Source organism: Cupressus sempervirens, chromosome 3 (assembly GCF_028749045.1).
Source record: "Cupressus sempervirens isolate cs-2001-9-10 chromosome 3, ASM2874904v1, whole genome shotgun sequence".
Lineage (NCBI taxonomy): Eukaryota > Viridiplantae > Streptophyta > Pinopsida > Cupressales > Cupressaceae > Cupressus > Cupressus sempervirens.
Window position 1 is genome coordinate 163349785 of NC_143120.1, and position 288358 is coordinate 163638142.

General features: G+C 37.1%; 1 protein-coding gene and 1 pseudogene across 2 annotated transcripts; both read right to left on the minus strand.

Moving 5' to 3' along the window:
- Positions 1-1356: 1356 nt before the first annotated feature.
- On the minus strand, positions 1357-242322 carry LOC149565277 (uncharacterized). Of its 2 annotated transcripts, none has more exons than XM_089818818.1 (11): positions 241719-242322; positions 204948-205016; positions 105425-105520; positions 105118-105245; positions 96462-96657; positions 55694-55869; positions 40629-40758; positions 38918-39078; positions 25910-25953; positions 25667-25784; positions 1357-1672 (listed from the first exon to the last, which is right to left on the minus strand). In XM_089818818.1, the coding sequence occupies exons 1-11, from the start codon at positions 242091-242093 to the stop codon at positions 1441-1443; spliced, it is 1725 nt and encodes a 574-aa protein (XP_089674944.1). In that variant the 5' UTR covers positions 242094-242322; the 3' UTR covers positions 1357-1440. The 2 variants fall into 2 exon arrangements, with proteins under 2 accessions (XP_089674944.1, XP_089674943.1); XM_089818817.1 differs by having other exon boundaries at positions 25877-25953.
- LOC149565278 (universal stress protein A-like protein) lies at positions 153319-153896 on the minus strand (annotated as a pseudogene).
- Positions 242323-288358: the final 46036 nt, after the last annotated feature.

Here is a 288358-nt window from a genome sequence, read left to right on the forward strand (position 1 = left end):
AAACTCAAGTATATTTTATCTAATTATTATGTTTTTAAATTATCATATATTTATGAAAAAATAAGATAAAAATAATAATCATTGGAACCAAAACTCATATAAAATATCCGACCATTAAATACATTGGGTTTTGAAAGAATAAATAATATTATTATTATGTAACATGATTGATAGTTAATAAATTGAGAAACTGAAAATAGTCTGACTTTTAAGCTAAACAATAAAATCTACTTTCAGAGTAATAAAATGAAAAGATAAATATTTTAGTCCGTTGTTTTAAATAATGAAACAAGCATGCTATGATGATTGCTATTTTTAATCCATCTAAAATTTGAGTGGTTATTATTTACCCAATAATTAATCGAATATCCATGTCCAAGGTATTATACGACTGGCAAATTGGGGTGCTTGCTAAAGTATCCACAAATGCCAAAAGTAGCTGAATATGATTATATAAGTTGGAGTGAGATAAATGCACCATGTGTTCAATCCTGATAAAGATGTGGTCAAATAGAAAGATGTATATTTGATTTTTAAAAGAAAGGTCTGACATTGCAAAGGGAAATGAACTTTCAAATTGAAGACTGGCAGGAACACCTGGGTATATGAAGTAAAGCGTTTGTTGCATCTCAAACATCAAGAGGGTTAACAACGTCAAAAAAGAAACTCGTATATCCATGGAAAGGAAAATAGCATTTTAGCAAAACAAAAACACTCATACGTTCCTGGCATTGGCATCAGATCTTGAACATGGAGAAGATTTTTGTTGTAACTAAAAAATTTGCACTACATGGGTAATCGGTTGCTAGTTGTTAAGAGATGCTTAGAGATCATAAGCATGTCCACTTGTCTTCATCCAGGTAGTGAGTTAACAAGAGGTGCCTTCATTTATAACAAGCTAAATACTTCATCGATAATTCAATAGCTAGATTAGTACTTTTGTCAAACCATAGATTATTGATACATCAATTTTTTACGTGAATAAACTCACTACTTGCTACTCATCACCTAGCATATGCACCAAGGCAGAAGTATACTTATACGGATACCCACACCAGCAAGACAATTTTGTCATGTGAATAATGCTTACAAACATTGTTGCTAGTTAAGCATATATGTAAAATGATGTCTTTGTTTCCTGTAGAAGTTTCAAATAAGGATTGTTCTTCAAGTACCAGAGATTGTGGTCCGTTTGGCTTACAAGATTTGAATCCATCAATATTGTTGTTTATATTGTATTCCGCTTGGAGCTGTAAACTATATGGTAAGAATTTATTTGGCTCAAATATAAAAAATAAATGGAAACATTTAGATGCCAAACATAATAGAAGCTAAGCTTCTTCGGAAGAAAGCGTGTATATAATCCATTTTTCCATATTATCATTAATCTAGAAAGAAAATTAACAATAACAGGTAACTTGAATGCCTTAAAAATATGCCTCAAGTCAATTTATCCTTCTCCAGATTATCTGATATCAATGAAAACTTGCGGCAATTGAATTTTGCTAGAATATCTCTAAACACATAGAAGAAACAGATAAACAGAAAAATATATGATGGAGTGAATAAATGAGAAGTAAGAGGTGTGTTACAAGGTGCAACTAAAGGATATTCTTGTGATGCCATTACTTGTACGCTCATGGAACTGAATTTGTTTCTTGAACCCTCCGACCTGCCAATTTTCCCACAAAACCGTCATTACTAAATTGAACAAATCAAATAACAAAAAAAAGTTAAATACTTAAATTGTTCAGTATAACTTCTCTTCAAATATTTATGTAGTACTCTCTACAGTGAGAAAAAGTTGAATGCATATTTTTCTTCATATTAGCAGGATATTTAGGATAACAGTCAATGTTATTGCAAAACTAAAAACAACTTTTATTATAAGTTTGTCTGTTAAGAAAAAGCTTCTGATCTTTAGATGCCACATGTTGGAGAAGGTTGCACTACCACTCTTATGTGGTGGAAAGGTCAGCATCATTGCAAATCAGTTGATTATAACACCCACCCGGTGTTATGATTTGTCTCTTTGATATTGGCGTGGAAGACCGTAGCATTCACCATGGCCTTCTTACTCTTCTCTTCTCCCTTCCATCATTCTGATTCTGAGCTGAAGATGCTCATCTTGTTTTTCTTGCTTATTTTCTTGTTTACACATACTCAAACCATGCATTCACCATGGTCTTCTTACTCTTCTCTTCTCACTTCAATCTTCCTGATTCTGAGCTTAAGATATTAGCCCTTAACTGGTCTTTTTTGCTTATATTCTTGATTACATGTACGCAAACCATCCAATCACCATGGCCTTCTTACTCTTCTCACTTCAATCTTCCTGATTCTGAGCTGAAGTTTTAGCCCTTATCTTGTTTTTTTTGCTTATATCCTCGATCACACATTCTCAAAGCATGCATTTGCCATGGCCTTCTTAGTATTCTCACTTCAATCTTCCTGATTCTGAGCTGAAGATATTAGCCCTTCTCTTTGTTTTCTTGCTTATATTCTTGATCACACATTCACCATATCCTTCTAACTCTTCTCTTATCACTTCAATCTTCCTGATAGTGAACTGAGGATGTTAGCCCTTTTTTTTTCTTCTTGCTTATATTCTTTTCTTTATATATGCTGAATATTGCTTATATTCTTGATCACGCAGACTCAAACCATCTAAATTGCCTTGGTAACCCTCCTTTGGTCTTCTTGATTCTGAATCTAAATACTATGCATGTGATGTTCCCATAAGCACAAAAGATTTCTCGTGACCTTTGATAATGTATAGCCATATTGCTAAAGACAAATAGCTTGATAACACTTAAAAATTACATTGAAAGAATATATAGATCATGTAAAGAATATTCTACGATCTAGAGTTGGCCTAGATTAAGTTATAAAGACATTGCCAGATTAAAGGATGTAATTGTGGCAACTTGGTATCAATGAATTGCAATGTTTTCTACAGGAGCATTGTAAGAACAGTTTATGTCTACATAAATTCTGGAAAACTAGTGTTGATATTATCAGAACCGATTCAGTTTAAAGCTAAGATACCAGTGCTCTCTGGTCTTTATCAGGTGCAGATGCTGGTGCACACGGGTGCTTTCTGGTGCTGCACAGGTACCCCCAGGAAGCTCATCCTGGGGCTGTGGGTGCTCTCGGGATGCACTGAAGAGCACCCACAGTCCAAGGATGTGCTTCCTGGGATCACCCTGAGAGCACCCAGGCGCAACTGGATGGCACCCGCGGAATAGAGCCTTTTTGGATGCCAAAAGTCACTTAAAGTGACTACTTTACACGTGTCTAATTTATTTTTTTGATACTTTTTTTGCTCCTCAACCCTAAAACAGTCAAAGAAGAGGCCATTCATTGTTCATTCTTCTCATTTTCTTTGCAGCTGGGCTCTCTTCTCATTTCATCTCCATTTGGGCATTTTGAAAGCAAGGTCATTATTTTTTGAAAAGATCATTCATAGGGTGTCAAATAGCTTCTACAAGAACTTCTAAGCATCTACGGTATGCATTTGATCTCATTCATGAGATCTTTTAGTGACTGTTTTTGAGATGATGAATTTTTCAAATTTTGGAAGAGTTTTTGCAAGTTGTTTTCCATTTTTTCTGAAGTTACAAAGAAGACAAGTTTAGCAATCTTTTTAAAAAAAATTTATCATATTTTTGCACTTGTATGCTTGACGTTCATAGTTTACTTGTAATTTAATATTTAATATTTTCTTATTAGAATCATTGTTTGTATTGTGCAAGAATGGCCACTACCGGTAAAGTTTAGTAGCAGGGCAAGGGAATGAAATGATAACTTCAAAATTGATATAGCATCTCCATTATGGAGACATACCACATATTATCACAGGTTTTAGGAGGTGGGTTATACATTTGGAAATGTAATGTATGTCATAGTAAACCATTCAACCACTCATATTATCAGGTCAAAGCTCATTTTATGGGCCCTACTCGTAAAGGAATAGCAATGTGCAAAGGAAGCAAAGACCGGAAAAAGGATGAGTGAGGCATTAGTAGGACTTATAAAAGAGCAAGAAGCTGCTGACCATTTAGTTAACAAACCAAAAACAAGTTTTTATCAACCTTCATCTAGAAAGAGCAAAGTGAAATTGACAACTGATCATGTTGTATCCTCCAAACATCTATTCTTGCAAGTACATGTACTAGGAGAGGAAGAGGAAGAAGTTGAAGTTATTACCCACAATAGAGGTTCGTTAGATCAAGAATTTAAAATGGAGGCAAGAGAGCTTGCTGATGAGGGAATTGCATGTTGTCTTTATGCCAATGGTCTTCCTTTCAACTTGGTAAGACGACCATATTGGAAGGAAATGGTTGTAGTCATCCTTAATGCACCGGCTGATTACACTCGTCCTGGGTTTGAAAAGGTGCATACTACTCTTTTGCAAAATGAAAAGATTCTATAGACAAAACTCTTCAACCAATTAGAGCTTCTTGGAAAACCTCTAGTATAACTATTGTATTTGATGGATGGAAAGATACAAGAAACCATCTATTGATTAATGTGATTGCAATGTCCCCCAAAGAGGCAATATTTTTTAAGGCAATTAATTGTGAAGGTGAAGCTAAGGATTCACAATTGATTTCTAGAATTCTCATTGAGCCAATAGAGATGGTCAGTAGTAAGAATGTGGTCCAGGTGGTCACCGATAATGCCAAAATATTGAAGGGGTGTAGGTGCTTTGGTTGAGACTCGGTACAACCACAGTTTTTAGACACCATGCACTATACACTCTCAACTTGGTCATGCAACAAAGCGGCACCCAAATAGATTGGGTGAAGCAAATATACCAAGAGGGAGAGGAGATACAAATGTCTGTGACAAATAACCACATGTCACAATCCATACTCAGATCATTCTACAAGTTGGAGTTATTGAAGGTAAACTCAAAATTGTAATTAGTGAGTTTCATTTATTATTTTAATATAAATAAGTTTTATATTCATGTTCAGTGATCAAATTGTATATAACTTTGCTTAATATTTATTGTCATATTGTTAACTTGCTTAGGTTGTCGAGACCCGATTTGCATCTCATATTGTTATTATGAGACGACTCCTCAAGGTGCAAAAGGCATTGAGCCAGATGGTAATTTCTAGCCAATGGGGTACATGGAAGGCTTCAAATTCAAAGAGAACCAAAAAGGTCAAGGCTTTGGTCTTGGATGACAGTTGGTGGGCTTATGTGCAATTTGTATTGGATTTCACCGAACTTATCATGACTATTCTACGCTTTGCTGATACAAATTTACCTTGCTTGGGGGATGTGTATAACGACATGTACACCATGGTAGAAAAGGTAAAAGATTTCAATACAAGCACATGAGAATGACCCCACAAAATGTGAAGCATTCTACAATAGGGTCAAAAAAATCATTCATCATCGTTGGGAGAAGATGACAACCCCATCGCACCTCCTTGCATATGCCTTTTCTCCAAGGTACTATAGCCAAGATATACTTTCTATGTCAGATAGAGTTGCACCATATGCAGATGAAGAAGTTGCTACTGGGTTCTACAATGCATTTGCAAGACTCTTCCAGATGATGAAATGCACAAAAAGGTGAGGCTAGAATTCGGCTTATTTGCTTCAAGATCAAAACTTACTCCATATGCAATAAAGGACCAAAATGACATGGTAGCTATACATTGTGGTACATGTATAGTCAACCACTGAAGCATCTACAACCTCTTTCAATCAAGATCCTCTCACAAGTAAGTTTATTTTTATTTTTGTTTAACAATTGTATTTTACAATTTAGTGTTTACAATTCTTTCATTTTCTTTTCATTTGTATGTTTAATTTTATGAACACTATCTAGGTTGCAAGTTCTTTTGCTGCTGAATGGAATAGTTGTATTGACTCCCATATCCATTCAATGGATTGCAGCGCTCAAAGAAAGTTGAGGACTTGGTTTATAGACATACCAACTTGCGTCTTTTGTCATATAAGGAGAATGGATACAAGGAAGGGTCAACCAAGCTTTGAGATGTAGCCCTTGAATGTGCAAGCTTGGATGCAAAGTTTGTAATGTCCCCGCTTTGGCGGTAATTTGATTTAATTAATTTAATTAATTAAGTTGTCCAAAATAATGAATATTTTATAAAGATGACTAATTAATTATTTTAATTAAATAAATAAGTGGTATTAAGTTAATTATCTATTAAGTTATCAAATAAATAAATATTAAAAAAGTAACTTTATATTTAATTAATTTAATAAAGTGACTTGAAAAATATCTTATAAAGTCACTTAATAAATAAAATAAAATAAATGTTCTAGAAGTTTCTGGAGAAAGTGGAGAAAAAGAATAAATAGGCATCTTGGGCTTCATTCTCATCATCCAATTTTTATCATTTCTCTTGACATCAGATTGTGAATACAATCACATGGTCTATTGTGAAGCCAAGGGTTTCAGATAGTCTATTGGTCTTTGGGAACAATACCTCCTAGTAGATCGCATAACTGAGGAACTGAAAGATCTTCTGAAGGGTTGCACTTTGCAAGTGGTAATCAACCATTTCAAGTTGGGCTTAATTTGTATACTCAGATTACCTGAGGGTTTGAGTTTTTGAAAAAGTAGATCCCAAAAGCAGTCTGAAAAAGAAGATCCGAAAAAGTAGATTCAAAAAAGCAGTCCGAAAAAGAAGATCCGAAAAAGCAGTTTGAAAAAGCAAAGCGAAAAAACAGATCCAAAAAAAGCAGGCGAAAAAGCAGATCGAAAAAAGCAAAGCAGAAAGGTAGCATTGAAAAAAAATTATTACAGCCATCTACAATCAGGTTCCTTTGGATATTTCATGCATTGTTTTTATCATTTAAATGCATATTAGAAGGTAAGGCTATAGGTGAAAGTCATAACAGATTTAAGCATTATTCTTGCAAATGTAAGCCAAGAGTCTTGGCCATTTCATATTAGCATTGTAGTTAACATTTTGTGTGCAATAAAGGAGACATAATTTGCTGCTCTGATATAGTGTAATTGAATATGTATTTATCATTCATGATTAGCTTATTAGTTTACATGCCAATTGTTTGACAAAATGTCAATTGGCTGTAAGTTTTTTTTTTTGGCATAAATAATGTTATAATTATGCATACCAAGTGTTTGTATTAATGCCACTTGGCTATAAGTGCATTAACGCCATCATAGGTTGCATACCAAGTGTTTGTCAAAATTACTAGTTGCTGTAGCTGCATATTGCAAGTAGTTTCAGTCACATATATGCATTGAATATTGTCAAAATAAGTTGCAGATTCATGTTAGGACATTGTTTAGTCAATTTAGAGTCTTCTTGCAAGCACTCTTATTGATGCTAAGTGAAAGAAAGAGCCATAAAAGCAAACTGAAATTTTATATCAGTCATATGACCCTTGTATACAAAGTGTTTTCTTGAACTTTTATCAGCATTTTGGGATCAGATTTGAGCAAGGTCATTACAGTGGTATCAGAGCGATTTCCTGCCAACCTGATTGAGTTATTTCAGATTCAATTCAATTATCAGTATGTCTTTAACAAGAGACAAGGATTTGGAAGAAAGAATGCACAATGTAAAGAAGAAATTAGATTGTCCATTTCAGCGAACAGAGGACCTTCTAAGAACTTTGGTGGAGTTGGAAACTTATTTAGGCAAGTTTGATCAGTCAAGACCCGATGCTATGCAAACAGCTTTATCTCCAGCATTTGGTTCGTTGGTTAAGCCTCGATTATTGAGACATCATGATGAGGTAATAAGACTTACAACTCTCTCTTGCATTAGTGAAATCATAAGGATAATAGCTAGCCTTAATTCTTATGATGATCAGATTATGAGAGAGGTACTTCATGCCATGGTAAAAAGCTTCAAGAAGTTGGACAACATCTGGGACCCTTATTTCACAAAGAGGGCAAGATTACTTTAAGTATTTGCAAGGTGTAGATTTGAAAATATTATGTTGGCAATGGGTTGTCTTGGTGACATTTGCAAGATGTTTAATACATTTTGGAATATTATGGACGAGTTTCATCCCAACAGGGTATTGGCATCGATGCACTCCATCATGTTCACAATCTTGTTTGAGGAGGATGAAATTTCTAAACTTTTGGCAGAAGACTTATGGTATGTTTGGACAAAAGAGAGGAATTTGTCACCTATGGCATGTACGTGGTTAAAGAGCTTGATTGATAGGCCTAAGGATCGTACCTTCCCTATGACAGGCAGAAACTTGTATGAGGAGTTTAACAGACATGCGGATTCGATACAAGGAGACATTAGCACATCTTCAGGTAATGGTTTATCTGCATCATCTTCACAGGCAGAAGGGGTTACAGATGTTGTGCAGGTTGAGCTAGTGGCATCAGAAGGTGATATCACAGGCACACCGGATTGCATGATTGACACAGATAGTGATTCCAATATAGTTGGGCTGGATGAAGTTACAACAGTTGAGGATACTGTCATGTTTGAGGATAGTACAATTGATTAGAAACTGAGCATTTAGGACTTTGTAAAAAATGAGTATCAGGCACAGTTGGATGCTTCTTCACATGAGATAGAGGTTAGTAGCTCTTCACTTGGTCTGGCAAGCCAGCTGAAGACAAGGGACAAGGATATTGTCGCGGCTTTATCTCATCATGACAAGATGCATGGATTAATCGAGAATCACATTTGGATGATTCAACTACAGGAGAGACAGAAAGGAGTCACAACAGGTTCTTCTTGTGACGACTTACAACAAACCAAGGAAGGCATGGAAGCAATGAAGGTAAGTTACATACACCTACTTTCCGATCGCGATCATCTCCTTAATCTTGTGGGGATCTATTCAGATGCATTAAAGAAGAAGGAAGAGGAGGTCGACCAATTTTCTCATGAGCTGGAGGATACTCGAAATTCCTTGATGTATACTCAGTTGGCTCTCCAGGATTCTGAGAGACATGTGGACGAGCTTCGTCTCGAGGTGAGTTCAGTTCAAGACTTAGAGCATATGGCAGGGACTCAGTTTTCTTTTACAGTCGAGTCACATGTTGATGATGATGTGAGTATGTCTAGCATTCACACGCCGAATTCAGAGATTGTAGTGGGTACAGTAAACAGTGCGTGAAGTTAGTTGGTATTGTTCATTACTCAGGTGAGGAGTTTACTTGAGTTGCCAGTTGATTTCCGTTCATGGATTAGATGTTGGAATCCTTATCTCAGTACTTGGGATTGTTTTGACCGAAGATATCTATCATTCTTTGGTAGTAGTATCTATTGCACTATCATGGACTTGATTAGTAGTTTACCAAGTGTAGTTCTCATCCATGCCAGTAGCTTGTCTGACGCTAGAATTAGTTTTTATACACCTATGCTGGGCATTGTTCATGTATGCAGTCGACCATTCTTGTTGGAATGGGTTGATGATCCCTCAGATATGACAAAGTTTACAGAAGAGTCCCAGGATTTGATTATTACAGATGACATCGAGGAGGATGTTGTTAACAGTGTTGAGGACTTAGCCTCTTTAGCGGGTTCCTTTGATACAGAGGTTTATGTTGATGCTTCAATCACTCCATTTGATGATACAAGTTCAATAGTTGGTCTGCAGAATTTGGATGACAATATTACAGATGATAGCTATTCTGAGGTTACTCCTTTGGACAATGTATCAAGGGTAGAGTATAGGAGTTCGACCAGCCAGCACAATCATGTGTCTAGTCAGCTGAGAGTTAGTGAGTGAGACATTGCTATCGCTTGCAAGCATTTCGATGCTGCTCGTCAGTTGTTAGCAATTTACGGATGGAGTTCTCTTACTAGTGATGAGCAGGGAGGCAGTTATCTTTCCTTGACAGAGATCCACTCTTTATGGGAGGCTATCCAGATTCTAAGACAAAATTATATGCAGTTGGTAGCCGACAGAGATTATCTTATGGAGTGGGGCAGTACAACATATGATGCATTATTGGTCAAGGAAGATGAGCTAAGTGAGCTTACTCAATAGCTCGAGGTGACTTCTGAGTTCCTTGAGAGTACACAGTTGGCTTTCAAGGAGTCACAATTTCATTTGGCTGAGGTGACCATGGAGTTAGAGCGACTTCAGTCTTTACCAAATTCTGTACAGTCATAGACCGCAGTGTCTGGTGATCCGAGGATGTCCATGGTCAAGGTTGATAGAGGCAGTAGAGATGAGGATATATCTGTCATCGATACTAGTATTGGCATGTTTGGTTCATTTCCACTAGAGGCAGGTTCAGTTGAGTTGGGCACTACAGCTGAGCATGGAGGTATGTTTGACTTGGTGGTGGTCTCCACTACGAATGGCAAGGAGACTAGTGATGTTGTATCAGAGATCATGTGTGATGTTGGTGAGCCGACAGTTGGCATGGTTCTTGCTAGTGACACTACACCCTTGGCAATATCTTCGGAAGTAGTACTTAGTTCCGGCTTGGTTAGTGATCAGTTGTAGTGGGTTGCATCACTTGTGTATAGAGAGTTGTCGACTGAGGTTGGTTCTTTTAATCAGCATTATACTGCAGGGTATGTTAATCAGTTTGCATTGGACCCAGGTGTTGAGGACTTGATGGCCGTTAGATTTGGTTTGGGTTCTAGTTCTTGCTATCTATCATGTGATGACTATTCGCCATCAACGATGCATGGGAGTTATGGTTATGAGACAGTGGCCGGTAATCTATAAAGTTGTGTTGACTGCAGGAGTTGTACAGTATGTGGATTCTCCATACTGGGTACAATTTCATTAGAGAATATTCACCATTGTTGCAGAGTTGGGTTGTACATTCCGCTTAGGCCAGTGGAATGCGTTGGTGGTATTGAGTTGGTACGACAAAATGACAGATGGATTGAGCAAATGTTGCAGGAGTTGTTTGGCGATGACAGGGACATTATGCAGTTCTTCTTGTGGGATCCAGGTGGTGAATTGCTTGAGGTCAAGCAATTTCAAGAGGGGCAAACTGTAATGACCCCGTTTTGGCAGTAATTTGATTTAATTAATTTAATTAATTAAGTTGTCCAAAATAATGAATATTTTATGGGGATGACTAATTAATTATTTTAATTAAATAAATAAGTGGTATTAAGTTAATTATCTATAAAGTTATCAAATAAATAAATATTAAAAAGGTAACTTTATATTTAATTAATTTAATAAAATGACTTGAAAAATATCTTATAAAGTCACTTAATAAATAAAATAAAAATAATGTTCTAGAAGTTTCTAGAGAAAGTGGAGAAAAAGAATAAATAGGCATCCTGAGCTTCATTCTCATCATCCAATTTTTATCATTTCTCTTGACATCAGATTGTGAATACAATCACATGGTCTATTGTAAAGCCAAGGGTTTCAGATAGTTTATTGGTCTTTGGGAACGATACCTCCTAGTAGATCGCATAACTGAGGAAGTGAAAGATCTTCTGAAGGGTTGCACTTTGCAAGTGGTATTCAGCCATTTCAAGTTAGGCTTAATTTGTATACTCAGATTACCTGAGGGTTTGAGTTTTTGAAAAAGTAGATCCAAAAAGCAGTCTGAAAAAGCAACTCCGAAAAAGCAGTGTGAAAAAGCTGATCCGAAAAAACACTCCGAAAAAGCAGATCCAAAAAAGCAGTTCGAAAAAGCAAAGCGAAAAAACAGATCCAAAAAAAAGCAGGTGAAAAGCAGATCGAAAAAAGCAAAGCAGAAAGGTAGCATTGAAAAAAAATTATTACAGCCATCTACAATCATATTCCTTTGGATATTTCATGCATTATTCTTATCATTTAGAGGCATATTAGAAGGTAAGGCTATAGGTGAAAGTTGTAATAGATTTAAGCATTATTCTTGTGGATGTAAGCCAAGAGTCTTGGCCATTTCATATTAGCATTGTAGTTAACATTTTGTGTGCAATAAAGGAGACATAATTTGCTGGTCTGATATAATGTAATTGAATATGTATTTATCATTCATGATTAGCTTATTAGTTTGCATGCCAATTGTTTGACAAAATGTCAATTGGCTATAGATTCTTTTTTTTGGCCTAAATAATGTTATAATTATGCATACCAAGTGTTTGTATTAATGTCACTTGGCTATAAGTGCATTAACGCCATCATAGGTTGCATTCCAAGTGTTTGTCAAAATTACTAGTTGCTGTAGCTGCATATTACAAGTAGTTTCAGTCACATATATGCATTGAATATTGTCAAAATAAGTTGCAGATTCATGTTAGGTCATTGTTTCGTCAATTTAGAGTCTTCTTGCAAGCATTCTTATTGATGCTAAGTGAAGGAAAGAGCCATAAAAGCAAACTGAAATTTTATATCAGTCATATGACCCTTGTATACAAAGTGTTTTCTTGAACTTTTATCAGCATTTTGAGATCAGATTTGAGCAGGGTCATTACAAAGTTACAGGATCTTACTATAATGACAGATGATGTTGATAGCATCATGGCACGTGTATCTAGCACAAGTAGACCATATTTGGTTCAAATGAACTTGCAACTCTTGCAGCTGAAGGAGAGGATGAGAATGTGGAATTTTTTGAGAATCTTTATGATTTTGAATGACTGAATTTGATTAGTGAATCTTGACTCTTGACTCTTGATTGATCAACATTGAATCATCAACTAACTTTTGATTTTGTAATTCAAATTGCATTGGAATCTTGAACTTGAGCAATTTACTAATTAGTTATTTCAATTTGAATATTTGTCAATTTTTGTTTGTGAAGTTTGAAGTTGAACTATCAATGGTGAAGTATCATGCTATGGAATAGTTTAATTGTTGTATATTTCTTGCATTTCTTTGCATATGTGTGTGTGTGTGTGTGTAAACTTCCAAACGCACCCAAAAGTGTGTGTGTGTGTGTGTGTGTGTGTGTGTGTGTGTGTAAACTTCCAAACGCACCCAAAATCCAAAAATAGAAAATAGCACATGAGAATCCTGCACCCGCATCAGCATCAGCATCAGAACCAGATTTACTAACTTAGATTTAATGTAACACATCACTTTATGTAGACATTCTCAAGTCATTTTTGCTATCAAGAAGATTGCGGAAATGAGTCGTCATTGAGCAATCACGGTACAACATAACCAAAGTTGCAATCTATAATTGTGATGATATTCAATATTATGAATATGCAATGATTAAATCTTAGTTGAAGATGCTATACACGTATATAATACATGGAGTGACCAAACATCTCACAACCAATGACCATTATCAACATGCTTTCAGCACCCAAGTTTTAGACTTTGGAAACTAGGCCCCATGAAGAAAATTCCCTGAACATTCTCATGACTTATAAAGATTTTTGCTAACAGTGTCTTTGTGAAGTTATGCTTGGGATATTATCAACTAGAGGTGTTGAACTTGAACCTCAAACCAACAGCTCAAAGCTCAAAGTTCAAAGTGCAGACTTGGTTTCAGAAGTTCAAGGTTTGAAGTTTACATTCCAGTGATCAAATATGCAGGTCCAGTTTCAGTAGTGAAATTCAGTGATTCAGAGTTCAATAAACTGGCCATCATTTCAAGGACCACCATTCAAGTTCAAAGTTCAATTCGAAGTTTGAGTTCAGTGGTTTGAGCTCACAGGTTCGAAGTACAGGTCTAGAATCAGCATTCAATAGTTTAGAGTTCAAAGCTCTAGTCAAGTTCAGAATTTCAAAATTTAGATTCAAAGTGATTAAGGAACTAAACATAGATAGTAGACCATAGATGGTGGATAGTTTAAAATGACTTATAAACTTGGTGGGTCTCCAAATTTGATTTTCATCCATTCATCTTGCTATGGGAAATGACAAACCCAAACCACGAGCTGAGTCATGATCATGGGAAGATTCATTCTATTTTGAAAGTAGTCAAATCAGCTCACAAGAATTATAGAACAAATCTAGTAGATTACACAGCAAAATAGTGGGATAATTTAGAGGAAAATATTTGGCACGTTACTGATCTTGTTATTGGCCAAGGTGTCTTTGCTGTTACAACCCAAAGCATTCTAGTGGAGAATGTTGTCTTGTAGAATGAAAATGCACTCCAAATTGACAGCAATGGACAACACTCTGGAGACATTAATAGAGTTACGAGAAGAGTGCAGGCATGCATATAAACTGTTTGACATAATTTTGACCCAAGCATAGCAACAGCTGGAGCATTCTTAAGGGTAGACATGGCACATATAACTGTAATGAAAATGGTAACTGCTTCTGTTTTAAAGAGGCCCACAAGAAGGGTTACAGAGGATGTGATAGTGGCTGGAAAACTTATTTTGCCAATTCTGATTTTATAAGTCATATAGACTCGCATTCAATAGCGAATATCTTTTGACTCGGTCATTATTTTTCCAATCACTCTGGTCAGAATGCAGAAAACTAGGTTTGCGAAAACATATCAAAAAATGAACTCAATCCAACGGTGGAATAAATAGATATGCTTCCCGAAACGAGACCCAAATTTACTGCAAGAAGTATTTCTCAATCCGCCTAGCAAAAGGAATATTTTATTTTGATTTAACATATTTAAATGTCACTTGTTCAAACACAATTTAAATATGTTATATCCTTATAAACTTTAAATTAATAAGTATATCATATTCTAAGAGCATAAAAGGTGAAGAGAGAATATAATTCCAAGATTCAGTTATTTAGGGAAAAACTGAATAGTCACAGGGATGATTATCTGTTTGGATATTTCAAGAAGTAGGGGTTCTATTTACCAGCAGTCTTGAGGCTACAGGAAAGGGGAATATTTGCTGAATGTAATTGTAGCAGAGAGGAAAATAAAGGAAAATTATTTTCATTTTCTGCAATTTGATTGTGATGGCAGGTACAAAACAATCTAGGTTATTTTGTTATGTTTTTGGAATAAACAGGAATATATTTATGTCAGATCTTGAGGTCTGAATACTTATTTTCCTGGTTGAAATTGATCATGTGGACTTTTCTTTCCTTTGTTGAATACAGCTCTGTATTATCATGTCAAGTACATATGTGTTTGTGAATCAAATGATTCACAAACTCATAATTTACAAAAAAAGACTTTTAGTTCCTTTCATCTCCTCTGTAATGTGGAAGACTCAATAAATGGTCTTGGGGTCGTCTGTTGATCTTTCCCTCTTTATTTAGTTTATAAATCTGATAACTGCATTCTTTCCATGATTATGGGTGGGTGTTAGTACGCCTTAGTGTCTTCTGGTTAAAGGCATATTCAATCATTTGAATTTGTTGAATATCTTCTAAGAGGGAGCCGTAGCTCTCAATTTAGAGGAGGATTATCAATGCAATGATAACTTATCCAACTGTTACTGCATTTTGTCCTGGTAGGAGGGAAAAGCCATAGGTGAATGGCGACAGACAAACAGAAACTCCCTAGATATATGGGGGAAGGATTGGAGGATCCCGCACACCATTGTAAAAATGCATAACCATATGGCAAGCCAATGGAGAGAATGATGCTTAGGAATGGGTTTTGTGTTGTGGTACATGTCAAAGGGCTGGCAAACCCCTAAAAAGAGATTTCATGCCATTGTTTCTATCATAGCCACAAGAGTTATTTGAACGTTGGGGACTAGATTTTGTACGGCCCTAGCCCATAAGCAATAATCACATCTGCAAATACATAGTGGTGGTAGTAAAATATCTTACCAAGTTGGTAGAGGCACAAGCACTCCCAGATAATAAAACTATTAGTATGACAACATTCCTATATGACCAGATAGTAACAAGATTTGGTATACCACTATAGTTGACAAGTGACAAAGGGGTGCACTTTGTAAAATAAGCAATTAGAACTATGACTAGTGAGTATAAAATTTTCCTTTTTTTTTCCCAGTCCGCACTATCCAAGGGAAAATGGGCAAGCAGAATCTACAAATAAAATATTGGTCAAAGTATTGTACAAAACTTCTGGAGTTGAACAAGGAGATTGGGAAGAAAGGCCGCCAGTAGTTCTCAAGGCATATAGGACTACTTACAAGGCCACTACCGAGCATACACCATTCCATCTAATGTACGGGAAGGAGGCAGTAATGTCGATGGAATATGCAATACCCAACCTAGGAATAGTAGTTCAGCATACGCTAGGAGATGAAGAAATTTTAAGGGAAAGACTTAACACCCTAGTAAAATTGGATAAAAGGACACTAGCTCAATGTGCTACTGAAGTAGCACAGAGGAGGTGGAAATTTTGGCATGACAAGCACTTAAATAGGATGAATTTTAGACCAAGCCGATTGGTACTCAAATATAATAGGAAGAATGAAATAAAGCCCATAAAATTTAAAATTAGATGGCTAGGACCATACAGAATATTGGAGGTAAAAGAAAATGGAGCTATAAAATTATCAACCCTCGATAATAATCCATTAAAAGACCTGGTCAATGGATCCAAATTAAAACCATATAAGGAAAGGAAGGATTCCCAGTCTATCTCCTCCATAGATATAAGGAATATAAAAATTATAGGAAAACTAAAGGTAAATGGGATTGGAGATGGGGCAGAAAGAAAGGAAAGCCTCAAAATTGCGAAGAAGGAAAAGGTCAAGGGAGATTTACAAACAAAACCTAACGCGACTCCCTTATATAAAGAAAAAGGACACCATGAAGTTGGTCAGATAGGGAGCAGCTGTGTTGGTGATGATTTGGGTGTTACAGCAGAGTCATTAGATGTGTGTTCATGCTCTAGGGTTATTGGTTCATAGCCTGGCATAGAGTCATGTGTGCAGAGTCAAGTGACGACAATTGAGGCTCTGTCAAGTAGTGGGGATGCAAATAGTATGGACACCTCTAATGATTTGTTGGACGATGCTATGAGTTGCACCGGTTATGATACCCCTTGTCTTGGGTGATGACTACGAGAAGGTTTTGGATGAGTCCTAGGATCGACGTTTAAAGGATCTTACTATTGAGCTGAAAGCTGAGACATGTAGATAGATTGATATTCCTAGGGCTTCCATTTCTTCGAATGAGGAGTTGATTGAGGTACATAGTAGTTGTATCTCGAATGTAGAGTTGTGTGAGGACGATAGGACACATATGAGAAATCTTGTGGTGGGCAGTTCTGATTCATTTTTCTATCACAGTGCAGTTGATGAGACAGGGAGCTTGCATAAGAGTTAGGGGTTATAGAGGCATCATGTGACTTGTTAGCTGAAGGTGAGTGATAGTGACATTTCTTTAGTTCTTGAGAATTATGATGCTATCCGTCAAATGCTAGCTACATCTAGTTGGGGTGCTCCTATATCAGATGAGAGCAGTAATAGTAGTCTTTCCTTAGAAAAGATTCATGCGCTTCGAGAGGCTTTCAGGATCTTGAAGCACAGTTACTCTCAATTAGTTGCTGACAGGGATTACCTTCTGGAGTGGGGTAGCATATGTTATGAGACGTTGTTAGGGAAAGAGGAGGTGGCTGAGCTCACCCAAGAGCTTGAGGTGACTATGGACTCTCTTCAGAATACTCAAATGGCTCTTCAGGAGTCATAGTCATAGTTGGACGAGGTTACCGTGGAGTTAGAGTGGGTACAATTGACACCAGCCCCAAAGTTACATATTGTGATTGGTGGTGAGTATGCTTCAACGTTTAGGGATGGGGGACGTGATGATGTGGTCGACACATCTGTCCAGGATATGATTGCAATAAGCACGAATGAGGTAAGAGTATCAATAGAGTCGAACTCTCATGATGATTTTTTCTTCTGTTGGAAACAAATCTATTTCATCTCATACAGGTGATAGCATTGGACAATTAGCGATGCCACATTTTCAGAGGGACTCTGATGTCCCCATTTTTAGCAGGTTCTTGCAGTTGGCTAGGTCAGTGCACCATCGCACCCTCGTGAGCTAACAATGGGATTTGAGGGTCTCAGTTGTGTGGTTATAGGCTTTCCAGCAACCTATGGTGTGTTTTGGCTCCATTTGAGGGACCTACTATTTCTAGTAAGTCAATCTGTTGGTTCCGATGAACTTAGTTGAGTTAAAGTTGGTTCTAATGAGCTCAATTGAGTTCCTTTTTGAACTCCTACTTTTCTTTTTTTCTCCTCTCTAAAATAAACTCCTCTCTTTTATATCTTAATTTTAAAGAGTCGTGTCCATTTGTTAAATATCTCTCGACTTTTCATTAGATTTAATTAATTTATATTATTCTATGTTATATTATTTAATTACCTACTTATTTGTGTTTATTATTTATTATTAGATTCTATTTAGAAAGTTAACATACTTTCTACAATATTATATCTTGCATTTAATTTTATTTATTTATTTATTCATTGTAATATTATTATATTTTTATTTAAAATAATAAATATTATTATATTGATAATATAATTAAAAAATTTATTTCTTATTTTTATAATTTAGTATTAGTTTGAATTTAACTTTATTTTCATTACTTATTTAACAACATTGTATTATCTAATTATTATTAAAATTCTATCTTAAAACAGGGACATGACAAGAGCGCCATCCTTGTTTTGCATATAATATATTTGGAGATTCGGCAATAAATTGTTACATCTTTGTGTTGACGTGTGCTTCTTTGTCTAACTATTATTTAGTGTATTCAATGGATTATATCTTCCCCTCAACAACTCCAGCTCACTCCCTTCAACACATTCCCCAAATAGTACCATGGCATCAAAATTTCCCTCGAGCACTTTCCCTCCAGTACGTTCCCTTAGGTCTTTTCACTTAGGACTTTCCCTCAGGTGTTTCCCTAAAGCACTTTCCCTTGGATGCTCTCCCTCAGTTACTTTCCCTCAAGCACTTTCCCTTGGATACTCTCCCTCGGATACTTACCCTTGAGTACTTTCCCTCAAGTGTTTCCCTCAAGACTTCCCTTGGTTGCTTTCCTTTGGGTGCTTCCCTCCCTCGGGTACTTTCCCTTGGGTGCGTCCTTCAAGTACTTTCCCTCAAGTGTTTCCCTCGCGTACTTCCCCTCAGGACTTTCCCTTGGATGCTTTCCCTTGGGTGCTTCTCTCCCTCAGGTGCTTTCCCCTATGTAAATTTTGAAAGATATTGCAAATGTATTAGCACTGCCTTTTATGGTATGTGTGTTCCAATTACAACTCCTCATCTTTATATTAAGCATAAGATATGAAGAGACATGTCTATTTGTTAACTTGATAGTTTATATAATAATGAACTATAGTCATATATATGTATATGTATGTGTATATATATATCATAACTTATATCTCACATATATAAATTATATCACATGATTATATATATTGTTAGGTTTATTTGATTGAAGCTACTAAACATCAACACTCCCTCTTACCTAGCGAGGATAAACATAGGACATATATTACACCATCAAGGAAATCTTTGATCAAAAGACTTCCATTATATGATATCATATAAGCATTGGCCTATCAGAATATCAATATATGATATTCACCAAATACTCTTTTGATATCATATTAGCTAACATGAGTTTTGGCCTATTAAAACATCGATCAAATGATATTCATCAAGTACTTAAGTATTGGCCTATCAAAACGTCAACAACATGATATTTACCAAGTGCTCAATGCGGTAATGGCCTATCAGACTATCAAGGCAAGATATTCACCAAATACCTATCATATATCTATACAAACAACTTATAGACAATCAATTTAATGATATCTAACAATTAGTTGCTGATTTACAAGATAAAGCCTTTCACGATCTATTTCAACATTTACACAAAATGTATATCATGATTTAAGTTATTGTAAGATCGTCATCTTCCAATAACTTCTACAAATACAACTGATAATCATTTGGAAGTCGTCACTTCCTCATGATGTACATAGGGGTCAGACCTATACACACATTACATCAAAAGTTCGGATGAAAGTCACCAAAGATACTATCATGTGGTGTTGTTATGACATCCACCATGAACCACATCAAAGAATAAGGTTTTCACTTCAAACTTGTCTCTCACAGACAAGAATGCATTACAAGGGATTGCACTTGGAACTCCTCCATGAAGAAACACTAACTTTTGAGCTCCTTGTCAAGGTCACCAATTAAGTGCCAAAACTAGTCTGATATTAAATTTTCATCCTTCTTACCTTCCGGCAAAAACACGTGACATGCTTCCCTAGTTCAACAAGTATCGTGATAGCATAAGGCCTTCCAACCTACATACATGAAACTTTATCCCATGAATCATAGTGCTTTAACTGCTATAATTTCTGATCATTGGAGAATCAATCTCGACATGGTCTACTCCCTCTTGATTAATATGACAGATTCTTGAAAGTCGACTGAAACATATCCTCTATCTGCACCCTCTCTTAGTCCACAGTTGCTTCTAATAAAATGTTAGGCTCCTTCATAATCAATCATCAAATATATCTTGTTTTAAGTCCCTTATTATCTGACATGATTCATATGTGTCTAAAGGTGTTAGATCCAAGACCACTTTGGAGTTACTATCATAAGATCGAGTCCGAAAGAAAATAGTTATATGACCATCTTGATATTTGAGCAAAACCTCATTGCAGTTTGCTCCCTCTACATCCTTTGTATGAATCATCAATAACTAGAACTTGACACACTTTGCATCCAAAATATCCAACCTCTTTCCTCCAACACGCCTTCGCAAATGTTACCTCTGGTAATTTCTGTTGTGCCCAATCTCTCACAACATAGATATACGTTCTAAAGATTCGCGGCTCATAATTCATAGTATAGATGCTTCTTGGTTATTGTTACTTTCAATCACAGTCATTCCACGAGATAAAGTTCCCATGGGTAGATGCCAAAGTCTAAATGCATAAGCAATGACTCTTATCAAATAAAAGACCACTTGCAACTGGCTTCTTGTAATGTTCGGCAATGAAAGTCAAATATAAATATAGCCACGACATTAGCATGTACTAATATTATATTTTTAAAAAATTTTTTAATTCAATATCTTTTATGAGTAGTTGATTGATCGGTACAAACAAAAAAATCAATGGTCTACCCTCGGCTGTAATCTCCCTCTACAAAGAAACTACAATACTATGCATTCATGACATCCGTCAAATATTAATCACTTATTATATCATGCTCCATAGCCAATTGCAAATTAGCAACAGAGTTGGAGTGAATAAAATATGCTGAGATATTCTTTAATGTGTAGGGATGCTATTGAAGGGCCTAATATGTCTTTCTTCTTCAACATGAACTATAAGATCAACCCATAGACTATTATAGGTGCGGAGATGATTGTTATTGTGAGTGTTTCCATAGGGGTTATGGTGCGCTCCATATGGGAGCTGCAATTTGCGGATCTAGGTTTGTTATTAATCATGGTATGTACCGTATATTCTCTTTGTATGAAGACGATAATTTAAAATCACTACTTAATATCCATATACTTGAATGTGGCTGATATTTTATGTCCTTATGATATTTATATTCTTATTTGTGCAACCCGATTGATGATGCTCCACAACTCCATCTTCTCGATATGTCAATGGATATCTTTTGGAAGTTATCTTACACTTCCCTAAAACTATTCCTTTTGAGTACGCAAATATGGCGGTGTTGTTCCTAGTTTCTCTATTGAAGCATGCAACCTCAAGGATTCCCATCATTAGTCCTCAATGGTGTTACTTCAACGATCAACTAACATCTTTTTCTCTATTCTAGATTGTGACTCAATCATGACAATAAGGAATCGATAGTATCTACTATCAGCAGATTTATCTTGTATGAATGAATAGGAAGAATTGCTGCTGATATACTCTACAACTCGATAAGAGGTGGAAATGTTTTATGTGCCTTCAGTATTTAATCAAGCATTTGATTGTCCTTCATGGTTATATCAGTTGCTCCGTCCTCCAAGTAATAGGCAAGTTACAGATACTGCATATTGAAGAATGGATGTCCCCTTCCATACGATACCTTTATTTACGTTACTCCTTTAGGTACTCCCAAATAGAGATTTTTTAAATTTAAACTTCACAATCAATAAGACCGATGAATATATAAGCACCAATAAATTTGTTTAAAAAAACATTTTGCTATAGTCTTTATCGCAGGTCATGATGACCCAAACGCGTATCTGTTCATGGTCCTCCATGTCCTTTGTTTTAGAACTCCTCTTAATAGATCATATACAGCTTGCAGGCATTATTCCATGTTGGTAGATACCTCTTTTCTCTGTAACTCCCAACATTAGTCCTTTATATCACAAGTATCGTTGGATTTTTGAGACATATCAAATAAGTGATCATATGATGGCAGATTTTGTCAAGCTGAGAACTGTTGTTGTAACAAAAATTACAATTTCAGGTTGCTCTATCAGAAAGCACTCCTATACTGGTGTAATGTACCGTCAATTCTTTGTAGATGCCCCTCTCCATTATATACGAAAATGATGTCTGATCCGAGAAAGAAAACCCTGTGATCTCTATGACAAACATAGTCCTTCTCTACTAAAATAACTTAAAGTTCTCTACGCAGTTGCCCAAATCTATCGCCTTCGATGTCCATATCAGCACACAAGCTCTGTTCGCATTTACTTATTTTCTTTTATTTCTTATGAAAAGGGAAATGTGTTGGCAGAATTATGGAATAACTTCACAAAAGAAATATCACAGAAAGCAATAAATGATTGTCATGGTCATACTACCATCAGTTCCTTCTTAGGTGTCTTCCTGATCAATATGCAAAGTAATTAGACAAGATTAAGATTTTACATCACTCAAATATTAATCACTTATTATCTCATGCTCCATAGCCAATTGCAAATTAGCAACAGAGTTGGAGTGAATAAAATATGCTGAGATATTCTTTAATGTGTAGAGATGTTATTGAAGGGCCTGATATGTCTTTCTTCTTCAACATGAACTATAAGATCAACCCATAGACTATTATACGTGCAGAGATGATTGTTATTGTGAGTGTTGCCATGGGGGTTATGGTGCGCTCCATATGGGAGCTGCAATTTGCGGATCTAGGTTTGCTATTAATCATGGTATGTACCGTATATTCTCTTTGTATGAAGACGATAATTTAAAATCACTACTTAATACCCATATACTTGAATGTGGCTGATATTTTATGTCCTTATGATATTATATATTCTTACTTGTGCAACCCAATCGATGATGCTCCACAACTCCATCTTCTCGATATGTCAATGGATATCTTTTGGAAGTTATCTTTCACTTGCCTAAAACTATTCCTTTTGAGTACGCAAATATGGTGATGTTGTTCCTAGTTTCTCTATTGAAGTATGCAACCTCAAGGATCCCATCATTAGTCCTCAATGGTGTTCCTTCAACGATCAACTAACATCTCTTTCTCTATTCTAGAGTGCAACTCAATCATGACAATAAGAAATCGATAGCATCCACTATCAACAGATTTATCTCGTATGAATGAATAGGAAGAATTGCTGCCGATATTCTCTACTACTCAATAAGAGGTGGAAATGTTTGATGTGCCTTCAGTATTTAATCAAGCATTTGATTGTCCTTCATGGTTGTATCAGTTGCTCCGTCCTCCAAGTAATAGACAAGTTACAGATACTGCATATTGAAGAATGGATGTCCCATTCCATATGATACCTTTAATTACATTACTCCTTTAGGTACTCCCAAATAGAGATTTTTTTAATTTAAACTTCACAATCAATAAGACCGATGAATATATAACCACCGATAAATTTGTTTAAAAAAACATTTTGTTATAGTCTTTATCGCAGGTCATGATGAACCAAATGCACATTTGTTCATGGTCCTCCATGTCCTCTGTTTTAGAACTCCTCTTAATAGATCATATACAGCTTGCAGGCATTATTCCATGTTGGTAGATACCTCTTTTCTCTGTAACTCCCAACATTAGTCCTTTATATCACGGGTATCGTTGGATATTTCAGACATCAAATAAGTGATTATATGATGGCAGATTTTGTCAAGCTGAGAACTGTTGTAACAAAAATTACAATTTCAGGTTGCTCTATCAGGAAGCACTCCTATACTGGTGTAATCTACCGTCAATTCTTTGTAGATGCCCCTCTCCATTGTATATGAAAATGATATCTGATCCAAGAAAGAAAACCCTGTGATCTCTATGACAAACATAGTCCTTCTCTACTAAAATAACTTAAAGTTCTCTACGCAGTTGCCCAAATCTATTGCCTTCGATGACCATATCAGCACACAAGCTCTGTTCGCATTTACTTATTTTCCTTTATTTCTTACGAAAAGGAAAATGTGTTGGCAGAATTATGGAATAACTTCACAAAAGAAATATTACAGAAAGCAATAAATGATTGTCATGGTCATACTACCATCAGTTCCTTCTTAGGTGTCTTCCTGATCAATATGCAAAGCACTTAGGCAAGATTAAGATTTTATGATTACATATCGCAGGCACAGAATATTTCGGCTCTGATACCATGTTAATTTTGAAAGATGTTGCAAATGTATTGGCACTGCCTTTTTATGGTATTTGTGTTCCAAAGACAATTATTTCTCATCTTTATATTAAGCATAAGATATGAAGAGACATGTCTGTTTGTTAACTTGATCATTTATATTATAATGAATTATATTCTCGTATATATGTATATATATATTTCTCTCATAACTTATATCTCACACATATAAATTATATTACATTATTTTATATATTGTTAGGTTTATCTGGTTGAAGCTACTAAACATCAACACTCTGGTACTTTCTCACTCAGGTATTTCCTACGAGTGTATTCTCTCGAGAAAACTCGGGTGTGTCATTGGGGAAAATTACATTACTCATTGTATCGTTAATGTATTGTTGAAATTATCATTTATGAATCGACCAACAGTATTTGTCATATATTTTTTTGAATTTTGACCTCTCCTAATGCTCACATACCCTTTTTATTTAACTCACAATCATAATCCCATCACTTAGTAGCTATGGAAAAAACTCAAGATACACATGAATGTTTCTTTAATCTATGAAAAGTTAAAAAAAAAGTTTACTAAGGAGAATAAATGTGTAAATAATTGTCCAATGTTTCCATAAGAAAATGTCTATCAAAGAAAATATTATTTCTAGAGGCCCCTAACTATCTTGAAATTTTACTTTGAATGCTAAAAAAGCATTTTAGTCTCACATTATCAATCAACTAGTTAATGTTCCTATAAAAGTGTACCCTCTTAACTCTGCAAACATCATGTTTGACATTGGATGGTACTAAATGAGAAAATGATTGTAACACATAAGAAGTCACATTTCAGCAAAAGTCATTTCAACCTTCTTGTACACTTTACAATTGATTTAGATAAAATTGCCTTGCTACCTAGATTTTGAAAGTGAAGTTAATAAAAGTTAATTTTAATTTTGTTACATGATATTAGTAAGGTGTGTGCAAGTAATACATCCTCTTAAATGAAATATTTGCATGACAATTATAAATTTATAATAGTTTTGAAGGTGTGTAATGCTATTAAGAACATATAGAATTTACAATGTAGGAGTCCCCATCCATTTCTATATACATTTAATTGAACATCTAACCATGCATATGAAAAGATATTTATGCTAATGTCCAAAGCAAAGATTCAATAAGAAAACATGAAATCGTCATTTACTACAATATGCTTACTTTTATATGCACAATTCCCAAAATTAAATTAAATTTTATTAAAATATAACAGGGTATCAAGAAGTCATTATTCACATTTCAAATTATGTCCAAAAATACCTTGCCATATTCTTGATTGCCTCCCAAAACGATTTAGTTTTATTCTCTTGTTCTTCAGGGACTTCACATTCTGTACTCCTTTTTCTGTCCTGCTTTTGCTTAGCTGATTCATCTCCAGCTGGAAAATATCAGAAAAAGTTTGAATCAATTACTACGAGTCATATAAAGTATCATTTATTTAATAATTTACGCGTACTCAGCTGTTCCTACCTTTTGAAAACCTTGGAAAGGACTCGTTCATACCATGGAGATGCACCAGTTCCTCAACTAGTTTGTGTTCCACAGCACTACATGTAAAGAAGTTGAAAAGCAAAGCATCATTTAAATGATCAAATATCACAAAAACAAACATAATAAAGAAGGATCAAGCTTGTAATGATAATATATTCCAAGTAGAACATCAACATTTTACCAAAAAGTAATGTCCTAGATATCTACAAGGTATTTAGAGTAATATCATACGTTAATATTTTATTTCCTTCTGAAACTGACTCGTTTTGTACTTAAAAGACTTATTATCAAATCTCAATGTTTTCTAAACTTAATTTGATATGGGTACAATTGATTGTTAGGAGGAACCTGTAAGACTTAAAAAAAAACATATAGACACTCTATCTTAGGCTACTTTATCATAGAACTATTGGATTGAATCATCAAGGTGTTGTGTGGGAAATATCTGCCCTCCAGTATTCACTGTCCATATTTCTGACAACAAAATTATTCTTGAATAAAACAATCATATAAGCCTTGACACTAGGGGATGACCCCACAGCATGACAGCAATGTCACGAACCTCACAAGTGTGAGATCTTCGGTTTGAGTGTGGCCTGCCCCTTTGTCTTGCTGATGTCCTTGTGTATGGTGTTAATGCCTACATTGAAACTTTGGGAGCTGCTACTACCGCTCGTGTTTGCGTGGTGTTTGGCACTCATTGAATGTGCGGCTGTTGTGCTCACATGATAGACGTTGCCACTAAGTGGAGATGATGGGGTGAAGAATGTGCTTGAGTGATAAGGTGTCGTGTATGCTCGATGTGGTGCCTACACTCGACGGCCATGCTGGACAGACCTTTCGAGGGTCACTGTCTGCTGTTCAGGAGTCATAAGGTGATGCAATGGCATTCCTGGTGTGAGTCATAAGGAGTCAAAGCATCTTCAAAATCTTCTGGTCAATATGTTTGATGCTCGCAACTACTGCTAGGTTCTGCACATCGATTGATAAGGGGTATAGTTGGAGAGATAAGGTGAGTGTGTTTGGAGTGATATGGGGTGGTGATTGGAAGGTTCAGAGAGATAAGGTGTGGAGGGATAAGGTAGAATGGAGTGATAAAGACAAAGAGTGACAAGGAGCTACAGAGATAAGGAGGCTGAGTGACTAGGAGTTGGAGATAAGGAGCTGGAGAGACAAGGAGAACGGAGTGGTAAGGAGCTAGAGAGATAAGGACATAGGAAGAAAAGTATGGAGAACAAAGATTGACTGTAATAGGAAACATATCTTAAGCTGGATATTGAAAGGTTTGTAATGTATTACGATGGGGATCAGGCCCCCAGATGTGACCACACTGCTTCAAAGCTCCAATCAAAAGTGATTACCAACCAAAAAAGAAAAAGAAAATATAAACCTTGACACTTCATAATTCACCACGAGTGTCAATAAAGAACATCTAAAGTAATTCAAAGTAATTCACATTGAGTATCAATACAGCACATAGAAGTCTCTCATAAGCAGTGTTATTAGGAGGCTTATGTCCTCGAAGATGGAGACGCGTCTCAATGACTTTGTGTCTCTAGAGACCTCAAAAAAGGATGGAGACTTCATGAAAAAGTATCTTGGAGTCTCCAAGTCTGAATCGAAAAAGTGAAGTCTCCCCGAAGTCTCCTAATAAAAAAGTAAATGTAAATTATAATATTAAATTATTTTATGTATTTCGGCCCTCATTTTTAATGCAAAAATTAAAACAAATGACAATTTTGATGATTTAATCATTTTAATATTTTATTTAATAACTTCAAAATTATTAGAAACAAGCTTAATTATTTTTTTAATTCCAAAATGCAATGTTCCCGTCATTTTATAAATAAAGTCTTGAAACCTTTGTTATGGGCCGATTGATTTAGCATATCATGGACCCATTTTTATCTAATTGTTTCGATAGGTGTTTGTCGTGCCTCTTGTCGGCACTTAGTTTCTCCCTTGACAAGGTATTTATGTGCGTGAGGTTGAGTTGTTTAGGTACGTGATTTGGATTATTCTCTAAGTGAGAGATCTTCCCTACTTGGCTAATCCGATTTCAGTTGGATTTAACCCTCACCCTATTCCGCTTTGTATTCTTGGCTTGGATATGGCAAATCAGTGCATTATTCTTGTTGCAAGTATCATTGCTTTCTAGAATATATATATATATATATATATATATATAGATTCAGATAGTTCATCTACGCTATGTGTTTGTAATTGATCAGCTATGTTATCATCGAAGGAAGCACAATCCCTCGGGCCAACCTCCTCTATTCATTCTTCCTACGTGCATATAACCCTCCAACACTCATCATTTTGCATGGCCTGACACTACCCTTCGACGTTCATCATTCCCTATAGACTTGCACTTTCCATAAGACTACTTGCATTGCCCACTGTACAACCCATAGTTTGTACACCAATCACCTTAATCACTTCCTGACTACCCCGTAAGACCATCAGGCTAATCCCTTACCATACAAGCCTATCTCACCATAAGGACCTCTCCTCCAAGGTGTCGTACGCAACACTCCCCCTCCATATGGACTACAGTAACAGTTGTACTAACCAGTTTGCCTCCGTACTATTTGTATCATCCAATATTGGATAAAGCTTTATTGAATACAACCTGACATTGGACTTGTTTCATGAACCCATTATTGAATAAAGCTTAAAACACAACATCATCAAATAGATGCCAATTTGATTATAGACCTCAATCACATAAGTACAAATGCAAATTGTAGCTAAAGGAAATAACAAACTTAGATATATAAAATTATAAATACTTTCAAGTGTACATAAAGCTCATGGAATATGATATCCATGACATCAAATGTCTCAAACATATGTGAAAACAAAAACAAGCCTATGGTTGAACCTTAGCCTCAAAGGAGCCTGCATCCCTCCCAGAAAGGTGTGTAAGGTAGGTCCTGGATGACTAAACAGCCATACACTGTGCCTACCAAGCACTGCTCTAACCAACATTGGTTGTGCCTATGCCTATGAGGCACCAGTTTGACCAATATCAATATTTCATGTGTATGTGCCTGATGGTGCTCTATCCTCCTTTGCCATGGCAACAACCCCAGCCTCTTTGTCCGCCTAGTCAATCCACTCAAGGTCCTCATTGGTAAAGACAACATTAGTAGACTTAGCAATCCACTCGAATTCTGGATCAGCCTCCTCTAGCGTGACAGAGCTTCAATCACTATGCAAAATTTGTCTCATTCTACAACGAATGTTATTATGAACAAATACTCGATCATTCAACCTCTCCATGAGCAATCTATTGTGCCTTTTGAGTGACTGTGCTCAAACATGCTCCAATTGAGCTCACAATCCAAAGTGTTGCATGACTACCTCAATATGCAAATTCACCCAAACATTTGTCACCATCTCTATGAAATGAGAAGAAAAAAAAATCAGTCTCGTTTCAAATTTTCAGGCTAGATTATAAAGTCCAACTATGTACTTAACATATATTTCTACCTAGATGCAATTTTTTGCAAGCAGCTTTGCACATTTGGCTTCTAGAAATTCCCCATTGCATTATTATATGCCTCTATCTCGTGCAGTGTAGTTTAGGTAAATACATTCATTGTACTACTTAATATATCTCACTAAGAGCCTCCTCATCTGCCTTGTCATGGTGAAAATTGTATACTGGATTGACGTAACGAGTGGCCATATGGATGAGACTGTGAATTTGGAGGAATCTCGCCTATCAATTATCGCCAAAATGAACTATGCTTATGCTCATCTCCTCCATATACAAATCTAATGAAAAATATGCATCTAAAATAAAAGTAAATACTAAATATTAAACTATCATACTAATACATAATGTAGATTCTAGAATTTATAAAAACGATTATCTTTACAATCTCTGCACAAGGAGTCATAAAACTTGCCACATTAGAAATGCAAGTAGTGAGGTATATTTTATGGGGAGTCTGTACTACTTCAGATTTGTGCAAGATTTGTATGTTGTGCAAAGATTGTTTGCCCCTAAGTTTGAGGATTGGCAAAATGATTGGGTTAGTATAGAAGACATACCGGAACCTTCTATGGATCTAACCACAGGTAACACTTCGGCACAAGTGTTCGGTGTTATATTGCAACTTATGTTATTAGTTCTATTGATGGTATTGGCATTCTATTGGTTCAGTAAGGATAGGGGCATCACTTGTTTGTTATGGGATCCCAATGGAGGTTTTTGTATGATGCCGGATTGCTTGAGGACAAGCAATCTTGGAGAGGGAGTATTGTAATGTGCCCGTTTTGGCAAGTCTACACAGTTGATGGAGTTAGCTCATCATAGCGACCCTTGTGAGCTGACAAGGCGTTTTGGGGGTCTCAGTTGTGGATTTACAATTTTTAGTAAGTCTATTTTTGGTAGTTATTGTTGGCAGTGCTTTGCGTGGCTTGGCAGTTGGTCATCACCTACAGTAAATAAGTTTAATAATTGCATGAGCTCTTATTTATTAATTATTAAGTTGCCTCATTATAATAATATTTATATTATTATAATAATGACTTTAAGAGTTATTTCTAAAAAGTGCTTTGAAAAGTTTCAAGTGTTGAGTTCTTTTGAGAAACTTCCACAATTTCTGAAGTGGATTTTTTTAGGAAACTTTGGCCAACGAAAGATTAAATGAGAGCTCATTTCATTGAGAAATGCATGCTTCGATAATTTATTTTCTTTTGTCGCCTTTGTGGCCTTTTGAGTCTAAAGTTTGTGCCCTTGCTAAAGTATAAGGGTTTATAGCTGACAACTACAATATAAATTCACAGCTGAGGTATTGTGAATTAATTCTGAAATTGTGAATTCGTTCCCACTGCTGAAGTATAGTGGATTGAATCTGAAAATTGGAGCTTCCTCATACAGTGTTCACTGTGGCTGAGGACTATTTTGTTCATTGGAGGATCTAGAGCAGTGTAACAGGGAGTTCACCTTTCCAAGGCAGACTGCCTCTGGACTCGAACTCTGCCGAGTCCTGGCAGAGTCCAATTGGGCTCGGCGAGTCCATGGACTCGCCAGACTCGGCGAGTCCCGATGCTAGGACTCTCACCAACGGGTGAGATGGAAAAGGCCAAAAAAAGTTTTAAAAACATAAAAATGCTTTGTTTAATAGGACTTTTTTGGTTTGTATAACATGTTATTGACCTAAAAAGGTCTTTCCACCATTTTCTTGTGCTCACAAGAGAGAGGAAAGAGTTAGAGAAGAATATTGGGGTTTTGAGAGAGAAATCAACAAACCGGTTTGCTCTCCCGTATTGATTGCTAATGGTTTGTGCATCTTTCTAGCTTGCATTAAAGCATTGAGAGGAGCTTAAGGGAGCATTTGGAGGAGGTTTCTACAAACTTGCATTTCCATTGCTTGTGCAAATTTGAAGAGGTAAGCTACAAGTTGTTGTTGCATTTCTTTGTGTTGTTTTATACTATGTTTTAAACTTTTACATTCGTATTTTTTTAGTATTTTTACTTCTCATTTTATTTAAATTTGTTTGGTCTCTACTCTCTACTACTAGTCTACTATTTTTTAACTTCTCATTTTGTTTACATTCATATTGCAGCAGGCTGGCAGCGAACAGTAACTTGTTGAAATTTGATATAATGTCTCAACAACAAGGTGAGGGAAGTGGAAATAAGCCTCCATTTAACCCTAATGCAGACCCAAGTGCAATAGCAAGGGATAGGGCTTGGAAACATGCCATCCCGGGGCACAAAAAGGGAGTTGTTACATGTTGGTATTGTGGTGTGGTATATAATGGGGGAGAAATAAATAGATTGAAGTATCACCTAACACATATACCTAGACGTGATGCTAAAAAATGCAAAGATGTACCCCAAGATGTTATGCGAGACATCCAAACTCTTCTAGAGGAAAAAATGGAGCAAAAAGAATTGAAAAAGAAGCAACATGAAGAAATGCCACAACTAGCCGGAGCCCAACAGGGGTCTTCTAGTTTTCACTCTCCATTATCCACTACTCCACCTATGGATACCACTGCTTCTACGAGTGTGAGCATTGGGCCTCGCATTCGTAAGAAAAAATCGACACTTGATTCTATGTTTGCTCCACGCACGGCTCTAGGTTCACAGCCATCGCTTGAGGGCATGGGTTGGAACAAGGATAAATATGATTATGCAAAATTGGCACTTGGAGACTTCTTCATCTACAACAACATTTCATTCAATGTAGCAAGGTAATTATTTATATAAATTTAAATTTAAGTCTTCTCTTGCTTTCAAAGTTGCAACTTTCAGCTTTCAATAATATGTTTATTTTGTTTATTTTAATTTGTATTTTGTTTTCAAATTTATTTATAATATACTAATTTGTTTAACTTTAAATTTTATTCTATTTGTTTTAGGTCCCCTTATTGGCAAATTGGAATCGATGCTGTTGCTATTTGTGGTCCGGGGTTCAAAGCCCGTAGTGCTAAAGAGCTAGGAGGCCCTATTTTGAACCAAAGGGTGGTTGATGTACAAGTTGAAATCACGGAGCAACGTGAGGTGTGGAAGAAAAAAGGTTACACCATCATGACTGATGGTTGGACTGATAGAAGGAGTAGAACACTCCTCAACTTTCTTGTTTTTTCATCAGGTAAACTGTAATTGTACTTAGAGTCTTAGACATTAAAAATTTAGAAGTAGAACTTGTACTTAAGTGATTAAGTTTATAAATTTTGAATTTATAAATTATGATTCATCATTAATCATTATACTAATTTGTTTCTTTTTCTTTAGGTGCCACGGTTTTTTTGAAATCCATTGATGCCTCGGAAAAAAAAAAGAATGTTGAATATCTTTGTAGGATAATGGATGAAGTGATAAAGGATGTAGGTGAGGAGAATGTGGTGCAAATAGTTACTGATAATGCAGCAAATTATGTTGCTGCAGGAAAGCTTCTTATGGAGAGACACCCTCACCTATTTTGGACCCCTTGTGCCGCTCATTGCATTGACCTCATGTTAGAGGATCTTGGTAAACTCCCTTGGATCAAAACAGTTATAGAGCAAGGAAGGAGTGTATGCAAATTCATATATAATCATACATGGGTCCTCAACCTCATGAGGAAACACAATGAGCAAAGGGAGTTATCTCGTCCAGGGGTCACTAGATTTGCAACCAACTTCCTCGCATTGAAATCCTTGCTTGATTCAAACGGAGGTTTGAGACGTATGTTTGTTAGTGAGGAGTGGCTTGCATCCTCATATGCAAAGACCACTGCAGAGATTGCTGCAGCTGATCATATTTTTGACGAGCCCTCTTTTTGGACACCTATTGCTGATATTGTGACGGTAATTTTCTTTTTTGTCCTCATTTCAACTTTATTTTGTTTATGAAATTATGTTATAAATTATTGTTCATTTTTTAAAGAAAAAACTTAAAGCTGATTATTTCTTTTCCAACTTTCATAATGATTGCAGTTTGTAAAGCCGCTTATTGTTCTCCTACGAACAGCTGATGGAGAGAAGCCCTCAATGGGCTACATTTATGAGGGCATGGATAGGGTGAAGGAGGCCATTCACACTTTTTTTGCAAGGAATCGAGATAGGTATGGGCCTATATGGGATGTCATTAATAGACGATGGCACAATCTACTTCACAGGCCTATACATGCAGCGGCCTACTTCCTTAATCCAGCATACCAGTTCAGCCCACATTTCAAGGCTGATGATGAGGTGTGGAGCAGCCTCTACGATGTTATAGAGAGAATGTCACCTACTTCAGCAGTTAGCACAGATATAGTCCGTGAGATTGAGCTATTTAACAAAGCTCAAGGGGATTTATTTGCACGAAAGTTGTGCAAAAGAAATAGGACAGCATTGATGCCTGGTAAACACTAAAAATCTTTGATTCTACATCCTAATTTCTAATAGTAATTCTATTACCATCTTAATTTGATAAATTCAAAGTTATTGATATGATTCAAAAATTTCTTGTTTCAGATGCATGGTGGGAGATGTTTGGCACAAAGGTGCCAAATTTACAAAGGATTGCGATTCGCATCTTGAGCCAGCCATCTAGTGCGTCAGGATGCAAACGTAATTGGAGTCTTTTTAAGCATATACACTCAAAGAAGCGCAATAGGTTGGCAGTGCAAAAATTAAATGATCTTGTCTTTGTTCACTACAACCTTCGCCTTCGCCATAGACAGATCCTTGGCACCGATACAACTCTGATTGTATTAGAGAATGTTGATCCTCATGCAGAGTGGAACACAGAGGTGGATGATCCTATCTTCAGTGATGAAGATGTGGAGTGGGTAGATCAGGTGGATCGAGAGGCTGAGGCAGTAGCGATGGCAGTTGAGGAGGCTAGAGCACGAGGAGATAGAGTGGACCCTGAGGCTAGGAGTGATGGATCCCAGGCTGATGACGAGGATTATGTGCGTGAGGAGGATGATGATGATGAGGATGAGGAGGAGGTTCAGGGTCAGCCTCAGACACAGGTAGAGAGGATGGCTCTAGAGTCTTCCATGACTTATTTTAGGCGCACTCGTAGGAGGACATAGAGGATGGCTCTAGTTATTTTGATATATGTTTTGAACCTTTGAATTTGATACCATGGATTTTGTAATCCATGAATGTTGTAGACATTTGAGTCTTTGATATTGGAGAGACACTATGTTTATTACTTTATAGTTTATAACTTTATATTGTGATTATTCAGTTTTTTTCCTTCAAAAATTTACTTTTATACTTATGTGATCTATTCCAAATTGTGTATGTGTATTAAGTAGGTTCTATTTATATCAATTATTGTGTATTTGATGTTAATTGACTAAAAGATGCAAGAAACAATCTTAAAATCCTTAAAAATCTTTGGATTTCATGAGTTTTTCAATTTTTCGAGTCCTTGCCGAGTCCGGTCGCCGAGTCCAAGTCCGAGTCGGATTTTGACCTTTCCGAGTCAGAGGCGAGTCCGAGTCCTGTAACACTGATCTAGAGTCTTCTCTTACTGTTTTTCTACTGAATCTAAGAAGAAGGGTTTATTGTAAAACAAATTGATAATCCAACTCTTGTTTTCTTCAGCTATTATCTAAGTCCGGGTGTGGTTGGGTTAGGGAATTTGTATCCCTGTTAATTATTGTTATTGAATTCTGCAATCTACCATATTGGCATTGGAATTATAGCTTTTTACCCCCACTTTGTGGTTTTTTGTAGTGTGAGCAATTTCCAGCTTTGCTAGCAATTTAGCACTAGAGTTTCATGCACAGAAAAACTCTGCTCTTAGGTGCAGCAATATCTGGTTCACTTGGGCAATTCTTTATCAGAATTTGGGATGCCTGTGCATACGAAATAAGCATTGCTTGCAGCTCGTATATCTGTAGTTTTGCGGTCATTAGCAACTGATATTGGTGGCCAACTTCTGGGAGCTGAATTGTAGAGTTTTTCATCCATACTTGGGAGTTCCAACATGCTACTGTTATAGGCATCGTGGCTTCATCCTGTGATTTACGACTAGATTTCGGACATTTACAATTCTGCCTTCAAGTGCATACTTCTGCTGCAAATCAATCAACTGGTCTGAACTTCCAGGTTCTTACAATTGTGATAAATTGATTGCTTGTGAAATTCTATATGGTATTCTGAAAAATGCAATTTATGACAAGGTGGAACTGTTCATTTAATTCTGATAATAAAATCTGCTGTAGTAATTTATGTAATTGAATAAGTTGGACAATTGACATTACAATGAGCACAAGTTTGTCTGCCAGTTGTTTGACAAAATGTCAAAATAATGATTAGTTGGTGAAATTGATGTTCGCTAAGGGTATAACTGGCTAGGGGTTTATACAGAAAAATTGAACAGCACAATTGGGCACTAGAAAACATTAAAAAATGACTTTTTTAATGTTTTTTTTCACATTTCTCTTTTTTATAACCCTAGAAGGCCCTCTATTAGTTGAATACAAGAAAAAGAGAGGAAAAGTGAGAGATAGACTTGAGCTAGAGCTAGAGAAAATAGACTTGTCCTTTTGTTTTGTTTATAGATAGACGTGTTTCATGGATCTTCAATTTATATACATTTATGGTTTGATGTCATTGATTTTATGGATCTTTATCTTACATACATTTATGATTTGACAGCATTTTTAATTCTATATATCTGTCATATGATCCTATGTTGTATGTTTACTTCAGCTACAAATTACAATTTACATTTTACGTATGTGATAGATTTATCATTTATGTTTTTTGTGTATGTATGTTAGCTTTTGTTTGATGACGTTATAGTGTTTTTAAGTTATATTCAATAGAGGGTGTATGGAATAAGTTTTAAATCGATAAACTCTCTAAATTTCAAGGGTTTTTAAAATTTTCCATTTCAATTCTAATTCATGGCCAATTCGCGATTTGATTCAGCCTTACCGATTCTGATCCGATTCCAATTCTCGTTACTTTGGTCCGAACTATAAAGTTTAAATTTAAAACAATCAAATAAAAAAGAACAACCTTGCTGCAACAAATGGAATGTTGCAAAGATTGATCTTTTTTTTTGCAGCATCATGGACCACCTTGTTCCAAGGCATGCTCTCACGCCAGGGTTGCCAACTAGGAGTAGCACATAGCACAGAGCAATTGTCAGCCTATATTTCTCAAGTCTAGGATGAAAGATAACAATGGCATTAGGAGTAGAAGTAGAAACACTAGCACTAGTAGGAGAACAAGGACAAAATGAAGGCATGGAAGAACCCTCTTCAACGCAGCTAATGGATGCAAATGAACAGGAACCAATATCACATAACTCTTTCCTTTACCTCTTCTTTGTTTCCTTAAATTCTTCAAATGCTTCTAGTTTCACATAACATGCATGAACAACCTCGGGAGGAGCTAATAACACATCTTAGCATCATGGCCACGTATTCCAGCAATATGGTATTTATATCTATTCATGCCACCATGATTAATTTCTATACAAAATTTACATTTCACTTGCAATCTTGTTCTAACATGAAATTGTTTGGTATATTGTCAAGTTCAATCACTTGACCTTCTCTCCAAGGCTTAGGATTAGGAGTTGACATTAGGGAAAAATATTGTTGTCAAAACATCACAATTGTTGCAATAAGACAATTTTCCAAAAAAATCATTTGTACATTGTGTTTTATTAACTAATGCAACACAATAGGGTTTTTCCAAAAAGAAATGTAGAGTTTCTAGAGCTTTTCAATTCTTAAATCTTGATTGTTTTCCCTTCAAATTCAAAGTCAAACTTCAAAGTTCAAAGAAAGAAAAATCAGTCAACCCTACATATTTTCTAGAAATATTTGTAAACACATATTTACAATTCTTTCTAAAAAATTGAAGGGGTTTCTAGTGTTCTTTTGCTGTAGTATAAAATTTGAATTTGGAGGAAAACATTCAACTTCAAGAATTGGAAAGTTAAAAAAAACAATAAAGATTTATTATTAGAAAATACAAATTAAAAACCAAAAGAATCCATTAAACTTAACACTTACCTCTCTAAAATGAGATGAGAACTTTTTGCAACTGCTACTATGGACTCCTTGGTGCTCTAAATGCAAATATAATGCTGCCCCACTGAGATTTGTGGAAGATTTTTAGCTCTTACTCCCTCTAGTTGCACAACTATGGACTTCTAGTTTTCTTCTAACCACACAATTCTCTCTTCTTCTCCATATGATGGATTACAATGTCTTTTAGGGTTGCAATGAAAGAATAGAAGGAAAAGACGACTTAAACCATACCTTTTTATGTTTTTTTTTTTTTTTTATAAAAGAGGCTTTTGTCGGCCAAGCCCCATAATCAGAACTAGGAAAGTCACACTGAGACTAGCAACTTGCCATGACTCGATGAATCACTCGCTAGTCTTGCCCGAGTTCAATTCCCTGTGACTCAAACAGGCTATCCGGTCCGCAACTCACTCAGACTGGGTGAATCATGGTGAATCTGGGATCTTTGATTCAAACAACTTCACATTATGGGTTGAATTTTCAATGCAAGAATTTGGAACAAACCAATTTATCTATAGGATTAGAAAGAATCCCAAGCAAACAAGTTTGTAGGAAATTTGCAAGCAAATTACAAATTTCTGGATGAGTGTTATGTGTGAAAGAGGAAACAAGACAAAATTTAGTGTTTTGTGGGTAAGTGAGAAAACAGAATAGAATCCATACTGTTGTATGCGCAGTGAAAGAAGCAAACTAAAAATGATATTTTCTATATAAGTTGGATCACACCAGCAATCCTTAGTTACAAGAAATAGGTCGTACACTTTTTAAAGCCCAACATAAGGGGTCAATGCATGTTTGAAGACTTTAGGCTTGACCAATAGTCAATGGAGCTTCCTAAACGCTTCCCTAAGTCTGTTGCAGCCTCACAAGGGGAGTCATTTGTACAGTTTATTGAGAAACCATACCAGTTTGAGGTGTGGTGTACAACCTTGATGGGTAGTTGAAGAATTTATTCAACGCTGATTGAACTGTCAAACATTTTTCAACAAAGGCCAGCATTATCAAGAAAAAGCCAAGAATTGCAGTTTCGTGCTCTGCAAAATTTTGAAATTTGTGTCTCATCCTTCTCACCAGAGAGTTGCCAAGTAAAACCCACTAATAAAGTTAGAGAGGCAATAGTATTATCTAGTGTTAGTCTCCAAAAGAAACAAAATTGCAAGAAGCACTGATATGCTTCTGGCACTCTGTCAGTCTAATATAAGGTTCCTAAGATTTGTCTTGTCAATTTATTAAAATTCAGGCTGCCTGCAATACTAACACGTCTGTAAAATATAATATAGCTAATAAGCATTTTTTAATTCAACATACTATATACTACTGATTAGTTAAGCTATACAATGCACCCTACCATTATCTTTTATAGATTTCATTCAATCACTCAAGACTGGGCATAAAGACTTCTTGCATAAAAACCATTCAAATAAATAAATAAAACTTGATTGGAAACCAAGAACTCAGAAAAGCTAAACTACATTGTATACAAACAAGAATGCGTCAAAGAAAAGAAAAGAAATTCAACCTGAGTTTTTTAGGAATGGCAACATTCACTACAAATAGGTGATTGCCTCGCCTTGATGGCTTTTCAAGCTTGGGAACGCCCATATTATGCATTACTAAGACATCACCTGGTTGTGTTCCTGCAGGAATTTCAAGAGTTTTGAATCCCTCCACAGTCTCCACCTACTCATGACAAATTCCAGATGAATGATCTTCAAAGAACACATCATATGACTTACAAAATTTTAGTCACAATATTGAACTTAAATCTAAGCTATAAAACCTAATAAACAACATCAATGAAATCTCTCACACAACGATAAATATCAGCCAATATATTTGAGCAGAAATAAGGCACAAAGAATGGCCAAAACAAAAGAATTCTCACTTACAGCCAAAATCAGATTTACTAACATAAGATCACTATCTTAGTAGTTACATAATGGTTTTCAATATATAAAATTAATGATACTATTTTTCTTTGCTTTTCCCTCCTAATCCTTTATATTCTTATCACCTCCCCACTCCTACCACCTTCTTAAGGGTTAGTCTTGAATCCAAACAATTACTCTCCTCTTCTTGATGAAGGATCACCAAGTGTGCTCTGAAACATCAGTGTAAACTGTAAAAAATACACGGCGGAATTCAAGAGCACCCCGTATGGCTAAATTCAGAAGCACTAGAAAACTCATGCACAATAGATTTATTAAGTTTTCCCTTTAAATCCCAGCATATTCTGAACTATCCAGAATATCAAAGCCAAATTTGCCCTGATAGCTAACTTGGAAAGTGAACAAGTTTCCCTAGTAGGACCTGTGTGCCCTTAGAATACCAAACAATCCCTGTTGTAAATGCTACAATCCCTATGGCATTCTTAAAACAATAAATTTTTCTCTCATGAAGATCTTTTCAAATGACTAATTTCTTAAGAGTATATAAACAGTGATGTATGCCCTTATGCCAGAAAGGAATAATGTAATTACTCCATAGCAGAGATTCATATCAGTCAAGATCACGTTATACATTAGAATGGGCATATACCTCTGTTTATTTGCACTGATGTAGAATATACAATCCGGTTCCCAAAAAATCTATAAAATTTTTCCATGTGCCATATGCCAGTTAAAGACCTCGAACATGGTTTGATTTGTCATGATTACTTTTAAGTTCATTTATTTTTTGCTTATGCATTACAAATATGCCTAAAGCACTGGTAGGGTTAAATTACATCATTTTCAATGGTTTGTCATTTTTTTTCTTTGTTCTAACATCATTTTGTGTATTTTACACACCTTGTAATAACAATGTTACAGACAAGGAAATGTTGAGCTGCTGCAAAGGCCATAAATAACTATAGTTGGGATTTGAGGTAGCATGTTCTAGATGGATCTTACTTATAGAGAATCAAATTATCCTGACTATTTATGTTATGTGCACCATTCCAAATACAGAAATTAGAAGACAAGAAGTTATATACAAATATGGCATCAAGAATATAGCCAAGTCATTTTAAGAAGGTTTGAAATTGGAGGAGTTAGAAAGTGCTTTTATGTCTTTATGAAGGAGATTGTGCTGCAGTGAGTGAAATGGATTTATACTTTGTAATGCTTTCTGTGCTTCCACTTAACTCTTATTCAAACAACACTACTTGCATTGGAAGAAACTCAATATCCCTGCATATCTAAGATGTAATTCACTAGTATTATAGCTTCGAACTAGTTTAGACAAATTACCTTTAATGCTGTTCCAAGTATTGCCTCAGTGTAGTTGATAGTAACTTTAGAATGAAGATTAACACCATCCCTTTCAATTCCTTGCATTTTTTGTATATTAAGAAAGACAAGCAGGTCGCCAGCTGGGCCCCTGTTCAAAATCAAATAGATTATGGAGGTTTTATCAGGGATCATCGCATGGGAAAAAGTCCAGCTAAAAAATCCATGTAAAAGAAAAGACATTCAAATTTCTAGAGAACATGTAGACATTAGGCTAATAAAGGAGAGTATTGTGGTATTAAAAAGCCAAAATCTAAGTTACCAATTTGGGTTCGGGAATGGATTTGAGTTCAAGTTTGGGTTTGTGGGTTCGGGCAAATGTTTGGGATTCGTGCTGGGTTGGTGTGTGTGTACACACACACACACACACATATATACAAAAAAAAAAAGAGAAACCTACTAGTCCTCCTAGGTTTGCCATTAGGTCCTCCCGAGTGTAATGTCCCCACTTTCCGATTAGGTTCAAATTATGTAACCTGCAACCATTTGGTTGGTCCAATATCAAAAATTGCATGTAAAACATATTAGAAACATTGAATTAGTAAATATTAATCTACAATTCTACCCCAAACTACCCCACCTAATCCCTCGGAAGAGATCTTTCTCAAACCACCTAACCCTCTAATGAGAACTGTCTCGATTAGATGATTATCATTAAAAAAGAATCTTCCTTAGGCCTCTTTGGGATCTCTAGAAACATTACTTGGTAGAGTTTCCAGCTCTACCAAGTCTCTTATCTCTGACATATGCATATGCTTGACCACTTCAATATATATTGTCTCTAAGAGATTCTCTATAAATCTCTCTCTAGATTCCAATTTGGAATCCCAACATTCCATTAAGAATGCCTTCTAGTCTCTGAGTTCTCCTTACGAGAAACTCAACATCCATAGTTGGATGCCCTCTACCAAGATTAACTTGGTCTTTATAAGAACAATATAGTTCTTATATGATTATCAATCTTATATTGATAATTTTTGAATTTTAAATGTTAAATAAGATATACCCTTAAATGTCTTTGAACTATAGCTATATCTACTTTTCCTTGTTAGAAATTTGTAATTGACTCTGCAATAAAATTTATATATATCATGGCTTTCTTTACCCTTTCTTATCACTATCTTCTAACTTTATCGTTATATGATATTGCAACTTATTCCCACTATCTTCTTATCATTGTTTGTCTCTTTTGTTTGATTTGGAATTGCGGTTGGCTGAATATATTTGTGATCCTTGTTTGGGGACATATCGCATGCTGACTGTACGACTTCTAGTTTTGGTAATCTTGCAACCCATGCTACCTTCGTTATTGCTTATATACGATATTATTTGTTTATTATTTTTCTTTACTTGTCTTATTCCCAACATGAGGCAGTCTTGATCCTAATATGGCTCCATGGTTTATTTTATTCTCCTTTGTTCACCTTGTTCTTATCTGTGCACGTCTGTGTTTGTCATTACGGCATTTGAATATCTCTAAGTCATAGGATGATAGTTGCACAACGAAAATATAATTCTATAATATCTAAGAACATCACTATACCAATCGTAGCTCTTATAATTTTGTTGCCTTTAATTAAGTGAATGGTAAGCGATCAAATTCTTACCAAATAGCCGATAATTATCCTCTTTCCTTCTCCTCCCATGAGTGGACCAACGTGGATATGAAGAAAAATAATTAAATGTTTGATTGTTTTAAGATCTCTGCTCTAAAGTTCAAAACTTCCCATCTACGATATGTTCATTACACTCTTTTCATGTTTCACACTGTGCTTTCTTCGATACCATAATTCAAAATATGATCATGCCTGTTATCTTTCTATTTATTACGTAACTTATCTATCTCATTGATCGTGGTTGTCTCTTGAGCTATACGTCTTTCATCCTTATTTCTGAATCCTCATCACCTCCTCTAATATAGTTCGATTGGTCTTCCGTGTTCGCAATTCTTTCCTATCCATGTTGGATGCCTACACAATTATGAATATTAGTTACTATTGCCCTCAGGACTCATGTTCCTTATGCAATTTAACTCAGGCAATACTTAACAGGGGTTCGCTTGTTTGATGTTGATTGTCCATCGATGGTTTACTCTATGCTTGGTAATGTGTCAGATGCTCCCACGACTGGTGTAACACGATAATTATCCTCCTATTTGGCTTCGATACTTGTTCTAGCCTCTATCCAAAATTGTATCTTCTGCTCTTTTTTCTTCTTTTCCCCACGTATTCCACCTTATATATATTATTTTGTCTTTCTAATAGTCGTGACTATACAAGATCCATCATTATTTTTACTTGACCTAATAATATATATTATTCACATGTGTTATCATCTTTAGTTATAAAATTTATTAATGTTTCCCATAATATTGTAAGTTTTCATTCTTTATAATATTTACAATATATTGAATAATAATTTATGTGATTATTATTATAGTTATATTTTATTATTTTATTTAATTAGTCGATCAATTATACTCTCTTAATATTTTAAATCATAATTTAGTATAATTATAGATATAATTATCTCGGTAGAGGGGATATTACATCGGGTTTGTTGCGGGTCCTCCTGAGTTCGCCACAAGTTCGCCTGGCTTCGCCCGGATTCACTAGGCGTCCAGATAGGGTCTTTATTTTGGTCTGTGGGTCCGCTCAAGTCTATGTTGGACCTAGGCGGATCCAAACTCCAAAATAAGGACCCTACCTAGATATCCAGCGAACCCGAGAGCAAATCCGGACATGTGTGAACCTGGACCTAAATCCAAGTAGTAGGGTCTAAACCCGATAACGGAGCAAAAAATGGATAGAATATAGATATGTAGCATACAAAAAATAAACACATGAAATGATATTTATATTTAAGTAGATGAAAATTATATGCCAATCACTTTCTGGGGAGCATGTACATTTGAGTAACAAAGCAGTCCGATGTGGCACTCAGAAGGGAATGAATAAATAGAATACAAATACATAAAACACAACTGAAAAATACAGTCCAATTGTGTGATGGATATACATGCAGACGATATATGTATATGTATGTGTGTGTGTGTGTGTGTGTGTATGTGTGTGCACGTGCATGTGCTTGTGCTTGTGCATGTGCATGTATATCTATATAAATATATATTTCACATTGGTTACTGCAGTTACAACTATTAATGTTAGCTTCAATTGGATTGATTTGATCATGAGATACAATGTTATGATTACTAGTTCATTATTCCGATTAGTGATTAGTAATAATCCCAACTAATCAAATCATTAATCTATTAATGATCTTCTTGTTATGAATCAGCGCAATGTTAACAGACAGTCATATCTCATGTAGGGGCATGACCCTACAGTGCTCATGTGTCTTGAGCCACATGGATTCATGTCACTACATGGGAAAGACTCATTAAAGTGTGTGTGTATATATATGTATGTGTATATATATATATATATATATATATATCAACCTTGTAAGACTGATCATGTAGAGAATGGACAAGAGGGTCAGAGTGTTCCCTCGCAACAACTGAAGAAGGATCTTCTTCATGAAAGAGAAGATGTATATCATCAATAATGTCTCCCAGATCTGCTATGTAAGACTCCACAAACAAACCTGAAATATCTGTCATGTAGTCATCCCCTAATGCTGGAATTGGAAGACAAGGTGTATATATATATATATATATATATACACATATACATATACATATACATATATATGTATGTATGTATGTATATGTATATGTATGTATGTATGTATGTATGTATGTGTGTGTGTGTGTGTGTGTGTGTGTGTATTGCACTAGAGATTGCTCAATGAGAACACACAGAATTTACACAGTGCTATTACAATTTGGCGGTCTCCATTGTTACATCAAGATTACTTTGATTACTGTTTCAATTGCAGTGATGCTACCTTAACATGGTATCAAAGCCAGATTAATCACCACAAGATTTTCACAAGTTGAAAATCTTTGTGTAACTCTTGATTGTTGAAATCGCAATGACTTGGGTGTTCTCTGTGTTGTAGAGTCATGGCATTTGAATGGGTTCCTGACATCACATGGAGAGAAGATACAAAAAACAAAGGAGAATATTACAGAACCATTGACTATCAAGAGAAACCAAGAAATCAAGCGTTTGCCTAGAGATCAATGGAACCTGAACTATTATTTCCTGAGAGTTATTATCAAATATAGAAATCCATCAACATTTACTAATCCCAATAAATAGTTTTGGAGACGGATCTTCTCAACATGGACGTAAGTGGATTAGGGGTGGGGGGGAGTACAAAATTTCATGGCTATTTCTCAACCAGCGGTAGTGTTGATGAGATTTTTGTTCCACTAAAACATGCAGAATCAAACCCTTAATGTTTCAAGGAGAAACACCAAACACTCAATCTTCTCTTGATATAAGGTCATCTCTGATGCTAAGCTTGCAAAGTAAGATCATGAAATGACTTCAAGGTTCCTTCTTAATTGTCGACTTCACTCAATTTTATGATGTGATATGCTGACTATCACAAAAGGACTTATGTTATTCATTCAATGGATATCAACTCTTGCACTCCTAAAGATTTGGCTTCATAATGTGCAATGAAAATACAAGTTTTGATTTTTCCAATTTTAAAACTTAGGCTTACACTTCTACAACTAATTCTACCTTTAACTAGGAATGCAAGGAATTGTGGATGGATTTGAACTCTACTAGATGTAATCTCACAAGTGCCTCCACCCAACTAGAGCAAGCTTCTAAGGGATACAGAAACGATTTTCAAATCAATATCCCTTCTCCAATCCAATCATCTAGATGCAAACAAAAGATTGATTATCAATTGAAGTTAGGTGTTTTCATTGGCGTACCACACAAAGCACCCTTCCATTGGCAAGAAGATAGTGGCCCAAATTTGTTCGAGTAAAACAAGAAAACATCCACAATAACTTCCATTCAACTGAACTACTACAACATGAAAGGAAATCTACTCCAAATGAAAGATTAAGGAAACCATGCAACACTCCAAAGCAATAACAAGTAATCCACCATGAAGAAGCTGATGGAGCCATAAATTTAGCATTAGAGTCTCCATTTATGAAATAATGGTGGAATTCATGTTAAAGGCTTACCTAGTTGATCCTATTCATCTGACTCACTGTACACATAGATTTATTCTTTGGCATGTTAAAAGATGTGCAAGGGAAATGTCTTTTTCAGTTGCTAAGGATTATGATCGTAAGATGAAAGAAAACAAAGGACTCAAACAAACTGATGCACTGGATAAGACAACAAGAATCTGTGAGGTGTTGACAATGTGCAAGAGGATGATCTTTTATTTCCTTGTTTATATCTGCAGATTCTCTTGGCGTGGAATCTATGTCACGTGAATCATAAAATATGTATGAGAAAAAGCTAGCAGGATTAAAAATCTACATCAATTATTTGCACCTATGGGAGGTGATATTCAGTATATATTTGAAATCACATGAAAATCTATGAGCATCTATAGCACTCATTTGTACAGTTTGAAATTCTTTGTAGGGAATCAGTATATATAAAGAAAATTCAATTGCCTAAATAATCCCGTGGTGACTGCAAATTAAGCAAATATTGAACCTAGGCATGCTAAGGTGCTATAAAAGAGCATTATATGGAAATACATGTTCAATCTGAAATCCAAGTGACTCCAGTAATCAACAGCGCTGCAAATGTATAAGGCGATACCAAATAGCAATCAGGATAAACAATTAACATTTGTATAGAGCTGTGACAGTGATTATATGGTTAGAAGCGACCATCTATGATTCCAAAATTCAAACAAAATTCAGAAACATTGAAGAGAAGATATTGTGCATATTGTAGGTGCTTTACGGCAGTGCCAATATCAATGTGATCTTTGAATCTACTGGAGGAATGTCCCTGCCTGAAAAGACTGGTACAGTGCCTGACAGATCTAGAATTAGTGCTGGAAGGCCTTTTAACACCTCGTGACAAAGATAAAGGGGAGTAAAAGGCAGTAACGAGCTGGTCAGAGGTGTGGGTCTGAGACGTAGCTAACTGAAGAGTATGCTCACGAAGTTGGGTAGCCTCCTAAAGATAAAATGCAAGACATCACTGATCAATATAACCGAAGAACTCTGAGACAGAGAAACAGTCCCTAAAAAGACAATAAAATCTCCCTCGGATCTCATTGTAGATAGGGCAACGGAATAAGAAATGGGACTCAGACTCAACCTCTGCCAAATAACACAATATGCAAACCCGATCCTTTCTGTCCGTATGGTGATCAGTCCAAGTACAGAGATGCTGAGAGCCAACTCTAAAAGACCCTAGAGAGAATCGAAGGGAATAACACCAACGTCGATAGAGATAAGTAGGCCGCACATTAATACCATCCTGAATCTCAAGAAAATGCTCTGCATAAAATGCCATCTTAGGACCTAATCCCCGAGGAGGATTACTCCAAGTAGTGATTATGTACTGTCTATATATATCTTGTCTGATACAGTCATTCAACTCTTGACAAGAGGGGAACAGATGAGCAAGAGCGTCCAGCAAGAACAGATGAGCAAGAGCGTCCAGCCTGCTTATGAATGCTCACAAACCACTCCAAAGTGTAAAAAGCGAAAAACAACTCTTGAAGACTTTCACACATGCACGGCATTTTCATCATCACTATGAGAATGAGGTTACAAATCTGACAAAAATGTAAAAGCATTGGAATTCCACTTGAAAAACACCCAAACCCAAATTAAACACCTCTTTTAAAGGTGCCTAAATGCCTATACACACCCAGCAACTCTAAACACCTTAAGCCTGATATGAAAATGTGGATAGTAGGTCAGTTTATGGTTCAAGTCACACAACAGACTTGTACTTTAGTGTTGCAGGTCATAATAATCACAATTATCATCAATAACTTTCTCCTACCTCACCTACAGCACTTCCCAAGGTTGCCGAAAGACACCAAACACAACCAATGGGCCAGCATTATACCAAAATCCTCAATAGGCAAGAAAATGGCAGCTATATGTTGAATATATCATTTGCAATCATGCATAAAACTGATATGATGTTGTATCTCTGTGTTTTTCCCCTGAATAGGTCAACAAAAGATCTAAAATCTTCACATACACACTCCAATTCACAATAAACAACTCTGAGGTTTCCAAAACAGCAGTTCACATACCCAGCTCAAAGGATTTAGCACAACATTGCAAAACACGTAAAACAATATGGATTGCAAGCATCCAAGAAGATGAAGACTATCGGTTGATAGCATTTCCAACCACACTAAGGGATATAGTAATCAACAAGTTCCAAGAACTTGAGGCAAAATCCATGATTTTGTGTGATGTGCAAAAGATAAAGATTTTGAGGAAGAATTTAAATTGCTTTAGAACAAGATAAGATAAGATAAAATTATTAATGTCCAACAAAAGACGAAAAATGGTCTATTGGACTGAGAGTTTACAACCAGACAACTACTAACAGTAGAAGGACCAAACAGTGTCCGAGAAAAGCGAACAACACGAAACAACAAGAAAAAGAAGAGAAAAGAGAACAAGAAAAAGACTAGGAGTCTTTTCTTGGCAACAAGAAATCAATCACAGAAAGATAATATTGTGAATGGACACGAGCCCTAAACTCTCTGTAAACTCATGGAGGAGTGTCGCTGATGCAAGAAACCACTGTGAGATCTAACAGATCTGGAATGACCACTGATAGAACTAGCCAGCCCTTTCACACCCCGCAAACGAGATAAAGGTGCAAAAAAGAAGTAATAGGCTGATCAGAGTTACACCAATGAGGAAGTAGTGACTGTAAAGTATCATCACGAAGTAGAGTGGCCTCCTAAAGATTGAGCACTAGACATCGTTGGTCATAATAACAGAAGAAGGTTGCAAGAGAAAAGCAGTCTCAGAACAAACAATAAAATCTCCCTCTGATCTCATAAAAGATAAGGCATCAGAAAATAAAGTGGTCCTTTGTCTCAATCTCAGCTAAAGTACATAGCTTACACATCCATTCTCCTCTGTCAATATGATGATCAGTTTGAACACGAAGATGGTGAGAACCAACTTTGAAAGACCCCAAAGAAATACAAAGAGCATGACTCCACCGTCGAGAAAGGTAACTAGGCCATCAATTATCTCCAAAAAGTGTTCCACATAGAAGGCCATCCTCGAACGTAAGCCACCATGAGGGTTAGTCCAAGTAGTAATAATATATTGTCTGTCAATATCAAGTCTGACATGCTCATTTTACTCTTGTCTAGAGGGCAGGAGATGAGCAGGGGCATTCAAAGAGAACTGATAAGGAGGAAGACGATCAATGTCAATCCCAATCGAGCTATTAGAGAAGAAGCCCGTGCATACCAGCAATGAGCATGAGAGCTAGTATCAGAACATGCAATAGCAGTAGAAGAACAATATGCCAAGTAGGAATATCTATCACGCTCACCAACTAAATCTACAAAACCCCACAAACAGTGAAGGAACCAAATTAGATCAAAAATAGCCGCAAGACTGAAGGGATGAGCACCAAACTCAACAAGAATGATATTGTGAGAAGTAAATCTATGACATCGGATAATGCGATGTAGGAGCTGATTGAGCCCAAATTTTTGAAAATTAGGACCTCCATGTATACACTCCCTATTGTAACCATTTCATGCTAAGGATTTCGAGCATAGCTTTATATGTTAATTGCACATATGTTATATACACCTCAAATATTTGTTCACTTCAGCACATGGATGACACTCCTCTCTTTAACTATTCACAACTCCAGGTGCGGGTATTTGATAAGGCAGAACACATTTTGGTATAGGGTTCTCAAAATCATTGAATGTAATCCTATCACAACTTCCAAGAAGAAATGTGAACTTTTGTGTTCTCTGTAAGTCAGACATAATCAATACACGTTAAAAGGTCCAGAGCATATAATTGTCCATGGTGAAGTTTGTTTATGAAGCTTTTAAGAAGTTACATCCTAGTGCCCAAATAAGATGCCTTCATTGGCATGTGAAACAAAGTCAAGGATTATTGGTACTCTACAAATATACAGAGGAACAATATTTTTGCAACTAATATTGCTTCAAGAGGCTTGGACTTCCCAACTATTGATTGGATTATTTAGGAGGATTGCCCAAAAGATGTACCAACTTATATTCATTGTGTTGGGCGTACAACCTATTTTATAACTGGAGGTTGTTCTATTGCATTCCTGATGCCTTCAGAATTGAAAATACCAAACTTAACAGCAGAATGAAAAATACTCCAACCTGGGACATGCATAGCAAATAATATTCGTGTATCACACAGGAAGATGAAAGGAATGGAAGTCTACTATAAATGGTGAACCTATTGTAGACAGATGAATACATGGAATAGAGAAAGATTAATGCCACCACTGTTGTGGAGAATATGATCAGATGTCGGGAAAATTAAAGTTAATACTTGCTCAATGAGGATAATGTGGTTTTAGACCAAGAATTTGAAGATCATTTAATTCATAATGGGCAAAACTATACGTAACTGGAAATCACAACATGTAGTTGTGAAACTGGTAATCGTAAGGAGACCCATGTTTATTTTGAAGAAGCTCAACGACTTATTCTCTCCTTGCAACTACCTACGTAACACCTTTGCTTGTCCAAGAGATCATTGGATCGAATGACTCTATAGAATGGTGATTCTAGAACACAATAGCGCTGCATGATTATGAAGACAAGCCTCTCGAAAAATTTGTTATGCCACCGTGTAGGAAGAGAGATATTGCCAATGGTCTTATATATGCCTAAGTAATGAACTATACACAGTGTGAGCCTCTTGCATATACTTAAAATGTTTTTGCTGAAGAGTTTGGTGTTCCACGCATGTCTGGATTGTATCTCATCCATGATGATGGAGAATTGAGTGGCTTTGTCTTGTAGAACCACCAGAGATAGGGACGTTTTCAATCATAGATATCTGATGTCTTCCCATGTTTGTTGCAAGATGAAGAATCACGAGATGGACTAGGAGATTAAGGAATTTGCCATCTTAAGCAATCTAACAAGGAGACGCGAATTATACAGAAGGCATCATAATGTCACTCAATATATGAAGACGCTCAGCAAGAAATCATTGCAGGATTCGTATAGACGAAGGCAAGCAATGGATTATTGACTGCAGAAAAGATAAGAAACAAGTGGGGACAAACTTATGTCTCATTGCCTAGGCGGTTTCATTATTAAAGAATAATCAAGCACACCTGATTCTCCGGACGGATGAAAATGTTGTTAATGTTAACGAGATAATTATCTGAGGAAGCAAGCATACATTTAATTAAATTTATTGAGGTTTACAAAGCCAATTTGTGTCATTGTGAAGTGATGTAACTTTTGGGATATAACCATAAGTCACTCATTTACATATAAATATTGGCCTCCAGTTGAGAAATAAGAATATAGAGAGACACAATTCATATTCGTATTTTTTTAAAATTTTATATATACTATGATGCACCTATGATGTATTATATTTTTCGAATGGTAAAGGAATGAGCGATTGAACAAAGCTCTTGGATTTTGGATTACCAAGCAAATTTATATGTCATTCCAAAATTGAAATTCGCAATAGATTGATCATCTATAAGGAGTGTCTTTCTTGTGATTTATTTCTGGCATAATTATTTATTTTATATTTAGGAGTTTTAAATTATCATTACGTTGCGTCCTTTGTAAATGTTTTTCATTAATTTCTATAGATATTTTAATATTCGGATAAGTGGGTTGGGTCATTATTGCATTTTAAATTTGATAAACATAAATATTGTGAAATATTTAATTATTTTCGTATTTATGTCCAGTTTGTATCCATATGGCAGGAGTTAAAGTGCATCCTAAACAAGTTTAAGTTTATGTTCATATAATTGACCTGTCATGTCTGAATTGTTAAAATTGCTTATAGTTTAAATATATTGAACTTTATAAATTTGTATGTTTCAACTTATAATATTGACTCGGTTTGCCCATTTAATTAAGCATTGGTCTTTATATTACTCTTGATTCATAATCCATATGCTGGCAACTGTTTCATTTCTTTCCTTTGAGGAATTAATATATTCATTTGTTGCATTAGTTTATAATTATTTTTTATTTAAAAAATTATCACATTTATACAGTCATTTACTTTTATTTTAATTCATAATTTGCAAGTTTGAGGTTTTCTATAATCCTTGCCCTCTAGGAAACTTTCAATACATTTGCGTTCTAATCAATCTGCTTTAAGCATCTTGGATTTAAGGTTGTTGTCCAGGATCAAGTATACCCGCTTCAGTTTTGCAAAGCCGGAAGCGCAGGGGATTTGGATCACATCGATCAATCCCGTCAAGTTGGCCTTAAACCGGTTAGATGTCCCAGCATCGAGCAGGCAAGGTTCGTAGGATTCCAATCTGTGGTTTTGGGAACCAACAGGAGCAATGTCTAAACCCACTCAATTGAGGCCCAGTCAGAACTAAGGAGAGAATGTCCCACACCACTGAGCCATAAAGAACAGTTAACCAAACAAGGGAGTCTAAGAGGGATAACTTGGACAAGGTAAGCATTAAAACATAAGAGCCTATAATTATAAACACAAGGAGTTACCAACGAGACTAGAAAATCAACCTGTGGATGGACTAAAGTGGTTCATCGAAGGGCCAATCCCCACCCTAGAAAAGAAGATGAAAGTAAAAGCACAAACCTGTGTCACTCTTTTATAAAGGAAAAGGCTAACAAAAGTATAACTATTTAACTTCAATGACACAAAATTAATATTATTATTTAGAATTTGAAAATGAAGTAAACTAATGAAATGTATAGAAATGAATAAAGTTTAGGATTTTTATTTTCAATGATTATTTGGAATAAAAATTGATATATTCCCTAATTTTTAAGGATGGTTTTTTAGTTGCTCAAAATGAGGGGTCTAGTTCCCACCACAAAACTATATGGATATAAACCTTTTTCTTTTGATCTCGGATTATGTTATAGATGACATATATAGCTAGATCAATCAAAAATAAAAATTGGCTTTTGACCTATATTATCTCTTTTATAACAATTCAAATTTCAAGTTGTCTGAAATTGATAGTTTTCATCTCCAAACACATTTTTCAAAACAAATCTATTCTAACCAAAAGAAAAAAAATACATTTTGGAAGAGGACTCTCTCCTCTAGAACATCATATGTTTTTTAAATTTTTTTTATTAAATTTACTATTTTTTTCTCAAAATCAACATCTACTCGAGTGTTAAAATGCGTACTTGTAGTATTTTTTAATTACAATATACTATATCTAAGTAAAACAGTATAAACTCTAAATGAGAATATTCTTAACTTTGAGCTCTATAAAATGGTGTTTATATGTTATTAAAAGAATATTATTAAAAAGATTTAAGAGTTATTGAAATGTCAATTTTCTGAAATAATTTTATTTCTTTACTCATTGGACACAAACTAGTATAAAACAAGCATTTAATAGACATTTCTAATTGGAAAAGTGTGATAACATATATAACTTAACAAGAATGAATTTCTTTCAGAGTTGTCGGAAACTCCTTTGTCCCTACTTCGGCACACGTCCTGTATCCAGTTTGGAAACGTATCTGATACTGTCTAGATACATGTCAACTATTGTACCCATGTCTTCCTAATAAACCTTGATTTTCCAACCGTGCCAAATACTATGGGATTTAATTTTTAAAAGATTTGACGTAAATCTTCTTCCCAAATTTAATTTAATTTTTTCTTTATTAAAGCAATTTTTAAAAGATAGGTAATGAGAAAGACAATTAAGATGTTTTTTTGTTTCAGAAACCTATTTTTGGGGTTGTCTTCTAATGCAACTCTATTATGTTTACATTTTATAAAATGTTGAATTAACTTATAAATATTTAAGTAGCATTTATGCATCAATAATGCTTTTGAAGTAATGAAAATATCCTATAATAACTTGGAAAACTGTATTAAATAAATGTGTATGCGTTATTTATTAATGTCGTGTCCAGCCATATCCATTTTGGGGGTCTTGAAAAATGGCCATATCCGTAACCAATACCATATCTATATTTCTATTCATATCCATATCCATGCAAATTTGATTTATTTAGATCATATGTTTGAACAAAAATTATTTTTAGATAGAAATACTCTAATTCAGTCGTTCTGATAAGTCATCCTGAAAGGTGACACAGCTTTGTACTTTTACTCGAGGACATAATCATTTCTGTACAGTGGAAATTGGAATTGCTGGGCTATACAGTGTGTGTAACAAGTCCATACGCTAGGAGCTATTTGACCGTACAAAAGGGTCGTACAGTGAGAACTGATTGCCAACCAAGTTGACCATACGAGGGGGCAATTCCATACAGTGAGTGAGTGTGCTAATAGAAGTATTGTTTTAGGCTTTAGCCATGCGGTGGGTGCAGAGAAAAGACCATTTGGTCTGCACAATGAGGTGTTAAAGTTTCTGCACAAGACATGACAGGGAGTCACAACTGTTTTGTGGAATTTTTTCAGTCAGAAGCACTTCAGTTTGGTACTTTAGTACAGCATCTAGTAGGAGGATTTCGAAAGAATGGGACCAATCTTTCTTTGTTAGAGGTTCGTACAGTGATGAAATTCCATCATGCTTTGTCATTGAAAGTACTTGTTGCATCATGTTAAGTGTGATTTCCAACAACTTATGGTGGATTGACATGATTAATTGTGCACTTGTATTGATCATTTTTCGTGTCCATGGAAGCTCTTTTAAATTTAGATGGGCATATGGCTTTGGTAGCATCATAAAAGACATTTATACCTCCACTTTTTATTGGTGTGAGTGTGTTGATATGCAGTCCTACCATTGGCATGTTTGGTGTACTACTTTATTGGTGTCATGATGAATTGATTCATAGCTTTGGGTGTAATGATGTTTATATCAGAGTGGAGCTGCAGAAACCTGAAGGAGATGCACATTGGAAGACATACCAAAGTCCTAGATTAATTTGGGATCTAGGTATTGATTGGAGCATTTGACCTTAATGCAGATCTGATACATGTGATTGCTAAAGGACAAGCGATTGTGGGGAGGGAGGACAGTAATATCCCCTTTTTATCCAAGTGATCACCTGGAAGAGATTATTAGCTGTAGGTTGGAGGGAATAAGCTGATTAATCGAATTTTAAATAGTCCTACGGAATTGTTTGAATTTAAATAACTTAGGAGTTGGACATGTTTTATTTCATAAAGTGACTTTATAATAACGTCAATGACAAATTATAATGTAAAGTAGCTTTTGCAAGGGAAAAGGTAATTAATAAAGAAATAAAATAAAGTATTACTTTTGAAAATGAAATTATAAAAGGAGGAAAGGTGAAATGAGGATTCATTCTTGACTTGTTAATTTCAAAGAAACTTTTCCTTGAGAGCTTGAGAGCTTCAATGTGTAGGTTCAGTTGCCCTAGGATGGAAACCCTAGAGGTTTTGCCTTTATGGACAAAAACCCAGATAAGACAAAGTGAATTCATCTCCAGATTCAAAGTTACACATCATTGATCAGTTTTCATTAAGGTTTGTTGACTGTCCTGCAGAACTTCAGAGGGTTTGTTATCTTATGTATGGAGGCATTCCAGTATGTGTTACATGGTGCCATTGAGTATTTTCAATTTTGTAACAGCACCAAGTGTTTGTAAACAGGAATACATTTCTATGTCACAAGAATACCCATTGGTTAACTTTGATTCTGTGTTCTATTTTAATTAATTTCCATGAAAATCGATATTGTTTATTTTGCATGTTCAATCTGCATGATTGCATGTTGCAATATTATTATGATGAAGCAAAACATGAGCAACAGTCTAAATCTAAATCAGATTTAAAGCTTTATCAGAGATATTTCACTAGAATTTGTGTCATCTTCCATGATGAAAAACTGAATGGAGTTGAGAGAAACAAGGCAGAATTGAAATTCATGACAAAAAGGTGTAATTTATAGCATTAAATTAATAAAAATAGAGCACAATACCCATTTTTTCCAGTGTCTCCATCTCCAGAAAGTTGTATGGTATTGCCATCACCTACACCTGGTGGAATTTCAAGTTTTACAGTCTTCTTGGACCGAACTCTTCCATTTCCACCACATTTACGGCATGGATCAGTGACCACCCTACCTTCACCTTTACATTTTGAGCAAGTAGACACCTGAAAAGGAGATGAAACATCAATTTATACATTACCATATAAGAAAGTCAAAAGAACAAAAATAGCAGCACAAAAATAAAGTTGCTTGATTATAAGAACAGAGAGGCATCAGACAAAGTAATCTCGATAGGAGATTCTAATATCATTTATAAAAATAATTAGATTTAATGGACCTATGCAAAAATAATGTGTATTGTCCTAAAAACCAGATTTTTATATTGCAGTAAAACCATCAGTAACAGCATTCTATATGAAATGTCAAAGGCTTTGGGAAGGCACTTGGCTTAGCAGTATCATTATTTCCCTAATGCTTGATTTCAAGGTTTTTCTGATACCTTTACTACTGAAACTGCTGGTCTGCAAACTAGTATTAGCTCTATCATTTCACAACTGGAGGGACTGGATTCCATCAAAGAACAGCAAGCTAGCATTACAGCTAAACACTCCTCTCTTGTATCGGAAACCGAATTGAAGGTTAAGTCATTGGCATCTCTTTGTAGTAATACAGACTCTGAACCTCTGGCTAATATTAACAAAATGATGCAAGGTAAGTTCGAGGACGAGAGGTTGAGACGGGTTCGTGAGCTTAACCTGCGGGTTCGTGGGCTTCCTTCTACCCATGATCCTCTTGCTGCTGGGCACTCTTTCCTCTATGACCAGCTTGGTCTTACGGATATCGCAGTGGATAGGTGCCAGTTTCGTCATGGTGATGTTCTTTTTATTCGATTCCTTTCACTTGCTGATAGACTCCAAGTTCTTCATACTAAGAGAAAGCTCTTCTCTCTTCCTTCTAAAATCTTCTTAGATGAAGATCTCACGAAGGCTCAGGTTATAGAGCTCAAACAAGCTCGCAAAGTTGTGGCAGATGCGAGGCAAGATGGTAAGTGGGCAATTATCAGAAACCTGAAAGCAATTATTAGAAATTCCGCTCCCAGTGGTTCGGAAGAGAGGCAAGCCCCCAAGGCCAAACGACGATCCCACCAGCAGTCGAACAAGAGGGAGACCCCCACTTGCTCCCTTCTTCTTAACTGCTGGAATGGTAATGGATCTTTATGGTCATTACCTGGTCTTCTTTGTGATGCTGTGGGTACCGCTGATATTCTTGTTTTTACCAAGACTCACGAGAGTCCCGCACGTCCTCTTCCAGGTGTTACCGGTTTTCAATGGTTATCCATTTGCCATGATGAGGTTCGTGTGTCTGGTGGCATACGGGGCTCAAGTGGTGTCGCGTGCTTGATTAAGGATGATATTTTCAGCAACACTTCTATTGTAAATTCAAACACATTTGCCAAATTTATGTGGGTCCGTATCGATCGTAAGTGTCACCGCCAGAAAGATCTTTATTTGGCTGCTTGCTACTTTCCACTAGCCTCCTCTCACTATGCTATTCATGCTACCGATGACGGGGACCCCTATATTGATCTTTGTGAGACCATCTCTCAGTTTGCTATTCTAGGGGACATTATTTTACTCGGTGACTTTAATGCAAGAACCAGAATGCTCCAAACTCCACTATATGATCGCAATTCTGATTCCAAATGTTCCACTATGATTGATCCTGCCTATTTAGGGCTTCAGAGGTGTTCCGAGGATGTGCATGGGCCGTTATCCGTGTATGGCAGACATTTGTTGCAGCTTTGTGAGTCTTTTGGCTTAGTGATCTTGAATGGTCTCTCCTGCTTTCCGGGTTCTGAGATCTTTACTTGTTGGCCTCATGGGGATGGTGTTGGTGTCGTAGACTACGCTCTAACCTGTCCCTCTTTCATTCCGTGTATTCGCAGTTTTACCATTTTGCGCCTCCCTCTGGCTAATCATGCTCTCCTTAGTACTCATATTTGCCTCTCCCCTCTCATGTCGCCTCATCATTCTTCTCCTATCACTGCTTGCTCGCCCATTCACTTCCACTTTCTCAATGGTGATTGTGAGCTTTATTCCACTCATCTCTCGAGACTCCTCATCCCTTCATGCTTCTCGGACTCGTTTGAGGCCACCACCATGTTTGACTTGCTCGCGTTGGCTATCCTTAAGTCTGCCACCCTTTCCATTCCTCATCATCCCGCTTTGCTCCTTCACAGCAAGCATCGTAATACCTACCCCATGAACCAATGGTTCGATTCGGACTGCAAGTCTTTCCATCATCTTCTAAGATCTGCTTTTGAGGTTCACTCCACCGACTTTGCTAATATTCGCTCGTCTTATCTTCTTTTTCTTTGGAATAAGAAGCGTAATTTTATTGCTTCTAAGTGCAAATCTCTTTGCTCCACACTGATTCGCAATCCCCAGCTCTTTTGGCGCACTCTTTTCCCCATACCCCTTTGCCCTCCACCTTCGACTTTCGCTCCCTCACCTCGCACACCACGGCTTTGTACGACATTCTTGGGCAGCCTTCCATTCACCCCCCTTCACCTCCTTTCATCCGCCTTTTCATCCCCTCCCACATTTTTGAGGCTATCACATCCATGAAGTGTAGTCGTGCTGCTGATGAGGAGGGTTTCCAGGCTGAGTTTTTCAAGTTTGGTGTGTCAGTTTTGGGCCCATATCTCTCTATTCTTGTTAATAGAGTGATTCACATTACGTTTCTAACCTCCTAGTCTAGGCATTTGATCTTTCCCATTCACAAGACCGGCCATATCTCTGATCCAGGGAACTACAGAACCATCATGATTGGGCATACTTTTGCCAAACTGTATGCGACAGCTCTTAACGCTATGTTATCTGCGGAGCTCAACAGGATTGGAGGAAGGGCTAGAGGGTAGGCCGGTTTTCGTGCCGAGTATCAAACTATGGATCATATCTTCACTTTACGGGCTATTATTGAGGAAGCTAGATACAGATCTGAGAAGGTCTATTGTTGCTTTGTTGATTTTCGCAAAGCTTTCGATTCTGTTCCTAGGGTGGCCCTGTTTGAGAGACTTAGGGAGATTGGTATTTCTGAGATGCTTCATATCGCAATCATGAGACTGTATGAGACTGTTGTTGGCAGATTCTAGACTCCAAAGGGCTTCTCGGATCCGATCCATAACACTATTGGGGTTAAGCAAGGATGTCCTCTCTCGCCTACTTTATTTGGGCTGTATATTGATGAGCTTGAGGACTTTCTCCTAAAGTCTTCACTTCCAAGTGATGGCTGCTATCTTCATCGGGTTCTAATTTCTATCCTTCTTTCTGCGAATGATGTGGTTCTCCTTGCTTCTTCTCCAAATAGATTGAAGAGACTTCTTGATGGTCTAGCTTTATTTTGTGATCAGAGACAGCTTGTTGTTAACTTGGATAAGACTCGGATCATGGTTTTTAACTGTTTAAAGACCTCTCATCTTCACTTTATTTTTCAAGGTCAGGAGATTGAGATTACTTCATCCTACACGTATTTGGGGGTCATGTTTTCTGGTCCGCATTTCAGTATGAGACCTGCTATTCAGCCCAGAGTTAATAAGGGTATGGGTTCTCTTGCTTTTCTTGAGAAATAGTGTTTCAGACATCACTTCCAGTATACCTCGTCTAAGTTATCTCTCTTAGACATTTTAGTGCAGCTGACTGTCCTTTACAGCTCTGTGGTTTGGGGCCCTTCTCTTCTTAGCTCTGACTGGGCCTCGGTTGAGCGAATTCAAACTTTGTTCTTGAGGCGCATCATCAGATGTCACATGTTCATTCCTCACAGTATCATTTTAGCTGAGTTTTGTGTTCATCCTTTCAGACTCACGGCCATTTTTTATTTGGTCTGGTTCCTTCATCATCTTCGTGGGTTTGCTAATACTGCTGTGGATCGAAACCGCTACTCCTACTTGGCTTACTCTTCTTCTGTCTCCATTGCGGCTGGTGAGCCTAGTTCTGGTTCTCGCACACATTGTTGGTGTCCACAGGTTTCTTCTCTATTGAGTTTGATCAGGATTAGCATGGATCATCTCCCTCCTTTTCAGTTCTCTTTGGATGCCCCTGCTCATCTTCTCCCCTCTTGGCAGGAGCTGAATAAGCATGTTTGTCTTGATATCTATAGACTTTACATTTCTACTACCTGGGTTAACCCTCCTGGCGGGCTACGTCCACATATGTCTTTTTATGAGGAGCACTTTCTTGAGATATCTAATGGGATCATTACCCGTCCTTGCTATCTTTTACAAAGGTGGTCCCATGCCTTGCGGATCTCTTTAGGTTCTTTTAGAGTTGGTTCCCACCATCTTCGTGCTCAGACTGATCATCATATTGATTGTGGGGAGCAAATCTGTTTGCTTTGTACTTTGGGGGAGGTGGAGAATGAAGCTCATTTCCTTTTTCAATGTCCCATCTACTATGAGATTAGAAGAAGATTCTTTTCTTTGTTCAGAGATTGCTTTTCGCCACACGACTTTTTCAGCTACTATGATCAAAGATGTCTTGCTCTTTATATTCGAGAGGCCACCACGCTCTGTGATAGCACGATCTAGTCACTGCTTCCCCACCGGCACTCATCTACTCAACTCATTACTGCCTTTCTCACACCATTATCCCTTTTGCGTGGTGTAAAAAGATCTTCCAGCTCTATTCAGGCTAATGGGTTTTCCAAATGTGTCAGATACCGTCCTGACTACTTGCACCAGCGACACTCTTCTAGGAGTGGTCAAAGACAAGGCAGTGGTTCTTAAAATCGGCAGTTGTTTCATTCCGTGACAAATTTCTTCTCACCCAAGAAAGATTCCTAGCGCTTTCTTGGTCTATGTTCTTTATTGTTATTTCTTTGGTTGTTTGTGTTTCGTTCGGACATCTTTGTATGCTCCTGCTGGGGTTTGCTTTATTGCTGTAATCTTTTCAGTTCCATAGACCTCTTTTGGTCTTCTGTTGGACATTAATATCATTATCTTATCTTATCTTATCTCAGCAGCATTATTTTGACATGAAATTTACATCAGTTTAGAAGGTCCCAACTTAACCGAAACTTTTAACATAACAAATATTATCGTTGCCATATTTTTCATCTAGGGAAATTGGTACAATACAAGGTTGTCCTTTTGCAAGGAAACACGTGTACTGGAATGCACAAATGACCTCAGTTCAAAACAGAAGCCAACAAAGTCAAGCAAGTAAAATCTTAAATCCAATATGAGTTTTTTCATTCTTCTTCTCCGTATATGGGTAGGCATAACTACATTGGAAACTATAATTATAGAGAGGTCCAGGTGGAAAACGACTAAGGCCATTTCAATTTGCTGGCTGTATCTGCTAGCACAAACAGTACATGGATACATGGCAAAATTGAACTACCCACCAGTAAACATGAATAACTAGAGATGCTTCTCAATCTTGAATCCTATTTCTATTTTTTCAATGCCAGCCAAATATCTTTCAAGATAAACATGCTCAGAATTGCAGGAGTTCCATCACTCTCAACTTCATATCTGTTAAGAAAGCATATCTCATGGCAACTCTCTCCTCACTAAGATCTTAATCCTCTTTGGCAGTGACTTCATTTCATTTCAGCAATCCCAGTTCTATAAACTTGCCAAACAATTCAACCAATTCTTGTTTCTCCTTGTTCATACATCTCAAGCATGTTTACTCAATTAATCTGACAAGATGATGGAAAAACTTTCGACTTGTATATTTCCAAAACACCTTGAAACAGAGAATTCATTAAGTCTATTCAAGAATAGAAAAAACTCAACAATAATAAAGGCATGGAAAGGAGTCATTTTGACTATTCAGAAAATAAGAAATGCAAAAAGAGAGATTGGAACCTTGTCTCCAATCCAACTAAAAGATAAGAAAAAAATCAGAAGACATACCGGTCAGCCTTACATTAAAACTTTATTTGGACATAATGTCGAATAGTTACTGAAGTGCCTATTTGCAGTGACTAATTGAGCATGCTCCACCTTGCAAAAATCTACACCAGCCCACTCACCTACAACATTGCTAAATCCAACATCTGAAGAAGTGCCTCCCAAATGCAAGTTTGCTAGCTTTACAAACAGTGAACCTCCCCAGGTTGAAGTTCTAAGCTTCAAGGCTCCTCAGCTCATTGCTGCAATCTCAAAGCCCAAACATAAAGAGGAGCTTCTGCGGGGGGGAGGGGGGGATATTGAGAAGATTATCCCCTTTCAAACCTATGTATAGATGAAGATTAAGCAAAACAAAAAGATGATCCAATCCTCTTATTTGAGGAGATTCCGTCTTTGTTGATGAGGAAAAGAAGAACAATGACATCATTCCTTCCCTTAAAAAACAAATCTTGGCTAATGAACCTTTACAAAAATCAGAGGCCCTGCTGCAAGAAGAACAAAATCTGTTGTTGCTGATAGGATTAAGAGAAGACTGTCAAGTGGTTAAAACTTGGATCTACTGTTTATATGTTGCACTGATGACAGGTTTGTCATTGATGTCAACATATATATGTTTGGGTTTATGTCAGATAGTGTTTATATACATCGTAGAGTTATGTCAGACGGTGTTTCTGCACATCGTAGAGGTTGGATTGGTCGGCGAACCTGGGATATAACAGGTCCTCCGCCCATTGCTGTAATCTTGAAGCCTAAACATAAAGAGGAGCTATTATGGGACGATATTGAGAAGGTTGTCCGCTTTCAAACCTATTTGTAAATGAAGACTAAGCAAAAAGAAGACGATCCAACCCTCTTATTTGAGGAGCTTCCCTCTTAGCTGATGAGGAAGAGAAGAAAAATGAAGTCATTCCTTCCCTTAAGGAACAAATCTTGGCTAATGAGCCTTTACAGAATCAGAGGGCCTGTTGCAAGAAGAACAAAATCTGTTGTTGATGTTAGCATTAAGAGGAGATTGTCAAGTGGTTAACACTTGGATATACTGTTTATATGTTGCACCGATGACGGGTTTGTTATTGATGTCAACATATATGTGTTTGGGTTTATGTAAGACAGTGTTTCAGTACATTGTACAGTTATGTCAGACAGTGTTTATGACATTATGAACATCATGTAGGGCATAGTTGGATCTATCTTAATAGATTACTTTTGGACATAATTTGAACTGAAATACCCTAAGATTGTCAATCTAGGATTCGTAAACTAGTGAGAGATATAATGGCTGTTTGCTCAAGGGGTGAACATAGTAGGTCAGGTGTTATAGATACAATCTAATTCACATGCGAAGGAAACAAATTAAGAGGCTTTTAATCAATAAATTGAAATGCACACTTTACAAAATGAAATCGACCTTCATACTTGGAACCAATCAATTACTGAAATATATCATCACATTAATTGACTGCCGAGAGTAACAATCACAAATAATAATAACCACACCACTCAATTAAACATTAAAGATTACCATTCATAAATATCAATACTGAAAATCAATCTTTAAATACTCTGATGCAAGGTTACCGGAAATGCAACCCCCCAACCTTTGACACGCGTATTGCCATATCTAATACGGATACGGAAACGAAATGGAGCAAGACGAAGGAAAATTGTTTCCACCCGTTTTTGGAAACATGCCTTTTTTTAACCCGTGCCAGGAACGGTGAAAGCAGATTTCGGAAAAATTTGAGCCGAATTTCTTCAGTCTTTTGAAAAAAAAACTCCAGTTAACTATGATTTAAAAGGAAATATAAAATAGGATGTCGTTTTTTCATGTCAAATTAAAGAAATATCCACACCAGACTACCGTTAGACTGCTGTAATAGCTGGGAAAAATAAAAAATATGCAGTTATAAATAAACCCCTTCCGCAATTGACAGAGCAAACATTCAAATGGCATTCTGAATATCGGTGTTTTATGTCTGCTCCAGCCCTGATTTGAGTTTTGCATCTACTTCTGCTCCTGCACATGGAATTCGAAGTCATCTTCTCTAGCGCTGTTTTGCGTTTTGCAATCCATCCAGGAATCCATCGCGTGGTGTTAAAGTTTGATTTTTTTAATTTTTGTTTATATCAATTGTTTTAAGTTCAATCTTTTCAATTTTTGTTTGTATCAATATGTTAATGATTTTTATTTTATATAGTTTAAATTTAATTTACAGATTACGTTTCTAAGTTTCAGTTTTACAAATATTGATATAAGATTTAATAGTTTAACTTTAATAAATTAATATTACTTAGTTTTTAAATTAAAATAAAAATAAAATTATAATTACAATTATAATTATTAAAATTTAAACTAGTTTTATATTTATTTATTTTATTTTTTATTTTAAATTTAAACTTTGTAAATATTAATAATATTAAATAGTATTATTAATTATAGTAATAATATTTAATAATTCATAAAGCCTAATAATTGTTTTAGATTGTACAATTACGATTAGAATATTAAATTTATATTTTGATGAAATTAATTAATATTATGAGTATATTTAATTTATTTTTAATTAATAAATAATTTAGATTTAAGTTTCAAAGTAATATTCGTGTAAAATTAAATTTGAAATAAAAATTATTGCACATATATTTGATTCAATCATTTTATAAATTATTATTATAATTTTAAGTTTGTTCTTTATAGCTTAATGTAAATTTGTTTTGATTTCATAATTTTACTAATTTTTTACTTTTTTCAAGAACCTAATCATGGCGTCATCATCAGCAGATGTTAGAGCATCAGAAAATGACAAGTGGATCAAACCAAATGCTAAATATCCATTATGGAAACATGTAACCATCATCGAGAAATTTCAAGGCGGTGGAGGTTTTAAATGGAGGTGTCATGAGTTTCTGATTGATTATAACGGTTCTTATACCAAGGTTCATGGACACCTCTGTCACATAAAAGGTACAAGATGTGAAGTGTGCCCTGGTCCAAAGGGTGATGGTCAACCAGGGAAGGGATTGTCACATGAGAAGATTGCAAAGTACCAAAAAGAACAGGATGAAGCTAATAGCCAAGTTCTAAAGTCAACACAAAGTTCAAGTCTCAATAGACCTCCTTTGCATCCAACTTCAGAAACATCTACTAGTGACAAGAGGCATAATTTAGGACCTCTTGAAAAGTCATTTAATTTGCAAAGTCAAGAGGATACAGATCAAAGTATTGCACGTTGTCTATATGCGAATGGAATTTCATTTAATGTGGTTCGCTCACCATATTGGCAAGAGATGGTTAGGTCTATTAATGAAGCTCCAAAAGGATACAAAAGCCCAGGGTATGAGAAGGTTCGTACTACTCTTTTGATTAAAGAAAAAGAGATTATTAATAGATAATTGCAAGTGATTCGAGATTCATGGAAAATTTAAAGAGTTCCCATCATTTGTGATGGATGGAAGGATGCTAGAAATAGGCCACTAATCAATGTGGTTGCAATGAGCCCAAAGGGGGCAATGTTTTTGAGAGCAGTGGAATGCAAGGCTGAAGAGAAAGATACACAATTTATTGCCAAAATTCTAATTGAAGAAATTGAATCTGTGGGGCCAAAAAATGTTGTTCAAGTGATCACAATAATGCAAAAGTATGCCAAGCAGCTGGGTTGGTCGTAGAGGCAAGATATCCAAAAATTTGGTGGACTCCTTGTGTAGTTTATTCTTTGAATTTGATGCTACAAAAAATTGGCAAAATTCAACGGAATATTGAACCAAGCGAAAAGGCTTTGAAAATGACCAAGGACAGAGTGTCTAGACGGAAATATCACAAATGACGAGTGATAAGGACACAAGTAATTATAAAGCGAGATGAGAGACTTAACCATTAATATAAGTTTGTACGACTTCCCCCCCAACTTTAGTAGAAAAATGTCTCAGTTTTGCCAAATGGAAAGATAGAAAAATAGAAATAGAAAGCACAACTAAAAAAGGTGAGAATACTCCCTCGAATCATGACGGCGCTCGAGCATGCATGGCAATGATGGTAAAGAGTGATGTCATTGGATGTGATAAAATCTGCCAATGTTGACATGGAATGATGACATAGTGAACCGTAGAGAATGAATTCCATGTGAAAATGGCAAGTGGAGGTGTCCTGCGTGTATATGTGAATTGAGCTGCCAATAAAAAGAAATGCGACGGGAAGTACAACTATCAGTCGGGGCAAGATGACTGGTGAGGAGAGTGAGAGGAACCGCCAAACCTTGTGTAGGTTATGTACAGAGAGTGTGAGCGGCAAGAACTTGAAAAGAAGCAACATCCACCAGTGAGAGGCGACACTAAGTAAGAGAACTTCCTGTCGCTCCAGCAAAAAGAGGGCTGCTAAGTATAACCTTGTAACAGTACGTTTTTTTTTTTAAATCAATTTTTGATAACAATAGTAGGTCGTTGATGACTCGGTTGTCAACCTAATACCACTTGATTAAGTTGGTAAACTAGTTTTCATAACCAGGACTTAATGCAACTAGGAGTTGTTCACAAACCAGCGGTCAACTCATAGTCGGCCAACAATGTCAGGGTCTGGTTTTCATTGTTGGTTTTATTATTGCAATTTTTCTTTTTTCTTTTTTTTCTTTTTTTTTGAGTTTTAGGTTCAAAGGAAGCCAAAGGAAACCACAGTTAGTTCCTTGGCAACATCAAGAAAGAAAGCTTCATTCAAAAGAGGCTTTCGATACAACTTTAGATGATTATTAACAAGGAGCTTAGGGCGTTCAGAGTCCAGAGCTTAGGGTGTTCAGAGTCCACTGTGCAAAGTTGTACAACATCATTATCAAATACATGTTCAACTTCATAGGCGCCCAACCACCGAGTATGAAATTTACCATTGAAATCCTACAACTGAGAATCATACAAAAGTGCCCAATCCCCCGACTGAAAAGAGCGGTGCCGAATGTGATTATCATGCCACAATGCACACTACTTTTGGATGAGTTTGGTATGGCAAAGTGCATCTTGACAAAGTTCACCCAAAGAGTGTAGTTGTGTTATGCGTTCCCGTTGAGCATCAGACAGACTCAAACCCAGTTGAAGTGTGGTTTGAAGAGTCTTAATCTCAAACTCAATGGGAAGAACAACCTTCTTACCGTAGACCATTTCATAAGGGGTCAGACCAGTGGTGGTCTTCCATGTGGTGCGATAGGCTCATACAGCCTCTAGAAGTCGTGTGGCCCAATCACACTTATGAAGTGCAATAGTCTTGGTAAGAATACTCTCAAGTTCTCTATTGGTGACCTCTACTTGTCCATTTGCCTGAGGGTGATAGGGTGAAGACTACCAGTGGTGAATTTCATACTTTGACTAATGCAGCAATGAGGTCCAAAGTGAACTGTGGTCCTTGATCTGTAGTAATTTCGCAAGGAACACCAAAGCAAGTGAAGATTTCTGAGTATAAGAAGACAGTTACCTTGGTGTCTCATGCATGTTTTAGTGCAACAACCTCAACCTATTTGGTGACATAATCTATGCAGACAAGGATGTACTCCTTGTTGTTAGAGGGTGGATTGATAGGCCCTACAAAATTGAGACCCCACTTTTTGAAAGGTTCGATGGATAGGTAAGGGTAGAGTGGCATTTCATCAAATCGTGTAGGACAACCCATTCGTTGGCACTAGTCATAGTGGTGAACATAACGCTTGCAATCCTTATGGAGTGTAGGTTGTAGTAAAAATCTTTTGAGTAGTCCTTTGAGCGGCAAAGCGTCCACCGCATGGCTTGGTATGACAAGCTCAGAGAATATCAAAGACATCCTCCTCATGAATACATCGACGCATGATGTTGTCAATGCTAGTACGGAAGAGGAGACCATTGATCCAAGTGTACTACCCACTGAGTCCAACTAACTTTCGGCATTCTCAAGGAGAAAAATGTCGCAAGAACTTGCATGTAACTAGGTAGTTGGCAATGTCGGCGTAACATGGGCACTTTGTGGAGATAGCGAAGAGATGTTCATCAAGGAATGTCTCATCAATAAGTACAGTTTCATTGTCAAGATGATGCAACCTGGAGAGGTAATCTACAACCACATTTTCTCAACTAGGCTTATCAAGTATAGTAATGTCGAATGCTTGCAATAAGAGTAACCATCCAATGACCCTACTAGTGACTATTGGTTTACTCATTAGAAATCGAATTGCTGAATGATCGGTATGAACAAACACTTTCTAACCAGTAATGTAATGCCGGAATTTATTAATAACATAAACAACAACTAAGAATTCTTTTTCAATTACCATGTAGTTAACCTCTGCACCAATGAAATTCTTGCTAATGAAGTAAATAGAGTAGAAAAGATTATCTTCCTTTTCGGTGAGTATTGCTCCCATAGAAATATTAGAAGCATCAGTGTTGTTTAACGTGCAAGGTAAATAGTTTAATGCATACAGGCAGTAGACAAGAACATGTAACAAAGCAGTACTCCTTTTTTTATTCGCATATATGCCAAACAGATTACATAGTGGTTCCAATGATGATTACAACAATTCCATACCATTCTGAATGGGTGACTCAACCGTCATGCGTCCTTTTGGATGCTAATCTACTCGTCGGCTATTTTATAACTTTACCGACAACATGCTAATCTACCTGTCGGCTATTTTATAACTTTACTGACAACATCATCCCCCCCAAAAAGAAAAGTCGTCTCCGGACAACAATTACAAAATATTTGAGACAGAGCAACAAAACGGGATACATTGACTGACTAACTATAACAAGATAGATATGTTTCCGTCACATCACATTCATATTCATCCTATGCCTGCACCAAACTGGTCTCCAAAAACACATTGCATCTGCAGCCTTTGCTAACACAATATTGTTTCCTTAGTCAAGCTGACCTTGATAGCCACCCGTACCGCTTTCTCTGCCTCCAACTCCTGGATACATTGAGCCAAGTGTCGTTGTACTTCCTTCAACTGGATGATCAGCTCCTACCGAGCTCTCTATGCATCCACCAAGATAGCCTCACGTCCAACACCTACTCCGAGTGCCTCAAAGTGTCACACCCTTCTCGAAAGGCACACAAACACTCTGCAACAGCTCCAAGTCTCATCAACTGGTCATGCTTTCCATGACTGATAACTACATTGACTGGGGGTTTAGGGGGCAACGCCCCCAGCGAGGTCGACGAGCAGCGCCCCCGCCGCCAAGAACAAATTAGCACTCTCAAAGCCTCACAAAATTTCATAGAATACACCATTTTTGTGATTTTCTTCCGATCCCACACTCTTTCTAGCAACTGCTTATATTTTACTACCTGTTTATGTCTTTCCCTTCCCTTGGGCATTATGTGTTATCCATTCTGAACATTTTTTATTTGTCATTTTTATTTTTATTTTTGCTCCTTGTCTTCTGACTGTTTCCTTATGGATTTCTGCTAGGTGAGTACATACTCTTTAGTTTGCTCTCCCCTTAGTCGTACAACAAGGCATTTGTATGTAGCCATACAGTGCTCAAGATTGCTTGCTATGGTCGTACAACATGTTCGACCTGTTTTGCATCTTGTACAAACTATGTGTTTTGGCTTCCCTTCATCCATACAATAGCTCTTTTGAAATCTATACGGTGCATGGTTTAAACTCAATATTTCCAAATTCCGTACAGGTTGTACGGTGCCTTCTTATTTCATTTCCATGTCCGTACAATGTGTGCAAGATGGTAGTGGTGATTCTGTATGGTTTCCTTTCTAGCTTACAGTGATTAAGATGTTTTGTGCTTAAATCGTCGCACGGTGTATGGCTTGCTCCTGCTCTCTGGTGTACAGTGTCTCTCATATGTCCATACGGTTTCCAGCCTTCTGTACTGCCTTGTATGATATGCCCATATGATCTTCAATATCTCTGCTTCAGTCGTACGGTGTTCAAATGGGTCGTACAGTATCCATACCCTATCTTTAACTTTTTTTAAAGAAAAATTTAATATTGACTCTTTTTTTCTTTTTCTTTTTTTAAATTTTAATATTGACTCTTTTTTCTTTTTTCTTCTTTTTTCTTCTTTGTTTTTTTGTCAATTTCTTTTTCTTTCTTCAATTGTTCGTCAACGGGGGAGTATTCCTTTCATGATAGTTTTTTAACTTTGACCCATTCACCATGTCTGGTACTTCCTTCCCATCGAGCCTCCATAACTTGATCGCCCCGTTATCACCAACTTCCTGTATCTTGTATAGTCCTACCCATTTGACTCTAAACTTTCCAAGTTTGATTTCATTCCGCCCATTATACTTCAACACTAACTAGCCCGGTTGAAACTTATTTAATTTTAGGTGTTTATCATGCCATGCTTTGCGCCTATTCTGTGTCACCTCTGTGGCCCATTGTGCCTGCAATCATCACTCATCAAGTTTATTTAAGTTACACGATCTCTCCCTCAAGTTTTCCATATCACCCAGTTTGTTCTCAACACTTGATACCATGAATTCCGTCAACTTCCACTCTTTGCCGTCAATAACTATATTCTTGATTTTAGAACCTTCACTCCGTACTGCTGAAATTTTTATTAAGCCCTTCCTCTTTGTTTCCTGTGCAAACCATACAATGTGTTTTCCTTCCTGCCAGCAACTTTCTACTATATCTATGGCTCGACATAACATTTTCTTTCTACGCAATCCATTTATTGTGTATTGTACAGTGGAATCTTTCCTTTTTCTGTGTTTGTACTATATGTTTATACCGTAGGATAAAGGCCTACCATGGTGGTGACGGGTGACCAAGAATTAGGGTTTGATTCCGGAGAGGGAGCTTGAGAAATGGTTACCACATCCAAGGAAGGCAGCCAAGCGTTCATAGCGACGTTGCTTTTTGATCCTTCAATGTGGGCTCTTCCTATTACAGCTCAAAAAGAGCTCGTAATCCTCCATCTGCTAGTGGAAAAAGTCATTCACCGAATCCAAATCATCATCTGTCGATCCACCTTCCAACCGTAGGACTCCTTCCTCGTTGGGTTTCAATTGCTACTTTCCTTCATCCTCTTCTTCAGAATTAGATGATACGGCTTCTTCGCCCACCATTTGTGTGTGTAAATCAATAATGAATTTTCGTCCTTTGTTTTCCGTTGATAGTGTATTCTTCTTCCAAACCTTTGTTTGTACAAGCCATCCTCGGCCCAAAATGGCATCATATCCTCTCCTCTTCAGCGAGATGACAACAAAATCGAGTAGGAACGGTTGTGTTCCAACAGTCATTGGTTGTGCCATCAAGATCTTGAGAGATTTAATGCCGTGTTGGTCCGCCATTAGAAATTGGAACATAGGTGGCCACAACGTTGGTTGTCCTAACTTCTTCCAAGTATCTTCTAGTAGGACGTTTACCCTAGAACCTGTCCACAATTGTGTCTAAAAGGACCATTCCTAATATACCCATCTCTATGACCGCCAAATGTCGTCCGGATATGAGTGCTAGCAATATTGGGTCCGCTACACTTGCTCCACTTTCCTTCTCCCTTCTATGTTCTCCTGGTAATTTAGCAGTTCGAGCAATGTTTGTGAGTGCCAATCGAAGTTGAGGCATTATGAGCAGTAGATAGTTTAACTTGACTGGTATTACAATTTGTAATATTTGCCTTATGATGTTTTGTTCTGCGCAGTTCCTCGTTGAGGTACCGGTAGTGTCCTTCAATTGTGATTTCTCTGCCTGCGTTGCCTTCTCAATTTTTGTCCGCACTTCTTCCAATCTATTTTTTTCTTCCGTCGGGTCGAGGTACAGTTTTGCTTGTTTACAGGTGATTGTCAGGACTTCTTTGTCCACGCCGATGCTAATCAAATTCACTCCTGATTTCGGGCACTTGGCATCTTCATGCTCTCCAAGACTGCACCATCAGCATAACAACTTTGTTGCATTTGTTGATGTACAGTTCCGTGCAAAGTGGCCCCACAAATTGCATACTCGACATTGAACCACCAAGCAGTCGTTTGCATCGTACTGAATTTGACTACAGCCCTCATTATTATTGTTGGTATTGTTGTTGGTATTGTTGGTTTGCCCTCGTCTATTATTTTTGTACCCACCCGAAGTGGCACCATCATTGCTTGTGTTTCCGCTTCCTCCTTATGCAGAAGCCTCCTATGTTAGGAGCACTTGTTGATGCCCTCTTGTTTTCATATTCAAGAGGCATTTTTTTGTGGAATGTCCCATAATTTGACAAATATCACAGAATTGATTTTTCGGGTAAAATCCCTTCGTGTGACCTTCTGTCTTGCATTCTGTGCACCATAGCTCGTTTCCCTTCATCTCTTTCTGCATATTCTTAAATTCTTTCATCATTCTGATCATATCTTTCTAGAGAGCTCGGAACTTCTTCCTGTCCTTTTCATCACCACTGCTATCTTCTTCCAAAGACGAGTCATCTAAGTCAAATGAGCTACTTTTCTTCTTCTTTTTCAGTTTTTGTTCACTCTCTAAGTCCATCACCCGATTGTACGCTTCGGTGTATGATGATAGCAGCAAAATCTTCATTTTCTTCCTTAACTTCGGGCGTAGTCCTTCAATGAACCATTGCTTTTTCAACCCATCTACCAACTTACTTTCTATTTTATTTATTAATTTTTTTAGTTTTCCGGCATATAAACGGACTGTTTCATTTTTCCCTTGCTTTGTGGTGTATATTTCTGCTATGATCTCATTGTCGTCTCGTAGCAATTGAAACTCGATGATAAACTCCTTTTTAACTGCTGCCCAAGAACTTAATTTTTGAGGATTGGCATCGACAAACTAATCAATTGCTACACCCCTTAGGGTTGCTGGAAATTGTCGAACCCATTCATCTGTATTGGTTACGCCATTCGTCGTCCAAATTTTTCACGTCTTACAGTGTCTGATTGGATCGATCATTCCATCACCATCAAACTTTAGTAATTTTTTCTTTGGTCCAGCCATTACTATTCAAGTTGGAAGTACTTGTTGTGTGCCATGTTGTTTTGCACTCCCGCGCTGTTCTGCACACCCGCATTGTTCTGCACACTCGTGCTGTTCTAAACACCCACGCTGTTCTGCACACCCGCACTGTTATGAACACCCACAATGTTTCGGACAATCATCTTATTTCCCACAATCATGTTATTTGGTGAAAAAGAGTCTTCCTTAAGCGAAAGTGGACGAAGAGTTCACTCCACGCTCGTGCTCCCTCGGCACTCCGAACCGTGCGAGTTAATTCCCTTCCGTCTAGATTCTCTTCCCTTGGCATATACAATTTAAGAAATTCCTGCCATGTTTCTTCCACCAAATTCAACCACTGTTGAGTCTCTTCCAACAATTCCTTGGTGCTTCGATGTTCGTCGCCAATCTGCTGAAACCTCAATCTGTGCTTGGCCTGTTGTGCCAAAATTAAAATTTATTGTGCGGTGCATATTTCATCTTTTACCTTTATCTTATTCCTATCCTCTTTAAGCTGATTCGGCATTAGTCTTCATTCCTTTGCCTTTGTTCTAGGTCCATTAGGCAACGGCGCCAAATGTTTCGCATATATGCGAAAGAGATTACATAGTGCTTCCAATGATGATTACAACAATTCCAAAGTCTACTTCGGACGGTGCACATATACCATTTCAAAAGGGTGACTGAACCGTCATGCGTCCTTTTGGATGCTAATCTACTCATCGGCTATTTTATAACTTTACCAACAACATGCTAATCTACCCGTCGGCTATTGTATAACTTTACCGACAAACAAGTGTGAATATGGAAAGGCAGTTCCCAATTAGGACCTTTAAGAACAGGGGTAGTCACAAGCTTGTTCTTGATAGTCTCAAAGGCTTCTCGCCCCTTAGGGGTCCAAGTGAAGACAACAAATTTGACTAACAGAGCAAACAAAGGGGAAGCAATCTTATTGAAGTTTTGAATATATCTCCTATAATATATAGCATGACCAAGGTAACTCCTAACGTCTTTTTGGGTCGAGGGTGTAGGGAGGTCTTGGATTATTTGAATCTTTTTGAGATCAACGTGGATACCTTTTGAGGAGATTAAGTGGCCTACTATAATTCCCTCAGTCATTAACATGTGACACTTCTCATGACTTAGAGATAGGTTAGTGTCTATAAATCTGCTAAGTACTTTCTCCAAATTATCTTTAGCTTCTTCAAAAGTGTTCCCATGAACAGTGAAATCATCCATGTAAACTTCTACACAATCATTGACCAAATCAGCAAAGATACTTAATACCACTCTCTGAAATGTTGCGGGAGCATTACATAACCCAAAAGGAAGAACGTTGTATGCGAAGGTCCCTCATGGGCAGGTGGAGGTGGTCTTGTCCTAATCCTTAGGGGCAATGCGAATTTGGTACTCACTAAATCCATCCAAGAAAGAGAAGAATTGTTTTCCTGCAAGAGTATCCAATACTTGATCAATAAAGGGTAATGGAAAGTGATCCTTCTTAGTAGTCTTATTTAAAGCCCTATTAGTCTACACAAATATGCCACTTACCATTTTTCTTTGGTACAACAACCAAAGGAGATACCCACCTGCTATCAGAGATAGGATAGATGCACCCAACATTCAATAGCTTTTGGAGTTCTTCTTTCACTACATCCCACAAGGCAAGATTGAGTCTTTGTTGTGATTGTCGAACTAGGCGACTTCCTTCTTCAATGTAAATGTGGTGGGTACAAGTATCTGGATGAATACCTCTCATGTCTTGGTATTCCCACACAAACGTGGCTTTGTGTTCTTTGAGCATACCTATGAGGTCATTGACTTGGGCAAGTGTTAATTGTGGATTAATATTGAGAGTATGACCTGGTAAGATCTCCATAGGTTGTGATGGTGCAAGAGCATTAAGAACAAACTTTCATGATGCATCTGGTTTATCTAAAGACGATAAGGGACTATAGAAACATTGATCTGGCAAAAGTTGATGTAATATGAGAAAGTGTTGGATAGATCGAGAAGTGTCTATCAAAGGAAAATTTCCAAAAGGACAATCGACTGTTGCATGTGGAGGAAAAACCATAGTTTCTAGGACATCATTAGACTCATACCTATTTTGAAGAAAGTTCACCAAACTGTTGTCGCCGATAGGTTCCCCAAAGGTGTTGTGCTTGGTCGATGGTAAGGACTGGCATAGAATCTTCTAGATCCTTGTCAAACCATGCAAGATCTTTTGTATCTAACAAGGGTTGAGAAAGGCGATATACAGTCAATTGTTTTGTTTGTTCTCCATTGGAAACAACCATGTTACCTATCGAAACCATGCAAGATCATATTGGAACTAGTTGAGATCATCGAAGTACATGAGAAGATTCTACAGATTTCCACAGTGAAGGAATATGTGGCGCGTTGGAAACACTTGCCATTGGACGACGCAGCGTAAAAGGGCGAGCACATTCTCCAACACTCGGCATTGCATTTACTTGAGGTCAAGCAAAATTTGGGACAAGAGGACTGTAATGTTCCTGTTATAAAATAAATCATTTTTATCAAACCATTGCAGCCGGCCGATTGATTTGATGTATCTCGGACCCATTTTTATTTTGTTTCTATAGTTTGTCTCATCATCAACTATCTTTGTACACCCTCGGAAAGTTTTCCCCAACAGGTATTTAAGCACAGCTTATTGGTAGTCATTAGGTATGCATTTTGGATTATTTCTTCGTACTATGACTTCCAGTTGGGATTCCCTGTAGTTCGCCATTTCGGAAGTGAAAGATCTTCCTTATTTGGTTTGTTTCCGGTTTCGGTGGGATTAAACCCTCACCCTATTTTGTCACCTGTAACACCTCGCTCAGATCTGGCAAATCAGAGCACCATCTTTTGGCATATATTGAAGGATCATTTAAAGTATTCGAGTTTCTAATATCTAATCTACTTGTGTTTTGCATGAACAAATTTGCATTCATTGTTGTGGCTCAAACACCAATCGTGGGGCATCCAGACATTTTCATACGGCCTCTTCATTACCCGTACAGCCTACCATCTTTTCAAACTACCGTACTTCCCTCCCATCCTTCATTTGTCGGTCGTACAACACACCGTACGACCATCTTGGCACTCTTCGCATACACTTCACCCTCGATCACCACCATACACCATCTGCAATCACCGTATAGCCCTCCTTAAGCCACTGTACAGCCCTTACGTGCAATTGCATCCAAAAAGCCCAATTTTCATTAAAAGTTATTTTTTGAAAAGTCAAAAAGATGTCATTTTCATCATTCATATACTGACTTCACCTTTTCACCAAAGATGACTGTAAAGCTCATTATCCCTTTTCCATTTTCCATTTCCATCTCTCCATCATATGCATTTGCGCCTTCGTGAGAAAATATATGTTTCTGAATCTTCTTGTACTTTGCACCTGATCCTCCATTCGCATTTGCATGTAAAGTGCACCCTTCATCCGCATTTGCATCTCATCTCACCTTTCATCCCCTATTACATGCTGCACTTACATGTACTCATTTTTCATGCAATAATGCCTTGAAAACCCTATGTCACATTCAAAATCAGCAATCTTCATTTGCACGCATTCCCATGCATTCCACCTTCACACATTTTCATTTCATTTCATCTTACATTTTCCACCTTCATAACACTTCATTCCGCTTTCCATTCATTTCATTTCATTCCCTGCATATGCAATATGATTTCTTTTTAAGATCATTTCATCGGATCTACAAAGTCTTCAATCCGTTTCTGAACCTTTATTGTTGATCGCAAATCAACTTGTATGACGATTCCTTCTGACAATGTGTTTGTGTTTTGGGATTTTTGTGTTGCAACACAAACGCAAGAGATGCCCTCATCATCAAAATCAGAAGGAAAGATGAAATATCAATATGATAAAAAGTTGGCTCATGCAACTCCACCATCAATTGCATCTGTTCTTGACAATGTAATGGACACAATGATCAGTCATGTGGACATGGCTAATTTTCTACGAAGAGTTGAAAATCTTGTTGGACATGAGATGAAGCACATCAAAAGAAGCAACAATCATTTGGTGTCTGCATTTCCTATGGCAGCCATGGAACCTGATTTTGTTCTTGGATGTGCACGGCATTTTACTCAAAAGACAAAGACTATCAAGGACACTGTAGGCAAGGTTATCATTAGCCTTGATCCAGAGGTCATTGAGTAGATCTTTAAAGTACCACATAAAGTAGAGTGTGCAGTTTTAACTAAGGAGTCAGCTTTGGCATGTTGGAATGGGCAAAAGGGTGATTATCAAAAGTTTGTCAACCTATACTGGTTAGACAATAAAAGAAAGAATTTCTCCAGATGACCGAAGACTATTCATCAGTCTAACTTCAAACAAGAATATAAGGATCTCATCATCCTTCTAAGCAGAATTTGCGATCTCAACAATTTTACTAATTTCAAGCCATAGATGTACAAGTTCATCTTTCAAATCATAGAAAACAAAGAACACATCTTTTGGGGAGAGCTCATTAGCACTGCACTTTGCCAGCAGATAGGCAACGTGGGAACTTCAGCACCCTTCTACATGAATTCTTACCTTGTTTACATTGCTACTGCCATGGGATTTTTATCTGGTCTCTCAACCAAGGGAGATCGTCTTCAGGTTCCTATTTGGGATTATTATGACCAAATCACTTTGGCAAATAGTAAATTTCATTACAGAAGAATCTAAGATGCCTTCTTTGAGCATTTTCGGTGCTTATTCGATAGACAGTTATATATCAAAAAAGTGTCTGATGTAGCATGGGAAAAGGTGAATCAATATGATTGTATTTTCATTCAATTGCCAACTTTTATACACTTAAGAGTTGGATATTTCAAAGGCAAGCTATATATCTTACTTAGGTATGCTACAGATCAAATCATCTTGATGGAACTAGCTAGACAGCTCATGGACGTGTAGAGTGATCAGCATGCTATGCATAGGCCTAATTTTGGTATTACCTCAACTAAACCCTTGGCTATTGGCAACTATTCAATCAATTATGTGCCCAAAGCAAAGAATATGGAGACAAAGTTGCAATTGATCACCTTGAAGAAGTTCAATACCAAGTTTGATTTTGATTACCGAGAGATGAATTCTCAGATGAAAAGAGCTTTAATGCATGTTCATCGCATCAAGGATATTTGGATTGATATGAGAACAAAGCTTGACATCATGAAGATCGACTATTGCAGATTAACCCTACAGCAAATAATTGATCTCAACATGTTGGAGATCCCTTTAGATTTGCAAGTTGAAAATGATGGCAACATTCTTGATCCGGAGTTTCATCAAGCCGGTTTTGATAAGAAGTGCTCTTTCCCTATTCAATGGCAACAAAAGGAAGGTACATCTATAATGGATAGATTTCAGTCCATCTTGGTAAACACTAACAAATGGCTGAAAAATAAAGGCCTTAAAAGAGTTAATCCTAAGATGGGATTGGATTGTGGAAGCTTTGGCCCTCCTGGCAGGAAGTCACACCTAGAGAATACATGGAAAGATGGTGCCTCATCTTCTGATGCTAAGAGTTCCCTCAAATTCAAGTTGAAGGGTGGAAAAGGTTCTAACTCTTCTCAGATCTCTAAACCAATTCAAGAGTTAGATCGCTAAGTAATTGTTCACTGTATTAGGTCAATATCCATGCACACAATTAAGTAATGCAATCACATTACATCTTATTCATCATTATTTAAATATAGTAACATCTGCACATAACATCATCAAAGTACTCATTAACATTTAATCATCATTATGCATCAAAATGCTTACAAAAGTTTACATTTAACATCAAAATGCCTCATTTAGCTCAAAATTAGTAGTATATGTTTAAGAGGAAGAATCAGAAGAGGAACTGGAGACAGAATCGGATAAGGAAAATATAGATGAAGGGACAGTCATGAGCATATCTCCCCCAAAGCCTGCACAACCTCATGCACCATCTATTCATTAAGCACCTTTTTTGGATGGGTAGATGACGATGTGGATTCATTCTCCATGGTTTTCACTCCTATACTAGTCTCAGAAGTTAATACAATGGCCCTTCCTATTTCTTTTGCTACTCCTCTCATTCCTACAAATGAACCATATGAACATTTAGCAAATGTGTTTGAGGATTTTCCAACTCCCACAAGTGGTCAAGTTTCCCAATTTGATACATCTTTGACGGGTTTTGAGCTTTTCATGACAAAATCTTTCCAGCATGTTCCTATGCCTTTAGCTATGCATACTGAGCCTAGTCCTGTCACAACGGAAATACAATCTAGATCAATGCCAATGGTCTCCACTCTATCTGCTTCTACGGATGAAGGTTTCAGTTTGATAACATGGTTGAGCAGAATCACAACAAAGAGAAGAAAAGTGATCATACCGCAAAATAATCTCCCTGTTAAGAAGAGCAAATCCAAATCTTTGAAAGATAAGATTATTTCAAGGATTTTGGTTGATTCAATTAAAACTAAGTTTGTTGAAGTTGATGAGCCCTTGGACAAACTTGCACAGGAACTTACTCATTTCGATTACAAGTTCACTAAGGTAGAAATCAAAAAACGGTCATGTTTGAGTTGTTTACAAGATGCTCAAGATGCATTGGCAAATGTATCAAAGAACAATCATGAATGGGAGAAGAAAAATCAACTGAAATAGGAGGATTCTCACTTGAACGAGGTCCTTTGGCAACAATCTTCTCAAAGTGTTGTTGCCATGTCTCAAACATCCAAGGAGAGAAATCTTATTGAAGCCGCTAAGTCTTGGATAGGAGAGATCATCTTTGAAGGAGTTCGAGCCATCACAAAGACATTTGTCGTTCTTAAGTGCACTAAACAAATGAATGGAATGGAGCAAAACTTGATCTCTTTTTTTACTCAAGAAGTGGATAATTTGAAGGAAACCCTCAATGATTGGGATGAAATGGAAAGTTTTGATCTAGATGCCTTGGTTTGATGTGTGACATTCTTATGTCTTGTGAAACATTCTTTTGATTTTGAGGACTTATTGGTTACAAAGAAGAAATATTGAGGAAGTTGATCACAAAGTTGCGGGAGGCACTTGGAGATTGTTAGGCAATTGAAATAGGTGTTACTTGTGATTTGTAACAGATGGGATGCCATGTTATTGATGATTTCTTTAATCTCATTGAGGTTGAAAGGGTAAGCTCAGAATATACAATCAGGATCAATGTTGATGTAGATCCTAAAGATTTTAGTTCGCACACAATGAACAAGTTTGTCTTGTATAAATCCTAAACAAAACACTTGTTAGATACTATGGCAGCAAATTCCAAAGTTGTGCAATCAGCGTATGCAGATGCAGTGAAGATCAAAGCCATATCAAAGACCATGGCAATTGTCGATCTTCCCACAGTGCGTGATATTATCGTCAAATTCAAGGCACTGAGAAACAATCTTTAAAATTGTTGTTTTTGTTTCTATTTCATGTTTGTAGGTTTAAGAGGATGCATTACATGAAAAAAGTGTAATTACATGTAATGTGAGTTACATGTATGTAAAAGGATGTAGTGCGAGTTGCATGTGCAGTTGCATGTAACCCTATTTTTTCTCTTTCAGTTAGACTAGGTCAAAGTTGGTTGAGTTGCTCCCACCTTTTTCTCAACTCCTGTGCCTATATAAAAGAGTGCCCCCTCATTGCAAAATCATCATTATCTTTGTGCAAGAGAGCTCTGAAGAAATCGTGCCAGTAGAACTTTGTTTCTGTAAGCACTATTTTGAGAGAAAGTGAATACAAAGGACATTTGAACATAACTTTGATTAAGTGAGATTGTTACTTGTATGAATTATAATCTTTGTCTATAATTTATCTAAGTTATCTTTAATTCATGTTATCTTATGTTCTTGGTAATTGTATTTTGTGAATTGAATATAAAAGAGTTAAGAAGCAATTGGAACTAGAGTTTTGACCAAGAGCAATTGTGTAAGTGTATAGCTAGAAGCTTTGTCTATAGCTTGTACTTCTTTCTTAATTCACAAAATAGTTAAGTTATTCTTACTTTTAGGATTCTTTGTGCCCTAATTGTAAAGCTTTTCATATAGAAGTATGACCGGACTTAGAGCCAAACTGGTACATTTTCAGACAGGCTTTGAGGTAGTGAAGGTTTATCGGTATCACTGTTTCCAATCAATCTAGAACTCCAACAAGAATTCGCAGTACAGAGAAATATAATCCAAAGTATAACAACTACAACCTACAAGTCGTGCTTAAATATCCGTCGAGAAACTTTCTGAGGGTGTACAAAGATAGCAGATGGCGACACACTATGGAAACAAAAATAAAAATGAGTTTGAGATACATTAAATCAATCGACCCATTACAAAAGTTTAATTTATTATTTATTTTATAACAGGAACATTACATTACTCGCTCCACAAGTGGATTTTTTCTTGAAAGTTAAGAAGAAAGGATATTGGTAACATCCTTTTTATAAAATCTCTCAACTTCTTCCTTATCTTGAGTTGATCCAAGGAACAGTGAGAAGGGGGAGCCTTCCCTTTAAGGTAGGAGAGACTCTGTCTCACACGTTGTGGCTGATCATCCTATTTTGCAACTAGATTTTTACCCAAAACTATCAGTTGCAAAATATCCATCCAACAATAATAATTCACCCATCTTGCGAAAACAGCTGAAGAAGCATCAAAAATGAATTTGACAACACCAAAGTGATCCTGATGATGAAAGATGATGAAAGATGATAAATGAACTTGACGAGGTGACTTACAACAAATTAGCACTCCCTCCAAGATTCTTGGAGCTCAAACTGGAAGCCCGAAATAAAAACTGAGAGCATCACCCAACTCCTTTAACTCAACTGAGCTCATTGGAACCAACAGATTACTTACTATAAATAGTAAATCCCTCAAATAGAACCAAAACACACCAAAGGCTACTGGAAAGCCTATAATCACTCAACTGAGACTCTCAAATCTTATTGTCAACTCACGAGGGTCACGATGGTCAATTGAACTGGTCAACTGCAGGAACCTACTAAAAATGGGGACACTACAAAGGCTCTTGATAGTCCTCTCTATATTACGAGTCGAATTGCTAAATATCCTTCTTATGGGTGTCTTCTTAATCCTACTTCCAAGGTTAACATTATTACTAAGGAACATTTATATGCTAAGCAAACAAATCTTGATTTCCATGACTCAATGATAGTTGGATTCAAAATCGTAATGGTTTCTTGTATCCTCAAGGTTCCAGTTCTTTTCCTGTTGAGCTCTATGGAAAAGTGGTGAATAGTACCTTTGTTGTCATTCCTACTTCCAATCAGTTCCAACTGAAGCTTAGTTTACCTTGGTTGACTGCCATGCAAGCCATAGATTCCCCTATTCATCAATGCATTAAATTTCCTTATGATGGTGAAATTAAGACGATCAATCATAGTCTTTATCATCCTTCTAGACCTCGACATTGTGCTACTCTTGATTTCTTTTGGCCCTCTATTCCTACTCCTCGTCTAGATTATATATATTATTCACACTTATCAAGCTCATAAATATCAAAAGATAGCTGAGTTAAGTATGCCTAAGGATATTTCTCGTGGTCTTTTACCTACAACTTCTACACCTATTTCTTCCAATTATTCTATTTTTAAAGGTCAACCACCTCTTGCATCTACTGCTCTTCCTAGCATGGTTCCTTCTTCTATTGTGGATCCTTCTCCGAGAATGGCTGCTCCTCCTAGTGCAGTTCCTCCTTCAACATCTAAACCTCTTGTTGTTCCTCCTATGGTGCCATCAAAAGGTAAGGAACCTATGGTTGTGGATCTCCCTTCATTTTCTCAACAAGTCTTTCATAAAACTAAGCGTAACTAACATGCTCATGAACGTCAAAAGAATTGTCAAGCTCATATGAATACTTCTCATCAGCCCATATCTGTCGAGGAAGTTAATCATGAAATGCATATTCCAGTTTTGGATTCTATTGTTATTAATTTAGATGAAGAAGATACTTTAGATAATGATGTCCATGAGATTATTGATCTTGATGTTAATTTACCTAACATGCTTTCTATGCAACTTACGCTTACATCTACTCCTAAGAATAGTGACTCTCCTGAGAGTCCTTGGATTTAGCTATTATTCGTACTATGTTGGATATAGCTCCTCTTGCAAGTTATTCACCTTCTCTTATTACTACTTACCAAGATAGGGGAGGAGGGCAACGTGCTTGAAGTGAGTGCTCTAACATAGTAGCTTTTTGTGTGTTTGTTTTCTGTTATGTGCTTCCCCTGTATCGTGTTTGCTTAATGTTTGTTTAGATTTCTTTAAACAACCCTTATTGTTCTATTGGCACAAGGTGATAAAGAAATTGAAGCATTGTATGAATCTTCTATTTGTATCTTACTTTTCTATTTGTCGTTATATGTTATGTTGTACATGTGTTATTGTTTGTACTTTGTATCCTTGCATTGTCCTCTTGGATTTGCGACATGGTAACAACAATTTATTTTGGTCTACATGGTGGTGGTCCAAAAAAACTCTTCTTCGTAACTCTTACGTGTCTTTCTTCTATTGTGTTGTAGTTATACTTCCTTTGGGCAATGAAAATATTTCATACTTATGTTATCATATGATCATACGAACCCCAAAGTTAGTAGATCCCTTTTGTGCTCTTGCATGTTATATTCTCATTTCCCTTTATTTGTCTTCTCCTGGGGGCATCTCATAGTGGAAACGTCTTTCAATAATTTTACGTATATTCTGTTAAAACCATCACTCTTGTTAAAGTGTTAGCAATGACTTTAATGTGGAGGCATACATTATGCTCATTTTTGCATTCCAATCATGGGGTAGTAAATATAGATTCTGAGTATAGCTTGGGGTACTTTAGCCCTAGTTGCTTGGTATGCTTCCAAAGTTATCCTCAAACCTATGCATTACTAAAAGTTCATCTTCTTTTTCAATGCACACATATTATGAATCACTTTATGGATTATGCACAATCCTAAAAGAATGGACTCTCTATCCACACATTCAATATAGGAAGTGAGCATCTTTGACATTGGGTCTCTCTTTCCTTTACATGCACATTTACTAAATCTCATCTATAGGTAACATATAACAATTTGCTAATTCTCATACATGTGTAACGCAGTCTTACTAGACCTTGCCATGGTGATACGAAGAATGTTGATCTATGGGTGCACTTTCTGATGGATTACTACCCCATTAGACTATTTCAATGTCATCTTTTGAAGAAGCTCTTTCAATGATTCACAGTAGGGTGGGTACTCTATTGGGCGAGATAATCACTACTCTCTTCCTTCTTTTCAATCAGTGATCTCTCTCTTAATATAATTTGGGACTTACCAAAGTCTCAAACCTTTGGGGTCTTGATGGATTCTTTGCCTCCTTGATTCTAATGAGGGTATCTTATGCTTTGTGCTCTACTTTACCAAGAGTTTGGATCGAGTACATACTCTCGCTAAAGTGGGGGCTAAATGTACTGTCTTAAATTGGATGCACTCCAATTTAATAAAGATTTAGCACCATTGTGAGATCATCAATCTCCTTGTGTCTTTCATTTCTTCTTCTCTCTTTTGTCCTTCGTCTTCAGTGGAATTGGAGTAAAACCTAATAGATCCTCTTTAAAGGTCCTATTCTCATGGTGTTAAGTATGACTTAGGATTTATCTTCCTAGGTCCTCCCTTCTCTTCATCTATCCACTTGGAATCTGCTCCTCACATCATAACGGGTACGTCTCGGGCTCTGCACCTGATTTTGTAGATCCGAAACCTATTCTGGGATCTCGAAACGATCCCGAAGGTTATGAGAACTACTTGACATGGGCACAGTGTGCTCCTGACCAATCACAGGTGCCGTGCGCCCCTAATTGGTGCCTATTTTGGGTCTCCTCTTTGAGTCCTGTGTCCAGCTACAATCGAAGTGTTAATTCCTAGGGAGGTCAACTTGCAAAGTTAGTCAATTTCGAGATCTATAGAATACCTTCTCTTTGCTTCATTTTGACATCTCATTCTCAAGTACTCAAGCATCAACAAACTCATGCTCTCAAGTGTTCTAGCATTCAAGCCTTCAAGCATTCCTCCATTGAAGATCAAGGATTCAACAATTCAAGCAATTGAAGGAGTTTATCTTCGAGATCTTCTTCAATTCATTCAAGATCCTTTGTTGCATCTTCTACATCCATTCATCTTCATCTTCTTGATCCAAATCAATTGGTGAAGTAAGCAAATTGCATTCGATTCAAGAGATCCAACTATTGTAAAATGAATTTGTGAATTTACTTTAGATTCATGCTATTTTAATTCATAGTTGATAATTAAACAAGGGTTTAACCATGGCAACCACCCCCCACCATCAACAACAAAACCCTTTTTTATCGCAAGTCGCAGAAATCAAATGATTACCATTTTTGGCTTTCTTCATAACCACAAAATCAAAAATTAATGTCACACACAATCAATGAGAGGTGTACTACACCCCTGATGATCTATTTCACCCCTGATAGATCGCCGAAAGATTTATGGGTTTCATCCACTATGCAGTTTCAAGGTTGGATCCAACGATTTCCATTCATTGTGTTCAGAAAAGCAAGGCTAGATTAGACTTTCAAGGTGTGTTTTTTACCCTCTTTATCTTTTTGGCACATTTACTCCAGCGTCTTACATTCATCAAGGGTTTTTTGAGGACTTGGATACCTTTACCCTTATTCTTCCTAGACCTAGTTTGCATTAGTGCTCCTTACTATATTGGTTAGCACTAATTTCTCTATACCTAGTTCTCTACAATTGAGATTGAAAGGATTATTTTCCTTGAATTCCCTCCCTCTATATGCATATGTATGTTGGTTATGTGACGAACTTAGGCTTTTATCCTTGACTCACATTTCTGGTGCAGGGGCCCAAAATCCTAAACAAGGTGGTCAAACACAAATTTTGGATAGAGTAGGAGATTAATAAGTGTCCTAGATGACACATAGCAATAAATAAATCTCAAGCATCCTAGAATGCAATTTAGGCAAATTTTATGCATGGTGTAATAAGGCCTATGGGCAAGTCAAATGTCAGTCAATGTTGGTCAATGCTAGGAGTTGACCCAAAATCTTCAATTTCATGTTTTCTAGAGTTCTTGCATGACTTACCAAGTTTTGGTAGGCATTTGAAGTCATTTGTTTGAAAATATTGAAAAGCTGCAAAATTTGCAAAAAAAGTTGTCATGCAACTTTTCTTGCAAAAATGGAATATCAACAGTTAGATGGTTGGTTTGATCGAACATGAAAGGATGAATGTCTAAGGTCAAGAGGCTTGGCCTATAAAATGGATGTCTTCAACCTTGGAAAGTGTTGGAATTGTGTTATATGGAATTTGAACCAATAAAGCAAGTTTTTGGTGGGAAAACTATGTACAGACAATGAGTACAAACTTGAGATCTTTTTGCAGAGTGACGGTAAGTACATGTTGTGATTGTGGAAAGTTGTATTTTGACTTATTTGTGAACGTGTTAATTTGATTTAGGTGTATAGAATAAGCTTGAAGCACTTTTGGTTTTATTTGTGCCTGCTGGTTAACATAACCTGAATTTAGGATTTTAAATTGAAATAACTTCTCCCTCCTAATCCCTGTGGTGGAAAACCCTAGTTCTTGGTGTACAGAAGGGTATTAGGATGGAGATGATTGTTGTAGTTTTTGTTTTACCACCACCTACCTGCTTGGAGTATTATGACAAAAAGCATCTGATGTGCTTAGTGTGCTGACAATCAGGAATAACGTTGCAGAAGGCAGAAGAAAGATCATGGGTGCTTGAGATTTGGTAGACGGTAGTGTGGAAGGATGCCATAAGTGTTGGTGTAGGTATTTCTAGCATGGCTTTCAGTATTGGAGGTTTGTTAACACCATAGTTCTGAGAATCACCATGAAATTGCCTGAATTGCCAGTTTGGCAATTTGATTCAACCTGGGTGATCTTTCATGAGCCGTGAATTGGAATCACCGATTTTTTCACATGAATCGGTGATTCATGGAAAAAATCCCCTGAATTGGCTCAATGAATCAGCCGCGCAGCAGGGCATAAAGTTGACTTGTTTTTTAAATAAAACACATGTTTTTTTTCTTTTCTTTTTGGCCTTTCCTCTTTGTTTTAACCCTAAAGTTCCTGTGGAGAAGGTTTGAGTGCCTGTTTGAAGACTTGAGGCTACTTAGAAGATAGAGATGGTATTGGAAGGTGAAGTGGAAATGTTGAAGAGACCATTCACCACTACTCTAGTCTTGAGTAGGTCCAAAAGAAGTGATTTGGGATTGATTGAACTTAGGAGAAGTTCAAGGAAGGTTATTGGGAACAACCTAGTGTTTACACCCATTACTTGCATCAATTTCCAACACTACTGATTATATTGTATTTGGCTCCTAATAGGGTCACATCCTTCTACAAGAAACTTTTATATTAGTACATCATATCATAGGTTCCATCCCCACCAAGGTTTTCCCTCTAATCAAGGGTTTCCCTAGTTAACATTTTATCTCTTGGCATTGTTTAGCGTATTGATTATTGGAGTTGGATTTAAGTTATATTTCACACACAACTAATTTACCTTCCCCCCCCCTAGGCTGCGTTGGTGGACTTTACTTTCTAATTGGTATCAAAGCACCAGGCCCTTGATCAAGAAGCTTTGCAACTTAAGGAGATCCATGGTATTCAAGAAAGATGTCTAATGTTTGATGGAGAGAACTATGACAACTGGAAGGACAAATAAGAACTCGCTATGCATGGGGATAGATTACTAGATGGATACAAAGACTCAGAAGACTGTGGTGGAAGAAAAAGGTCTTTCTACTTGTACTATTGAGGAGAAGTAACTTGTACTGCCGAGGCGAAGGAACTTTTCATGTACAATATGTTTGCTAGAAAAGCTTTGATCTCTGCACTTCCAAAATCTGGATTTGTTGAAGGAAAATGTCTACATCTTGCTTATGATATTTGAACAAGGTTAGAAGCACTTTATGAAGGAAATAAATATGCAAAAAGTATAGATTACAGAATTGAAAAATGGTGCTTGAGAATGCAAGAATGCTTGAAGATGAATCACTCAAATCATATTCGCAAAGGATCACTGCGATTGTTGCATGCATAAAAGGTTGTGGTGGAACTATATCAGAAGAAGAGGTGTGTTACAAAATTTTGAGATGACTAACTCCTGCTTATGAAACTAAGGTATTAGCTATAGAAGAAGAAGAAGACATATAAGTTATGCAAGATTTTAATAGAGAGACTTTAAATGGAAAGTTGCAAGCATCTGAATCTACATTGTAGTATAATCAACCTAGATCTAAGACTACTTTTAGAACTAGTACATAAGGATAAAAGGGAACTAACCAGAAGTGCAAGCACTAGTTATGTTAAAGAATAGCAGATATACAGGAAGAAGAAAAGAAGATTCATGAAGCTCTTTTCATTGATTGCAAGGAGAGAACCTAAAGGTAAGAAAGCTTTTGCTTGTTGGTGTTGCAAAGAATTTGGTCATTTTTCATATCAATGTCCTAAGAGAAAAATGAAGGTGAAACCTAGAAATCCTTACAAGTCAAAAATTCCAAAAAATTGTTTTTTATTCTATTGATGATGAGTTTGATTTCAAAGAGATACACTTCTTAGACAGTGTTGATGAAGATGACATAGGATTTGTTGCTATTAAGAAAGAAAGTCCTATAGAAGAAGAAAAAACACTTGTATCACATGTAGAAAAGAAAAAGTCTGATTAAATTATGGATAGTGGATGTTCACAACGCATGACTGGTGATAGAGAAAGGTTTGTTGAATTTAAAAGCTATGATGGTGGAGTAGTCAGATTTGGTAATAATGCTCCGTGTCTTATTAAGGAAAAAGGATCTATAACAATGGTGTCTAATATGTTGAAGGATTGAATCATAACTTGTTGAGTGTTGAAGAACTAGTTAACAAGGAATATCAGCTATAATTCACTAAGAAGACATGCACAATCAAGGACAAAAATGGTAAAATAATTTGAATAGGTACAAGAATCAGAGGTGGTGTCTTTCAATTGAATCCTAAAAAATAAGTTGTTCGATTGCTAGAATTGAAGATAATTGGTTGTGGCACAAGAGATTGTCATATAAACTTCGATAACATTGTGAAGATAAATAGTAGTAATGCAGTAAGAGATTTGCATAAGATTGTGAAAACTTCTAACTTGGTATCCAAATGATACTCGCAGCAAGAAGGAATTCATTTTGAATGAACATTTGCCCATGTTGCAAGATTGGAAGTAGTAAGAATGTTTTTAGCATATGCATCAAACAAAAACTCAAGGTATATCAGATGGATGTGAAGTCTACATTGAGCAACCTGATGGTTTTCCTCTCACTAAAGACAAAGACATGGTTTGCAGATTGAAGAAGGCATTATATGGACTAAAACAGGCACCTAGTGCATGGTATGTGAGGTTAGACAAGCACATACTAAGCTTGGGATTCACAAAAGGTAATGTAGACAATAACATGTACTTCAAAAAGAATTCAGATGGATTACTTATCATTTTAGTATTTGTTAATGATATTATCTTTTGAGGCAATGATGAGGCTAGTGAGAAAGTTTTTGAAGAAATGAAGAATGGGTTTGATATGTCTATGATTCGCAAAATGAAATACTTATTAGGTTTGCCAAAAACTCAGAATAAGGATGGAATTTTCATATCACACACCACATATATAAAAGATCTCTTGACAAAATTTGGATTGGATAGTTGTAACCCAATTGAAACACCTATAGTTACACGATGCAAATTATCAAGTAAGGATGAGTCTCCTAGTGTTCTACAAACAAGGTATAGATCAATAATAGGAGGATTACAATATCTAACTCACAAAAGACTAGCTATAGCACATGCAGTTGGTATTGTTGCAAGATTTTAGGAAGAACCTAAAGAGATGTGTTTAGCAATGTTGTCGGTAAAAACTATATTATAGCCGACAGGACTAGTTAGTCTCTAAAAGGTTGTGTGACAGTTGAGTCACCCCTTCGGGAAGTATATGTACATCGTTCGAATGGAATTATGAAGTATCATCGTAATTGTGATTGCATATCTGCTTATATGAATAAAGTATCTTGTTTTGTATTATATTCTAGTCTCTTAATGCGATAAATATCTGTTTACCCTGTATGGTAAACATTTGGCATCATTGTTAGTCGAACCTGATGCAAAAGATGTGTTATAAAGGTTAATGTAGAATTTGCTCAATAAAGATTGAAATGAAATAAAAGACAAGGATGATGTACATACAGCAAGGGAAGCATTAATTCTCACACAACAGGCAGAGCGCAGGCAAAAGTTTCAACAACTCGCCGACGAGCACCAAATTGATGAAGTAGCACGGACCGAGGGAGTGCATTCACCTAGCAGACAGAGAAGTGTCGAGGACTTGCTTGAGGAGATACAAAAGAGATTGAATTTAGTGGAAGTGACAAGGTAGGATTTCCTAAACTTGTATACACCGAGGGTAGAGAATTTGCAGGGAAGAGAAAGGATCCACACAGCTCTAGGTGCCAAAGGAGCACGAGCGTGGGGTGAACTCTTCATTCCCGATACACCTGATGAACAAATACAAGTTGAAAGAACTCTTCATTCTCGATACATCTGACGAACGAATACAAGCTAAAAGAACTCTTCGTTCTCGATACACCTAACGAACGGATACAAGTTGAGAATCAAACAACTTCGCATGTAGAAGACCCTTTCACACCACAAAGTAACGCAATTATCCAAAGTAGCACGATTCTGAAGAACAACGTGAGTACACAAAACAATGCGAGTACTCAAAATGTGGGTACTCAGAATAGCGCAGGTAAGCAACAAGTACGACAAATACAAAAGAAGTTAACAATGGCAGGGCTAAAGGAAAAACTTTCAAAGTTTAATTGCGACGAGATAGTTGATCTAGTTCGACATTGTAAAACGTGCGAAACAATATGGACTGCAAATGGTGTAACAGGCCAAGATGATGGTCCAACAGTTTCCAACTACTGTACGGGGTGTAGCAATCAATTGGTTTTCACACATCGACCCAAAGAAGTTAAATACATGACCGGATGTCAAGAAAGAATTTATAGCATAGTTCTAACTACTCGAGGATGATAATGAGATAGTAGCAGGAATCTACAGTAGAAAACAAGAAAAGAATGAAACAGTCCACGTATACTGTAATGGATACCCTCAAAATCTGCTTACAAGTATTCACAACTATATGGTAATTTTATCAAACACTTAGCTTGCAGTCTCCGTTATATGCTACAACCCTTATGGCTCTAAAAGATTGTTTCTATAATGTTGTGTTTGGCATGTAACATAAATATAGGAATTGAAAAAGCATAACATATATTGCAGAAATAACCAGCACACTATATTTATATTGATTTCCAAAATTTAATAACAAGTGCAAAGCTGACTCACTAAATACTCTAGCAATAAATCAAAACAAACATTGTTTACATCAAATAGTTGAGGGTGTGGCCCTTGCATTGACCTACTGCAAACAATATGCAACTGCTACAGTAACTCGGTTGCTACAATGAAACTGCTACTGTAACTCGGCTACTACAGTGACGCATTGCTACAATGACAGAGCTGCTACAGTAACAACTACTACAGTGATGCGTTGCTACACTAACTCGACAGCTACACGAACTTGGTTGTAGCTGGAAATGCACCCAATTTGCTAGATATAAAGCTGATAGCAATGAATTCCAGAGGCCAAACCCTAAGAGAATGATGTCTAGAATGTCACACGAGAGGATAGACGTCATCTAATGCCAAGAACAGATTTGCAACTCAAACATCCATTTTCTTCTCATATTCAACTTGCCCAACAAGGGCCACAAGCTCTCCTTTTTATTTCTACTTCATAGGGTCGACCCACTTTTCACAAGCAATGTGGGATGAAGTGTTCTAAAATAAAATAAAATAAAATAACACCTTATGTCTCCCTTAGGCTTCCCTTTTCTAACACACAACCCAATATGAATAATATTAAAGTAACACTTTATTATTTTTACATGTAATTTAAATGTTACTTTAATAAACTTCAGGCATTAAAATAAAATAATAATTGGGCTTGGAACAATATGAGTGATAGCTCATCGGAATGCTCTCATCGAGGAGCATCAAACCCAATCACTAATTCTGACATCGCCCATGCCCTGCTGACGTACTAAAAATAGTAAGTTTTCCCAACATCATGTAAATCAACTCCGTTCTGGCTCGAACTGGAAATGACTAGGCCAAAACATCTTAGGATCCCACTGACCTCTTCATTAGCCTCCGAGACCACGCAAAAATTGGCTAACAGTCACACAACTGGATAATGCTAAAGTGGGGACATTACATATACGCAAGGAGGTTGAAGGAGCTGGTAGGAACAATGGAAAGCCAACCAGTGGATAGGTTGAAGAAAATGTGGTTCGTCGAAGGGCTACAACCAACATTGCAGAAAAAGATGAAAATTGTACCTCTAGCATCATACATTGATGCATATAACAGCATGATGGACTTGGAGAGCAAACAAAAACTGGCAAAAAGAAGAAAGACATCTTTGGATTTTGAAGACTCATCCTCTGAAAGTAGCAGCGATGAGGAATCGAGTAAAAAGTTTCAGGCACTACAGAAGGATATGCTATGTATGATGAAAGAGTTTAAGAACATGAAAGAGAATCCTGGCCAAACAAGATAAGGGGAAGTATGGTGTACGGATTGCAAGGAGGGCCACACAAAGGGCTCTTGCCCTAAGAACGAATTTTGCGATATCTACCAGATTGCAAGACATTCCACCAAGAAATGCTCGTTCAATATGAAGACAAAGGGACACCAACAAGTATTACTAATGCAAGAAGTGTCCACCTTGGGAGTAGGAACAAATACAAACAATGACGCAGCAACCTCAAAAGGGTACGAAAACAACAACCGATGCGGACGAGGCGGCAACAACAATAACAATAACAATAATGGAGACAACCCCACTAGCAAGGACAATAATACCTACAAAACCAATGTTAGAATTTATACAATAATAAAATATATTTCACTATTCTACCCTCTATCCTAACCCAACCTTAAAAACGTTTCTACATTGGGATTAATAACCCTCTTGAGGATCCTTAGATCCCCAGTTAATTATTTGTCTTCTATGAAGTGCTCCCTTTAAGGTCCTTCCTAGAAGAGACATTCATTTTTTAGGACCCTTGACACATATGCATATGTTAACATCTACGGAATATTCTGGCCTTATAACCATATTAAGATCACTCTCTTCCCAAAGGAACTCTCTTGATCTTAAGTTATTAACCACATTAAGATCACTCTCTTTCCAAAGGGACTCTCTTGATCTTAAGCTATTAACCATATTAAGATCACTCTCTTCCCTAAAAAGGGACTCTCTTGATCTGAAACCATTAACCATTAAGTCATGTGTTTTATCCATTTCAAATTACATCTTTACATATACATATGTATATGCATAAATTATTCACAAGTATGATTCATTAATATAAATAAATTTATAAACATTATTAAATAAATATAATCCATAAACATACATTTCTTACATTTCTCTTTTCTTGGTCCATGTCGATCGTTTTTTTCGTCTTTTCCAAGAGTCACAACCTTCCATAATTCCAATCTTTTTCAAAAAGTCACATCCTTATTTTCTTCATATTACTTTCCTCTTCCATTTTTCCTTTTTAAACACCTATCTTTTCCTCTTTTCCCCCTCTCAAAAATAAACTCTCCTCCTTTTTATATCTTAATTATAAGGAGTCGTGTCTATTTGTTAAATATCTCTTGACATTTCATTAGATTTAGTTAATTTATATTATTCTATGTTATATTATTTATTTACTTACTTATATGTGTTTATTATTATTTATTATTAAATTCTATTTAGAAAGTTAACATACTTTCTTTAGTATCGTCTCTTGTATTTAATTTGATTTCTTTCTTTATTCATTTTTATTTGTTTTATTTTATTATTATTTAAAATATCGTACTAAATATTATTTCATTGATAATATAAATTAAATAATAATTATTTTCTATTTTTATATTTTAGCATTAGTTGTATTATAACTTTATTATCATTATTTATTCACTAACATTATATTATCTGATTATTATTATAATCCTATCTAAAAAAAGGGATATGACACCCATCCATCACCGATGACAACCTTGCCCGAGGAGGTGATGGAGTTGTCGGCACAGGAGGTTCCTGAGAGTTCGGGGACACCAAAGGTCAGATTGGAGGTAGTGAGATCTAATGCAGTGGTCATGATAGGTAATGCATTACTGGCCACTAGCGAGGGTACTGTAGCTCAAAGTGAGCACAACTTGAGTGGGTACTTAGGTAGGAGCTTCAGCATTGGACTGGTAATACCGACATCTTCCACTATATCACCTATGAGAGAAGCACCTCAGGAGGTAGATCCCCTAGCCCCACTAGAGGAGTCATCCTACCATCACAGTGGAGCCACCACCACCTCCACCTCCGACAAGGAGTATTGCAGAGAGGATGTTAAAGCAGTAGAGGTAGCGATGGCCACGGAGCACCCCACACCATTAGACCCCTCGACGGCTATAGGGGAGGAGGGTGTCGAGACGTACCTAGTAGACGTAGTGACTCGAGGTCGTCGATTACTAGTTTCAACACAAAGACGTGCTTTGGAGGCGGTGGTGCGAGAGTTAGAGCAGGTGTTGTCATTCATGCACGTTGGTTGTCCAGTGGCCTTCTCTATATGTTTCAAGGCGAAAGGATGGCCAAACATAGAAACCCCAGAGATGTGGCAGGAATAGGCTACTACGGAGCCAGTAGTGGAAAACAAAGTTGAGCATCTAACACGGGAGATAGTACAAGTGTATCAAGAGGCGTACTATGCTCTACACAGGAGTGAGGCAGATCAGGCAGCAGTAGCAAGGCCACGATAGAAGCCAGTTTTACCGCATAGCAAGCAGCGTGGGAGAAGAAGCAGGCAACACTCATTGCTAAGAGAGAGTGAGAAGGCAACATTTGAATCTTGATTGGGGGATGTGAAGAGGGAGCCAGATGCAAAGGAAGTGGAGCTCAAAAACATAGCTGAGATGATGAAGAGAGCATTAGAACTTCATATGCAAGCTAAGGTGAATTTGGACGCCCAAACGCAATAGCTACACGACTTGCGGGCACAGCTGAGCAAGCTACGAGCACAAAGGACGTCTATTACACCAGCCCTACCAATGACGCACCCCTCTTCTTCTTAGTTTGTTTGGAGTCTTGATGTACTTAGTAGTTAGTTGTCTCTATTTTGTCATCCAAAAACAGCTTTTCTTTTGAAGGGGATGATGTTGTCAGTAAATACTATATTATAGCCGACTGGATTAGTTAGTGTCCGAAAGGTTGCATGACGGTTGAGTCACCCCTTCAGGAAGTATATGTACATCGTCTAAATGGAATTATGAAGTATCATTGTAATTGTGATTGCATATCTTCTTATATGAATAAAGTATCTTGTTATATGTTACATTCAAGTCTCTTAATTTGATAAATATCCATTTACCCTATATGGTAAATATGCAACAGCGAAAAGGATATTGAGATATTTGAAGGGAATATCAGATTTTGAGTTACAGTATGATAGATCAAACAATTTCACTCTATGCATACACTGATGTCAAGGGTAGGCAATGTTGATGATAGGAAGAGCATAAGTGGTGGTGCATTATTTTTAGGAGGAAGATTGGTTTGATGACCTAGCAACAAACAGGATTGCATCTCACAATCTATAGTAGAAGCAAAGTATGTAGCAGCAGCAAATAATTGCAATCAGATTATATGGATGAAGCAAATGCTGAAAGATATAGGTATTGAGTTTCCACAACCTATTACTATTCACTGTAATAACACAAGTATAGTAAGTGTGTCAAAGAATCTTGTTTTTACACTAAGACAAAACGCATTGCTATAAAATGTCATTTTATGAGAGAAAAGGTTGCACAACAGAAAAACGGATTGGATTATGTTGATACAAAGAAACAAATAGCAGATGTCTTTACTAAACCATTGGCAAATAAAACATCTATTATTTTAGCCAACTTCATTGCCCACACTCAAATTCATCATTTTTTGATTGATCCAACACAAGCTAATGCAATTGAACTTGCATATAAGTCTTTCAAAGAACTGCAACAAGCCAAATGTGATTCAAGGGCAGTTTTACGAGGAAAAAAACCATCTATTATTTTTCTTATATTGTTCAGCCAACCTTTGATTTTCTTGCAACTTTTGACAATCATGCTTTAATAGTTTATAATCATTTTACATTCACTAATTCATTTCCAACATTCATATGTAAGAAAGCAATTGGAACGGATAGAGTAAACAACTACCTAGGCCCCATAGTTTTGAAATGTTAAATGCAATTTTTAATGATGACTTTTAGGCATAGGAATCAACTAACTGCAGGAAAAATGAAAGGACTGATATCTCAATGCAACTAGATGCATCTAACTGGATTTTGATACATATAATAAAATAACAGGCCTCAAAAAACAAGCCAAAAATCAGCGACTAAAGTAACTGGAGTTCAATTTTTACTCAAACTAGTTGACTATATTAAATACAGTTGGAGTCCACTCAACAAAAGTGTGCATAGCTGATTACCACAGATATTCATGAAGAAACGTATCTGATCGTATGCAGATATTTTAGTGGTACCATTGTGTTATAAATTGAGAAACTTAGATTATGGCTTGATGTAGAATGCTGTATATTGTTCAAGATAAGACATGATATAGTATAGAAAGAATGGATAATCTAACACATTTCCACAACTTAAAACTACAATTAGGAATAACAACGGATATAACCAAATTTGCTGAATCCTTTCAATACCTGTGAAACAATCCCGAATGACATCCTCTGTGTTTTCTTCACATGGCCTTTTCCTCTGCAATCTTGACATTTATGATTGTGTGCACCAACCTTTTCCCCACTCCCCATGCAACTTTCACAAGTCTTCCAGAAATATATATCAAACTCCTTTACAACTCCGAAAACTGCTTCCTTAAAGCTTAGAGCCAAGTCAAATCTGCACAATTATAAAGGAAAGGAATTAAGGTAATATGTAAATGTGCAATCTTAAATTTCATGTGTCTTCTGACAATATTATTTCCTTCTTCCACAGACAGCGTATGTTGTTAAATTGCAATGTTTTCTTATAAAGTATAATTGAGTAGACCATGCATATAAAAGTTATCAAAAACAAATTACTACTCCATTTTCTTGTTTTAAGTAAAGAACTGCCAAAAATTAAATCTATAGGAAATTTATCCTCTCTTTAAAATTTGACTAATCAATTGTACTTTGCAAAAGATAGTCAATTGGGTTAGTACAGATTGTAGGAAGGAAGCCCGATCAGCTTCTATTTAAGAACAGTACATTCAGGAACTGAGGGCCCGTTTGGTTGCAAGCATAGGAATTGGAAATTAGAATAGAAAATGTGAACGTGAATGGAAAATAGGGAATGAAAATGGGAAATTGTAATCAAATTCTGTTTATCCCTTGTTTGGTTATAAAAAACTGAATTGGAATAGGGCTAAATTTATCCCAAGCTTTGACGCTCCTATCCAAGCTCTTGCAGTAGACCACAAACTCCCCATCAGAGGCAACAATACTAATGCAGGTAACTGGTCCCCTATGACTGGCAATGACCACCAAACATGAATGAAGATGAATACCTCTTTCCCTCCACCAAAATCTGAATACTCGTCTTTAGAACTGCTAGAATCCCACCTCCCAAAAGAGCCCAAGTTGAGAATCCCCTTGTCTCTACCCAGAACAAGAGCATTGATTGTAGAACTTTGAAATTGTAGCATCATGGTCAAGGTATGTGAGTACTGCGTCCCGAGAATGTTTCTCCACGCTTTTATTGTCCCGTCGGCAGAGGCGCTGAACAAAAGGGCATCATTTTGCGTCACCGGAAGCACATTGACAGGCCCTTGATGAGCCGCACAAGAATTGATGCAGGTTAGGTCAGAGAACCACCATGCCTTCATGCTCTTGTCCCACAACCCTGAGTACAGCAACCCCTTGTTGCAATTGCATGCAAAGAACGATATCACATCGTTGTGCTGCTTCAATTTCTCGCCATGGAAGTTTGTGTAGGCGAAGAAAATGACAGATGATGCTCTGAAGATGCTATTGACGCCGTTGGGAGATCATAAAAACTATTGAAAAGATTGAAAACCCTTACCTACGTGTAACTACGGGCCCAAAAAAATATCAATTTTGGAAAACTCAAATAAAGAATAGAAATGGCCTATTCTAATAACAGGTTTTTTTTGGAATGGATAAATGCTCATTTTGGGGCTAAAATGGGAATACATATTCCTATTCCTCATTCCAATTCTGCGCACCAAACGAAGAATAAAAAACATATTCTAATTTTCAATGACTATTCCGGTTGTATTCTAGCAACCAAACGGGCCCTAAGGAAGGTTATTGTCACTATTTAATTTTCTTTTGTGTGAGTGGGCATTTATGATAAGCATGATTATTAATTATACAGAATGAAACAAAGGATTATTGCAGTAATATCATTGGAGGTCAGGGCAGCTCATAATCAACAGGTAAATTCAGATTTCAAGTTTTAACTACAATCATGCTCCAAGGCAGTACTAATTTGCTACCAAGTATGCCTCCAACCATGAAAAATTCACAAAAGGAACCTCATGAATGTTTAGATAAGCATGCACAAATTATTCTTCACACCTAAGTTACCAAGATTCAGGTACTGCTATATAAGAGTTTGCTCAAGAATTGGCATGACACTTCAGACTTGCAAGCTCCAGAACTCTTCTTGCTGCATTGTATATTGCAATCAAAAAGGGTAGAGCGAGTAGGCATTTGTGAGATAGTTACACTAGCAACAAAGACCCTACACAAGGTTGGAGCACCACTACTGATCCTTGAGGTAGTTGCAGAAGCAGTGAGCTAGGATAAAGAATGAAAACATATTTTTTTCTTTTTGGTATGTGATTTTAAGGGTTTAGATAAGATAAAGACATATTTTATTAATGTTCAAGGAATGACCACAAATGGATCAACAGGATTGAAGAGACAAACAAGAGAACAACCAACAGCAGGAACACCAAATAATGACCAAAAACAAAGAACAACAAAAAAAGGGAAAGAGAAACTAGAACCCCAAGGAAAACAAGGGAAAGGGAAAGAAAACAACCCTAAGCCTCCAAACAAAACAAGGGCAATAAGGAGAAAAAAGAAAACCGCAAAACCAAATGATAAGCCGTAGAAATAGAAGTGGGCCAGTCTCAATAATGCTACCTCTAGAGGTGACCCACCAAACTGGGAGAAGTGGATTTCTATAAGTAAGATCTGCGGGGTCTCACAAACCTAGAATGATAAGGCAAAAGTAAATGCCTTTTGGTGTTACGTGTCATCCCAAGAACAAAGGGGGTCATGAGCTGATCAGACATAGGATACAAGGGGCATTGAAAAGAGTGAACTCGCAGATGGATGGCGTCCTATAGTTAAAGAGTGACACAGCTGCAACACATATACCTAAAGGAGGAGAGAGAGACCGGGCCTCTCTCAAAATCTAGTAGAACTTACTTCTAATCTCATAGTAGGAAGGCCGAAGGACAACGGAAGATAAAGTGCTCCTCAGACACTGCCTCGCTAAGAGTACAAAGCTAGCAAATTGTGTCGCACATGTCCATGGTAGTTAGTCTCAACAAGAAGATGATGTGAACCCACCCTAAATGACCAAAAGGGGATCATGAGAAATGTTGCTAATGACAAGAGATGTACAAAGGACAGGCAATGATGCCATCCTAGAGATCCAAAAAGTGCTCAACATCGAAAGCCATTTTCAGGCAAAGCCCCTCGTGGGGGTTGACCAAGGTGATGTGAATGTACTACCTATGAATATCATCCCTAATGCACTTGTTTTGCACCTTCCTCAAGGGAGGAAGAGGTGAGGGGCATTCAACGATTTCAATAATGGGAGGATACAATCAATCTCAAACCTGATAGTACCCAAGAGGGTTGCAATCCCAGCAAACCATCAACGAGACCGATAAGAGAGAGTAGCTGAAGAAGCAAGGGACTCAAAGAAGCACTAAGCAAGGTACAAATACCTCAAGCGACCCTCGTAAGAATCAGCAAAACCACAAAAACCAGTGCAAGAACCAAATGAGGTCAAAAATGGCCTGAAGCCTGAAGACGTCCTCAAACTTTGCGAGAACACTGTGAGATGTAGATTGTCTACATGATACATTATCGACATTAAATCTGAACCCGCTCAATGGAAGTCCAATCAAACTCCAGAAGGGAAGGCCCCTAGACCACTGAGTCATAAAGAATAGTTGGTCAATCAAGAGTTTCAAGAAATCTCATCTTGGACAAGATGTCCCAGAAGTGATTCCTGACGCATTGTCTCTCGAGAAGAGAAAGACACTACATTCTGGCACTTCCTTGCATTCTTGGCCACGTGTGCATCCTCTACAAGTCCACCTCCAGCATCCCCAACACCTTGGGTACTTTCAACGCCTCACTCGTACTTGTACTCCCACTATCCAAGGGTCTTTGGTTGGAATACTTTAATTATGGGTTCTCTTGAGATGGATGGATTCTTAATACCATGCAATATGTTTGTCAGTTCAAGATTTCCCTCACACTTGTAGTTGTATGTTGATTGTACGAAAGGGCTCTCACTTGGGAACAGTTTGACTAGATTTTCCTCAAATGTTTCTTGTAATCATCTCCTCCATTCTCTTTGTTTGACAATTTTTAAAGATTGCCTAATCACTTGGTCTTGACAAGTTTGTGGCCTCTTCTTGCCTTTACTGGGATCCAAGGGCATGAATCACACAATGTTGGCCCAATTTCTTTTAAGGCAATGGAGCCAAATGTATACTATTATACTTGGAAAATTACATACATGGATAATAATACAGATGGTAGTGTGTAGTAGATACAAGAGAAAACTATATCTTTATTCACTCATGAATTTATTATACAGAAGAAGACCAAAGATGGCTGGCCAAGGATTACAATTTATCTAACAATATCATACCCCTACCTTGGCAATACACAACCTTTTTAAAGGACCCAGTGGTTGCCAAGAGGGACACAACCTTCAACCAACCAACACAACTACCCCGCAATGATAACAAACTTTATACAAACAATTAATACATTGACGGATAACCAATATTATCAAGCACAACAATTGGCATTTTACGCCGATTACAGCCTTACAGCCTTAATAACATAGTGCAAAGGAAAATAAAAAATACAATTACCCAATGCACATCCAAATACAAAAGCTATAGAAAATATCTACTATTTTTTGTTTGATGTAGAAATGAGTAGGGCACAATGGGCCTTGCAAGTACTCACATGACAAATGTATTAGATTGTTTGATTCTCCGAGCTTTTGAGTCAAATGCATATAAGTAGAACACAGTTACAATATGTTATAAAGATGTTTCAAATTTGACAACCAATCTATGTTCCAACTACCACCACTTGGGACTTCTAATTGTTACTATTCCACGAATGTAATCTATTGGTGAAACAATATGCAAGTGGAACATGTGTGAGGTTTTAAACTACATAGATAGTCACCAAGAGTCACACAAATTGGGTAATGGTGTGAGATGTCATAGATTCTTGTGTAATTGAGCTAAGTAATGTTGACATAGGAGGTCCTCTAGAAGTTGTGTGCTTCCACCCAAATCAACTTCCTTATGAGCTGTGTTGAAGATAAGACACTCTTTAAGGTAAATGAATAATAATCAGCTCACAAGAAAAACAAAACTATAAGACATTAATAGAAATCACCTCGGTTATCCAACCACCCAAGGGGCTTCAATGAATAAAAATAGCCATGCATATCAAATATCATAACAGAAATAAACATTTATTCATGAAAAGTTCTTACAAATAAGATAAGATAATGACATTAATGTCCAACAAGAAACCAACAAGGGTCTAAGGGACTGAAAGATACAACAGTACAGTGAAGAAAAGTAACCAATAGGAGCACCCAACGGTGTCCAAAAAAAAAGAGTGGTACAAAGGGGAAACGAAACAACCAGAAGAAAAAGAGAAGGACTATCAATCCTTTCTCGGTACAAAGAAATCCCGTATAGAGGATAAGGACCAGGACAAGCAAGGGTCTAGGTACGGCTCCGCCTCTGCCTCTGCCTCTGCCTCTACATAGCTGTAGGGGTAGGGTGCTGCTATCTAGGGAACACAAGCTGAGGTCTAACCAATCTTGTGTGTTCGGAGACAAGCGGGTGGGGTCATTTCCTACTCCCGAAAGTGGGCGTAGATGGAAAGAGGTTCGTGATGAGCTAATCCAGGGTTTGTTGCTGAGAGAACCAATGCTGTAAGGTGTGATCTCTGAGTTGGGAGGCCTCCCGGATATAGAGCGCTAGGCACCTCTAGTCGGAATAATGAAAAAATGTCGAGAAGGATCTGCAGTCTCTGAATAGGCAGTGGAATCTACCTCTAATCTCATAGTAGATAGGACACCTGAAGATAAAATGGGTCTTCATTTCCATTTCTAATAAAGTGCAAAGGCGGCACATCCATTCCTCTCTGGTCAGGTGGTGATCGATCTAGCAACAAAGTCGATGGACTCCGACTCTAAAAGACCCCAAGGCGATGCGGAGCGCATGACACCAACGACGGCTCAAATATGAGTGGCAAACAAAGATACCATCCTGGATCTCTAGAAAATGCTCTGAGTAGAAGGCCATCTAAGGGCGTAAACCGCCAAGAGGGTTGATCCAAGTCGTGGAGATGTACTGCCTGTAAATGTTGAGTCTAACGTGTCCATTCAGCTCCTGCCATGAGGGAAGGAGGTGGGCTGGAGCATCCAACAAGAACGGGTATGGCGGAAGATGGTCAACGTCAATCCCAATCAAGCTCAGTAAGATAGTGGCTTGGGTATACCAAGAGCAAGCCCTAGTCGTCCCTGTCGAGCTGGCTATGTCCTGTGAAGAGTAGTAAGCAAGATATGAGTATTTGTGTTGGTCCTCACACGAGTCCGTGAAGCCTCTGAGGCAGTAAATGAACCAAATCAAGTCGAAAATGGCGCTGAGCCGAAAAGGATGAGCTCCAAACTTGGCCAGAACAATGTTGTGTGGAGTGAAACAGTGACAACGGGTGATCCAACAAAGGAGATGTGTCTGTACCCACTCGATCGAGACCCAGTCAGAGTCAAGAAGAGACGGACCCCGGACCACTACCCTAAAGAGAACTATGGATCTGATCAGAGTGTCCATAAGAGAGAGCTTGGACTTAAGTCTCTTGGAAGTGGTGCCGGAAGCACTATCTCTCAAGGAGGGCAAGGGAGCCCATGCCCTTGGCCACTCTAGGAAGGTGGGTTGGTCTCATCCTGAAATAGGGGCCAAAGAACTTGACCCCCAAATAAGTGTAAGAAGAGACAATCTCAATCTCTTGACCCTGGAAGCCGAAGTGGAGATGTGAAGTCTTCAAATAGTTGAAGACCATGACTTGAGTCTTGCTCAAGTTCACAATCAGCTGGCGCTGATCACAGAACAAGGCAAGTCTATCAATAAGCCTCTGAAGCTCCTCTAGAGAGGAGGCCAAGAGGACCACATCATCTACGAACATGAGAATGGAGATTAGAACCTAGTGCAAATAAGAAACATCCTCAAGGAGCAAAGCCTCACGAAGGAAGGACTCAAACTCATTAATATAGATGTTGAATAGTGTAGGGGAGAGTGGACAGCTCTGCTTCACCCCGATGGTGTTGTGTATTGGGTCTAAAAATACCTCCAGAGTCCTAAATATGCCAACCACTATCTCATTGGGTCTCATGATCGTTGTCACAAGAATATCAGGAGTGCCAATATCTTTGAGTCTCTGAAAGAGAGCCCCCTAGGTATCGAGTCAAACACCTTACAGAAGTCTACGAAACAACAATAGATTTTTGCAGATAGGTGACGGGCCTCCTCAATGATAGCCCGTAAAGTCAGGATATGATCCATGGTCTGGTAGTCTACACAGAATCCAGCCTGTCCACTAGTACGACATTGACGCCTGTCAATCTGTGTGGTAAGGATAATGTTCAGCACCGTGGCATAAAGCTTGGCAAAGGTATGCCCAATCATGATGGTCCTATAGTTACCGGGGTCCGAAGCCAGCCCAGATTTATGAATCAGGTAAATCATATGTCTCGACCAAGAAGCAGGGAAACCAGTACAAATTGCCATGTTGAAGAGCACCAATAGAATGGGGCACAGGATCGGAGTACCAGCCAAGAATCAGACTACTTTTCCTAACTATAAAAATCTACCTAAAGAATCCAATAGTTGCCAAGTAGAAAACAAACATCAATAACTACTCATAACTGCCTCCTAGCTACAATCACAAGCTGGTGAGTAAATATTACATATCCCAATGCCAACTTAACAAAATATTACAAAGTAACTTACGCTAACTATAGTCCACATTTAAGTCAAAAATAGGCTGGCTGAAAATTCACCACGTTATATTCTGAACACCATTAAAAAAAACGAAAAAAAATCCAAAATGTAAAGTAAAACTTTCAGAGTAGGGTGAGGTGTCCCATCACTAAGCTTTGTAAAGTCTCTGTATTTCTGAGGCTCATGATCAAGCTGATGAGAAACATTTTCTCATCTGGTTTCAGTGATGTTCAACAATAAATTATGAATTTTGGCCCCCAAGGGATTGTACCACATGCTGGCGCTCCAGCAGAAAATACAAGGTGAAAAAAGGATGTGTGAATTCAAGAAGATTGATCTTTCCTCTTCAAAAGATATCTTAATTCTTATTTCTTTTACTACTCAAGACATGGATTATGGCTATCTGCAAGACTGCTCTAGCATTTAGAATATGACAGATAGCAAAGTTAGGTATTCTAAAATGTTATTGTAAATTATGATTAGCTTGTTTACCGTACAGGGGTAAAGAAATTAATGCACACAGACAATGAACAAGAACAGCAGAACTCCTTGTATTATTCGCATATGCCAAAGACGTTACATACAGATGATTTACAATGACCCAAGAGGGTGTATAAATACTTTCCGAAGAATCTTCCCGAAGGGGTCCATCGGCTACATGACAATTACCGAAAGGCCCGTCGGCTACATAAAACGAACCTTCCCGAAGGGCTACATAACAAGAACCTTCCCAAAGGGACCCATCGGCTACACAATATCTACCTATGACATAGCTGATAAACTATTTATGATTTGTTAGCCCTCCCAGAAGGCATATAAAAATTCTGAAGAAATATAATATAAGAAATAATAGTTGTAAAAAAAAAAAAATCTGCAAAATGAAGTTACAGTTTATACAGTAATACTAAATGCTATCAGGAGAAACTTCAAAGGAAAAGTTCTTCAGCTGCCAGAATTTTCTTGTATAATTTTACACCAAAATATCAGTACTACTGTTATTCCATTTTATGAATCATTATTAGAGGCTCATCATAATTGACTTCAATGTCATAATTTATTCTCACCTTATGTCATTGCCCCGCTGACGCCCACTATTTTGATATTTAAAACCACTCCCTGCCAGATCATCAAAGTACTCATATTCTCTACGGTCTTCGGGGAAAAAGGATTCGAACACATCAAATGGAGTAACCTATATTGACAAAAATACAACTGTTAATGCCATTGTTATACAATCCTGTTCAGAGAATCCACCTATGTACTGACAAAGCAACAGCTAGTTAATTCCATAGACTGGATATTCTCTCTCAAATTGGTATTTGTTAGATATATTTTACAGCCATTATCATGAGATTTGGATTATATGGTTACCTCAGGTTGACCATAAGCAGCATCTTCAAATGCTCCATCTAAACCTGACTCTCCATACCTATCGTACAAAGATCTCTTTTTCTTATCAGACAAAACCTGTATGACAAATCAAGCTTATGGATAAGAATTAGCCTTAAAGGATTCTACCACAAAGGTAAAAGTTATTTTCTAGATTTTAGTTAACACACCTCCCAGATACCAATTCAATGTATGAGATCTCCCTTGTGGAAGCACACAACGGGATTTCTTTCCCTTTACCTTATATATTTCTCAAGATTGTACCTCAATATATCTCAATTCTTTGACACAACTCTTATTAATTCAAGCTTTTCCAATCCATCTAAACCCAAATAAGAATTAGAAAGCAATCAAATGCTTTTTAATTGAAAAGAGTCTATCACTGCTTGTTTGATCACAAAATGCATATTAAACAAATATAACTAAGATAACAAGCGACAAGCTATAGACAACAGCTAGAATGTGAATCAAAAAAGAATCAGCAACAACAACAATTTCATACTTCTTGTACCCTAAACATGAGCAATCTTTCAGAAGTTATTGTGTCTGTATTGTTTTGTCATATTTGTTAAGATTATAGATTCATTCAGATTGAAATTATCAGATTAATAATATAATGTACATATATATATATATATATATATATATATATATAAACTTGCTTATATGTATAATTGTGTTAGTGTAAATATCTTGATGAAATTGCATGACTGTTATACTAACCAATAGTAACAAATCGATGTCTACAATTGTTTTAGATTGACTCTTCATACCTATATTTATATCCTCTTGCTACCGGTGACTGGAAAATAATCAGAAACAATAACAAGGCATAAACGATTACTCCAGTCACTCAACACTATCATCACTGTTGGATATACACTCTGATCTGAACAAAGTTCAAGTCTGAGATAAATACATTGATAATTCTCTATAAAGATCCAATTTCCTTGTCACGGTACCAAAGCCTCATTAGAGGAAAATCAATTTGAAAATTTATTATTACAGACAAGTTCAGAGACGAGTTTGGATTATCCATTGGAAACATATCAGTCAGAATAAAATGGTGAACGGGATCAAAGTAGAAGATAGAGTAGAAGGGGCTGGAAATTTCTCTTCATGGAAAAGACGGACTATTGCATTACTTGAAGAATTTGAGTTAGAATCCTTCATAAAAGAAGATCTAAAGATGCCTGAAGAACCTGAAAGAACAACTTGGAACAAACAAAATAGAAAAGCCAAGAAAATTAAAATCGATGCTGTTAGAAATCATATTCTCCCTTCAATAGTGAGATTGAAAACAGCTTATGATGTATTCAAAACTATAAAAGATACATTTGAAATAAACAATGCAAGCAGAATATTGACCTTAAAGAAGCAACTCATGAACATAAAAATAAACAGAAGAGAGGCAGTAACGACTTACTTCTTAAGGATTGCTGAAATAAAGAATCAACTTGACACCATTGGAAACAATGTAGACGACTCAAAACTTTCACTAATCTCTCTAAGAGGACTACTATATCGTGGGAATCATTCATTCAATGTGTAAGTCAACCTTGTCTTCCAAAATTTGATCAACTAAAGAATGAATGCACTCAAGAGGTGTTGCGGCTAATATCAAGAGGAATCTACACAAATAAGGAAGGAGAGATCCCAGCACCACATACAAACTCTGGAAACAAAGGAAAAAAGAGAAAATTCAAACCCAAAAGAGGAAATAACTCTAAAATCCACAAAGAAAGAGATCTATCCAAAGTACAATGCTATCGATGTGATACGTTTGGTCACATCTGAAGATTTTGTCCAGAAAGGAAGGAATATCAAGTCACTCTAGCTGAGTCTCATGAAGTTGCAAATCCTCTATTCTATTTAGCCTTGTCAAGTCAATAAAATAGAAGTAATAATAATTGGATAACCAATAGCGGAGCTTCAAGACATATAACTAGATTCAGAAATCAGTTTGAAACATTCAAAGAGTACTACTCAGGAGAAGTAACAATTGGAGATAATTCTACTTATCCAGTAAAAGGAATTGGGACCTGCGCCTTACAAATAAAAACAGGAGAAACTCTTCAATTAAAAGATGTACTATTTGTACTAGGGATAAAAAGAAACCTAATCTCCATTTCGGGTCTAGCCGACCAAGGATATCATGTCAAATTCAATAAGGATAAAGTGTTACTATGGCTTAAAAACTCTAACATAAAGAACACCATTAGTATAGGATCAAGAGATGGAAACCTGTACAAATTAAGTATTAAGGCAAAACCTAATGCACTAAATCATTAAGTCCATAAATTAAATGAACTTTGGCATAGAAGGTTAGGGAACCTTGGCTTTAGTGCCCTTCCTACCATAGGGAAAATCACTACAGGCATATCTAATCTCAAATCAGATCAAGTTAGCATATGTAAAGGATGTGCCCTAGGAAAAAAATAATAAAGGATATTTTCCATTAAGTAAACACAAGTCTAAAATTGTACTAGAACTTGTCCACACCGACTTGTGTGGACCCATGTCAACACCTTCACTAGGGGGATTATTGTACTATGTGACTTTCATTGATGATTACTGTAGGAAAACATGGATATACTTATTAAGATAATATCTTATACTTTCTATAATAGTCAACTACTTGTCTGTAGTCCGTCTTTCAGTCTAGATAGGAATGTTTCCTATCCCGTCTCTTTTTTCTTCAGTCCAGATAGGAATGTTTCCTATCCTGTCTCTAGTTTTGTTTCTAATTCCGTCTTCAGTCTACGTTGTTTCTTTTAGAAACAACGTCCTTGTAATTCTTTATAAGGAACACATTTGTTCCTCTGTTAATCAATGAATCATCCGAAAATCCGTTAATCTGCCAACTCTTCTTGAATCTTGTAACATGGTATCAGAGCTATTACTTAAATTTTTTCGAAAAAATTTATAATTTCTTCTTGAAATTATTTGTTTAAATTTTTTCAAAATTATTTCTGTTGAATTTCTCTAAAACCCGCTTAGGGTTTTCGAACTAGAGAAATTCCCGAACTCGGGTCTGCCTGTGTTTGTTCAGCACACTCTATCCCCATTCGTCCATGCACATCGATCCTTGAAGAAAAATCTGCCATTTTTTATCAAGAAATCTGAAGTTTTTTCAAGCTTTTTTCAGCTAGGGCCTTTTTTTTCGAAACCCTAATTTTTGGGGTCGAAAAAATATTTTGTTTGGAGATTCTTGGTGGGTTTTTCGAGAGCTCAACTGGGTTGTCGTCCGTTTTTTCTGGGTGCCTCGATTTTTGTGCCTCGATTTTCGAGCCAACGGATCCAAAAAACGACAGCAGATTCCTTCTGGGTTTTTCAAGCTCTCTTTTGAGTCATTCTCTGATTCTTCTGGGTCTTTCGTATTTTTGCCTCGAAGAACGTGCCTTCACAAATTTTCACAGTTTTCATTGGAAAACGTGCCATGGCATCTCTGACAAATATTCTGCTCGAGCATAATTCCAAATTCAATGGTCGCAATTATGGAACCTGGAAGCAGCGCATCATCGCAATCTTCGAATATTGAAACACCGATCAACCTGTTCTGGGTGTTACGCAGCATCCGACTTCTCCAGGTCCTGATCAAGGCGAAGCTGCATTTTTCGTCTTCTGAATTTGTTTATGAGATTTTGGGTTTGTTGATTTTCTCCTCAAAAATCATTTCAAGTTGTCTGTAATACGCAAGGTTGCGTGAGATTATGGGTTTGTTGATTTTCTCCTCAAAAATCATTTCAAGTTGTCTATAATACGCAAGGTTGCGTGAGATTCTGGGTTTGTTGATTTTCTCCTCAAAAATCATTTCAAGTTGTCTGTAATACGCAAAGTTGCGTGAGATTCTGGGTTTTACCGTTTTTCTCCTCAAAAATCATTTCAAGTTGTCTGTAATACGCAAGGTTGTGTGAGATTCTGGGTTTGTTGATTTTCTCCTCAAAAATCATTTCAAGTTGTCTCTAATACGCAAGGTTGCATGAGATTCTGGGTTTTACCGTTTTTTCCACAAAAACGAAGTTTTGTAAATGCAACTTATTTTGAGTCATAGCACTCTTTTGGCAAAGCTTCTTGGTTTCAGCATTCTGTAGATCCAGGGAGGGTCTCAATTATCCCAGAATGTTCCAACATTCGTACGTTGACCATTAAGGGAGGGTATTAAGATAATATCTTATACTTTCTATAATAGTCAACTACTTGTCTGTAGTCCGTCTTTCAGTCTAGATAGGAATGTTTCCTATCCTGTCTCTTTTTTCTTCAGTCCAGATAGGAATGTTTCCTATCCTGTCTCTAGTTTTGTTTATAATTCCGTCTTCAGTCTACGTTGTTTCTTTTAGAAACAACGTCCTTGTAATTCTTTATAAGGAACACATTTGTTCCTCTGTTAATCAATGAATCATCCGAAAATCCGTTAATCTGCCAATTCTTCTTGAATCTTGTAACAATACTTTCTCAAATTTAAAGAATCTAATGAAGTTTTACAAAAATCTAAGAATTTAAAGCCCTTGTGGAAAATCACACCGGAAAGAAAATAAAAACATTAAGGTTAGATAATGGAGGTGAGTACACATCTAACATCTTCAAAGAATTTTGTATTTCTATTGGGATTTAGAGGGAGACTACAGTACTTTATAATGCTAAACAAAATGGGGTTGCAAAAAGAAAAAATAGAACTATTATAAAAGCAGCAAAAGCCATGATTCACGACCAAAATCTCCCTATGTCTTTCTAGGCTGAAGCAGCAAGTACAGCAATATACATTCAAAACAAAAGCCCTCATGCAACATTAGAAAATGTAACTCACAAAGAAGCCTTCACAAGGATCAAACCAAATCTTAGTCATTTAAGAATTTTCAGTTGTCCAGTCTACATTCACATTCCCGAAAAGAAAAGGTCTAAAGTAGAACCTTCCGTAAAGAAAGGCATATTTGTTAGCTACAGTGAAATAACTAAGGGATACAGAGTTTATATTCCAAGACAAAAGTCTATTGAAATCAGCAAGGATGTTAAGTTTGATGAAGATGTCGCTTTCAAAACATCCTTAAACAAAGAAGACAAGGAAATTGAGAATCGGAGGGAGTTCAGCATAGAAAATGATCATAATACTGGGAATCAGAGGGAGAACAATAGAAGATAATTCAATCGGAAATTTGAGGGAGAGTTCTCATGAAGAACGAAACAAATCTGCATCTAATACTGAAAATGATGAAGTTTTAAATCACTAGACAAGACCATTATGGGCCAGAAAAATGATTGAAGAGAACAATATAGAACCAAATGAGATTTCTAGAGAAAAAAAGAAAACAAGAAATCTAAAATGGTATGTTGGCTTAGTAACAAAACTCACATAAATAGAACCAACTAATGTTGAGGAGGCCTTAAAAAGTCAAGCATGGAAAGATGCAATGGTAGAAGAATATCAATCCATTCTAAAAAATGATGTCTAGGATATTGTTCCTAGACCTAAAGACAAATCAGTTGTATCTTCAAAATGGATATTTAAAATCAAGTATGCAACTAATGGAAGCACTGAAAAACACAAAGCCAGATTTGTAGCAAGAGATTTTTCTGAAAAGGTTGGAATTGATTATGAAGAAACATTTGCTCCAGTTGCACGTTACACCTCTATAAGAACGATAATTGTCATTGTTGCATCCAAAGGATGGAAAATACAACAAATGGATTTAAACGCAGCCTTCTTAAACGGCATAAATGACAAGGAAGTATATACAAAATGACCTAAAGGGTTCACCACACATGATAGGAAGCATTATGTATGCAAACTAAAGAAAGCTCTCTATGGCCTTAAGCAAGCTCCTAGGGCTTGGTATGAGAGGATAGACAGCTATCTCTCCAAGTTAGGATACTCTAAAAATGAAACTGATCCTAAAATATATTTCAAAATAACTAATGATGACATGTTAATTCTTGTTCTTTATGTTGATGACTTATTGATAACAAGTGCAAACCACCTTATAGCTAAATGCAAACAAGACCTCATAGCTGAATTTCATATGAAGGATCTTGGACTTCTACATTATTTCCTAGGTCTAAAAGTGTGGCAAAAAGAGAACTATATTTTCTTAAATCAAGGAAAATACACTATTGACATATTGACCAGATTCTAGATGATCGACTGTAAGCCTCTTTCAACTCCAATGGAAACTAACCTTCATAAGCTTAAAAGAAAAGCTGCAGATTCAGAACATGTTGACCCAATTCACTATCATTGAATTGTTGGGTCTCTTATGTACCTAGTAAATACAAGACCAGACATCTGCCATGCTACGAATGTGTTAAGTCATTTCATGTGTGAACCTACGAAGATCCACCTAATGGTTACCAAGCATATTTTAAGATATTTACGAGGAACTATTGGACTTGGGCTGAGGTATATGAATGCAGAGCTACAACTTCATGGGTATTATGATTCAGACTGCGCAGGAAATTCTATTGATTGTAAGAGTATCACAGGGTGTTGTTTTAGTCTTGGATCTGCCGTGATATCCTAGTTAAATAGAAAACAGTCAGCAATTGCTTAGAGCTCCATTGAAGCTGAATATATGACCGCCTCTATGGGAGCACGTGAAAGAGTATGGCTAAAGAAACTTCTATATGGACTATTTCGAAAACCACTAAAGCCCACTATAATTCACTGTGACAATCAAAGTTGTATTAAATTATCAGCTAATCCAGTTTTCCATAATAGGTCCAAGCACATAGAAATTCCTTATAACTATATAAGGGATATGATTGATAGAAATGTTATCAAGTTGATTTACATTAGCACTAAAGAACAAAATGCAGACATTTTTACTAAGCCTCTTGCAAAGTTGAAAATTGAATACTTCATAAATAAATTTGGTATGACTAAACTGTAACTCGAGATTAGAATCTCGTATTATGTAATTTTATTCATGAATATTTAAATAAAATCAATATTGCAATATTGTGGATGTGTTGTGGCATAAAAGATGATGATCTTTTATGCAAATATGGTCGCTATTGTAAGGTGACAATCTTATCAATAGCTTGACCGGTTATCATGTGTCACTATATTGGTTAAAACACTTGATGATGTTTGTATCAAGATTGACTACATTAAGTTGAAATCCTAGATTGTGTTGGATATCTTGATATAAATGTTATCATTGGATCTAACTCCAAACTAGTCTGGAATTGTGATAATGGTTGTATTCTAATTATGATGAATTGAAGACTTCATTATCTTCATCATCTAAAATTGATTCTTGTGCATTGCTGAGTTAAATGATTTCAATCCTCCTTCTTCTAAGAGGGAGTGTTAAGATTATAAATTCATTCAGATTGAAATTATCAGATTATTAATATAATTATATATATGTGCAATTGAGATATAATAATGTACATACATAGATACATACATATATAAACTTGCTTAAATATATAATTGTATTAGTGTAAATATCTTGATGAAATTGCATGACTGCTATACTAACCAATAGTAACAAATAACCGATAGTAACAAATCGATGTCTATGATGGTTTTAATCAAGCCACGGAGGGCCACGACTCTCTTTGGCATATGCCATGGGAGAGTCATGTCCCTCAGTGGCATATGCCACGGGAAAGTCATGTCCCTCCGTGGACATTGACTATTCATACGTATATTTATATCCATATTTACACCACCTTGGGAGATGGGGGGACGGGGGGACAAGTTTCCGAGATGGGCGGACAGAGGGGCCTTGATTTGGGGACGGCAGGGGGACGGCGGGGCGACGGCAGCGGGGGATGGGGGGATGGTGGAAGGAGTACGGGTGTATATACTATACATATGGTATAGCATATACCATATCAACTGGAATATCATGATTCATGATCAAATGACAAACAAACAATGAACATTAAACATTGAACATCAGCAAATAATAAATATTAGTCTAAACTCTATATATCAGCCTTCAAACCAATAGTATGAGTATCTAGATTCTACTATCTAATAGTAATCAATGATCATATGAGTCATGACATAAAGATGATTACAATAAGTATCATGTGCCATGAATCATGATATCAAAATAAGTATATAATGTAAACAAAAACTACAAGTCTCCAAGAGTCCAAATCAAAATGTCAAATCAATGAAGACTCCTTGGCGTCCCCCCGCACCCCCACACTCAGAGACCTCTAGCCGTCTCGGAGACCTCTAGCCGTCTCGGAGACGTCTCGCCGTCTCTGGTGGCAGTGGCGCTCTAAGTGGCGCCGCCCGAAACGTCGAGACGCCGTCCCCCCGTCCCAAGGATGTCCCCGTCTCCAAAACGGCTCAGTTTGGGGGGGGACGCATCCCCATGTTACACTGTTTATATCCTCTTGCTACCAATGACTGGAAAATAATCAGAACCAATAACAGGGCATAAACGATTACTCCAGTCAACACTGTCATCACTATTAGATATACATTCTGATCTGAACAAAGTTCAAGTCTAAGATAAATAAATACATTGATAATTCTCTGTAAGGATCCAATTTCCTTATCAATATTTTCATTGTTATCTTTGCAAAGAAGCTTTCAAACTGTAAAGACCCATGCCAGATCCTACACCAAAACTTGCACTTGTGCACACAAGGTCTAATACATGAGTATTCTATCAAACACTCTCTGTAGAGATTTCTGATGTGTCAATTTCTGATACTTGATTGGTTTGTCTTAGATAGCAATGTTTTCCCATTGCTATTTGGCATCCATTAACAAACAGAAAATAGATACGCACATCCCATAAATTGAAAACTCAGAAAAAGTAAGAACTCACCAGACTCAAAAAACTTGAATCGGCGAAATCTTGGCAACTTAAAAGATTGCTTAAATTTCAATAAGAAATAGTTTATTTTGCCATAATTCAGTGACACAATTTATCCAATGAGTACAAAAGTGATTTCTATTAAATTTGACTGATTTGAATGCAAAATGAGGACAAAATTGCATCCTCGTGCAGAACCTTGATACAATAGTTAGCTGACAACTATTATGAATTTATGACAGTTGCCTTCAAAGATCATCATGAATCATCATGATTCATCAAAATTCATCAATTGCATATCAGAACATTTTACATTTCCTCTTCCCTGGTCTAGTGAATGCTGGGGGAAAGGTTCTAAATCTTTGATACTGATAGTAGGATACTTCATCACTGATCAGAGATATTTTGATAGTGATAAAATTAGGTGTCTAAGTTCTCGATTCTAGTCTCCATTCCGATACCCCCAAATTGAATCGAATTTCTTACATGCCAACTATACTAGTTACTGACTGATAACAGCAACAATTTCATTCAGTAAAATGCTGAAACATGAACAGATTACAGACAAGTATGGATGTAAGGTTTTGACCACATGAACAGAAATAGTCAGCCTCTTTGAAAGAGCTATGCACAAATTTAATCAACGTTGCACCAATGAATAAACAACAAATGAACTCTAGTTTGCTAAGTCACAAGATTCCCCGTATTTCGGTGGAGTTTGAAATTCAGCAAACATTACAAAAACTTATAAAGCTTGTAAATATTCATCACTAAATTCATACAATAAAAATTCTTCTTCAAATGCATTTTTGGTTAGGGCTTCTCAGTAAAACAAAATGCTAATTCATTTTGCTTTAGGAGAGGTTGGGAGGGCTTTGGTAAATCACTCTAACAAAATCAAAATTCCATTAGTCACAGCCCAATGCAGAAGAAAGGTCCCAAGAATAATAGAAGCCAATTATTGTTTTCTAGACAGAACTTTGGTAAATACATGATGCAGCCAAATACACCAGAACCGTTGTCGTCGGTAGAAACTGTGTCAGCTGACGGAGTGATTGTCGTCGATGTTTCTGTAGCCGACGGGGTGATTGTCGTCGGTGTTTCTGTATTCTGTAGCCAATGGGTAAATAGTTTGTAGCGGACATAATGTTTGTGGCCAACGAACTCCTTCGGGAAGGTTCGGCTTATAGTATTTATATCCCGTCTGGAATCATTGTAAATCATCATGGATCTTATCTTATCAAGCATATTGTAATGTTTTGGCATCTGTGAATAATCTAAGGAATTCTGTTGTTCGTGTTCCATTGTCTGTATGCGTTCTTTTATTTTACCTGTATAGTGAACATTTGGCACCGTTTCCCTATGAACCTGGAAGGTGGGAGGACTGAAGATTAATGCCAAATCAGCTTAACCAGGATCGAAATAAAGTCAAGGGAAAAGATGGAATCTGTACTGCGCAAGAAAATTTAACTCAGGCACAGCAAGCTGAACGCCGAAGGAGATTCTAGAAGATTGACGACGGAAATCAGAGCATAGAAGAATTGTTGGAGGAAACTCGGTAGCGGGTGGAATTGGTGGAAGAAGCACGGGAGGAGTTTTTGAATTTGTGTTCGCTGAGGGAAGAGAATCCAAACGAAAGAGCATCAACTCGCATGGCTCGGAGTGCCAACGGAGCAAGAGCGTGGAGTGAACTCTTCATCCGGGATATACTTCCGTAGGGGACAACTATCTTCACCAAGGTTCGCAACTGTTGAGTCTGACGATGTGGGAAAACAATCCGCCGGTGTAGGAGTGCAGTCCGTCGGTGTGGGAGTGCAAACTGCCGGTGTGGGAGTGAAGAGCGCCAATGTCGCAGGACCGAGCAACGCCTGTTTACAAAAACCAATCATGATGGCGGGACCAAAAGAAAAACTACCTAAGTTCGATGGCGATGCTACGGCCAATCCCATTCAACACTGCAAAACATGTGAAACGATCTGAAGGGAAAATGGCATAACTGATGAAGATGACTAGATGAGGCAATTTCCGGCCACCCTACGAGGCGTGGCAATTGAGTGGTTTACTAGTACGGATCCGCAGAAGCTAGACAGTTGGAATAACATCAAAAAGGAGTTTCTGAACGAATTTCAACTGTTGCGTGATGATAATGAAATTTTCGCAAAGATCTTCAATACCAAGCAAGGAAAGAATGAAACTGTCCGCGTCTACGCCAGGAAATTAAAAGATTTGATAAACAAAATGGAAAATAAGCTGGCGGACGGACTTCAGAAAAGGTGGTTCGTAGAAGGCCTACGCTCGAAGTTGCGAAAGAAAATGAAAATTGTGCCGCCGTCGTCATACACGGAAGCTTATAACAGAGCATTGGACCTCGAAAGTGAGCAAAAAACAAAGAAGAACACTAGCTCATCTAATTCTGATGACGACGAGCTTGCCGGAGAAGATAGCAGCGACGATGAAGGCAGTAGCAAGAAGGTTCGCGCCTTACAGAAGGACATGATCTGCATGGAGTTTAAAAACATGCAGAAGGAGCCAAAAGGCAGTGAGCTGTGGTGCACAGAGTGTAAGACCAACAGTCACACTAAAGGATCCTGTCCAAAGAACCAATTCTGCGACATTTGTCAGATCATGGGCCATTCAAAAAAGGAGTGCCCCTTTAACATGAAGACAAGAGGATCTCCATAGGTGCTTCTTACACAGGCAGCTTCCACGTCAGGAGGGAACGGAAATGCAAACATTGATGGTGCCACATCCGAAGGGTACCGAAATAATAACAGAGGGCAAAATAACAACAATGCGAATAATAACAATAATAATGGGAACCGAAGTCGAACCTAGTATGATGCAAACGGACGACCGATCGTTCAATGCCGAGCATGTAATTTGTGGGGTCATTTTGCACAGAATTGTACAGCGGCAAACACACCAAAATTATTATGCAGATGGTGCGGACCTGGCGACCATGAAGATGCCAAGTGCCCAAAGTCTAGAGTAAACTTGATCACTGTTGGCATGGATGAAGAGGAGGTTCTGGCAATTACGCGGAGGCAAGCAAAACTGTCGACAGAGGAAAAAAGAAAATTGGGGGAAGTGCAGGCGGAAATTGGAAACGCATCGTCGGCAGGGACATCTCAGTTGAAGGACATCACCAGCACCTTGGCAAGGAACTTCGTAGAACAAAACATTGTACGACGGATCTTACAATCAGAGACACTGGTCAAGATAAGTGACCTCAAAATGCCCCAATTACGGACGGCCATTCTGAATCATACACCATTTACGAAAGCAACGGAGGACACAGGAAGGGACAGTAGTCCAATGACGGCAACAGACCCAATGCTGCTGGCACTCACATCCGGACAGCATCCGACAGTTGTCGAGATGGAGATTTTGGAAAATGTTTTGATAGACAATTGTCGACGGAGGGTCCGGCGTGAATGTGTTGCCGAAGGATACTTGGAAGAAGTTGGGAAAGCCGACACTGTGGCCACCTACATTCCAGTTGCTCATGGCAGACCAGCATGGGATCAAACCGTTGGGAACCTTAAGGGCGCAACCGGTAACTATTGGAACACAGCCATTTTTATTGGATTTCGTAGTCATTCCATTGAAAAGAAAAGGATATGATGCTATTCTGGGACGGAATTGGTTGGTGCAAGCAAAAGTAAAACATCATTGGAAACGAAATACCTTATCAACGGAGCGCGGAGGCAAAAGATTCATAATTGACCTGCACACGCAAATGGTAGATGAGGAGGCAGCATCATCAAACTCAGAAGGTGAAGCCGACAGTGACGACGAAAGAAAAGATGATGAAGGAAAGAGGAGAATGGAACTAGACGACAAAGGAGTATTGACACTAGGAGGATCGAATGACGACGACCTAGACTCGGTGAATGGCCTTTACCATTGGCAAATAGAAGACTACAAACTCTTTCCAAGTTGTAATATGCTAAGGGTCGACGAAGGTGAGAAAAAAGAGGAAAATGAGTGTCTGAAGGAATACAGACCAGCGAAAGAAGGAAAGGCAGTTATGCCTGAAGCTGAGGGGAAGAACATACAGTCCAAACTCAGAAAAAAGAAAGATCCCACCATTCGGTACACGGTGAACGGACCGGGCAGGAAGAAAAGAATGCATCGCACCATAAAATTACTTGAAGGGTACCGACAGCAAGGAAATAAGCTAGATGCGCGACGACCGCAGGCACAGTGGGCGACAGAGGTGACACAGAATAAACATAAGGCGTGGCATGACAAACTCAACAGGTTTCAGTCGGGGCAGTTGGTACTCAAGTACGACAGTCGGAATGAAATCAAATAGAAAAGGTTTAAGGCAAGATGGGTTGGACCATATCAGATTTGGGAGGTCGGCGACAATCGAGTGATAAAGTTAGGGACGTTGGACGAGCAAGATGTACCTCACACAGTCAACGGATCCTACTATGCCAGGAAGATGTCGTCGCAGAATGATCAGATGATTCCCTTGTCGTCATCGTTGCAAAATGCGATGCCTGGAGGCAAAATTGAGGTGTCGTTCTTCTTTATTTTGGCAAAAAAAAAAGCTAACTAGGCCACGGGTAACTCTCCGCAGGAGATGCCCCATGGACATGTTCCCCACGGGTAACTCTCCATGGGAGATGGCCCGCAGGCATATCTCCTCCGGAGATTGCTCCGCGGCCAACTTCCACCGGCATCTGTCCGCGGAAGATGCCCGCGGGCACCTGTCTGCACACTGGGTCCCGCGGATAGACCGTCCGCGAGGTCTTCTCACATTTCCGCAGAGTCTTTAGTCTTCCCGAGGAGCTTTTTATCGGACAAGACTTCCCCCGCGGACTTCATCTTTCTTCCACGCATGAGTTTTTCCCTTTTGTGCAGACTATTCAATTGCCTTCTGCGGGCTTCCTCTATTCTTCCCACGCGTGATCTTCCTCTTTTCCATGGGACGTAGCAAACCTATACGCACGAAGTAAGCACACCACTGTCTTTCGGCACAGGTTTGTGGCAGTGACATTGGCATTCATTCGCAGTGCCTTCTGAAAAGCCGCGAAAAGGCAGTTGCAAATCGACGGCCTCAGACGACAAAGAGGCTCCCTGGTCTTACTCTCCGCGGGTATAACTGGTGTTGTCTTTCCTTGCGAGATTGTTTGAGTTTTGTATCTCTTTTCCAGCAGAGTAGAAGATGGGTGTGAGGAGTTTTCTAAAAAATAAAAAAAAACGACGACGGATTGGCACAGTTCGGAATGAGTAGCAGATGATGCCAAAGGGAAGGGGTAGCATCAATGGTTGCCAGAAAGAGTGTGGAATCAGCAAAAAACGACAGAAACAGTGTATTCCATGCAGTTTTGTGTGAGTTTCGGAGTGTTAATTTGGTCTTAGCGGCGAGGGGCAGGGAGTGCACCTGGGGCGCTGCCCCTCAACCCCGCCAGGGGCGTTGCCCCCTGGACCCCCAGTCGTTGCGGATATCAATCATGTGAAGTGTGACCAATTGAGAAGACTTGAAGTTGCTGCAGGAATGGAGTGTTTGTGTACCAGAGGCACTGGAGTAGGTGTTGGCCGAGAGGCTGTCTTGGTGGATGCATAGAGAGCTCAGGAGGAGTGGGTCATCCAAAAGGCAGTACAACGACACTTAGCTCAGTGGACCCAATGTTGGAAGCAGAGAAAGCAGCACGGGTGGCTATCAAGGTCAGCTTGAGGAGACAGTATTGTGTTAGCAGAGGCTACAGATGTAACAGGATGAATGTGGAAGTGATGTGACAGAAGCAGTTTTTTGTTATAGTCACTCTGTTAATGTATTTTGGTTGTTAATTTATCTCAGATATTTTGTAATTGTTGTCCGGAAACGACTTTTTCTCTTGGGGGGGGGGGGGGGGGGGATGATGTCGTCGGTAGAAACTGTGTCAGCCAATGGAGTGATTGTCGTCGGTGTTTCTGTAGCCGACGGGGTGATTGTTGTCAATGTTTCTATATTTTGTAGCCAACGGGTAAATAGTTTGTAGCGGACATAATGTTTGTGGCCGACGGACTCCTTCGGAAAGGTTCGGCGGATAGTATTTATATCCCGTCTGGGATCATTGTAAATCATCATGGATCTTATCTTATCAAGCATATTGTAATGTTCTGGCATATGTGAATAATCTAAGGAATTCTGTTGTTCGTGTTCCATTGTCTGTATGGTAAACAACCGTTACGTATTCCACCTACGACCTCTATACTCAGAGGATTTTGTATTTTGTAGCCAACAGGGTGTTGTCGTCGGTAAAGATTTTGTAGCCGACGGGCCGACGGGTAGATTAGGATCGTTTTGTAGCCGACAGACCTCTTCTGGAGGGTTCGGCAGAAAGTATTTATACACCCTCTTGGGTCACTTTAAAGCATCTTATCACCAATTATGTAATGTGTTGGCATATGCGAATAATCTAAGGAGTTCTATTGTTCGTGTTCATTATCTGTGTGCATTTTTTAAATAACCTATGTGGTAAACATTTGGCGCCGTTGCCGGGGAAATGTTCTGACAGACAATTGTCAATGGAGGGTCCAGCGTGAATGTTTTACCAGAGGATACCTGGAAGAAGTTGGGAAAGCTGACGTTGTGGCCACCTACATTCCACTTGCTCACGGCAGACCAGCATGGGATCAAACCGTTGGGAACCTTGAGGGCACAACTGGTAACTATTGGAATGCAACCATTTTTATTGGATTTCGTGGTCATTCCATTGGAAAGAAAAGGATATGATGCTATTCTAGGACGTAATTGGTTGGTGCAAGCAAAAGTAAAACATGATTGGAAACGTAACACCCTATCAATGGAGAGTGGAGGCAAAAGATTCATAATTGACTTGCACACACCAATGGTAGGTGAGGAGATAGCATCATCAAATTCAAAAGGTGAAGGTGAAAGTGACGATGAAGGAAAGAGGAGAATGGAACCGGACGAAGGAGTGTTGACACTAGAAGGAGGATCGAATTACAACGACCTAGACTCAGTGAATGGCCTTCTCCATTGCCAGATAGAAGACAACGAATTGTTTCCAAGTTGTAATATGTTAAGGGTCGATGAAAGTGAGAAAATAGAGGAAAATGAATGTCCGAAGGAATACAAAGAAGCGGAAGAAGGAAAGGCAGTTACGGCTGAAGTTGAGGGGAAGAACATACAGTCCAAACCCAAAAAAAAGAAAGATCCCACTATCCAGTATACAGTGAACGGACCGCATAGAAAGAAAAGAATGCATCACACCATAAAATTAGTTGAAGGGAACCGACAGCAAGGAACTAATCTAGATGCGCGACGACCGCAGGCACAGTGGGCAACAGAGGTGACACAAAACAGACGCAAGGTCTGGCATGATAAGTATCTGAAACTCAGCAGGTTCCAGCCAGGGCAGTTGGTGTTGAAGTACAGCGGTCGCATTGAAATCAAACCGAGGAAGTTCAAGATTAGATGGGTCAGACCCTACTAGATACGGGAGGTCGACAGCAATGGAGCGATCAAATTGTCAACCTTGGATGGGCGAGAGGTGCCTCAAGCAGTTACCGGGTCAAAGCTAAAAATATACCATGCTAGGAAGACCTCGTTGATATCATTGCAGACTGATCAGGCTCGGTCTTAGTCATTAAAAAAAAAAAAACAAAGATTTCACCCGCGGATAGACCCTCCTATTTTGGTTTATTATTGAAATTGGGTTTAAGGCAACTAGTTTAACCTGCCCCAGTATCCCGAGGTTACCACTCTGCGAGAAAGGTTATGACTCCGCGGGTAGGGATGAGGACCCGTGGATGATGTTTTCCACGAGAAGCGCTTAGTCTTTGCAAACTAAATTCTTCTTTCTCCACGGGCTGTTTTCCGCAGGTATACCTTTTTCTCCACGAGTTCTTTGTTGTTTGCGTCTTTTGCTGTTTTGTTCCCACTATCCGCGGCTTGTGTCCAAGGATAACACTAACGATCATGGGTGGTGTCCCCGCAGGGAATCCTTTCTCTTCCGCAGCCGAAACTTAAACTCCTCTGCAATGGCTAATACGCTTCCTCCACGGTTGGTCTTCGTCTCCCACGGCAATCTTCCTTCGTTCGCACATTGCGGCTAATCAGTTCTTTCCATAAACAGGTGGCTGAAGCGTTGGGTTTGTCCCCACGGATAGTCCTCTTCACACGGATGATCTCATTCTACTCTTCCGCTTGTTTTCCTCCACACTGTAAACCCAAGCTTCTTGATATGGTCTCAACGGGTTGAAGGAAAAGGGGTTTCCGTCAGATCAGAAGGCGAACGAGGGGGCAAAAGCATCCACGACGGATTGATCAGCCTTCCTAGCATATCTACCAGCCATGACAAATGATGAGATTCGATGAAATATTTGCATTTAAGTGCGCATTCAGGCTACCTGAGATTTAGCATTTCATTCAGTGGTGACAAGATTGAGAAACTCGAATCATATCCTGTAGCTCAGCGGCTTTACTTCATGTCCAGTAAAGTCTTCTATCTCCCTCGGATTGCAGACCTCCCATGGCCAGTTTTTCTTCTGTCAAACGGAAGGTTTTGTGCGGAATATTGCGAGTATTTTTTCCTGCGGATGGTTATCTAGCCGGCCCCTCATTTGTTTGGGTTGTATGCATAAAGAGGAAACATATATTATATAAGGGAGAAGTTGTACTACATGGAATCGGCAGGCAAACGGAAGCAGTGGAAGAGTCAGCTGGCGGCAAATATGGAAAAGAATGCAAGGGTTTTGGCATCTAGGATCCGAGTTGCAGGGCCGTCGGGTTCCAGTAGCAAGAAACAGAAGGTCAAGGAGGAACTCACTCATCTCGCCGTCTAGTTTGAGGGTCTTAATGGCAATGAATGCCGGAGATGGTGGCAGGAGACCCCGGAGGCAAACCAAATTAAGCAGATTTTGGTACGGGCACAGGTGCATTAGGCCATCTAGCTTCCAATTTTCTCCATCCGGTTATTTGAATCCGTTTTGCGAACTATGATAAATGCATATAGTCGGCACAGCAGAACAAATACATTTATGTACAAAAAGCATCAGATGACAGTGTCTTTTAAACCTAGGGATTTCACTAGGGTCTTTGGCATTCCTGGCCCCGGTGGTAAAAAGGTGGAAATTAAGAACCACAAGCTCTCTCAGGATCGAAAGGAACATTGGATACAACTACTGGGCGGCAATCTTTCACCCGAGAAAATGGATTCAGTGATTAAGGAGTCGAAATGCAGAAGGCTCCGCAGAGATTTCATCTGCGAAGGTCACTGGAGATGCATTATGGATGTGATCAAGAGTAGGTTGAAGAGTGCGACTCGGGCTTCAGATATTGCATTGCTACAAGTTGTATTCATGAATGGCATCATGCAAGGTATGGTGTATGATTCGGCTTTGGTCCTTGCCGACAGGATGGAAGAATTCATGACGCTTCAACATCGCACATTTTTTATGCCATATCATGCGATTGGCTTGTTTCTGGAGGCAGCGATTAATCAGATACCCATGGATGATTTTGAAGTGCCACCTCGGGTGAAGTTGGCACAGGGAGAGCCTCCGATATTTTATTGGAGACATTTGGAAACAGGTGGGACAGCCGCAAGCCAGAAAAAGGTATTTCAAGGATTGCAAGCAGCGCATGGGGACACTGACAGCGGACGGGAGGAGACTTCAGAAAGCAGCGGGGCGGGGTAGGAGGAAGAGAGTACTTCCACAGAGGTTGGCAGTGAACCAGCAGATAGTGAGCCCACATTTTTCACCCCGCCGCAGTTGTCAACTTCGGCGCACTTGTTCGCTCCCACATCACATATTCCCCCTTTTGGTCAACGTCATGCACCGATTGTGATGACCCCACCGACCGTAGCAGATGTCCCTCGAGCAGTAGCGGAGCATGTCCCACCGGCGACAGCTGTCGTTACACTAGCAACCCCTCCAAGAGATGTACTAGTGGAGCCAGCCTTGCAGCGTCGAATTGCAAGCGCCGGAACTTGTGCCCCAGGTTCGCTTGGAGGTGATTGATTGTGATGCAGTCGTTACCGTTTCATCTTCCTTGTTAGCATCCACTGAGCCACTAGAGTCAGCCCAGCCAGCACAGTAGGAGGAGGGCATGGAGTCCACACAGTTAGAGCAGCCGAAGGTGATGGATAGAGCTAGCGCCTTCTTGAGACAGTAGTTCTGACTTATCCCTGCCGAAGTTGGTCCATCCATCCAGTCCCCCGACCACCTAGGAGTATCAGCTGCAGGACCAGAGCCTCAGGAGGTGGGGGTGTCATAGGCCGTGGTTGCGCCGAGAGCAGAGGAGGCCGCACCGGATGTGGGCATGCTCCCAGCAGATGACAAACAAAATAGTGATGCCGAATGGACGATACGGCTTTGCAAAGGAGGATTATGGGTCAGATGAGGACAGGTGCAGAAACTACCTCAAGGCTATGAAGGTTGCGCTAAGGAAGGGACATGATGTGGCACTGTAGGCTATGACTCGGTAGAGGGAGTGGCATTTGGTTCAAGCTTTCATCAGGGAGATCTGTCCGTAGCGATTCCATTCATGTTTTGAGGAGAGGGGTTGGCCAGCGGTCTAGATACCCAAGATGTTGGCGGATTGGACCAGTGAGCCGGAGTTGGGGCTCCGTAACACTCCGCTGGAGAAGCTGGCACATGAGATCGTGGCACTGTATAAGGAGATTTATTATGCCTGCAGGCGTGCAGAGGTGGCCAGGGCAGCAGACAGGATTGCGGCCGAGAAATCCCTAGCGGTTGAGAGGGAGGCTAGAGAGAAGTTAGTAGCGGATTTTGCCACTCAGCAGGCAACTTGGGCAGCTGAACGGGCAGTGTTGTTGCTGGATAAGGAAGCGGCTGTACGGGATAAGGATACAGCAGAACAGGAGTTGCAGGTAGCAAGGAAGCAGGCTATGGATGCGGCACTTCTCCTAAAGGATGTTGTCGAGGTTAATTCACGGATACAGAAGGATTTGAGCATCCGGACAGAGCAGGTCTATGAGTTGCGTCGGCAGCAGCATTCTTCAGGGGCACCACCTTCTCTTTAGTGTTTCTTTGTTTTACTGTATGTGGATGTCTCCTATTTTGTTAGTCATCAGGAGACGACTTTTCTTTTTGGGGGGAATGATGTAGTCGGCAAATTTTGTATTTTGTAGCCGACAGGGTGTTGTCGTCGATAAAGATTTTGTAGCCGACGGGTAGATTAGAATTGTTTTGTAGCCAACGGACCTCTTCTGGAAGGTTCGGCGGAAAGTATTTATACACCCTCTTGGGTCATTTTAAAGCATCTTATCACCAGTTATGTAATCTGTTAGCATATGCGAATAATCTAAGGAGTTCTGTTGTTCGTGTTCATTATCTGTGTGCATTTCTTAATTAACCTATGTGGTAAACAACCTCCATTTCAATGCTTTTATGTGACTCCAGATATATATATTTTTCGTTTTGACCTTTCTTTCTCCTTCCATATGTTCGTTAAATTTTACATATGCATATTTTTATTTTTATTGAGTTTATTAATAGTATATTATTTATATACCTAGACACATGGGACAGTGAAAGAATCCTTGCAATTAGAGATCCTCCCTGAAGAGCACACGATTATACTGAGAGGGGGAGTGAATCAATATAATAACAACTTTGCCAATTAAAACTTTTTATCCAAACAATTGTTTTAATCACTTTATATGCTGAAGTCAATTATTATGCACATGAACACAATGACACAAGATTTATGTGGAAACCCAATGCCGGAGAAAACTACAAAAAAAAAAAAAAAAATTCTTTATATATAAACTTGTTCTTTTACAATGTTTTGTAGGCTCCAACCCCTATGCTTATGAGCACCAACTCATTGGAAGCTCGATGAAGGGTGCTCCCCTTAATGCAATAAACCCATAACAGAAACAAAGAAACAACAACAAATGGAGAACAAAATATGGACTTCTTATTATCACCACAAATGCAAAATTAAAAAATTCACAAGTACCATATGCTAACCCACATGGGCGCCCTCATTGCAGTAATCTGCAAGACTAAGCTACGAACTACCACCTAGAGCTATCCTAGACAATGTTTGGGTCTTTCTTAGATAGGCAATTTTATGCCCCCCAAGAAGGTTCTAGACATTGAAACTTAATCCCTAGGGCCGACAAACCCTAACAATACATATAGTCGACCAAATACATCTTTGACAATTATTTTAGAAATTTCGAGTAGCCCAACTTCAAAAGGCCACAACTCTCAAACCATTGCTTTAATTGGCTATTATAAACATTTTTCCAAAATGCCAGCTCCTAATCTGCAGACTCAGAACCACGCAAGCACCCTTCTGTCGTGTTTTTGAACCTCATCTAGGCACTCTAAGGCCTCCAACGGTGAGCCTGAAGATTTTTTCCCTAAATTTTCCACCGAAAATCTGCAATAACTTCTCTGATACTTACCTGGTGCAATGAGACTTTTATGGCAAGCTTATAACTCTAAAATGAACCTTCATGTAGAAAATGAGAACATTCCGAGCTCATATGACAAACTTACAAAAAATAGCAAGTTCCTAGAAATAGCAACCGCCCTGTCTACTAATCTTTATTAAAATAGAAAAGACTAAAATAAAAAATATTTTCGGTGATGCAAGATTGCTCTTACACCCAGGATGCTCCTACATCAAAGCTCCATCTCCTACACCTCACAAGCACCGACATACTAGAAGCACCAACCCCCGCTATTGTCTTCATGAGCACCAACCCACTTTACACAAATTTCTCCCACCTTGATTATGTTACTTTATATGTTACTTTACTTCAACTGATGATGGACATTCTCCTCACAAACTTCTGTTCTTCAATCTATTGTTTATTTCTTCATGAATCCTCATTCACATGTACACCTATTCTTCTTCTGTTTTCTTCAAAACTGTAAATCTTTATTCTGATCAATGGCCCTTTGTACAGAGTTTTTTAATCTTCCAATTCACACACGACTTAATAACTCTCTCATATTACTCATATATATATATATATATATATATATGTTCTTTATCTCCTCTGTGCTACACTCCACTGATTATCTCTTCTATTTCACACACTCCTCAATTATTTCTGATTCTCCTTTATGTGCTTATTTTATCCTGAGAAGGCATGCTCTTTAAGACTCATCATACCTTTAAATAGCACTGTTTCATTTATCCTTTTCTTTAATCGCTGCTTCTAAAATTGTTTACTTTAATACACCGTGTCTGTTTATATTGGTCACTTTAGTTTGTGAATATTATCAAACTATTGTACAGTCTTGATTTTAGCTTACTAATAGTTATATTTCTATTTGTACTTAATACAAAACCATATTCTTTTCCCTTAGTCTTAATACCCATTTCCCTCCGTGAAGAACCTTCTCAACATTCTGGTATGATGTTACCAGTTGTCCAAACTGGAATCATATTGCTGTCGTTTTGATGGATCGTCTACAGCTGGTGATGTGGTAAGTTGAGTCGATTCTTCCTTACACATCAGCGAGACATATTTCCTTGAGATCTTCTAGACTCCGGCACCAACATGAGACTCATTTCTCACATCGGGATATTTTACTTGATTAAAGTTTGCGATAAAAGTATCTTTCGATAATTGTCCTGATGAAGATTTTGTGGGATATAGTGTGCTCTGAAACTTCCTCGTCACTGTCTGAAATGCACACGTTTGTAATTATTTTCATCAGGCGTCCTCAATTTTATTGTTTAAATCAATGTTCATCGCTGCTTCCAAACTGAACTTGTTCAGAATACTCTGTCAAATAGTCATCATATCATTATGTGCTAGAGTCTTTATCATTATCGCTATTTCTTTATATTGATTCTTGTTGCTGCTGATGACTCCTTTTATCTCCAACATCTCTGTTTATGTTGTTTGACCATACTATTATTATTATTTTATTTGAATAAATGCTGCCTTCATCTACAGACTTTATAAACTCCGATGCATAGGTCTTTATCATATATATGATCCAAGTCACCGTCTTTTTCTTCTTCAGGCATTGCTTCTACTGTTTCATTTCATTATGCCACTGGATACATTTCACATTGAGAACGATGTATATATGCTACATCCTCCTGCATACTTATGGCAATCTGTCAAAAGTGACTACCATGTACAGTGGAATAATTCTTAGACCACCAAATACCTCTTTCACATCTGCAGATATGCATCTAACAAATAGATAATCCTGATTGTAACCAGCACACTTATCTCTCTCTGTGTATTAGATACTTATAAAATCACACGCCTTGTAAAAAATTTGAAGTAGATGTCTATAAATAGATCTGTTATTTATCTCTTACTTTGCACATATACTTCCATATATCCAGTTCATGCATCTGCAATTATAAAGAAATGTATTCATTGTTTTCTGTCGTCAAATGCTCATTCTTCAGATATTGTCAGTGTAGTTGATAGCTGGAACTAATCACTGCATCTTTTTATCAAATTTTATCTGCCATTATGTAAATCTGAAACTTGTTACACATTAAAGACCCCATCGCTTTGGCTTCTTAGGACTTTGACATTGACTATGGTTATGCTTATGATTTTGTTCTCTCTCATGAAACCCTTTGACATCAATGACAATATTTCTATCACACCCCAAGGATCTGTTATTTGGAATCTTATGATTTCAAGCAGACAAGCTGTCGTTGAACACCTTACAAGGCAGATTGGTGACAAGGACAAGGCAAACTTTTGGGATAACTCTTGAAATGGCTATAAGGCCTTAGGTGAGAATGCAGAGCTGGCAATTCATAAAAACTGGTGTAAAGAGCACAGAGGTGAAAAAGTCGAAGACTACATTGAAGTGGATGAGGATGTGTTATACGACATTGGAGAAATATACAACAATCTGATCTACCAGAATGTAAAGCTCAACTAAAAGCGATCTATAAAGCCAGGGTGGGAACATGGAATGGTAAATGGGACAAAGTAGTTTGGCGTGAGGCTAAAGATGGTAAGTACTTGGTCAAATTTATGCTACTAATTCCTAGAATGGGCATAGGTTGATGAAAGTTGGCCGACTAATCTCTTTTGGGGTAAGGAATGCCTGCCTAAAGCAAGATCTTTCATGTGGCTGGCAAATAAAGGCAGAATCCTTATAGACGAGAGAAGGAAGCGCTTGGGATTCCATGGCCCAACTAGATGTGTGTTATATGATGAGGCAGAGGAAGATGTTAACCTTCTTTTATCATGTAAAATTACAAAGAATACTGCCAAATGGTTCAAGGCAAGCTAGGCCAGCAAGGCCCATTACGGAATAGATTAAAATTGGTTTTCTTAAAATAGCCACAACACTTGAACAAATCTACATTGTAAAGTATATAGAGTTTAAATCCATCCTTAATCATCTGGGAAATTTGGAAAGAATGGAATGGAAAGATCTTCCAGGATAAAAGTGATTCTATTGAAAAGATCAAGCTGAGAATCAACAATGCATTTCATGAAGCCACAGGTGCAGCAGCCTCTAGAGTTTTTAATCAAAAAAACCCCTTTGCCCTGAAAGATAAACAAATTCAAGGAGAATGGCCAGGAATCAAGATTAGGCCCATGAATGGGTTGGACATGGGTTAATCCATCTGGTGGTGTGTTTGCTGATGTTGTTTGCGAGAACCCTATCAAAGGGGGTTTGAAGTGCAATTTAGCCAGTGCTTCAAAGGGTAACCTAGGACCTTCAAATGCAAGATTTATTATTCAAGATTTGAATGGTGACTTTATTGCATCTGGGGGCAAACGTTTATTGGATGGAACTAACAATGTTGCTGAAGCGGAAGCAGCTTTACTAGCAGCACGAGCAGCCAAGAAGTTAGATGTCAGAAAACTACATGTGAAAGGAAATTCACAAATCATTGTTAATGCAATAATTAAAGGTGACATGGATGCCTGCCACCTGTAGAACTACATTGATCAAATTGTTGCAGAAGTAGCTTCTCTGGAGGATTTCAAATTAACACACATAAGAAGGCAACGCAATAAGGAGGCTAACAAACTATCAAATTGGCTCTTAACTCTTAATATGCATGACCTCATACTGGAAGATTTCCAAGCTTTAAGGATGGATGTGGGGAATCCTCCATAATGATTTCATCCCTCTTTTGGCCACAAATAACAACAACCAATTAATGTGGCATGCTGGTGACGGTGGCTATGTCATGTGGGCTCAAAGTGAGCAATGTTGTGAATGCCAAGTAATCAGTGGCAATCAAAATAGTTAAAAGATAGGGAATGACACTTGTGTACCTCCAAAAATTTGGTGAAAGCTATTTTGGTCATTTATTTCCTATTTGTGAAGAGCTATTCAACTTGAAGAGATGGAAACCTCCTTTACTCCCACTTGCACTAAGCAGCAGAATTCGTTTCATAGCAGAGCATAAGGCTGGATAAAATGTTCAATTGAGTAGATAACAAGCTCATGGAGAGTGACTTGGTTCTATTAGGAGACATGCTCCACCTAGTTGAAAATAGACACAAAACCAACACAGACATTTACTCCATGATTTTGGCATGGGTATTGTAGTTGGGTGAAGTAAAAACTATCATGAGGCTGATTATGGAAACAATTGTTCCAAGGGAGGCATTGGGAGGATTTGATAATATCTTTGTAGTTGGCAGATTTTGTATTTTGTAGCGGACAGGGTGTTGTCATCGGTAAAGATTTTGTAGCCGATGGGCCGACGGGTAGATTAGGATTGTTTTGTAGCTGACAGACCTCTTCTGAAAGGTTCGGCGGAAAGTATTTATACATCCTCTTGGATCATTTTAAAGCATCTTATCACCAGTTATGTAATCTGTTGGCATATGCGAATAATCTAAAGAGTTCTGCTGTTCGTGTTCATTATCTATGTGCATTTCTTAATTAACCTATGCGGTAAACATTTGGCGCCGTTGCCCATTAATACAGCTCCAACATTATCTGATTCTAGATTTAGGGCAATACCTACTGTACCATCTACAAATTCTACTAATTCCCCTGACATTACTTTATCAAGACCATGAATACGAGCAATGCCATCTCCTACTTGAAGTACAGTGCCAATATTAACAACCTTGACTTCGTGATTATATTGTTCAATCTGTTTACGTATCATACTACTGATTTCATCGGGTCGAATAGTTACCATTAACACTAGTTAATTCTCTTTTGAAAAATAAGACCTAGTATATATATATAACGTTAATCAGTTATGTTTTTCATGCCTAGCAGCAAGTCGATATTATGCTCGATCGTACGTAAATGTAACTCACTATTCAGACGATTATTCAGAGTTCCTAGAGCTCTTTGGACAGCTTGGCGAGAAATTTGTTGTCGAACCTGTTCAATTACTCTTTGTTGTTCTAATTGAACGGTTTCATTCTTTAAATTTTCTAATTGTTTCAAATTAACAGAAGCAACATTGATAAGATCCTCTTTTTCTTGTTCTATTTCAGAGTATCCATTTTCCCGAATTTCACGCGCTCGCATTTCTACTTCCCGTAAGCGAGCCCGGGCTTGCTCAAGCTGATTAGCAGCTCCTTTACATAATTCTTCAGAACTCTGAATAGTACTCACTATTTTCTATTTACGGTTATCTAATAAATTACTTAATGAAAGTAGATTATCTATTCATAAGTTGAACGAATAATCTCTTCCCAAACCGAACACGAATCTTTCGATTCATTCGGCTTTCCCGCTCGGCTTTTTTTACCAAGCCTACCCTTTTCATTCATATTATGTAAATAAAAAAAAAAAGTCAATCTATCAAAGACCGAAATCTACGAAGGGCTCTTTTGCCAAAAGGGGTTTTTTGTTATCAACTGAGTTGTTGTTTTTTCTTTTCGTATTTTTTTTCTTGAATAAATTCGCTTTTGGGCGTGGATGTTCTTATTTGGACATCTTGTTTGGGCTACTGGATTTATGTTTCTTATTTCTTGGCGTGGATATTGGCAAGAACTGATTGAAACTCTTGCATGGGCTCATGAACGCACACCTCTGGCTAATTTAGTTCGATGGAGATATAAGCCGGTAGCTCTTTCCATTGTTCAAGCACGATTAGTTGGATTAGCTCACTTTTCTGTAGGCTATATATTCACCTATGCAGCTTTCTTAATCGCCTCTACATCAGGTAAATTCGGTTAATTCTTTTTATACACAGTTTTTAGATTTTGAAATCCAATCTCTGTGTATAAAAAGGAGTAATCCACGTAATACTTCTCCATCTCAAATTTGATCTATATTCTTTATATAAAGTAGCTGAATCATTATGGCAAGAAAAAGTCTCATTCAAAGAGAGAAGAAGAACGATAGAATATGGGATGCAATCCTATCGATTTCATATTGAATTTTTACTTTTTTTATCTTTTTTCTGCAAAAGATTTGCATTGGTCAATACTGATACTAATCAAATATTTGTAAGATGAGCAAGAAGGAACTCTTTTTCAGTTTAGGTACTGAGCTATTAGTTATGTACACACACATTCTTATTTAGAATTCAATTTTTCATTGTAGATTAAATTAATAGTAGTATTAAGAATAGAATTGAATAGAAAATGAAACCAATTAGAATTATTAATATGAGAAATAATTGAATATCTTAAAATGATATAGTTTTCATTTACTCAAAATTCGATATATGTATGTAAGTGTATGTAAGAATTGATTAATTGTTATCAATTTGTATCGTGGATCTCTTGTTATTAGTAAATAATATATAATAAGGTTCCAAAATGCAATAAAAATATGATAGAATATTCTATCATATTTTTATCCATAAAATGGAACTAAACTATAAACAATGAATTGAATTTAAAGATATATAAGAAGTGTACAAAATAAAAACAAATATATAGTATAATAAAAAAATATATAATATATTCAAAAAAATTCTATTTTTTCTAAATAAAATCGAACTATAAAAATATTATGGCTGTACCAAAAAAACGCACTTCTAAATCCAAAAAGCAGCATCGTAACAAGGTTTGGAGGAAAAAAGCAAATTCGGACGCAAGAAAAGCTCTTTCTTATGTTACGAGTTATTCTTCTTTAAGAGAGTTTTTCTTCGGTGAGAAGGATGGGATGATAATAACGGGACCAAGACCGAACATACCGAGAGAACTACTAATGGGAAAAAAGCCCAAGGGTTTTCTTCCTCCCTTAGTAGATGAAGAAGACTCCGAAAATAATGAATGAATTAGAGGAAGTGGTATAACTATAGTACACCCTCCAAGACCCTAGAGAGGAGCAATGGGAATCTCTAGGGTCTCTTGGAGGTACTTGGAAAAATGAAGGGACACGGTTCTATAATCTACTATAGCTCTTCTCTCTGACCTTAAATATGGGAATTTATTAATCATTCCGTCATCCCTTTTTTTCTTTCTCAATGGAAAAGGAGAGTGTATCATTCTTTTTAATAATCCCGGATAAACTCTGACATTAAATCTTGCTGGTATGGTAACTTTATTCTACGAAAGTTGCATTTTATTTATGCCAAAGAGAAATTCATTCGATCGAAACATAGGAAGGAATATATAGACCATGAACAAAAAGAAATGGATCTCATTCTTTTTTCTTACTCTAAATTAAATTAATCAAATAATATTGAACTTCGGAATATTTTTTTATGATCAAAAATTTGTCTGTTCGCTCCTCTTTGATTCCTAGAGAACAAAGAGGATCTGTTGAATCTCAAGTATATTATTTAACCAGTCGAATTCAAAAACTTACTGAACATTTGGACCTGCACGGAAGAGACTACTCGTCCCAAAGAGGTTTGTGGAAAATTGTGGGTAAACGTAAACGACTTCTGATTTATCTGTTCAAAAAAGATAGACTTCGTTACAAACGTTTAATCGATCAATTAGATATTCGTGGACTGCGTTAATTTTGATTTGAATGAAATTTTCATTTTCAAAAATTATGTTTTATTAAATTCCGAATCCTAATGAGTCATTCTTTTTTTTTTTGTTCTCATTGATTTTTTTAACCGGGAAAGAGCTATGATTATGGTTGCTAGGGAGAAAGACCTCATGATGGTAAGTATGGGTCCTCATCATCCATCAATGCATGGTGTTCTTCGACTTATTGTTACTCTAGATGGTGAAGATGTTATTGATTGTGAACCTATATTAGGTTATTTACATAGAGGTATGGAAAAAATTGCTGAGAACCGAACAATTGTTCAATATCTCCCCTATGTAACACGATGGGATTATTTAGCTACTATGTTCACAGAGGCGGTAACGGTTAATGCACCAGAAAAGTTGGAAAATATTCAAATACCTTAAAGGGCTAGCTATATTAGAATGATTATGCTAGAGTTAAGTCGTATAGCTTCTCATTTGTTATGGCTTGGACCTTTCATGGCTGATATTGGTGCGCAGACTCCTTTCTTTTATATTTTAAGAGAGAGGGAAATCATTTATGATTTATTTGAAGCTGCCACGGGTATGCGAATGATGCATAATTATTTCCGTATTGGAGGAGTAGCTGTAGATTTACCCTACGGTTGGGTAGATAAATGCTTCGATTTTTGCTATTATTTCTTTCCAAAAGTGACCGAATATGAAAGACTCATTACACGCAATCCTATCTTTTTGAGACGAGTTGAGGGAGTAGGCATTATTAGTAGAGAAGAAGCAATAGATTGGAGTTTATCAGGACCCATGCTACGAGCTTCCGGAATCCAATGGGATCTTCGTAAAGTGGATCATTATGAATGTTATGATGAATTGGATTGGGAAATCCAATGGCAAAAAGAAGGAGATTCATTAGCTCGTTATTTGCTTCGAATCGGAGAAATGAAAGAATCTATAAAAATAATTAGACAGGCCCTAGAAATAATTCCGGGAGGTCCCTATGAGAATTTAGAGGCGAAGAGCTTGAAAATAGGGTGAGAGCTCTAAGCAATGGATCTCCTATTGTCAAAATTCTTGAAAAGAGAATCAGATTTAAAAAAACAAAAGATAAAAAGCGTCTTTCAGAAGTTAAGCTATTTAACATTCTTCTTTTCTTTAGTTCTTTTTTCTTTTTGCTCGGGATCCGGGTATATTTTGTAGTTTTTCTAGACCCAACTAACTGGAATTCCGTCTAATAAAATGGAAGAATTATAAATCTCCAAGATAATAGATAAAAATATTGCGAATAGAGCCATTGCAATGCCCATAAAAGGAGTAGTTCCCCATCCGGGAGCAACTTTGCCAGATTCTGTATTAAGTGGTTTTAAATAATTTCCTACAGTAGTTTGTAATGGTCCGGTTCTGGAAGTATCATCAATGGTCTGTGTAGCCATAAAAAAAGAGTATTGGTTGAGATTTAATTAACTTTGTATACTATTATGTACATATACATACATAGGATTACCTACCAATGGAAACTGCAACCTTAGTCGCTATCTCCATATCTTGTTTACTTGTTAGCTTTACCGGTTATGCCCTATACACTGCCTTTGGACAACCTTCTGAACAACTTCGAGATCCTTTTGAAGAGCACGAGGACTAGTTGAAAAAGAAAAAAAGACCTTCCCGATCGGGAAGATCTTTTTTTTTTCTTTTTTTTTCTTTAAGTACGAAAAAGGATTAGAAAAATAGTAAATTATTTTCCCCCTTTATCGGGAACTTTGGGGGGTTCCCGGAAGAAAATAGCGAAAAAAATGATCCCTAAGGTCGATACCAAAAGGAATGTATAAACCAATGCTTCCATAAATTCGATCGTAATTTATAATTAACAGAGATAGCTTTCGTACTAATTACAACATTTTGAAAAAGGTGAAATCAAAAGCAGAAGATTTTCCTGAGATGCAAATTCTCAATATTGCATTAACAAGCGGAGTAATACCATATTATACCACTTGTCTTTTAGTAGTTGGATCTCCCAATTTTTGGAATGCCCCAAATTCTACTTGAGCATCCAAATCCGGATCAATAACGGCAAAAACATCTCTGAATAGAATTCTAGCACCATGCCAAATATGCCCAAAAAAGAAAAGGGGGGCAAATGTAGCATGCCCAAAAGTAAACCAACCCCTTGGACTACTCCGAAAAACACCATCCGATTTCAAAGTAGCACGATCTAATTCAAAAATTTCACCTAATTGTGCACGTCTAGCATATTTTTTGACTATAGCAGGATCACCAAAACTAACTCCATCAAGTTCACCACCATAGAATTCAACAGTTACACCTACTTGTTCAACACTATATTTGGATTCTGCTCTCCTAAAAGGGACATCGGCTTTCACAATTCCTTCTTCATCTACTAGAACGACTGGAAATGTTTCGAAAAAGGTAGGCATACGACGTACAAAAAGCTCATGTCCCTTTTTATCTTTGAAAATAGGGTGTCCTAACCAACCAACAGCAATTCCATCTCCATTGTCCATTGCACCCGCCCTGAATAACCCCCCTTTAGCTGGATTATTCCCAATGTAATCATAAAAAGCAAGTTTTTCAGGAATTTTTGACCAAGCTTCCGATAGACTTAGATTTTCAGCCAGACCGGCACGAACCCGTCAATCTATTTCTTGTTGGAAGTATCCCTGATCCCACTGGTAATGAGTAGGACCAAATAATTCGATCGGAGTGGTTGCGGAACCATACCACATTGTTCCGGCCACAATGAAAGCTGCAAAAAATACAGCAGCAATACTACTGGAGAGGACAGCTTCAATATTTCCCATACGTAATCCTTTGTATAAACGTTTGGGAGGACGAACACTGAGATGGAATAGACCTGCTAATATACCCAATATACCTGCTGCAATATGATGAGAAGCTATTCCTCCCGGAACAAAAGGATCAAAACCTTCAGCTCCCCATGCCGGATTTACAGGTTGTATTTTCCCAGTTAGTCCATAAGGATCAGACACCCATATTCCAGGGCCATACAAACCCGTTAACAACGAAATTTAAACCAATATTTAAATTTTTTTTAAACCAGATATCTTTCCATCAAACATATCGCCATATGTTTTCGCAGCCATAAAAAGTCATTTGTCTCTGGATTATTTCCTGGATAAAAAGGGAATAGTTTTTTTATTTTCCTTGCTTTTCTTTTTTCTTCCGGAAAATCAAGTTCTATTTTCACTAAGTTTACCGCCGCTACTTTCAAGAACTTATCTTGTGATAGTAATTGTTCTTTTAAATTGGCTAATTGTTTAATTAATTTAATTAGGAAGGTCAAATTTATGAAAATTTTCAATTCAAGCAAATCCATTAAAGATTGTACAGGTTGAATAGAATTTTTTAGTATAGCAAAAAAAGGATTTATACTTTGATTAGTTTGATCGAATGCTGCATCTATAAAATCGTGCACAACATCTATTGACAATAGAAATATAAGTTCATCATTTGAAAATGATGTATCTATATTTAAAATACGCATGAACCATATAAGTTGTTCATCATCTTTCAAATCTTTATCATCTAAAATAGATGCTTTATCATCTAAAATGGAATGAAGATTAATGCCAAATCAGCTTAATAAGGATCGAAATAAAGCGAAGGGAAAAGATGGAATCCGTACTGCACAAAAGCATTTAATTATGGCACAACAAGCCGAACGCCGAAGGAGATTCCAGAAGATTGCCAACAGAAACCGGAGCACGGAAGAATTATTGGAGGAAACTCGACAGTGGGTGGAATTGGTGGAAGAAGCACGAGAGGAGTTTTTGAATTTGTGTTCGCCAAGGGAAGAGAATCCAGACGGAAGAGCATCGACTCGCACTGCTCAAAGTGCTAACGGAGCAAGAGTGTGGAGTGAACTCTTCATCCAGAATACACTTCCGCAGGGGACAACTTCAGAAGATCCTTCTTCGGCAACATTCGTAGCTGTTGAGACCACAGGAGAACAGTCCACCGGTGTGGGAGAGAAGACCGCCGGTGTGGGAGTGCAGTCAGCCAGTGTAGGAGAACAGTCCGCCGGTGTGAGTGCAGACCGCCGGTGTGGGAGTGCAGTCCACCAGTGTGGGAGAACAGTCTGCCGGTGTGGGATTGCAGATCGCCAGTGTAGTAGTGCAAAGCCACGGTGTCGGAGTGAATAGCGCCAGTGTTGCAGGACCGAGCAACGCCTACTTACAAAAACCCATCATGATGGGGGGACCAAAAGAGAAACTGCCGAAGTTCGATGGCAATGGTATGGCCAATCCCATTCGACATTGCAAAACATGTGAAACGATCTAGAGGGCAAATGGGATAAGTAATGAAGACAACTGGATGAGGCAATTTTCGGCCACCCTACGAGGCGTGGCAATTGACTAGTTTACTAGTGCAGATCCGCAGAAGCTCGACAGTTGGAATAACATTAAAAAGGAGTTTCTGGCTGAATTTCAACTGTTGCATGACGATAATGAAATTGTAGCAGAGATCTTCAATACTAAGCAAGGGAAGAACGAAATTGTCCGCGTCTACGCCAAAAAATTAAAAGATTTGATAAACAAAATGGAAAATAAGCTGGCGGACAGACTTCAAAAAAGGTGGTTCGTGAAAGGCCTACGCCCAAACCTTCGGAAGAAAATGAAAATTGTGCCGCCGTCGCCATACACGGAAGCCTATAACAAAGCATTGAACCTCGAAAGTGAGCAAAAGACAAAGAAGAAGAAGACTAGCTCATCTGATTCTGATGATGATGAGCCTTCCGCAGAAGATAGCAGCGACGATGAAGGCAGTAGCAAGAAGGTCCGCGCCCTACAGAAAGACATGATTTGTATGATGGAGTTTAAAAATATGCAAAAGGAGACAAAGGGCAGTGAACTGTGGTGCATGGAGTGTAAGGACGACGGTCATACTAAAGGGTCTTGTCCAAAGAACCAATTCTGCGACATTTGCCAGATCATGGGCCATTCGACCAAGGAATGTCCCTTTAACATGAAGACCAGAGGATCTCCACAGGTGCTTCTTAAACAGGAGGCGTCCCCATCAAGCAGTAGTAGAAATACCAATAATGTTGGTGCCACATCAAAAGGATACAAGAATAATAGATGCAGGCAGAATAATAGTAACAATGCAAACAATAACACTAACAATACGAGCAGAAGCCGAATCCAGTATGATGCAAACGAACGGCCGATCATTCAATGCCGTGCATGTAACTTGTGGGGCCACTTTGCTCAGGAATGTCCAACTGTAAATACACCCCAACTATTATGCAAATGGTGCGGACCTGGCGGCCATGACGATGCCAAATGTCCAAAATCTAGAGTCAACTTGATCACTGTCGAGACAGTTGAAGAAAAGGTGTTGGCGATTACACGGAGGCAAGCAAAAGAGTACCCGAACCCGGCAGACGAAAAGAGGAAATTTGGGGAAGCGCAAGTGGAGATTGAAAAGGCATCGCAGGCGGAAACATCTCAGTTGAGGGACACCACCAGCACTTCGGCAAGGAATTCCGCAGAACAAAACATTGTACGGCAAATTTTGCAAACGGAGATACCTGTCAACATAAATGATTTGCTTCTTACAATGCCCCAGCTCCGATCCGACCTCACAAATATTGCGACAACTTCGAGGATACCTGAAGAACAAGGTAGGGGGAAAGAAATTGCTGCAAGCGGAGAAGACCAAATGTTGCTAGCCCTCACATCCGGATGACATCCAACGGTCATCGAGATGGGGATCCTCGGACATGTTCTCACAAACACAATAGTCGACGGAGGGTCTGGCGTAAATGTCTTACCGGAGGAGACCTGGAAAAATTTGGGACAGCCAACCTTGTGGCCCCCTACATTTCAGTTGCTTATAGCGGACAAGCATGGCATCAAACTTCTGGGCATTCTCATGGCACAGTTGGTGACGATTGGCACACAGTCGTTCCTGTTGGACTTTGTCATAATCCCGTTGAAGAGAAAAGGATACGACGCCATCCTTGGCCGCGGATGGCTTATTCAAGCCAAAGTCAGACACGATTGGAAGAAGAACACCTTGTCACTCGAAAGTAAAGGCCGGCGATTTGTTATTGATTTGCACACCCAAATGGTCGGGGAAGAGGCCCTGTCATCAGATTCCGAGGGAGAGGAAGATGGAGCACAACCTATGGAACCAAATCAGGAGTCCTGCGATTGGACGGAGGATCAACAGATGACGACTTAGATTCAGTCAACAGTCTCTACCACTGGCAAATAGAGGATTACGAACTATTCCAAAGTTGCAACATACTGACAATTGAGGAAGGTCCGAGGGGGGATGAATTTCCAAAGGAGTTCACTGAGGTAAACGAGGGAGATGCACCATTGGATGTTACACCCGCCCATATATTCAGTAAGGGAGAGACAATCAAGTATAATGAAGCTACACTACAAGCAATGAATTTGGGGGATGTAGCAGCACTGAGGAACATTCTGGTAGGAGATAATTGGGATCCAGTACTCAAAGCGGCAGCATTCAAGATATTCTTGGAATACAACAATGTATTTGAATGGACATACAAGGACTTGAACGGTGTACCACCAGAGTTGTGTGTGCACCGCATTCCACTGATCAAAGGAGCGATACCTGTACGCAAGCGACCCTACAAAATGAACAAGAACTACGCGGCATGGATCACGGAGGAAATTAACAGGATGTTGGAGGCCGGAATTATTTTCAAGGTGCAGACAAGTGAATGGACGTCGCCTATAGTTATCTCACTGAAGAAAGACACCACCCAGATCCGGATATGCGTGGATTTCCGATGCCTAAATGCAGTCACGGTCAAGGATCCCTTTCCGATTCCGTTTACAAACAGCATTTTGGAGGTCGCCGAACATGAAATTTACTCCTTTATGGACGGGTTCTCCGAATACAATCAAATCTCTATAGCGGAGGACAAATTAAAGACTAAATTTGTCGTCGAAGATGGGGTCTATGCATACAATCGGATGCCATTCAATTTGTGCAACGTGCTGGCAACCTTCCAGCAGATTTACTGCACATCTTTGACAAGATGTCCATGGAAAACTTCAAAGCGTTCCTAGACAATTGGTCGATATTTAGCACGGAAGACAGACACCTGGCAGCACTCAGTGAATGTATGGAGAGATGTCGCAGGGCACGGCTGGCATTGAACCCCAAGAAGTGCAAATTCATGGTTCCGCAAGGAAGACTGCTCGGACACATCGTCTGTAGGGAAGGATTGAAGACTGACCCAGACAAAGTGAGTCATCCTAGAAATGCAGCCATCTACTAATGTGACGGAGGTAAGGTCTTTTCTCAGACATATAGGCTATTACAAGAGATTTATCAAAAAACTTGCCAAGGTGTCATACCTGCTGGACAGGTTAACCTGCAAAGGAGAATCATTCAGATGGGACAAGGAACAGGATGAGGCATTTGAAGGGTTGAAAGTACGACTGGCTACTGCACCCATCTTAGCATATCCGAACTGGAGTTTCATGTGCATCTTGATGCCTCGAATTATGCGATCGGAGCAACCCTGGCACAAACAGGCAGCCACAGGTTAGATCATCCAATATACTTTGCCAATCGATTGTTATCAAAAGCGGAGCAGAACTACAGTATGACCTAACGGGAAGCACTTGGAATGGTCTACGCCGTGCAAAAGTTCCATCATTACTTGCTCACCACACCGTTCGTGTTGTCGATAAATGTAGTGTAGCCGACAAGTAGAATAGTATCCGAATGGGCGCGTGACGCTTTAGTCACCCCTTCGGAAAGGTATATGTACACGTCCGAGATGGACTTTGGAATCATGGATGGATCATTGTAGTCATTGTAATCGGATTGTAATCAGCAAGTGCATACATGAATAAAGTACCTGTACTGAATTGAATCGTGTTATACATGTGTTGAACTTCTTACCCTATGCAGTAAACATTTGGCACCGTTGCCAGACGGACCTGGAATGAAGGAATGAGGATTTATGTCGAATTTGCCAAACAAGGATCGGAATAAGGTGAAAGATAAGGATGAACTAAGTATAGCAAAGGGAATTCTAATTCTAACACAGCAAGCAAAGCACAAACAGAGACTTCAGCAGATTGTCGAGGGGCACCGAAGGGGTGAAGAGGCACAAACGGAGGGAGTGCACTCACCTAGCAAGCTGAGGAGTGTCGAGGAATTGCTGGAAGAAACTCGACAACGCTTGAATTTGGTGGAGGAAACAACGGAAGAATTCCTTAACCTGTATACACCGAGGGGAGAGTGTCTGAATGGAAGGGAAACAACTGGCGCGTCTCGGAGTGCCGAGGGAGCACGAGCGTGGAGTGATCTCTTCGTTCCTGATACACCGAACGAACGAATACAAGCAGAGAATAGAACGTCACTTGAAGACTATTCACCAGACAACGCAGTTGTTGGAAACAAGACTGTTGTCCACAACAGTGCGGGAGTCCAGAACAGCGCGGAAGTCTAGAACAACACGGGAGCTCAGAACAGTGCGGAAGTCCAAAACAGTGCAGGAGCACAGAATAGCGCAGGAGTCCAGAATAGTGCGAGAGTCCAGAACAGTGTAGGAGCACAGAACAGCACAGGAGTCCAGAACAGCGCGGGAGTCCAGAACAGCGCGGGAGCTCAGAACAGCGCAGTTACACAAGTACCTCAGAATCAAAGGCAAGTAACGATGGCTGGTCCCAATGGTGAGACAGTAGATAGTTGTTTATGTGCCACGTGCCCGTTTGGATACTACTCTACCCGTCAGCTACACTATACATTTACCGACAACAGTTCGTATTCTATGTAGATCACCAGGCTCTATTGTACATGATCAATAAACCTGTCATTCAAGGGAGAATCAGTAGATGGCTATTTCTATTGCAGGAGTTTACTTTCAAAATCATTGTCTGGCTGGGGAAGAAACATGTCAACGCCGACCACCTGTCGCGGATCAAAACAGGGGAGCCGGCAGATGGGGTGAATGATGACTTTCCTGATGCACAGCTGTTTCAGATTGCAATACTACCGAACTGGTACAGGAGTATTGGAGAGTACCTGTCAATAGGACAGTTTCCTAGTAAGATGCCAGCAAATGAAAGGCGCAAGTTGATAATCCGGAGCCATACTTTTCAGTTGATCAACGGATTGCTCTACAAAATGGGACCGGATCATATTCTTCAGCAGTGCATGTTAGAAGAGCAGATACCGCGGGTGTTAAAAGGAGCACATGAGGGTCCCGCAGGAGGACACATGGGACCCGACACCACTGCACGGAAGATATTGCTCGCAGGGCTCTGGTGGCCAACGGTGTACAATGACGCGCGGGAATGGGTTGTCGGATGTGACACTTACCAACGGGCCAGGAAGCAGCTCAAGCGAGACTTTATACCACTTAACCCCTCCCATGCACAGGAACTCTTTGAGCGGTGGGGATTGGATTTCATTGGACCCCTGAAGGTGAGCAAGGCTAGGCAGTGCCGATACATCATTGTCGCAACGGAGTACCTGACCAAGTGGGCAGAGGCACGCGTATTACCAGATAACTCGACCGTGAGCACAGTGAAGTTTATTTACGAGCAGATCATTACCAGGTATGGAATTCCGTTATAGTTAACAAGTGATAGGGGTGGACATTTTGTTAATCATGTCATTCGACTACTTACCACTGAATTAAAGATTTGTCATTCACTGTCGAGTCCGTACTCCTCGAGAGAAAACGGACAAGTCAAGGCTACAAATAAAATCCTGGTATCAATCATCTACAAATCCTGCGTGGTTGAAGGTGCAAATTGGGAGGAAAACTTACCCGCCGCCCTTTGGGCTTACCGCACAGCGTACAAGGTGACGACACGACACACACCATTCCAATTAATGTTTGAACAGGAGGTGGTAGTACCAGCAGAATTCATGATTCTGAGCTTGCGAATAGCACTAGAAAACAAGCTAGGTGACGTCGAAAGCTTAACGAAGTGATTGCATAATTTAAATAAGCTTGAGGAGAAGCGACTATTAGCGCAATGGGCAACAGAGGTGACATAGAACAGATACAAGGTCTGGCATGATAAGCATCTGAAACTCAGCAGGTTCTAGCTGGGGCAGTTGGTGTTGAAGTACAACGGTCGCAATGAAATCAAACCGGGGAAGTTTAAGATTAGATGGGTCGGACCCTACCAGATACGAGATGGCGGCAATGGAGCGATCAAATTGTCAAACTTGGATGGGCGAGAGTTGCCTTAGGCAGTTAACGGGTCGAAGCTAAAAATGTACCATGCTAGGAAGACCTCGTTGACATCATTGCAGACTGATCAAGCTCGACCGTCTCCTTCCTCGACGTAGGTTGGCGAAGTCAGGAGGGATATTTAAGCAGTTCATTTTGTCTGTCATTAAAATTTTTTTTTAAAAAGAAGATTTCACCCATGGACAAACACTCCTATTTTGGTTTATTATTGAAATTGGGTTTAAGGCAAATAGTTTAACCCGCCCTGGTATCCTACGGTTACCGCTCCGCAGGAAAGGTTATGACTTCGTGGGAAGGGATAAGCCCCCATGGATGATGTTTTCCACAGGAAGCGCTTGGTCTTCCGCGGTCTAAATTCTTCTTTCTCCGCAGGGTGTCTTCCTTTTTCTCCACGGGTTCTTTGCTGTTCGCGGCTTTTGTTGTTTTGTTCCCACTATCCGCGGCTTTTTTTTGTTTGTTCCCACTATCCGCGACTTGTGTCCAAGGCTAACACTGACGACTGTGGGTGGTGTCCCCATAAGAAATCCTCTCTTCCACGGTCGGAACTTAAACTCCTCTACAGTGGCTAATACGCTTCCTCCGCGGTTGGTCTTCATCTCCCACAGCAATCTTCCTTTGTTCACACGTTATGGCTAATCAGTTGTTTCCATCAACCGGTGGCTGAAGCGTTGGGTTTGTCCCCACTGATAGTCCTCTTCACGCGGATGATCTCATTCTCCTCTCCCACTTGTTTTCTTCCACACTATGAACCCAAGCTTCTTGATATGGTCTCAACAGTTGAAAGAAAAGGGGTTTCCATCAGATCAGAAGGCGAACGAGGGGGCAAAAGCATCCAGGACGGATTGATCAGCCTTCCTAGCATATCTACCAACCATGACAAATGATGAGATTCGATGAAATATTTGCATTTAAGTGCGCATTCAGGCTACTTGAGATTTAGCATTTCATTGGGTGGTGACAAGATTGAGAAACTCGGATCATATCCTGTAGCTCAGCAACTTTACTTCATCTCCAATAAAGTCTTCTATCTCCCTCGGATTGCAAACCTCCCATGGCCAGTTTTTCTTCTGTCCCACGGAAGGTTTCGTGCAGAATATTGCGAGTATTTTTTCCTACGGATGGTTATCTAGCTGGCCCCTCATTTGTTTGGGTTGTATGCATAAAGAGGAAACATATATTATATAAGAGAGAAGCTATATTGCATGGAATCGACACACAAACGGAAGCAGTGGAAGAGTCAGCTGGCGGCAAATATGGAAAAGAATGCAAGCATTTTGGCATCTGGGATCCGAGTTGCAAGGCCGTCGAGTTCCAGTACCAAGAAACAGAAGGTCAAGGAGGAACTCACTCATCTCACCGTCCAGTTTGAGGGTCTTAATGGCAGTGAATGCCGGAGATGGTGGCAGGAGACCTCGGAGGCAAACCAGATTAAGTAGATTTTGGTATGGGCACAGGTGCATTGGGCCATCCAGCTTCCAATTTTCTCCATCCGATTATTTGAATCAGTTTTGCGAACTATGATAAAGCCATATAGTCGACACAGCAGAACAAGTACATTTATGTACAAAAAGCATCAGATGACAGTATCCTTTAAACCTAGGGATTTCACTAGGGTCTTTGGCATTCCTGGCCCCGGTGGTAAGAAGGTGGAAATGAAGAACCACAAGCTCTCTAAGGATCGGAAGGAACATTGGATACGACTAGTGAGCCGCGATCTTTCACCCGAGGAAATGGATTAAGTGGTTAAGGGGTCGAAATGCAGAGGGCTCCACAGAGATTTCATTCGCGAAGGTCACTGGAGATGCATTATGGATATGATCAAGAGTAGGTTGACGAGTGCAACTTGGGCTTCACATATTGCATTGCCACAGGTTGTATTCACAAATTGCATCATGCAAGGTACGGTGTATGATTGGGCTTCGATCCTTGTCGACAGGATGGAGGAATTCATGACACTTCAACACTGCACATTCTTTATGCCATATCATGCGATTGGCTTGTTTCTGGAGGCAATGGCTAATTAGATACCCATGGATAATTTTGAAGCGCCACCTCGGGGGGAAGTTGGCACAAGGAGAGCCTCTGATATTTTATTGGAGACATCTAGACACAAGTGGGACAGCTGCGAGACAGAAAAAGGTATTTCGGGGATAGCAGGCGGCGCACGGGGACACTAGCAGCGGGGCGAGGTATGAGGAAGAGAGTACTTCCGCAGAGGTTGGCAGCGAACCAACAGATAGTGAGCCCACATTTTTCACCCCGCCGCAATTGTCAACTTCGGCGCATCTATCTGCTCCCACGTCACACATTCCCCCTTTTGGTCAACGTCATGCACCGGCTGTGATGACCCCACCGGCCGTAGCAGATGTCCCTCGAGCAGTAGCAAAGCGTGTCCCACCGACGACAGTTGTCGTTACACTAACAACCCCTCAAGGAGATGTCCCAGTGGAGCCAACCTCGCAGAGTGTCGAATTACCGGCGTCTGGAGCTTGAGCCCCAGGTTCGCTTGGAGGTGATCGATTGTGATGCAGTCGTCACCGTTTTGTCTTCCTTGTTAGGATCCGTCGAGCCACTAGAGTCAGCCCAACCAGCACAGCAAGAGGAGAGCATGGAGTCTGTACAGTTAGAGCAGTCGAAGGTGATGGATAGAGCCAACGCCTTCTTGAGACAGCAATTCCGACTTATCCTTGCCGAAGTTGGTCTGTCCATCCAGTCCCTTGGCCACCTAGGAGTATCAGCTACAGGACCAGAGCCTCAAGAGGTGGGGGTGTCACAAGTCGTGGTTGCGCCGAGAGCAGAGGAGGCTGCACCGGATGTGGGCATGCTCCCCACAAATGACGAACAAAATAGTGATGCCGAATGGACGATGGAGGGCTTTGCAAAGGAGGATTATGGGTCGGATGAGGACAGGTGCAGAGACTACCTCAGAGCTGTGAAGGTTGCACTAAGGAAGGGACATAATGTGGCACTGCAGGCTATGACTCGGCGGAGGGAGTGGCATTTGGTCCGAGCTTTCATCAGGGAGATCTGTCCGCAGCGGTTCCATTCATGTTTCGAGAAGAGGGGTTGGCCAACGATCGAGACACCAGAGATGTTGGCGGATTGGACCAGTGAGTCGGAGTTGGGGCTGCGTAACACTCCGTTGGAGAAGCTAGCACATGAGATCGTTGCACTTTATAAGGAGATTTACTATGCCCACAGGCGCGCAGAGGCAGCCAAGGCAACAGACAGGATTGCGGCTGAGAAATCTCTAGCGGTTGAGAGGGAGGCTAGAGAGAAGTTAGCAACAGATTTCGCCACTCAGCAGGCAGCTTGGGCAGCTGAACAGGCAACGTTGTTGCTGGATAAGGAAGCGGCTGTACGGGATAAGGATGCAGCAGAACAGGAGTTGTAGGTAGCGAGGAAGCAGGCTATAGATGTGGCACTTCTCCTGAAGGAGGCTGTCGAGGTTAATTCACGGATACAAAAGGATTTGAGCATCCGAACGGAGCACGTCTATGAGTTGCGTCGACAGCAACATTCTTCAGGGGCACCACCTTCTCTTTAGTGTTTCTTTGTTTTATTATATGTGGTTGTCTCCTATTTTGTTAGTCGTCAGAAGACGACTTTTCTTTTTGGGAGGGATGATGTAGTCGGCAAATTTTGTATTTTGTAGCCAACAAGGTGTTGTTGTCAGTAAAGATTTTGTAGCCGACGAGCAAGACGGGTAGATTAGAATTGTTTTGTAGCCGACGGACCTCTTCTGGAAGGTTCGGCAGAAAGTATTTATACACCCTCTTGGGTCATTTTAAAGCATCTTATCACCAGTTACGTAATCTGTTGGCATATGCGAATAATCTAAGGAGTTCTGCTGTTCGTGTTCATTATCTGTGTGCATTTCTTAATTAACCTATGCGGTAAACAATCTTAGGCTCCGTTTGGCTGCAAGAATTGTTGAATGCAACATTCATCTATACTAGAATAAGCTCTCTTTTGGTATTCATGCATTCTTAAAATAAGTTCTGGAATATCATTTGGACCTATTTGGTTGACTTGGAAGAGGAGTTGAAATATGCATATTCTATGTTTGGTTACAAGAATTGAAATAGGAATTGGAATAAGTTTAATTTTAAAATTTTAATAATTAAATTAATATTTTTAGTTTGGTAATATTTTAAATAAACAAGATTTCTTATTTATAAAAACTTATTTTTTATTAATTTTTTAAAGAAGTCAAATTATTTTAATTAGCCTTTATTTTGTTTTTAAAATTTATTTTATAAGTGAAAGATATACCACAACCTTTGAAATTCATCAAAATTCGAAAGACATGTTGTATTGTATATTATAAATTTAATTCTAAATTAAACAAATTATTTTAATCAGTATAAGATCAAAAATAAATTCATTTTATTTTTAAATATATTAAAGAAAATTAAAAATACAAATAAGTCGAGATCATTAATATGATATTTAAATGATTTTCCAACATAGTTTTAATTATAAGACTAAACACAAGATTTATTTGTAAAGATAATTTTATGAAAGTTTAGAAAAGATATCAATTCTAATATTAGTGTTTTTTGTCTTTAAAAAATAAATACATATTAAATGTTAAATAATGGTGACCTAGTTTATATCTTATGATGAACGGTGAAAATAGTCCAAAAATGCATTTGAGTGGCAAAATACAATCAAACGAAAAAGTCACTAACCCGACAACCCATCAAATTGAGTTTATTAAAAACTAGAATAAGAATAAGCTATTCTTATTCTATTTTTTTAGGAATTCCGCTATGCTCATTTTGGGGTCAAATTAGGATAGGCGAATTCTAATTCCAATTTTGTATGTTGCAAACAAACGTCAAATTGACGAATGCGGGTATTTACATTTTCCTATTCCAGTCCAATTCCTACAACCAAACGGGGCTTTAGTAAAATCCATCCCAAGATTAGGAATAAATTTAGGGAACAAATAGAGGGGCCTTGAGAAGATTGAGAGCACAAAATACACACCATTTGTGTGGGGTTTTGATGAAAGATTAGGGAACAAAAGGTTTAGAGAAGCCCAGAAAGTCTAGTTTGCAATGAAGATGGTGGTCATGATTCGGTTTCTTGATACAAATATTGAAAGAATGAAATGGGACTTGTTGGACGAAAGAGGATGAAGCCAAACTTCAAGAGAAGTTCCAATAAAGAAAGGAGACAGGTGATGGTGGTGAGGATTTCTTGAAAGCAAAACTCAATGTCTAGCTACGCGAGCTAATCGCAAGTGCTCTAGCACAGGGTTGGAACTAAAATATGGTGGATGTGCTTCAACAGTACCCTAAACCATCTTGTTTATCTTCTGTTGTCTAGGGTTATTTTATTGGATGCTAGCGTTTTCTGTCCTTGTTTCAGTTTTGGCTTTCTCTAGTTGAGTTGGGAATGTTCGTGTGCACTTTGGGGAGGGCATGGAGAACGCTAGATTTTTGTAACTACACCACTACTGCTACAGATGTACATCACCATTAAATGGTCCTCGAATGGCAGTTTTTGGTTTGCCATAATGGTAGATGGTCGCTGGCCTAAATTCTATTTATTTAGGGTTTAATTTTTGCATTCTAATTTTTACTTCTAATAAAGTAATCTTACCACTGAGAAAAAAATATTAGCATTTGATAAGTTAATATAAATATTCTAAAATATTTAATCCATTGACAATATTAAAATTTAATAAAACTTTAAATTTTTTTAATATATAAAGAAATGTTATATTATTTAATATTAAGAATTTATAAATTTAATAAACATTTAGATTAAATTCTACTATTATTAAATTTATAATAGCTTGTCTAATGAAAAGAAGGATCCTTCTCAGATTGGGATGGTCTAATGAAAAAGAGATGGAAAAATCTAATTAATCCCCCGCTTTTGTATTAAAAAAAGAATCAAGATGCTAGAGACAACTGGAGATGGATACCCACCCAAGTGGTTGGACAAAATTAAATTCTGATGGACCTTCAAGAGGCAACCCTTGGATTGTAGAAATAGGATGCATTGTTTACCGTATGGGTAAAATAAATGAACGCATACAGACCATAGAACACGAACAGAAAACTCCTTTTATTATATTCGCATATGCCGGAACATTACATTATGCTTGATAAGATAAGATGAATGATAGATGAAGATGCTTTACAATGATCCCAGACGGGATATAAATACTATCTGCCGAACCTTCCCGAAGGAGTCCATCGGCCACAAACATTATGTCCACTACAAACTATTTACCCGTCGGCTACAAAAACACCGCTGGGACCATCCAGTCGGCTGACACCATCCCCCCAAAAAGAAAAGTCGTCTCCTGACGACTAATAAAATTAGGAGACAACTTAAAGACAACAAAAGAAATACTAGAGAGAAGGGGGTGTCCCAAAAGAGTGTTGCTCGCGACGTAACTCATACACCTGCTTTGTCCTGATGCGGAGATCTGTCTTAATCTGAGAATTAACCTCTACGGCTTCCTTTAGGAGGAGCACCACATCCATAGCCTGCTTCCTGGCTAACTGCAACTCGTGCTTAGCCGCATCTTTATCCCGTACAGCCACTTCCACATCTCGGATAGCCGCGTCCTTATCCTGCACAACTGCTGCCATATCTACCAGTAGTGTCGCCCACTCTGCGGCCCATGCTGCCTGCTGGTCGGCCAAGTCGGCGGCTAGCTTCTCTCTAGCCTCTCTCTCAGCTGCCAATGATCTCTTTGCTACAACCCTGTCCGCCTCCGCATGCCGACGAGCATACTAAACATCCTTGTACAATCCCACAATCTCATGTGCCAGCTTCATCAGAGGGGTGTCACTGGGTCCCAACTCCGGTTCAGTAGCCCAATCTGCCGACATCTCAGCTGTCTCCACCGCCGGCCAACCCTTGTCTACAAAACAAGTCTAATGCAATGCAATGCAACCACACAGCGGAAACACAAGAACAAGAAGAAACAAATAATAATATATTTATAAAATATAACTGATTACATGCAATGTGTCGGGCTGTAAGGCCTTCCCGGTTACGGCCGAATACAAAGCAAGTAATAGTTCTACAAGATCCCTCAAGATCCAATCCCAAACCCTGGCTACTAGCCCTTCTCAAAATTCGCTCTTCCAAGCTCCTCTACTTCTCCTTGCTAAATGATCATCCCTAAAGACTTCCCCACAACCCCTACTTATACCAATCTAAGCCACAGGTCGGCCCAAAACACAAATTAAATACAAATACATAAATTAAATGCCAAAGTCGGCCTCCTACAATAATTAAATTCCCAAAATCGATGTCTTAGTAAAATTGCAATATCTCCCAACTCCGGATGAATTAGAACTCGTGCTTTGAACCGTAGATAGAAATCTAGGCTCTCTTCAATTCCTGAAATTTTCATCCTCTAACTCATTATAGAAAATTAGTTACACGACTTGCAACAGGCACCAAATTTCCAGACCATGCCGAGCAGCAAAAGACCATGTCGAGTAACCAAGACCATGCCCAGCCCCCAGTAAAGAATGCGGACCCACTACCCGCTGCCTCATCGCCAACTTCCACCGAAGTGCTCTCCTCCTCTTCTACGGACTCAGTCCCGTCACTCACCGAAGTGTCCTCCCGTCCGCTATTTGTCTCTCCGGAAGCATCCAATCCTCAAAATACTTTCTTCTGGCCTGCTGCTGTTCCTCCTGTATCCAAGTGTCGCCAATAGCATATGGGAGGCTCCCCGTCTGCCAACTTGCCCCTTAGAGGCGCCTCAAAATCATCCAATGGAATCTAGCTAGCTGCAGCCTCCAGGAACAGCCCAATGGCATGGTGCGGCATAAAAAATGTTCGGTGTTGAAGGGTCATGAATTCCTCCATCCTGTCGGCCAGGACTGAAGCCCAATCATATACCACTCCTTGCATGATACCATTCATAAACACAACCTGTGACAATGCTATATCTGAAGCTCGAGTGGCACCTGTCAACCTGCTCTTGATGATGTCCATGATGCACCACCAGTGACCCTCTCGAATAAAGTCTCTGCGAAGCCCTCTGCACTTTGACCCCTGAACCGCTGCATCCCTCTCCACGGGTGTAAGATCTCGGCACACTAGATCTATCCAATGCTCCTTCCGCTCCCGTGAGAGTTTATGGTTCTTGATTCCCACTTTCCTCCCTTTGGGGCCAGGGATACCGAAAACCCTAGTGAAATCTCTAGGTTTAAAGGACACCGTCATCTGCTGCTTCTTGTACAAGAATGTACTTGTTCTGCTCCGAGCGCTATATGTCTTTATCATGGTGCGCAATACTGATTCGAACAACCGGATGGAGAAGATGGGAAGCTGGATGGCCCAATGTACCTATGCCCGCATCAGAATCTGTTTAATCTGGTCTGCCTCTGAGGTCTCCTGCCACCACCTCCGGCATTCGCTCCCACTAAGACTCTCAAACTGAACGGTGAGATAAGTGAGTTCCTCCTTGGTCTTCTGCTTCTTGGTACTAGAACTCAAGGGGCCTGCAACTCGAATTGCTGATGCCAAAACCCTTGAATTCTTTTCCATATTTGCCGCTAGCTGACTCTTCCACAACTTCCGTTTGCCTACCAATTCCATGCAAAATATGGCATGTTCTTTCTTTATATAAGTTTCCCTTGTCCGTTACAACACAATCATACCCTGCGGAAGAGGTAAGGAACGTGTCGTGGCCAATCAGACGACACCAGTACTCTTATAAGGCGGTCGGTAACTTCTGGAGAAATCTCAATCCCTCCTTCCTCATGAAAAACAAAAAACCAACCAATCTTTCGACAATCAGGACGATACTCGCACCAACAAGCCTTTCCCTGCCAGAGATATCAAGCTGAATTGAAACAACTCTTTGAAATTTCTCCTTCCTGACGAAATTAGTGTGCTTTGCGAAACTCTTGACAACTCCTGCTAGTCAAATGGCGCCCTCGAAATCAAAGGAACGCTTCCTTGGCATGAACAACCCGAAGGTCACAGTCGGACTCCAATCAGTGCAGTAGACATGGATTTCATTATTTTACATTATTTCAAACCCTCAATTAGTTCACATACACCCATGGATATTCTGTCTTCCTAAGCGTGACTGCGGGTTCTTCTCACTGCAAAAGAAACCACCAACATCACTTGCTACAAGACTGAATTCAAATACTGAGCTTTGTTGACAACAATAACAGGGCAATGTGCATGCCGAACACAATGGTCACTCACACTACCAAAAGTAGCCTCTTAATAGGTCTGTTTCCATGACTTCCCAACACAAGCATATCAGCATTGCAGTCCTTGATGGCATTGCAGAGTACATCCTTGGCATCCCCATTCACTGCCTTTGTCTCTGGAACCACATGTTTTTCATTGCATTTCTCCACTGCTGTAGCAAAAAGCTTCTTCGTAGTCCTCTTAATCTTCTCTTCAAATATCTTCAATGTGTCTAATGCTACAAATGACACAAGTGAATCTGCCCACATAAAAAGCCAAACCTGAGAGATGAGCCTCTTCAAATACTAAACACAGAATCTACCAAATTGGCCTCGCCAGTCGATCCGCCCAAGTGCCAATCCGCCTACATGATGGGCGCCTCCGTTCCAAGTGATTTCAACTATACCACCTGCCAACTGCCTGCGACCAATTATCAGTGATTTCTCTATTCTGTCCGAGTGAAGTCTTCAAGTTTACACGCGGAAAGAGAACACCACCGGAACAATGGTTCTACCCGCAGAAATCATGCCTGAACGCCAATATCTAAGACAATGTCCAACACGAATGGTTAAGGCGATCTCGCATTTAGCACCTGGATGGGACGATTTCGCCTATTGAACTCTTTCCGACTGAACTCACTGGTGGTTGCGAGAGGAACAGCGTTCGCAATGCCGGCATATCCAATGGAACAAAAGAACGACGCGGTTTTTGTTTTTTCGCAGCCGCCCCGACTGCTTCCGTGGGCAGGGAATTGGCCACGACCAATCTCCCGCGGGAAGCTGCTAGCAGAACCATGTCTCGCAAAGATGTGCCCAAGGGCCTCCCCCACGGAGATGTGCCCACGGGCCATCTCCCGCAGAGAGTTGTCCGCGGGGCATTCTCCCCTGGCTTCTTTTTATTCTTTTTTTTTTTCGCTATCTTTTTTTTCTTTTTCTTTTCTTTTTCTTTTTTTTTTCTTTTTTTCCTTGTTTTTAGAAATAAATTTACAAGGTACCTCAATTTGGTGTTGCCGCATCGCGATCGTTTAATGACGACAACAGAGGACTCATGTGAGCACTGGGCGACGACGACACCCTTCTTGCGCAATATATTTTCAATTTAGATCCGTTAACTGACTGAAGCACCTCCTATCCATCCAACGTCGATAGTTTGATTGCTCCATTGTCGCCAACCTCCCAGATCTGGTATGGTCCAACCCACCGAACCTTGAACTTCCCTGGTTTTATTTGATTGTGACCATCGTACTTCAACACTAGCTATCCCGGTTGGAACCTGCTACGTTTTAGATGCTTATCATGCCAGACCTTACGTTTGGTCTCTACCACTTCCGTCACCCACTATGCCAGCAATCGCTTCTCCTCCAATTTATTCAAATTGTTTAACCGCTCTTGTAAGCTTCCGTCGTCATCCAGCTTGTTTTCCAACGCTATTCGCAAACTCAAGATCATGAATTCCGCTGGAACTACTGCTTCTTGTCCAAACATTAACTGAAATGGTGTGTGCCCTGTCGTCACTTTGTACGCCATGCGGTAAGCCCACAGGGCGGCGGGTAAGTTTTCCTCCCAATCTGCACCTTCAATCGCGTAGGATTTGTTGATGATGTATACCAAAATTTTATTGGTGGCCTCCACCTGTCCGTTTGCTCTTGGATAGTACGGACTCGACAGTGAATGATAAATCTTAAACTGAGTGGTAAGCAGTCGAATAACATGATTCACAAAATGTCCTCCCCTATCACTTGTTAATTGCAATGGGATTCCATACTTGGTAATGATCTATTCATAAATAAATTTTGCAGTGCTAACGACCGAGTTATCTAGTAACGCACGTGCCTCCGCCCACTTGGTCAAGTACTCCAGTGCAACAATAATGTACCGGCACTGTCGAGTCTTGCTCACCCTCAGTGGTCCAATAAAATCTAATCCCCATCGCTCAAAAAGTTCCTGTGCATGGGAGGGGTTAAGTGGCATGAAATCTCTCTTCAATGGCTTCCCAGCTCGTTGGCAAGTGTCACATCCAACGACCCATTCTCGCGCGTCGTACACCGTCGGCCACCAAAGACCTGCGAGTAATATCTTCCGTGTAGTGGTGTCGGGCCCCATGTGTCCTCCCGCGGGACCCTCATGTGCTTCTTTTAACACCTACAGTACCTCTTCTTCTAACACACATCGCCGAAGAATATGATCTGGCCCCATTTTATACAATAATCCGTTGATCAATTGAAAGGTACGGCTCCTGATTATCAACTTGCACCTTTCACTTGGTGGCATCCCAGTGGGAAATTGTCCTGATGACAGGTACTCGTCGATACTCCTGTACCATTCCAGTAGTACCCCAATCTGAAACAACTGCGTGTCAGGGAAGTCATCATTCACACCCTCCGTTGGTTCCCCTGTTTTGATCCACAACAAGTGGTCGACGCTGACATGTTTCTTTCCTGGCCGGACAATGATTTTGAAAGTAAATTCTTGCAACAGGAGTAGCCATCTGCTGATCCTCCCTTGGATGATAGGTTTATTAATCATGTACAACAGGGCTTAGTGATCAACATAGAACACAAACGGCGTAGCAAGCAAATAATGACAAAATTTTTGCACAACATAGACCATTCCCAACGCTTCTCTTTCAGTCGTGTTGTAGTTCTGCTCGGCCTTTGATAACAATCGACTGGCAAAGTATATTGGGTGATCCAATCCGTGGTTACCTATCTGTGCCAGGGTCACGCCGATCCCATAGTTGGAGGCATCCACATGAACATGAAACTCTTTATTCCAGTCCGGATATGCCAAGATGGGTGCCGTAGCCAGTCGTACCTTTAGCCAATCAAATGCCTCGTCCTGCTCTTTATCCCATCTAAATGATTCTTCCTTGCAGGTTAACCTATCTAACGGGTGGGACACCTTGGCAAAAATTTTAATAAATCTCCTATAATAACCTATATGCCTGAGAAAAGACTTTACCTCCGTCACATTAGTAGATGGTTGCATTTCAAGAATGACTCTCACCTTGTCAGGATCCGTCTTGAACCCTTCCTTACAGACAATGTGTCCGAGCAGTCTTCTGTGTGGAACCATGAATCTGCACTTGGGATTCAATGCTAGCCGAGCTCTACAACATCTCTCCATGCATTCACCAAGTGCTGCCAGGTGTCCGTCCTCCGTGCTAAATATTGACCAATCATCCAGGAAGGCTTTGAAGTTTCCCACGGACATCCTATCAAAGATATGCAGTATAATCCGTTGGAATGTGGCCGACACGTTACACAACCCAAATGGCATCCGGTTGTACGCGCAGACCCCATCTTCGATGACAAATGTTGTCTTCAACTTATCCTCCTCTGCTATAGAAATCTGATTGTATCCGGAGAACCCATCCATAAAGGAGTAAATTTCATGTCCCGCGACCTCCTCCAAAATGTTGTCTATGAATGGAATCGGAAAAGGATCCTTGATCGTGGCTGCATTCAGGCATCTGAAATCTACGCATATCTGGATCTGAGTATTATCCTTCTTCAATGAGATGACTATTGGCAACACCCATTCGCTAGTCTGCACTTTGAAGATAATGCCAGCTTCCAACATTCGGTTGAATTCCTCCGTAACCCGTGCCGCATAGTTCTTGTTCATCCTGTAGGGTCGCTTTTGTACAGGTATGGCTCCTTCCACCAGCGAGATGCGGTGCACACACAATTCTGGCGGTACTCCCTTGAGGTCCTTGTATGTCCATGCAAACACATCCTTGTATTCTAAAAATATATTGAATGCCGCGGCCTTGAGTACTGGATCCCAGTTATCTCCGACTAGTATGTTCTTTGGCTCTGCCTCGTCCCCTAAATTCATTGTTTGCAGCGTAGCTTCATTATACTTCATTGTCTCCCCTTCACTGAATGCATGGGCGGGTGTAACATCCAACGGTGCCTCCCCCTCCTTTACTTCAGTAAACTCCTTCGGATATTCGTTCTCAATCGACAGAACATTGCAACTATGAAATAATTCATAGTCCTCCATTTGCCAGTGGTAGAGACCGTTCACGGTATCCAAGTCGTCATCCATTGATCCCCCGTCCAATCGGAGGACGCCTTCTTGATCCAGTTCCATCCGTTGTCTGCTTTCATCCTCCTCTCCCTCAGAATCTGATGACAGGGCCTCTTCCCCTACCATTTGGGTATGCAGATCAATGACAAATCGGCGGCCTTTACTTTCCAGTGATAAGGTATTCTTCTTCCAGTCGTGTCAGGCTCTTGCTTCGATAAGCCACCCGCGGCCCAGGATGGCGTCGTATCCTTTTCTTTTCAAAGGAATCACCACGAAATCCATCAGGAACAGCTGAGTGCCAATTGTTACCGGCTGTGCCATGAGAATACCCAATGGTTTAATGCCATGTTGATCGGCTGTCAGCAACTGAAATCTAGGAGACCACAATGTCGGCTGTCCAAGTTTCCTCCAAGTTTCTTCTGGCAATACATTTACGCCGGACCATCCATCAACTATTGTGTTCGTGAGAACATGTCCAAGGATCCCCATCTCGACGACTGCGGGGTGCCGTCCGAATGTCAGCGCCAGCAACATCTGATCTCCGCCTACAGCAATCTCCGTTTCCTTCCGTCGACTTGGTTCTCCCTGTGACTTTTCCTTCCCTTGACTTGATTCTCCCGCAATATTTGAAAGAGCAGATCGGAGTTGAGGCATGGTGAGAAGCAAATCATTTACCTTTACTCGTACCTCCATCTGCAAAATTTTCCGTACTATGTTTTGTTCTACGGAATTCCTCGTTGAAGTGACGACGGAATCCGGAGGTGTTGCTGCTTGGGATACTTTTTCAACCTCCGCCCGTGCTTCCACAAATTTCCTCTTTTCTTCGGCGGGGTCTGAGTATTCTTTTGCTTGTTTCTACGTAATTGCTAGAACTTCTTCCTCATCCGCCCCGACAGTGATCAAGTTTACTCTGGATTTTGGACACTTTGAGTCGTCGTGATCACCGGGTCCGCACCATCGGCACAATAGTTGAGGTGTATTCCTCGTTGGACACTCCCGCGCAAAATGCCCCCACAAGTTACATGCGCGGCACTGAACAATCGGTCGTCCATTTGCATCATACTGGATCCGGCTTCTGCTTGTATTGTTATTGTTATTGTTGTTGTTGTTCTGTCCATGCCGATTATTCCTGTATCCTCTGAATGTAGCACCGGTGGTATTCGTGTTTTCGCTACTGCCCGACAGGGAAGCCTCCTATGTAAGAAGCACCTATGGAGATCCTCTAGTCTTCATGTTAAAGGGGCACTCCTTTCTCGAATGGCCCATGATTTGACAAATGTCGCAGAATTGATTCTTTGGACAGGATCCTTTAGTATGACCGTCGGTCTTGCACTCCGTGCACAACAGCTCACTGTTTTTTGGCTCCTTCTGCATGTTTTTAAATTCCTTCATCATGCGGATCATATCCTTCTGTAGGGCGCGGACCTTCTTGCTACTGCCTTCATCGTCACTGCTATCTTCACCGGAAGGCTCATCGTCATCAGAATCAAAGGAACTAGTCTTCTTTTTTGTCTTGTGCTCACTTTCGAGATTCAATGCTTTGTTATAGGCTTTCGTGTATGACGACAGCGGCACAATTTTCATTTTCTTCCGCAGGTTAGGGCGTAGGCCTTCCATGAACCACCTTTTCTGAAGTCCGTCCGCCAGCTTATTTTCCATTTTGTTTATCAAATCTTTCAATTTCCTAGCGTACACATGGACAGTTTCGTTCTTCCCCTACTTGGTATTAAAGATTTTTGCAACAATTTCATTATCGTCACGCAACAGTTGAAATTCGGCCAAAAACTACTTTTTGATGTTATTCCAACTGTCCAACTTTTGTGGACCTATATTAGTAAACCAATCAATTGCCACACCCCGTAGGGTTGCCAGAAATTGTCTCATCCAGTCGTCTTCATCAGTTATGCCATTTGCCCTCTAGATCGTTTCACATGTTTTGCAGTGTCCAATGGGATCGGCCGTACTATTGCCATCAAACTTCGGTAGTTTCTCTTTTGGTCCCGCCATCATGATTGGTTTCTATAAACAGCTGGTACTCGGTCCTACAACACGTGGTCTTCACTCCCACATCGGCGGTTTGCACTCCCACACCGGCGGACTGGTTTCCGACACCGGCGGTCTGCACTCCCACACCGGCGGACTAGTCTCCAACACCGGCGGACTGTTTTCCCACACCGTCAGACTCAACATCTGTGAACCTTGGTGAAGAAGGGTGTTCTGAAATTGTCCCCTGCGGAAGTATATCCTGGACGAAGAGTTCACTCCATGCTCTTGCTCCGCCGGCACTCTGAGCCGTGAAAGTCGATGCTCTTCTGTCTGGATTCTCTTCCCTCGATGAACACAAATTCAAAAACTCCTCCCGTGCTCCTTCCACCAATTCCACCCGTTGTCGAGTCTCCTCCAACAATGCCTCCACACTCCTGTTTCCATCGGCAATCTTCTGGAATCTCCTTCGGCGGTCTGCCTGCTGTGCCAGAATTAAATGTTCTTGTGCAGTACGGATTCCACCTTTTCCCTTGGCCTTATTTCAATCCTTGTTAAGCTGATTTGGCATTAATCTTCATTCCTCTCACCTTCCAAATTCATAAGGCAACGACGCCAAATGTTTACCGTACAGGTAAAATAAATGAACGCATACAGACCATAGAACACGAACAGAAAACTCCTTTTATTATATTCGCATATGTCGAAACATTACATTATGCTTGATAAGATAAGATGAATGATAGATGAAGATGCTTTACAATGATCCCACACGGGATATAAATACTATCCGTCGAACCTTCCCGAAAGAGTCCATCAGCCACAAACATTATGTCCGCTACAAACTATTTACCCGTCGGCTAGAAAAACACCGCCGGAACCATCCAGTCGGTTGACATGCATCATTAATAATGATTCTGGCAATTGGATCTCTAAAAGGGCCAAATCTATAGGCTCCACCACAAACAACCTAGCAGAATAAGGTCTCCAAATTTGCCTAAACCTAAGAATTACAAAACTTACTATTGAAGGAGATTCACAAATTGTCCTAAATGCCATTAGAAAAAGGGTGAACCCAAACTGGGTTTTTAATTCTAAATTGGAAGAAGTTCTTGAACTTCTAGACCTCTTCAAAGAAATTCAAATTCAACATATTTTCCGAGAAGGTAATAGAATAGCAGATCAATTAGCAAATAAGGGAGCTAACAGTGAAAATATATTAATTAATAATAATAAGTAGACTGGTAGAGTGGATTGATCAAGTGGAGGACGCTCCTAAGTAGTTTTTCCACCCTTCTTTCCCCTCTTCTCTTTTAGTCTCAGTAAATATTTTGGTTTATCCCCGGTTCTGCCTTACTATAGCTTGTTTGTATTTAGGTCTTTGCTTCCTACCCCTTTTTCATTCCATTTGTCGTCTTTCTTCCCCTTTGTCTACTGGCTCGGTCCTTTGTTGTCTCTATCTCCCTACTTTTTCTCTCTGCGGCCATTTATATAATGGGACAATCTTCGATCTCTGAGCCAGTTTTATAATGTAAGTATTAAGGACATAATGCAAATATATTAGCTTTTATGATACTACCTTATTTCTCATCTATATTTTAAGTTTTTTAGCACTTAGATACTTAAATAATTCATTACTGGTGTAGATAATGGATCCTATCAATGGGGATCCTCCTATTCCCGTCTAGACTAATCTCATTCCTGATTGCAACTGTATTTTATAATCAATCTTGATTCACTAGCATGGGTCAAATAAAAAGTATCAGGCTTCATACTGAGTAATATATTGGCATCCCTATAAACATTGAAACAACTCTGTAATTTTCTGCTGCTTATTGGTTAATGAATGGTTTGGTAGGAACTCGCTCTAAGAATTGATATCAAATAGGTACTAATTTATAATGGCAGAAGTTAATTAGAAATTAATAAGCAAAACATATGTATAACTGGTGTAAACATAAACCCTAGTCCTAATTATTAATGCATTTAATATAATCTACAAGATGCTCCTTAAATGTAAAGTCTAGTCTGTTGGTTATCGTATCCCTTCTAGGATTTAGAGTGAGTTTTATGGTGCCTGTAAACGGCAGGGATGGAACCCTATTTTAAGAATTTTCAAGTATAAGCCCATTGTCTATTAGCTGTGTAAATATAGATGATATAATTAACGTATGGCTCCTTTCACAAATATAGTATTAAGTCACAGATGGTTAATCCAAATTGAATAACAATGTATGCTAGGCATATGGCCTTTTCCCAACTATCCTAAAGGAATCCTTTTTCATCAGAACTTGTATGACCATGTTTTGAGTTTAGAGCTGTGACTTTCGAGTCATCGTTTCCCCTTCATCCATCTGGTTTCGTACTTCTTAGTGTACTTTGGTAGAGCAACTGTCAAATTGGTAATTTAGCCAATAAATAGTAAGGTGACTATTTCGTATTTTCCTTCCACTATCACTTTAACTGTTTAACAGCAAATGAGATATGAGCTTTTCAGCCTTTTAATCTAATTAACTTTTATTACACATAGCAGAGAATCTACATTTTTATTACATCCCAAAGGGTAATTAGCATTCTTTGTAGATTGAGGACCGGAGTTATGGGAATACAGAATTTAATGCCCCCTTGTTAATTCTTCGTAGTGATTAGGAAACTTACTTATTAATGTTCAACACACTAACGCTTAATAATGAGTATGGGATTAAAGGATTGTAAGATTCCCACCTACAGAAGAGTTATTAAATTAAACTAGGCCTGAATAATAATCATTTACTATAAGGCGTGTTATTAAGAGTTTTATGGATAATGGTCAGTATAAACCCTTCCTTCTTGTCCCTTTCACATGATCCTAATTACTAAACCCTTGTTGGAAGTTAGCAGTTTCTTTTGATGCAGATTCTCGTAAATGTAATTTTCCCTAACTGGGCTTTAAGCACATATGGGTGGAACATGGCCCTTGCAAGTTCTCAATGGATCTTTCTCTGTTATAAACAGATTCAGCACTTTGTATAATTTGATGATTTAAGTTTTTATGTTGATTGGGGAATGCCCCTTTTAAATATGTGTATTATAGGACTATGGTCCTAGGCTAGACTGGAGGTTTTCTTTCTCCATTCTCTCCTACCAATGCCCGTTTGAATGGAGCAATTTGTAAGTTCTTATTTCATATAATATAAATACAAGGCTTTGGCAGTTTACCGATCAAATATATATATATATATATATATATATATATATATATATATATTTTATATAATACTATTAGATTTTTAACAATTTAATTTATTACCTATAGTACAAATCAAATTTATCTAAGGCGAATTTAATAACAAATTATTTTCTGACTTTTTCCCTTTTTTAATTTATTTACTTTTTGATCAATAATAGGCCAAAGCCAAGGTTGACTATTATTTCTTGTGATTAATTATTATTATTAGTTAAGCTCGAGTAGAATTGAACCCAAGACCTCCCAGATAAGAGGCTCACAATTTACCATTGTGTTGTACACAGTTGCCTTTTTCTATTTTTTTTTCACCTTTCCGAATTTAATTTGAGTTTTATTGCTGCCAAACTCAAACTCAAACCGTGTGACTTAGCTAATTTGCACCAAAGGTATTCCAACCCCAAAATCCACACAGCAAGGAGTATTAAGGTTTGTCAAGCCCACCACACCACCCTGTGATCAATTTACACCACCTTTATTCACCATATACCCTACCAGATGAGTCCCACAACCCTGCAACTCCAATAATTCCAGCTAAGAAGAGCAGCTAACAAGAACTTTTGAAATGCTAAAAATTGCTGACCAAAGCCTATGAACCTCCTCCCACAATCTTGCACCAAAAACGAATCTATCCCTCATGCCATTAATAACATGATTTGGTTGGTGTTTGTGTTAGAAATATTACATCATAAGATGAACATAATAATTATAGTTAGGTTTATGGTTTGTTAAATAGTGAGTTGTTAGAACAACCCAGTATATTAGAAAAGTTGTTTGGATAGTTTCAAATAAAATAGGATACAAGAATCCTATAAATGTGTGAATATATTCGATTGAATATTAAGAAATACACACTATCTTGGTTTATATTTGTTTAGCACCATTTGTCCATGCCCATATGATATGGTATCAGAGCAAAGAAGAAGGTAGCTAAATATTTTCTGCAATGATAAACGTCTTCCCGAGTAAGAAGAGGAAGACAAATCTTCCTAACTTTCAGTTTTCCTTCCCTATGCTTGCACATAGACTTGTGAGAATATCTCTGTCTTTTTCTCTGTGATAGTGACGATGTCTATTGTGGGGTTGCTCTGATTCAGATGATGAAGTCTCCAAACAAGATGATTCCAGCATTGTCATATTAAAGTATATGGTGAATACTTTGCATTCTTCCTTCTTCCATTGGGCTTCAAATTTCAAGTATGAAATATTATTAAAAGGATCAGTATAGATTATCAGATCGAATCCCTCGGAAATGCTGCCGCGGGTATGAGAGTTCAAGCAGCGACAGTTATTCGGAAACATCTGACAAGATGAGGAAGCATAAACAAAGAATCAAGTCAAGAAAGTCCAGAAACAAGTTAAAGGGTTAAGGCCATAGGCACAAACATCACAAGCATAAGTCAAGAGAGTTGGCATCAGCAACTTGGTTAATGGACACTACTTGGTTTGTCAACTATTAATTCTTTTGTTCTATTACCACTTGATTCTTATCACCTATGTTGTTGGTGGGCTTTTGTGATGACTAGAAGCTAAATATGGAAGCTGGAAAAGGATAGCACTATCCAATGCAGCTTTTAAAGTTCCTTGAGCAGGATAAAGAAGGTGGTGTAAGGCATAGTGTTGTCTCTAGTAAAAATATTCTTAGGAAGATTGAGAAAACAAAGGACAAGCTGGGAGAGTAACTGAAATGAGTTGTTTAAGTTCTTAAATGTGATTTATGATTAACTACATCTTGTGTAAAGATACTTGTTTAAGAGATTGATAAATTTTAATCTTCCTACTTTGCACATTCCTAAGCATCAATTATTTTCAAAGGTTGGTGTTGGCATTACTGATGCAGTGATGATAGGTGATGTCTGGAGTTGTCCTGATACAGATTTGGTGGCATGATGATCAGTTATTGTTGTCATTGATGTCAAGTATTGACCTAGTGTTCCTAGCATGTTGCTAAGGAAATGCAATAAATAAGGTGTTGTGAGTTTTAGTGGTTGCTATATCTATGGGAGACATAGGGGTGTCTTTGAAAGTCAAATGTATGACCACTACTCTTAATTTAAAGGTTTGAGTAAGTTATGATTGGATAAAGGTAGACAATGCAACTGTTAGAACACTTAGTGACAGGCAATAGGTGATTAATTGCTTCATCAAAACTATGAATAGTTAAATGGATCGGCCACAGGACAAGGTAGAACATGGTCCTTAGATGCTATGTGATGCAAAAGCATCTTGGGTTCATGGTAATCTTGCATCAACCAAATTTGTTTTCATTTTGTTCATGTTTTCCAATTTGAAAGAATCTTGCAGCAGTCGTGCATCCTTGAGAGATTTTGGTTGCTATCTTTGACTATTGTTAAAGACGTACAATTCATACCTTTATGATCGCATTTCCTTTCAATTTAGTTATGTTCACCAGTTGGATTGGTTGAGATCTCACCAGTTTGGCTGTTCAATATGTTCACTAGTTGCTTGTTCTTGTGTTCACTGATCATTCTTCTTATCACCAGTTTCTTTGTTTGCTTTCACCAGTTTGCCGATTGAAGATTGCACTAGAAGCCTCCGATCAATGAAGTTGTTCAGTGTGGATCTCGAAGTGGATTTGTGAGTGGTCAACTTGTTGATTAGATCATTTCTAGAAGTTTCTTCTATTGATGTAATTGTTTGATATTCAAGGCAGACTGGTCTAACACATTTGCATAGGGATATTTAACATCTTAAATGCCGACCTATGGGGGTATGGTGTTTAAATCTAGGATTTGTCATCTTAGGTAGTAGGAAGAAGATTGGGATCAAGCTAGGTGCATCTTGCGGGTGATAGCTTCCAACAAAAGGATTGAATTAGATTTTTGTTGTTGTTTGCATTGGCCGTAACAGGGAAGGCCTTACAGCCTGACGTGTATGGAGTACCTATTTGAATAAAAGTTTATATCTGCTTTGTATCTCCCTCAAATTTGTGTTATTGCTTCCATCTTGTTTTCCTACAAGGTTAGACATCTCATTTTGGGATTTCTCCACCTTGGTACTACGTCACTGTGGTTGCGTCTGCAACTCATATGAATCACTGGCAGTGGAGTATTGCAGTGATAAATGAAGTTTCTAGACAAAGTGTAAGTGCTTTTGAGATACCAGTGGTGGATCAAGGATCAGTGACCAATATGGATGTTGTCATAAATGTTGTTGATTTGGACACGATGTGGTGATGTGTAGTAATGTTTAGAGGTGATGCTCTGGTATCCCTGTGATCGATGGACACATATCATGAAGATTCTACAAGAAGGGTTTGTTTGGTCAAAACGTGTTTGACTGTTGTTCATGAATTCAAATGTAAAGTTAATTGTGGAACAATGCAATAGAGGAAATTTGTTTTGTGCATTGAGACATGTGTTTGGGCCCATAGTATGCGATCGATATGTTTGAAATTCAAAAAGAAACGTGTTAAGGCAAGATTAAGGTAGTGGAACATTTTAGGGTTTGATGAGCATTATATATTTGATAAAGTTGAAAGAATAGTGTGTTAATTGTGCGGTGGCCATGAATGTAAAGGTGCAATCAAGGCAAAAGGAAGTTGAGTATGAAGTGAAGTGTTTGTGTGTGCTACATTGGATCTGATCATGCAAAGGAGACATTCTAGAGATCATTCTGCCTGCTGTTCCCTAACAATTGCAGCAGTAAAATACCTTAACTAGGTGGATCCTAACAGGTCCTTCATTATAAGTCCTTTAAAAGGGTGGCACTTTAATTAGTGTTCTAAGTCCTCAAACAATGCTACTCTTGACAAGGCAAAGCTCCTAACAAGACTAGAAGTTAATACCTTAACTTGGTGGCACCTAACAGTGTCTATGTATACTCCTAACAGGGCATACTTCAGAAGTGCACAATTTGTGGATACTAATTTCCACTGTGGTTTTCACCCAAGTTGGGTTTCCATGAGACCAAATCTTTGTGCCAATATTGCATTATCTTGAAGATGCGTTTGTGTTTGATGCTTTCATTTGTTATTATTAAGTTGTTATTGTGGTAAGGGTTTAAGAGGTTGAAAAGTTGTTTAATTAGTTGAAAACCATAGTAACACGGGGACATGTTCCCCCCCCTTTTTGCCCTACTTCCCGGAGACTTCAACGCACCGGGGACTCTATCCCCCTGTCCCCAGCGGTGCCACTAGATTCTGCCACCTCCACCAAGGATGGGGGACATCCTGATGTTGACTATTTGCAGATTCGACTATTTATGTTTAATCTCCGATGTTCTAATTCAATGCAATATTCAAGTATTTACTCTTTTACATCTTTATATCTTATATTGCAATACATATTTTCATACCTAACATTTTAAGTACCATATGTATAAATATATACCCCCCCTCCTGTACATCGCCGCTATCCCCTGCCGTCCCCAAATTAAGGCCCCTCTATCCCCCCATTCCGAAAACTTGTTCCCCCCGTTCCACCATCCCCCGTCTCCTAGAGCGGTGTAACTATATTCAAAACTGATTCACCCCCCCCCCCCCCCCCACCCCCCAAAAAATCTGATCACTTAGGGTAAACAAATTGTATCAAAGCCTAGGTCCTCTGTGGTGGTGAAGCTTAACATCTTGAGGCAAAGATCCAAAGACGATGCAAAAGCAAGGTTTGAAATTCACAAGGGAGAACCATCCAACATGTTACGGCAGAATGAAGCTCTATCTCAAAGGTATGGGAAATTAGTACTAGAATCATGTTGTTACAAGGTATACTTTCCTAGAGGAACCTTTTTTTGCAAATCAGTTGAGAGAACAATAGGAGCATACTACAACAATTCAAGCCATTACAAGTACTCTTTCTAATGCAGAATTCATCAATGTTGAAGATTTGGACATTGCTCATGATATGTAAGAGAAATTGAAGACAATCTATGATGGAGATTCACATGTGTAGAAGACTAAGGTGGATGGTCTAAAAGGACAGTTTGATGACATGAGGATGATGGAAAATTAGAATATTCAGTAGTATAGTCAAAGGATCAAGGATGTGGTTGTTGTTATTAAAGGAGTTGGTGGAACACTTGAAGAAGAAGATGTTGTAAGCAATATTCTAAGAACTTTGTTACCTCAGTATGCAATTAGGGTTTCATCTATTCAAGAATTACAATCTTTAGCAACTGGATTTGTTATCCTTGATGCTTCGATAGGAACGTTGACAACATTTGAGTTGAGCAATTTTGATAATAATATGCCTAAGGTTAAGCTACATTTAAGTCATCCTCAACTCTTGCTCCATCAAGGAAAGAGAGGAATATTACGAATGATTCTTCTTACATTACACATTATTCTAATAATTGTTGATCCATTATGTCTGAGACTCTGAAGAAAGGGAATGGGCAAAGATGGAAGCATTGCTTGCTAGGAGACTGCATAGAGGAAATGGTAAGTACTAGGATAAACTACCTTTAAAGTGTTTCTCATGTAGAAAGAATGGTCATATTGCTTCCAAATGTCTTGACAATAATAGGAAAGATAAGCCAAGGAAATACAAGGAAAAGACCAAGAATGTGTTGATGTGTGTTTTATGACCCACCAAACAGTAGAACAAAATACCGAAATATCTTATCCTCTCTTGAATAAAGTCTCATGTATGCTAAGATTGCTAGAAGATCATACGATGACTTCAAGATTCCTTTAATGTCAGGTCTTGACTGTGGATAAGATCGATCGTTGATGTGATTCGCTGATGATCACAAGGGGCCTTACGTGTTTATTCAGATTCATTTCAAGCCATACTGGATATGGGAGCTATCTTAAGGTTTTGCAATGAAGTATTTTTTTGGAGTTTTCACAAAATATGCAGAAATTCAATAAGATAGGGTTCAAGAATTCTATTCTAATATTAAGGGTAGTGATGACAATAAATAGTATTCTAGTGGACAAATTCCTCAATTTACCGAATTCCGCTTCGCCAAGTTATACTACAACTACGCGTGAATTGGTGGGTTATGCCAAAGATTTTCATATCACCGCATACACCATCATAAATAACAATGTATACGAATGATATAAGTTAAGCATATGCATGAAAGGGGTTCAGGCTAACTTTGCACGACGAGTTAGAATCACTAAAATGTCAGAAGTATGAACCAAAGGAATTCATCAATACACCATCATATTCTTCATTGTAATCACCACACATTAACTAGGCTAAACTTAATTTAATTGAAGAAATTTAAGAGAACAAGCAAGCACTAAGACACATCAAGTATTCACCAAACTCCAATGAAAACTTTATTATCTCAGTAGCTCATAACAACAATCTCCTAAAAATCTTCCTTTACAAATGACAAATGAGGCCTTTATATAGGTCCTCGATTACAACAAGTGGCCCGGATGATCACAATAACCAATGGCCAAGGTCGTGCCACATTAGCCCTAATTAGGGTTAGGGCAAAGGAAAGGAATCTACATTAATGCAACAAGGAATCCACTACTATAATGGGTAATAAATGCTCACTATGCATGCTCGTTTAGGAAGGAGTGGGGTGTAATAAATGATTCCTAAGAACACCTACTATGCATTAAATGCATCTATCCTTGATTTCCCCGCCTGAAGGAGCGAAATCGATCTAAGATTGTTTCCAATTCCTTTGTACTGATACTTGGTACAGATTCTTGATTGAATTCTAGAACTGCAATTGCTCTTTCTGCTTTTCCCAATCTGGTAGTAAGTCCTTAGTAATGTGCATTGTATTTGAGAAGATGGAGAAGTTCTCAAAATCATCTCTTTCATAGACATTTAGTTGAAAGAAATCCTCTAGCTTGACTTTTAGATTATCAATTGTCATTTCTTCTTCCACCAATCTCTGTGATAACAAGGATGCAACTGCGTTTGATATTCCTTGCTTGATGTTGTCAACAATCTTCTTCCATCGACTGGATTCCCTAGTAAAGCTCTCAAACATTTCCTTGGCTATGATCACTGCACTGTACCATCGAATAAAATCATAGACATCCCCCTTGCTGATAACTCGACCATTGATCAATTCTTGCTTTGGGGTCTCCATCAGGTTCTGAATGCCGGCAATCACCTCCTATTGGTAAATATGCTCATCCACCCATGATTCCTCCATGCATTGGATCCTAGAGAGTGTAGCTAATGCCCTATTGTGCACTTGCACTAATTCTTGTGCATGTTTGAAGGCTAGCTCTTGGATTCCTTCGATCCAAACTTTTGCACCTTGAGCAGTCCGCTTGATTCTGTCAATATCACCTACCACTTCAATGGAAACACCTGTTGGAGGGACAAATGATGGACCTTCCTCTCTTACTAGATGAGGCAACTTATTGATGTACTGACATAAGGCCCTAATTTCTCTTTTATGTTTTTCGTACCCTTTTCCACCTTCAAAGCCTGTGTAGAGTCATCAAATTCTTCTAATATTTTCTCTCGAAAGGCTCGACCAAGATTTATTTCCGTAACATGATATTCATCTGGAGCAATCTAATTTTTGCCTTTGTCAACCGTGGGAGTCGCAATTTGCAAGATTCTCGATCTTGATTCTCCTCTGATGAATTTAGTATATCTTCTTGCTTTCCTTTATTCTTCCGATCAGTTTGATCTGTCCAAATTTCCTGTAATTCAATTGCCAGATCAACCTCCTTTTGTTGACGCAACTGAATTCGTTGCCTCAACCAATCCGGAATGGGTATACTTTGGTCTCCCGGAATCACCAATTGCTCTTTCCTTTGGATTGCTCGAATGTCAATCTCCTCTTCACCTCCTGGACTGTCCACTATAACCTCAGGAACTATGGCTTCAACATTTGGAGGATGTATTGCTTCTGTTGGATTTTCTTCCTCTAGTGGACCATCTTCATCATTAATCATTTCCCGCTCTAAGATTGTAGCAAGACTTTCCTCTGTAGCGATATCTTGATCTCTCCCTCTTTCTTGCATGGACTTTTCATAAGCATTTATACTTAGTCTATCATAAATTGGCCTATCCAAATTTTCTTCTCACTCAAATCTCCTTATACTTGCCCCTGTATCCTACCTTTCAAATGTTTCTATCTCTTGAACACTTGGGAGTGTGACTCGGAGAAGAGGGAGCATTTCCATGTTTTTGCTTCTTATTTTGAGGTTCCTAGATGACTTCCTCAATCCTAGGACGCTTTTCTCGAGGTACCTCTTTCCCTTTCTTGGTTCCTACATCCTCCGATGGAGCTCCTCTTTCCTCAACAGTCCCCTTAGATATTTGTCCTGATCTTTCATCCCTAAGTGGTCTATGCCTAAGCAACCTAAATGTGAATCCATTAGCTGGTGCAGCTAATTTTTCAAGCTTACACTCAATCCACCACCTCATAAAATCTAAGACTAGCTTTGAAAGAGTTTCTAGATCTGTAACTTCTTTCCTCTTCCAATCATATGGTTGAGTTATCATTTCTGGATTGAATCCCTTTCGCATCACGTTTGGGTCCTCCTCCATTTGATCAGGAACCTTGAATATGTTGCATGTTCTGATAATGTTCAATGGTAATCTTGAATGCATCTTCTTTCTAATCTCATTCTCATCTGCCGCATTTTCCCAAAAGTCTTCAAGGTGAACCTTGTGTTGGTACTTTGATCCTCCTATTGATGAGATCTTGTTGTAAGGATCAAAATCATTCCTTTTTGGATAAAGCAGAAGACGGAAGAAATGGAGCTCATCTGATGATCTCTCTACAACCTTTAGACATGGGCATACCTCAGTTTTCCCTTCTCCTATGGAAATTGGGAACTGTAATCCCAACTTCTTCTTCCCTTTTTGAATCTTGTCATAGGCTGTAAGTTGTCGAGTAAGCTCTAACAAGACCATCTTGTCCGTTAGGTACCTAGGAAGTTTGTATGGCTCCATGGAGAATCCTTGAACTCGGATGTATGAAAAGGTGGGAAACTGAATGAACCAAGCGCCATATTCTTTGACCAACTTCATCGCACCCACTGACAATCTTATATGTAGCCTTTTTTGTAGTGTTCTTACTATGCGCATGGCAAATATATCGTTAACCCTCATGTAATCATCCTTTGAATATAAATGCAATTGCGGGTAGCACTCATGGACTTTGAGGTGTTGAGTTCTGCTTCCAATCGGTCCTTTGCATCGTAGTCCCTCATAACTCATTCTCTGTGCTAGCATGTAGATTACACATGAGCTCATGTAAAATTTCCTTGTATGCTCTAGATTCATCAACTGTTCATTCAAATTATCACTTATGAGCCCAACCCAATCTATTCTGTCACCTTGCTCCATCACCTACTCAACAAAATACCACATCCAAGATTCAAGTCTATAAGAATGAGGCATGCCAAATATACGACTCAACATCATGATCATGTCACTATATTCCCTCTGCAAGTCAAACCATACTATCTCCTTAGGAATCCTGGAATGATGTGATCTATTCTTTTTCAGCCATCTTTTGTTGATTATTTCATCACAGAAATGGACTCCAGAGGTGTAGATTCTCAATGCTTGCTCCTGTGTTTTTGTGACCATCCTTGGGTGAGAAGGAATTCCAAACACTTCAGAAATGGATGCCAGAGAAAAGTCTACCAGAATATTTCGTTCAGAATCCTTGATGGTTTTGTCCCTAGGACTCTAGTGTTTGGTACATTCCACAATCAACTCTAGATGTTGAAAAGGAGGGAAACCAGCTGCAGCAACAATTCCACTTCTCACAATCCTTTTGGCTAGGTGTGTTGGGTGATGATCATTGTATCCGAGCATTCTCCAGTTAAAATCTTTCAAATCAAGGCCACCGAGGCTTGTATCTCCGATTTTCGCCCACTTTGACACAATTTTGGATTCAGGATAGAATCCTCTCCTTTCATTCTTTATCAATTGTCCATGTGTTTCTCCTGTTCCCCTGGGTTCTGCCATTCTCCTTTCAAGCAAAATAGAAAATGTCCACACATAAGACTATGCAAAGAAAGTATAAGAAACAAATATAACTTGTCCATAAGACAGATTTTGGATTTTTTGCCAAAATTTCCACACTCCTCTCGAGATTCACTTCTCAATATTCCACAACTCACTAAAAAAAAGTTCCTTCCAGATAGGATTCAAAATCCTCTATCACAAATTTCTAGAAACTCCTCAACAATTTTGGAAATTTCCCCAAAAATCTTCTTAATCTTCTTTCTGAACTCTTTGAATTTCACTCTTATTCTCAATTTGCTCTTCAAATTCCTAGGTGAGAAGGAATGAATAAGAGGGTTTTTTATATAAATCATCCCTCAAAAAAGATGTCTTTAAAGTTGTAGGCTAAAATTAGGTAGTTTCTTTACTTGGGCATCAAGGTTTCCATCTTTTGTGCCACTTGTCGCTTTTTAATGTTTGTTTCAAAAAGTTGCCATTATTGATGTTTTTAGCTTCAAGATGAAACTAAGTATTCCTTTATCCCATTTTGATTTTTATTTTATTTTCTATTAATTAAATATCAATTAAAATCAATATTTAATTAATTTCCATGTTTTAATGAAAAAAATCAAACTTCTTTCCAACTTTTCTCCAATATTTATTTTTTGGATTATTATTTAAACAACCAAATTAAATATCAATAAAATTAATATTTAGTTCTCCATGTAAATCCAAAAAAATCTCTTTGAAAGAAAATCACTTTTTTCTTTTTTTCTAAATCCAAGTTTTCCATTCATGAAGAATTTTCCATTCTTTTGCTTTTTGGATTGATTTTCTTTTCAAATTTGGGATTTTTCTCCAATTTCCAAATATTTCAACTTTTCATGGTTTTTTATACTTTTCGGATTTTTTGCGAGATTTTGGATTTTCATCCTCAAGAATTTTGAATTTCCGCGAGATTTTGGATTTTAAACTTCATTTTCCTTTCCTTTGGAATTTTTTGGGCGTCTTGGATTTTCATACTTTCCATATTCTAACGATTTTTCACATTTTTCAATTTTCGAATTTTTGGAAACTCAGGTGATTTTTTTTTTTTTTGAATTTTAGAATTATTTCAAGTTTTCCAAATTTAATGGTTTCTCCGAAACTTCCAAATTCCTATGGGTTTTATCCATGTTAAAATAAATAAAAAACCCCCCATCATGTGAAAAGCGTACTCAATGAAACATGCGCGTTGCAGTTTTAGTGCAATCATGAATTATTTATCCGCGGGAGACATTCCACGGCTATCCCAAATTTGCGGGAGCGGGGTTTCTGCTGAACGAAGGATTTTATCCTTTACACAATATTTCCCCACCATCGTAAAATCCCACTCCATGGAGTGTGGAAGGCGCAGTTTTAATGCAGTCAAGGATTTGACCATTCCCTGCGGACGGTTGACTTGCGCTCTGCAGAACCAAGGAATCCATGGTGGAGGCAAGTTTTAACAACGAGGGTCCCAAGCATGGGCGATGGTGACTCCCGGTCACAACAGAAGGCATGCTATCTAGAAAAAGGTGTTACTGATGAAGAGTCTAATTGTAAGGATGAAGAAGAAAATGCATTTATTACAGTTAAAGAGGTTCCCTCTGGAGTTGGTGAGAATGCATTAGTTTCTGCTAATTTATCAGACTGTATGACTTATATTACTCAAAATAAATTCTCAAGATAAAGGTATAATATAATACTGGATGATGCTTATGGAAAACTGAGATGTTTCAGATGTATCTGCTGATCTGCAAGATATCCACATGAAGACTTAAATATTTCTGTGTTCACTGTGTATTATGAAAATCAGCGGAAGTATGAATATAAGTATGTGGAAGGGCAATCAGTGAGTCACGACCGATAGCCGTGACTCATGATTGAGGCACATCTATCGGGCGTGACTCAATATCACCCCGATACCCTTTGTTAAGGCTGTTGAATTGTATTAAGCTGCTAACACAAGTCAGCAAGGTTATCAATCTAGTTCACTTTATTATTATATATTGTTCTGTTCACTTTATTAAAATATATCTGCAAGTTGAATCTGCATATATATATATATATGCATGATTATATTTTAATATCTAAACACAAATAATAATAACATAAGTATTCACAAGATTCATAATTAAAACTAATCTATACATTAATAGTTTCCAACATAAATCACAGTGTAGATTGGATAATTGACAGTCGTTGTTCTCATCACAGGACCGGTGACAGAAGCAAGCTCATCGAAATGCAGGAATGTGAGGGAGGATCAGTAAGGTTAGGTAATGATGCACCTTGTTTGGTAAAAGGTAAAGGGTCTATTGCATGAAATAGCAAGAGAAATTATGATTATGTCTGTTGGGTTGAAGGTCCAAAATATAATTTGTTGAGTATTGCACAATTGAACAACAAAGGATATGTGTTAGAGTTCAATAGAGGTGTGTACAGGATTCTTCGTAAATTGGGAGATTTGATTACTACTAGTAAACAAACTAAAGGTACCTTGTTCCGCCGTAACATGACTATTAGAAGTTGTCTGGTTGCTAAGGTTGAGGATAGTTAGCTATGGCACAAAGATTTTGTCATGTTAACTTTGATAGTCTGATTAGAGTAAGATGAAAGTTGTAAGGGGATTGCCATATTTAGTCAAACCAGATAATGTGATGTGTATTATCTTCTCTCTTTATCCTTTACTTCCACCACATGTGGCTTCTTTTACCTTTTATATGATAATTCGTTATTTTATTTGTCTTATACTTATTTTGCCCCTTGATATTTCTCTTTCTCCCCTTACCTTATACCCTTGTCTCCTCTTCCTTGCACTATTTTTCATTTTTACTAATTTCTCCATATAATACAAATATTCACTACGAGATGGCAGATTGTATATTATGTTATTAGCTGCCCTTTTCTATTTATGACTGTACTCCCTTTATCACCTTTAAACATCTTTATCCTTCTCCTATTTATCGGCAGTTTTATATTCTACTTACCATAATATGGCAGCACTTATAATATTTTTCCCTACTGATCTATATCCCTTAATATCTTGTTAATAATAGGTGGTTTCTACTATATATATAATTGCTGCTCAGTTTAGAAGATTCCATTCATATACTTTTATGCCTTGGTGGTCAAACTTATCTTTTTGCTTTTTAGTTGTAGTCTATCCACCTCATTCAATGTTTTTTTATCACCTTTTTGTGAGTTTATCTTATATATATTCTCAGTTTGTTTTCCTTCTTTTTACCAGTTCATTCATTTTCTATTTCCCATGGTGCTTGTATTTTTTGTGCTTATGTCTCTTTGCACATGGATGGCATGTATATATGTATGTGCCAAAATTTCTAAGCGGATCAACATATTGTTTCATATGGGGCTCGCCCAACACAAAGGGCATGGGTTAATTTATTTTATTTTATTTGCATTAATGAAATCAGTTTTCTTGTAGTTAGTTTAAATAATAGTAAGGTATTAATATTTCAATGGATGGTATAGCATAATTTAAGAGGATGTTTAATAAATTTAATACTTGGTATATTAATATAGTATTTATATTATTATTTTGTTTTCTGATTTCTTTATGTTTGATCCTTTCAATTACTGATTATTTTTTCTGATGGTTTGAGAATATAATGATCTTGTACGTAAAGGTATCGTGACTTATTGATTTGATATCTAATGATTTCATTATCTCATTAGAGTAATAATTGGCATTCATATAAGGTAGATCAATGATGATATTATATATTATGAATTTATATCTTATTGAGGTGTTATGTTATTATTATATATTTATTTAATATTTTAATCATTTTAAATGTGTGGTTCCATTTTTAAGAGGGACATGACATTGGTTTCTCAATTTTGTTATCCTCATAAAGTATGAGGTAATGGTCACTCCTTGATTCATCTTTATATGAGAGTTGATTTTTTAGAGCAAGAAGTCTGGCAGTGTTGTTGATCTCAAACATGTCTTTGAGGGCTTTGAACATATCATATGCAAAGTCTTAACTTTGTGATAATAGGTAGTACGCGATCTTTTACTCCATCCACCAATAATTTCATTGTTCTCATGTTGTCCTTTATCCATTGACTCTTTTTGCCATTCTCATTACATTTAGGAGAATTCTCGACAATTATTTTTAACTCATGCTCTTCTAGTAGTAGCATCATTTGCAATTTCCATACTTCAAAATTTGAAGTACCTTCAAGCTTGTCTTCAAGTCTAATGTCATATACCATCTTGATAGGTGAAATATTTTCCAAAAATATTTATAGAAATTATCTTTTTAAAGAATCTGATCTGTGATCTTTTTCTCACACCTGTTCTGGTACCATGTTAAAAATTAATGATCAGATTTAACATAGTATATTTTTTTTCTCTTTATACTTTATTTCTAGGATATCGATTCATCCCCTGCAGACTATCCTTTTGCATCCAATACAGACGGATGTCAGATGCGTCCGGAAGCCTTGTGGATGCTGGCTGGTAGCCAACCGCAGGCTCCTAGATGCTGGCCGGAAGCTACTGATGCATTGATCAATAGATCAAAAAAAGTAGTGTAACTCAGGTGCACGCACCCGGGTCAAAACCTTGACACACCCGATGTGCATAAGTCACACACCCGAGTACCCCTACCGGCAAGAATTTTGCCGCTGCACCTTGGTCGCACTGGTCAAGCACCCAAGTGGGACACTGTGCTCGGGTGCATGGCGGGTGCTTGGGTGTGGGGGTGCTCCCAGGTAGATGGTCGAAAAAGTCAAAAACAAAAAGTTTTTTTGCATTTTTTTTAAATTTGTTTTTTATCCATGCTAACCCTAATTGGTTGTGGGTCCCATGTGGTCTATTTGAAAGTTTAATAAGACCAATAGTCCTCATTTTCATTTCACCATTTCATTTCATTGTTTTGGAGCAGCAAGGAGCTAAATGAGCAAAAGAGTTTGGAGGAGTTTGTGAGAGCTTAGAGGGTGATTTTGCAAAGGATTGCAAAATCAAGAAGAGCAAGAGGAGCAAGAAGATTTGATTTGACAAGTGTCTCCTCAAGTTCAAGGTAGGTTTTTTTTATTTTACAACTTCTTTTGGTTTTAGAAATCAAGTTATAATTTTTTAATTTACTATTTAGTTTTACTTTCAAGTTTCAACTTAAATTTTTGAATGTTTCATTCTTGAATCTTGTTGATAGTAGATAGTTGAAGGTTCTATGAATTTTTAATTTTTATTATCTATATTAATTTTTTCATTGTTCTTAAAATAAAAATATGGCAATATGGCATATGCTGAAACGTATTTAGTATTTAGTATTTAGCTTCCTTTTTAATATTTTTAAATAGTAAATGCTAAAATTAAATAGTGAAGTTTTTTTAAAGTTTTACGTTTTAAGTAGGCTGAAACTAGTTTGTATAACTTATTTTTACTTGGGCTGAAATGTATCATGATCATTTTTATAATTTTATTTTCATTTTGTAAAATGCATTTTTATAAATGGCATCTAGATCCGGCCAAACTACAGAAGACATAGAAATTAATGAGGCAAGTGCATCTGATTATGATGCTTGAGCCCGAAGGAAGTGATCATGGAGCTGATGTAGATGGTCAATCTAAGGAAGAGCCTCCTTGTGTTGCACCAGGGGTGCCTTTATTGATTGCCCTTCAGAGATTTTGACAAAGTATGCTAGGGGTCCTTATGATCCAAAGTCCCCTCTAAAATAGTTTGCTACGAAAATTACACGCCCTACACCTTCAGGTGGTGGCACACGTAAATGGAAGTGTAATATATGTGGCGCAAAATGGTTTGGCAGCATTACACGAGTGAATTCACACCTTTTTTGGAGTGGCTGTGGCATGAACCCATGCATATTCTTGTCAAATCCTAGGAATGTGAAATACAGAATTGAAGTGAACAAACTATGGGTCATTCCTGATGATAGTGATGTTCCAATGCCGAGATCTTTGTCTCTTAGGAAACAGTTATAGAATATATAGCAATTACTGGGGCAGCAAGATACATCTACTCGTATCTTGCATCAGAAAGTAGGGACTATGTCACCTACACCATCATTTTCCTCACCTACACACAGTTCAGCAAGGGATAGGGATAGAGGGAAATGGAAAGCAACTACAAGTTGTAGTGCTAGTAACCCCATTGCTCATTTATTTAACATGCACGCAAGGGACTGATTAGATGATGTTGTTGGTGATTTCTTCTTTTTGAATGGCATCTCTACACATGTGGCTCAATCTCCCTATTTTGTGAGGATAATGTCCATGGCAGTAAACGAGGGAGAGTGATCATATGTGCCACCAAGTGACAACAAGTTGAGGACCACAGTGTTGGATAGAGCCTATGACAAAGTTGGGATCTTGATAGAGTAGATGAAAGCATGTTGGATGGATTCAGGCTGCAGCATTATCATGGATGGATGGACGGACATTAGTCATTGTCCACTCATCAACATTATGGTTACATGCACCGAGGGCCATACTTTTTGAAGGCAGTTGATTGTTCAGTGCATCGTAAAGATGTTGATTTTCAGTTCCATGTGCTTAGAGAAGCCATTGAGGAGGTTGGGCCACAAAATGTAGTCCAAGTTGTGACAAATGTAGCACGTGTGCAAAGTTGTAGGAAGGCTTGCTGAGGCAGCCTATAGGCATATTTGGTGGACTCCATGTTGTGTGCATGCCATGAACAATGCACTCAAAGACATGGCGAAAATAGAGTGGATTAGAAAGGTGGTTAATGATGGGAGAGAGGTGCAAATGTTTGTCTACAATCACCATACATCACATGCACTTTTCAAGAGCTTCACAAAGAAGCAATTCTTGGAACCAGTTGAGACTAAGTACACATCATATTGTATTCTCTTAGAGAGAATGATTGAGTTGCAAGAGCCATTGCAACTCATGGTTATGACATGAGAATGGAATCGATGGCCGAAGTCCAGAATAGAGCATGGGAAGAGGGTAAAGGAGACAGTGAAGAGTGATCAGTTTTGGAGTGATGCAAAATACATAGTCTCCATCATTACTCCAGTGTTTTAGGTGATCAACTATGGAGATGCAGATTCACCTAGCCCTGGAGAGGTTTATGAGTGCATTGATTCCATGCTTGGGCAGATGAGGGTTGTTGTGCATGAGAGAGACCCCACTCTAGCATTCTATACAGAGCACATTGAACCTATCATTCACCGTAGGTGGGAGAAGTTGAACACTCCTTTGCACATGGTTGCCTATGCATTAAACCCAAAGTGGTACATACCTAGGCCTAGTAGAGTCACACCATTTCGGGATGTTGAGGTGAAGAATGGGTTCTTTCGATGCATTGCCAGGATGTATGATATTGAGATTGCTAGTGAGATTCGCATCAAGTGGTCTGAATTTGCTAGTCTTTCAAGTAATCCTTAAATCTTGATTCAGTGCTCTAAACTCTTTATAATTATAAGTTCTTTCAATAATTAATTGTTACTTTACTTATAACTTTATTTAGGATATTTTAATATTATGTTGTAAACTTTAAAACTTGTAACTTGTAGGATACTCGGATATTGCAAAGGTGGATCTCAAAACCATGGCACAAAAGAATCTCATTTTGTGGTGGAAATGTCATGGGTCACAGAAGTCAAAGATCACCTCACTAGCCATCCGACTACTTTCTCAGGTTTGTAATACTAATTAATAATTCTAGCCCTTTATAATCTTAACTTTCAGAGTTTTACTTTACTGATTTTAATTTATGATTCATTGATTCAATGATCATTAATTTACCATTTATCATTTGTTACAAATTGTATGAACACTTGTTTGTAACTTGTAAATTGTAACTTTCAACTTTGTAATCTCAGTTGTCTAGCTTTTCAGCTGCAGGGAGGAATTGGTCCACTTATAGCTTCATTCACTCTGTTAAGAGGAACAGACTTACCTCTAAGAGAGTGGAGAATTTGGTTACTGTACATTGTCACTTGCGGCTCAAAGATCGCAAGACACGCGAGTGCAAGGAGAGCCCTGCAGCACGATGCAATGTGGAGCCAGAGGATCCAACTCAAATTGATGAATATGACAATGTAGCAGAAGCCAATGTAGGGCTAGTTGGTGTTCCTTTAGAGGATCAGGATCTTAACCACGAGGAGTCTAGTAGTTCCAATGATGAGGACTTCGGTATAGGGGATGATTAGAGAGCACTCAAGATGATTCCATTCTCATTATTGACATTTTGTCATTTTGTTGATTGTACTCACTTTGATATGGCTATGATACATTATTATTATTTCACTGTTTCATGCTATTCAGCTCATTGTCATCATGAGCATCTTTATGATATATGATATTTGTAGAATCATATTTGAACAATGAATTTTGAATCTTGCATCTTGAACTAAGTCAATTTGTTAAATGGTCATTGGTAATGGTTATGAAGTTTCAAGTTTTAAGTTTGAACTTATGGTTTGTGAATCGCATTTCAATGTTCTCTATTCATTGTACTCAACTATATTTCGTATGTTAATGTTATATAATATATTGAAGTATCATTTCATAATTAGCATTTTTAGTCATATATATTATAATTTTATATATATACTATGCAACCCCCTCCCCCCACTCACGCCCTCTCCCCCCTCCCCCCCTCCACACCCAAGCTGTCCCCAAATTGAGGCTCTTCTTTCTCGCACCTAAAACTCGTCCTGACGTCCCCCCACACCTATGTAACACTGAAAAAAAAGCTACTATCAAGGTTGATCCTCAAAGAGCAAGTTTCATGCATCCATTGAACCAATTGCGTCCTCCCAACACCCATTCTTGCAAGTACCTGTGCTAGGAGAGGATGAGGAAGAGGTGGGAATTTCAACCCGCAAAAGAGGCCCATTGCACACCGCATTTTAAATGGAGGCAAGAGACCACGTTGATGAAGCTATTGCACGTTGCCTCTATGTGAATGGGCTTCCTTTCAACTTGGTGAGATCGTCATTTTGGAAGGAAATGGTGGCAACAATCAAAGAATCACCAACTGACTACACAAGCCGAAGGTATGAAAAGGTGCTTAAGACTCTATTGCAACAAGAGAAGACACATTTAGAGAAAGACCTTCAACCAATCAAAAACTCTTAGAAAACTTTGGGTCTAACTATTGTGTCAGATGGTTGGAAGAATAAAAAAACCAGCCACTGATTAATATGATTGCACATTCCCCCCAAAGGAGCAATGTTTTGGAAGGCTATTGATTGTTAGGGGCAAGTGAAGGATTCTGAATTCATTTCTAGAATTCTCATCAAGGCCATCGAGATGGTGGGTAGTGAGAATGTGGTACAAGTGGTCACAGACAATGCCAAAAATTGCAGGGGTGTCGGTGCTTTAGTTGAGAGTCGGTATGAGCATACTTTTTGGACCCCATGCACTATTCACTCCCTTAACTTGATCGTACAGAGGATTGGCACTGAAATAGAGTGGGTGATGAAAATATACCAAGAAGGGGAGGACATACAAATGTTTGTGACCAACCATCACATGTCACAATCCATTTTTAGAACAACTACAAATTGGAGTTGCTGAAGGTAAATTGATTTTTTTAAATTACTATTTTTCATCGATTTGTAATTTAGTTAAAAATTAAAATTTATAATTATATTGTCAATTGACATATTGTGATGTCCCCGACGAAAAATAAATGTAATTAATTATTTTGTGTAACAGGCCGATTGTTTTAATTTAACTCGGACCCAAATTTAATTTTTGTCATAGTAGTTTGTGTCGCCGTCGGCTAATCTTTGTACACCCTCGGAAAGCTTTTTCCCGATGGGTATTTAAGCACGGCTCAAAGTAGTCGATAGGTATACTTTTCGGATTATATCTCTGTACTGTGGATTCCTATTGGAGTTCAGCAATTGATCACCATTTCGGAAGTGGAAGACCTTCCCTATTTGGCTTGCTCGGTTTCGGTGGGATTAAACCTTCACCCTATTCCGATCATGTTCTTGATCTGTATCTGGCAATTGGAGGACTTAATTGCATAATTGTTCCGGTAGGAGAATCTGTAGATTTTGTATGTTCTTCTCTACATTTTCTAAGCATTGTTGTTCAATATTTAACACTTTACACAAACCGTATGGCTTTATTGCATCTCTCTGAATAGTGTGGATGATTATGTATGGTCATCATCCTATTGCATTCCGTACAGCGATCCCACTTAACCATATGACTTATTTGGATTCTCGTACAGTAGCTAAAGTGACCACCATACGGCAACTAAAATCACCGTAGGCACTCAATCCTCACCGTACGGCTTGCTATTGGTATGTACTAGTTATACTGTACGGCTTCCACAGCCCATACCACCGTACAGTTGACATAGTTATTCAAAAGACCACCATATGTAAATAGGTTCCTGTAATACACCGTACGGACATCATATCCATCTGTATGGTCTTCCTCCTGCACCTATAACACGCACCCTTGGTCATTAGAATTGAAGTTTTGTGCTCCCACAAGCCGTACGGCCTCCCACCAAAAACTGAAATAGTGGTGTGGTATATTACAATGGTATCAAAGCAATCAATCCTGCTAACCTGTGATCGGTGAATGCGAGTTTATAGCCAGAAGAGGAGGACACATTCTATTGATCGAATGGCTGAAGAACAAGAACGGGAACGAGAATCAACAGGTGTTGAACTCATTGCACTTCTGAGGGATCTTGCGCGGAACCAGGCACAGATCACTGATACTCAGCGGCTTATGGAAGAAACTCTCAAAAAGTTGGCAGAAAACAAAATTTTTGGAGAACTGAATGGACATAGCACAAATTCAGTGGCAGGCAGATCACACCCTCGCACTGCACACTCTCGACCATCCATGCTGACTTTCCCACCACAGACTGAGATACATCACGGAGAGAGACTTCCAACCTTCGAGGAAATACAGGAGGATTGGCGGAACACAAATCTTGAAGAAGACATCTCCTACAAGGATTACGCAGATCTAAGAATGAGATACGCAGGAGGTGGAAACAAAGGAGGATTTTTTAACGATAACCTAAGGAGAAAATTGAGTAAGGTGAACCTGTCTCCATTTGACGGTTCAAGCTCCATTTCAGCGCAAGCATGGGTAATGAAAGCCGACACCTACTTCCAACTAAATCCTATGCCCGAAGAAGAAGCGATCAAATTTGTTGCGTTACACTTGGAGGGCGTTGCGCACGAATGGTGGCACCATGGCACTATCACTCTTGGGCATGATCAAATAAAGACTTATGCTGAGTTCACGGAGAGACTAATTGAACGGTTTGATGGAAAAGACCTCGAGCTCAATTTCAAAGATCTAGCACAGCTGAGGCAAATGGGATCAGTAGATCAGTTCATCGCAGAGTTTCAGAGACTTTTTGTGTTGGTGACAGACATCTCTGAACGAAGGCGGGTCGTTCTCTTTATGGATGGACTGGCAAAACCACTAAAAGGTTGGGTGAAAGGATTCAACCCGTCAACCTTGACGGAAGCAATCAGTAAGGCATGAAGCATGGCGTCGTCGTCAGCATCATCCTCATCCTCTCGGATTCATTCACATCCAAAACCACCGACGTTCCTGAGGGACAAACCTCCACCCAAGAAGCCATCACTGGATGAAGCATCCCGACAAGAACTCCGAAGAAAGAAGTTATGTTTTAATTGCAAGGGGCCTTGGGAACCTGGCCACCGATTCCTCGGGAAAGGGAAAATTCATTACATCAAAGTAATGTCCGATAAAGAAGATGAACAGGATCGAGAGGAAACGCCAGTGGAAGACATCCAACCTAGCGGTGACATTGACATGGCCAACTTCAACCATACGGAGAGGACTGCCACTTTAATAAAACGTGGAGGATCCATTGCCTTGGCTGGAAGCCCCAGGTGCACAGTTTTCCGTGTGCGAGGTACCCTTCAGGTGCACAGTGATGTTGGATAGCGGAGCTACATTGAATTCCATAAATTCATCTTTAGTACAGCGAAGAAATCTTCCGAGGAAAGCACATGTGGGCTTTTAGGTCAAAGTTGTCAGAGGGACTTTCCTGCCCTGCACGCACCTAGTTCCTCAGCTGAGCATCACGATGGCAAATCACACGGTGACAGAGGACTTTTTCATAGTGGATCTGGCTAACATGGAGGTCATCCTCGGCATACAGTGGATGGAGATGCTTGATGAATACACTCAGAGTTTCAAGCGAATGGACTTCACTTTCGTGGCTGATGGGAAGAAGGTGGTCCTCCGAGGGATGGCAAATGAAGGACCGAAGGAAGTGTCTGCGCATCGGATGGAGGCAATCCTATAGCATGATGATGTTGCGTGGGCTGCACAATGTTTCATCTCGGCGGAACCTATTAAAGGGCATCGAACACCTCCACATGATAAAGAGCTTCAGGATGTTTTAAGTAAGCATGAAAGGGTTTTCATGGATATTCCTCCTAGCATACCGCCGCATCAAGGATTTGAACATACAATAGAGTTGGAACCAGGAGCGAAACCTATTATAACCACACCGTACCGCCACCCGAATAAGTTCAAAGATGAAATCGAACGGACGATCCAGGAGTTACTTGATAAGGGATGGATCCGTCTCAGTTCTAGCCCGTTCGCATCATCAGTGGTGTTGGTCAAGAAGAAGGACGAAACGTTGCGTATGTGTGTGGACTATCGTGCACTAAACAAGAGGACAATAAAGAACAGGTACCCCATTACGAGGATAGATGAACTGCTGGATGAACTACATGGTGCGGTCTATTTCTCAAAAATAGATTCTCCATTTCGGATACCATCAAATCCGAATGAGGGAAGAAGATGTGGAGAAAACGGCCTTCCGTTGCCATTACGGACACTATGAGTTCCTGGTCATGCCGTTCGGTCTGACCAACGCACCTGCTACATTCTAGTCATGCATGAACCGCATTTTTAACAAGCAGTTGCATAAGTATTTGTTGGTGTTCTTTGATGATCTTCTCATTTATAGCAAGACGTGGGAGAAGCGCCTAAAACATTTGAACGAGGTTCTAAGTATCATGGAAGAACAGTCCCTGTTCGCCAAACAATCCAAATGTGAGTTCGGAATGACGGAGATATTGTACTTGGGGCATGTTGTCAGTCAATATGGGGTTCAAGTGCATCAGGAGAAGATCTAGGCTATCCTCGATTGGCCTCCTCTGAAATCACTCACGGATTTGCGAGGGTTCTTCGGATTGTGTAGCTACTACAGGAGATTTGTCAAGGGTTTTTCTCAGCTCAGCGCGCCTTTAACAGATCTGACGAAGAAAGGGGCTTTCCAATGGAATGAAGAAGCACAACTCACATTCGATAAGCTAAAAGATGCCATGAGCACTTGTCCGGCGTTGGCACTGCTTGACTTCACCCGACCATTCATTTTGCAATGCGACGCATCAGGGGAAGGTATTGGAGCGGTTTTGATACAGGACAAACACCCCATCGCATATGAGAGCAGGAATCTTACACTAGCCGAGTGCCTGTATTCCATTTATGATAAAGAAATGTTGGCCATTGTTCACGCACTAACCAAGTTCCGACAGTACCTGGTTGGTGCCAAGTTTGTTGTCCGTACAGATCACAACAGCCTGAGATATTTCCTAGAGCAAAGGGACTTGAACGAACGGCAACAAAAATGGGTAAGCAAGGTTCAATCTTTTGATTTTGACATTGAATATGTAAAGGGAAAAAACAACGTTGTTGCAGATGCCCTGTCCCGAAAACCCACCATCTGCTCACTAGAGCAGATCTCAGCTAATTGGAGGGCACAACTGCTGGTGGAATATTCCAAAAATACTTTTGCCTGTGAGATAATGGATGGTCACATCCATGATGATCGTCATAAGTTGGTGAATGATATCATCTATTATAAGGATCGAATCTACCTAGTGCCAGAATCCAAGCTTAAGCAGAAGATCCTAAAGCATATGCACAACTCCCCTGGCTGGTCATCCTGGCTTCCTAAAGACTACAGAAGTATGCGGGAAAGGTTCTCATGGAAGGGACTGAAAGGGGACGTATTGCAGCATGTCAGAGAATGTACTATTTGTCAATGGAACAAATCTGAACATACTCTTCCTACCGGACTACTACAGCCTCTGCCGATTCCCAAACATAAGTGGGAAAGTATATCAATGGATTTCATAACAGGTCTTCCCCGAGTGAACGAAAGGGATTGCATCTTTGTGGTGGTTGACAGATTGACAAAGTACGCTCACTTCTTCGCCATCCCCTCGGACCTTCGGGATGTACTCGCCGATCTATTTTTCAGAGAAGTCTTTCGCCTACAAGGATTACCCCGAAACATCATCAATGACCGGGATGGATGCTTCATTAGTATCTTCTGGACAGAACTATTTTAGATGGCAGGAACTGAACTATCACCGAGCACAAGTTACCACCCACAGACAAATGGCCAAACTGAAATTGTGAACAAATTGCTTGAAGGTTATCTACGGAACTACGTCTCGGCACAACAACGCGCATGGCTGAAATGGATCCACCTCGGAGAGTACTACTACAATACGACTTATCACATGTCAATCGGGATGACGCCGTTCAAGGCTCTATACGGGCACGAACCACTCTCCATCGCTACAGTGTTGGGCGACAGCAGCGCTCCAAGGGCCAAGGATTGGCTTCAGGAAGGACAGGACATTTTGAGGAGCTTGAAAGAGAACTTGCATCAGGCACAAAACCAATAGAAGGTATACGCTGACAAACATCGATTAGAGCAGAGTTTCAAAGTGGGGGATCTGGTCTATCTCTGGTTACAACCTTATCAACAGTCATCATTGAAGGGAACAAGGAAAGAGAAACTGAAGCCCCGGTTTTATGGCCCCTACCGCGTGATCCGGCGCATTGGTGAGGTAGCGTATGAACTGGAGCTTCCCGAAGGTAGCCGTAATGTCTTCCATGTTTCCTGTCTGAAGAAGGCTATCGGGCAAAACATCACCGTCACTACAAATCTTCCACCCCTCAATGAGGAGGGGAAACTCATCCTGGAACCTGTTGAGATTCTCGAAGTGTATGAAAAGGTCTTGCGTAATAGAACTGTGAGAGAATATTTGGTACGTTGGCGACATCTACCACTAGATGATGCAACGTGAGAGGGCGAACACATCCTACAGCATCCGACACTACATTTGCTTGAGGACAAGCAAATTTCGAGGCGGGAGGACTGTGATGTCCTCGACAAAAAAATAAATGTAATTAATTATTTTGTGTAACGGGCTGATTGTTTTAATTTAACTCGGACCCAAATTTAATTTTTGTCATAGTAGTTTGTGTCACCGTCAGCTAATCTTTGTACACCCTCGGAAAGCTTTTTCCCGATGGGTATTTAAGCACGACTCATAGTAGTCGATAGGTATGCTTTTCGGATTATATCTCTGTACTGTGGATTCTTGTGGGAGTTCAGCAATTGATCGCCATTTCGGAAGTTGAAGACCTTCCCTATTTGGCTTGCTCGGTTTCAGTGGGATTAAACCCTCACCCTATTCCAATCATGTTCTTGATCTATATCTGGCAACCGGAGGACTTAATTGCATAATTGTTCCCGTTGGAGAATTTGTAGATTTTGTATGTTCTTCTCTACATTTTCTAAGCATTGTAGTTCAATATTTAACACTTTACACAAACCGTATGGCTTCATTGCATCTCTCTGAATAGTGTGGATGATTCCATATGGTCATCATCCTATTGCATTTCGTATAGCCATCCCACTTAACCGTATGACTTATTTGGACTCCCGTACAGCAGCTAAAGTGACCACCGTACGGGCAACTAAAATCACCGTAGGCACTCAATCCTCACCGTACGACTTGCTATTGGTGTGTACTATTTATACCGTACGGCTTCCACAGCCCATACCACCGTACGATTGGCATAGTTATTCAAAAGACCACCGTACGTAAATAGGCTCCTATAATACACCGTACGAACATCATATCCATCCGTATGGTCTTCCTCCGGCACCTGTAACACGCACCCTTGGTCATTAGAATTGAAGTTTTGTGCTCCCACAAGCCGTACGGCCTCCCACCAAGAATTGAAATGGTGGTGTGGTATACTACACATTGTTAACTTGCTTAGGTTGTTGAGACCCGTTTTGCATCTCATACAATTGTTATGAGATGACTCCTCAAGGTAAAAGATCCATTGGGCAAAATGGTCATCGGCAAGCAATGGAGTGTATGGAAGATTTCGAATTCAGAAAGAGCACAAAGGATCAGGGATTTGATCTTGAATGAGAGTTGGTGGTCTCGTGTGGCATATGTATTGGATTTCACTGAGCCCATCATGACTATGCTTCAGTTTGCTAGTACAGATACACCTTGCTTGGGGGATGTGTATGATGGCATGGACACCATGGTTGAGAAGGTAAAACATTCTATACATGCACATGAGAGTGACCCCACACAATGTGAAGCATTATGCAAACAAGTGCAAGCAATTAGCCACCATCACTGGAATAAGATGACTACTCCATTGCACCTCCTTGCATATGCCTTATCTCCGACGTTATAGTGAGCAGGTAATTGGTATGCCGGGTAGAGCTGCACCATTTGATGACGTGGTTGTCAAGGAGTGCCACAAAGCTCTTACAAGACTCTTCCCACTAGAAGAAATGCATGAAAAAGTGAGGGAAGAATTTGGGTTGTTTGCTTTGAGGTTAAAACATTCTCCATTTGCACTAAAGGACCAAAATAGAATGGCAGCTATCACGTGGTCATACATGTATGGTCAACCTTTCAAGCATCTTCAACCTCTTGCAATCAAGGTACTATCACAAGTAAGTTTTTTATTTTGTTTTCTAAATTTGTTTTCAACTTTTATGTTTACACTTTATTCTAGAATTTAGTGTTTCACACATTCTTTAAAATTAATTTGCTTTTCATTTGTATGTTTTGTGACAACTATCTAGGTTGCTAGCTCTTCTACTGCTGAAAGAATTGGAGTACATACTCCTTTATCCATTCAGTGAAAAGCAACCAGTCGGGCTCCAAGAAAGCTAAGGACTTGGTCTTTGTCCACACCAACTTGCGTCTTTTGTCACGTAAGAATGATCATTACAAGGAAGGGGTAACAAAGCTTTGGGATGTAGCCCCTGAGTGTGCAGATTTGGATGCAACACTTCATGATTCTATTACAATTGGAGACGGTAATGATGATAGCGTGGCACGTGGTGCATCTAGCATTAATGGAACCATGTTTGGTTCAAATGATCTTTCAACAGTTGGAGATGATGATGAGAATGTGGATTTTCTTGCGAATCCCTATGATTCAGAGTCAGACTCTGATTCAAGTGGATTGAATCTTCAATCATTAACTATGTTTTTATTTTGTTGGAATCCTGAACATGACCTATTTGAACTTATTGTCTAAGACTAAACGCTAATGTTGGACAAGCACATATTGATATATCATATGAATTTTGAAATATCTTGAATTCTGATAAAGGGTTAAGTATCACAGATTCATAGTCATACTATCAAATGATTTGATTTTGTATATTTCTTGCATTTCTTTGCAAATATTATATAAGATGTATATATATATATATATACGTTTCTTCCTACATCTGCATCTAAAAAAAAAATCCCCACATCCCATATCAGCTTCCAGAATCCGCATCCGAATTGGTAACTTAGCTTTATTTGTGCGATTTATTAATATAGAATTTAATGCTTTTAGTAATTAAGTCTGATTGCAGACTATATTGTACAAAGTATCTGTTTTGATCGCAAAAGACAATACACTTGGAAGACTTGAATATTTTGTGTTTGCCATGATGTGTCTCTTGGTATGCTGAGATAGTAAATATATGATGTGGGAAATGCCCACGGGGAGACATGACTCCCCGTGAAGTCACGTCCTTCATGGACGTGAAGTCATGTCTCCACGTGGACATGGCTCCACGGTTGACATTATTCAGCCATTCAAAAACATAATAATGTCCCCCACAAAACCATTACACTGGATGAAATGATTACATAAATTGATATGATTTACAATGAGTCCGTTCATAATTTACTCAATTTAATATACTTTACAATAATAGTTAATATAAGTGTATATATAATTAAAATATTAACTGTGTGTCTATGCGCGCGTGTGTGTGTACGTATATTATATACATAATTAGACAATCTTATTTATTATAAATGCATATTAAATTCTTCAACAAAAATACAACTAAATCATTCAAATTTATTTGAAGGTATTTATTAATATAATCATTCTTCTATTTTATATATACATATACCTAAGAATGATTTGCTTATTAATCATTTATCCGACTGAAGCTACAAGTCGTTAACATTATCGACTGTCTTGCATTATCATTATTATTAAGTTATGACTCGAACATTATCAATCACATTCAATGATATATACTAGTGCAGTAACAAATGAATGATTAAACTGTTAACAAGAGACATGTCTTATACATATAATCATTAAAAGAGTAACTTGGAACACACATAAACCTACAAGTGTTATTACAAGTTACAAATAGAGATTCATATCAAGTCTTCTCAAGTAAAAGAAATACATCATCATTGTATTTAAAATTTTGAAGTTACTTGTTTTCTCTTAGATCTGCATTATCATTACATCTGGCAATCTCATTAGAAGAAAAAGGAGTTAGAATATAATTCTGACTCAAGTACATTATAGTTCCTTTAGAGCCCATTTGGCTCATGGATTATAGCTGGAATAAGAATACGGAATTCTCAAGATTCTCATATCCACTGTTTGGGTCCACCGAATGGGAATGAGAATTAGAAAAAAGTGGGATCTGGTATCCTTATTTGCCCCCCAAAACAAGGATTCGGTCTTCCACCAAAATAGGTGGAATTGTCCAAATTCCCATTTTAATTCCATTTTTACAAAACCGAGCATTACAAATTATTGCAAAAACAATGTTTTGTCACATCTGCTCAATCGACTAATCTTTGGCACTCGTTTTGCAACAACACATTTTTGGCCTTGCTCATTCCCACCTTTGCACATCTCGCACATCTCCTCTGTTGGTTCACACCTTGCTCGTTCCGACCTCTACTCGTTCTCTGCAGGTATAAACTTTTCAAAATCGTTTGTTTGTATGCTTCATTTTTTGGGTCGTATGGCAAACCCTACTCTGGATGTCCCCATTTATTTTGCACCCACGTGGGCCAACATTGCAAATCGAGTACCTTTATATGCAGTTGTTTGAATGTTTGGATCCTAACACTAAAAGAAGGGTTTGTGAGCAAAGGCTCGTTGTAGGGTATGCAGGGCATGACTTCTTTTAAGGCTGAACTAACGGACACAAATTACATACCCATTGCTTCAATAATTTTTTAAAAGATCCCCCAATGGCCACCTATTCCCCAAGAAATCCCTTTAAAACTAAACCCAACTGGGTGGGGTTGGGTTTTTCTGATCATAGATGTTCTTACAGTGGTCTCTGGTATAGCAGGTTGTGTTTCCTGCAGCCAACCAAGATGCTACATTTGTCACATTGTCATGACTGCTATTACTGCAATTTTATAGGGCATTTTGGCTCTTGTATTGTTCGCAAAGCTAGGAGGGTCTCTACAACATCTGAAGAAACCATCTTCTTCTGATGAGCGAGCTGGTTTGGTGAAGCTGAAAGCAAGGCTTTCTCTTTTGATCTTTTGTGTTCAGTGGATTGCTTTGGCACTTTCTTGTATCATTCATTACTGCATGTTTAATGAGTTATATTTGGAGGGGAAGAAGAATAAGAGCAGTGCTAGGGTTGGGGAGGAGCCCTCAGGTGGGGCACATGTGGTTTGTGATGTTAAGGAGGAGAAGGATGAAAATGGTGATGATTGTGCTAAGAAGAAGAAAGTTGAGGATTCTCAGGAGTTTGTGAGTGTGGATTTGAGTTGAGTGGAGAAAAGAAGAAATTTGTACTTGGGGATTCTTTTATTCTTTTTGAGAGATCTAAGATGTTAAGGGATTCTTTTATTCTTTTTGTAGATCTAAGCTATTGCTGTTGCCTCTCCAATGAAACAGTTTTGTTTTGTTTCTCTTTTATAAAAATTCTTAATCTACAGTTTTGCAGTTGTTTGTTTATGATTGAAAATGTATGACAATTTTGGAAGGACATAAGGAAGTTCATTATTAGTTCTCTGAACTGTTTTGGTAGATGGTTTTGATCACTGTTGTGTTGAATGGATGCATTTAGTTTGTGGGAGTTAATTTATTCGTTTGCTGCTTTCAATACAATCTTTTGAAGTCCAGAATTCATTGAATTGCTTATACATAAATGTTAAAAACAATCTTTTGCCAATTGCTATTCTGGCAGGCGTCTTTCTCATTTCATATTATATTAAAGATACATGACAAGCATTTGTTAGAATATTATGATCTCAACTACATATAGGAATGTTCGTATCTATTGATTTTGGGGTAACAAATGGTATTGTGCAGTTCTTTTAAAATCTTATGCTCCTTAGAATCCTGTAGTTGTTCTTCTGAAATCAAATTGGTGGTATTGTAAGCCTTTTCTGATGAAAATATGAAGTGACATTTTCTTTGGTTTGCTCTTCTGCTCATTTTTTTGCATTGGCAAGTGCAGCCATCTTCTATTCTTTTTGTTTTAAATGTGTTTGATGTTTTCTTTTCTTATATCACACCATTGTTCTTTGTGCTCGTATTATATTTGATTATTTCTTTCCTATCGCCAATATAAAGATAAAAAAGTCTTGTTATTTTAAAGTTATGTTTGTCGTACAAACTAATAACAAGGCAGAAGTAATAGTTGTCGTATAAACTGATATCACCGCAGAAGTAATTGTTGTTCTTTCTGTTTGAAATGCTACAGATTTTTTTTAGCATTCTAGAAGGAAGATATATTAGGCCATATTAATAGGTATGTCAATTTTTCATTTGACAGATTTTGTTAAATCCTATCTATGGTTATATTCCCAAATCTAATCCATAGTTGTGTGTGAAATTGTTAATACAAACAGATTTAGATTTCATTTATAGTCAATATTTGCTGCAATATATTTTATATGCTTGAAGAATAGTAGATTTATTTCTTGAAAAGTTATTAGGTGCAATATATTTTAATCCCAGTTCTATTAAAATGTGCAATTGATATTTGGCTTATAGGAATACATTTTTCATGTGATCATGATTAAGTTTATGTAATGCATATGTTAAAAGATGGTCTCTTTTTGCTGTAGAAATTTCATCAATATAAAACTCCACTGTCCTATAAATATGAATAGTCAGTCCTTACTCATGACAACACTAGTCTAATAGGAAAGCTACACTTTTCATTATTATTAATCTAATAGTCCTATAAATATGTTTAAATTTTGTCAACCAAAGATTGGGTGGTTAACTATTTCCACTTTGGTTATGGTACAATTTTCTCCCGCCATTAATCATTTCTTAACATAGGATTAGTTGTATTTTAGTAATTCCACGGCTCTAATAAAAAGTTTCTCTGCATTGGTTTTAGGGTGTTGATGGATGTACTCAAAGACAAACGTATTCTATGGCACATTGCTAGGAAGAGACGAGTCATTTGTGCTCTTGTAGTTAGTCTTGCAGCCTTTGCTGCATCAATAGCAGCAATTGCACAAGAAGGTAGAAGATCAATATGCAAGTGCAAAAGAGGTGAGATTCCCTTTTATAAACATATTGTCTATTCAAATGAGACTAATTGTCATGATCAAATTCGAATGAGTAGATGAGCCTTCTTTCGTCTAGCAAATATTCTTAGGCAAAAAGGAAGCATCACAAATACCATGCACTTAACTCTAGAAGAACAACTGATGATGTTTCTCCATACTCTTGGCCATAATCTGTGGAATTGTAAGGTTGCTCACAACTTTGGTCACTCGGGAGAGACAATCAGCCGATATTTCCACAAGGTTTTAACGGCAGTGTTGGCACTCCATGAGAGTTATCTTTTGCCACCTGGTCCACACACTCCTCCAAAAATTAGCAGGAAAGACCGTTTTGATCCGTACTTCAAGGTACATACCCTATTGGTACACTTGTTTCCTTGACTCTAAATTCTATTATTGCATGTCCTTTTGATTATAAGTTTTCCTAATGTAGGATTGTGTGGGAGCAATCGATGGAACTCATATTCCAGTCACTGTTGATGTTGACATGCAAGCTCCATATCGCGACACAAAAGAAAACTTGTCAAAAAATGTTATGGGTGTGTCTTCATTCGATTATAAGTTTCAGTATGTCCTTGCTGGATGGGAAGGGTCAGCTGCAGATAGTCATGTTCTAGCTTCAGCCTTGTCAAGATCCGATCCATTGGTAGTCCCCCTGGTATGTCAAATATATTTATATACTGATGCATATGACATTTTTTAATAAAATATATTAATATACCTTATTTTATGTAGGAAAATATTATTTAGTGGATGTTGGATATCCCAATGTACCTGGATTTCTAGCGCCTTATCGTTGCACACGTTACCACCTAAAAGAGTTCTCAAGGGCAAACCCAATAAACACTCCACAAGAGTTGTTTAACCACCGGCACTCATCGCTCAGGAATGCAATAGAGCGCAGATTTGGCATTTCAAAGCAGCACTTTCCTATCCTAAGACATGTGACGTCATATCAAATCAAGACCCAAATAAAGAATGTTTTGGCGTGTTGCATATTGCACAACTTCATCACCATAGAAGACGGCATTACTTTTGAAGTTGACATTGAAGAGGAAGATGATCGTGAGGCAATAGATGTACCAATACTTGAGACATATGGGATGACTCAACATGATAGAGATGATTGGGGGAGGTTTCGAGATGAAATAGCAAAAAGGACGTGGGATGATTACAGAGCTCCATCTTAGTTGTGAAAGCATAGTATTTAGTGTTGGAGTTGATGAAATCCAACTCCGAAGATGCCCAAGATCACCTGCATGCGAATACTTGTCAAAGAGAAGCCAAGGAGAGAAGAGCGTGGAGCAAGGGAAAAACCCTAAACAGACATGAGAGACAATATGCAAAAACAAGAAGAATATGTATTTACAATATGCAATGTCTTGATGATGTGTTGAAAATACAATGAGGGAGCCCGAATATAAAGAGCACCAGGAATCTTCCAGAACAAGCTAGAAGATGCTAGGAGATAAGTGTGACAACTAAGCATACATCCACATAAGGTGGAAAGTCCTCGAACAATGTGAGAGGATAAGTATGACTTAGGAGAGAACAAAATCCTGTATTGTCAACAACTTATAACAAACTCCTAGACTACAACTAATAAATAAATGCATTTACCTAAGTAAGCTTAAGTAAATAGAATAAATAATTAGTAATTAATTATTTACTCTAACATTTAGTACTAGTTGTAAACTCCATTTTCTGTTCGTGCATCTTGTTACAACAATCAAGACAATCTTATTGTAGCTCTAAATTTGAAAAATCATTTTGAATCATTCCTTCTTTTTTCACAAATTACATGTGCTAGTAATCAGCAAATTGAAAGAGAGATTCTTGTGTTGAGGATTTTTATACTTTCTCATCGAATTAAAACATGATAAAATTGCACTACATTTATCTTTAGACACTTCTATTTCACTCTCCAAATCAGGTGAACTAGCAGGTGTATGAGAAGTCAAATACATATGAGGTGGTGGAACCACACATATCAGTGTTTTTCCATATCTCAGTTCAGTACTCAATACCCTGCTCCTCAAATTAAAAATGGTGTCCCTGTGCTTTCCTTCATTATCAGCCGAAAACCACCTAATCCCTGCACTCTGTTCTTGAACTTTATCAGCTTTCCCAATGAATGCACAGACGCTAGTTAAAGCTTCCTCCTAGAAAGTTCATAGCATGCTAAAAGGAAGCTTCCTCCTTCAATGCTTGGAAACTGTGACTAAATCCATGCTCTGAAGTTTTATAAACGCGAGTGAATCCTCATTTGAGATCTTTGAAAGAGTTCCAACATGAGACACAAGAGATCAAATAGTTCATATGCATTCTAAGCCTCCTGGTTCTGCTATTCCTCTAACAAAATCATCAATTTTGGATGCCTTTCACTAGACTCCTCTTTTCTTCAGTTCTGTAACCTGTTGGCATGATTCAATGCTTTCACCTTCTTCATCAGCCTCTAGTTGTTTCTTATCAAACATCTTCTTCTTGGCAACTTCCTTCATCACCTATCACTTCTTCTTTTCTGTCTCAACCTTTTCTTCATTAGTTGCTGACCGGGCAGACTTTCTCTTTATCCTTTTGTAAGTGGAGGGGATGTTAGCAGAAGGATCCTCTATCACCACTCTTGCCAAATCTGATGTTCCTGCTCCTGCACTGGGTGTCTGCTGGGGCTTGATCAACGTCCTCTAAATTCTTCAAAAGCTTCTGGTTGTCTCTTAATCTCTTCTAATGGTTGTTTCTAAAATAGCTAAGATCAATAATCTGTTTCTAAATTTTAAATTGTATAATTATAAGATCTTGTAGGATTACCCTCTTGAGTCTTGCAGATCTCAAAGTTAGGAAAAAGGGCCTTCTCTCATCATCTGGCTTGTTCATATGGTAAATATGATTATATTAAATTCATCATACCTATGAATCTGTGAAATCTGTGGCTATAATAGGTGTAAAATTCTTCAGTGACCTTCTTAAGAGTTACCAAGATTACGGACAGCCAAAATCCCCAACACCTGGGACTATGAATATCTTTATGTTTCTCAGTTTTATCAAGCAGTTAAGGAGAAAGAGAATTTGGTTTAACAAGAGCTTTTTTACCTTAAATATCTGATGACTGGCTTTTTAATACTTAATGTGTTCTAGGCTATTTGATCTGTTAAAAAATACATAGAGATGGAGATCAGCTTGAAAGAATCTTATTCAAATGTTAGTAGGTTATAGTAATATGGACTTTTGTGAGTGACCTTATACTCCTTTAAATGGGTATCGGTACTTGGGAATCTTAAGAAATAGGTTAAAATAATGGAAGCAGGTCAAAGCTTCAGTGGATATTTTATAGGAATTGCCAGTTTGATTCAATGGGAATGTTGAAATTAAGTTATTTTTGACATGAACTGGACTGTATGTAGCAATTGATCTTCAAAATGTTGGTTGCTATTTACATGGATATTTAGATTTGTGCAAAGCAGCCCTTAGGCAACTAAGTTTTTCGTGTGGCGGATCTCTACTTATCAATTTTAACAGTACCATTTGTTATTATTGGTTTTAACTATGATTTAAACTCTCAAAATAATGCAAAATTTATAATTATTAAGTATTCTTCAAGATGTATAAGTGCTACTTCCACTTTGTTTTCTATCAAAGGAAAAAAGAGCTTGCCTTGTTATTTGGATGTTTTCCTGGTGCACCAGCAGAACTACAAGTTTGTTTGATGATTAAGTGGGTTGATTTGATGCACACTCATGATTGGCCCACAAATGCCAAATGGCAGGATTTAAAACTATCTGGCTACACAAAACTATAGTCTCAATCACCTAAGCAAGCCATTTGATCACATTTCTCTCTAAATTTAGTTTTGTTAAATTAAGAGGCAATATATGGGCATTTTGAGTACCTTAAATTAAAGTACAACAATTTTTTATTGTTGATTTTCATTTTGAATTTGCTTGTTATTTGCCAGAAATGCATTCAAGGCAGATTTAGTTACACATGTCATATGCATTCTCCATGTTTCATATTTTCATTCACGTTTATGCTTGCCATTTTCATTCATGTTTCATACGGGATATAGAATTTTGGTGAGCTGCTACTCAAGCATATTTCCCCATTGAGTTTTTTTCTGTTCCATCCAGCATCCTCCTCAATTTTTTTTATATACTTAAATGTCCCATAGACAGCTTGAAATAGAAAATACGTAGCTGGAAAAATAATGATTTTTTAGCCAAAATTATTTTACAACAGTAGTTATACTTGTTGTATCCCCTGATGCTGCTTTGTTGTGCTTTGATGACTTATCAGTAGAGGAAATGATAAGAAATATACCAGTAACAGAATATAGATTGTGATCTCCAGATGAAAAATTGGTGACAAGCACCATAGGCTAATTATTTTCTGATCTAACTTTAGATGTTGCCTCCTTTTGAGTTGTCTATGCACAATTATTTTTTCTGTCTTCAAATGTTTTCTATATGCATTATACAATAGTTGATGTCATATACAGCGCTTTTGATGCGCATGGATAATGATGACGTTCAAGTTGCTGAAACACCACCTTCTACAAAAAAGGTATTTTGGAAACTGTGTATGGAACGTAAGCTTTTGGACTTGCTACATGAACAAGTCACGCTTGGAAGAAAAGGAAAGGGAGGCTTCAAAAAAGAAGCTTGCACAGCTATTGAAAGAAAGTTCAATGCAAATATGAACATGAGCTTGTCTAAGGACAATTTCAAGAATAAACTAAAAACTTGGAAACAAGCTTACAGAATAATGAAGGAGCTGAAAAATACTAGTGATTTTGCATGGAACGAGTCTACGCAATCTATGGATGCTGATGAAACTGTTTGGGATGAGTTGCTTAAGGTAACATGTCCATTCGAATATTTCAGTGTTATTTAATGAGTGATTAAGTCATTATTGATAATCAAATGAATAATTCAATATCTTTGACAACATGCAGAGGAAGGAATTTAAAAGTACAAAAGTGTTTAAAAGGCAGTCTTTCCAATACTATAATGACCTTGCCTTGATTGTGGGCAATGATATCGATGAGGGTGCCATTGCCGGCACTGCACAAGAAGCAGAAGAAGGACACAATATGGATGAGACAGTAGACCTTGATGATGATTGCGACAAAATTCACACACCTATTGGGGCTGCTGCTGATCTAGATACAGATGATACAAGTATTCCAATGTCCAATCAATTTAGTACAGCAACTGGGAAACATACTCATTCAGCATCATCCTTAAGGAGGCCGAAGAGGAAGACAGCTAGTATGGCTAATTCTATGGACGGGATGTCTCATTCAATCGATAAGCTAAATGAGACCCTCCTCAAGTCCCAAGTTATTGAATTGGGTGAAAAGCGTAAGATAAAAGATTTGGAAAAGGTCTATGATCTGAATATAATCGTATGGTTTTGTATATCCATCTATTCTTGGCGATCATTATAGTCATTTCTATCTGCTTTTGAAAGTCTTACTGTTGGAGATCTTTTATTCAAGATCTGTTTAGTTATTGTTTGAGATGTGTTGGTTGGAGAGCTACTGTTGACATGCTGGTCGGATATAACTGTTGTTAACATGCTGGTTGAATATTAACTGTTATTAACATGCAAATTGGATTTTAACTATTGTTGGTATGCTATTTTTGCTGCATAGTAGTTTGTTGACAACACCATTCATTTGATGTTTTTGGTTCAGTATGAGATGTCATAAGCTGTAGGTTTTCTACTAGAATAAACTTGCACATTGGATTTTAACTATTGTTGGCATGCTATTTTTGCTGCATAGTAGTTTGTTGACAACACCATTCATTTGATGTTTTTGGTTCAGTATGAGATGTCATAAGCTGTAGGTTTTCTACTAGAATAAACTTTAGATTGATGCTACTCTGTTATGTCATTGTATTAGCTAATGACAACACTACTCATTTCATGTTTTTTGTTCGGTCTGAGATGTCAGTATACTTGCAACTAAAATGAGATGTTAGCCTCTATTGAAGAGCACGAATGTTAGCAGCCCGTGTATGTATATATTAGAATTGATTTTTTAGTTTCTCTTGGCTTGAATGGTGGCTGGAGATGTGGATTTAGAATCACTTGAACAGTGGCTGTAGGTGTGGCTGTAGCTGTTAAGATTTCTTCATCAAAACAATTGTTGAGAGCTCCATTTTGTTGTAGGCTATTGTGTGGTGGACTGCCTTTTTCTAGTGTTTTTATGGAGTGAATTTGTTACACACTGATGGAGTAGATTGAATGATTTGATGACCCATTTTTACAGCTGGCTTTATGATACATTTTTTAATTCTTGTCCTCCAGTAGTTCTTTATTCATCACATCTTCCTAATCCTAAACACCCACATGCTTCATCTGATTCAAAGCCTCCACCAATGAAATACCACTCTTTGAGCAAAGGCACATTTTACAGAGGAAGTGAACAATCTGATTATAACTCAGTTTGTTCAATTTAAACTATGACATAATCTGTCTGGCCAAGCAAACATTGGGAAAAAGTTGTAGAAGTTGTATTAAATAAACTTTGTTATTTCTTCTAGCCATGGCCATTGTTTTGACAGATGTTCCATGAATTTGAAGCCACTTCTAGGTTGTTTGAACCTGAAAGAAACTTGTGTTTGCCCTTTTGCTGAATACATGTCACCATGGGAGTGATTTTGCATTTTTGGATTCAAACGTTGTATTTCTGTTGCATATGCCTGCTCCTTTGTCTTTATAGCTGCATGAAAATTTTCTAATCTTACCGAATTATTGATACAGGATACATGGCTGTGTATGGTGTGCCAATTTATGAATGCCCATGTGGTGCTGGGTCGTGTCTAGTAAAAGTATCGCACATGAGAAAAAATCCAGGGCGCCAATTTTTTAGTTGCCCTGACAAAAAAAAGGTTATTAATGACATGCTATATATTATATCTTTCAAATTAATGACATGCAATCTCATTGATATACTAATGTTGATTTTGTATTGTAGGGGAATGATGGTTGTGGATATTTTGACTAGGTTGATGTCATCTGTGCAATTGAACATGATAAAGGAACTGAGTGCAAAATGTGTAAGACAAGAGAGGTGGGAAAGGTTGGCATTGTGCCAGCCAAAGCTGAAAAACAAGATCGAGGAAACGAGTGCAAAACATGTAAGGCCCATGAGGCTGAAATAGTCTTTTTACGCAGACTTCTATGTGTAGTTATTGACTTTATATGTGTACTTATTGGCTTTGTATGTTGGAACCTTATTATGCGACAATGACCCAATGACCTTGTCTACAAACATTTGGCATATCATTTGTAATGCAACGATAATTTATAAAATGTGTTTTGTTTTGTATGGAGTTAGTATTTTCATTGTGTAGCATGGTTTTAATGATGATAAAAATGAATCTAAAATTCAGTATATTACATTTAATCACATTTTCAATCAACTGAAAAGATATGTATAAATATAATTGGTAAATTATTTGTAATATAACGATAATTTATATAATGCATTGTTTGTGTGGAGTTCATTGTGGCACTGGCTAAATAGCCGAAAATTTGCACCGGCCAGTGCCTATGTAAATGCCATGCCATGCCCATCATGACATGCCTATACTGTGTTGTCTCATCAAATTTGACAGTACTGACGTGATTCGTTATGGTTTAATTAATAGTTTAAAAAATTGTTTTACAAAATAGTGTTGAGACAAGCCATATGTAAACAACAATAGGGCACTTAAACTTCTTAAATAACAACATTTAAACTTCTTTTAAAATTTCTCAAATTAATAATAAATTATTAATATATATTTTGTTAAAACTTTATTCATTTTAATAAATTATAGATTTTCTCTTAGAATTTTTAGATTTTAAATGTATTATATTTTTAAAATTAAATTTAGATAATAAAATTATATAAAAATATTGTATTATACTTTATGCATTATAGTAAAAATATTATAAGTATTATATTTTTTTAACAAAATTTAGAAAATTATCCAACATTTATATTTAAAATTGTATTAGAATTTTATTATATATATAATAAATTTATTTGTTTATACATATAAACATAAGTAATGTGAGTTCTTTTGCATTGGATGTGATATTGTTTCTAAAAATTATAAAAATTATGAATAGAATTAACTTAATGAGATTTAATTATAAGTAGTTGAAATTTTTCCCAATATAAAAATACATAAATAAATTCCAATTTAAATTATATCTCAATAAATTTTGAACAAAACTTAGATTGTTTAAATAGTGAAAATGATAAAGAAAAGTTAACATATCTAAATTAATTTTAGAAATTATTTTACACAGATAAATAATCATTATTATTAAATTTGATTGTTTTGTATATTTCTAATCATTTACATGAAAAAATTATAATTATATATAAATTATAAGATTTTAAAAATTTAGATAGTTGAGATTTATAAAGTCGTTCAACATTTATTTTTAAATGCCCTGGAATTTTGTTATATGTACGTCTTTAAAAAAAATTCTATACATATACATAAATCATGTGTTTATATATACTAAATTTATAAAGTAATATGTGTTCTTTTGAATAGTGTTTTTAATCATGTAATATTGTTTATAAAAAATGTAAGTAGAATTAATCTAATAGAATCTAAATGTAAGTTCTCCAATAAATAAAAAATAAAAAAATAAGCTTAAATTATACTTAAATGATTTTTTAATAAAATTCAGATTTTGAAAATAATTTAAATAATTTAAAATGTTAACATATTTAAATTAGTTTTAAAAATTACTTTTACATTAATCAATAATCACTATAAATTATTAAATTTGATTATTTATAAAAGCATACAATTATGCTAACTATTGTATGAAAAAAATAAAATTATATGAATTAAATATGGATATAAATTTATACATAAAATCTAAAAATTTATAATTTCTACATTTAAATCATTAGAAGTTTGTAATAATAAGTTAAAATGTTGATATTTAAAAGTAAATTAATTTATGCATGGGTAGGAAGTTCAATATTGTTTAGAAGATGACTAGCAATAAAAATAATCTTTAAACTATTAATTAAATAGCAGCTTGAATCAGTCACATCATAATGTCACATTTGATGGGACAGCACAGTACAAGCATGGCATGGCATTTACATAGGCACTGGCTGGTGCAAATTTTCGGCTGTTTAGCCAGTGCCTTCATTGTGTAGCATGGTTTAGTGAAGATGAATTAATCACATTTTCAATCAAGCAAAAATAATATATTAAAAATACATTTCATTCATGTTAAAAGCAAATTATTTGTAATCTAACAATAATTTATGTAATTGTATTTTTTTTAATGGAGTTAGTATTTTGGTTGTGTCACATGGTTTTAATGACGATAAATGAATTAAATCACATTTTGTGAAAATGATATATTAAAAATATATTTCATATGTTAAAAAACTGAATAAAAAAGATAATGCTTATTCGAGCTAGTATTCCAATTCCACAATGTGCAACCAAACGGTGAAAATGTGTATTCCGGCTAGTATTCCAATTCCACAATGTGCAACCAAATGGAGGAAATGTGTATTCCCATAAAGAATTCTTGGTCAACCAAACGGTCCCAAATTGAATTCCGAAATCATAATTTGGATTCCAAATTCCAGAATCCCAAAGTCAGCATTGCAAATGCCAATACTTAATTTATATTCCAGCAACCAAACGGGCCCTTATGTACGTCAAGGAAATAAGTTGGAAAATTTATAACTTTTCCCTATTCCTAATCTAATCACAATTTAGCAAGGCTGAGTAGTGCATTTAGAGGGCTGGAGAGCATCATTCTATAAACAAAATTGGCCAAAAACCCTAATAGTTGTTTGAAACACTAGGAAAATACTTTTAGAATTTTTTTTATTTCACAAAAACTATTCGTTTTCCAGAATTTAGGGCAGAGAAGAGATATAGTGCAACAATGGTGAATAATTACTTGCACATTATGTTTTGGTGTGTTCATCATTCACCACCCAACACATATAATATACATATGAGATGAAGAGGTGCGTCTTCCAAAAGACATGACACTTCAAATGGGGCCAATTAAGCTTTCCCACTTAATTGAATTATCATATAATTAAAAAAATATATATTCATATTATTATTATTATATTGCCATTAAATATGTAGCCACTCTTGGCTTACTTTCGCATATTTAATTAATTATTGTTGATCTTTGTCGTAAAGGCCGCAAACATTAACAAAAACGACTCTGTTCACTACAAAAACGACTCTGTTCACTGTGGCCAAACTTCAACACATTTTATATAAATATTTGAAACTCAGAAAATTTTGAATTTCAACCATGAAATTTGTCAAATGTTTTGACTTACCATATATTGATATGTAAATATATATGCATATATAGACATATATACATAGATATGTATATATGTACATATATGTAAATATACATACATATATGTGTGTGTGTACGTACATGTATATATGTATGTAAATGTGTGTGTGTGTGTGTGTGTGTGTGCAATGATGTATGTGCATATACATATGCATGTTGGATCATACCATTAACAAGGGGCTAGTGTACTAGCAAACCCAAAACCCATACCGGCAACTTAACAGGAATTAGATGACATAATGAAGAAAAATGTTTAAAACTTGGTCATATACAAAGTTTAGGTAGCAAAATAAAAAAGGTTGGCTTCAGTTCTGAATGTACCTCGTATGCCGCACCAATTTCCTTAAACTTGTCTTCTGCTCCTGGACTCTTGTTCATATCTGGATGATACTGCACCCAGATCATAAAAATTGCTTAAACTATGACAATGAAACTACATGATTCAGTCCTAATCCAATTTTCAGCAGATATATGACTAGGAAATTTTTATAAAGATTTAAGATGTTCCAAAAAAACAATTATGTCATAAGCTCAAGTAGAAAAACTTCAACTATTATATATTTTAATGATATCCACAAAAATAATATGTTGAAATTAGAATGTGACAACCTAGAATCGTAAAAGTCTAAACGATATCAAATATGTGAAGTACATTGTTTTGATTTAGAGAAGAAATGTATTTTAATTCTTTCAATAGCCAAGTGAAAAGTTTGGACAAGACCCTCGTCTTCAACAAACCACCTAACACAATAATTCAATTTTTTTGTTATAACATTTAAATAAAAGGATGGCCAAAATATTATAACACAGAAGATAAAATGGCAAATTTGTAGACAGGCTAGTAAAAGAAATAGACAACTAAAATAATAGTTTAGAAAATGGTAAGATTTTATTGCATACTTTGTAAAACTTCCAAAATGCAAAGCAACGCCTCTTTTCCTAACCTTCTTAAGAGTTCTTTCTTCTTGAAAAAATCTGAGCTCACAAAAAAAACTCAGTTTCCAAAACAAATCATATTGTTGATTGCCAAGCAGCCCAAATTAGTCAATAAGATAGCGCCAAGTTTCAGAAAATGGGAAGTGAGGATGAAAAAGATGTCCATCTCTTTTTTAAATGCGGCAAATTAAAACAGATTCTTTTTCAATTCACAATTATCATTTATCATCACTTTATGTATGAATATATCCTGTCAACTATGAATTATCAATCATCATTCCTAAGAAATTATCATTTACGGGTATACTTTACCTTACTGTAATACTCATATTGTGTATCCTATAAGGAGGGGTATGATATATAAACTACAGGTTTTTACTTTTTACATATTTATTTCAACTAGACTAATTATTCTTCTCCTCATTTCAAAATATTTATGTCAAATTTAGTTTACATTCTTGTCAACCACTCATACCTCTATTTTATATATATATATAGCTACTCTGGACAGAACAAAAAGAATTGCTAGGGCATCTCAAATTCAAAACAACTCTCTACCTCTAATCAGAACATGAATAAATCAGATTGTCATTAAAGCAAACTAGGCTAGCATCATATTGATAAATCATAGATATGTTATGGTAAATCAATGTTGTTGTAGTTGTATTAAACAAAGGAGATGCAAAATCCTTATTATAAGATTTAGAAAGACGATGTTTCTAAAGGAAACAATTGTGAACTAAAGACGGAAATAAAAACTACCTAATAAACTAAAGACTAACTAAGATGGCCATTAAAAAAATATTCTAAAATTCTAATACCCTCCCATAATAGTCATTCTCTAACAGTTGTCTTTTGGTCACAAATTCTAATAAACAATTTGTTTTTGTCAAGACCCTCCCTAGATCTATAAAATGTTATTGACCAAGAAGACAAAATCCATCTAAAAAATAACAGAGAATGCTTTGCAACAAGAGACAAGCGGCTGCCACTAACTCTACCACTTAGATGAGTCTGTCGCTAACCCTCCCAAAATCAGCAAAACACCTAACCATAAATCATTATAAAATATCCAAACTCACATTGGATAACACAATTGCTCCTCCCAGGAGATGGAGACAAACACTAAAGAGCAACTAGCACGATTTTGCAGAAAAACTGCCAAACCCTTCAAACTTTGCATATGAGCATGATGCCCCAAACCAAACTACTTAAAAGGCACAATTTTTTAAGAGAAAATCAAGAAAATCGAACACAGTTTTTGAGGTGAAAAATTGTGCAAAACCCAACATGGTTTTTGAGGTGAAAAATCAATCAAAACAAAACAATACAAAGCTTCATTTTTTTAGGAAAAACGGTAAAACCCACCAGATAATTTTTAAAGAAAAATTATAAACCAACAAAGGAATCCTATGCAACTTTGCAAAATAAAAAATCAGAAATCTTTTAAGGGAAAAAAGTATTAAAACCCATCATAAATTTTTCCCTTGAAAAACTTATGAAAACCCATCATAAATTTTTAAGGGAAAAATTTATGAAACCCCACCAGAGTCTTTTAAGAGAGGCAAAACACGAGACTCTACATGGTAAACCAGCACATGCAAGTACATGCAACCCTAAAAAATCAAAGACTTTTTCTACAACCAAGAAATCGCAAGATCAAAGCCCTTAACCCAGCTTGCAATTTCAAACAAAAATCCTCAAAGACAAACCACAAAAATTTCATAAAAGACAATGGTTCTAAAAGGAGATGCAAACTTCTTATATAGATTTACAAAGACGATGTTTCTAAAAGCAACAATCGTTAACTGAAGACGGAAATAGATACTACCTAATAAACTAAAGACTGACTAAGATGACCTTAAAGAAACATTATAATATTCTAAAAATATATACACAGAGATCATAATTGGCAACAAGCGACAAGGCCTAAACATTCCATTGGATCCAACCACAGTAAAACTATAAACTATATAATCCTTAAAACTTCGGAAGTTATGGCATGATGTGAAAAATATTAAAGCTAATTCACAAAATGAGTCGCACGATGTAAATCAGGCCACTTTTGTTGTAAATTGCTACTATGTACAATTAAACAATTCATAGTTGAAGATTTGGTGATATTTTAAGATTTGCTCCAAAATACTCTAAGATCTATGGAAACGAATGTGAAATATCAAAAGTTGTAGATGAAAGGTTTATTTATCCCCATGAAAGGTTTCTTTGTCCCCCAATAATGAGATTAATGAATCTCTTTGTAAGATAACCAAGGATGAATCTTTGCTTCTTCTTTTTTAAAATCCAACTTAACTTTGTTGGGGCCTTTAAAAGCAAGCCAAGTTAGCAAGTAGGAGGTATCATCCATAATTGTTAAGGAGAAACAACATGGCATTTTGCAAAGGGTGTTCTCAGAGGCAAGAATAATGAAGTAGAGGGCAAAGGCACTAATGACAGGTCTAAAGATTGTACAAACTACAAAGCCCTTTATGAAGCATATAGTTGCAGATTATTTGAATTCTATCCCATAAGCTTATTTTTAGCTCTATGTGAACTTTAAAGTTTCTTTCTTTTTTCTTTCTTTCATTAGAAATCTCAACTCCAGCCATTTCAAGCCAGTGAAAAAAAAGTTATGTCGTCAAATATTCACCCCAAGAGTCCCAATCCTATTCCACACTAATCCAAGTATTGGTCCTAGGCGATAGGAGCGACCCAAGTTGGCCCAAGGTGCAACTCCAAGTTCCCCAAACAAGGAAACCAAGGTGCTTGTGCAGGACCCCAAGTGAACCCAGGGGGCCAAGACCCACCCCAAGAAAATTTTAAAAAGCATTTTGCAAACAGTTTTATAAACAAAAAGGTGTCAAATACCTAAATTTTCCCTTATACAATAAAATTGGGAAAATGATGTGCACCATGAAGGTTTGTCTAGTTTCGAAGAACCTTAGTTCGGTTTGCCTCCACCCCATCAAATATCCACTCCCATAACCCAATAGTTGTTGAGATCGCTTGTCACATAAAAAACTTCATTATAATGAAGGGTACAACATGTTGGAATCTAACCTCTGTGTGTGTTGATTTAGATATGTTATTTATTGGGTGGATATTTTGCAACCGATAGTTTTGTGAAAATCCAATCGCAAAATAGGTAGACCAACCACAACGTATAAGACCAAGTCTCTCCTACATTATAGGGAAGGCTCCCCTTTTCACCGTTCCTTAGATCAACTCAAGGTAAGCAAGAAGTTGAGAGATTTTGTAAGGGGTGTTATGATGCAGGAGCATCCAGAGGTATAAGGGCAATCCTGTATCACCCAAAAAATATGTACTTAGACTTAGTTTCTGTTTCATGTGTTTTCATTTCTGGATACCCATTTGGGTCGAATAAAGATTCCAACTCTCACAGTTTCACTATCAGTGTTCTAGGATAAAGTATTTGAACACCTTGGGATACGTGTAAATGCCGAAAAAATAGGAGTATGTAATTGAGCCATCATTTTGGTGATCTAGGAGGTGTGAATTGGCTGGATGAATGTAATTGTAATTTAGAGCATTCCAAAAAAAGAACCAGGTCAAAAGGCCCCACGGTTTGAAAGTTATTGCAGTTTTTCGTTTTTCAGAAACCTCCTAAGAATGCTTCAAAGTCAAGTTAGGGGCATTAAATGACCTCGAACAAGGCCAAAAAAATGGGAAACGAGCAGAGCTGGTCCATAGGGCTATAGAGTGCTTCAAGAGCTTTCCGAAAATGTAAACGGTTTGTCAATCGGAGCTACGGTTCAAAAGTTATACCTCCCGGAAGTTCGGTTACCGTTTCTAGATCTTCTAGTTTTGCGCCGACTTCTAATGCGGCTTCTAGAACCTTCTATTTGGTCGGTGGATGCCAACTAGCACTTTCTAGAATGTATTCCTAATCCTTAACCCTCCGGGGTCTATTTAAGGACATTTCTAGCATTGTAAAAGGCAGTTCGAAGTGGAGTTTGAGAGAGGGTACTGAAAGGAGAAATTATCTCCAGATTTATGCTATTGTAAGCCCATAAGGCATGTTTTGAAATCTATTTTCTCTGTACTAAATGTATTAGCTTATTTACAAAGTTAATAAAATTTCTCTTTCCTGTTGTGTCTATTCTATGCTTGGATTGTGTCCCCATCAAGTGGTATCAGAGCTGGTTTTCCTAAGTGTGTAGACAGAGCGCCGACTGTGAGGCAGTTTGCACTAGGACTGTGTGGTTGTGGGTTTGAGTTAAGAAGATGCCTCCACGAAGAAAGCGTGGTGGAAGGGCCGAAGCTATTAATCCTGAGGAGGTAAGGCAGGTACAAGCGTTGCAGGAGGAGCTCCGTAGAGGAACAAATGTTGCTGCAGGTGACGAAAGTGAGGATGACAATGAAGAAGAAGAAATTGGACCAGAAGGGGAATTCGATGGGGAAGTTCTGAATCAGGTAGAGGAAAGGCTTTTTAGGGCCATTACTAAGTTTGGGAAAAGACCTACAATTGATGTGGGTGTATTTTCAGGAAATCTAAAATCAGATGAGTTGATCGACTGGATTAATGAACTGGAAGAATACTTTGAGTATGAGGATATCAGGGACCCAGATAGGATTAAGTTTGCGAAGGCCAAACTGAAAGGACATGCCAAAATCTGGTGGCAAGAGGTTCAATTGGAAAAAAATAGAAGAGGAAAGGATAAGATTACAAGGTGGGATCGAATGGTGGACAAATTGAAGAAGCAATTCATTCCTGTTGATTATGAGCTTGATTTGTTTAAGAAGATGCATAGGTTAAAGCAAGCAGGAAAATCAATCCAGGAATATATGAAGGAGTTTTACCGACTCTTGATTAGAGCAGGGCATGCAGAAGCAAATAAGGAGAAGGTTGCTCGTTATATCAGTGGGTTGCGACCTAGCATCCAGGAGGAATTAAGTCTGGTAAGAATGACCAGCGTTGAAAAGGCATACCAGTTTGCCCTACGAGTTGAAGAGAAGCTAAATAAAAAGTTTGAAGGGAGACAAAGAGGGCGTGGTCAAGGAGGAAGGGGTAGTGGTAGGTCATCTGGAGGCCAAAATGAAACCCAAAGGAAAAATGAAGATGTGGGTACTAGCAGGAACCAGAGGAACGAGGGTTTCAACCGCTCCCGTGATTAAGACTTTGGAAATCAGAGAGGAAGAGGTAGAGGACGTGGACAAGGAAGAGGAGGCTTCCGTGGTACCTGTTTCCATTGCAATGAAGACAAGGAAGGATAGATAGGAGAGTTGAGGGTCAAGCTAGGGTTGCTCATGTGGATGAGGATGCACAATCATCACATTCAGAGGATGCAAAAAGAGGAGAGACTTTAGTGAATGAAAGGGTCCTACTAAGTGGTGAGATTGAACCAGGACAAAGGAGGAGTTTATTCCGTACTAGGTGCAAGTGTGAGTGTCAATGTTGTGATGTGATAATTGATGGTGGTAGTACTGATAACTTGGTATCAGAAGAGATGGTCTCTAAGCTGAAGCTCAAGAGGGAGAAACACCCCTAGCCCTATCGGATCGCTTGGGTGAAGGATGATCATAAGGTCCTGGTAAGTGAACAATGTTTAGTGAAGTTCAAAATTGGGAGTTACCATGATAAAGTTCTCTGTGATGTTATTCCAATGGATGTTTGCCATCTATTGTTGGGAAGACCGTGGCAGTTTGATAGGCATGCAGTACATGATGGTCATGCAAACACATACTCTTTAACAAATGATGGAGTTCGCCACAAATTGAAGCCCATGAAAAAGGAAGGCGAAAAGGTATGTAGCAGTGCTAGGATTTGTCTTGTTGATGGAAAAAAAATTTTAGATGGCATGAAACATCAGCGTATGTGCTATGCTTTGATTCCTAGGAAAGATAAAGAAGGTAGTAGTGAAATACCACTTGAAGTTTCAGATTTACTAGGTGAGTTTGGAGATATCATCTCTGATAATGTTACAGAAGGATTGCCACCGATAAAGCAAATCAGTCATCAGATAGATTTAATCCCAGGAGCTAGTTTGCCTAACAAGGCTGCTCACAGGATGACTCCTACTGAAACTGAGGAGCTAAATAGACAGGTTCAGGCGCTATTGAGGAAGGGCTTGATTCAGAAGAGCCTGAGTCCATGTGCAGTGCCTGCAGTACTGGCACCAAAGAAGGATGGAAAGTGGAGGATGTGTACAGATTCTCGAGCTATAAATAGGATAACCATCAAGTATCGGTTTCCTCTGCCAAGAATGGATGATCTTATGGACTGCTTGAGTGGAGCTCAGTACTTCACAAAGATAGATCTCAAAAGTGGCTATCATCAAATACGGATACGAAAAGGAGATGAGTGGAAAACAGCCTTCATGACCAAGGAGGGTCTTTATGAGTGGTTAGTCATGCCCTTTGGATTGACGAATGCCCCAAGCACCTTCACGCGGCTTATGAATGAGGTACTTAAGAAGTTCTTGGAAAAATTTGTTATTGTCTATTTGGATGATATTTTAATTTTCAGCAAGACTTTGGAAGAACATTTATTGCATATTCGTAGTGTCCTTGAAAGGTTAAGGGAAGAGAAACTATTAATTAATCTGAAGAAGTGTATCTTTGCAAAAAGGGAGTTAGTCTACTTGGGGTCTATTATATCACCTGAAGGTCTGAAAATGGATCCAGAGAAGGTAAAAGCCATCTTGGAATGGCCTACTCCAAGGTCTGCTACTGAAGTAAGATCATTTCATGGTCTGGTTAGTTTTTACAGGAAATTCATTAAGAATTTCAGTAGCATATGTGCACCTCTGACGGACACAATAAGAGGGGATAGAAAAGAGTTCAAATGGATTGCGGCAGCTGCAAGAAGTTTTGAATTGTTGAAGAAGAAGGTGACGGAACAACCTGTGTTGGCACTTCCAGATTTTAGAAAGGTGTTCCAGGTGGATTGTGATGCTAGTGGCAGTGCTATTGGAGCTGTATTAAGCCAAGAAGGTAAGCCTATTGCATATTTTTGTGAAAAAATGAATGATGCAAAAAAAGAAGTATTATGTTTATGATCAAGAGTTCTATGCAATAGTTCAGGCCTTAAAGAAATTGAGGCATTATTTATTGCCAAAGGAATTTGTTTTGTATATAGATCATCAGGCATTACAGTACCTAAATAGCCAAGGTAAATTGAATCGGAGGCATATGAAGTGGGTAGAGTTCTTGCAGAGCTATACATTTGTGTTGAACCATAGAAGTGGAAAATCTAACAGGGTTGCAAATGCACTAAGTAGGAGACAGTTGTTGCTTACAGTAATGCAGGTTGAAGTAGTTGGGTTTAATGAACTCAAGAATTTGTACCCTGAGGATCCTGATTTTGCTGAAGCGTGGAAAGCTTGTAAGGAGCCTGTTGCTGTAGACAGAACTAAGTGGTTAGAATATTTGATTCAGGATGGTATGTTATTCAAAGGCAGTCAATTATGCATTCCAAGGAGTTCCATGAGGGAAAATTTGATTAAGGAGAAACACAGTGGAGGGATGGCAGGACATTTTGGTCAAGATAAGACCATTGCCATTCTTAGAGAACATTATTTTTGGCCTCAGATTTCACAGGATGTGAAGAAGTTTGTACAGAGTTGTCAGATTTGTCAAGTTGCCAAGGGATTTAGTCACAATACTAGACTATATCAGCCATTGCCTGTTCCATCAAAGCCATGGGAGAACATAAGTATGGATTTTGTTCTTGGATTGCCAAGGACACAAAGGGGTAATGACTCAGTTTTTATGGTGGTTGATAGGTTCTCCAAAATGCCACATTTCATTCCATGCCACAAAACTAATGATGTTGTTCATATTGCAGACTTGTTTTTCAGAGAGGTGGTAAGGCTACATGGCCTCCCAAGGAGTATAGTTTCAGACAGAGATACTAAATTTGTGGGATATTTCTGGAGGACATTGTGGAAGAAGTTGAGAACAGACTTGAAGTTCAGCTCTACACATCACCCGCAGACTGATGGACAAACAGAAGTGGTAAACAAAAGTCTGGGTAATTTGTTGAGATGTTTAGTTGGGGATAAGCCCAAGGGGTGGGATTTGATTCTACCACAAGCAGAGTTTGCTTACAATAACTCTGTAAATAGGAGTACTGGAAAATCACCATTCCAAATTGTATATGGAAATAGCCCAAGGACTACACCAGAATTGAGGAAGATAGAGCAAGAGGAGAGGACAAGTGTTGAAGCTGAAGAATTTGCTGAACATATCAAGCGTCTACATGAGGAGGTCCAGACACACATTACCAAGATGAACCAACAGTATAAAGCTAAGGCTGATGAAAGGAGAAGACATAAGGAGTTCCAAGTAAGGGATCTAGTCATGGTATACTTAAGAAAAGAAAGATTTCCAGCCGGTACTTACAACAAGCTGAAAATGAAGAAATTTGGCCCCTGCAAAATTCTGAAGAAACATGACTCAGGAAATGCATATGAGGTGGAGTTACCAGATAGAATTCACATTTCTCCTATTTTCAACATTGCAGACTTGACAGAGTATCATGATGATGGTGTAGAAGAGGAGCTAATGTTAGAGCCATGTCCAATTCCTGCTTCTGAGAAGGAGGAGATAGAAGACGTTCTAAATCATCGTGTGGGTAGGAGTACCAGAAATAGGCAGTATGAAGAGTATTTGGTCAAGTGGAAAGGACGGCCGATCGAGGACTCAACTTGGATTTCAGCCGTTGAGGTTTCCCATTTGGGATTTCCTCTACCATTCATAAAGTGATAGGGTCACTTTTCAATCTACCCTGGGTGTCTGATGCAAAAGCATCCAGAGGTATAAGAGCAATCCTGTATCACCCAAAAAAAATGTACTTAGACTTAGTTTATGTTTCATGTGTTTTCATTTCTGGATACCCATTTGGGTCAAATAAAAGTTCCAACTCTCACAGTTCCACTATCAGTGTTCTAGGATAGAGTATTTGAGCACCTTGGGATACGTGTAAATGCTGAAAAAATAGGAGTATGTAATTGAGCCATCATTTTGGTGAACTAGAAGGTGTAAATTGGCCGGATGAATGTAATTGTAATTTAGAGCATTCCAGAAAAAGAACCAGGTCAAAAGGCCCCACGGTTTGAAAGTTATTGCAGTTTTCCGTTTTTTGGAGACCTCCTAAGAATGCTTCAAAGTCAGGTTAAGGGCATTAAATGACCTCGAACAGGGCCGAAAAATGGGGGATGAGCGGAGCTGGTCCATAGGGCTATAGAGCGCTTCGAGAGCTTTCCGAAAATGTAAACGATTTGTCAATAGGAGCTACGGTTCAAAAGTTATGCCTCCCGGAAGTTCGGTTACCGTTTCTAGATTCTTCTAGCTTTGCGCCGACTTCTAACACGGCTTCTGGAACCTTCTTTTTGGTCGGTGGATGCCAACTAGCACTTTCTAGAATGTATTCCTAATCCTTAACCCTCCGGGGTCTATTTAAGGACATTTCTGGCATTGTAAAAGGCAGTTCGGAGTGGAGTTTGAGAGAGGGTACTGAAAGGAGAAACTATCTCCAGATTTATGCTATTGTAAGCCCACAGGGCATGTTTTGAAATCTATTTTCTCTGTACTGAATGTATTAGCTTATTTACAAAGTTAATAAAATTTCCCTTTCCTGTTGTGTCTATTCTGTGCTTGGGTTGTGTCCCCATCATGTTAACAATATTCTTTCCTATTAACTTTCAAGAAAGAATCCACTTACCCATGGAGCAAATAATGGGCGAGATGAAATCTCTAACTACACTTCTATCTAGTAACTAAAAAAAGTGATACCGATAAACCAACACCAACTCAAAGGCTGATTGAAAGCATACCAGTTTGACTCTAAGTCCTTCTTGTCTAATTTATAAGAAAAATCACTACCATTGGGGGTGCAAAGACTTCCAGAAGTAGATGATCTTTATTCTATAAGAAAAACCTCTACCGGTGGGACGCAAAGAATTCAAAAGTAGAAAAATTCTAACTTTTTTCGTGAATTTGAGATGGTAACAAAAGCTACAGTTAAAGCTTCTAGTTCATGTATTACGACAACCTCTCCTCAGTCAAAGCTTCGGCTACGATTGCTTCTTAACTCGCTATGCTCTATTATTAAACACACAATAATAACATGAATCAAAGACAATAGGCACAAATTACAGTCAAAGCTTCTAATTTGCTCTATTACAATTGCTTCCAATCAAAGCTTCAAATCTAACTGCTTCTTTTATTCACTTTTCTCCCAAATTCGTACTGCACAATCAAAGTTATGCTTGCACAAGTTTGTCAAAGCTTTTGTGCATACAACAAAAGATGATTTTTACAATGAGGGAGCACTCCTTTATATAGGCAAAGGAGTTGAGGAAAAGATGGAGGAAAAAATGGGAGCAACTCAACCAACTTTGACCTTTTCTAACTAAACAAGAGAAATTATTGGATTAAATGTCATTACATCATTTCATGCAATACATCCTCTCCAAGTACAAACATGAAAGAACAAGAAAATATGAGGTTTGTTACGAATGAATCAATCCTGTAGACTATCAGCAAAAGCCTTATACTTTGTAATGATCACAGGATCGAGGATTCTTGTATTCTACACCACTGCATTCACCTTGATAATCATGGTGTTGCATCTTTGATAACTTGATGTAATCAAGCTTTTCCTCATTCGACAATCCTCGTGAATTCTCCTTTGTAGATTGGCACATTCTGACACTTTGAAAACCTTCTCGATGGTGTCCAGATGTAAACGTGAATCAACTTTCCATCAGCACCTTTAACTCTCTTTTTTAAAAGCAAAGTGCTTGGCATATTCCCACTCGAACTTAGGTTCTCAAGCAACCACTGGAAAATGGAGATCAAATGAATTACTACTTCTTTTGATCGAAAGCACATCTTCTTGACGGGGTGTCATCTGTTTGTTGAGGAAATTTCTACATATCTTGAAGATTGCATTGCAATATGAAGATGAGAACATCTTCCAATGAGATTGAGTCCTTGAGAACTTTGTGATTTGAGTTACAATGACAAATCCATGAGGGGTGGGTATTCGAAGTATGGATTAGATACTTATGGAACACATATGATGGCCGTAAATGAAACGTAAAGCATATGTATTTGGATGGAAAGAGTCAAAATCAGACTCTCAATGGTGGACTGCATGTGGGCAAAGATGGGTTTTCATGTAAATGGCCAAGAATGCAAGCTAGGCACATAAGGATGTGATTACATGTAAAGTGATTTACATGTAACTGTGACATGCAATTGGGTTCAAAAGATGGAAATGTGTGTAAGTGGGAATGAAGAATGAGATTACATGTAAGTGCAGATGAAGGGTGAGATTACATGTAATCACATATAGAGAATGAGACACAATATTTTATGGCATGTAATGATGGACATAGAATGAAATGATGCACTTGCATGAAAAGGTGAAAAGTGAAGTGAAGTGAAATGCGCTTAAGTTCTGGGAAAGAACTTGCAACTTCTTCCACAAGAAAAAAAAATAAGAAAGCAACCAAACAATGAAAACAAGCACAGAAAGAACACATGCCTTTGATCTTAGACTCAAACATGTCAATAAGCAAGTTGCTTTCAAGTGCAAATTCGAATTTGGAGTTTTGCAGAATCCAAATGTGTGAAAATGAGAGTTTTCATCATATTTAAAGTCAAACTGCACTTTTCATGGCATATCTATGAACAAGTGTGCAACATCAAGCTACAATATGCAACAAAATAGCAAGATAAGCATGAATCAATAAGCAAGTTTGAAAATATCCACTTATTTGGAGATCAAAGAGCCAAAATAGCAAAAATTATAAACTTGAAGACCAATTCTCCTCCAAATCCGGATTTACAAACAACTATTTGACTTCTTCCACACTTGCAAGTAATGAACATTCAATGGTTAGATTTGACATGAGAATGCCAAAAACGTGATCTCCAAAGGCAATAACATGCATTAAAACTAAAAAAGAACCCCTATTGATCCAAATGTATATTAAGATAATATCTTATACTTTCTATAATGGTCAACTACTTGTCTGTAGTCCGTCTTTCAGTCTAGATAGGAATGTTTCCTATCCTGTCTCTTTTGTCTTCAGTCCAGATAGGAATGTTTCCTATCCTGTCTCTAGTTTTGTTTCTAATTCCGTCTTCAGTCTGCGTTGTTTCTTTTAGAAACAACGTCCTTGTAATTCTTTATAAGGAACACATTTGTTCCTCTGTTAATCAATTAATCATCCGGAAATCCGTTAATCTGCCAACTCTTCTTGAATCTTGTAACATGGTATCAAAGCCAATACTTCAATTTTTTTCGAGAATTTTATAATTTCTTTGGAAATTATTTGCTCTAAAATTTTCAAAACTATCTCTCTTTTCTTTTTTTTGAAGTTCATTGCTGCCTGTTCTTGACTAGGGTTTCAAGAGACTGAAAAATCAAAATTCTGGAAGTTTTTTGGAGGTCGTTTTTTTGACCCATCTGAAAAAAACGTTTTTTCTGCCCATCTAAAAAATGCGATTTCGTTTGGGTGTCTAAAGCTGCATTTTTTTACTGCTAAAAACCGGTGATTACTCTGCTGAATACTGTGTTTTGCTTGCGTTTTCCACATAATTTGCAAAGGAAATCGAGTCTACAATCTACGATTTTCATCAAATTTGCGTTGGGAATTCTCCTTCACGTTTGGAGCCGCAAACATCTGCCAAAGCTTCCTATTTCCGCCTCAATCTTGCTGTGACCTCCACCCAACAGCTGTAGCCCTAAATCCGAATAGTTCTTGGTCTGGTTCTGCAATGTTTTTTAAGCAATCCGCCATTTTTTCTACAACTATTGACCTCCATAGCTGCCGCCTGATATTTTGTTCGAAACCCTAATTTTTTTGGGTCGAAAAAATATTTTGTTTGCAGATTCTTGGTGGGTTTTTCGAGAGCTCAACTGGGTTGTCATCCGTTTTTTCTGGTGCCTCGATTTTTGTGCCTCGATTTTCGAGCCAGCGGATCCAAAAAACGATAGCAAATTCCTTCTAGGTTTTTTGAGCTCTTCCGAGTCATTCTCTGATTCTTCTGGGTCTTTCGTATTTTTGCCTCGAAGAACGTGCCTTCACAAATTTTCACAATTTTTCATTAAATAATGTGCCATGGCATCTCTGACAAATATTATACTCGAACATAATTCCAAATTCAATGGTCGCAATTATGGAACCTGGAAGCAGCGCATCATTGCAATCTTCGAATATCGAAACACCGATCAACTTGTTCTGGGTGTTACGCAACGTCCGACTTCTCCGGGTCCTGATCAAGATACATGGGATCTGAATAATCGAGAGGCAATAATGCTTCTCAAACTATCCGTAGCTGATGACCAACTTTCTCAGATTCCATCCGGCAAGACAACTGCCGAAATCTGGACACATCTAAAAGGTCTTCATGAGACTTTCGACAAGAGCAGAGCCTTCTTTCTGAAAAACACTCTGTTTTCTATTGTCATGGATGAGCGCACCTCACTCCAGGCACACCTAAATCGGATTCAAGAAATCCGTGATCAGTTACTTGCCATCGGTCGCAAGATGGAGGAAGAGGATATTGTGGTAATCACTCTTCGGAGTTTACCAAAATCCTATGAGCATTTTATCGAGACTCTCAACATCACATCTACTGGTGTTGATCTAAAGTTCACTGATCTCTGCACCCTGCTGCTTCAACAAGATCGGTGGAAACAACAGTTTGGTAGCAGCTCCAGTTCCACCTCCACTGAGCAAGCCTTTGCTGCAAAATCCTTTCAACAGAACATTGGCAACCATCAATCTTCTCAGCCTTCCCAGCATCAACCTTCTGCTCAATCATTGGATGGCTCTACGAAGCAAAATGTACAGTGTAATTACTGTCACAAGTTCGGCCATATGAAATTCGAGTGCCAGAAACGTTTGGCTGCCCAAGCAAGGCAAAATGCTTCCCAGCCAACAGCACAAGTTGTCGAGCTTCCTAATCAAGGCGAAGCTGCATTTTTTGCCTTATGAATTTGTTTCTGTTTTTCTGGGTTTGTTGATTTTCTCCTCAAAAATCATTTCATGTTGTTTGTAATACGCAAGGTTGCGTGAGATTCTGGGTTTTACCGTTTTTTCCACAAAAACGAAGTTTTGTAATCTATTTTGAGTCATAGCACTCTTCTGGCAAAGCTTCTTGGTTTCAACATTCTGTAGATCCAAGGAGGGTCTTAGTTATCCCAAAATGTTCCGACATTCTTACATTGACCATTAAGGGAGGGTATTAAGATAATATCTTATACTTTCTATAATGGTCAACTACTTGTCTGTAGTCCGTCTTTCAGCCTAGATAGGAATGTTTCCTATCCTGTCTCTTTTGTCTTCAGTCCAAATAGGAATGTTTCCTATCCTGTCTCTAGTTTTGTTTCTAATTCCGTCTTCAGTCTACGTTGTTTCTTTTAGAAACAACGTCCTTGTAATTCTTTATAAGGAACACATTTGTTCCTCTGTTAATCAATTAATCATCCAGAAATCCGTTAATCTGCCAACTCTTCTTGAATCTTGTAACAATGTATGGGCTGGAAATGTCATTTTTTGAGTGTTTTTAACAAAAACGTGCCCTTTTCATGCAAAAATATGGGTCGTCTTTTGCAAAAACGTGACTCACAAATGCATATATATTGGTCATTTTTTTACTTGTGAATGCAAAAACGACTTCCCCAAATGATAAAACATGGATCCAAAAGCAAAAATGTGGATGAACAATGCAAAAATGCGGATGAAAAACATGACTCATAGAAAGTATGAGATGAAGCGTTTTTTACATTCAAAGGCAAGAACATGTTCTTCAAAAGCAAACACAAGGATCACAAAGGCAAAACGACTTGTATTGGAGGGAAAAAGTGAGCAAAAAGCCCCAAACTTGGGCATTTTTATCCAAAACGTGGCTTCAAAACCTCAAAATCTGCATTGTTTCTTGCATGGATTTCAACACCTAATGCATGAGAATGCATAAATATGCAAAAATGACCTTGACCTTGGAGTTTTCAAGCCATTAAATGGGCAGATCTAAGCATTTTTGATAAAAACCATGTTCTTGGAGGAGGAAAACATAAGTTGTTTGCCCTCGAGTCTTCAAATTCGGGTTCACTTTTATGAAATACATGCAAAACACACTCTCTAGGAGAGATTACATGTTTTGAAATACAAGTATTTGATCTTTTCATGCATAACACACTCTAGGAGTGCAATTGCATATTTTAAAAAACATGTATTAAGGCAAAACTATTTCTCCAAGCCTCATTGCATATTTTAAAAACATGAATATGCATTGCTCATGCAAGACGCACTCCCCAAGTGCAATGGCATGTTTTAAAAATATGTTATTTGCCCTCAAGATGCAAAACACACTCTTAGAGGGTGATTGCATATTTTAAAAACTTGTTTATTATAACCTTTTTAGTGCAAAATGCACTCTTTGGAGATCACTGCATATTTTAAAAACATGCAAAACTCATTCTAGGATGACCATTACACATTTAAAAACATGTAGAATGCCTTTCTAGTGCAAAGAGTGGTCTCTAGATGCATATGTATATTTACATGCAATTGGGTTGAAAGACATAATGCACAACTTAAATGATGAATTAAGCACATGTCTAATTAATTTTTGAGGAAATATAATTTAGTTGGGTCAAAAATAATATTGCACTATATAGTTTAAAACATATGTACAATATTACTTGGATGTTTTAAATTAAAACATTAAAATAACTCAAAAAATAAATCAAACTATATAGTTAATAAAGTAACTTAAGTGAAAAAAAAGTTTTAAAACGCAATATAAAAATTTAACATAAAATGCACTATAGTCACTTAAGTGATAAATTTAAGTGTAAAGTAACTTAAAAACATAAAGTGAATTTATGTTATATTTTTCAAAAAGTGAATGTCAACTTTAAAATATAACATGATATTTTAAAATAAGAGTCCAACTTTTGAGCACTAAAATAATCATATCTTTTGACTACCAAGTCCGATTGAGCTCTAGTATAGACCAAATCGAAGGGAAAACCAAAGGCAATGATTTGAGCAAAACCAAAAGACCAAAAGCTAACAAACACACACTTAAAACCAAGAAAAATGACGTTGAAGGCTTCAAAAATCAAGCATAGGCTTAATAAAATGAAAAACAAAAAAGACTTGACAAAAGCCTTCAGTAAAAGAGTTCATTACGTGAATTGGAGTCGATTTATTGGTCAATGTTATCTGATTAAATAATGAACTAACTCACAGAAATGTGAAACTAAGTTGGAAAACTTTCATACTGTTACCTACATTTTGTGGTGACAAAATGCAAGACAGTGTTATTGTCAAACAACTTGTCAAAAATCTAACCCTACTATATTTGCTATCAACTTCACTTTTTCAGGTGCTATATCAAATAATATTTGTATGTTTGATTATATTTATAGATAGGGAGGATATTGTCTTAATTTTAAAAGAGTCCATTGTTATGGTTGAAGAGCACATTTTTCATTTTGAAAAATCTGGATGAACACATTGTTGGAGAGCATCGTCTTCAAGGTCAAAACCAAAGTCTGCACTAATCTAAGATCAGTTGTCTCACCTGTCTGTCTATTAGGCATTATTTAGCAAGAGTTTTAGTATATCTAGGATATTGGATTAAAATAAATCCAAGAGTCTCCTCAGGAAGAAAGATTCACCAGTATACTTACACCCTGCTTGTGTGGTGCCGAATTACAAAGATTTTTCTTCTGAAGAGTAGAGACTCTGATGAAAGGTAACTTAGAAAGGTATGTTTATTCTCTCTGAGAATCAAAAAATAGCCAAGTCATACCTACATGGAATACACTAGTTTTCACTCAAAACTATATTAATGAGGTGAGTTTAATGTCATCATTACTGTTTTAAAACAAACAAGGTTCTTCCAAGAGAAAATGTTCAAGTGGTTGCCACATTTCATACTCAGTCGACAAACGACTATGTTTTTGGTATCAAGCATTTCAAATGCCATGGAATATGGGATGGTCATTAAAATTTAAAACCATTTCCCAATGTAGTGTTATAATCATGGTTACCGAGAGACCCGTCTCCCCCCTAAAAGTCGCGTCTCGGAGACCGAGACACGTCTCGGAGACTTTTTGCGTCTCCGGAGACCTCAAAAATGGTTGGAGACTTCACGACGAAGTCTCCTGAAGTCTCCCCGTCTCCTAATCCAAAAAGTGAAGTCTCCCCGAAGTCTCTTGATAAAATATAAATGTAAAATATAATATTAAATAATTTTATATATTTTAGCCCTCATTTTAATGTTTTTAATACAAAAATTAAGATCACCGACAATTTAAATGATTAAATCATTTAAAATATTTTTGGAGAGTGATGATTTTTTGGAGAGCATGATAGCTGAAGACCTTGAGATGGATGATCACAACCTTGTGGAGTAGATGATAGTACCATCGACATACTAATACTAGATATATTCCTGTTTTTTGTTTATTGTACAAAGTGTTCATTTTTGTTTGCATATCGGCAATTCAGCATCAAACTATACTTTTTTGAATTTAAAATTTGAATATGTAATGATAATCTCAGCGATTATCAATCTGATATGATGGTGATCATATGCAATATTCGAAAAACAAATGTCTATGAGATACAATATTGTGATCATGTGAGTTTTGAAATCTTTGACTCTATGAGTCTATTTTATTTTTTAATGTGACATTACTATTATTATTTACTTTAGTCTTACAATATTACTATTTTCAAATTTTGTATTTACTTTTAGTATTAGACTCTTTAAACTATTAAAAAAAATTAACATAAAAAAAAATTGCCGTCTCCAAGTACCCCCGTCTCCTATTTGAAAAATTACCGTACCGGTACCGGTCCCAGTACCGGAGACCTCGAAGTCTCCTCGTCTCCCGGTGACCTTGGTTATAATCAACATGTTCCAACCCAAAAGAAAAACAACTATTGGGACAAAAGCATTTGTCTTAAATACAACCAATTGGTGTGAATGTGGTTATTCACAATTTAAGTTTCTTAGTCCTAGGTGGCACTTTAAAAGTTCTTATAATGGACCATATCTCATTATTTAGTGACTCGGCATTTAATATTGTATATGTAATTTGTGCATTTAATTTTGGTTATAGGTAACTAGCTCATACATCATCACAACTTGCTTCTATATACAATGTGTATGTACATTGTATAATATCTCTTTTTTTGTTAATGCTCATATCGGTGGAATAGCATCTCCATTTTTCTTCTCTCTTTGATTGTGAAGGTTATTTGGTTTGCAAATTGTTGTTCTTGGTTGATGCACCAACATGGTATCAAAGCCAACAATCTTGCTACCCCTTCACTGTTGGGGAGTTTTCACCAACATTGATTTTGAGGTCTCGGGTGGTCTTGGTCTGCATTGTTTGGCATCACATGCACCATTGCATTGTGTGCATCAGCTTGCAGGTGTACATTTTTTCTCAGACCAAGGTGAATTGCATTTGGAAACCTATATGTCTTGGCATTTCATTTACCACTTTACCATGAGGAATCAGCTTCCTCCATTCTTGTATTACAAGGCATAAGCATTTCCAACTATTGAGACATTAGTATTGGTAATTGTTATTGTTGAGGGTTTCATTTACTTGGTTGCGTGGGATTTTGTAAAAAAGTTTATTTTGGCAGTACCTTGTTTGGGTTGGGTTGAATAGTTTCTCCCACACAGCTTGCCTGCAACCTTCATCTCCACTTGAGCTCCTCTGCAATCTCCTTGCATGAAGAATTTTGTCTGGCCAACAATCTCGATCTTTTGCATGGACTTACATACTCTGATGATAGGTGATTTCTTTTTTTTAGCTTGACCTTTATTTGCCTTTCATTTCAAGAGCAGCAACGAGAGGCTTTTTATTTATTGGCCACGTCAGCCAGTATTTGTTTGGCATTTGGGGTCAAGGCAAGTTCATATTCACCACATGCTCTTTTTTTCACCGTGAACTGATCCAACTTGGCACTCATCTACAAGTCATGACTCTACTTCTTGGCTTGATCTCCTTTCTAAGTCCGATCGGTCATTGACCAACCAGGAGGTATTATTGTCGTTGAGCATTCCTTTCTAAGGTTTGGCACCCCAAATTGTTCTAGGGATTTATCCCATATTGAATGTGGGAGAGCCTCTGGTGCTCTTTACATAACACAAAATCGCCTCCTTTCGCTGCCAATTGGCTTGTGGTGGTGAAGTCCATGGCTTGTGAAGGATTGAAGTGTCGCGAGCTACCCACATTTCACCTATCGTCCTCTCTACGTTGAGGAGCTCTTTATATTTGCTCTTGCATTCAGATGAGGGCAAAGGAGGACTGAGGGTTGGATCATGTTTGGCCCACAAGTGCTCAAGTTGGTCTCCAAAGTACCTAATATAGGATTTTTCTGAAATATTACACAACTTGTGCATACAGAGGCATTTCTTGGCAAACAAAATATCATTGACGAGTTGTTTCAACGCACTTTGTTGTAGTCCAAGTAATTTGTGAAAATTTTGCCATTTTTTGACAGTTTAGCCGGTTTGAAATTGCACTTTGCTTTCATTACTTCTACTTGGTTTTATTTGACAACTTGGTTTTGGGGAATGATTGAAATTGCACTTTGCTTTCATTACTTATACTTAGTTTTATTTGGCAATTTGGTTTTGGGGATTGCACATTCGATTTTTCATTACTTATACGTAGTTTTATTTGGCAATTTGGTTTTGGGGATTGCACATTCAATTTTACATTTATTCTGGGAAGTGCACATTGCACTATAAGTTCACAATTGTCTTTGTGTTCACTTGCACATCATGCCAAAACAAAAGAACATTGAGTTGCGCGCTCCACACAATTATCATACATGGAAGCTCAAAATATTACTGCTGTTACAATCTAGGGATCTTTCACAAATGTTAATGGAAATTAGCCTGAATTCACTGCAGCATTTTAGCAATTTGTTCATTATAACAAAATGGATGAGGTAAAAGGACTCATTGGCCAACACATATCTCATAATTTGTTGTTTCATGTTGCTAAGCATAAGACACATTAAGAGATGTGGGACAAACTTGCTGAATTTTACAGTAAGGTCAATCAATTCAAAATCTTGCAACTTGAAGAAAATCTAACTGCTCTCTCTCCATAATGCAGACAAGATTGGAGAAGTCCCCAAAAGGAGTTATCCAATCTTGCAACCTGAAACACCACAATGGAAATGACAAAACAGCGAAAATGACAAAACAAAGCAACAATAACATCTGCCAATAAGGAAAGAGGAACTCCAATTGTCATCAAGTTGGCCGGCAAATGCAGAGTACAAATTTAGGACAAACCTTCTTACATTCTAGGCATACAGGCCTAATTATTTACAAGATCAATTAGTCTACCTAAGATCTTCCATCTACCAGCACTACCTACAACAAGGACTGCTACCCATCTTATATACAAGACTGTCAGCTACAAGTCAGCTTATCAGATCAATAATCTCCAAGATAAAGCAAATGTGTTACAAACATATAGATCACGACCCAAATCCATAAGAGCATCCCCAAATAGATGTTAGTAGTGGTGGTTGTCATTGCGCCAAAAGATTGGCCTATCAATGCCCGATACAACCACTAGACTTATAGAGGACACAAGAGGTTAGACACTGACCCACTGCCAACAACCCCTTCCCAGCACTACTCACCGCTGCCTACAAGATTCAAACTTGTGACCAAGCTCTAATACCACTTGTTAACTGCTAGGGTTTTGTACCAAAAGATTGACCTATGAATGCTTGACACAACTTTAAGAATATAGGACCAGACCAATCTTAAGATAACTTTATTTAGAAACATCGAAACAAGTTGCGAAGCTAGACATGGGATCTCCATAATGCCTAGACCATGCCATAAGGATCGCATAAAATAACGAACAAACTGGGACGATCGCTACCTAAAATAATAGGAAACATGTCCAACTGGAACAAGAAACAAACAAACTGAAAGGAAATCTTTTTGGGCGATGCAAGATTGCCAATGACCCAAGGATGTTCGTGCATCACTCCATATGCATTTCTCACTATTCATGATTTCCTTACAGAGTTTTAAGTTGATTTTGTCACAGTTGAAAGTATAGTTGGCATAATCACCGAATACTCGCCGATTTGCCAATAATCGCCAAGTTTTTCTCGGTGGCGAGGTTTTGGCGATTTTACTCGTAGAAAAAAATTTGTTAATTTTTTCAAAAAACTCCTCATTTAATTGCCAAGTATTTGGAAAAAAACTCGGCAAGTTTTACAAAACAACTCGGCCACAACAGGTTAAAGCCAAAAACATTATTTTTTTGACAGCAACTATTTACTATTTTGCTTTCCGCCATCAACATTCCGCATGAGAATGCGATTTTGTACCCACTATGCATTTATATATATATAGTATGCTTGTCTCTTTGTGTTCTCTTTAATTAACTCATTAAATGCAACTTCTCATCGAAATTACAAAAAAATGTATTTTTAAATAAATTTTAGCGGTTTTTTTAGTTCCTGAGTTTTTTTTTTAAATTGGCCAATTTTTTCCCAAATAAACTTTTAGGGGCTTGGCGAGTTGTTGCCAAGTGAGAGTTTTCCAACTATGGTAGAAAGGATGTGATCATGCCAAAGTTGAATACAGTGTATCTTCTTAACCCTGTCCCAAAGCTCAAAGTTGCTTTTCAAGTGTTTGCTTCTATTTTTTGTTCTGCAATGAATGTTTTGGGAGATGATAAGAAGCCTTCCTTTGATGTGTTTTGCCATTGTCTTACTAAGGAGCAACCCAAGTTGATTTAGAAGCAAACTCTACTTCAAAGTCATGCTTTGATGGCTCAATCTTCCAAGGGCAAAGGTAGGGATAAGAAGCCGAAGACAAATTCTCCTATAAATAAAGACCCTCCCTCCAAGACAAAGCGAATAATGATTAGAAATTCACTATTTACTCCCAAAGGAACTAACTTGATCATGCAGAGTAAACAATGTATGGAAACGTAATCATTAACAATACCAAAAAGAAAGTACAATAACAATAACATTGTAGAAAGATATTATATTTTATTCCCAAAGTATAATGCATACAATATCACAATGCTCCTTTCTGAGGGAAAAGTAATTGCGTAGATAGAGCCAGAGGATTGGTTACAAATTTATAAGTACCAACCATAGGCAACCACATTCAACCACTTTGAAGTAAGATTACCATTACGCATCCAATCAATAATTTACAAGCTACAATGTTTATTCCAACTACGGCAACACTATTGTAATGTTTCTGAACGGTTTCGGTAATGTTCCCAAAAGTTTCGAAAATTTCCCGAATGGTTTCGGAGATGCTCCGATGCTACACTGCCTCAATTGCCCGTGTTGCGCGCGGCTACTGCCCGTACTGCGTGACCACTTTCTCGAACGGTTTCGGAGATGCTCCTATGCTATGCAGCCTCAGCCCATGCTGCACGGTCACTTTCCCAAACGGTTTCAGAGATCCTCCTGTGTTGCACGGCCTCAGCCCGTACTGCGTGGCCTCAATTGCCCGTGTTGCGTGGCTACTACCTGTGCTACACGGCCCCTACCCGTGCTGCGCAACCACTTTCCCGAACGGTTTCGGAGATGCTCCTGACGGTTTCTGCTCTGATACCACTATTATGTTCCCAAGTCTAGAGGACTAGGTGACTGGCAAAGATGTAGCTTGAATAATCTGTACGCGAATGAAAAGATCAGTCGTACAATGCAATGGGGTCCGTACGATGGACGAAAGTGGAGAAAGTATGAAGTTGCTGTCAAGAAGTCTGTATGGTGCTGGAGCAAAGCGTAGGAGAGGTCGTACGATATCCACAGGAGGGTCATATGATGAAGTAGGAGCCATATGATGGGTGTGTCAAGGTGACTCTCGTACAGTAGAAATCAAAAGGTCGTACAATAGAGATCAAGGCCGTACGGTGAAGGTGTTTCAGGCCGTACGATGGAATTAGCAAGTCGTACAGTGCAAATGAAGGGCAATATGGAAGTTTGGAGGGAGCATCGTCAATGAGTATTCATGTTGGAAGTGATACAACCACAACAATGATGGCGATTTTGCTCATACAAAAATAACAACAAATTTAGATGAACTCCAGACAATAATAGAGACTTGAATACAAATAATCCTTCAATTAATATTTGCCAAAGAAGATGCTCCGATTTTCCAGATCCGAGCGAAGTAATACATGCAATAACGGAATAGGGTGAGGGGTGAATCCCACCGAAACTACACGAGCCAAATAGGGAAGATCTTTCAGTTCCGAAATGGCGAACGATCCAAAACTCCAACAAGGATTCGCAGTACATAGAAAATAATCAAAAGCATACCCAAAGACTACCTACAAGTTGTGCTCAAATACCCATTAGGAAACTTTTTGAGGGTATACAAAGATAGCCGAAGGCGACACAAACTACGAAAACAAAATAAAAATGGGTCCGAGATATATTAAATCAATTGGAACCACAAATACAAATATTAACTTGGGCCCCAGCTTAATCAATTAAAGTAAAAAATTAAAGGTCCTTATATTATTTAAATTCTGGGACTAGTTAATTTATTTATTTAATTTAATTATTACATTAAAATTTGGGGACATGACAACTATCATCTACATCAGCCCTATCCCTCGAAAAAGAAATTCATACTCTAGACGATAGAAAATAAAATGAGGCTTAGTACATAGAATAGAAAGGTTGAGAAGAGGGGAAAGAAGATACCCCTTGAGCAAAAGAAGAGACATGGCTAGGTGGACCTGATGTTTTAGGCACTGGAGGGGCTAGCTGACAACCATTTCTCACTCCCTAAATGCCTTGACCATATATGCAATCTCCATTCCTCATATTTTACCTTCAATCCCTCCTATGTGGTAACCAACTTGGTAGTCTTCTCTGTCAATTGCAATTCTTTCTAGGCCAACTGCTCTCATAGTTCTACCATTCTATTCTCTAAGGTAGTGACCCGAGAGTGCTCCTAGGCAAGCTATCTCCTACTCTTCTCGGCCAACTCAAAAAAAGCATTTCATTATTGCTCCACTTATTGAGTGAGCTTGTCCTTCAATGTACCAACAATTGAGTAAGACCCTTTGTGTGTTACCAGCAATATCACATCAATTCACTAAGTTGTATTCAACACAAAGTTGCAAGTTCGTGGTGCAAACCTTGGGTTTCCTTATTTGTTCATACAAGCTCAACAAGTTTAGCATTTTAGGTTTCCTTGTTCAAGAGAGGATAGAAGAATTTGCAGCTCATCCTATGTTGGCAAGTAAAGAGGAATTTTATCCCAAGGGGTTTTTGTCCTTATTTGTTCATACAAGTTCAACAAGTTTAGCATTTTAGGTTTCCTTGTTCAAGAGAGGATAGAAGAATTTGCAGCTCATCCTATGTTGGCAAGTAAAGAGGAATTTTATCCAAGGGGGTTTTTGTCCTTTTCTATTTGTGAGAGATTGCAATGCATTGTGTTTGTGCATGGGTACGTAACATGACCTTGTTGCCGAAACCCATCTTGCATCTTGCATTTTTGCATCATTTGCATAATATTTTCATCTCCTTAAGTTGCACTTAAGGGAGGAGTTGGGGTGAATTTGGTTATCCACATAACTTACATTTACTTAGTCTGAGGTGGCACTTCAAGAGTTCTTGTAATGGGGCCATTTCTCATTATTAGCATTTCATAACTTTGTATTTAATATTGTGAATTGTGCATTTAATTTTGGTTGTAAGTTTGTCGGTAAATAGATTTGCCACTGCAAATTAACCTTCAAAATTGACCATCTTTGCCCTATTGATAAAGAATTGCTCCCTTTACTTTTGGCTTCATCCTGCGTCCTTTGCAGTCCTTGTCCCTAGATATAACCAATTGTTGCCATGTTACTTAGTCTGGCCAAAATTTCAAAATTTAATCATTTTTAGTCAAAACTATGCAAAAGAACATCAAAATTTTATCATTTTTAGTCAAAACTATGCAAAAGAACATCAAAATTTTGATTTAAAATGGTCAATCATTTATTGAAATTTTGGTGATTTTATATTTCTAGAACCTCTGGTTGCCCGCCAACTTTGTCCTACATTTCGAATTTTTTAAATCGAAGTTTTGAGTCAAAAGTTGTGCAAAATTAAAGTTGGAATGTTAACTTTAAAAGGTTGAAAGTGGTAACCTTTACTTTCAAAAAGTTAAGAGTTTGGATCTTAACTTTCAAAAAGTTAATGGTTTAGGTCTTAACTTCCAAAAGTTAAGAGTTAAGATCTTAACTTTTCCAAATATTTGGTTAGGATCTTAACTTTTTTTTAAATCCCAAACCTGAACTCCAACCCCAAACCTTAAACTTTTGTTGTTTTGGTTTTCAAATTTCAGTTTTTAAGAAACCAATAACCACCTCCTAGAAACTTTCAAGGAAATGTATTTGCAAGTGTAAAGACAATTATCTATTCAAGCTTATGAGCAGATTTCAACATGCATTAAAATGTATTGAGGAAGGTAGTTTTGTCAGTTGAAATGCTTCTGGAAGCCATGCATGCAAACTGTCAGACAATTTCTTCCATGAGCTGTGTATCCAAAGGTTTTGAGAAAATTCAAAACCAATGGATGGAGGATTTTATCAGAGGTTGTACCTAGAAATGCTTGAGTATGAAATGTGAAAGGCTCTCAACAATGGGCATGCTTAAAAAGCTTTAGAAATTTTAAGGGAAATGCCATTGGCATGGCCAGTAAAGCGGCTCATTGTAACCTTCGACAACATAGTTAAGTGTGCTCAAGCTAGAGTAGTACTGGGATGGGTGACCTCCCGGGAAGTCCCGGTGCTTCATCTCTATGAGCATTACCTAGATCCAATGAGTGCTAAGTGTTCCATTTATTCTCATGAGAGATGGATTCATATTGAATCACTACTCATGAAACATGGGTCAATGAGTTTGACTCAAAAACTACACAGTTAAATCCTGATAGCCATATCACAACGTCGTCCCTATTTATGTGCCATAAAAGTTTTTGAATAGGTTGCAGAAGTAAATGAAAAGAGCAGCATGCATACAAACGGTGGCATTGACTATGAACTTTGTCGTTGCAATTGAAATCATTATGACAGACAATTGCACCTCCTATCAAGACAAGACGACAACACTCTCAATTCTCAGAATGCTATTGGTGCGGTTATTGCATTTTTAAATGGTTTAGCAAATCTTAGCCTGGAGTCCAACAGTGTGGAATTTTATTAGATAGGCAAGATTGTTATAAGCCCCACTATTGTACTAGTTGAATTTCTCTTTTTTGGGAAAAAGGTCTCCTTCCAAAAGGCCTTGGCATTGATAGTAGTTTCTCTTGTAAGTTGCAATTGCAACCATTACAGATTTTCAATTCAATATATTCAGTGCTTTGGTTTTCATGGCATGGATACTACTAAGTGCCATAAACAAAATCCTTTGATCAAATCTATAGTAACAAAACAACTGGACTGCACTTGCATTGATGTGGAAGTATAGAGATTGCAGGTCAATCATTTGACAAATTGCCTATGGGTACACGAGCAAAACATGGAAGCTTAGATAAGGCACTTTGATGGTATCCATCTTCTGATTGACGTGATGAATATGGGGTCCAAACCAATTTGCATGTGAATTATAATAGAATCATATGCAAGATGTCAAAGACTACCTAAGGCACATGAATAACTTGATAGAACGTCAACATCCTTGCCTGCACCTAAACGAAAGCTTTCAAAACAGTATCAACACCCCTCAAAGCATAGACAAAGGCATTCTTGTTAGAAGTTGCTGTTGCAGATCATCCTGACAGGAATGCGTATAGACTGCCAAGGGAAGGAACAACATGATAACTATGATAAACAAAAAGCTGCCACCTTTCTCTCATATTAACAGATGGATTAGTGTGGAATAACACTTACTGGTTCAAATATGTGCATCGTCTTACAACATGAATAATTTCAATATTAGGAGGAAGTAAATTATGGCCTTCGTTTTGTGAGAAGTTGCAGTTGGAAACATATGCATAATGCAAGATTAATGTATATACATGATATGGACAACATCCAAGCACTACAAAAAAAGTTTCTTCATATGCTATAGTTGCAGTTATCATGTGTATGAAAAATATGGAAGCAGAGGTACCTGCAACTTCTTTTAGCTTGTTTATAATATAAAAGTGATAGTTTGGTTTCTTTGTAACAGTATTATCCAGAAGGCTAAGTGTCCACAAATTCTTAACTGTGGCAAGCGGATCAAGATCAGCCAAGTCCACAAGATGATTATTTGTAAGAACCGTTGTGTGGAGTTTCAACAAATACTCTATGATATTGGGGTTGATGAAAGCAACACGGTCCTTGTTAATTAATAATGCCGTCAGCCACTTCAGATATGAAAAAATTTCGAGTTTGACAATTTCATTGTCTAAAAAATATCTAAGCTGTCAAATCGGTTTGTCAGTTGCTCCCAAGTTCTCAATAACTGTAATTTTGTTGCCATGTAGGGAAAGCTCGCATTCATTAAATGACATTTAATTACAAAATGGTTATGTAGCTAGCACAATAGGCCACCAACTTGTAAAGATATGTAATCCAGTTTGTGTGAATTGTCATATGAAAAATATTGTAATGTAAAAGTATGTTAGCTAATCGGTGCGCAGATCTGTAATTGGAAAAGCTCATGTAGGCATGTGGAGACACTTACAAGGCATCATGTGCTGCTAATTGTCTGACAAAATGCTTTGAAGAAATGTGATCTCATGCTATGACACGGTTAAGAGATGTGCACCTTTTGTGTGAATGTAATCAACTATGCTGAGCAATATGACATTCCCTATCATAATTGAAGTTCCATGCATGGGTAAAGTGATATGACACAAGAAATAGCATTTGGAGCTTGTTCTCAAGAGTCTCGAGCTCTGCAGATAATGAAGGAGAATGATTTTTCGTAAATGATAAGTTGAAAAAATGTTAAGATCAACTGAATGCAAACTATTAGAAGCGCAGATTGGCAGGATGGAAGATTGCATACTATCCTTGAACAGTGCACTTTAATAAGGCAGTGGTACTTTTTAACATTATGCAGTTTGTAGGGATTAAAATCATTTCAGTTGTCTTTTTTTTGTGTGTTCTTCCCAACTTTGCCCATTTAGGTTTCTCGAGCAAGGCATTTAGATAATCAATTAGAGTTTCAAGAATACAAAAGGTCATGACAAATGAGGAGTTTGGTGAAATGGGCATTACACGTATTGTAATGTCTGAGAGTATCAGCTATTTAGAAATTGTGGTTTTTTAGATGAAGGTTGAATGACACATTCATTTCTATTATAAGACAGAGAAGAAATGTTTGCTTGATGATCAATTCCAAGATCTTCAAAAAACTATCAAAGCTAAGAAATAGGATTGCAAGCTTTGGGTTTAACCATGGAGGAAACTCTGTAGTTAAGTGCGCTAAGGCTGGAGTAGTACTGTGATGGGTGACCTCCCGGGAAGTCCCGGTGCTTCACCCCTGTGAGCATCACCTAGATCCAATGAGTGCTAAGTATTCCATTTATTCTCATGAGAGATGGATTCATGTTGAATCACTACTCATGAAACATGGGTCTATGAGTTTGACTCAAAATCACAGTTAAATCCTGATAGCATTATCACAAAGCTAAGAAATGTAAAGATAGAAAGCTACCTCAACATCATTAATAACTTGGTCTTTTCTCAAGTCATGTTTTTCAAGTTCTATTTTATTAAAGTGATACTTGTTACAATTAAAGTTAGCTTTAGACTCTAGTTATTGTAGAAGTTGGGAATTTGACTTTTATTTTGTTAAAAGTTGACATTTTAGCTATCATTTTTGTAAAATCTAGAGTTAGTTGTAAATCATGAATAACTACCACACTATAACTTAGTACGTGACAAACCCGAAAGGGGAATGACTAGGTAGTTATCTGCTATAGCCTATAAGTACAAGGCTTTGGAAATTGTAAAGGGGCACTTTTTGCTAAGGGGAAACTATGGAGAAATGTTTAGAGAAACTTGTGGCTTGACATTTTGTACGCAAAGCCTTTGAACTTGTATATTTTCAAGAGTAAAATAATGAATGCATTTAGTTCATATGTCTAAATGTGTGTGTTGAGTTATCATGTCTGATTTATCATATGTTAAGTCGGTGGTGTTTCGTATAATTATGAAATGCAATGGTTTCTAAGTTCAAGTGACATATGTAATTGATGAAACACAAACAGGCCTTGGTATCTTGATAAGTTAACTTGTTTCTCATATGCTGAGATTTGTTATCTTTATTTCATTATTGCATACTTAACCCATTATGTGCTCAAATTCCCTTGTAAATTGTCATCCATTGTGAACCTCTATTAGCATTTGTATGTCTGCTATTGAGGTTTACATTCATCATCTTCTTTAGTTCTGTCATGTTTCCTTTTGTACTTTCAGGTGAAAAGAACACATAAATATAAATACCCTTATCATACGAGGGAGCTGCCTCTCTCAAATGCAGAGGATGGTTACAATCAGATAGTGATCGATTGCAATCTATACAACTGCTGGAACAGTTGTCACTGCCCATAGGGCAAACAGGGTCATTTGTGAAGAAGCACTTGCAATGACAAATCGATTAACAACAAAGTTGTTAGCTCGGTTGATATACTAACGTTGTTCTTAGTTGATATACTAACACAACCTATCTAACTCTTCGATCTAAATAGTTCCCTCTATAGCATTCAAATTTGTGATGGAGCTAAAGGTTCAAATTTTGCACCCTCAAATAACAAAAAGGAACAGAAACCTGACAGGAAGAAAACAGGTCTTGTCATTTTCCTAGTGACAATTTAGAAGACCTATTTCTTATTAGAATATTTTCGGTATCCTAGGTTCTTGCTATATTTAACTTGTTATCCTAGAACCTTTGTTAATGGTCATTTAGGTTTTACTATTAGTTATCTTAATTTGGTCTATTTTTATGCTCCCCTTGTTGAAACTAGAGCCCAGAAAACTATGAAATAATCAGCAATACTAAAGAGATAAAACTAGAACAAAGAACACCAGAAATATCCTGGGAAAACCCTTTGAGAATGAAGGGAAAAACCCAGCCACACAACAGAAAATAACTTTATTGATAATGAAATGTTCAAGTGTGCAATGCTTATCGCATGATACGAATATATAACAATAGAAGAGACTCTTCATATTCTAACCGAAGGTCTCTTGAGTTTCTCATAACTCCTATAATTAAATATGACTCTTCGAATATTCATGCCTCAATGCATGTGAATGACACATGTCATTTACATTTATAATATTACAAATTAAACTTTAAGTGTCCTTTTCAGCTGAAGATGACAATAACGGTAATAACGTTCATATTTCTAGAGATAAAGATCTCTATCGCAGCTACTATCTTCAACACTCCCTCTTAGCCAGAGAGAGATCTTTAGCCCACAAAACTGCAACCAAAATGTTAATGATAAAATCTTACAATATATTCTATAAGATTCATGAAAACCTGTAACAATCACATTTATGGAATCAGTCACATTCATGGAATCACTCAACATGAAACCCTATAACGATTAATCACATTCATGGAATCACTCAACATGAAAACCTGTAACAACCAATCATATTCATGGAATAACTCAACATGAAAAATTTGCAAGACTCACAGCTAAGCCTTTGTTCACGGACTCTTTCAACGTGAACTATCATGGAATCTCTCAACATGACATCAACTCCCATCACGGAATCTCTCAACGTGATGACATCATGGACTCTCTCAAAATGATGTTCACTATCGCATAGTGAAAGAGTTATCATAGTTGATCTTACAATTTCATTGTTGATTTCACATGAATGGAAATAGACATAACAAAACAAAACTTAGTTCCATTTAAGTCAAATTATACAAATACCACAAGCTTCACAAGCATAAATGAGAATGATGGAAATTTCATAAGAACTCCCTATTAATTATGAAGCCTCCCTCTAGAGCTATATAATCCTTATCTTGTTGCAACCTGCAACCAAGAGAGATTAAGATCAATCTAAAGTATATTATTTCCAATTATAAAAATAAATTCTACAAGAGTAATACTAATCTCTATGATGATGTCAAACAGCATCCACTCAACAATCATTGCAGTCCTCTTGTTACAAACTAGGTGACACTTCATCATAAATCTTCCTCCCTCCATTACTGACAACTTCCACAGCTTTAGGAAGAATAAGAATTATTACACAACATTCACTAGTAAACAAATCAATTCTAAATAGTATTCTGGTTCCTATCTGTATATAATTTTCATCTCATGAAAAATATACACAATAGATATAGAAGAATAATACTTATCTCTAGATGAATCAAAATTGTTTCCACATCCACTAATCATAATTTGCATGAGATTTGGTTAACACCATCTATGTCAGTGATGAGTCTCAACAATATCCAATGACGTTGCTTGCTCCCTCTTAAACTTTCGTTGTAGATGACCATCACTATCTCCAATGCGTCCAGCAGAGCTCACTTCAGTCCATTTGGATAGACATCGCCCTTGATAGGAAAGGCAATATAAGAAATTCACAGAATTGGCAGATGAAACATTAACATCCTTATTCTTGACCACATCCCTCTTGACAAACATACCCAACTTCAATTGAGAATTATCTCCCACAGGGCCACGATAGTCAACTTCATACTTAGGAAACAGCTCATACACCCTAATCTTCTTATCATCTTCCTCATTGTTGGATTCATCGAAATTAGAAGATCACTACCAAATTGCCAGGGCCAATACCCCTGCCAACAAAATAGTAGACACCTTCCTAAGATTTAGGCCCCTCCTGCTTAACAAATACCTTTTGGAATTTGAACTAGGTATCTGCTGATGATGTGGAAGCTGCTGCTAATGTCGCAAAACAGAATCCCATCTAACAATAAAAGCTAACCAGATTGTTTTACCTTCAGATGGATTGTCTGGAGGGGGCAAGGGGATTATGACCACCCTTTTCAAATCAGGTTGTTGCAATGACGAAGCCAGGTGGACAAATGTATATATACAAAATATGTATAAACCTCACTTTAACTGACCCCCATCAGAGGACGGACGAATATACGCAAAGACCTCTATGATACCCAATATTCTTCTTATGCAAGACCTCGGACCCATTTCCCGCCTGGATGAGAGACTGGCGAATTTCTATGAAATGTAGCCTTGCGGGACCCACCACGTCAAACTTTGCCGTTGTGAATATTAAAAGACGAGAGACACAAGAAAAATCATAAAACTGAAGCCAACGGTTGACGTCCTTGAGATTATAATAATCGCCAGTACTAAAGAACCTTAGATACAAGAAAATAATGATGTCGAATGTCGTCCATGGTAACCGTCGATAAAAATAATCTTTGATGATGAATATCAATAGCAAATTCTCCCTAGCACATGCGAATCTCGTTCTTGACCAATGCTTTTATGAATGTTCGACTTAACTCCCATCCTCAGAAATCCCTGTAAACCCAGACGAGTCTCATATGATTACTCATAAATTGACCTATAAACAGTGAGATGCATTAACCCATCTATACTCCATGGCGCGGCTTTCCCGTGATATTATATGAGTTTTTAGCCGCATCTCTGTATTATCATACTGTTCCTTGAACTTACAGATGCTCCTTTGTGATGTTTATTTACTGGCCTTAATCTGAATGCAGTTTAAAAAATCAGAAGATTATTTTGATCAAAATAACGCATCCTGTGTTAGGCGAGCCATCAAATTTTATATCGCAAGGAATGATTTTTTTTTAAAATGCAAATAAAAAATACTTCCTTGATCGGGCATGCAATTGCTCCTACGAAGACGGCCATTACAATGGAAAGAAGCCATTCTCAGTCATTGTGAACCATTTGGTGTGCCAAACATGCATCGCAAGTCTTACAGTCCCATCAGAGGAGCATCCATATCCACCATCGCTCCCGCTCCTTAGCTCAATTCTTCAGCAAACACGCTTGGAGAGTTTCTTCGCCTTGTCCGCCTTTTTGTCTCTCTCTTCTTGCCCCTTAATTTTGAAACAAGTGAACCGCCTCAGAGCATCTCGCTTCCTTTTCTTCCATAAATTAGCCTTTCAGCTAAAGTAACTGGTAAACCTGCGCTGCTCAGTTCTATACACGGCAAAATCTTGATAATCGTCCTGTTCTCCATCATCCGGTCCTTTCTTTTTATGAATTCTCTTCTTGATAATAGAGTATAAGGCTTCGACCTCCGGAGCTCTCGCATTTGCGAGCTTTTTTATTTATTTTTTACATTCAAGACAAGTGGAGGGCGCTTCATTTCTGATGCCTAACTGATGAACAGAAATCCTATTTCTAGAATTAGTATAATATTTATAATAAATACTAACACAGGAAAATCCCTTTACGAGCATTAATTGTAAACAATAGCATTAAAACCTTGCTCTGATACCATGTTGAAACTAGAGCCCAGAAAACTATGAAATAATCAGCAATACTAAAGAGATAAAACTAGAACGAGGAACACCAGAAATATCCTGGGAAAACCCTTTGAGAATGAAGGGAAAAACCCAGCCACGCAACACAAAATAACTTTATTGATAATGAAATGTTCAAGAGTGCAATGCTTATCACATGATGTGAATATATAACAGTAGAAGAGACTCTTCATATTCTAACCGAAGGTCTATTGAGTTTCTCATAACTCCTATAATTAAATATGACTCTTCGAATATTCATGCCTCAATGCATGTGAATGACACATGTCGTTTACATTTATAATATTACAAATTAAACTTTAAGTGTCCTTTTCAGCTAAAGATGACAATAACGGTAATAACATTCATATTTCTAGAGATAAAGATCTCTATCGCAGCCACTATCTTCAACACCCCTTCCCTACATTTTCAATCTTCTTGCCTTTTTCCTTCTTTCCTAGTTTGCAAAGCTTTGAACTTTTTGAGCACATTCTTTTTTGTCCCTTATAGACTTTTGGAGGTTCTTTATAACTTTTCCATTTCCCACAAACTGCATCCCGAGTCCCACTATCCACTACTCCATTTTTTTAATTTTTTTCAAGCCTTCATTCCTACCATCTTTCCATGCTTCAATCTCCCACATCCCATGGGCCCTCCATACATATGCTTATAGGCATCTGGATATTCCTTGCAAGTTGAAATGTGCATCCCAATCCCTGATTCCCACCAATCTTATTTCCTAAAACTTTTCCTCTTAACATGCACATGTGCAAGTCCAAGTTGCAATTCTACCTTGGAGCTCTGCCATTTAAACAATCAACTTTTACTACTCCCCTACACATCCGAGTACACCACTAGTGAACCAAATTGAATGCAACGAAATTGCGCAACCATCCAAATCCAACCAAAGTACTATCAAACTCCTTTGATGCATGGATCAAATTAAAAATGGTGAAAAAAAGAATGGATAAATGAGGACACTCCTTAAAAGCATGCAAATATACAGCTACTTCTCCAAGTATTGGAAGAGTGCTTTAGATGTTCTTGAACATCCAACAATAGATCTGAAGAAGATTTGTGTGCAAATTGTTATACATGCAAGTGTCATACTTTGACGTACCACAAAATCCCTAGAAAACCCCCCACTGCCCAACCCCCCACCCTGCAAGCAAAAATGTTATATAATTAAATAGTATAAATATAAGGATATAATACGCTTCCATGGTTGTTTTCTGCACTAATTTTCTGCTCTTGTTGCTTGAACATACTTTGGGTGTTAACTCAACATATGTGCAACATTGTAAGGGATTATATCATTTGTAAGGGCTGCAAGAAGATGTAATCAGGCTGGGTACCACATGCTTATATGTCTACACGGCAAGCTATTTCACTCCAGGGAGATCTTCAAACCTAGTTGTTGGTTTTCTCTTGTCACATTTGTCACATTTCTTGGTCCAATTTATTGATGGCATTGCAATGCATTAGAAACTGTTTTGTAATGGGTTCTTTTTGTTGCATGCAGGGTATTGTTGATTTGAGATGGATTACCATGTATGGCGTGAGACATTTCCCTGACTTGATGATTCTATTGCACTCCCATATGGCTAGCTTTCCTTCTTGCATGTTGTGATTTTGTTTCATCATAGATTTAGCACCAATCAGATTGGTTTAGGAATACATTTCCTCATGTATAAAATGTGTTTCATATTTGTATTTTAGTTTGTTGTCCTGCGTATGTGCTTAACTTCAGTTTTAAATTTTGTCATACGTCAACTGAGCTAATACTCAATCCAAACCTTTAGAGAGTCATTTAGGATTCCCACCCACCTTACAGCCCACTGCTTTAGCATATATATCAGTAGTGAGTTTGTGTCAAACTAATATCGGAAGGGTTCTAATCGTGAGTTCAGAAAGAGTAACAGTGTCTGAAACTCAAGGTGATACAATGTTTGGAGAGTGAAGCTTATCACATCTTTGGATATACCTTTTTTTTTTTTTCAGGCAAAGTGGGTCAGGCCACATATATTAGTAGGTGAGAGTGGAACTTAGGACCTCCTATGTGGAGGTCACCCCAGTTCACCGCTAGACCATGGGTGGACTCTCCATCTTTGAATATACTTGCATGCTTGTTTGCATCTGTTGTTAGTTAGGTCTAGTAAACCTATTTTTTTATTGCCATTTGGGCATCTTAGCTCCTCTTTCTTCATTCCTCGTCAATTATTCTATGTAAAGGCTTCAAAAATCACCCACTTCGGTTCCATAAAGCCCCAAATAAAAGAGGGTTGGCCCCAACCTTATGCATTGGCACAAAATTGTTCTCTCCTTGTTGATGTCCTCCTCCATACCTGAGATATCTTGTTCCCCCTTGTCTCAGTTTGCGTGATGGTACTATAGGGGAGGACCTGCAGTTTTGATAGTCAACATGGAATAGATTTAATCTTAAAGTTTCAGACATGCTGTTTCATTGAAATTATCTTTATTTTTATTGTTAGAATAGAGTGGCTTGACTTCCGCTCTAGTGGGTAGTTTCGGTATTAATTAGTCTTTAGGAGTAAAGCGCATTTAGTCACATACCATTGTATCGGAACCTAAACATAAATACTACATTGAACTTTAATGGTAATTGCACATAAGTGTTAAGGGACGAGGGTTAAAAAAGAGTAAGCACGCATACCTTACGAGCAAGTTTTCTGTAAGCTGCTTTGACATCTTGATTGCTAGCTGTTTTGGACACATTCAGGATGGAGTAGTAATCTCTAGCTTTGGCTACTGCCGTAAGAGCTCTCGCTTTACTCTTATTCCGTTTGTCGAAGCATAAGCGTCTGAATTTTAAATTCCCTTCATTATCTCCAGCAAAGAAGTGCGAGTCATGGCCTAAGGCGTTTCTGTTTACCTTGGTAAATAAGGCGTTACATTTTGTCCTTGGCCTTGGAGACCGCTGTAAACCAAAACCAACTTTCAACTTACGATTATAATTTATGTCCTTGTGCTCCACGTAGTTTTTACCTAGAATGCTCGGCCATAGTTGAGCATGCGATAGACTCTGCATGACTGCAAATAAACGGTGGATTTAGGTTTCATAGGACTGAGGAATCAAGGGCACCCAAAAGAAAACAACCGCTGCTTTGCTTTCTAGATTTCGTTTCTATTATATTTTCAAACGTATGCATTTTTTTTTAAATTCATTCAGTGAACCATCGAGGAACAGAAGTTGGGGAGTATTCTTCCCCTGGGTCCAAAGAACCATGTAGAACGTACGAAAGAATTACGGGCTATCTGACTAGATAATTTCTCGTAAGAATAATTAAAGCAGAAGTTTGAGTGTTGTCGACGGATTAATTCAATTTATTTAGAATAATTGCCTACCATAATTTTTCCCTGAGTTCAAGGATAGATTTTCCTACAAGTTAATTTGAGAGCTAATAACTAGGCTATCCTCCCCCACAATATATCAAAAGTTTTGAATTTTTTTTTGACATTGATTTTTATTTTATTTTTAGTTCCTCCTTCTGCATTCATCTCAATGCAAATATGATATTAATTAAATGTTTATATCTTTTTTTAATTTTTTATTATTTTATAAATCATATTTTTCATCCTAATTATTGGTCCAAGGAGAAAATTAATTTTTTTCAACATAAAATATAAATATTTTTTAAAAATTTTATCTTGCATTAATGAATGTATTAATTACAACTTTATCTTTTTCACATTTGTCACAAGTTGGTAAGATTTTATTTTTTCAATCATTTTATCTTCCACCTCACACAACATGTCTAATCAATATTAATTATCACAATCTATTAAATATTTTTAATTTCTTATTTTAAATATATTTATTATTAGGTTTACATTGATATTTATTTTTTACTATTCTATATAACTTGTTCCTAAAACTTCACCTAATGCATAAGTTCAAATTTTATATGTGTGTGTGTTTTTTTTAATATAATTTCAATATATTATATCTTTGCATTTGAATTACTAATATTTTTAAATTTTTCTTATTTAATAGAAGTAGTTAAATATTATTTTACTTTTATAAAAATAAATTAAACAATATTATTTTTTAATTATATTTTACAATAGTGTTTGTAATATGTATAATTCATAAGTGTTACAATTTATAAATTATATCATTTATTATTATTAAATTTTTTATTTAAACAATTTATCATTTAGATTAAATACATTTAAAACTTAAATATATATTTTAATATTAAATTAATAATTATATTTTATATTAAAAAAATACTCAAGAAATAACCACAAAAAAAAAATTTGGTAGGGGAGAAAATTAGTTTTCTTCAACAAAAAATATAAATATTTTCTAACAACTTCATCTTGCATTAATGAATGTATTAATTATAACTTTATCTTTTCCACATTTGTGACAAGTTGATAAGATTTTTTTTTTTCAATCATTTTATCTTCCACCTCACACATGTCTAATCAATATTAATTATCACAATCTATTAAATATTTTTAATTTCTTATTTTAAATATATTTATTATTAGTTTTGCATTGATATTTATTTTTTACTATTTGACTATTTTTTACTATTTTATGAATAGTTAATTTATGTAGTATACTTACTTGAGTGCAAAAGCTTCAAACATTTACCGAGTGGTAGTATTTTAGCCAAGGTTAACATATAGTGTAACTCGATAAAATCATAGTTTAAATACATTTAAAACTTAAATATATTTTTTAATATTAAATTAATAATTATATTTTATATCAAAAAAATACTAAAGAAATAACCACGAAATAGAAATAATTCAATTCTAAAATATATATAAATTATTAAGTTTTTATAAACTATGTATTAAAATTAAATAGTTATATTTTATTTCTTATTTATTACATCATATTTATTCATCAACGTCAAATTTATATCTATTTATTATTTACAAATGTACATATTAAATTATATAAATATTATTTCATTATTAAAAATTACTTAATTTTATGAAAAAAATTGGAAATACAAAACATCAAATAGTAAACCTTCTCTAATTGTGTAAAATTAAACAATTAGTTTTACTTATAAAAATACATGATTATTCTTTCAATGATGATGCTTGTAGAGAGTAATTTCAGTTATTTCATGATGATAGTTAGATGGATGATTTATATGTAGTTTCTATGGATACCTACCCCATACTTGCATGTGTATGGTGTACATGTATGATTTACATTATGTTTGACATTTCAGATGCAATTGAGAGAGGGAGTCGGAGTCACCTGCTAGTCAGGATCTACATGATGCACAACTCCTCACCATTGCTTGTTTAGTTTAGATTTGTATGTATATGTACATGCTCGGCTTTTATGTAGATTGCAGGTGTCGAGGATCAACTTCCTTGAATTGCCAGGATGAGTGTGCCATTTCTCCGACCTTTAAATTTATTGTTTCTCTTGCAATCAAAAGGATAGAGAACTGTAATAATGTTCCTTAATAAAGATTCATAGAATTATTCATAAACAAGAGATGCAGTGCGTCATAGTTCCTGCCTAACGCATAATGGTTGTAGAGGTGTAAATGAGTGAGAATCTAAATTAACATTATGAATGCATTAATTTTTGCCTAGAAATGCACTTGTGATCTGATAAGATTGCTCATATTTTGTTGTTAAATTCTCGTCCTAGAAATGTGCTTATGATCTAATAGGATAGCTCATATTTTGTTGTTAAATTCTCGTGCTATATTATTATATCTTTGGGCATTTAAGCCCAAGAATAAGAGGCCAAAGTCCCCAATATGGCACTAAGTACTTAATATCATACTACGATCAATACATATGCTTTAGACAAATTTGCACATTTTATATTGACAACTTAAATTATGTGCAATGAGGAAAGATATCCATACCAATATTTGAATTATAGAACTTGAAGAAGTGATGAAGTATTTGGAGTATCACATTATATGTTTAAGCATACCATGCATGCTACTAGACAACCATAAGTAGTTGGAATAACTCCCCCAACTATGTATTCTTCTCATCTTGATTATCAAATGGAACTCACACTATTTTTAATCATTAGCACTAGACAAAAACTAGAATAGAGATATAGATAGAGATAAATAGCAGTATACAACAATAAAAACATAAACATATATGCAAAGAAAAAAATGATAAATAATATAGAGGAGGAAGAGGAAGAGAGATAAAATAGTAAGATAGAGTGATACCAACATAAGTTGTGTGTGTGTGTGTGTGTGTGTGTGTGTGTGTGTGAGAGAGAGAGAGAGAGAGAGAATTAAATATAATTATTTTTCTTAATAAAACAAATAGTCAAAATAAAATCATGATTATAATAAAGAATTAAAATATATTATATTTTAGTTAATAAAATTAAGAATTTAATTTTTATATTAAAACTCACATTTTTATTTAAATGTTCTGTTTCAAAAGGACTTACAGTATAGATCATCCTAAAGATATGGAATGACAAGAATTTTCATACAAGTGGATACCCTGTTTGAGACTTCAATTTTGGCCAATGATAGTGAAATGTTTGTTCATGTAAGATATGGTAATTGACAATAGATTAAAATATGCAGTCATCATCAAAACTTACCCGGCATTGAAAATGGTTGGTGGAAGAAGATAGATGAAGAAGAGCTCCTCGTTGAACACTAGAATATGAGAGCTTTTACCTTTGTTGATTGCCAAAACAATCACTCCGGTGTCGATGCCCTGAATTTCACACATATATAAGTCCCCATTTTCTCTCAGTTCACCTCAGAAATGCATGACAAAATTTGGGAATACTTATGATAACAAGAGTTGTAATTGACTCATTCATGCATCGAACATTATTATAGTTCTCTATCCTTTTGATTGCAAGAGAAACAATAAATCCAACAAAGCATTAAGACACTTATGGAAAACCACATCAGCCTTTGTTTCCTTATCCCTGAATATTTTGTTGTTCTGCTCTTTTCAAACCCCCCAACAGACATGGGGTAAGGTCTAATTCCACAAAACCTTGACTTGACTCCCGAACCCCCCTTGGTTCCACTATTCAAAGACATCCAAAATGTTGGAAGGAAAACACTAGGAAATGTTGAAAAAAGACAGGAAAAGAGACCAGATAGTGATGATGAAAGGGTAGTGGATAAATAAGTGATCCACACTCTTGCATTCATTTTTACATAAAATGCATCTATTTGGCATCATATTTCCCCTCTTTGTAAGGTTATCCACCGTCAGGATGCAGTTTTGGAGCATAATCCAGAAGAAAATATTAACTTTCAAGATGAGCCCTGAATACCAAGCTTTGGCCCACACAAGGGTAGGGCCAGAATTTTGCATATTCTCATAGCCAGAGGCCATAGTGTAAATGCCATTGACAGTCTCCCCCCAGATTGTGGAATCTTTGTTGAGAGATAAAGGGATATGTTTGATTAAATCCATTAGCGGCTTGAGATCTTGGGACATCTTAGCCAGGTCAATCCAATTATTATGATCCCTATAGTCACTCACCCTATACCCAAATCTATCAATACAAGCATTAGCCCATCTGTTGAAAGGTTCAATGTCTCAAAGAGGACCAACACTCAACCAATCGTCATGCTAGAAGTTACAATACACACTGTTAAATGTGACCCCATTAAAGGATTTCAATCACCTTGTATTAAAGGATTTCAATCGCCTTGTTAGGAGTGAGCTTTGTTAGAGGACTTTAGACCATTCACTTGGAATGCCACCTAGTTAAAGGATTTACAAATGATTGTTAGGTCAACCTTATTCCAAAGGATTTATCCTAGACTAATACAATTATTAGAGAGTAACATTAAGGCTTGATCTGATACAACTTACAACTTCATTTGTAGATTATAGATCTCTGTTCAGTTCTCAATTCTACTTAACCTTCATACTTTGCAGCTTTGATAGCTTGTTCACCCTTCAAGCATTCATCTTCTTAAACCTTCTTGCTTAACATGCCATTGCAAACTCTTCTCTTAGGGCACTAGATGAAGCAAAACCCTTAACTCCTTGTCTCCCTTGGTTCTCGCACATGACAACATTGCTTCATGACTAGCCATTCCTAAAATAGGAAATTAAGATATTTTGCCACTCATTCTCCATCGTCCAATTTAGGGTTTGGATGGATTGGGTAGGATGCAATGTATCTACCCATATCTCATATCTCTTCTAGAAAATTCTCCTAGAATCCACTTTGAATTAACCTAAAAATGGTTTACCTTGAATTCTATGCCACCAACTCATCATTTCATTAGTAGCAAACAATTTTAATCCATTTGGAGATATGAGATCTGTTTACTTAGTGTGACATTTTTTATTCTTAACAATAACATTTCTCCTTAGATGTCTAAGAGGGAGCACACAATATTGTCAATGATTGTACTAGGTTATTTTTATTTAATAGTTATTTAAATTCATTTATAAACACTGCATCAAAATGGTCATAATAATTAGTTAATGTTTATGTTCATTCAACTAGTACCAAGTTAAATATATGAACATGTATATTGAGTCTCTTATTAATGAGTTGTTGAATTTATGGAATGGGGTCACTATGTATGACATCTCTAGACTAATAGGATAAAGAAAATTGCAATTCCATGCAATGCTTGTATGGACAATACATTATGCCCTTGGGCTAACTCTTTTTTGCGATATGTTATATTGTTAAGGTCACATATTTTTGGTATGTTATATTTCTTACACATTATTTTTGTATGTTTAAGTTACACATGATAATTATATATGATCCAATTTTACATGATCTTTTAGGTCTTCAAACAAAGAAAAATTGTGCATGTCTAGTTTGTGGTCTGGAGATGAAATCTCATCATTCAAGAAGTTTAGGAAAGTAGGTGTTCGATGAGTATAGGCACATTATCCACAATAATCATAAGTATCAAATTACTGAAAAATATATTTTTAATAGGAAAGAAGAGACAACATCAAGGCCATGGAGAATGACACCTTGTCTATGGAACTTGGAATACAATAGACTAAATCACAGAGGTAATATCATTTCATTTGGTGATTTTTAATTGAAATTTATTTTTGATATTGTCTTTTATTTAGTAATAATGCAATTGATGCTTGTGAAGGTCATCAAGGAATCAATGAACAAATTTCTAAAAAAATAAAAAGTTATCCTAGTCAATTTAGTAGGTTGTCATACGACAAGGACATCTATTTATTATTTACAAATGTACATATTAAATTATATAGATTTTTTCATAATTAAAAATTACTTAATTTTATGAAAATTTTATAAATACAAAACATTAAATAGTAAACCTTCTCTAATTGTGTAAAATTAAACAATTAGTTTTATTTATAAAATATTTTTTATATTTCAATACATTTCATTTTTTCTTATAGAAATGTGAATTTTAATATAAAAATTAAATTCTTAGTTTCATTAATTAAAATATAAAAATATTTTAATTTTTTATTATAACCATAATTTTATTTTGACTATTTGTTTTATTAAGAAAAATAATTATATTTAATTCTCTCTCACACACACACACAACTTATGTTGTTATCACTCTATCTTACTATTTTATCTCTCTTCCTCTTCCTCTTATCTATCCTTTTTTTCCTCGGCATATATGTTTATGTTGTTATTGTTGTATACTGTTATTTATCTCTATCTATATCTCTATCCTAGTTTTTGTCTAGTGCTAATGATTAAAAATAGTGTTAGTTCTATTTGATAATCAAGATGAGAATAATACATAGTTGGGGGGGTTATTCCAACTACTTATGGTTCTCTAGTAGCATGCATGGTATGCTTAAACATATAATGTGATACTCCAAATGCTTCACCACTTCTTCAAGTTCTATAATTCAAAAATTGGTATGGATATCTTTCCTCATTGCACATAATTTAAGTTGTCAACGTAGAAGGTGCAAATTTTTCTAAAGCATATGTGTTGATTGTAGTATGATATTAAGCACTTAATGCCATATTGGGTACTTTGGCCTCTTATTCTTGGGCTTAAATGCCCAAAGATATAATAATATAGCACGAGAACTTAACAAAAAAAAAGAGCCATCCTATCAAATTACAAGCACATTTCTAGGACGAGAATTTAACAACCAAATATGACTAATCCTATCAGATCACAAGTGCATTTCTAGGCAAAAATTAATGCATTCACAACGTTAATTTAGATTCTCACTCATCTACACTTCTACAACCATTATGTGTTAGGTAGGAACTATGACGCATTGTGTCTCTTGTTAATTCTGCATTATAAAATATGTAGAACTGAAGATCAAACGTTGAAAATTTTGATTTGTTTTTGATTTTTTGAATTTTAGTAAATGTGTATTTTTTATTTTTTAATTACCTCATGATAAACAAATAGAGGCAAACTAGTTTTTAGTTTGTTAAAAAAATTAATTTTGTTGAATAAAATAAAGAGTTGAGTTTCTTATAATATGATTAATTGTCTTCTTTACAAAAAGATAATAGAATTAAAAATATTACTTTATATTATAAATTTATAAACTTAAATAATTGAAATTTTAAATTATATGTTATAATTGAAATTCTTCTTTCTTAGATTTATTCTAAAGTGGTTGTATTAAAATTGATTACATTGTCTTGAGATATTGAAAGTAGCTTTAATTCAAAAATTTATATTAATATTTGATTTTGAGAAAAAGACAAGTTCAATTACATTAGCACTATTTGTCTTATATTTTAAACTAAAACTTATGCAACTGTTAAACAAGTGTTACATCACTCATTTTTTACCATTACTCTAGTCAAGAATATCACAATATGGAGAACATCCAAAAAAGGCTCCTATAACAGAAACCAATTCAACCAATCATAATATTTGTATAAAATATAAAATTAATAAAAGAATAATAAAACTTTAGAAATATTTTAATTGCTCAATAATCATTATTGTGAATTGATGGATAATTGTTAAATTAATTCATTAATTATGCATAGTGAATGCAATAGTACTAGCCTAGGGCAAGCACAATAAATAATTTAGGTAGTATAATTAATTAACAAATAATTTTTTAAAAATTTTTTTTACTATGAATAAATATTTGAATTTTCTTAAGATATGATTAATTTTCTTCTTTATATAAAAATAATAGAACTTAAAATATTATTTTATATTATAAAATTATAAATTCATATAATTCAAATTATATATTGTATATTATATATTATAATTGAAATTATTTCTTCTTAAATTTAGTTGGTTGTGTTGAAATTGATTACATAGTATTAAGATAGGGTGTTGAAAGTAGATTTAATAGTTAGTAATAGTTACTTTGCAATAAGATAGCTAATTAAATTAGTGTTATTAACATTATATTTTAGATAATGTAGTTGAGTGTATAGTTGTTTATATTTATATTTATTTTTTTCTTTATTTTTTTATCAGTAACGACCAAGGTCTTTTCATATATAAATTGTAATAAATTAAAAGGGAAATATAGTTTCTTTGTTCAAACAAGCATTGGTAGGAAAAAATGGAGAAGAAAACCTCAAGTTTTACCCGAGACCGAAGTCCTATAGTATTACAAAATCAAAAAGGGCATACCCCAGTTTACATAATAGTAAAAAAGACATTCTCTTTTAGTAAAAAAGGTAACTATTTGACTAATTCGTAACCATTTGCAACTACTCCATGTTATTATTGGAGCCGAGATGGCCTGCTCTGATGTCCTTGTTTATTTATTTCTAATGCTCTACATAAACCAAAAAATCAAGCTCATAGAAAACTATTAGTTTTTATCAATAACTATTCTGTGGTTGAAGGAAAGGATTAATGATGTAGATTAGTCTTATTGTATGTTTTGCTTTAGATTCTATTATTTACTTTTATTCTTGTTATGATATGCTTTTAAGAGTTTGTATCTTAACTTGGTTTGTATATAGTCTTTATTTAGTAGTTATGATGGTATTTCTTGATATATTGTATGTGAGATGTCCTTTTCCCTTTTCATTATGCAATTCATGGTTTTTTGTCCTCAATAATTTATTTCTCAAAGTGAACTAAAATATTAGGTTTCCTGTCTAGTTAGCATCTGAGGGTGGATCCAATCTTAAGAGCTCTGTAGAATAAGTCTTTTTTGTCAAATTTTCTAAAGTGCTTTAGGAATTGATCTGATTAAAGTTTAGATAGAAATGTATTATGTAGGCAATTTCAAAGTTGGAGTCAATCCAAGTCCTTGTGAATTTTTTTAATTTAGTGAGTGTGAATGAGACCTCTACTCTAATTTTAGTGTCATCGTTCATCTTAATAGTACAGATCTATCTCATACTGTTAATGTTTGGTTTTTTCAAATAATTCTTTGGATATACATATAATTATATATGAGATATAAACTTATTATATGTGAGAATATATATATATATATATATATATATATATATATATATATATATATATATATATATATATATATATATATATATATATATATATATATATATATATATATAACAATAATTAAGTTTATATAAACTAATTATTTGATAATTGAATAGACGTGTCTATTCAATAACTTATGTTCAATATAAATATGAGAGGATGTTGCATATGGAAAACATATACCTCATCAGACAATGAAAGTACATTTGTAGCGATCCGAGAAACATCAACATGGTATTAGAGCAGGTCAAATGTACCAAATTTATATTCTCTTTTCATTCAATCTGTTATGAAATAAACGTCCAAGCTTACTGTAAGGAAACTCAGGTGCGGAAACTACTTCCTACACTAATCTCATAAGGAAAGTATGATGCAAATCCTATTAAAATCTTCTACACTTACAGATTCAATATCATGTAAACAACAATATTGCAACCAACCATGCATACAGAAAATAGACAGAGAAAGGAACACATAACACAAGGATTTGCCGGTGGGGAAAAACCTTTCGGTAAAACAACCCCACGCCTTCAGAACCTGCACAATGTATTATCTTCAACACAAGATTACAATACACTTGTAATGCAAGTTCAACATCAACAACAGAAGACTCCAGTAGCTACTCACAGTACCAACAATACACCTTTTTTGCATCGCTTCTCTTCACAATCCTAAAAATGCTTATAACATGTGCTTCACTTTAGGGCTACTCCAAAAGGTAAATCGTATTAGGGTTTTACCATTCTCCGAGAAAATAGAAACCCCAAAATTTTTTTTGGGGCAATGTCCCAAACCCCACTATTGGGGTAGAGTGTACAGTACTCAAATATCTTAGTTGCCACATGTCTTCACTTGTCATTGAATCTTCCTAACATAGCTCTTACGTGTCATAGGAATCCGTCATAACCGTTTTAGTCATGATCTCCTTACACACAATTCAAGATGTCGACACATCAACATTATTTGCAAGAAATACATTTTACAAAACAAATAATAAGAATAGGAATTATACAAGGTTGAGACACCTTATTCCTAACACTTACCACCTTCACGAGGCTTGAAGATGTAAAATTTTCTAGGGTTAGAGTTTTAGGAAAACATCTAGTATTAGGTAGGGAAAATAATTTACCATGACAATATTTCGAAAAGAAATTTCGAGTGCCAGAGATTTGGAAAATAGTTTAGTGTTTGAAAGCATAATTTGTAGGGTTAGTATTCTGACTAATAAATTGTAGAGCTAACTTAATATATTTTGTTGGGGCTCGGATTAGCAATAATCCTTTGCACCCATGCCGAGCTCTCAAGAAGAAACTGGCAATGGCATCCAGTGGCCGAAAAATTGGGTGCAAGAGAAATTCATATGGTTTTTCAAGTCTAAAGGTCATACATTTTGGGAATCGAGCCCCGTGGTTCCCCTGGATGATCCCACTCTTCTTTTTGCTATTTATGGTCTCTGATTTGATTTGGAGATAAAACCACTGCAGATGTCAAACTCTGGTTGATAGGCCCAAACAAAGAGAAATACGAAAGGAAATAAGGACAGATTTGCAATCTGCCTCTCAAATCACGCAGGAAAATTCATTTTTTGGAGAGTCAACATTGTAGGTATTAAGATATGTTGCAGATCGGGTTTACGAGGAGCAAAACTAATGGAATGCATTTCCAAATTAGATAGAGTAATTTGAGACTAATGATTTTGGTAGAAATTAGTGATCTTGCTGGGGTATAGTTTAGAGGTGGCATCGTGTTGAGGTTGCAAGCATTCCATCCCACAAACGAGAAGATCATGAAGGTGCAGCTACATCTAACACATCCATGGCTTGTTACAGTAGATGCATCTAACAATGTCATTGATTTATGATACAATGCTTGTTCATTTGGTGAAAATTACTTGCCTTAATGACTAGGCCCACTAAAGATATTACAAGAGAGGGTTACTTTACAAGTATCTACAAAGGGATGCGACAATAAGGGGTAAATGCCTCAAGCATCAACTCAATAAAGATAATTATTGAGGTAAGTTTTATTATTAATGCTCATTTTATAAATATTATCTTCCAAAGTTTAGATAAATATTTTATGGGATATATAATTTGATAATATGTGTGATAATGAATTATGTGTAATTGCATTATATTCATTCATTCAAAATGATAGTTATGTATATATAACTATATAGATATATATATTTGTATATATGTATTTAGAAATATGCATTCATTCAAAAAAAAAAATTTGATATAATGATTATGAGATTTATTATAAGAGTATGGAGATTAAAAGATATTATGTTATCTTATTTCTATTATTGAAAATATAAAATAAAGAGTTATGTTATAAACATTTATGTTGTTGTTAGTAATATACATGATTTAACTTACTAAACATCAAACTAATGTTATCATTTTAATTTTATATCTCTATGTGAGCATTTGCCTTGATCTTTTCCTCCGAGAATGTTATTTGCAAGAAGAGGGAGTATGGCATTTCATTAGATGCAACCTTCGAAAGAGAGGGAGAAGACTGTGAATGCTATTTAGTTAACCTCTATTATCTTGCTCTTATCGATTGAGAGGGAGTAAACCATGTTGAGATGGTTTCTATAATGATCATTAAGTTGTCACGGTCAAGAGGACTGTGACCATGTGACTTTTATATGGGCCTATCCCCTATGTACATCATAAGGAAGTGACAACTTCCAAATGATCATCACTTCTATTTGGAAAAGTTGTTGTAAGGTGACGATCTTAAATTAACTTGTATTATGAGATTAAATAAACTGAGTAAATAGTGAATGTCTTGTATCTCAACATTCTGGGAGGCCATTACTCTTACAGTACTCGGTGAATATCATTGATATTCTGGAAGGCCAATACTCTTGATATCAAATGTGATATCTAAACATTTTGAATAAGTGGTGAATATCATTGATATTTTGGGAGGCCAATACTCTTGATATCAAATGTGATATCTAAACATTTTGAGTAAGTGGTGAATATCATTAATATTCTAGGAGGTCAATACTCTTGATATCAAATGTGATATCTAAACTTTGTTTTGAGTACTTGATGAATATTGGATGTCGATATTCTGGGAGATCAAGACTCTTGAAATCAAATGTGATATTATACCTTAGTTTGAGAAATTGATGAATATCATATGTTGATATTCTGAAGATCAATACTCTTGATATTGTATGCTATATTAAATGGTGTAATATTTTTCTTGTGTTTATCCTCCCTTGCTAAGAGGGAGTGTTAATGTTTGGTAGCTTCTATTGGATAATTCTTTGGATATACATATAATTATATATGAGATATAAACTTATTATATGTGAGATATATATATATATATATACATATATGTATATGTATACATATACATATATGTATATGTATACATATACATATGTATATGTATACATATACATATACATACATATACATATACATATGTATATGTATACATATACATATACATATGTATATGTATACATATACATATACATATACATATGTATATGTATACATGTATATATATACATATACATATGTATATGTATACATGTATACATATACATATGTATATATCTATATACATATATATATGTATATATATATACATATGTATATATATGTATATGTATATATATACATATGTATATGTATACATGTATATATATACTATATATACATATGTATATATATGTATATGTATATATATACATATGTATATGTATATATATATGTATACATGTATATATATATGTATATATATACATATACATATATATACATATGTATATATAGTATATATATACATGTATACATATACATATGTATATATATACATATACATATATATATATGTATATATATATACATATATATATATATATATATATATATATATATATATATATATATATATATATATATATATATATATATATATATATATATATAACAATAATTAAGTTTATATAAACTAATTATTTGATAATTGAATATACATGTCTATTCAATAACTTATGTTCAATATAAATATGAGAGGATGTTGCATATGGAAAACATATAACTCATCAGACAATGCAAGTACATTTGTAGCAATCTGAGAAACATCAACACATACAATTAAACATATTGTATTAATGCATCAAGATCGCCTATAGAATTTATGCTTGAAATGTTTTTGAAATATAAAGCAACCAAAACAAGGGGGTTGACCCTTACAAACAAAATGTTGGCAACCAACATACTACCAACAAAAATAAACAAGAGACACCATTGTAGCAGAGAACTACCCTAACAACCAAGAAACAACTAGCTAGCAAAGAATTAACCAAACTAAATTAACAATAATACTAACCATACTATGATTATTCAAAGTATAATCCATTGGCATAAACAAACCAACCCATCCCAGAAAAAATAGACTACCATTTACATCTATTAGAGTAACATCAATTATAGTATCCAAACCTATAATACTTAACATACTATTAAAGTTCAGAATATAAAATTGTTGGCAAACAAACCAACCCAAGTCTAAGTAATAGCTATAAACTAGCAAACAAGATAGCAACCGAAAATAAAAAACAACTAGGGACATAAACCCCACTTTTATTTTCCATCCTTTTCCTTTACTTTCCCAGCCAGGAGCACCCTAGCCCAGTCCTCAACAAGAAACTTATAAAGGAGCTTATTATCCTCCATGTTCGGCCCCTTTTTGTCCTTCTCCTACACCAGCAATTGGAGTGTGGTAGCAGCAACATGAGTAACCTTTAGTACAAATTTAGAGGAGTAAAACCCCTCCTCTAAGGATTTGACCCTTTTTTCTAGTTGTACCTTCTTTTCATCTTGTTCCTCCTCTTCCTTCTTTTCTTTTTCATCATTTCTATACACTTCCTTAGTCTTTGTCAAGGGCTAGTTTTCATCCTGCAAAACTTGAGGGTTAGTAAAAACATTGGTTTTTTCCTTTACCGAGGAGGAGATGGTAATGGGAGAGGTGTCCACTTTGTTGTTGTCCTCATAGAAGGTTATAAGCTGCAAAGTAAAGCTTGTCAACATGTGTACTCTTAGTGGTGATGGCATTACCAACAGACACTTGGGTAGTACCAACAAACACTTGGGTATTATCAATAGAGTTTTCACTTTTTTTTTTCTCCTCATTCCCTTTTTCTCTCTTGGAGTCAGAATGTTTCTCCTCCTCCATTTCTCTTTCATTATTTTTAGAACTCTCCTCCTCCATTTCTCTTTCATTATTTTTAGAACTCTCCTCCTCCACCTCATCTACCCTATATCTATTTTCTTTTTGTTTATACCTTGTCTGTGTTTTTACAAGCCTTCTCGACCTTCTCCTACCCTTTCCACCTCCTTCCTCTTTCAACTCCTCAATTTCCACCTCCACTGGTTTTCAAATTTAATTTTTTTACTACCCTTATGTTCAATAAATAGTTCAGGGTTTTTCTTTTTCTTATTTTCCCTACTAAGGGAAGGGCGTAGAGTGTGGATTGTGGTACCAGTGTTGGTACTCGACGGGGAATTCTAGTGGTGGCATTGATTTTAAACCACAACAACCCTAGGGGGCAGAGGACAAGATGGAACTGATAGAGTCTAAAAATTAGGCCCTGGTGGATGATGGTAAAATTATTACCCTTACTCCTCTTCTCCCTAACATCACTAATCATATTCTCAAGGGAACGTAATAGAAAGAACAGAATAGAAATGAAGTCTATGTTTCTAAAATGGTTCAGAAGGGGGAAGTGATAATAATAATAAACTCCAAACCTGCCTTCAAGTGTGAGGTACTTCATTAACACCAGACATACATCCTCCCAAGGAGTGGTAGCTTATCCATCTAGAAGCCTCTTCTATAGCAAACAGGTTCTTCATTTTCTGCAAAAAAAACTATTCCTGTTGGCCTCGTCCATCATCTTTGTAACCTTCTTCCATTTCTCCCCCTTCATAGATAGCCCAGTATGTTGGGTGATGCGATGCGCTCCCCTGCCCACAAGTGGTTAATTATGTGGTGTTCCATGTTCACTAACAGTCATGGCTTTTGGTGCAACGGCAAATGGGCCTTACAAGTGGTATCAGAGCTATGGTTTTATTATTATAACCCTAGATTGAATCCATGAGAATGCATGAGAGGATAAAAGAAAAGGGCAAGATATATGAATGATTTATTGCAGATCTGAGGGTTTTGGATTTGCTATTATGATGGGATGTTAAAAGATTTTGGCATGTGAAATTTTTGGACAAAAGGATTTTTTCGGATGTTTCATTTAAAATGAGGGTTTTGGGGGTAGCTTGCAAAAATGACCTCCTGAGTAAAAACAGACCTCACCATTGGATCCGGGTCGACATTTCCAAAAATTTTGATATATAATATGCCCTAGCTTGGCCATGTTCAGAGGAAATGAAAGAGTTTTTTAGTTTCAGCCCATGATGGCCGTCAAATTTAATCCTGTCGGAATTTTCGTCACTGAAAAAATAAAAAATGAAAAATCGTACTGAAAATGGTAAAAAGACAGTTTTAGTAAAACGGCCATAACTTTCTCTCAGAATATCGGATTTCAGAGTTCTTATAGGCGTTGGAAAGCTAATTCAGAGCACTACAACATCGTGTAGGTTTGGTTCTATGATTTTGAAATTTTTTTAGGTTTTAAGAGCCCTAAAGTCAGATGTTATTTATTTTGAGCACAGATTAGGGCATAACTTGGGCATACAGAGTCAAATTTTGGACTTCGAGTAGTCAACGAAAAGCTCTTGGAGAGCTCTACAAAGTGGTTTAGATTTGGTGTAGGTTTGGCATAATTTATTTGTTGATATATTGATCTGAATAGTTTATAGGTATATTTTGACTATGGTAACATTGTGAGTTTATGGCATTGGAGATTTAAGTTTTGATGTCATTGTATACTCAGTTCATATTTCAGATTGGTCTCATGATGATATGGTTATCAATGTTTGGATTTGGATATGCATGATGATTTGTTGGGTCTACAAGTTGTGCAGTGTTGTAAGCGGTCTATACTTACAGGTTGCATTTATAGCTTGGTTATGGGTTGTCTTTGCCCATTGATCTTTCATTATTGATGCATATTCAGATTGGTGGCTTGGATTTGGGTTGTCTATGCCGTAAGTCACATGATTTTATGATTTTATCTTCATGTAGAAGGGATGAGATGTTGTTACCAGGGACAATCATGGTGGAGGATTGTGGTTGACTATTTTATGCTGACAGGTTGGACACTTTGAGAGATAGATGCTCGGTTCACGAATGTGATCATGGTGTCATGGATTTTGACATGACATGATTGGTTATATAGGTACATCCTTGATGTTTGTTAGCTTGGATTTTCGATTTAGTTATGGTGGTATATCTTCTTGTTTGAGGATCATGGTTATTTAATTTCTTTTGAGGAGCTCATGATGTGCACTTTGAGTTCTTTGATGGTTTGATGCCTTGGTTGATTCTCATGGTTAGAGGATGGATTTTTTCATCATATGTCATGGATAGCTTGGATACACAGTTTAGTGGGAGCTTGTGACAGTGATGGGGTGACAGTGCAGGATTAGTTCCTGGTTTGGTTTGGATCTTCAAGTAGGAGATGGATTTTATGATGCCATAGGTGACTTGGTACCACGGTTGAATGGGAGTTGTTGGCATTGATATATTTATTGAGTGTTTGCAGATGTTGGAGGTTTGTCTTAGATCTTGTTGCTGCAGAAGCGTCTTTGACATTTGCATGGTGCACTTGTTATCTTCATGGTGTGTGAAGATGGTTAGATCTTGAGGACTCATGGAGTTCTTGGTTATTTTCATGGTGTGTGGAGATGGTTCTTCATGGTATGTGGAGATGGTTTTCTTCATGGTGTATGGAGATGGTTGCATCTTGAGGACTCACAGGGTTCTTGGAAAAGGTATGGTTTATGCTTTTATTTGGCATGTTATCCTTGGTGTGAGGATGATTTTATTATTATGTCATGGTATACTTTTGATACGTGTTTAGAGTTGTGACATGTTATGATATGTTCATATGGAGCATGTTATCTCTTTAGTTGAGATGGTTAGATCATGTTGTCATGTTTATGTTCCTGAGGCCATGGTTGGAACTTTGACATTGATCTTGGTTTAGTTTCTTGGTATTGAGTACACTGATCATAAGTTGGATACTTCATGATATTGCTATGTTGGATTTGGAGTTGGCATGGATTGATTGGTTACAGGTGCTCACAGATACTTAGAGACGGTGGTGACGCTGATTTCTCTTGGATTAGAGAAGTATTTGTTGAAATGGTTGATGGTTTCAACAGGAAGTCCGAGGGGTAGTCGCCTGATATAGACTTGAGAGGAGATTGTTCTTAGATGAGTCTCGGTTGGAGACTTGGCTATCTTGATGAGCATTCTCATTCCCCACTCTTGGTCTACTCGGCGGTTTGCTACTTGAGAGGTATAGCCCATTGTTTCTCTCAATTCCATTATATTTATGCTTGTCTTTCATGGATATGGATCTTGAGCTATGGTACATGAGTTAGTTCTAGAGGGTTCATTTGAGAGATGGTTTAGCATTGGTTATCTCCATGTGCATATGTTGTTATGCTGGTTGAGTTTGGGAGATGGTTTTATATTGGGCATTTTCCTTGGATTAAGAATGGTTATTCCTTGATTTAGGAATGGTTTATGAGTTTGATCTTCTTGTGAGAGGCTTACATCCATGATTAGTTATATGGTATGGTTTGGGTGTTGTTGAGGCTTCTTGTTGGGGTTTTATGGAGGAGATCATACTTGCACAGTTTACATCTAGAGGTGTGTGTAGAAGGACATGATACAGGTTATGATTTGCATGGTTTCTCTGGTCTTGGTTATCTTCTTGGATGTTCAATTTTTTCCTACATTGGATTTGAGATTGGTTCGAGATTGTGATCACTGGTTTGTGCTCATGTTTTTCATGTGAGAGATGACATGGTTATTTCTTTATCTCTTTCCTCTATTGGTTGTGGAGAATTTGGAAGACTATTGGAGACTTGTTATGAGAGTTGTTCTTGTAGGATACTAGTTTATGTATTATGGATGTCCTTGAGACTACATGGATTCACTTCTTTGAGATGTTGTGAGTGGATTGGTTATAGATTTGACATTATCTTTTGCAGTGGGAGCTTCTTGGTATATATGTGGCAGGTATTGCTCTTGAGGCTTGTGATTGCAGGTTATAGATTGGATATGTCGGTGATATGAGATTCACTTGTTATACCTTTGAGGTATGGATAGTTGGATGGGTTTGGCACTTGATGTGGGTGCTATTTCAGCTATGGATATTTTGACAACTACGGATACATGTGATTACCTTTGGATCAAGTTTTTTTTTTTGTGCTCAAAATTATAGTTGGTACAGGATTTTATGATCTTCTAATGCGACAGGTTGGGTGGCTTTCTCTTTGGATGGCTTCTATGTATGTCCAGTGGGAGTGGCATAATAGGAGGTGAGATCATTCATTTTTGAGATGCTAGATACTTTGATTTTGTTGCGGGTACCAGGATGGAGCACTTGGTGTATTTTGATCCATGATGGTGGATGTGCTAGGAGGGATTGTTCCCTTGTTCATTTTGTGTGGCTACGGATTGACCCTATGTAATGTATACAACAAGTGGGTGATTGTTGAGATAATGGGTGTTGCACACATTGCATAATATTATTATTTTATTATTTTATTTTATCATGTAATGTTGCATCTAGATGGACATGCAACATGTAAAGATTCCCATGGAATATTCTTGATGAGTTGTATTGTAACATTGTGATAATATTTCATGTAATTATTTAATATTGGGGAAAAGAATTAAATGCCCAATATTAAATGTGGGGTCAGTGGGTTAGGTAGCACATGGTTTTAGCACATGGTTTATGTAATACCACTTAGTAGTTTTGTGGGACTTGCTACTATATAAGCAACCACAAGGGTAGTTGTTGTAGTGAGAGTGACAAGGAGAAAGAGTGAGAAAGGCAAGAGTCAAGCGGGACAAGGCTTGACAGGTTAGCCAAGGGAACATTTGTGAAGGTTGAAAGCATGGCATGGGATGTGTGGATTCATGCTTGCTCACATAGTTTGCTCAGTTGTGGCTATGGCCATGAAGGCTTCCATGGTTGTATGGCAATGGTATTTTTGCTGAATAATACATGGTGATGAATGCTTTTGGAGGCTGGGTTTTTTCCCTCAATGAGGGTTTCCCAGGGTATATCTTGTGTCACAATTTTGTGGGTATGTTGTCTATTCTCTTGCATGTGGATTTTAATTCCGTGTTTATTTCAGATCTATTATAGGTTATGTGGAAATGGTTATATTCTTTGTTGCCAAGTGACCTGGTATGCGCGTCGAGGGGGAGATTGTTGGGTGATGCGACGCACTCCCCTACCCACAGGTGGTTAATTATGTGGTGTTCCATGTTCACTAACAGTCATGGCTTTTGGTGCAATGGCAAATGGGCCCTACACAGTAGCCATAGCAATAACCTCTTCATTAACTTGGAACATAATACCATTAATGGTGGCCCTACGGTCATTCCACCCGTTCACAAACTAAAGAGAATAATTTTTGTCATACCCTGCCATTGCCTACATGTAAGGAAGAAAACCCCTCTCTTTTAACAGGAATGAGGTTGCCATCATATCTTTGAGATTTTCTATTTTTTTTGGCTCCAGTCGATTCAAATCTCCACCCATGTCTTCCCCCACTAACTCCTAATCTACCAACTTCAGTCATTTGCATTTGAACCTTCTTGTTGTTAATATTTTTGTCAATAGTGATATTATTAAACATCAACAGCACAAAAATGATGCAAATAGCCTTTATAGGGTCTTTAAACTTCTCACAAGCAAGTTTTCTGGGTGCTTTGAAATCCCATTCATTTTCATTATGGGATTTGTGTGTACTTGGTATCATTACTCTACCATCCCTAAAATCTCTGACAACATTTGAAACTATATCTTTCATACTTTTGAAAAGGAAATAATTTAAACTTCACATTATGTTACCATAATGGTGAAGTAACTCATATCTCAAATTGTGACTATTTATTATCCAGTTTGTACGACATTGTCTCATCATCTTTCCCTTATTATTTTTCATTAAATTTTGCAAATATTGCCTTCCTAGATATAATGCTGCTAAAATTTACACTAATCTTTATTTGTCTAGCCATGCTTAATTTTTATCCCCACCCCACCTTGCAAGTCAGGGTCTTAATTTCCTCCTTTAGCATATCCATGCTTCCCCAACACATCGTTTCCTTTAATTCAAACCCCATGGCAACCGAAGCATCCGCCACCATATTACCTTCCATGTATATGTGCTGCAACTGGACTTTTTCCATCCCATTTATGATATGTCTAATGTTCGTGATGATAGTTTGGATATTCCAGTTGAGCTGAGAAGCTCCCTTCACCATATCGATTATTAATTTGGAGTCACTTTCTATAGTTATTTCCTTTATTTGCATTTCACTAATCAATTGTAGACCCCAAAGTAGAGCCATCACTTTAGCCAAATTGTTACTTCCCCCTCCAACATTCCTAGAGTAGACTAGCAGCGCATCACCATTTCCATTCCTTAGCACTCCACCCGCCGCCCCTATTCCCTTTCTTGCAGCACCATTAAAGTTCAACTTAAGTTCTGTTATTGTTGGTGGTTTCTATCTTGTTTGTTGCCTCTCGATAACCTTAGAGCTATCAAATTGCTTAAAATTCCATTGAATACCCCACCATTCCACTATTTGGCATTCCTTCCTACCTGGTTCTTCCTTCGATATCTTACATTTGGCAATCCTTATATTTTCTTTCAATAGTTTCTTCATAATTCCTATAACTACCTCCTCAGGTCTTTCCTCTTCATGAAAAATTCTATTATTTCTTTCTTTCCATATGTACCAGCAAATATATGGTGGGACTATCTTCCATAAGAATACCAACTTGGGATGAAAAAAGGGACAATCCTAGTTTTCCACAAATTGACTTAAGTTCTCCTTCATCACCCAACTTAGTCCAAATTTCTCCCACACTAGCGACCAGATCTTTAGGGAATATGGGCATTCAAGAAAGAGGTGTAAGATACTCTCATCTTTTTCTTTGCATAGACAACATCTGTTTGTAATAAAAAAACCCATTTTTTCAAATTATCTAGTGATAATATTTTACCATGTTGAACAGTCCACTAGAAGAAATTTATTTTGGGTAGAAGATTACTAATCCAAAATTTACACCATATTGTGGGGCAAAAATCCTTTTTGAAGAGTTGTTTGTATGCTAACTTGACAGTAAAATTACCAATAGGAGTTAAATCCCATACCACCTTATCCTCTTGACCTTGAAGTGGTAGTCTTTGTGCTCCAATCAACTCTTCTAGTTCATTAAGAAGTTGGATATCCTCTTGAGAACATTTATCTTTTTGCAGTTTCTTCCACTTCCTTCCAGGGTCAATATGATCCCCCACTCTTAGCCCCATATTTGTCTTCAATTTCTCCATTAGTCTTCTAAATTTGTTGTAAACCAACAATTCCCCCCCCATCCAATTATCCTCCTAGAACCCGATTTTCTGCCCATTACCCATAATCCACCTTACCCCTTCCCTTAGCATACCTCTGCTTTTGACAATATTCATCCATATTTTGGATCCCCCCATAAGGTCATCGTTAAAAAGATTATGAGCGAAAAGGGAGTTAGAAAGGTATTTGGCTTTCATGATATTGCTCCAATCTGTATTATTGTCTCCCAGTCTCCATCTAATTTTAGAAAGGAGGGCTTTATTCAAATCTCTAAGCCTTCTCACTCATAGTCCCCCCCCCCCCCCCTTTCCTTTGGTTTGCAAACATCCTCCCAGTTGGCAAGAATTTATTCTTTTCCTCTGTACCTGACCAAAGGAAATTCCTTTGTATTCTCTAAATTTTGTCTGCCATATTTTGATTTATTTTAAAAAGGGACAGAAAGTATATTGGAATACCCTGTAGAGGCGTAGAGAGTAGCTATAGTTTACCAGCATTACTAAGGATTTTCCCTTTCCATCCTACCAAATTCTTTTGGATTCGTTCAACAATAGTATTCTAGAAATCATTAGTCACCTCCCTCGTGGTTAATGGTAGGCCAAAGTAAGTATCTGGAAGGTTGGCTAACTGATAGCCTAGGATGTTCCTAATCTTCCTCTACAATATAGCATCAATGTTAAAAAATAAAGTTTACTTTTAAAGTAGTTTATTTGCTGACCTAAGCTGTCTTCATAGTTTCTAAGTATACTCTTCCATGCCTCAACTTCCATAATAGAGGACTCTCCAAAGAGAAAGGTATCATCAACAAATTGTTGTAGTACTTCAGATTCAACAATGGTAGTAGGTTTAATTCCTTTAACACATCTCATACTTACTAGTTTGGTAAATGATCTCCCCAGGACCTTTGCCATCATACTAAAGAGGTGGGGGAAAGCAAGTCTCCTTGCCTTAAACCTTTTTCTACTTCAAAATTGCCCCAAGGAGAGACATTTAGTAGGACCACATATTGTACAGTGCCCACCATCATCCTAATAAGGTTTATGACTTTATCATTAAACCCAACTCTTTTAAGGACATCATAAAGGAAGTCCCACTTTACCTTATCATACGCCTTAGATATATCCATCTTGAAGGCCATACTAGGTCTTTTACTTTTCTCCATGGAATGTATGATCTTGTGAGTAGTTATCACAGCATCCAAAATTTTTCTTCCCAGCATGAACCCCTTTTGTGGTGCTCCTATGATTCTCTCAAGGAAGAGCTTGATCCTATTGACCAACACTTTGGCAAGAATTTTATAGACTGTGTTACACGGGCTTATAGGTCTAAAGTCTATGAGACTCGTGGGTGTCAGAGTCTTAGGGACCAAAGAAATAAAAGTCCTATTTATCCTTTTTAGCATCTTCCCTCTTGTAAAGAAATCCCTAGTAGCCCAGATCAGCTCATTTTTAATGACCTCCCAGAAATGTTGGAAAAACATTGGGGAGAAACCATCAGGTCCTAGGGCCTTGTAAGCTTTCATGGAAAACATAGCCCTTTTCACTTCCTCCTCTATGACGTTTCCTAGAATGCTATTATTTTCCACTTCTCCAAGCACTTGTGGAATTGTATTTATCAAACTTCTTCTAATAATCTGATTTACTAATCTAAGATCCTTGTTATAAGCCTTGCTAAAGTATTCCACTGCATGTCTTCCTATTTCCTCCTAATCCTTATATCCTCCCCCCCTTCTCCTTATAACTTGTTGATCATGTTTCTTCTTTTATGATTTGAAGATGACCTATGGAAAAAGGTGGTATTCCTATCCCCCTTAGTTAACCATTAAACCCTCGATCTTTGCTTCTAAAATATTTCTTCCCTCAAAATGATATCCTTCCATTTTTTTCTATACTCTTCTTCTTCTTGAGTAGCTTCATCCAAATTATTTCCCTTGACAATCTCCCCTCACAGCTTCTTAAGCTTTTCCTCCACATCGCTTTTGACTTTGAACAAATCTCCAAAGGAGCTCTTAGCCCAACCCTTAACATTTCTCCTTACATTATCTAACTTTTGAGTTTGCTTGAAATGTTATCATATTGTCAATGCTAGATTTTATCAAACTTTACCATCGTTACTTGTTGAATCTCCTATCTCGATGTCATTTGTGAGGGTTAGCAGGACATGGTCAATATAAATTGATGAGCCAAAGTAGAGAAAACTGATTAGGGGAAATGAGAAACAAGTTCGGGTGAAATCCTCACTATCTGTAATCCAATACTAGTTGCCTTAACTTGAAATAACTAAGAGTCCTAGATGCCCCTAAGTTGTAGAAGTTAATACTTATCGCATAACATTCATTTTACCAGTATATGCATATATTTTACTCATTTTATACATCATTAATTTGAAATTAATGTGTGCCTTAATCTTGTTGAGGATATTATTACAAAGATGAAATTACTACACTTAAGTTTGGACTCAAAATTATAAAACATTATATATATACATATACATACATACATACATACATACATATATATATATATATATATATATATATATATTCATAGTGGCATACTATTTACATTATATGTTTGTTAGAGAGATAAAGAGAGAGAGAGAGAGAGAGAGAGAGAGAGAGAGAGAGAGAGAGAGAGAGAGAGAGAGAGAGAGAGAGAGAGAGAGAGAGAGACCATGCTATAGACTATTTACTATATAGGACAACATGATTGGCCTATACAACTAGCGATCTATCAATAAGAGCTTAGACCATATACATATGGAAGGAAATATGGGAGAAAGGGGGCTCATACACAAAATACCCTAGAAGAGTATTAACTAGTGTATCAATCCCTTATCCATCCTCCTTTTTGAAAATTAAGATGTAATCTTCAACCTCCTCCATGTCAAATTCCCTCTGCCCTAGCATGAGAATAAATGCATTCTTTTTCCCGCTAGACCTGCAAAGATTAAGTGTTGTAATACTAGTTTACTCAAGTCACAAAAGTCTCATTTTGGCTCTGCATGATATCCAAATGCATTGATGTAGTCAAACATTCAAGCCTTGTCCTTGTCAATTAATACTTTGGTCCAACGAAGGAGGAAAGTGATGTTAGCCATCATCTTGAAATAAAATTTTGAATCTTGTAGACGATATGACTAGGGTGGTGGTCTCTAGGGCCTAAGGGGAGAAAGTCTTTAATTACTCCTACACCTAGCATACCAATAGTTCTATTATAGGCTCCTTCATTTCCTACATGGCTAAAGCACAAATAGGGCACGGGGAAATCATTCAAGTCTGTAGACATATTTTCTATGTTACCTGGCTTGAGGATAAGGAGAAATCTATTCACAGTATCAACCCCTCAAAATAAATCCCATATGCTGAGGATTACATGAAACATGTCCCTAGTGCCCTTCTCGAAGCTAATATCCAATGTCATCTCATCCTTCACATCTAAGACAAGGGATTTTTTGAGGAGGCCTAGCTCTTTCTTACTTAACCTCTCCCTTGAAAGCCATAGTCCTTTCCTCATATGAATGGAATTCTACTACTATAGATTTCATGACAACAGTGGAAAAGTGGAAGTCGACTAGCTATAAACAAGGGGACTAGAGTGAATAAGAGAGAAGAGGGTCCATTATATAATTGGCTTCACTGGTTTTGGAATCTTCTCCAATCTACCAGATCCTTCTATATTGAAATCATTAGTTATCGAGTAAATAGTTTAATGATTCCTTCAATACATTATTGGCTTTACCTTGCTATGTACAAATTGTGATTTCCAAGACTATGATTGGTGAGTCACCTACTTAGCTTTTTTATTGATGGTGCTTAGTTTAAAATTTTATGATGAGTGAAGGGGAGAGCCCATTTGGGGTAGAAAGAGAATTCCTATTTGATTCCTTATAGAGTTAATAACTTTTAGTAATGTTAAGAGTTGATTTAAGCGGTGGTTTATAGGGAATGATTGGTCTTTGATTATATATCAAAGATGACTAAGATGATTAAATAAATGATTTTTTAAATTAATAAGTTTAGTTTCCTTATTTTATAATTAGAATATCCTATCCATCTGCTCCTCTATTAGCTAAATAATCCTTTGTTTTGTTCCCTTCTTTGTATATATGTCGTATTTATATCTCTTCAAATTGGTCTATGAGAGCTAATACATATTCCAATTCAGTGTTAATTTTCCAATTGGGAGTTTTACAGGTCTAATTCATAGCATTTAGAATAATTTTTGAATCCCCTTCTATGACCAACTTTTTGATTCCCAGGTTGAGGCATAGAGAGAGGCCTTCTTGCAAGGCCTCTAATTCTGCTATATTATTAGTAACTTCTTTCAATGGTTTGGTTCTTTGTATCGATCTTTCTCCTATTTATGAGTAGCTAACACATCCTATACCTACCTTTCATGGGTTACCCCTTGAGGCCCTGTCAAAGTTGAGCTTCGTCCATCCTATTTAGGGGGGTGGGCTCCGTGTACATTCTTCTCTAGCTTGTTTACTCTTTTTGGGGTATACCAGTGGTGGATTGAGGAGTTTTTTCGAGTTGCATCTCATGTCTGAATCCAAATTGATGAAGGATCCTTCCTCTTTAATAGTGTTTCGAAGCTGGCTATTCATAATTCTATGATCCTTGCTTATATTTTGTTAAGAAGTGGGGGGGGGTCAGTTGTTTGACATTTTGTCAAACACTTTGCAAGCAAGAGGTATATTGCATATGTAAATTTTGATTTCTTTCTAAATTCCAAACTTTAATAAATTTGCTTCCAAACAACTAAAAATGAAGATGCAATTGTCTTTGAATAATACTTATTACAAATAGGAATATATGCATCTACATCAATAAGATATTAGTACAACAAATTCTAATATAAAACTCTGATATAAATTAGATAATAGATTTTACAAACCCTACCAATGCCCTAAATATCTACTCTCAAACAATACAAAATGTAGTAGATAAAAACTTGGAATTTCTCCAAAAACATGAATTTTCTTGTAGCAAACCACTGTAGCAAATTCGAACTTATTCCTTACTCCACAAAGCTAGCACTAGGCCACAAATTTGGCACAATGAAATGATTGATTTGTCTTCTCCAATAGTCACAACCCTTCGGAAGCTATTTCACCACCTTAGGTATGCAAATCAATGAGAGTGTTCATTCCCAATGATCAATATAACAACTGCAGAAACCCTTGGCTCCACAAGCTATCTAGAAGAGTAGATGGCAACACATTCCATGCTCAACAATCAGGCTGCCCTCCCTATTTGTTCTTTTCCTTCACCCTTCTAGAAGGAAATAAAATATTATTTAATTACACTTTCTAGAAGCTTCCCCCTTTCCAAGGCAATAATTAGTTGTACTTCTAGAAAATGCACTCTCTAGAAGCTTCCCCTTTTCCAATACAATAATTAGTTGTGCTTCTAGAGAGTTAAATTAATTAAATATAAAGTCACTTTTTAATTTTAATTTATATAATGACTTCTTAAGAAATTAATTTAATCAATTTCTCCTTATTTCTCCACTTAGCCTTCGAAGAACGTAAAGGCTAAGAACTCCACTGATATGCTAAAAAGCTAGGGACATTACAGTCTGCCCCTCTTGAAATTGCTTGTCCCTAAGCAATCTCAACTTTGAATGTTGCAAAATTTCTTCATTCTCCCATTTGGCATCCTCTACTAGCAGGTCCTTCCACTTCACCAAGTACTCCCTGATAGTACATCTCCTCAAATTCCTCCCCCTAAACTCAATGATAGCCACCAGTACTAAAACCAATCTCCCCTCATTGTCCAAGGGTGGAATCACTATAGAAGGAACAATCTGGTGTCCTAATGCCTTTTTGAGATCTGACACATGAAAAATATTATGGACTCTACTCTATGCCGGTAAATCCAACTCGTAAGCCACCTCTCCAACTCTCCTGATCACTCTAAAAGGCCCATAATCACATGGCTTAATTTTTTCGACACCACTCTTCTTGAGAGTGGACTGGTGGTAAGGCTGCAACATCAAATATACCATATCAACTACCTCAAAAGGATGCTCAGTCCTCTTCTGATCAACATACTACTTCTATTGATTCTGTGCCTTAGTGATATTATCCTTAAGAGCCTTCACAATGTCTTGACTCTCCTATAATAAGTCTCCAACATTGAGCACTCTATTATTTAATAGCAACAAGTCCATGAAACTAGGTGCCTCATATCGATATATTGCCATGAATGGTGACATCTAGATAGACATGTGATGAGTGGAATTATAACAATATTCACATAGATATATCAACTTAACCCAAGCCTTCTATTGACCTGCTATGTAATTCCTAAGGTACCCCTGCACCCATTTGTTCACTATCTTTGTTTGACCATCTGTCTGGTGGTGGTAGCTAGTACTCGGAGTGAGTTCTATCTTGCACAATCTGAAGAACTCCTGCCAGAAGTGACTCATAAACCTATTATCCCTATCATTGACAATGCTCTAAGGTAAACCATGCAACCTAAATACCTCTCTAAAGAATAAATCTACCACCTGTGTAGTAGTGTATGTAGTGTTGATTGGGAAGAAGTGGGCAAAATTTGTAAGACGATCAACAACAACATACATATAGTCTCTACCCTGGGCTCTCAATAGTCCTATGATGAAGTCCATGGATAAACACTCCCACTTTCTCTTAGGAATTAGAAGTGGCTTAAGTAAGTCGGCTGGATAAGAGTGCTCCTGCTTATTCTGCTGACAAGTAGGACACTCTCTAACATATTGCAACACCTCATCTTTGAGCCCTTTCCATGAAAAATGCTCACGAATATGCCAATAGGTTTTGTAAAAACCTGGATGTCCTGCCATAGGTGAGTCATGATAAACTCTCAACATCATCCTCTTCACCTTTGACCCTAGCAACAAAAATATGTGCCCTTTGTAAATGATGATCTCATTCACAAGGGTGAAATCACTATTCTTAATCAATCCATCTATGAATCTTGATGCCCATGTATCCTTTGCATACTCTACAAGGATCAATTGTTTCCAATCCTTTGATATATCTGACATCAAGCTCAAGTGGGGTCTTCGTGACAAGGCATCTGCTACTACATTCTATGTCCCCTTGAAATAGGTAATATTAAAATCATATGCCTATAATTTACTTACCCATTCATGTTGTCTATCATTAAGATCTTGTTGCCCCAAGAAATGTTTCAAGCTATTGTGGTTGGTTATTATGCTAAATTTTCTACCCATTAAATACTGCTTGAATTTGGCCAAAGCATGTATTATGGTCAACATTTCCTTATCATAAATGTTGAAGCTCCTCTTAGGCCTAATGAGCTTCCTATTCTAATAAGCAATCGGGTGCTTGTCCTACATAAACACCGCTCTAACACCTTCACTAGATGCATCAAAATGCAACTCAAAAGGTTTGCTAAAACGTGGTAATGCTAGCACTGGACAAGAAGCCATCAACTCCTTGAATTTATCAAACCACTACTGTGCCTCAAGAGTCCATATAAAAGCCCCCTTTCTCATCAAGTCTGTCAAGGGTGCTGCATACCTAGAATACCCACTAATAAACCTCCTATAGAACCCACACAACCCCAAAAATCCTCTCAACTATGTCAAGTTCACTGGGGTAGGCCTCTCAATAATAACACAAATCTTTTCAGGATCCATGTGTACTCCCTAAGCACTAATAATGTGACCTAGATATAATAACTCTAATAATCTCAAATCACATTTGGACTCCTTTGCATACAAGGACTCCTTGCTCAAAATGCTCAACATAGTGTCTAAGTGTCACATATGCTCATCCCATGTTCTACTATATACCATGATGTCATCAAAGAAGACTAACACAAATTTCCTCAACTGATGCTGAAAAATCCTATTCATTGTGGATTGAAAAGTAGCTGGAGGATTATTTAGCCCAAATGACATAACTACAAACTCAAAATAGCCACAATGACATCTAAATGTTGTCTTCTCTATATCCTATTCTTTGACTTAGATTTGATGATAGCCTAATCTAAAATCAATTTTGGAGAAGAAACATGCTCCATGTAGCTCATCTAATAACTCATCAATCCATGGGACAGGGTACCTATTTTTTATAGTCTTCTTATTTAGGACCCTGCAATCTATGCACATCCTAAGAGTTCCATCCTTCTTCTTCACCAAAACACAAAAGAAGCGAAAGGTGACTTACTTGGTCTAATGTGCCCCATAGCAAGTAGTTCCTTGATGGTTTTCTCGATCTCATCCTTCAATCTCTTTGGATGCCTATAGGGTGTGATCATGATGGGTTTAGCACCTTCCTCTAACTCAATAATATGCTCAATACCTCTATCTAGAGGTCTACCTAGTGGTATTTCACTAAAAAACTTGTAGTGCTTGATTCTTAGTTCCCATATGTCTAGATAATATTCTAATTTTTGCTACACCTGTGATGACATTAAAGTGCAACGAATTGCCCACTCAACTTGGTCATGTCTCAACAAGCTCTCCATGCATTTGCAAGACATCATCCTAAACCCACTATCATGAATAATCTTAAGTATATGGGTCTTTCCCTCTGACTAAAACTTCATCTCCATATCTCTCAAATTGAGAGTGAAATCCCCTATGTCATGTAACCAAGTCATACCCAAGACCAAATTTGTATCACCCATGTTAGCAACATAAAATCTACTTTGAAATCAAAATTGTTGTTTTTTAGGGCCATACCTGTAATCTTCCTATCTCATTTGAGGATGTAGCCATCAACTACCCTCACTTTTAGACCCTCAAATTGCTATGTCTATATCCCACACCTCTCAATCAATCTGGAATCAATAAAATTATGAGTAGCACATGTATCAAACAAAGTAATAACTCATTGACCAACCAATACCCCTCTCATCCTGAATGATCCCTCTTATTGTACACTTGTGAGACTAGCCTCCTTAAGTCTACCCTTAGTCTTCTCATCACCTATATCATCTGTGCCTTCCTTTTCTTCAATTAATTCTTCATTTTTAGATTGTTGGTCTGAATTTTCAAAATCAGAATCCTCATAATTTGCCCACATAATCCTATTTGTTTTCCCCTTTGGCCTCAAGGGACAATCATGGTTCATGTCGTAGGGTCCTTTGCAATAAAAATAAAGTTTTTTCTTCCTTAAATCATTTAATTTTTCCTTCTCCAAAGGAGAAAATGATTTATCTTTATTTTTAGCCTTTGTTTCATTCCTGTCTGTTTTCTTGAAGAATGGTTTGTCTTTGCTAGATGATGCTCCCTTTGACTGAAATTTATTTACTAGGGCTACTTGTTCTATACTTCTAGCCTTTTTAATTTCTTCTTGAAAATTGAATGGATCAAAGGCTTTTACCCAACCCTTCAGTAGTTCGAATAATCCCTCCGTGAACAAAACTACCAATCTCCTATCTGATATATTTGGCACCATAACATATAGCCTCTGAAAATCACTAATGAAATCCTCTACTCCGCCTGTCTATCTCAACTATGCCAAGTCCTTTAAATAAATTTTTGGATCCTTCTTATCAAACCTCTCTACCAACTTGTCCACGAAGTCCTAATATGAAATCACTTGGTTATGTTGAAGGGTAACCATCCCATGGTACCACCAATCATGTGCAACTCCTTCTAAATGTAGTGTGGCATATTTTGTTGTTTCCATTTTTGTCATAGGTCTCAGTGCTAAGAAGGTATCAAGCTTGTGAATCCAAACTTGTGTTGTCATTCTACCACTCCCATCAAATGTAGTCAAGGAAAGCTTCCCCATAGCTCACTTTAATTCATTATCCTTGCCATGAGCTCTCTTATTTTGTCTAACTGCATGATAGTGTTATCTTCTTTGGTTCACAAACCTCTCAAAAGTCATTCTCTCCCGTACCTATGGTGTCAGTAATTCTCATTCATCATTAGTAGCTATAAGGATATCTACAAATGTCCCATCCTCAACTTCCTCTATTGGCTCTTGTATTGGTTCCTCTCTCACAAAAGGTAGGACGTGTGGGTCTGTCTGCTATTCTGGAAAGAGTTCTATGAGCTCTAGGTGATCCCACTACACTCTTGTTATCCCCTTGTTCTTGATTCTGTCTATCTTGTGGGTTCATGCGCTCAACCATGATGGTGAGTGCCTACAAAGCTTGAGCCATCCAATGTTGTCCTGTAACAATTGCTCTAAAAAATTACCTTTTTTCCTGATCCTCATTCCTATTGTCTCTTGGTGGGCTATGATCTTGCCTGTCAGCCATGGTGTATGACTGCATGTCAAAATCTTATTCCCTATCAAACAAAGCTTGCCTCCAAGTGGAACATCTATGAGAGCCAACCCCAGATGGCTACATGTGATCGCTAGACCCTCAGGATGGAAGGATTTAGCTTTGATACCAATGTAATAACCCCAACAAGTTATAACTTCTTCAAACACTAAATTCTTTTATACTTCAGTTGTTTGACATTTTTTCAAACACTTTGCGAGCAAGAGATATATTGCATATGTAAATTTTGATTGCTTTTGAAATGCAAAACTTTAATCAATATGCTTCCAAAGAACACACCAAACAACTAACAATGAAGATGCAATTGTTTTTGAATAATACTTATTACAAATAAGAGCATATGCATCTACATCAATAAGATATTAGGGAAAAAAATTTTGATATAAAACTCTGATATAAATCAAATAATAGATTGTACAAACCCTACCAATGCCCTAAATATCTACTCTCAAACAATACAAAATGTAGTAGATAAAAACCTAGAATTCTCCAAAAACATGAATTTTCTTATTGCAAATCACTGTAGCAAATTCCAACTTATTCCTTACTCCACAAAGTTGGCCTTGGGCCACAGATTCAGCACAATGAAAAGACTGATTTGTCTTCTCCAATAGTCACAACCCTTCAGAGGATATTTCACCACCTTAGTTATGCAAATCAGTGGGAGTGTTCATTCCTAATGATCAATATAACAACTGCATAAACCTTTGGATCTACAAGCTATCTGGAAGAGTAGATGGAAACACATTCGATGCTCAATAATGAGGTTGCCCTCCCTATTTATTCTTTTCCTTCACCCTTCTAGAAAGAAATAAAATATTATTTAATTGCACTTTCTAGAATCTTCCCCCTTTCCAAGGCAATAATTAGTTGTACTTCTAGAAAATGCACTCTCTAAAAGCTTCCCCTTTTCCAATACAATAATTAGTTGTGCTTCTAGATAATTAAATTAATTAAATATGAAGTCACTTTTTAATTTTAATTTATTTAATGACTTTATAAGAAATTAATTTAATCAATTTCTCCTTATTTACCCACTTAGCCTTCAGAGAACATAAAGGCTAAGAACTCCACTAATATGCTAAAAAGATGGGAACATTACACATCTCTTTTTTTGTTTCCCACAATTTGGTTTTCTTGGTCCATTTTGGTTGGTAGCGATTCCTAGTTTGTCAAAAAGTTTGATATCTCTTACGAGGCTCTGCCCTATTGTAATTTTATTAGTTGTAACTTCTTCCTCTCTTAGTTCTTGGATGATCTATTCTCCAATATCACTCTCATATGCTTCCCAATCCTTTCCTCTAATCTATGGGTCTTTTGATGTCTCTAACATCTTCTCTTCTTTGTGTGCTTCGGGTGAATCCAAAATTCCAAATTCTTCCCAAAATTGGTTTTCTTCTATTTCAGGCCTTATGTTGTTTGGTTTTTCCTAAAAAGTTGCTGACTTGAGAGCATTTAACTCTAAGTTTTCCAATAAATAGTCCACCTTAGTTGGCAATTGTCTCTCACTGCACATTTCCTTCCTCTTGGTAAGGAAATGTTTCTTCTATCCTTTGCTCCTTTTCTCAAGGTAATGTTTCCCTATTATTCTGAATAGGCGAGGGGGAGAATGCTTGATTTTTTTGATGAATTTGTGCGAGGAGAGGGGATTGATTCCTTCTCTAGCAGCACCTAAGTGTTCCAAAATTTTCCTTTTCTATCATTTTTTGTACTATCTTCTTGCAATATTTGGGGAGCCATTCTTTCCCTGGCTCTTTTTGAGTTTGGTTGATCCTATAGTTCAAGATTTTATTTTCCCTCTGTTCTTTCTTGGGTTGTTGTCCCTGAATGTTTTATACCTTTTGGTTTAGAGTCTTCCTTTTTCATGTGTTCCTCATTGACTCCAATAATTTCTTCAGAATGCTTACTTCTTATTGTGTTAATAGTTTGTGTAGGTTCTTGTTGTAATTTTCTCTTATCCTAAGATGTGTCTCTTTCTTTCTATCTATATTTTTTGTTGAAGGTTCTCCTTATTTTAATCCACACTTATGAGAGATTTATACTATACTTCCTACTTTTGTGTTGTATTCCTTTTGATCCTTTGTCTCTTCTCTGTTTGATTTTTCTTCTTCATTCTCAATATCTTGAGTCTGACTTTGGTGTTCTACATGAGCCATTTTTCCTAAGATGATCTAGTCATAGATGTCATTTTGAGTGAGTATTAGTTCATGTGTCAATCTTCTATAATTTTTCATGCTTGAATTTATGTCTTTAAAAAGATCATTCATTTTTTGGTAGCAAGAACATTGGTTAAAGCTCAAACTTTTGAGATACATCTCTTCGTATACCTAATTATTTCCTTTGTCATTCAAAATTACTACTTCCCTCTATTCATTAGTTCTGTTGACAGGTTACTTTCCCAATGTAGGTCTAATATTAACCTCTAGGGCCAAGTCTTTGATCTCTTATGCATCTGTTAGAGCTTTGTTGACTTCTTTATTCCTTAATTGTTCTCTTTCTATTTTTGTTTGTTGGTTTTTCCCCTTTTCTTGACTCATCTTCCTATCTAAGGTATCTATATTTATAAGCATCTTCTTGATATTTATGGTTTTACTGATCTGTTGGATCATGTTATTATAATACCTGTGATCTCTTTCTCATATCAAGAAAAGGTTAATTTGTATATAGATCTATTTGTGATTATCTTTTTAAATTTGGACTCTATCTGTCATATCTCTGAGTTGAAAATGAGTTTAATATCATTAGATGTGTCATATTTTGTTTCAAAGCCTATGACATTGTCCAAGTCTTTTCCTATCGTGTTAATGCTCTTGATTTGATTCAATTTAGGATTCATATTTTTGCATTAAAGCCATGATGGTATACAAAATTTATTTAATGCATGTTTATTGAAATTGGGAACCTATTTAACAAATTTCAATGCTTGGCCCTTATAAAGAAAATATGAAACTAAGGTAAATTCATTCATAATCTCTTTACTTTGACAATGTAAATATAACAAGCAATTTGAGTAAGTGGAGATACTTGCTCTCTGCACTACTCTTTTAGCCATCTTACCCGTTTCAATATCTTTTCTTTAGCACCATTCCAATATGCATATACTTCCAACTCTTGGCATTCCCTCCATCTACTCTTAGTGTACTCATCACTTATGATTTGGATGTCATTGAGGAAGTTATGAACTATCATCAAAGCTCCTTTACTAACATTGTTAGTTAGTTTCATTGAGGAAAAATCTAGAGCTCTATTGTTAGGGTTATTTCCCCTTGGTTTTTTGTGGGGTGGGATATATGCCTTAGGGTTTTTAACTAGAGAGAGGAGATTGTTTTTCCTTGAGGTGTACCATCTGCTTGGGTTTGATGGGATCCTGGAGGGATATTATTGATAGCAGAAATGTTCTAATGTTTATTGATTTTCCCATCTATTCTCTTTCAATAAATACGTTGGGTTTGGGGCCAAGGATGGATTAGGGTTTGAAGCATATTTGGTTATGATAAAGTGTCCATTTGATTTCTTACCTAGGTTTTGGTTTTGTTATTTAGATATGATTCTGACATGGGCTTATTCTTTCATCTTGTTACCAATTGCCAACCCTTGGTGTGCCCTACCGATTCTAGGGAGAGAATTTGTTGGTGCTTCTCTTTCTATTCTTTGGAGGTTTCTTTGTCTTTGGTGTTGTGGTATCTACCCCAGCTCAAGGAGGTTGGGAATTGTTTATGTACTCTTTGTTGGGATGCTTCGCTAGTGCTTGGTTTTGTTGATCGTAGGTGTCCTTTCAACGTACTTCATCATATTTCCTATTGCTAGCCTTTGGTGTAGTCGTAGATTCATTGTGGATTATGGATCAATTTGGAAGAACCCTGAATCAGGGATCACAACTAGTTTTCTCTAACTTCTCTACTTTTGAGTTTTGTAAAATTTCAAATCTGTTCATAATCGGGATGACAAAAATTGGAATGTTTTTGCATAGAGCATATCATTCGCATATCACTTGGAATCGCAGAGTAGTGCCATTTTTTTTTTTTGGGATTATGATCTATATTTTATTTTTATTTCAATAAAAAAAATTAATAATTCTTTTTAGTTCTAAAGGAGGATACTATCACATTTATTCGTTCTAATTTTACAATTAAATTAATTAATCATATCAAGCAACTACTATAGCTTAAATTAATTTTTTTATTTTACATGATCATATAAATCTTATTTTTCCTTAATTTGATTAATCAATCCTAATTTTGGTAAGCATAAAAGTCAATTTTCTCCTTCTAAAATACAGATTTTTTGTTATGTAATAAAGATCTTATTTTAGAGATGAAAATTTACAAATCAACGAAAGGCTAGATTATTTATTATTCATTTTTTATTATTGTTAAGATTAAATATTATTATGTCTTAATCTCAAGTAGATTTGAAGTCAAGACCTCCCCAATGAGAGGCTCTACATTGTAGGCTCTAAAGTACATAATAGTATTATTAAGTTTTATTAAGATAATTATGTAATATTTTATATTATTATCAAAATTAATAGTAATGAATATAAATGTTTATTTTTTAATAGATTAATTAGATAGAGTAGTAAAGTTTAAAATTTGGTAAAATTTAATATAATTTTATTAATATTTGATTAATGCTATCAAATTTTATTAATTTTAATTTTTTTTGAATTATACTTTTACATAAAAAATCTAATTTTGATTTAGAAAAAAAAATTAATTAAAAAATTATTATTAAATATAAATGTCTTCATACTATTATAACTAATTAAGTTGTATCTTAAATACTCATATTCTATTTAAACTAAAAAAATTTTATATAAAATATTATTCATAAAATATAATCAAAGGTTATTATAAAATATTTTTTTAAAAATTAAAATAATTGTATAGTAACATATTATTGATATAATAGTTTTACATAACTAAATATTTTTACATTCTAAAATATTGGCTAGTGCTTCCTCAAAATCTGCTCCTATAAGGCCCAAATTTAGAAGTCAATGAAATTCAACTAAAATAAATTTTAAAAATTAAAAAATTAAAAATCTCATAAATAAACATAATTGGTTGAGATAGAAAAGTTTATTAAATAGTTAAGTACAATTGATTGCAATAGTATAGCCTACGACAAATACAATAACTCTAAATCAATATTGTTGTCAAGTAATTTTTGTTGTATTACTTCTATGTTCCTTCCTCTAAATTTCTTATGCTATGTAAAAATTTGATACATCACTTTCTTCTTAAACTTTAATAAATTTATACCTCTTCAAGCAATATAAGCTTTAGATAGAAACTTTGATGCATTGTGTCTTTTGTTTAATATTTGCATTCAACATACCTTGCTAAAAATAATGAATATGGAGGAAGCCTATAAATAAAATGAATTGAACCAATGATAATTAGAATAAATAATTTATGTGATATAATTAATTAATAAATAAACTTTTAAACTTTAGTAATATTTGAACTAGGAAAAAATGATCACTTATACTAGCCTACGCAAGAACAATAAATACTTGAAATATACCATTATTGGTACACTAATATTTTTGGTATAAAAGGCACTTCACAAAAATGATTACATTTTTAAAAAATATTGTTACACATATTAACAAAGTCAATAGATTGTTCAAGAATATAAGTAACTATATTAATGTACATTTCATTTTACATTCATGTGTTGTTGGTGCATTACATATTTGGTGAGCTATAAACATGCACAACTATTGGTGCATTAGCACTTTTCATAACACTCCCATCTACAAATTGTACCCAAAAGCTGTTAGATCTTCAAGCATTTAAGCCAACTTCAATGGATTAATTCAATTTTTTTAGAATAATTGGCTAGCATAATTTATATGTTAGTGATAGATCTCTCTAAAAATTAATTTGAGAGCTATACATGTTACCATTTAATGTTCACAAGACTTGATTTTGGTAGAATAAAAAAAAAATCTAAGGAAAATATATTATGATAAAAAAATTATTGTAGGAGAAAATGGGATGATATGCTACAAGAGACACATTATGTTGTAGGAAGTTGCATTCAATTAGAGATACAAGTATGTTGCTACAAGAAATCATGAAAAGACTAGAAATACATGCTATAGGGAATATGAAGCTTCAATTAGTGACAACATAATTAATGACTATTGTCATCAATAAATTTGAAGTTATATGTTCTCGCAGGAGTGTTTTGTTTTACCTTTTTTATTTTATTTTTGTCTATTATAGCCACTTTGCACACATGGTATAGCCTATATGGATATATATGAATATGGGAAACCATACTCAAATTAAATTTATCTAAGTATACTTTTATTTAAATCAATTATTGGGCTTTTTCATGAATAAATGGAAGAGTTATGCCTATTTTAGTGACAACACCTTGCCTAGAAAGCTTTCTAGAATTTGCAACCAAAAGAGAAAATTTTAGCACAACTACATATGGACTCATATGACTCTATAAATTGGAAAGGATTAATATATTTATGTTATGAAAAAACTTTGTTCTAATCATCAAAATTTATTTTGTCATTTATGTAGTCATAATGTCTATTTTCTGGGAATTTTATACTATTAAAATAGGTGTTGAAGCATATATTTGAATTGTTGAATATATGACATCTAACATCACCAAATCTACAAAATTAAAAAGTAAACTATAATTTAATAATTATTAATTGATAAGTATTATATATCAATTAATAATTGAGAGATGCATATGCTGGATTCGATTGTGTGCCATATTTTTGCATCAACATTTTCAATCACATTTAGTGATCCATCATCAGGATGACACACAATCAAATCTAGAATACGCATCTCTCTACTATGATGGATTATGGAAATCTGTTCATGTCAATTAATAATTGTTGAACTCTTTCAGAGAAAATAATTAGTAATATTTTCCAAAGTGGATGAGGCTGACTTTATGAGTTCAATGACTTTTTCTCAAGAAGTTGAATAATTTGTAGATATGAGGAGAGCATATAGGGATGTTGGAGATTATTTTTGGTTCAATTTGACTTTACCCTAAGATCTAGAAGTTGTTGATGGTCAATTGGAGCATTTTTTTGGGGCAGTTTTGGTGCGTCATATGGTTGTGTATGACTTGGAGAGACTTTTTCATCCACATGACTTCACTTTTAGTGAGCGAAGTGGCCTATTCTTGGGGGATTTTTCTTGCATTCGATCCTAATTGTTTGAAAAATTGTATTCAGTGAGTTTTGTGCTCACTTTATAACTGGTGTATGCTTTTGGAAGTGAAAACAATGATTTTTGTTCAATCTTGGATCTTCATTGTTTTGAGTTTTATAACTCATTTTTGTTGTAGATGCACACATATGTATTGGAGCCATTGTTTTCTAATACATACATTCTCATGCATTGTATAATTAGTGTATTGAGTAATGATTGATGGAAATTATTAGTGAGATTTTTTTTTCCTTTCATTTCTATCTCATAGAAGTGCCTATTCTATGGTTTTAAGTGTCTTCTTGCAGGTTGTAGAAAGTGACATGAGAGTTCATTATAATTTGTTGTAACAAATATTATTTTCCCTCTCTATTTCATGAATTCTTAGTCCTTTTGTAAAATACTTGTGCATAGGCATGAAGTTGTGATTTGTGTCATACCCATATGCATGTAAGGGTTTTTCATGTATTTTACTATATTTTTGTAACTGTAAGTTTTGGTGCATCACCTCTCGTAGTAATAGTTATTTTTCACGTTTCTTTCTATCCCTTTTTGTCATAAATTTTGTGAGTTTTAGTGAAGCATCTTATACAAACCAACATAGAAACTGAAGGTCTCACTTTAATACCTTGTCCCATGTTGAAGTGATTCCCATGTTATGTTAGAATTGTTGAACTCTTCTAGTTCAATATCAAGTGCAAATTTTGGCAGTTAAACAATATTTTTATGCTTGGTGAGACTAGAAGTTAGAATAGTTCTTAATTATTATTGTTTTGATTGTAGATATCAAGTTTATAACCTTTTGAAGGTTATTTTTAAGCATATCTAGCGACTCCATAGCAAGATTCTATTAGTTTCAAGTGGACACGTGTAGATTTGTTATGATTTCTAGCATGTAACATAATTTTAAAAAGTCATAATATTATAAGATCATGGTGTATCACTCTCTATTCCATGAAGGTGTTGTCCATACCCCTTTATTCCAATCTTATCAAGATGTTCATGATGTTGTTTTCCCTCAAAATAACACTGTTCCAACACATTATTGTCATACTCAGTAGGTTTTGTATGATTACCAACCACCCACCCCTATTGAAGCATCATGGCAACATGAATATGCATGTCTTCAACCTATAGAGGACATGAGTTTCTTTGAAGAAAAATAAATATTGGTTATGTAGCAAGAAAAATCTTTCATATCAAGTCCATGTTCATGAGCACAAGGTGTTAGTGTATTAGGAGAAATGTCGCAAGAAGTACTCGGTCGAGCACCATAAAAGCATGAAGCAAGATTTGTAAATGAGATGGAAGTGCAAAAGCAACATTTTAAAATGATGTTAGAGATACAAAAGCTGAAATTGGAGGAGGGTTTTCATAAAGTATTAATAGTACATAAAGAGTTTCATGATAAAGACCTACATGAGCACCAAGAAAAGATAGAGCTTCTAACTGATGAAGTCATGAAGTATAGACATATTGACCAAATGAAAGTTGAAAAGGCTCTCTACCATGAGAAGGAAGATATTTTTCAGCTCAAAGGTGTAGTAGATTTATCTTATCGATTTAACAATTTGGGTAAGCAAAGAAGTGAAATCCAATTGGATTCTTTAAGGAGTTGCCTTTTTTTTTTATAAAGAAGACAACATACCCAAATTGTCCCTTATCTTAGTTGTTGAATAATAGAACAAAGAATGTGTGATCTAGTTTAGCGCCTAGAGAATTCCTAAAGGAGACGTCAAAGCCACTAGCCAAAAACCACACAACAAAAAAAAAACATAAGAACAAGATTTGATACCAAACTCAACTCTTTATTCATCAAATAATTGATTACATGTAATGTGTTGGGTTGTAAGGCCTTCCCAATTATGGCCAAATACAAAGCAATTACAATAACAGTTTTGCAAGGTCTCACAAGATCCAAATAGCTCCTAGCTAGGCCAGATCTACAATAGCACAACAATTTGGTAGAAACCCCAAGAAAGATCTAAACTTGAGCTTGCAAGCCATCAAGCAATCTTCTTGTTTCCTAATCCCACACTTAGCTACTAGATCTTCTTAACTTCACTCTTCTCATCTACTCTTGCTCAATTCCCTCATGAATGCATCAATCTAGACACCACAATATCCTATAAAACAAGAGACGTATTAGCCTAAAAAGTTACATTAAATAAACACTCACATTAAATAAAAAATTAAGCTACAAGTCGACCAGGAAGATTAAATAACACTTAGGACAAGCCCTGAGTTTAAATGCATAACTAACTCATAAGGTAAAATAACATTAAGTAGCCTTATCCATACACCCATGCGAAATCCAATGATCCACATATCTAAGATCACACAAGCCGAGCTTGCAAAAAAATCTCCAAAGCCTCTCAGGAAATAAGGAACATGTTACCAACAAGCACCAAAAGAGCTCTAACTCCAATACAATCACTCCAATCCTTATGTGTACATAGGAAAAGGTCTACCAATATGCCTCTAACATAACCCTAACCACACAAAACATAGGGTCCATAAAATCGAAGCTTGATGCTCCTGCAGGATTTCCCACTACCCCAAAATGATCCTACATCAGACACCCAAGGAGCAAAAAGATGTTCCCAATAGATGGAAGAACATCTTTTAGGATTTAGCAGATAAACCCATAACTGGTTCTTCACATACATGTGCTCCACATTATCAACTTGTGCACTCTTTCTTTTGTTCCACATCTACAACTCCTTTCCTGCAATTGTCATCTTCACATATATCTTTGGTGTACCACAAGTTTGTTTCCCATGCTCATCTTGAACCCTTCAAGAATTGTTCAACTCAACTCACCTATCAAAACTTAGGTTCCTCCTACTAATCTCTACATTCTTCAAAGGAATTAGTGAAAATGTCCCACCACCCTTCTCAATAGTAAACACATTATTGACACAATCATGCACTACCCTACAATCATATTGCCAAGGTCTACCAAGTAATATGTGACAACTTATCATGTCCACAATATCACACAACACTTGATCAACATATTTTCCTATCTAAAATCAACAAGGCATTGCTCCATCACCTCTAGTGCATATTGATCTACAACCAACCGATCCTATAAGGACAAGGATGTCTCACTCTCTTCATACCAAGTTACTAACCATCTCCTCAACAACTAGGTTATTAGTACTACCACCATCCACAATCACATTCTAGTAATTATCTCTAGACTTGTAGCAAGTCTTGAACAAATTCCTTCTTTGAGAAGGTTCCAACACCTTTTTACCAAACAATACTTGTCGAACTAGCAAGTTATCCTCCACCTTAGGTTCATTCACTGAGTTGACATTCTCATTCACCACAACAACTCTTCTATCATTGACCTTCCTATCATAATTGAGACATTCCCACCTCTACTTGTTCTCTTCCTCTGTTCAATAGGTTTTGGTTCATCCTCAATAGTCTATGTATCCTTCACCTACTTCTCCTTCCCTCCAAAATAACCTTGATGTCTTCTCTTCAATTTATCTTCAATCCTTAGAGCATAGTGATAAGCATCCTCAACTAAAATGGGTAATTAACATGCAAATTTCATCCTAAATATTGACATCAAACCATTAATATATCTACCCACCTTTTCCTTGAAAGATCTCTATATCCAAACTGAATAGTTAACTTGCAAAACTCCTCAATATAATCCTTCACATACATATCCTTTTGTTTCAGATTTTGTAACTTCTTAAAAAATTCAAGTTAATAATAAGAAGGAATGAACTTAGCCTTCAATTTTGTAACCATCAATCTTCACCTAGTGATCTTCATTTCACCTTCTTCTTCTATATCTCTTTGTAATTCTTTTCACCATAAAGAAATATGTCTTTTCAACTTAGTTTGTGCCAACCTCACTCTGAGAAGATCACCAATATCCTCTAACTCAAATAGTCTTCCAACTCACCAATCCAATCAATTAAGTCTTCATGATTCAAAATACATTAGAAATTAGAAACATCAATCTTATACTTCAGCTTCAAATGACCTCCAGTTCTATCCAATTGACCAATTATGTCTTCCATAGATCTCTCCATGTGATTGGTTCTATCTTTTCCACTAGATCCAACAACCTCAAAGTCTTCAACAACTTCTTATAACCATCTTCTATACCTATGCTCCTCAGTACACCAACTATAGCTCTTATGATCTCAATGATCATATCATTCTTTGTCAAATCCATCTTAGATTTGAAATATGATCTAAAATTCTCTAAAATATCAGTCTCTACAACATCACAAAGATCTACAATTGCCCTAGGATCCAATATTCTCAAAGGCATCTTCCAAGATCTTTATAAACCCTCTGCAATAAATCCTTAAAATTCACCAACCATATCAAACCTTCATTTTGATACCACCTGATGCAATGCAAGGCCTAGAGAATCTGAAAAGGATATGTCCAAGCCACCAACTAGCAACCACACAATAGAAATACAACACAAGAACAAGATCTGATACCAAACTCAACTCTTTATTCATCAAATAGTTGATTACATACAATGTGTTGATCTTTAAGGCCTTATTGGTTATGGCTAGATACAAATAAATTATAGTAATAATTATAAAAGATCTCACAATACTCAAATAACTCCTGGCTAACCTAGGTTTGCAACAACACAACAATCTAGAAGAAACCCCAAGAAATATCTAAACTTGAGCTCACAAGCCACCAAGAAATCTTCTTATTTCCTAATCCCACACTTAGATATTAACTATACTAAACTTCTCTCTTCTTAGCTACTCTTGATCAATTCCCTCATAAATGCATTAATCTAGACGTCAAAAGATCCTTTGCTTATACTAAACCAAGCCATAGGCCAGCCAATCAAGTTTCATTAAATAAACACTCAAGCCACAAGTTGGCTTGGAAAATTAAATAACACTTAGAAAAACCCCCAAGTTTACAATTCATAACTAACTCATAAGGTAAAATAACATTAAGTGATCGTAGCCATAGACCCACATTCCATCCAATGATCCATATCTAAGATTGCACAAGCTAATTCCCATAGATTGAAGCTTACATAAATAATCTACAAAGTTCACTAGTAAATAAGGATAAGACAAGGTCCACCAATATTCCTTTAACATAACCCTAACCATGTAAAACATATGGTCCATAAAATCCAAGCCCGATGCTCTTACAGGATTATCCACTAGCCTAGGATGCTTATGCATCAATGCGTATATGAAGCTAGTCTTGTTGTTAAGAATATAGCTATGATGAAAAATAGTGAAGAAAATTTATTGGAGGATGAATTTTAGAATGATCTAGAAAAGTTCTATTTAGAAATTTACACAAGCCCATCATCCACAGACATCATAAGTGGTGATAAACTTGAGGAAATGATAGAGCCACCTAAAATAATTGTATTGGATCAGCCAAAATATATCATAGAAGAAGACCATCAGCCTAGACAAACCTATCAAAAGGCATCAATTAGCAAACATATCCCCAATTTTGTTCATTCTAGAGGTTGCCCTATCAAGAATTTGGAAAACATGGAGTTCCATGAAGAAGAATTAGATCTGTAAGTACCTAAGGAAAACATCTTACTATATGTTGTACTTTCTAGAATGTTGCATCTTGTTGATCCATCTCAAGTTGATAGTCTTTTTATTAAGCTTGACCAAGTAAGTGAAGTTTTTGTCAATCATGAGATATTTTAGTCAATGGTCAAGTGTATTTATTTTTTCCATCTACTTGTGGTTGTTAATAATCATGTTTTTCATTCTAAGATAAGGAGAATGTTAGATAACTAAGAGGGGTGGGGTGGGGGGTGTTTCAATTATGTCTAGTTATCCTACAATCACTTCAAACACTTTAGTACCAAACAAACTTCATAAACATCATAAGAAAACTCTTGGTGATCTCATGCAACTTCTTAGTTTACTCACTCAATCAAATTACTCCAAACTGCTTATTCACTATTTCTGTTATCACCAACTAACAATAATATAAACTAGTTATTACCGAGCTGCAGTAAAAAATAAATAACATAAAAATCAATTTGTAATTCGCAACATAACAACAATCACACATTTCACACAAGATTTTTAACGTGGAAACCCTGTAAAGGAGAAAACCACCTATAACTGACAACCTAAAAGTTTTACTTGTCTAACAAGAGCTCTACTAGGAACCAACCTTGTTAAAGGTTTGCATACACATTGTTAATGTGACCTTGTTATAGGATTTGCACCAAAAGATCATCTAGATCTTATCACTTGTTGATCTTTTCCAGAGAGTGGACCTCTCTAAAGGAATTATAAACACCACTAATAGATGTTACCATATATGATTTCACAAACTTGTTAGGTTCTCTCGGTTAATGAGATTTTTATCTGCTACAATAATTAGAAAGTAACAATACAAATTGATTTGTTAGCTTTAGTACTGCCTTGCTTATTCAGATATCCTTTTTGCTCTCTCTTTTTTATCTCTTTACTTGGTTGATTTACACCTTCACTTTTTCACTTAACTCTTCTTTGACCTATTATCCTCAAGTCTAGATGTAAAAAATTTAACTTTTAATAATTGCAAACAACTTAATCAAACTAATAAATCCACTCAACTAGTATAGAAAATCATCAATAACTCAACTTATTCATATCAACACTTATCTTTTGTTTTAGTGTTAGCCAAATTACATAAACATATAACAATAAATAGCATGAAACATGAAAAAAATATTTAAAAAAATATGACACCAAGATTTAATGTGGAAACTCAATTGAGGAAAATCTACTAACTAACATGCTACCACTTTTTCACTCTTCTAAAGTGAGCTTAGTTAAGAGCTGACCCTATTAAAGATTACAAAACACATTGTTAGGTGTGACCCTATTAAAGGATTTAATCACCCTGTTGGGAGTGA

Bases quoted from the DNA above. Each gene is read 5' to 3' on its own strand.
- LOC149565277 (XM_089818817.1), bottom strand. From the start codon at position 242,093: ATGCAGAGTCTATCGCATGCTCAACTATGGCCGAGCATTCTAGGTAAA. The intron at 40,759-55,693 runs GTATTGTGCTCT...GATTTTGAACAG, and splicing joins GGAGACACTGGAAAAAATGG to GGGCCCAGCTGGCGACCTGC. The intron at 25,785-25,876 runs GTAGGAACAGCT...GATATTTTCCAG, and splicing joins CTTTCCAAGGTTTTCAAAAG to CTGGAGATGAATCAGCTAAG.